The 255,917-nt window shown below is 38.1% G+C and overlaps 12 protein-coding genes across 23 annotated transcripts in view; 10 read left to right on the top strand and 2 right to left on the bottom strand.

Annotated features, from left to right (window-relative positions):
* Positions 1-5,605, top strand: part of adnpb (activity-dependent neuroprotector homeobox b) — a 13,478-nt gene extending 7,873 nt beyond the window's left edge. For both annotated transcript variants that reach the window (XM_017487101.3, XM_017487100.3), the window contains exons 3-4: positions 1,457-1,549; positions 1,666-5,605. In XM_017487101.3, coding sequence (XP_017342590.1) covers positions 1,457-1,549; positions 1,666-4,521 — 2,949 coding nt within the window. In that variant the 3' untranslated portion in view covers positions 4,522-5,605. The remainder of the gene's footprint in view (positions 1-1,456; positions 1,550-1,665) is intronic.
* Positions 5,606-22,527: 16,922 nt separating this feature from the next.
* On the top strand, positions 22,528-61,289 carry camkvl (CaM kinase-like vesicle-associated, like). The gene is made up of 11 exons (XM_017486379.3): positions 22,528-22,726; positions 50,565-50,671; positions 52,261-52,392; positions 52,810-52,884; positions 53,247-53,385; positions 54,158-54,278; positions 54,375-54,450; positions 54,644-54,780; positions 54,861-54,939; positions 55,042-55,129; positions 58,821-61,289. Exons 2-11 carry the CDS (start codon positions 50,577-50,579, stop codon positions 60,162-60,164), a joined length of 2,286 nt encoding a protein of 761 aa, XP_017341868.1. The 5' UTR covers positions 22,528-22,726; positions 50,565-50,576; the 3' UTR covers positions 60,165-61,289.
* Positions 61,290-64,456: 3,167 nt separating this feature from the next.
* On the top strand, positions 64,457-81,499 carry uba1 (ubiquitin-like modifier activating enzyme 1). 2 transcript variants are annotated; one of them, XM_017487310.3, is made up of 26 exons: positions 64,457-64,683; positions 70,446-70,562; positions 71,455-71,513; positions 71,655-71,823; positions 72,618-72,752; positions 74,000-74,106; positions 74,593-74,683; positions 74,945-75,077; positions 75,188-75,285; positions 75,387-75,533; positions 76,322-76,498; positions 76,694-76,801; positions 76,916-76,996; positions 77,176-77,328; positions 77,529-77,694; positions 77,869-78,065; positions 78,176-78,240; positions 78,389-78,584; positions 78,804-78,878; positions 79,001-79,190; positions 79,319-79,407; positions 79,506-79,598; positions 79,711-79,902; positions 80,030-80,131; positions 80,228-80,328; positions 80,436-81,499. In XM_017487310.3, the coding sequence occupies exons 2-26, from the start codon at positions 70,446-70,448 to the stop codon at positions 80,569-80,571; spliced, it is 3,177 nt and encodes a 1,058-aa protein (XP_017342799.1). In that variant the 5' UTR covers positions 64,457-64,683; the 3' UTR covers positions 80,572-81,499. The 2 variants fall into 2 exon arrangements, with proteins under 2 accessions (XP_017342799.1, XP_017342797.1); XM_017487308.3 differs by lacking the exon at positions 64,457-64,683 and adding an exon at positions 68,024-68,319.
* Positions 81,500-82,072: 573 nt separating this feature from the next.
* Positions 82,073-91,003, top strand: arhgef3l (Rho guanine nucleotide exchange factor (GEF) 3, like). Its single transcript, XM_017487311.3, has 13 exons — positions 82,073-82,298; positions 82,618-82,675; positions 82,783-82,845; positions 83,682-83,723; positions 83,838-83,945; positions 84,864-85,028; positions 86,330-86,392; positions 86,480-86,576; positions 87,625-87,701; positions 87,848-88,105; positions 88,998-89,168; positions 89,316-89,508; positions 90,192-91,003. The coding sequence occupies exons 1-13, from the start codon at positions 82,243-82,245 to the stop codon at positions 90,428-90,430; spliced, it is 1,590 nt and encodes a 529-aa protein (XP_017342800.2). The 5' UTR covers positions 82,073-82,242; the 3' UTR covers positions 90,431-91,003.
* Positions 91,004-91,293: 290 nt separating this feature from the next.
* On the top strand, positions 91,294-102,213 carry usp21 (ubiquitin specific peptidase 21). Its single transcript, XM_017487312.3, has 12 exons — positions 91,294-92,318; positions 94,231-94,284; positions 94,378-94,495; positions 95,854-95,968; positions 97,974-98,096; positions 98,184-98,248; positions 99,071-99,174; positions 99,260-99,346; positions 99,435-99,513; positions 99,620-99,727; positions 100,964-101,078; positions 101,844-102,213. Exons 1-12 carry the CDS (start codon positions 92,184-92,186, stop codon positions 101,932-101,934), a joined length of 1,194 nt encoding a protein of 397 aa, XP_017342801.1. The 5' UTR covers positions 91,294-92,183; the 3' UTR covers positions 101,935-102,213.
* Positions 102,214-104,736: 2,523 nt separating this feature from the next.
* Positions 104,737-124,513, top strand: ccdc30 (coiled-coil domain containing 30). Of its 4 annotated transcripts, none has more exons than XM_017487658.3 (28): positions 104,737-105,433; positions 106,401-106,583; positions 109,567-109,687; positions 110,602-110,792; positions 111,145-111,234; positions 111,377-111,460; positions 112,330-112,483; positions 112,617-112,688; positions 112,851-112,966; positions 113,091-113,165; positions 113,319-113,392; positions 113,963-114,155; positions 114,263-114,355; positions 114,787-114,912; positions 115,303-115,440; positions 115,584-115,762; positions 116,043-116,253; positions 116,512-116,634; positions 116,802-116,972; positions 117,590-117,799; positions 119,264-119,421; positions 119,580-119,745; positions 119,965-120,086; positions 120,398-120,539; positions 120,630-120,766; positions 120,851-120,968; positions 121,102-121,160; positions 121,485-121,566. In XM_017487658.3, the coding sequence occupies exons 1-28, from the start codon at positions 105,419-105,421 to the stop codon at positions 121,504-121,506; spliced, it is 3,543 nt and encodes a 1,180-aa protein (XP_017343147.2). In that variant the 5' UTR covers positions 104,737-105,418; the 3' UTR covers positions 121,507-121,566. The 4 variants fall into 4 exon arrangements, with proteins under 4 accessions (XP_017343147.2, XP_017343144.2, XP_017343146.2 ...); XM_017487655.3 differs by having other exon boundaries at positions 104,738-105,433; positions 121,520-124,513; XM_017487657.3 differs by lacking the exon at positions 106,401-106,583 and having other exon boundaries at positions 104,738-105,433; positions 121,520-124,513.
* Positions 124,514-125,763: 1,250 nt separating this feature from the next.
* znf362b (zinc finger protein 362b) lies at positions 125,764-144,744 on the bottom strand. 4 transcript variants are annotated; one of them, XM_017487651.3, is made up of 9 exons: positions 144,613-144,744; positions 142,825-142,889; positions 142,009-142,255; positions 141,707-141,850; positions 137,440-137,758; positions 136,882-137,106; positions 136,275-136,353; positions 135,452-135,610; positions 125,764-129,340 (listed from the first exon to the last, which is right to left on the bottom strand). In XM_017487651.3, the coding sequence occupies exons 2-9, from the start codon at positions 142,885-142,887 to the stop codon at positions 129,224-129,226; spliced, it is 1,353 nt and encodes a 450-aa protein (XP_017343140.1). In that variant the 5' UTR covers positions 142,888-142,889; positions 144,613-144,744; the 3' UTR covers positions 125,764-129,223. The 4 variants fall into 4 exon arrangements, with proteins under 4 accessions (XP_017343140.1, XP_017343141.1, XP_017343142.1 ...); XM_017487652.3 differs by having other exon boundaries at positions 141,707-141,811; XM_017487653.3 differs by having other exon boundaries at positions 142,009-142,159.
* A 4,505-nt stretch (positions 144,745-149,249) lies between these two features.
* Positions 149,250-159,453, top strand: si:ch211-112c15.8 (tumor necrosis factor receptor superfamily member 1A). The gene is made up of 10 exons (XM_017488195.3): positions 149,250-149,481; positions 150,529-150,634; positions 152,151-152,279; positions 154,044-154,166; positions 154,864-154,939; positions 155,493-155,536; positions 155,695-155,892; positions 156,054-156,091; positions 156,197-156,314; positions 158,196-159,453. The coding sequence occupies exons 1-10, from the start codon at positions 149,458-149,460 to the stop codon at positions 158,507-158,509; spliced, it is 1,170 nt and encodes a 389-aa protein (XP_017343684.1). The 5' UTR covers positions 149,250-149,457; the 3' UTR covers positions 158,510-159,453.
* A 1,166-nt stretch (positions 159,454-160,619) lies between these two features.
* ttc34 (tetratricopeptide repeat domain 34) lies at positions 160,620-172,475 on the top strand. Its single transcript, XM_017488194.3, has 8 exons — positions 160,620-160,853; positions 164,745-166,521; positions 167,142-167,364; positions 167,452-167,644; positions 168,029-168,195; positions 168,556-168,829; positions 168,954-169,168; positions 171,020-172,475. Exons 2-8 carry the CDS (start codon positions 164,792-164,794, stop codon positions 171,554-171,556), a joined length of 3,339 nt encoding a protein of 1,112 aa, XP_017343683.1. The 5' UTR covers positions 160,620-160,853; positions 164,745-164,791; the 3' UTR covers positions 171,557-172,475.
* Positions 172,476-203,986: 31,511 nt separating this feature from the next.
* Positions 203,987-236,186, top strand: megf6a (multiple EGF-like-domains 6a). 4 transcript variants are annotated; one of them, XM_053686352.1, is made up of 35 exons: positions 203,987-204,470; positions 211,470-211,592; positions 214,610-214,735; positions 217,007-217,129; positions 217,680-217,802; positions 217,893-218,030; positions 220,383-220,505; positions 220,645-220,767; positions 220,898-221,080; positions 221,430-221,561; positions 221,671-221,799; positions 222,021-222,149; positions 222,264-222,398; positions 222,499-222,633; positions 224,768-224,893; positions 225,720-225,851; positions 225,972-226,100; positions 226,210-226,341; positions 226,430-226,558; positions 226,665-226,793; positions 227,047-227,175; positions 228,318-228,446; positions 228,547-228,675; positions 228,778-228,906; positions 229,043-229,171; positions 230,176-230,307; positions 230,408-230,536; positions 233,083-233,211; positions 233,353-233,481; positions 234,016-234,267; positions 234,391-234,519; positions 234,619-234,747; positions 234,821-234,949; positions 235,235-235,363; positions 235,478-236,186. In XM_053686352.1, exons 1-35 carry the CDS (start codon positions 204,314-204,316, stop codon positions 235,552-235,554), a joined length of 4,665 nt encoding a protein of 1,554 aa, XP_053542327.1. In that variant the 5' UTR covers positions 203,987-204,313; the 3' UTR covers positions 235,555-236,186. The 4 variants fall into 4 exon arrangements, with proteins under 4 accessions (XP_053542327.1, XP_053542328.1, XP_053542329.1 ...); XM_053686353.1 differs by lacking the exon at positions 227,047-227,175; XM_017487536.3 differs by lacking the exon at positions 234,016-234,267 and having other exon boundaries at positions 203,989-204,470.
* Positions 236,187-249,220: 13,034 nt separating this feature from the next.
* ognb (osteoglycin, paralog b) lies at positions 249,221-253,387 on the top strand. The gene is made up of 6 exons (XM_017487532.3): positions 249,221-249,440; positions 249,906-249,987; positions 250,080-250,244; positions 250,571-250,773; positions 250,870-250,962; positions 253,154-253,387. The coding sequence occupies exons 1-6, from the start codon at positions 249,276-249,278 to the stop codon at positions 253,322-253,324; spliced, it is 879 nt and encodes a 292-aa protein (XP_017343021.1). The 5' UTR covers positions 249,221-249,275; the 3' UTR covers positions 253,325-253,387.
* LOC108276133 (small integral membrane protein 4) lies at positions 252,186-254,644 on the bottom strand. Its single transcript, XM_017487533.3, has 2 exons — positions 254,286-254,644; positions 252,186-254,032 (listed from the first exon to the last, which is right to left on the bottom strand). Exons 1-2 carry the CDS (start codon positions 254,437-254,439, stop codon positions 253,941-253,943), a joined length of 246 nt encoding a protein of 81 aa, XP_017343022.1. The 5' UTR covers positions 254,440-254,644; the 3' UTR covers positions 252,186-253,940.
* Positions 254,645-255,917: the final 1,273 nt, after the last annotated feature.

The raw sequence follows: 255,917 nt of genomic DNA, 5'->3' as shown, positions 1-255,917 counted from the left end.
GCAAATCCATGGGGGGATTTTGAAACGGGCAGTATGTGTAAGAAAACCCTCAAACATCCGACAACTGAAAAGATATTGCATGGAAGATTGGTCAAAAATTTCAGCAAGTCGATGTCAGAGACTGATGGACAATTATGCAAAACATATACAAGAAGTTATTTCTGCTAAAGGGGGCAATACTAGCTTCTGAGGACAAGGGTGTACTTAATTTTTCACAGAAGAATATCGCATCTATTGATCTTTCTGTTGAATAAATGATTGAAAAAGTAAATTTTCCTTGTGATTTTGTTCAAGTATGTCAGCTCCATTAATAGGCACTATTTCAAAGATGATCAAATGTTTGCTTGTCCAAATATGTCAAAATATCCAATAACTTCCATAGGGTGTACTTATTTTTTCACATGACTGTAGTCCCCCTTTACTGTTCTAATAGCCTCCAGTCTTCTGGAAAGGCTTTCCACTAGATTTTGGTGCATGGCTGTGGGAATTTGCCCTTTCATCCACAAGAGCATTAGTGAGGTCCGGCACTGATGTCAGGCGAGGAGGCTTGGGCCACAGTTGGCGTTCCAGTTTATCCCACAAGTGATGAGTGTGTTTGAGGTCAGGGCTCTGTGCAGGCCACTCCAGTTCTTCCACTCCATGTTATTATGGACTTTGCGTTGTGCATGGGGAATGTCATGCTGGCATCAGTTTGGGCGCCTTAGTTCCAGTGTAGGAATTGTAATATATGTAATATGTACAGCATACAAAGACATCGAATATAATTGTTTGCTTCCAGCTTTGTGGGAACGGTTTGAGGAAGACCCACAAATGGGTGTGATGGTCAGCTATCCACAAACCTTTGGCCATGTAGTGTAATTGTACTAGGGACATACACAGAGGAACCTTTCAAGTCAGTCATATTGATTTTGTTGCCTTATGGCGCCATTCCTGATTTGCATAAAATGGAGAATCTTGGGGCTCTTGCAAACTAGAACAGGTTTTCTTCTAGGATTGACCTGTATTCAGATTCATCCATCATACCCTTAACCCTGACCAGTTTCCCAGTGCCTGCTGAAGAAAAGCTTCAGTTGATGATACTTGGTATGGTAGGGATGGTATTCTCGGGGTGATGACAAGTGTTTGCATTTTGTCCAAGCCATAGTGCTTTGTGATAACACCAAAAGGTACAAGTTAACTGTGTCCCTGATGACAAAAGAACCCCTGGCCTGATGCACCCAATACTCTATAATGTATATATTTCTCATATTTGTCCAATAATGAGCAAGAAATTGCATAAATCAAATTGACTGCTCACTGGCCAGTTTCCATAAACTTTTAATTGTATGGAATGTATTTTGCTGAATGTATTTTGTTCATATGTTTGACGATAAGAGAGCCTTTCACTCTTAAATCTAAATAGAAAAGTATTTAGATTTTTATTCATGTTCCACATTTTTTCCATTTTCTACTGTAGGACTATAAAGACTTTGTCCCCAATGAGTTCTATGTCAAGAACACCACATGGGATGATGTGTGTATGTGGGATCCTTCTCTTACAAAAACACAAGTGAGTATAGCTACTTTGTGCTACAGACTGTAGAAGCAGCAGCAGCCAAATACTTACATTATGTAAGTTGGTATGTTTCTTTAATTAATAGTCTGTTTTCATTTTTCTGTTTTTAGGACTACCGGTCAAAGCCATTCTGTTGTTCAGACTGCCCATTTTCTTCTAAGTTCTTTTCTGCTTACAAGAGCCACTTTCGTAATGTCCACAGTGAGGATTTTGAGAATCGTATCCTTCTTAACTGCCCGTATTGCACTTACAATGGGAACAAGAAGACCTTGGAGATGCACATCAGACTCTTTCACATACCCAACAATGCGGTGCGCCAGAGGACTGGGGGCCTCCAAGGAGCAATAGCTGGCCTGAAGGATGGTAATCGCCTGGACAAGCCTCGAGACAGTATAGAGCAGGCAGTGTACTACTGTAAGAAATGCACTTATAGGGACCCACTATACAATGTGGTGCGCAAGCACATTTATCGGGAACACTTCCAACATGTTGCTGCTCCGTATTTGGCCAAACCTGGCGAGAAGACAATGACTCCTAATGGATCAACAGCTAGTCCTGACACAGGCAAAGGTAGCATTACAGATTCTAATAGCCCTGCCGGTGCTAGTAACAGTAACAGCTCAGCCATCCACTGTAAGCGGTGCCTTTTTGTACCCCGTACTTATGAGGCACTAGTGCAGCATGTCATTGAGGACCATGAACGCATTGGTTACCAAGTTACTGCCATGATTGGCCATACAAATGTTGTTGTACCTCGTGCCAAGCCTGTTATAATGGTGGCCCCTAAATCCCAAGTAGACAAAACTGTCCCTAGTGCTACAACAAAGGGCACTTTGGTGACCTCTGGGCTGCGGCCATTGTCTACACAGCAGTTGAGTCGTATTGTAATTCCTAAAGGGAGTTTGAACTCCACTCGGCTCTTATCAGGTGTTAATTTGAAGTCGGGTACATTTGGCTTGAAATCTGGCACGACTCAGGCAGTGTCCATTGGGGGACAGCAAGTGCGCATTGCTTTGCCAGGCAGTGCACAACTTTCAGTGACCCAGCAATCCCAAACATCCAGACCTCAACTTTCTTCTAATAGTCTACGCAGCCCAATTTCTGCATCAACATCTGCTTCTGTTCTGAAGATTCCTCCACTGACCTCACGAATCCAGGCAGCTGCTGCTAGTGTAACATCTGCTGCTCCCAGGAAAGGCATCTCTGTCCTGGGCACATCTTACACTCAGAAATGGAAGATCTGCACAATCTGCAATGAGCTGTTTCCGGAAAATGTGTATAGTTCTCATTTTGAGAAAGAACACAAAGCTGAAAAGGTGCCAGCAGTGGCCAATTACATCATGAAGATCCACAATTTCACCAGTAAATGCTTATATTGCAACCGCTACCTGCCTAGCGACACGCTACTCAACCATATGCTCATCCATGGTTTATCATGTCCCTACTGCAGGGCTACTTTCAATGATGTAGAGAAGTTGGTGGTACACATGCGAGGCTCACATCCCAATGAGTCTGTTGGGGTACGCACCGATTCCCCACTGACTTTTGATCTCACCCTTCAACAGGGAAACCCCAAGAATGTCCAGCTGATTGTCACCACTTACAATATGAGGGATGCTCCTGAAGAGTCTGTGGCATTCCATGCCCAAAACAAATCCTCACCCCCTACACAGGGAAACAAGCCTCCAAATCCACGCTTCCCAAAGATACCTACTGAGACCCCAGATGCAACAGTTGTTAAGAGTGGACCACAGACAGCTGTTCCCTATAAGAGAGATGTGGGCAAGACCCTTTGTCCACTCTGCTTCTCCATTCTGAAGGGTCCTATCTCTGATTCCCTTGCACACCACTTGAGGGAGAGACATCAGGTGATACAAACAGTGCATCCAGTGGAGAAAAAGCTAACCTATAAGTGCATACATTGCCTTGGTGTCTACACCAGTAACATGACGGCCTCTACTATCACATTGCATCTAGTGCACTGCCGGGGTGTGGGCAAAACTCAGAACGGCCAGGACAGCAGGTCTTCAACTTCTCGGTTTGTCAAGGCTCAGGGAGCTTCCTTAAAACGGGCCGGCTTTCAAAACGATGGCGAAACTGACCCAAAGAAACGCAAGCTGGGGCCAGAAGACTACACTCAGTCAGGTCCACATGCCTTAATTGAGCAAAAAGAGGAGCCTGTTGTATTGGCCTTAAACCCAAAGGGCCACGAGAATGAGTCCTATGAGGCTCGCAAGGCTTTTCTCACCCAGTATTTTAACAAGCAGCCCTACCCCTCTCGCCGAGAAGTGGACAAGCTAGCATCCAGTCTCTGGCTATGGAAATCAGATGTTTCAAGCCATTTTGCAAATCGACGAAGGAAATGTGTTCGTGACTGTGAAAAACAGAAAGTTAGTGTTTTGCTTGGATTCAAAATGCACCATGTTATGCAGTTACAGCACGTAATGGACTTTGACACTGAGTGTTACTTTGAATCCCATGAAAAGGAGCAAAAAAGTCGGACATCTAGGGAAATCATAGGCAGATCTGCCGGTGCGATTAGACTGCTTGAGCAACAAGCTATTACTAATGGTGATGTCCAGCAGCATGCGGTGGCGGCTAGATCTACTGCCAATGCCTCACCACACTCTAATGGTCAAAAGTTCACCAGAGGATACAGTTGCAATGAGTCGGTCAAGACACTTTTAAAACCTGGGGGACTTATAAATTCAGAGCCCATCTCTGTGGACTCAGACAGTGATGATGAGGGAGAGCTCAAGGAAGCACAACAAAATGACTCCAAGTTGAACGACCAGATAGCTAGTGTGGTAAAAAGTGAAGAGAGTACAAGTGACTCTTACCTAGAGGATTCTCTCAATGGTGAAAACGGTTATGGGTCATTAGACCAGCTGCAAAACAGAGAAAGGCCCAAAGAAGAGGGTCAGTCTGGACAATCAGGTACCTGCCTTGGCAAGCAACAGGTCTGATATTTGAATACTGTTATTAAAAATACAAATGCAAAGAGTTCACATGTCACGTTTCCCAAACATCAACAGTGCTGCCTCACTTGAACTTGTGGACCACGCTAACAGGCAGTGAGATGGGATACTTTCGTAAACTTTTTGAAGCCATTTTAAAGGCAAAATGTCAGACTTTTGATAATGTAGAGACGAGTGTTAAATTAGATTACTGAAACGGAGGCAAGAAGGAGCTTTTCCTCAGGCTAGGGAAAGATAACACTTAAAATGCCCCAATCAGTTGAATTTTTGCCTTTAGTTTGTTTCTTTGAAAGTTCCACAAAATACTTAATGTACGTCTAGCCACTGTTATGTGGCCGAATGAGTGTTTATTAGAATTACAGGTAATCCTGAATTTCATGTAATCATATAGCTAGTGTATATTTGTACAGTCTTTTAGTTATGTCTAAGATGATGTTGGTGTATGTGTGCTCAGATTTGCTAATCATTTTGTGCTCACTCTAGATGGTCATATGTTATTCATTGGTTCACTTAATGGATGTGGCTTTTGGTGGCTGTTCAACATGGTTATTTTTAAACAAACTATAGCAGTTTGCTAAGTAATATATCTATATATCAAAAGCAAATAAAATAACCTCTTGCTTTTTATCTTTTCTGTTTATAACTGAAGTATTCCTCTTTTTTTTTTTTTTTTTTCTTTTTTTTTTTTGGTGTTTGCCATGACATACCCCTTAGTCCACTGTAAGAGCAGTTTGCCCTTATACAATTGCTGTCCTGAGGTCAGAGCAAAGAGCAGTTTGAGTGACCTCCATTGCGTTGTACTTTGTGTTTTAATTGTGCCCAGTTTCAGCCTCTGCAGAACAGTGCTCATTTTCTCACATCACTTTAATTAAGTAGTTCAACTTTTTTTTGATTGCTTCCATGAATGGACTCTGGATTCTGCCTGTGGTGGCAAAGAGCCTTCACCATTAACCTGACTGTGTCTGTATGTTTTAGTTTGTGACCTGCAATTTATGTTTGTATGTTTTTGTTTTGGTTTGTTTATTTCACTTAAAGCATTTCTGAATAATAAAGTACTGTATTGTGCTTCTCATAGTGGCTCTAACCCTGCCCTCCTTCTGCAATTTAACATCATCTCAGGCCTTTCCAAAGCAAAAACTAATGACGTCCAGCAGCATGGGGTGTCGATTAGATCTACTTCCAACACTTCACCACACACTATTGGTCCACCCTAGGGTACAGTTGCAGTGAGTCAGTCAAAGCTGTTGTAAAACCTCTGGGACTCTGAGCCTGTCTCTGTGGACATTTTCCATCATGCTCTGCTTGCAAATATGGTGTTCGTCATCCTGTCTAGTTGATGCCTCTCAGTGGTTGTCAGTGGTAACCTGGACATTCATACTGAAACAGTTTAGTACCTTGATATTTGACAGCAGTTTTCCATGTAGTTTTTCACCTGGGCTTGGGAATGGCTATTGAGGCTGGATATGTACACCTTAACAAGGATTTGTTCCTCTCTTATGTAGGTACACTAGCATGAACTGTTGTACAGTGCATAGCACCCGGACTGAATGAGGGTTTGGGTATTTCATCAATGCATATACCAGGGAATGGTAGAAAGTAAAAATAAAAGGGCTAATGTCTAACCCGACCATGCATAGAAAAGACGTTGTGCCAAGTCATCAAACACCACTCAATCAACGGAAATGCACAGATTACTATTTGTTCGTTCATTCGGCTTAAGTAACCGCTTTTCTCTGGTAAGGCTAATGCTAGTTGAACTAGATGACTTCTCCAGAAACACTGGGTGTGAAGTGGGAATACACCCAGGGTATTTATGGGCTTTGTATCGTAGCCAATAGTACCTACTGCCATGTTTTGGGGAGGTGGGAGGAAACCCATGCAGACATGGGGAGGACATGTGAAACTCATAACCCAAGGTCAGGATTGATGCTGGAGCCACGGTGTTGTGAGGCTGCAGCGTTATCTGCTGTCCCACCAAGCCTCCTGAAATAAAACCTAGTTTTAAAATGATCTTCCTAATATTTGTAATTATTCTGTGCAAATCAACAATTTGTAGTGTGAACAAAATATTTCATGTTTTTTAATCATTACCCTTTTCTTTGGTGTGTATGTGGCCACTGTATTTCATGGATAGCTAGGACTGTGGACTCATGGCTTCTCTCATAGTGAGAAAGGCCTCAAAATGGAGGGAAAGTCTGAGAATGTATCCCCTCCCCCTCCCTGCTCAATGTAATCTGCTGTCGTAGTCTGAGAGAGAAAGGGAGTGTGTGCACGCGCATGTGTGCGCATGTGGAAGGGAAGGAGGCTCTGAGAGGCCCGGCTGGCTGATGGAGGCCCTTGCAGTCTTGTCTGCAGCGCAGCACTGACGTGGGGGAGGGGAAGCAGGAAGCAGGCGTCAGTGAATACTCTATACTGCCTCCTGTTGTTGAAAAGGAAAACTTCCTGCAGTGGTGGGTGAGGATACTGTGAGTACAATTTCTGTCAGTATCTCATAATCAGTTTGAGTTTTAACATGCACCCATTAGGTTCATGCAGCGCTCCTGAGTTAAGTTTATTCAGTGGTGCCTAATTAAGCTCCTATAAATGGTAGCATGAGCTATGGAAGAAAAAAAATTAAAAAGTAGTTAGTGCAGGATAAGTAAAACCAAAGCGAGTGTAAACCTTTCAAATTATTACCAAGCCTGTGGACAGGTAAAACCAGAAGAGGTCAGTCACTAACTAGAGTTAGCCAGTACATCAAGAAATAAAAGGTTTGAGTGAAAAACTTGAAAGGCAAACATGAAAGGTTTGTGTAGTGCTTACTTGAGTACTAGCACACCCTTTTGATATAATTAGTTCTGATTTAATTCACAGCCCCTGATTAATGAATGTGCCTCATACAGCATGGGCATCAGCTGGAGTGGGAACAGGCTGTGTGAAATGCAGAAGTGGCTAATTACAAAACACAAATGCTAATAAGCAGAAGAATTGGCCTGGGGGGGTTGAGAGAGTTAGATGTGTATGAGCTTCTAGGGCTAATAACTATTCTGAAAAAAGTTCAGAGGGTGCTTTGAGTCCCAGACCCATTTGCACACTACTGGTCACAAGGGAGTGAAAAATATCAACTGTCCTAAGTGTACATGCAGGTGTCTGGCTGTCTGCTATGCTGTCAAATTGCAGCAGTCTTTCTTGTGGGAATGTGTGAAATTGTGGGAATCCCAAGCACAGCATGTGGGGGGAATCTTGTTTGTGCCATGACCTTTCTGAAAGTCATTCTTCAGTATGTTTTGGGACTGAATTACATAACATTATGTAATTAATTATGTACAACCTTAAAAACCTGAGTTGGTGTTGTAATTATGAATTTGCTTTTAGACAGAAGAGTCTAATGAAGATATGTATTTTTTATTTTATTTTATTTGATGCTACAATACCCTATCATTTGGAAATAATTATTTTGAAGCAGTTGATTTCCAGATCTCAGTATTTACATTTTGACTTCATGTATCATTTTGACTTCATGATTTCAAATACATATGACTTCAAATACATTTTGACTTCATGTATCGTTACATATTTAGGCATGTTTGCTCTATTTGTGTTTGATGTCATGTGTTGAACATGATCAGGTTTCTATTAGCATCTGGCCTATTTCCAACCCTTGCTTTCTAGATGTGCTTAATCACTTAAAAATCTTAATTTTTTAAATGCCCTAACCCTTTAATCTTAATCTAATTTTATGAAAACTCACATGGAGTGAGTGTGTACTTATTAACAAATCAATTATGGCTAGTTACTGACCAAGTTGTTATGGTTAATTTATTACTGAGCATTCTTTATTAACTGGCATCATTGTGATTATCTCCATATACTTGTTCCTAAATTTTAAGTAATGAAATATTTGAGAAAAATCTTAATGGGATTTTCCAGCATTCTTAAGGAGCCAAGGAATGTCAGACCATAAAACAACATAAAAATGTAAAAATGTTGGCCAAAAGTTTACAGATTTTTTTTCTTCTTAGATTGTCTTCTTTATTAATTGGTATACCAGTGTTTTGATAATTTTTTGTAAAAACCAACATTTATTTTGCTCAGTGAAAAGTGGCTAAACCAAGGAAGGAGCATATTAGTCAAAAATCTGATTGAAGGATACAATAAATTAATAATTGGTCCATTCATTCATATTTAATAACAATTTTGTTCTGGTTAGGGTCATGGTGGATCCAAAGGTTATCCCAGGAACACAAAGCAGGAATACACCCTAGATGGCAAGGCACTGTGCGCACACACATTCACACCTAGGAGCAATTTAGAGTAGCTAGTACTTCTACTTCCATCGTTTGGACAACGGGAGTGAACTGCAGAATAAACCTACACCGGGAAAACATGCGAAAGTCCACACAGGATCAAACCATGGATCCTGGAGCTGTGTAGCAGCAACACTACACCATGTGCCACCCAGTTGTGGACACATGAAAATCACACTCATATGTGTGTTTTGAACATCCTATTACCCCCTTTGCTGTTACAATATCCACTTCTCTTCTAGGAAGGCTTTCCACTAGAGTGTGGCTGTGGGGATTTGCTCATTCAGCCACAAGAGCATTAGTGAGGTCAGGCACTGATGGTGAGGAGGCCTGGTGCACAGGTCTTCCAAAAGACATTCAGCAGGGCTGAGGCCAGGGTTCTGTGCAGACCACTCAATTCTTCCACTACAAAATTGGCAGACCATATTTCTTGCTTGGTGCACAGGAGCACTGTCAAGCAGGAACCGGTTTGGGCCTCTTATTTCCACTGAAGGGAACTTATAATGCTACAACATACAAAAACATTTGATACAATTGTTTGCTTGCAATTTGTGGCAACAGTGTGGGGGAAGAAGAGCATATGGGTGTGATGGGCAGATGTCCACATACTTTTGGCCATAAAGTGTAGTTATATTGTGAAGCATGTTGTCTTGTGTGTTTTTTTTTTTTGTACATTTTATTCACAGGTAATTTTCAAGTATAACAGAATCTACAAAACTGCCAGTTGGGCAATACTTATTACCATACACTGTCCAATGTTGTTGGACAGACAAGCTCATCTGTATTAATAATGGAAACATTAGAGTATGGTCTAATATGTAATATATTCTGAATGAAACTCTTTAAGAGATGTAAGCCTCTTATGCATGGCGGTATCTAACTCGAGCATAGAGCTAAGCAATTAAGAGTCCTTCATCAAGCACTCAGCAGTGACTCTCCATCAGTGTTGAAATTTGATCACTGTCACAGTGTCTTAACTACTGAGCTACAAATGTACCACTACACTCCAGCAAAAATACTGAAAGAACAAGACATAAACTATAAGGTCAAGATGCAGAATCGTTTACTCATTCATCTTCAGTAATTGCCTTTACGCCGATCAGGGTCGCAGTGGATATGGAGCCAATCCCAGGAACACTGGGCTCAAGGTTGAAATGCAGAATGCTATCTTTATTTTAGGGTATTTTTGGTAAACCACAGATATCAAAATGCTTAACCATTTGATTTCAGTGAGTAACGGAATAAGTAAGTACCGGAATAAATTAAATAAATAAATTATTTAAATAAATAAATGAAAATCATCTTAAATACAATTTGGTTGCAAATACTTTGCTATTGGCTGAAGATGTTGACCCATTGATATCCCTGGAGACTGGGTATTTGTCCGTGTGATGTTCCTTCAGCCCTGTACTTCAGACTGTCTCCATTTCTATTTGTTTTTTTTGTTTTGTTTTATGCCTTCAAAGTGTAGTCAGTGGGCGCTAACTGTTTTAAACCTCAGAATACAATTGAATACAGCAAGTAAACGCACCTTCTTGTGCTGATTGTGTGGATGTTGATGGTCCATATTTACAGTGTCTGGGTGTCATGGAAACCAGAGTTTTTCCATTGAAGAGGGTTTTTTTTTTTTTTTTTTGGACAGCTGCCTGAAGGTGAAGAAAAATATTACAAAAAACGACATAAAATAGCTGACTCCACCCTTCAGTCTGTAGCTAGTGGGGTTCAGGTGAAGGGATCGCTCAATCAACATTGCCCTGCAAAAGTCTATAGTGGTTTCAGAAGGTTTGATAGATGAAGTGGGATTCTTCATATTATAAGAAATCTTCGTCATACTGTATATGTCAAGAACCCTTACTGGCCACCGTAATAGAAACACCTGTACCCCTGCTCATTTCATACAAGTATCCAATTAGCCAATCATGTGGCAGCAGCATAGTGCATAGAGTAATGCGGATACAGGTTAAGAAGCTTCAATTAATGTTCACATCAAATATCAGAATAGGGGGGGGGAGATCTCAAAAAAGATTGACATTGACTGTGGCATGTTTGTCGGTGCTAGAGGCCAGAGAATGATGGCCAATCAGGATTGAGCTGAGAAGAAGACCATGGTAACTCTTAATAAGCACTCTTTACAACCTTGGTGAGCAGTAAATTATTTCAGAACATGCAACACATCAAACCTTGAGGCAGATGGGCTAAATCAGCAGACCTCATCGGGCTCCTCTGGTGACAGCCAAAAACAGGAATCTGAAGCTACATTGGGCAGGGGCTCACCGAAACTGGTGGGGGGAGAGGGAGAGGTATGCTTTTTCCAGTCTTCAACTACCAAGTTTATTTTTGTTTGTTTTTGAGCCATTTGTATGTGAAATTCCCAGGAGATCAGCAGTTTCTGAAATACTCAAACAAGCCCATCTGGTACCAACAACCACGTCAAGGTCAGTGTCACTGAAATCACATTTTTACCTCATGCTGATGTTTGATGCGAACATTAACTCAAGCTCTTGTCCTGTATCTGCATGATTTTATGCTTTGCACTGCTACCACATCATTGGCTAATTGGATAACTCCACAAATGAGCAGGGGTACAGGCTCCGTTTTAAGTGTCTGGTAAGCGTGCTTTTAGGGTTTCTATTTTTATTATTTTTTGAGATTTCTATAGTAATGTTTTAGAAATATTATCTATGTGGCTTGGTGTTTGCCTGGCGATCATCTGGAAAATGTACAGCATGCAATCAAAGCACACTTGTTTTTGCTGTCCTTAGTTTTCAGTGATGGGACTGTTTACTCCTTCCTAATCTTGCAAAACAGGTCATTTAACATATTATATTCTTATAATGCTGTCAGTTACGGACAATATAATGTGAACTGCACTGTGAGTTGGTTGATGACAGTTTTGAAAACAGATATGTGCAGTATCTGTGATGACCCAATATTTACAGGTGTTTCTGTCGACTATTTGTTGCACTATTCTGGTCACTTTTGGCAAAACGATCATTTCCTCAAAAATGTATCAGTGGGTTGCACAAAGCCTTTAAAATGGTCTGAAAGCCAAAAAAAAGATTTTGGAACAGGGATGTTGACCTGAATATATTGTTTTCTGATGCTATTAAATTATATCCTTCATCGTGTTGATGTGCGTCAAAGCAAAAACCTCCTCCCAGAAGACCTTTTCTTAATGTTTATTGTCCCATTCAAAGATAATAACCTATGCTCATAATGTGTATGAACACTAACATGTAGGACCAATGGTAATGTAATGGTTTTTATGAAGCAATCTGAAATCCACAAGGCTTTTTTCTGACCATTAGATGGCAATAGTATACCTTGAGAAAATTTTGTTTTCAGCTCAGTTTATGTTCAGCTTGTATCCGTGTGTGGGAGTAGGAGTGTGCTGTGATAGTCAGTTTAACAACATGAAAGGTCAGAGGGAAAGGAGTGTTGCATTCTGGTGCTCAGGTAACCTACGCAGTGGCAGCCTGGTTGACAGTGTACTTGTTTATTTTACTCTAAGTGGAGTTAAGCAAATATGTTACAGGTTACAAACCATTTATTACTGGACCAACATAAAAATAGGAGGATAAAAATTCCACAGACTTGTGCACATGGACATTTCAAGCTATTGGAGGTGAATGGAAAGATCCTTAACTTAACATTACATGAATATGTAGAGCTATTAGTGCTAAAAGTGCCATTTGGGAAGTTATAGAAGCATTTAGATTCAAAGATATCTTGTGAATAAAAACATATTATCATCGAACAGATCGTTTCTTTGTTTAGGCTTTTGTTCACATTTTTCTAGTCCAGAAATAGGCTCAGCCCCATCTGCAACAAAGCTCTGCCTGTTTTTTTCCTTAAAAGGCAAGAAATGCAGATGAATGACAAATGAAAGAGAAAACAGTGTGGCTCCTTCATGCTGTGGGGGAACTTCCTGGCATGGTTTGAGTCCAATTGCTCACTAAGTGGTGTGATGTAGATAATAATATTATTAATGATATGCTATGGCCGTTGCAGTTTACCAGATCTCAACCCAACTGAACACTTATGGGAGATTTTGGACCAACAATTTAATGATCTACTGCACTAGATCATTAAACCACTAACTGAGGAAATATCTTTAGGAGGACTCATGTTCATCCCTCCAGTACAGTTCCGAAGACTTGCAGATTTTACATAAAGATATATTGAGCTTTTCTGGAGGCTTGTAATGCAAAACGTTTCTAAGGCGCTGATATTTTAATTTAATTTGTCACTTGTTTGGAGGAGGACGGTTTGGCAATGTTTTCACTGTAATTGTGATTTGCCTTAGAGGCAGCAAAGGCCTCTAAAATTACAAAATGATTCTTTATTGTTTAATAAACTGTAGCTACCTGGAGTCACGTTAAAATGTTTTGATGCATTAGGGCTATTTTATTTATTTATTTGTAAAAAGGGTTTTCTGATTAATCTTCATGAAATTGTACTCTGTTGGTGCGTATGAACTCTTGCATAACAACGCAAGATATGCATAACAATGCTGCATTCAGCAAAGATGAAGAATGCTGTCATTTGAAGTTGCTATAAAGCTGAATTATATTATAGGTACACTTCTACAACACTAGACCTGCTTAAAATGGTGTGCTCCTCTGCTGTAATTGGCACAAAGCTTTAATGGCACTTGTGTCAGTTTGAATGTGCAATGGTGCCAGAGCTAGATATGCTCTGCATATGACAAGATACTATAGATTATGCAATGGGACGCAGTGGGGTACTCCACTGAACAGTTGGAACATTCTCCCCTCGCTTCCTGTTCTGGTCACTGGCCATAAGAACAATCTGTGCCCTTTTCTATCTCTTGGATCACCGTGTCCTCTGTCAATACACTGTTTATCATGGTTAGTTACTCAGTTCAATTTTAGTGAGTCTCGAAATGTCAGATGTTTACATACTAACCCAGTCAATATGAAGAAGTTTTATATATATATATATATATATATAATATATATATATATATAATTATTATATATATATATAATATATAAAATATATGAATGATACAATCATTATGAAATCAACAAATTGAATGAAGCTGGTCATCAGGTAAAGCTTCTTAAAAATATAGATTAGTTAATGTGTGAGCCGACTGAAAGCTTAAAATCAGACATTAATTTAATATTTTCCTCTCTATCTCTTTCTTCCTCTCTCACATTTTTTTCAATCCAAACACTCTCACTCAGACCCTCAACACGACTCCCAGCCGTGTTGACTCTTTATTCATCACATAATAAGAGCTCAAGGTTGGAGGACCGGATGGCATAAGCTGACACATGAAAGCATTTGAAGAAACTCATTTCTGCTTGTGTGTACTGTATGTGTTCTATGGATTTAAGGGATCCCACTGTTTTACGATGTTTACTCACTAATATACTTCACCCTCAATATTATAAACAAACATCTGATAAGCATCTATGATTCCTAAAAAATGTTTACTCATTTTATTTCTGGTATATGTATTTCTCATCATTATTTACTGTTCTCAGTTAAGAGGAAAATGCTATGATTCATGAATATATGAAATGTGTGTAAAATCTGAAACTCGTTCGTTATTAAATGTTGTGAAACATAAAAATAGCAGCATACCCTTTTCAGAAAAGCCTGCATAGAAGAAGGATGTCATCTCTGACCCAGTTTATTGTTCCCTTGCTTCTCATTTTATTAATAACCTCTAAAAATCTGGGGGAAAGATACAGAATATATAAGATACAGAAATATACAGTATGTATTGTATTTGCAGGGATGAAACTCACTTTTATATTTCTCCATACATGAAAGACGGAGTTCAATTTTGCAACAATAAACTGGTTGCCCGCTCACTTGATTTGCTCGAATACTGTAAGGGTTGAAGGTGATGGTGTGCCGCTTGACCCAAGATCCATCTGATATCATCGTAATCGTACAATAAAACCTGATGTTAATCTCCATATGTCTAGTTTATGTTAGTGTTTATTAAACCAAACTGTTCTCACTGCAGTGTAAGATCTAAGAGTTTTTAGGCTTATGGAATAAACAGTAAGCTAATGTGTTATCAAATACAATAGTGATGCCAGTATGTGTTCGTAACTCATATAACCATTCATTACATCCGTGGTGAGCAGGAGAGAGAGAGAGAGAAAAAATATATATATAATATATATTTTGGCTTTAACCATGTTGTTAGTTTTAGTTAATGGATATGGCTGCATAATGGATGTATTATAATGAATATATCTGTAATGAACTCTTTAAGCATCCATTACCTACATGTAAACGTACCACAAGATTAACGCAATATTATTTTTGCCCTACCAACTAAAATAAAGAACTGGGCTTTTGTGAATCCTTCCTTGGTTATTTTTGTCACAAAAGTGACAGCTTAGCGAGTTATGTGGTAGCCTTTGGACATAAATGTGAGCCTCTGTAGTTTTCTAAGAACCAGAAGACAAAAGAGCATGCTAATTGGAGACCTGTGTCTAAGGAGAACACAGCTGAACAAATAAGGGGTTGAAAATAGCATAAATATTCTGGAGAGTGATAAGAACGCCAATATTCAATTAATGCAGAGCGCTCTAAAAAAAACTTTTCCAAAATACCAGCCATCACGATGTCCTACTTTCTTACACCTTCCTCATGCTGGTGCCTGCTTGAGTAATGAATGTGTCCTCAGTGACTTTGTTCACTGTGAGCCACAACATTCACAATTCCTTGCCCAGACCACCCAATCCTGACATTTTAATTTCCATTTATTTATGTCAAGCAGAGTATTGACGAGGTATAATTGACATGCAAGTACCAGGTTATCAAAACAAGTATGTCTTTTACACTTTATCTCTAAAGTCTGTTACTGCTAAGATCAGTAATCCCTGCCCTACATCCCCATTCAAATATAGCTTTACAATTAAGGTCACACAGCTCACGTGGCCATTGTGGCATTAACCTGGGGAATGATTCATTTTAGACATACTGCACTTCCACAAAACATCTGCACAGCTAAGTACAGTAATGAAACACATTTTTGGTGACTTAAAAATTAAAAATTACACACACACACACACATTATATATATATATATATATATATATAATGTGTGTATATATATATATATATATATATATATATATATATATATATATATATATATATATATATATATATATACACATTATATATATATATAATGTATATATATATATATATACACATTATATATATATATATATATAATGTGTATATATATATAATGTATATATATATATATATATATATGTATATATATATATATATATATATATATATATATATATATATATATATATACACATTATATATATATACACATTATATATATATATATATAATGTATATGTATATATATATATATATATATATACATATACATTATATATATATATATATATAATGTGTATATATATATAATGTGTATATATATATATATATATATATATACATATACATTATATATATATATATATATATATATATATATATAATGTGTGTGTGTGTATATATATATATATATATACACACACATTATATATATATATATATATATACACATTATATATATATATATATATATATATATATATATATATATATATATATATATATATATATATATATATATATATATATATATATATATATATATATATATATAATGTATAATGTATAATGTATATATGTATGTATTACAGATTTAAAAAATTATGTTTTTAGATGGTGGAGCCTGACCTTTAAGTTTCTTTCCCCCCACCTTTTTAATTTGTTAGTGTTACAAAGGAAGGTAGAACTAAACCTGTGCTGAATCTCACTGTTGAGTTCATCTTTAAAATGTATGCTCTGGCCAGGCACGAACCTACAAATACACAGTTTCTGTAGCTCCTTTTAAAGGTCTTTTTCTCTCTTTTTTTATACACAGAGAAGAACATCTCACAAACTCAAGGCCATCGTATGAATGTGTGTGGGCTTGAATTGCAGACAGCTTTTGCACCACATTGCAATCTAAAAAACTGTAGCGCATGCATCGAGAGCTGGTGTGCATCAAACAGATCAGAAAACATTGTAATGATAGTAAACATCCTCTGAAAAGAAGTAGTCCTAAAGTCAAGTGTTCAATCAATTGCACTGTAGAAATGAGTTCTATTATTCTGAACATTAGTGTGCTTAAGACGCTTGTAATATGGATGATCATGTGTTGTAAAACTGAGGGTTAATCTCTCTGGGCTGCACTCATGTTCATCCAAAAAAAAAAAAAAAAAACCAACAACAATGTAGAAACTAAACAAAAGAAAAAAACCTATGCACGCTGAGCAGGGACGTGCAGAGTTCATCAGGGGCAGGGGCTCAAATTTAATTAAAAAAAAAAAAGGGCTATATCACCAAAGAGCTAATTTTACTACTTCAACTACTTTACTAACGTTAATTTAACTACATATTCTTATCACCCTGGTTGACATTGTAAACAGACTGTGTGTGGTCACACTAATGAATATGAGAATGACACTACTAATATAACCTAACGGCATTTTACTTTTACATTCATAGAAATAATTACAACAAAATGGCAACTTTTAGTGGAGAGATGAATTCCAGAGTCATTTACAGAAAATTTAAACTTTAAAAAATTTAAAAAAAAACTACAATATTACCATCTACAAATGTAGTGACACACCCACTGTATGTCACTTACTGTAAAAGTCAGTAAAACTATTCATTACTATTAACTTTGATTTGCATAAAGCTGCAGTACTGCTTGCTGAACTGGCTTTTTAGTCTCAAAGCTTGTAATTTTTGCCTTCTAAATTTCAATTGAATGATCTTATATCACAATTTTTTCATATCACTTAGGCTACAGGACTAAATTTGCCATATTAGTTAACCAGGGGCTAGTTACTATATGTATATAACATAGTATAACTATATCCACAATCTTGAAAAATGGGTTCATTATTATTTTGTGCTGCGTCTCTGTAGCTCATTTTGAATGGAGCAGACGTTTTCAGTTTATAGTGTCCGCTGAACGTCCTCCAAATGAACTAAATGGTTTTTATTATATAAAAACGCAAAACGACAGTGGAGACTGTGCCGAGGGGGGCAAGGGTAATCGGTGTATGGCCGAACAGGACACCATGTAACACCGACTATCACTATTCGTAAACACATGATGCCTTTTTTGCAACTATCTGTCTCATATTAGATTACCTTTTTCACGCATGTTGATAAGGAAGCTGTTCCTTTTGCTGCCTCCTTCAGTTTTTCTTTCATTTTCTGCCATCTCTGTCTGTTTAGCATCGTGCCTTTACTGACTATATAACATACATATAGGCCTGATATAACAACAAGGTTACTTGCATGTCTGGAAATGTAACGAACTTGAGTATCTAGTACTTACCAACACATTCCCTCTCAATCAATTTGAAAACTACCGGTGATAAGCATATAAAATGCCACTAATATTACAAAAAGGTTACCAGAAGAGCTAGTGGTTTCAGCATACCTGTCTGCCTGTTGAAGCAAGACTGATCGCGATAGCATGATGACAACGAGACTATCAGATGGCAGACTAGAGTCAGACAAATAAATGGGAAAATTCTCAGACTTTCTTGTGTTTAATTTGCTACCATTTTGTGCACGCTCTTCTGTTAATTTGAATTCAAATGCTTTTTACATAATAATAATATAATATGTGCATATACAAATATATGTTGAGTGGGGCACTTTTAAATAATTTAGAAAAAGGGCAGGGACTCGAGCCCCCAGAGCTCCCCCTTCTGCACATCCCTGACACTGAACATATTTACAGCCACATCAAAACAGTCATTGCAGTACAACAATATAATGTAAAATGTGAGAGTATGTGAGAATGGTGAATGGAGTGCATGTGGAACGATTATAGGTTGTCTCAGGGCTGTCTGTCCCCCCTCCAAAAAAATGGTTAAATAAACCACCACCCTGTCGCCCCACATCTGAATAATTACACAGAGGCATTTTGGGACTGCGGGTCAAAGACCAAATTTCTTCACTGAACAGTGTATGAACAGGAAATATATTTCCTACCAAAAGAGCTGTACTTGATTTTCTTTCTTTTACAAAATGCCATGTACTGACAGCCAAGTTTCTGTTCCTTCAATTTGCCAAGGTCAGCCACTAAATGTTAGGATTTCTATGGGTTCTAGTCTGAAGGCAAATTCTTGGATGATAGTTTGTAGCATGTCGGGTGTGTCAAGTCTGTGTATATGATATTGCCTATAAAAGTCTGCATTAATAATGACATCAGTTTGAATGTAATTTGAAATAAAAAAGGACACAAAGGAGTTCTTTGAATGTTTAAGGGTAATTACATTTCTAAAATATCACATCTGAGTTTGTTTGAGGAAACCTTTCTGATTGTAAAACACCTCGTTGTAGGGCGTGTAATGATCATTATTAAAAATAAATAAATGGAAAGTATCAAAACCACCTGACGTGACATGTGCTTAGAAATTTATTTCTATTAATGATAAGTTTGTATAATAAAGTTCTAATTTGTTTCTGAGAAAGAGTCCAAAAATCCATATCAAACATTCATTTCTATGTTCATCCTCAGTAACCACTTCATCCTGGTCAGGATTGTGGTTAATCTGGAGCCTATTTTGGGAACCCTGGAGGTGAGGTGGGAATACACCCTGGTTATGCCTACCATTGTAGGTCATCATGCACATTCATTCGCTCCTAGTGGAAATATAGCATAGCTAATCCACCTACTGTTTTTAGTAGGTGGGAGAAAACTGGAGAAGCCAGAGAAAACCCACATGGACACAGTGGCTATAATGTTACCAGCTGCACTACTGTGGCAACCCCATATCAAACAATCAGGCATATTTACTTCAGAAACAGCTCTATACAGACAAAATGAAGTAAGATTTACTACAGTCTTGCTTTCTTTCATCAGTCATGATCCAATAGTCCTTAGGAAAGATATACTCAATCAATTCAACTAAACAATAGATGTCAATAAAATCAAGATGACAAAAACCAAGTCAGCCTTATAACAAACTGTACTGCAATCTCTGCCTTAGAGGATTTAATAGCTGAAAACCTAGGAACTGAGTTTAAAAACACACTCACACAGGTTCATTTCTGCATAATAAAACAGCCATCTGTCTATAGCTCATTGGCATGGAGTAATGAAAAATCGCTCCCTTGCCACAGGGTAGTTCTGCTTAGACAATGTCTTACTACTCACTTTCCCAGAAAGACCGGTAGTCTTAACAGGAGAATGTCCTCATTATGGGTGACACTAATTCTGTGTAATGACTCTGAGAAATGGGATACATTCATGAGACACCCGTTAATGATATCAGCAAACAACTGCACTGTACAGGAGAACAGACTCTACCTCAGGTATCAAAAGTTTAAATGAGTATACTACTGTTAAAAACAGTTTCAGACTACTTAAGGGAAAATGCAAAATATGGTGGGAAAAACAGGCAATATGTCTGAAACTAGACGCTATACACTGTACAGGGCACTATTATGAGAAGCCACCATTCTGCAGTCACATCTGAAAGCGCACTGATGAATAATCCACTGATGACATCCCACAACACACTGCAATAGAGTCCAAATTAAGTTCTCTAGCTGGCACAAAATATCAGGGGCACGAATACAAATTTTGAGCCATTTGATGTGTTAGTGCACTGCCATTGAGAACCACAGTCGATAATGATTAGATTTGCCATTGGCAAAAAGAAGTTCATCTGTACCCTGCCAAACTTTTCCCACATCTGGTGCAGATGCCATTCTCCGGGGTGTATCTCATGCATCCTTGTGCAGTCCTGGCAAGTGAGTTGCTGTCAATGAAGCCGAAGATGGGTGGGCCCACCTGACCAGGTTTCGTCTCCCTGGTGATTGTCAGAGTGGACCAGTATGTGGTGCTGTCTCAGAACTGGTAAGAAGAATTTGAGTGCTTTCAGGCAGACCAGTTTTGTGAGGAAAAACCTTGTGACTCATTCAAGCTGGTGGAGGCTAATTCAGATTAATTTCCAGATGCATCTGAATCCAGAGTTGAACATCACAGTTCATTGTTGGACTCAGTTCATTGCTGAGACCATTCAACCAGAACTCCAGAACTTAGTTCCAAATGTAGCTCCAAAAAATATAAAATATACTCACTGCAGCCATTAAGAAATAAAAGGAGATGATAGGAGTCTATCGCCTGCTTTGGCGGACATGTTACCTGTAGCTCTGATAGTTGTCACAAGCTGTTACGCAGATAGCTCTAAGGTGCACTTCAGGGCTGACGTGTACAAGGCGAGAAGGCCGTACAACATCAGTATTTATATCACATACTTACAGTGTATACTTGCATACATTATATAGTCACGTTGCCCTCAACTAAATGTCATGAAGAGTGCTTGTTGGCAGAACTTTGAGAATCTGGGCAGCTTTTGCTTTGTGTTAGATAGCCAGGCCTCCCCACTAAAAACTATTCAGTAGGAGTTGTTGAATATTAAGGAGACAGGGAGGTGCTGGGTGAGAAAACTGAAAAAAAAAAGAGATAAGATGTCAGATGTTAACTAGGAAGAAGGTGGAGCTTCAGATGTGGTCTTGCGTCCGCATACATACGTGTGTGTATATGTATGTATGTGTGTGTGTGTGTGTATATATATATATATATATATATATATATATATATATATATATATATGTATATATGTATGTATGTATGTATGTATGTATGTATATATATATATGTGTGTGTATATATATATATATATGTGTGTGTATATATATATATATATATATATATATATATATATATATATATATATATATATATATATATATAATCCAACGCACCCATCCTGTCCACCCCCATCTGCCAGACCTGCTTGGAAGCTGGAGCAGTTTGCTCTTTCTTACTGTATGCTTAAGAACCATATATTTTTTCAGTTTCATGTCCAATGAAAATAAGAAGGCAACAATCCATAGAAATAGACTTTTCCCCCAGAGGAAAAACAATTACTTGAGGTCAATGTTTCTTGTAGTTTATTCCTGTTGTCAAAAATGCGACATTTATCCACCTGCAGTAAAAAGAGAACACACACACACACACACTGAAGACTTCTTTATCACTGGAGCTAAATAATCCTCTGCCTACACACCAACATTAACTCTAAGAGAAACCTTACACCAAAAAATTTATTCAGAAAAAGCACGATGCCTTATGGGGACCAGAATACCTCCATTGGGTCAATATTCCCATGTATTATCATTCTGGGGACATTTCGTCATCACAGAGTCGAGAACCTGTGCGTGCTGAAATACAGACACACAAGTTTGTCTTAACATGCTTGTGAGGACCTTTCACTGAAATTATTATTAATGCAACTAATTAACGCTATGCTACACCTAAATCTAACCCAAACCTTAACCTTGGTAACAAAAATGAAACATTTGGGCTCTTTTATTTATTTCGTTAGTTAAATAAAGGTTTATGTAAAACAAACAGACAAACAAAACTCATGGGGACCAGCCAAATGTCCCTACAATGCCAAAACTGTCCGATATTTCTATCCATGTAGGGACACGTGGGCATAATTCTAAATAACACACACACACACACACACATAGAGAGAGAGTGTGTGAGAGATAAAAGCAGAGATTATTTATTTCTCAGGGCGGGCGGGGTTCTCAGAGTCGTCGCGCGCTCATAGGCGTGTCAAATCGCGAGCATCTTCACGCATTAGCTTCAGCGTTTCACCTCTCGGTAGGCTGTAAAAACTACGGGGAAACAATAAGGGATTCTAGGACTGTCGTCAAAGTTTGCTTTGGCTCTTCAAACCCGTGAACGGACCTCTGTGTTCAGCCAGTGTCAGCGAGCGGAGCAGGTAAATCAAGTTTCCGGTATTGAGTGGAGCGCGTGCTGGAATCCGTCACCAGGTGATATTGTTTGTCCGTTATAACGGCGTTTGCCTGTAAACAGCGAGACTACAAGCAAACCAAAGCAAACAGTTCGTCCCTGAAAACACGCAGCTTTTCAATTAGGGAATTATGATGTTCAGGATGTTCATTATACTCGACTTAATCGCTGCTGTGACAGCACTTTCAAGTCAACCTTGTCCATCATCATCATCATCATCATTATTATTATTATTATTATTATTATTATTTAAAAACGAGCAGGCATTAAAAATCCACACACTTTTAAAAAGCCATAGTTTTCAATGCGTCCTCAGACTGTAGGAAATTAGTCATTAGCAGTACTGTATTTGTGTTGCTCACTTGTCCTCATGAATGATGATTTTGATGGATAGTTATTTGGTTATTTTGAGATTTTGCTCTGTACATGGAGGCAGGGTGGTACAGCGGATAATGTTGCTGGTTCGATCCTCTAGCTCGGGTGACTGTCTGCGCGGAGTTTCACATGGCCTCATCATGTGAGTTTTCTCTCCAGATTCTGAGTCCCACCTAAAAACATGCCTAGGTGTAAATGTGTGTGTGTGTGTGTGTGTGTGTGTGCGCGCGCTTGGTGTCCTGTGGTGTCCAGTGGTGTCCAATCCAGGATGCGTACTCCTGTCACTCCCTGTGTTCCCAGGGTTGGGCTCTGTATCCGCCGTGACCCTGACCTTGTAGAACATACACAAGAATGCTCTTTTTTTATTTATTATTTTTTCTTTTATCATGATTTATTTTTTCAACGAGCGCCACTCCTAATGCTGTACCATAATGCACCATCTGTGCCTAAACAGTTAGTGATGACATTACATTTCCAATTTTCCATGTTTACAACTTAAAGCATTACATTTGCATGTCCTTGTCAGTTTCTTTCCTTAAGCACGGATTTATGGGAGTATGTTTTTTTTAAATAAGAGTACTCACAATCCATCTATGTTGTACTTACAGTGCAATGCCACGCTCAATGCTACATTAACTGCATGTAAATACTTTGTCTAATGAGGAACATTGTGTTTGGTGTCATCCATATGATCTTAACAAACAAAATGACATAAATCTGGCATTAATTAATTGTCTGGATTAAACATTGCTTTAAATAGATGATCATGCATCTTTAAATGATCTGGAGACATAATAGGGGTCTACTATATATATATGTGTGTGTGTGTGTGTGTGTGTGTGTGTATATATATATATATATATATATATATATATATATATATATATATATATATATATATATATTAGCAAAAAACATATATATATCTTTATTAATATTATTGCTAACCTACACATTCCACACTGAACCACAGGGTTCTGCGGCTTTGCTGAGCCCAGAACAGCACACGAATCCCTAATCCAAAAACCGGAACTTGTGTTTCATAACCTGAAAATAATGCTTAGGGTTGCAATGATGCAATACAGGAGCAGCGATGTTACAACTTGCAGTCTTTTTTGATTAAACATGAACCTGCGACATTGTGTTTGGAAATAAACCAGTGACCTAGTAAAATAGCACAGTGTCTATGCTGAGAAGGTGTGATCGTTTTCGTAACCTTCTGCATTTATGGGAATCTTCTAGACGTGCTATCCACGGGGCATAGCTGCATAACACATGCTACCGAATGCGTCCATGCACCTTGATAAGAAAATACTGCTCTTCACACTCCTGACAGTTTGAGAAGTGTTTCTGAGAGTGCGAGATGCACCAACAGGTGAGCTGTGATCTCGACTCTCACGCTTCCCCTCAACACATCTAAGTATGATGCAGGATTTCCCAGCACTCTTTCATTTAGACGTGCCGCATCTACAAATCAAGATGCACTGTGAGAGGTTAACAGCTGTGATTGGTGTCGTTGCTGAAATGTGCCAAAGCCAGTACAGCATGTAAGGCACCACATGTGACGCAGCAGATTTGCAGAAATATAAAAACAAACAAATGAAAAGTGAGATGACGGGTTTGCACAGTCGCAACATTGCAACATTTCGATTTATTTGTCTATTTATCTGGCAGGCGCTTTTATCCAAAGTGAGGAGGAATATGTTCCAAGCTTCAGGCTGTTAAAGGAGATGATACAAAGTGCTGTAGAACTCCATTTCCAACTTTTTTTTTTTTCAGAAACATGTGCAAGATGTTTATAGAAGGAGAAAAGCGATATAAATAAGCACAAGGGTTGGCGTAAGAGCTGATACTGTACAAACACTCACACCGCAGTCAGACTACAAACAATACAGATCACATATCTCAAAACATAAAATAATAAACACCTACAGTAAATATACACTTATAGGAAAAAAAGCTGTAATTCTTTTTTTCCCCTTCGATTTAACTTGCTATGGAAGGCTGAAGCTGCTCCTATGTACTGTAGAACCCTACAGACTGGTTTCTTTTTTAGAAGAGCTTCCAAGTAGATCCTCTTTACAAAGCTACAAACAGTTGTTCTTAGTTCTGCTCTCAGTGCTTCTATGCCTGGTTCTAGATATCAGATAAACCAAGGGTTTATTCAGCTTATTCCTCTGGAGGAACACTTAAAGATTCAATATAGAACCCTATATCAGGAAGCAAAGAGGCCTTAACTATTCATGGAACCTTGTTTTCTAAGATATATAGTACAGTATATATCGAATAGTAGCTGTCTTATAAACAGCATTAAAAAAAACAAATTATTCTAGAACCAAGGGTTGCTTGACTTGTCTCCCTCAAGGATTCTACGTAGAACCCTACAGTAGAGTTTTTCTCCATCACAGGGTTCAAAGTATAACCCATATGAGAAGCTATATAGCCAAAGAACCCTTGCAGTATCCTTTTCAAAAGTGTGTATATACATGCACAGGCATCTTTGATTAACTTTGTAATATCGCATTTGCAATTGTGCGGTTATACTATCTCGCTCACTAGCTAGCTCACATTGATGTGTACGTTCCCGTTAAAAGTGCTTCTGGTAAAATTCTTCCTTTTCATCTTCGTCTGACGAGCTTTCACATTTTAATTCAAAAGTTATATTTCCAAAGAGTATCATTTGCCCTGCCTGCTGATGATGTCGCCAACACTACTGTAGTAACCGTTTTGAACTAGGAAGTGTAATTTTACATGGCGAACGCTGACAAGCGGAGTGATGTCCCAGTGCGGTTACAGGAAATATAGGCATTCTTGGAACGGCACTCGACCCATCAAATTAGTGGACTAGAACTAACTTGTATAAGTTACTTTGTTGCATCAATAAGGTCCTAAGTGCAACATTTTCCAAAGGGGTTCTATGTGTTATTCTATTATAGTATTCTAGAGAGGATTCTGCCTTGGTTCTGCCAGAGGCACAAACCAAAGAGTGCTAAATGTAAGCCTTTGTTTTTTTTTAACTTTAAAGAATTTAATTATCAGATTGAAATATGAGCGAATACATACAGTGAGGGAAAAAAGTATTTGATCCCCTGCTGATTTTGTACGTTTGCCCACTGACAAAGAAATGATCAGTCTATAATTTTAATGGTAGTTGTATTTGAACAGTGAGAGACAGAATAACAACAAAAAAATCCAGAAAAACGCATGTCAAAAATTTTATAAATTAATTTGCATTTTAATGAGGGAAAAAAGTATTTGACCCCCTCTCAATCAGAAAGATTTCTGGCTCCCAGGTGTCTTTTATACAGGTACGAGCTGAGATTAGGAGCACACTCTTAAAGGGAGTGCTCCTAATATCAGTTCGTTACCTGTATAAAAGACACCTGTCCACAGAAGCAATCAATCAATCAGATTCCAAACTCTCCACCATGGCCAAGACCAAAGAGCTCTCCAAGGATGTCAGGGACAAGATTGTAGACCTAACCAAGTCTGGAATGGGCTACAAGACCATTGCCTAGCAGCTTGGTGAGAAGGGGACAACAGTTGGTGCGATTATTCGCAAATGGAAGAAGCACAAAAGAACTGTCAGTCTCCCTCGGCCTGGGGCTCCATGCAAGATCTCACCTCGTGGAGTTGCATTGATCATGAGAACAGTGAGGAATCAGCCCAGAACTACACGGGAGGATCTTGTCAATGATCTCAAGGCAGCTGGGACCATAGTCACCAAGAAAACAATTGGTAACACACTACGCCGTGAAGGACTGAAATCCTGCAGCGTGCGCAAGGTCCGCTGCTCAAGAAAGCACATATACATGCCCGTCTGAAGTTTGCCAATGAACATCTGAATGATTCAGAGGACAACTGGGTGAAAGTGTTGCGGTCAGATGAGACCAAAATGGAGCTCTTTGGCATCAACTCAACTCGCCGTGTTTGGAGGAGGAGGAATGCTGCCTATGACCCCTGGAACACCATCCTCACCGTCAAACATGGAGGTGGAAACATTATGCTTTGGGGGTGTTTTTCTGCTAAGGGGACAGGACAACTTCACCGCATCAAAGGGACGATGGACGGGGCCATGTACCGTCAAATCTTGGGTGAAAACCTCCTTCCCTCAGCCAGGGCATTGAAAATGGGTCGTGGATGGGTATTCCAGCATGACAATAACCCAAAACACACGGCCAAGGCAACAAAGGAGTGGCTCAAGAAGAAGCACATTAAGGTCCTGGAGTGGCCTAGCCAGTCTCCAGACCTTAATCCCATAGAAAATCTGTGGAGGGAGCTGAAGGTTCAAGTTGCCAAACGTCAGCCTCGAAACCTTAATGACTTGGAGAAGATCTGCAAAGAGGAGTGGGACAAAATCCCTCCTGAGATGTGTGCAAACCTGGTGGCCAACTACAAGAAACGTCTGACCTCTGTGATTGCCAACAAGGGTTTTTAAACCAAGTACTAAGTCATGTTTTGCAGAGGGGGTCAAATACTTATTTCCCTCATTAAAATGCAAATCAATTTATAACATTTTTGACATGCGTTTTTCTGGATTTTTTTGTTGTTATTCTGTCTCTCACTGTTCAAATACAACTACCATTAAAATTATAGACTGATCATTTCTTTGTCAGTGGGCAAACGTACAAAATCAGCAGGGGATCAAATACTTTTTTCCCTCACTGTAGTTACCACAAAGGTGACTGCAAGGTTATAGAGAACACATTATGACTTATGCAGTCCTAAGCCTTGAGGTGTTTCCACATCAATTTTCGAGTGTGCTCTAAAGGGAGTCAGTGGGGTGAGATGAAGAAGGACATCATATGTGCGTTTTGGATGATTGAAGACCTGACATGTTGCCTAATGTGCCATCTTTGTTATTAGGGCAAGATAAATAGGTGAAGGAATTGCATGGGCTTAAATGTTGTCATTGGTGTTGTGTTGCTGGGAATATGAATGGTAGGAAAAAATGAAAAAGCAAAGTGAAAAGGAACTATGACTTCATCCTTCCTAGAGAAACCACTGTTTCAGTAAATACTGTGTTTGAATATATGGTCAAAAGTCAGATTTTTTTCAGTGATCCCAGTTTCTCCTGCTGCACTTAATGTAATTTTACAGTTTGCACATTCATTACATAAACAGACCTTACATGCCCCAGGCCAGCTCACACCCTACATGCTACTACTTCCATTTACTCCACTTAAGTCCTTTATAAATAAATGTTTATCCTTAATCTGAAGTCCATTTCAGGTCCATTTTTAGAGTATGGAAACATTTTATTTAGAGACAAAAAGGTAAGCAATAAGTTAAAGAAGTTAAAGAGTAACATTATTGGCTGTGTACATTGATGTACCGTTATTTAGAAATATGATGACACTCATTTGCAAGATAATGGTGAACATTGTTTTCACCTACTGGAGGATGGCAATTAAGACATCACATTCTGAAAAAAATCAGAGGTGTGACAGCTATCATACAACACCTACCAACTAGGGAGGGTGAAGGTTAACACGTGCTCATTCTGCATCACGTGGCAGTGTAACACGCTTGGAGGAAAGTGCTGTCTACCCTCTTCCGCATACATGAGTTCACGGATGCACATGGTTGGTTAGTGTTGCTGTGATTGACAAAGGAGGGATAGTACGCCTTCCCTTCCACCCAGTCAGCACAGACATTTGGACTCCTGGTTATGGTTCACTGTGGCATTACTGGGATTTGAATTGGGATTCAATCTCTGGATAGGGTGAATGCTTTATATGTGTTTTAGTAAGAAATAACACACAATAGACTGTGCTGTTACACGAATGTAATGTACTCTGTCGGGGTGTTTGGCGATTATGTGGCACAACTTCAAGTCCTTCTGACCAGAACAGATTCAAATAAACTGTCATATAAAAGGAAAATATTACCCCTAGCAAGTTCAAAACAAATAAAAATCACCAGCAAAATAAAAAAAAATAATCATAAATTTAGTGTGACATGTATAGTGTATATATAACTCAAATATAGAAAATTCATATTCAAATACTTGTCAGCATCCAAGCGCCATAGAAGCATAAATAACTACTAGGATTTATGTGTTCGGATCTATTTCTATAAAATGACAAAGTTGTCAACAAAATTGCATCGGCCACATTAATTTGTAACCTAGACATCACATTAATATGCTGCACAGTGTTTAGAGTGGGAAAAGGAGGTGTGGTGCAGACTCAAAATCCGCTACAAAAGAGAGCTACAAAATCTGGTCAAATATTTATCTCCCAACATCAGACGCACTGTTTAGAGCCAAGATCTAATGATGTTATTAATCATGAATCAGTCTGCTATGAAGAAACGCATCACTCTAAAACTTCTGTTTCCCTTCATTTTTTTCCCCTCTTATTGACAGTTGAACTGGGGATTATAAAAGCCTTTTCCATGTGTGGTAAACTTTATACCCAATGATTATTAACATAAAAACAGTTATACATTCTGCTTTTGTGTCCTGTAGAGATGTGTTAAGAGGGAAGCGAGTCCACTGGATTACTGTATACGCACAGTCACAGACGCACTCACACAAACAACACCTGGGTGCTAGACGTAAAACTGAGCTTTGGGCCACCTTTACTCTGCATGTGCGAGACTGAGAATGTGGCTGAGAGACAAGAACATCAGTCGCTGGATGAGACATGCTACATATTGTCTCAATTTCACTATAGATGATGATGATGTTAGTCCGAGGCTCTTGGGACTCTACTCTCTTTACAGTTTCCTCTGTATGTGCCAATTTAAAACATTTGTGCACTACAATATGGTGTAGTGCACCTTGACTGTGCACTACAATATGGTTTTATATTTTATATAATGTTAGGCATAATGTTTCCACCTCCATGTTTGACGGTGAGGATGGTGTTCCAGGGGTCATAGGCAGCATTCCTCCTCCTCCAAACACGGCGAGTTGAGTTGAGTTTTAAACAGTTTTATAACCTGTAACCAACATGGGTTAGATGCAGGGAGATGATATTGATAATGAGTCTTTATTGGTCACGTATACATTACAGCACAGTGAAAACATGCCAGGAACTTGGGGTCAGAGCACAGGGTCAGCCATACTCAAGCCGGGGCCTTGACCTTCCGATCAGTAACCCAGAGCAGTAACCCCAATCAGTAACCCAGAGCCTGGCAGTTCTGGGGCTTGAACCTTGACCTTCTGATCAGTAATCCAGAGCCTGGCAGTGCTGGGGCTTGAACCCCTGACCTTCTGATCTGTAACCCAGAGCCTGGCAGTGCTGGGACTTGAACCCCTAACCCCTAAGCCAACACTGCCACCAAAACTCATTACAAACAGTAACCTGAGCTTGGGATTGAACCAGGGCCCTGGAGCTAGGAAGAAGCAATGGTACCCACTGCACCATGGTGCTGCACCATGGTGCTGCCTGAAACTGAATTTTTTTGAAAAGAAAGAAAGAAAACCAGTATACCATTAGTTTATATTAAAATGTGTGTAACATTGTTGCTTGTCTCCTTCATAGGGCTTTTGTAGACACTATAAAAAGAAACCAATTGGGCCAATATTTTAAATTCTGCACATCACGACCGAAGACCAACGTTTACTAAAATATGTGCCCACTGTTCCAACACTCGTTTAAATGCCATCAAAAGGAGGATGGCATAGGCTTGCTCGAAACTCCTTGGACGGCATCAAATAAGGTGGTAACTCCTAAATGAAAAATGCTATTGGACAGTCAAAATATCCTTATTTCCTCAATCTCATTTTGAAAAATGTTTCCCCAGATTCATTTTTTATTGCATGTTGATTGATGATGCAAGCAGAACATAGCACTTTTTCATTTAATCATATCTTTAATCATTAGAGGATCTTCATTGTACAGTCTGATCTGGAGAACACATGCTATCTCACAGTCTGTTATAGAATTTGGCCAAGATTTGATCTTACACATACAGTGTAACAAGTAATAAACTTAAATGAATGCTGACATCTCAATGTGTACAAGAGGCTTAATTTAACAAACTTTAACACAATGTGAAAGCACCTGCACCTGCTGTTGCTGCATGGCCTATTGATTACAATCGAATATTGTGTCTGCTTACAAATGTTAGCAATATACAGTTTATCATATATGGATCAAAACTGATTTATTTAGTGTTACTAATTAAGTTTAAGTTTATCATGTACATCGATCCACATTGGAAGATGTACACTATGTGTGTACACCTATTAGCAAACTGTGTATAGCACTGTGAAAGCAGTTATATGCATGGCTGTAGGGTTAAGCTCAATCTTTTGAAAATTGAGTGACTGATTTGACCACTGCACTTGAATTCCTGATAACACTGATGTTTAATGCATTTACATTTGGCAGAAAACAGTTCAAGAACAGAGCTGGGCCCGAACACTGGGATTTGAACCTACAGCCATCCTCTCACTAGCTCACAGAATATTTTTTATAAGGGGCTGTGTTAAGATTGCCCACAACTAATCCAGCAACCAAGCAGCAATTACTGTGTAATTGTGAATACATAAATGGCCAAACTATGGTGTCTCAGGCTATCATTTGACACCCCCCCCCCCCCCCCCCCCCCCGCCTTATACACACACACACACACGCACACGCACACAATTGCTTTCCGCTATTGCTTTTATTAACGAGTCTCTTGAAATATCAAGTAATAGATCTAAAAGACCTGATCTTTGGATCATTATAGCAACTTAGATCCTTTTAACAGCATCATTCGATTCAATCATATGAGAAAACATCGATCAGTCTTCCTTTTTACAGAACAAACGAGAGAGAGAGAGAGAGAGAGAGAGAGAGAGAGAGAGAGAGAGAGAGAGAGCTGCAATTGTGATTTATGAGGGAGAGGTTCAGCCGAGGCTTTTCTACATCACAGTGAAAACTGGCACTCTTGCAATCTTTTGTGTGTTTTGTGATCGGTTGGAGCTCCCCATTGGGCACGAAGCGTAGTAAATACACGGACAAAAAAGAGGGCGCATGAATTAGTTATGAGGGCACTTCATCCCGCATCTTCCCTTCCTTTGATAGAGAGAGAGAGAGAGAGAGAGAGAGAGAGAGAGCGAGCATGACAGAGAGCCAGGTGACAAGATGAAGTCTTGATCTTGCTGTATAATTTACCCACATCGACCTTGAAACATTCTGCAACTCTCTCTCTCTATCTATCTATCTATCTATCTATCTATCTATCTATCTCTCATATTCTTTCTTTCTCATTCTGTTCTCCTCACTCTGTTCTTCTCAGTTCGTCTCCTCCCAAATTTACCCATGGAGAAAGAAATCGAGAGCAGCTGGATTTGTATCCGGAAATCTCCAGAACTCACTTTTGTAACAAATTACGTACACCTTCCCATCAGAAAGCAAGCAGGGCAACAGGGCATCATAATGATCCCTATGAATACATAAAATTTATTCCTTATGTAATCTCTTGAAGCTTATGGGCTGTACAGCAGTGAAAATCAATGTTCTGACTGGAGAGGGAAATGATTGATGATTTTAATATAACTGTCTGGTCAAACATGCATTTTATTGTAAGAAAGCTTTCTGTACCTGACACATGTTGTTGTTTCCTCTTACAACCCTTTCTTTCAACCCTTGTTCACCTCTATTCTATGGTGTTTCTTTCCCCAGTCAATATAATTTCCTATGAAGAGCAGCAGAGGTTTGTGTCAACTCTTGTGACAGGATGTTCTTGTTCACGCTGCCATGCATGCATATTAGGGATGTAACAGAATATGAATATCCGGGATGAACAGTATGTGTTCTAAACAGATATAAATACAGATATGAATAGGCAGTGCACTGTTCTCTTTTTTTTCAGTTTTTTTTGTTGGTTTTTTTTAACAAAGCTTGCCAGAAAAGGTCACAGAGCATCTGGTTGAGACTAGAAGTGTGCACATGAGATTCGGCAGGATGCAACAAATTTGTCATATAAGTGTAAAGTTTTTACTTTCAGGAGAGTGGTTGGTTATGAAGCTTGTGGGCAAAGAAAGACCATGTACATTAGCATGAAATGTATTTACAATCAGTCTGTACAGGAGTTGTTTTTTGTGATTGTTGCAGCTAAAATGCTTGATTATGCTGCAGATTTTTCAAAAATTTGCAATGCAGAGTTTTTTAGTGTTTTTTTTTGTGGAAAATAGTTTTGCACGGACTTTCGCAATAATTTTTGTTGGTAAACGGGACCTTTTAGCTGTACTCATGTTCGACACACTTGAATTGAAGAGGACTTTGGCTGAATGCGTGTTGTGATGACATCGTGTGATGCGTCTAGACCCAAATCTGTGGAAAATCTGTGGTAATTTTGAAAAATTGCAAGCTCCTCTGAATATTGCGAATTTTGCTTGATTTCTGCGATCCTGAAGGCACTGTACAATATTCATTCATTCATTCCACTACTAGTTGGTTTCTATTTTCTGAAATCCAACTAAATTTGTTAGAAAATATTACGAGTAGGTATAAACAAAAATAATAACTGAACCAGCAGGATTTTTAAAAAAAAACAGTCCCATGCGCATCTCTAGGTAAAACTAATTATGAACTAGACTGATGTAACTGAGGTTGAGGAACTGTCAGTGCTAGAATATACAGACCAAGCTGACATACCCATTGTGGTTTAGGCGACACCCACTTCGGGTTCAAATACAGAATATGAAAATATCTGGATACAGATATGGATATTTGGCGCACTAAACATTAACAGATCATGGAATTGTTTTCATCCTAATGCCTATCCTTATACTCTTGCAAGAACCACATGGCAATTCCTCTAAATGCTGTGCCTCTATGAGCTTAATTTTTTTTTATTTTTCCAAATAACCAGACATTTTAACCACACATTGTCTAAGCTGATGTTCCAGACTGCTGGATAGCTGAGACAATAGATTTGCAGCAGCATAAACAGGAGAGAAACTGCAGGGGTGTTATGTAACAAATTCAGTATCAAATAAATAGCGTGTGAGGAAACGAGCAGAATCTGTTGTGCCTTTTCCTGACCTGGTTTTAGTATGTATCCCACCTCCTTAAACCTCCAAAATGTCACCTCTGAGCCCTTCATTCATGTAAGCAGTGTGCCGCCATCTGTGAACGAGCTGGCAAGATCTGTTCTCGTTCCTCCGGGTATAGTGCTATAACGTGACAGAGTAAACTCCAGATCACATACAGTTTGCAGTGTGAGGATGTGACTGAAGCCCAGTTGGCAGCAGATCTGTATTTGGCTGCGCTGTGCACGATGCAAGATCCACGAAGATATGGTTTGTCAAGGTTAGTGTAGAAGAACTCGAGAGTCCTGCACAGAGCCCTGGACCACTGAAAACTTTCGGGGTGACTTGGAACCGACTGTGCCCTCCTTGCCCGACATTTTTATTTCTGATTCTTGAAATATAGTGGTGCTTGAAAGTTTTCTACATTTCTGCGTAAATATGACCTAAAACATAATAAGATTTTCACACAAAACCTAAAAGTAGATAAAGAGAATCCAATTAAACAAATGAGGCAAAAATATTATACTTGGTCATTTATTTATTGCAGAAAATGATCAAATATTATATATCTGTGTTTGGAAAAAGTATGTGAACCTTTGCTTTCAGTATCTGGTGTGATTATTTTCTCATTTCTAAGTCACTTTGGATAAAAGCGCCTGCTAAATGAATAAATGTAAATGTAAATGATCCCATTGTGCAGCATTGTGCAGCAATAACTGCACTAAATGTTTCCAGTTACTTTTGATTAGTCGAGCACTTCAGTCCGGATTTCACATACTTTTGGCACTCACAGATATGTAATATTGGATCATTTTCCTCAATAAATAAGTGACGAAGTATAATATTTTTGTCTCATTTGTTTAACTGGGTTCTCTTGGTCTACTTTTTTGATGAAAAAATCTGATGATGTTTTGGGTCATATTAATTGAGATATATAGAAAATTTTAAAGTTTTCACAAACTTTCAAGCACCACTATGTGATGGTTTTTATTTTAATTTTTTTATTTTACTGGAGACGAAGTCCACACATGATTTATGCCTTGTTTGTCAGATTTCTGTTTCTCAGGCATTTCCATGGACAAATCCATGTTTTAAACACCTTGCTAATCCATTTTCACCAAGATTGTTGCCAAGATAGCCGCTGAGTGGACGGGCTTTACAATAATAACTTTACTAACAGTGCAATCTTGGATCAGATTGAGCTGTAAAATCCCATTGTATGATCAGATATCAAATTTCACACCCCCTATTGTTTTGCTCCATCCACGTCAGTGAAGACGCACTCATTTCTGACCACAAAAATAGCAACACAGTGAAAAGCATTGGCTTATGTCCAACCAAATTAGTAATAGAGCAGTGTTATATTTACATTTTTACATTGACGGCATTTGGCAGACGCCCTCATTCAGATCGAATTCCGTTTATCACAAGTTTATTTATATCACTGAGTTACACTCATGTCTACACAAATAGAGGATTTTTAGGCAATGTTTACAAGAACATATTGGCATTTGCCAAAAGAACAAACAAACAGAAATGCTATTTTTTCAAGTGAACAGGAATTCTATAACCAGAAAACTCATGCTAATATGAAGAACACATTTCAGACCATGTTCGATTGACTTACGGGCTCTGGAGTGTCTGTTATCTTCTTTATATTTTCTGGCCTCAAGAGCCAGGATCTTGAAGGATGTGATCTGACTGGTTGTCCACCAATAAACACATTTCCCTGCACAGATTTCCATGAGGGAACCAAGTGGACTTTTTTGGAGCAAGAAACTATAACTAGATTCATGCCTTCTGCATTTAAAAGCTGTTCCAGAGTTTTGCCTGAACCAGATAGTGGTGAATAAGACATACCTGTGTATTTGCCATCATACTTTGTGGTGGAAAGCATCAGTGGTTGATTCTCGAGTTCACAATGTTGTAGGGATAATCCCCTTAGACCTTAGTCATCTTTATTGTTTATCAAACTCCTACGTTTCTTACTATTTCATTGCGCAACTTTCCATGTGCTATGACTGTGAGTGAGCTTCGTCCCAGATCACGCTCCGTCTAAACTTTCTTAAAGTGTATGATTTTATACGAAGACTATGTGGTGGTTAATGAACTTTTATCGGCCAAAAAGAGGAGAAAATGATATTCAGATTACTTGTGACTCAGCCATCATTATCCTCACATCAATGATTAGCTCTCTCTCCTCGTGGGAGAGGATTTCACCACTGTACGTTTTACAGTCTTTCTTTCATGTTCTTCTGCTTTTATTTTCTCCCTCTATCTCTTTCTCTTGTGGCTATCCTTCTCATGGTCCTTCTCCTTCTCTGTCTGAAGTCAATGCCCTTGCAGCACTTCTCCCACCATTTCTTCCCCCCCCTAGAGGGAGTCATCCATGTCTATGAAGCAGCTTAACTTTGGGACTAATGAAATTGCCTGTCTGTTTCTGTTAATGGTCCTCCTTAAAATGTGCCAGATAACAGACAGGATAGCAATAGTAGGAAAGGACTAAAAAAAGGGTATGCTTATTGATGTTGGGTTTAGAGGATGGTTTTTAGTTATCATGGTTTTAGTTTAGTTTAGTTGAGTTATCAGAGCAGCCCTGAGACAGTATGCGTCCTTCTCGTTGCCTTAGAGAATTTACTGTAATATGTGTGTGTTTAAGAGTTTTTTTTTTTTTTTTTACATGACTGCATGGCATAATTCCAGAAGGCCAACTAGATTCCGGTTTGAAGCCTGGTCCCATTGGAGGGCCCTAAATATTTCATCGTTCTATTCCAGCCACAGCTAATTACCCAGTACAGTGTCAGGCCCTACAGTACAGAGCAGTCAGGAGAGGAGAGGGAGAAATAAAAAAGTGTAGTTTGAGAATCGTACATGTGTGAACCTGAAGCATTATAATACTGAAAACGGTGCAATCTCTGTGTAATTCCAGCATTGTGATCTCAGGTACATCACCGTCTGTAAAAATGATGCAACATTGCCATTCTTTCAGCAATGTTGCATCATTTATGTTTGTGGTCATATCAGATCAGTTTAGACGTACATTATCATCAGTGCTATAGCCAGTAATCACAGTAATCGTGGGAATTGGGGCCAGAGGTCAGAACTAGCAGTTAAGATTCTCAAAGTGGGGTCCGATTTTCTTAACAATCCTAACGTAATTTTGTTACAGCGATGGAGATCTCATTCCACTAATAAAATCTAAGTTAAAATACCTATGAATAACATAAAATGGAATCTCATCATCGTTTTAATATAAATGGGATCATTTCAATAGAAATAGACAAAAAATTATTGTACATTTTGAAATAACATGCCTGCATTTTTTTTGTTTGTAAAATGAATAAATTATCATTATTATTTTTCAATAGTTAAAGCATTTCAGACTGTAAAAAGTTTGCAAACCCCCTGGCATAGACTATAGAGGCCTGTTCCAAGCGTGAGGTTACAGTCTCTCAGCTTTATTCTTATCAGGTTCTTTCCACCTCATTTTTTATCCTGTCCTTTCCTCTGTACTCATTTACTCTTCAACCCATTGTCATTTTCTGTTCTCTTTCTCTCTCTCTTTCCTTGTCTCTTGCTCTCTCAGGAGCTTGGGTGACCTAATTCTCATCAGAAGGCTTGCACATACTTGCAGAGTGCCACATGCTCACTGTACACTTCCCAAGCTTCACAGCATTGCCCTTCAACCACTTTGTTCACAAAGAATCTACTACTTTAATACTGTTTAATACTGATGCTGTTATCTCTTTGGAGAGCTTGGAGGTGATCCTTTTATGATTTGCGTTGTAATTTAGTACGTAGGCCCAAGGGAGTCGAATGAAGAACGGGGTTAAGACTTAATGAATTGTGTAGTGCGGTGGAGACCCTGTGCTGAAGTGGCAGTATATTTAATTGCACCTGAGGTTACAGGTACAGTTTAGCACCGCATGTACTTTGCCTCAACTGGACAACAACCCCACGATTCACCACACTGTGACAAAGGATTCTGCATGCTGGATAGTCTGTTTGACATCCAGGATATTCGTGATCATGTGAAACATGGTCCTGAATGAACTAGGATATTTTTGGTGAAGCCTATATTTTTCATAAAGCTGTTTCCTTTTATTTGCAATTAAAGCTTCAATGCCATGTCTTTGTTTATTGAGATTTGCATCTAAAAATAGAGGCCTTTGCTATTACGGTTTGATTGCTCAGGTTAATGTGTGATGCTTCACACGGATGGATTAGAAACAGGGAAAGCGCGTGTAACAAAAGAGTGCTGCAGAAATGAACAATGGTGGAAAAGATCAAAGCAGCCTTATGCAAAAGTGAAAATAAGCAAATTTCTGTTCTGTGTCAGTGATCAGTGATGCTTGATTTAAATATTAAACTAAAAGAATAAATTTAGAGTGAAAAGCAGCTCAATAAGGAATGAGGTTGTTTTTTTTTAAACAGAATTTTGAGTAGTCCTTGAGTTTGTATATACAGGATATACATATACCATATATATGGTGTGTGTGCGTGTGCGTGCTTGTGTTTGTGTGTGTTTGCATGTGTTGAAAGAAATGCCTCTTGTCTTGCCTTTTGCCTTGTGAGATCTGATGGGTATTCATGATTTAATGATCTTTGTTGACACACGTTTATGCCAAAAACGAAGAATCGCAGTCATCACTGCAGTCACCACATACCACATTGTGTGTGTGTGTGTGTGTGTGTGTATGTATTTATAGCTAAATTTGTGCCTGTTTCCTTTCAAATTTATGACCCTGAACCATTATATTTTGACGAATCTGTTTAATTATTCCCCATGACAAGTACGACATGCTTTTTCGCCCGTCTGTCACTCCTAATTTATCGACTGCCAAGCGGATTTTTCAACCTTCTTCTGATGTGACTGCAGGAGTGTAACATTACAAAGAGCTTCCCCAAAGGTGATATGCAAATGGCTAATCAGCGTCATAAACTATGTTACCACCATTATGAATATATTAATCAAAAATTAGAATGGCTGATGTGAAGATATCAAATCCAACACTGTATTTATCAGTCAAAGGAATTTTGAAATTAGATCATTTACATAATTTTTCTTCTTACCTCAAACATAATTGATTAATCAAGAACAAGAGTGTCAGTAGGGATTTTCCACAGTAGACAAGCTTACGCTGCTCTTCAAATGATCCCCACGTTCCCCTACTTTACGACACTGTTGGTCAAGACCAAAGTTTGCTTCTTTCTTTGCACACTGGAACTACAAGATGAAAGTAGCTAATGGAAGTCTAAACGATTTCATTTTTGGCCAAGCAATTTCTTTAAGGTCTTTTAATATTAATGATGAAGGATGTGGGTATGGGTTAATGAAGTAAAAGTCACCTAAGGATGAAGCATGACACCTACCTTTCTTCATTTAATCCAGACTATTAATCCACTTATCTGTACACAGATGATGTGTGGGAGCAGTTTTAATTTCAGCCCACACCCTCTAAATACTGACACGCAAAGCGCCAAACATTAGACTTTCATATCATCAGTTTCAGGGCAGGAAAATTGTCTTTATTGTTTAACCTTTTGATATTTTGTTCAAAACATTCACAAAACCCCTATGAGTTCAACCATGACTTCCTGGTTCACAGGGGTATGAATGTGAGGTAGCACATAGGCCTAATTCCCTTAGTCATTCATAACAATGGGTAAGACCAAGGAATACAGCTGCGATGTGCAGCAAAATGTTGTTGAGCTTCACACAATGTGAAGTGGCTATAAGAAAATAGCACAAGCATTGAAAATGCCCATTTCCACCATCAGGGCAATAATTAAGAAGTTCCAGTCAACTGGAAATGTTATGAATCAACATGGAGAGGATGCGTGTCTATATCGTCTCAACACACTGTGAAGAGGATGGTTCGAGTGGCCAAAATATCTCCAAGGATCACAGCTGGAGAATTGCAGAGGTCAGTTGTGTCTTGGGGTCAGAAAGTCTCCAAAACTACAATCCGAAGTCACCTACATCACCACAAGTTGTTTGGAAGGGTTTCAAAGCCTCTACTCTCATCCAGAAACAAACTCAAGCGGCTTCAGTGAAGGGCACTGTAAATGCCGCAACTGAAGGAAGATTGTAATTGATTATATATTAACAATATTTCAGTAATTATCTAAAAACGTTCGGTCACGATTTGCATTGTTAAAAAAAATCCTGTTACTCTTGATTGTGCACACTAAAACAGCCCATGTTGCCCAAACCTGTGGAGCTGCTGTGTTTCAACTGTTCATTCATCTACTTCTTATGCATCAGTGATGCTGTATCAGTCTGTCTGTCTATCTGTCTGTCTGTGCCAGATTCTCTCTCTCTCTCTCTCTCTCTCTCTCTCTCTCTCTCTCTCTCTCTCTCTCTCTCTCTCTCTCTCTCTCTCTCTCAACAAGAACCCTGCCATTAAACCCTGCCATTATGCCCCCAGAAACACTGCAAGAAAACCTAGAGGTGTAAATGGCAGCACTGCTGTCAGCTGTGGCTCTGACAGTTCCTCAATCTCAGCTACATTACTCCAGTTTATTAGTCAAAATGTGCAGAGGACACAGGTTTTTTTTTTCCTTTTCCCTCTCTCTCTCTCCAAAATCCTGCTCGCACAGTTTATATTATTGCATCTACTGTCAGCATTTTCTAGCAAATTTAGTTGGTTCTATTTCCCAAAATATAACCAATTTAGCAGGCTCACTGAAACCACAATGGCCATGCACTTACCAGTCCCTCCAGGATTTTGGGATTTTACGCTAGCAGAAATGGATACAAAGTCAAGGAAACTCTGCAATATTTGCAGGCGCTTTTCCGCAGATTTTCTGTAGATTTGGGCCAAGACATGTCATGCGACCTCATCACAACACGCATTCAGTCAAAGGCTTCTTCGATTCACGTGCGTCAAACATGAGTACAGCTAAAAGGTCTCATTTACCAACAAACATCACTGTTGAAAGACCATGCCAAATAATTTTGTGCAATCGCAGTTTCGACAATTCAAGTAGTTTTCTGCAAAAAAGCACAAAAATCTCTGCAAATTGCATCACAAGTTTTGAAAAAAGCCGCAGCAAAATCAAGCATTTTTCACCACAACAATCACACAAAAACTCAGCAAAATCCTATATGGACTGAGTTAAGGATGAATTAATTAATGAAAAGCTGCAAATACCTTACACAGTGACACAGAGTCCCGTGGGATCCAAGTCCAGATTCACACTTCTAGGTTCAAGCAGATGCGCTGAGCTTCTGGCAAGCTTTCTAAAAAAAATTTTTTAAAAAATAATGGTGTGCCTCCTATTTGTATTTGTTTAGAACACATTAACTGTTCATTCCAAATAAGATTTGTTTTTTAGGTACATCCCTAATCAGTGGCAATTGTACATCATATTCCTATAATAATCATATGATCATTCATAATTATTGGCACCATCATTATAAAGTACACATCAACTCATCATTGTGATTATTATATGCCATATCATGTTCACACCAATTCAGTTAAGGCGCATTAATCCCAAGAAAATTCAAACAACTGGTCTTGAGGGTGGTTTTGCCTTTAATGCTTGGCTCAAACGATGCTGTATTCACAGTCTCTTCAGGGGTTCTGAGCTTCCTAAAAGAATTCTCTCTGATGGAGAAATGCATTGTGGTAGGGTTGTAGATATAATCTTTAAGTGCTTTGTTTAGCAATGAGACAGAACCTATTTCATTCACGTGTAAACTCAAAGCATTATGTGTAAATCAGACAATCATGTGGCAGTATCACAATGTCTAAAATCATGAAGATACAGACTTTAGAGGCATTAGGCAAACATACAGGACAGAATCTCAGGGTGTGTTGATGCAACATATTTACAGCACCACCCTGGTTGCATAGTGTTTATGGACAGCTGTTGTCCCTCTCACTGTCGATTGATTTCTGCTCCCTGTTCTCCTCAGGTAGCAAACAGCTTTATCTCTAGTACTCACACACTAAAAGCTACATGTATAAACTCCTGTACCACACTGTCTCTCTGAGAGATGGAACTAAATCTCTTCCTGTCGAGAATGGAAAAAAGGTAATGATGTGGATTTCCTATATGGCTTCGGCAGCCATGAGACCCCGGAGACCTCATTTAGACCCAGAGATAAACGGCAGCCGGGACACTGGAGGTCGGGTGAAAAGCAGCAGGCCTGCTGTAGGATGGTTTCATAATAAGCTGCAGTGCTCCTCAGCTGCCATTTACAACTGTTATTAGGGACTAGAGACAGGTTCTGTCGTGCCAACATATCTCCTGAATAGGGGTAAAGGGAAAAGGCCTCATTAGAGCACACTGAACTGGGCAGTAGGGCACGGGATTTGTGTGACACTCGGCTCTAGCTGTAGGATGTATAATAAAGAGCTTCTTATTGCACTGATGGAGGTGTTATTCACAGCTCTTGTGCGCTATAAGAGCCAAGTACAAGTTCAGTGGTACTGTGATTCATCTGCGAGACTTCATTTGCACTTCCTTTTCTGCAGCATTTTAAAATATGCTCCTAATTTCTCAGCCATAACACTAGGGTGCTTGCCTTTCTGAATTTGCATCACTGGACTCAGCAACATTGGCTTATTAAAAAGGGATGTGTCTATTGTTTTCTGGTCTGAGAATAGCCTGCTGTCAGAGCGGTGATGAGAGATGCAGTGGTTAGAATCGGGTGAATCATTCATAAATGTGGTGAGAAGAAGAAAAGCAAAAAGGAAACGGAAGTGAAGTATTTAGAAATAACTTTTTTTTTTTTTTTTTTGTGTGTGTGTGTGTGTGTGTTCGCACTAGTGATTTATTTTTAGATAACACCAGGTTTGTTTTTTAACCACCTACATGCCTTTAGAGTTCCAAACTCTAAGGCCTAATCCAGTAATTACATAGACATCAATGCTATATGATTACACTAACATTACAGTATCTGATGAGTGAGGAGTGAACATGTGGTGCTATCCAAAGTTCCTTGTATTTTTAGAGGTAAAGCGAGTACACTCAGGGCATTAGACTGTACCATTCCTTGTATCTGGGCACACAATATTTATAACTTTTTAGTATATTCTTTTACCTAGAAAAGTGTATGTCGTGTACCTTTTTAAAAGCGTTACTGTAAAAGACAAATTGAGTCATTTATGTACCCATTTATCATTGAAATCATTTCCAAAGTTTACACTCTATCCATGTTTCCAGGTGAATGATACATAAAAGTACAGCAGATGTACCACCCCAGCAACAAGGAAAGCTACAGTTTAGTGCTATCTCACCTGGTCTTTTTCCAATCTTTCCAACTGCCTGGTTTCGTTGAGCCTGTGCTCACAGTAGCCTCAGATTCCTGTTGTTGGCTGACAGGAGTGGAACCTGATTTGGTTGTAGCCATCTACCTGAATGTTTGACATGTTGTACATTCTGAGATGCTTTTCTGCTCACCACACTTGTAAAGATATACAGTAGTCTTCCTTTAAGCTCAAACCAGTCTGGCTATTCTCCTCTGACCTCTCATCGTTTCCGCCCACAGAACTAATGCACCATTCTGTGTAAACTCTGGAGACTTTTGAGCCTGAAAATAACCAGAGTTCTGCCGTTTCTGAAATACTCAAACCACCTCATCTGGCACCAACAGCAATGCCATGGTCAAAGTCTCGGAGATCACATGTTTTCCACATTCTGATGTTTGACGTGAACATTAACCTTGACCTGTATCTGCATGATTTTGATGCATTGCTCTGCTGCCACATGATTGGCTAATTGGATATTTGCATGAATGACCAGGAGTATTAGTGCTCCTATTAAAGTGGTTGATCTATGCACTTTAAAGTATCTTGTCTGCATGGTTAGGTGATGTGTATCTTATTTTACACTGGAATTTTCAATATTTCTTATTCATCAGCCAGAAGTTGCTAAGATCAGCCCTAAAACTCATTCTGCTGTTGTCTTGCTCTTTTCCATCATTCCAGCCCATTCCGCCACTCAGCATGTGACATCATGCATAAAAGCTCACAATGACAACATGCCTTGAACATCATGTATGACCTTCATAAAAGGAGAAAAATACACATGCATGTCTTAGTCATCAGCTAGCAAAGCTCTATTGAGGGGGATGGGATTGATTTTACATTCACATTTACATTTATTCATTTAGCAGACGCTTTTACTCAAAGTGACTTACAAATGAGGAAATACAAGCAAAGTGATATATCAAGCGGAGAACAATACAAGTAGTGCTACCTTACGAGATTTATAATCGAGTTCTAGAGAGGCAGAGTGTGCAGAGTAGAGATGTAGGAGCCAGTGCAAGTGCAGAATGTTTTTTTTAAATAATTTTTATTTTTTAATATATATATATATATATATATATATATGTTTGGGGGGGGGGGGGGGGGGGGTGTCTTTCTGCGCAGCTAAAGGTTTGGAAGCCTGTGTGGCTTGATAAGCTAAGCAGATAATTAGGAGTTAGTCAAAATGTTGTAAAGATAACCTATCTGCTGTGCTCACTCTGGCATGAAGAGTAAGAGCATTCTCTTTTTATGGATCATTATCCTGTTGAAAGGTCCACTTTTGTTTCACCGTCAACTTTCAGACAGATGGCCTCACATTATCTTCAAGCACTCTTCATAGTTGAATCAATGAATGCAAACTGTCCAGTCTCTCAGGCAGTGAAGCAACCCCAAACTACGACATTTCCACCACTGTGCTTCATACTTTGTATGAGGTGCTTCTTCTGAAAAGCTGCCTTTGGTCTGCGCCAAACATGTCTGCTGTTACAGTAGCCAAAAAACCCTATCTTTGATTGGTCTGTCCAGAGCACATTATTCCAAAAGGCCTGGTCTTTTGCCTATATGCTTGTTGGCAAACTGTAGTCTTGCTCTAATGTTCTTTTAAGACAGCAAAGGCTTTTTCCTGGCACGCCTTCCATACAGGTCAAATTTGTGCAATCTCTTTCTGATTGTAGACGCATACACTTTCACACCAGTTGACAACAGTTACAAAACTTACTGATTACATTTTGGGATCCTTGGACACTTCTTTTTGCATCAGACAGTCTGCTCTTGGGCTGAATTGACGGCCAGTCCTGGACTAATTGGCAGTCATTTGAAATCTGCGCCACTTGTAGATGATTTTCCATGAATGGAATGATTTCCTTGACAGTGGAATGATGCATTTCAAATAATTTGGAGATCTTTTTATATCACTTGCCAGACTCCTAGGCATCCACAACCTTTTTTTCTGAAGGCCTTACAGAATTCTTTCGAGCTTGCATGATGCCACCATACACCTCAATAACAAAGGGAACACCAGACAGTAGATTTGAGAGTGGTATAAATAAGACAGGTTCCACTTGCCTTGCACAGCTTAAGCAAGTTATAATCACTGGCACCCAATCTTTAACATCTGATTCTAATTTTATGTATTTGAAGATGTGATAAATATAGGGGTGTACGTACTTTTGACATTTCACTCCTCTGTATTTTGTTCCTTTAAATTGTGAAAAATCACTGTTTTGCCATTTGATAGAGTGTAACAACTTTATTAATAGGCACTGTTTCAAAGAGGATCAAATGTTTGCTTGTCCAAATATGCCAAAAAAGCCAACAATTTCCATGGGGTGTACTTATTTTTTCACATGGCTGTAAGTGTTAAGCATGAATACAATCCGGAAGTACTACATCCGCCATGTTGGCATTGTCAACTTCAAAAGAACTGACGTGACATTTTTGATTCTGAAAGCTCTTCCGCGCCAGTCCTATTGCCTTATGGGGTAGCGCAGTATCCACAATGTCCAGTAGCTCCATACTGCAGCAGGAGGTCATCCGGGTATTTCTCGCCTGCTGTTTTATGAATACTGAGCATTCACACATACTACTCCTTTGGCGTACTGTTTTTCGCCTACTGTATAGTAGTGTAGAAGGGATAGTCGGACACAGCCAAAGTCTTCGGGAAGGCAGATCTCCAGGAACAGGGTTGGCGACCACTGGTTTAGAGTAACATGGTACCCTAAATCATTTTATACTAGATTGCTAAGTGGATGAGTTGCAGCAGCTACAAAATATATTTTATTCTTTGTGTGATAAAACTGCAATAAAATGAAATATATGAAATATTTTCCCCAACGTGTGCACCATGAATAGTAACTTTTTATGCATCCCATATTTAATGGTGTCTTTTACATTTACAAAAAATTTTTTTATTTTTTTTTAAATTGTGGTGTGGCAAATGATCCATGTTTAATAGTAGTTGGTGTGTTTGATAAGACCACAGATCAATTTTTCACATTTATGAACAATAAACTAGAAATTGAATAGGAAAAAAAAAGAAAGAAAAAGAACTGACTGCAAAAAAACTGGTCCTTAGTCTCAGGGAGATTATGTTAAATTACAGTGTATGTACCAAATCTCCCTGGCTTTTCTCAGGTCTTTTTTTAGTCCCTACCAAGGGGGGAAAAGAATCGGGATAAGTCTGTTTTCGTTTTTCATCAGTTTTCAGTGCATCTAGGCCAGGCAGCTGGCATATCTCTCTTCCAACTGTGCCTTAAACCTCCAAATGCACAAATGAGCTCAGCAGAGTAATGATTATTAGGATACATCACTCTGTGGGATGTTCTGTGGTAATTTAGCACCAGATTAAGTAGAGGAAAAAAGACAACAGGAGGAGGGACAGTACCATTACTCCACTTGTAACCTCTGTACTGTTGCATCCTTCCTCATGAATTCATTGTTTTCCCTCTTTGTGTGTGTGTGTGTGTGTGTGTGTGTGTGTGTGTGTGTGTGTGTGTGTGTGTGTTTGTGTCTAGCATGTGCTTTGGGTTCAAACAGCGTGGCTCCTTGAAACTGTCCTGTGGGATTCAGTGTGGTGTTTAATGTATGTGTCTCTGGAGACGAAGATTCATAGCTTTAATAAGAACAGCCTCTGAGAGGGAAGAGAAGCTAGAGCACTATGTGCCAGAGCTATGAAGGTTGGAAAAGGGAGAAGATTGTCTTTAATGATGGAAGGGGGCATAGTCCTTTCTTAGACCCTTTGTTCCAATCTCATCCTTGCCTCCATCTCCTTTTTTTTTTTTTTAAAGTGTGTCTCTGGTGGACATGCCATCTGTTGCTGCCACCATTACATGCTAATATTACTGTGATATATGAGTGCATGCACATTTCTGGTGTGTGTGTATGTGTACTGTAAAGAGAGAAATATGGTAGAGATGATGCATCATGTGAAAAGTAGAGCAGCCGCAATCAATGTGTGTGTGCCCAATCAAACTTAAATGCATTTATGATGGAACAGATTTAAGACATTGTGTGCATGTCATGTCCTGTGTCTCTGTGACCTATTAATGAGGGCTGTTTTTATTTTTTTATTTTTTTTTTTATACATGGTGGCATTCACATGGGCTTGGTTGGGTTCAACCAGCATATATAATGTAGTGTCACTACATGCATCTCTGACAACACTTAGCCGAGAGAAGAGTGATAAATGTCAGTGTGCAGAAGAACTGGGTCAAAGATTGGTGAAAGGTTTTCAAAACAGCAATATTCCTAAAATATGCCGCAGAGATGATTTTGATTGTTATTCAATTCTCATCAAACTTGTGATGTTAGAATTATAAAGTGGACTGTGATTGTTATTCTCTGGAGAACCTGGAGGAAACCAACATGGACACAGGGAGAACATGCACAGAAAGAACACACAGATACACTGCATTACGTGGACGTCTTAGCAAATTAAAAATACTTTGGAATATAGACAAATTCATCTAATATTCTCTTTATTAGATAGTTTTGAAACATATATAAGATTATGAAGTCTATTTCTAGATTTTTTTTACTCATTTCAAGCTTGAAATTATAAAAGAAATGAATAAATACAGTGCTGTGCAAACGTTTTAGGCACCCTATTGTTTTTAGTACAAACTTTGTTATGGAGTTTTTATTTTATGGCTTCTACATTATTGAGTCAATACAAAAACATTTTATATTCACAAACATTAGTATTCTAGCACAAAATTAAATGTTATAGAAAAATGTTTGTATGTCAGTAAAGAAAGCAGCATATTAACTGGTAAGAGACACTTTTCAGACAAAAAACACAATGAAGGCTACTGGATTTTGCTGCAAAAATAAGAAGCAAGTACAACAGTTAAAGTCTCCAAAAGAACCGTGTCTGGTTCAGCAACATGCTCAGTAAAATTTACAGCTCATTTCCTTGTAAAACTACACTAATTCTACCTGAGACTACTATTTTTCTTTCTTTCTTTCTTTCTTTCTTTTTTGTCACACCAAATATTGACTTTGTTTAATTTATTACTGTTTATTGCTCTTTACAGTATTGTTTTGTTGTTGTTGTTGTTGTTGTTGTTTTTATTTTTTTAAATTTAGAAACATTTAATTTCATTATTTTGAAGGCATCTTTGCTCTACAGCATTTTGCATGTGCCTAAAACTTTTGGACAGTACTGTATTTCTAGAAATAGGTTTACTGATCTTATATTGTAATTAATAATATTATATTATATTATATTATATTTTATATATATATATATATATATATATATATATATATATATATATATATTATAGATCATTATATTATAGATTATATAACATTATAATATTATAATATAATATTACATTATAGATTATATAATCATCCCAGAATGAGGAATATTAGTTAACCTTTCCTTCATTCAACATATTATTTTATGCAGTGTAATAAACTAGCTCAGGATCCTGGAGCTGTGAGTTGTACCCACTGTGTCAGCATAATTAATTACATTCAATTCATTATTATTATTAGTAGTACATACTGTATAATCTCTTCTGATATGTATTTTGTTTACCTTGTGAACACCTTTATGCAACAACTAATTAAAAAATAAACATGGAATAATATTGTTATTTTGCATATTAATAATTTTCTGTTAAATTAAGTGTTATATATATATATATATATATATATATATTTTCTTTTTAAAAGACACTTCTTGTGTTTGACCCACTGGTGCATAGGTTCTAAACTGGGGTGTACTTGTCACTAATGTAGCCCTCAAGGGTATGTCTTTTGAAACTTTGGTTAATGAAACAACATTAAAGAATTTAATTGTACATATGATTTTTGTTGTATCTTGAATGATTAATTTACATTTCTGTATCTACACGGTATGTTAGCATCATGAACCTATGTAGATAATTATTATACTACTACTACTTCATCATCAATCATCATCATCATCGATTACCCAATGCAAAAACAATAAAATGTTAATCACTGATAAACAGTCCTACCCTATTTAAAACACCAGAGGGAAGCTGTACATCCCGCTATCCATGAAGAGATGCTTCAGCTCCGATGTGCACATAATTTAGCTTGCTGATTTGGCAAAAGATATTTTTTGAACAGCTGAACTGTCCTAAAGACAAAATCTGCCAGTTTCTATCTTTAGGGCAGTTCAGCTGTTCAGGAAACATCTTTTGCCAAATCGGCAAGCTAGATCATGCAGGCATCGGGCTTTAAGGATCTCTCCGTAGACACACAGCTGGGTAAGTGTCCCTTTGAGTAAGATGTACTCCGTTACCATCAGACTGAAAATACACCGTTGATTACCATGTCTGCACCATAGAGCAGGGCAAACAGACTGTATTATACTCAGTGTCCATTTTGCCTGAACATTTTATTGGCTTTTGTCAGGTCACCATGCCCAAAGTCATAAAATATGATTATGTTATATGCAGTAATGCTGGTTCCATTCAGCCCTTGCCTATGTCAGATTGTTCCCATGTCTCCACTTACCCAAAATATGTGTGTGTGTGGGATTAAGGATTAGGGGCTAGAGCTGGATTACTAGAGTTCACAACTGTCCGCTCCTCTCAGAGGACGATGCAGATTTTATTAGTGGCCTTGCTCTTGGTCACATAATGGCATCCTCTGATTTTGCACGATTTGTGTGACTGAAGCATCTTCTTATTGATGTTGTAGTCATGTGATATATTGGGCAAATTCTGATACACCAAGTGGAGGTGATAATAAACATTAGGCAATGGTGAATCAAATTAGCTTCCCAACATCGTCAGGGATCAATATGCTATACAGTATACTGTATGGATGCGTTGAGATGTGGACTGTAGGTTGAATACAGTGCTGCCTGCTTGTGACTTTGGATGGGTGGGCTGCAATCTAATATACATCAACAGCTCCACAATGAAACTATTAGCGCTGAGCAATGCATTATACTGTATGTCTCACCAATGGCATGATAAGAATGATGTGGTGCTGTTGCACATGGTTTCACAAAAGTCCAAAATAATCCGCCTTAAGACCTTTTGTTACTAGCAAATCTGATGTGGAAACCTTATATTGATATAGATTTATCGTTGAAAGACATGGGGGATTAGCACTGCTAGCACACTTATAAGAACCTCCCCTGGTTGAAAATAAGATTTACTGAAATGACATATTTTGTTTCCTCTTTTTGCATGGCATAGGTAGATGCTGTCATGCCATTTGGGTGCCTTGCCCTACGAGATGGGAGGACGTACCACAGCCTTTCAGACATCACCGATAAATATGAGATTGGGCAGGTCCTAAAGGCGTGAGTGTCAAATCATCAATAACTATGAATGGCAACATCACCCTTACAGTCTAATGACCTCATTACAGTGAAGGATCTTCATTACTATGCCTTAATTGGCATTGCCACTTTCTCTGATAGATATGAATGATAAATTTAGATAAACTGATGCAACATAATGTACAGTGGATAGCAAATGAATACACCTCCTTTAACTATTTTCACATTTAGTTGATCTATAAGCTGGAATTAAAATATAATACATCTATTTTTTTCTTGCTAATCTACCCACAACACTTTTCACTTAATGCCAAAGTGAAAAGCTAACAAGAAAAAAAAATCTAACATTATTTAAAAATAAACAACTACAATATCATCGTTTGATAAGTATATACTCCCTTTACAATAACATCCCTTAAACAACCTCAAGAATAACCTGAATAATAAAAGGTCATGCCATCACTTAATTTTCCAACCCCTTTGTGGAATCACACCAATTAACTTTGTAGCTTGAATTAAACAGCTGTTTTAAGTCTGGATTTCTTTAAAGGGGGACATAGGATTCGGGGCTCAAGTCCCACCTCAGCCCTGTACGCTCAGAGTTTGCATGTTCTCCCCGTGCTCCGGGAAGTTCCTCCTGGTACTCCGGTTTCCTCCCCCAGTCCAAAGACTTGCGTTGTAGGTTGATTGACGTCTCTAAATTGCCAGTAGTGTGTGAATGTGTGTGCAGTTGTGCCCTGTGATGGGTTTTCACCCCGTCCAAGGTGTCTCTTGCCTTGTGCTGAGTTCCCTGGGATAGGCTCCAGGCTCCCCAACGACCCTGTGTACAAGAAGTGGTACAGAAAATGGATGGATGGATGGATTTCTTTAAAATTGTTTTGTGACAATGTCCATTGTTAAATGCGCTATCATAAATGCGCTATCAAGTCCAAAGATTACGTTTGGCGAAATCCAAACATGGCATCACCAAAACAACACCATCCCGACTTTGAAGCATTAGTTGGAAGCATAATATTGTAGGGGTTGGCAGAGACTGGGGAACTTGACAAAAACTGAAGGGAGGATGGATGGAGCCAAGTACAAGGAGATTCGAGGGAATAACCTGATAAAATCGGCAAAATGTCTGAAAATGGGTTGGAAATTTATATCCCAACAGAACAACAACCCCAAGCATATAGCCAAAGCTGGCTAGGAACAAGATGGATGTTTTAGAGTGGCCTAAATCCTAGGTTGCTGTCCATCAGTGAACACCAACTAACCTGTACCAGCTTGAATAGTTCTGCAAAGAGTAGGGGAAGATCTCCAAATCCAACTTTATGGTGAGCTGTATTTGCTGCTGAAGGTGCCTCCACCAAGTATTGACTTTGGTGGGGAAGAAATGAGAAAGAATTTCAGTTCTAACAATCATATGCTCGCTTCTTTTCAAATGAAAAGAAATTCACTGCATTCATGTGGTATGCAGTGGAAAGTTTACAGAGCCTAACACAAGAATGTAAACGTTCTGAAAGGTGGTGTATTCATTTTCTATCCACTGTATATCATGTATATGAGCACCTTGCAACAGATGGAATTTATAGCGACATAAACACATGCTACTATTTTGTTTGCAGGAAGGAGTTTTGCGAGCTGTGCCTGGTAAAGGAACGGCAGACAGACAAGGTCTATGTGTGCAAGAAATTCCTCAAGAAAGATGGCAAAAAAGTGCGGAAGGCTGCCAAGAATGAGATCATGATCCTGAAAATGTACGGGTTAATTCAAAATGTCAGCAGCAAGTTATGGGTCTGGGTCTGAGAGAAACAGGAAGAGACAGATAGGGAAAGAGACAGTAAAAGGGTGAGACATAGACTGACAGATGGAGGAAGAAAAACAAAGGAGCGGATTTCTAGAGAGTGAGACAGACAGAGATGGCGAGAAAAGAGAAAGATCGAGAATAGGAGATGTATGGAGAAATAGCTAAAAAAGAAATGGAGAGAATCAGCTCATCTAAACAATAAAAGGCAGCAGCGAGAAGGAGAAAGAAAGAAAGAAAGATGTGGGAATCGAGAGAAAGAAACAGGCCACTTCCTCCGTTCCAAGCCCAGCAGGTTGCTAAATTTAAAGCAACTCTTCTTACTAGTTGGAAAATAGAACAACTATTTACTGTGACCTTTTCTTCTCAGGGTCAACCACCCAAACATTCTGAAGCTGATAGATGCGTTTGAGACCAGAAAAGAGTTTTACATCATCCAAGAGCTGTGAGTCTGACATCTGTGTAGCAGTGATCACATATATCATGCACAACCTGAGATTAATTTCTCATTAGTTTAGTATTGAACAGACTTGTCTCCTGCTAGCATTTGCATAAGGATTACACTGTACACTTTAAACAACATATGTGTGCTAAGTCGAATGATCTCATCAATCAGATTCAAGCAACATATCTGTCTTATTGATGGATTAGTAACAGTTTCATTAGGTATAGTTAAAATATGACAGAGGGATGCAGATGGTCCTAATCTAATGCTATAAACATTAATCCCTGATAGAGTAAATATCTGTCCACTGACGAAATTAAGGTACAGTACATCATGTCTTACTAAGTGTGCGTATGTCTCAGGGCCACAGGTGGGGATGTGTTTGATTGGATCCTGGATCAAGGGAACTACACAGAGAGAGATGCTGCTAACGTAATCCGGCAGGTCCTAGAGGCAGTGGCTTACCTCCACTCCCTCAACATAGTTCACAGGAACTTAAAGGTGGGTTTGAGATACATTTGCATATCACCTTCTGTTCTTACTACCATTTACTACCAGTTTCACAATATTATATAATCTTGCACGGCTTTAATGAGCGCTCGATGACTTTATCATTAGTTTAAAATGATGCTGTCGTAAACCTGCAGCTATGGGAGGATGTGATTCATTAGTTTTGAAGAGGAGCTTTTGTGGGCTGTGCTTTGTGTGTATGTAAGGAGAGAGAGAGAGAGAGAGAGAGAGAGAGAGAGAGAGAGAGATTAACCCAATCACTGCAGGGTATCAGAAACAGTAATCAGAGATATTACCCAAGCTCGTAGCCCTGTTTGACTCATAAAACTGTACAGCCATGATATAACAGATGGCCCCTTATTGTTAATGTTAATGTGCAAAATGTAACTGACTGAAATAAATAGTATTATGGCCCATAATGACTCTCATTTATCCCTCAGTATTCAGTCACGTCTCCTCTCTGCTGAAGAGCTCAATATGTGTTTCTAGTGCCCTCTAGTGCACCAACACAGCTCCTGTAACATCTGCTTTTAATTTGCATACTTACTGAATGTCTATTTTTTTAAAAAATCCCTGATTGGAGTATGGTTTAGGAATTCTTTGTACTTTCAATCTAAGAGTTTATCAAGCAGAAGAAAAGAATTCACTGCTTGAGACTGGCTCCCAATACACACCTTCTGCAATTGTGGTAATGGATGTTATCATTTCTTTTATTAATCTTCAGCCATTTTCCTTGTGTCCTTATGTTTTATGTGTTTTTCAGCTGGAGAATTTGATGTACTACACAGAGAATAACCACAACAAAGTAGTCCTTCGTGATTTCTATCTCTCCCGGTTTGAGAATGGCTCCATCACCGAACCCTGTGGAACGCCAGAGTATCTGGGTACCTACATAAACCAGCAGATGTGCGCTGGATGATACTGGGTGCCTGAGTATGTTCTCTGTTTATCTTCATGGCTGTGTTTTTCTTTCCTTCCAGCCCCGGAGGTGGTGGCTCGACATCGGTATGGAAGGCCAGTGGATTGCTGGGCCATTGGGGTCATTATGTACATGTTGTAAGCTTGCATTATACACAGTAGACAGAATTTTATGTCATTATAAGCCTTGCTTTTTTATGAGTTGAATGCAGTCCCAAGTATTACAGAGTAATTGGCAAGTTATTTTTGATACATATTATTATATAGATTTGAATACACATTTATTATCCTTTATAATCGTAACACGATTATTCATCATCCTCATTTTCAGGCTGTCGGGAAATCCTCCCTTCTACGATGAGACAGAAGAGGAGAACACAGACATGCACAATCGTATTATCTTCTGCCGGATTGTTGCTGGAGACTATGAGTTTGACACTCCGTACTGGGATGACATATCACCTGCAGGTGCGCAATAAGAGACCTTTATGTTCACCTGCTCCAATATGAAAAAAATTGAGATAATTTCACTTTTCCTGCTTTTACAGCTAAAGAGTTGGTGTGTAGGCTGATGGAAGTTGACCAGATGCTACGAATTACAGCACAAGATGCCCTGTGGCACGAGTGGTAATCTGCATATAGAGTACTCATACTAACATATGGTTAATTTATTCGCATGTACTTTTACAGAACACTTTTTTGCATCACAATATTATGTGAAATTGACAGGATTGCTGGAAATGGAGCCTCAGAAAAAAACCTGAAAGATGGAGTGTGTGCACAGTTTGAGAAGAACTTTGCAAAAGCCAAGTGGAGGGTAAGATCATAATTCAGCCTCTGTTGCATTTAGTGAATTTGATGTTGTATACCAGGGGTGTCCAGTCTTATCCATAAAGGGCCGGTGTGGGTGCAGGTTTTCATTCCAACCAAACAGGAGCCACACCTGATTCCACCTGTTTAATTAATTGATCTTGGCTTTCAATAGACTAGGGTGTGGCTTCTGCTTGGTTGGAATGAAAACCTGCACCCACACCGGCCCTTTCCGAATAAGACTGAACACCCCTGTTGTGCACTGTCCTTGTGAATGAAGTGTAAAAAATATGTGTAGATGACAAAGGCAGTTTTGTTGAGGATGTGCATGACAGAATTACTGGTGATTCATATGAGACTAAGGGTTCTGATTACTCTGTTAATCATTTCCTTTCCCCTTGCATGGGATACCCAGGACCTGAAGGTACTGTTATTCTCTGTCAGGAAGGAGGCACTGACTCTTTTCTCTGCCATGACAATCAGACTTGAGCACTCATATCTCCTTTAGCAAAAACACATTATACAAAGAGAAATAACTGCAATTACAACCGCTTTCTGACACCTGTCATTGTGAGGAAATATGCAGTTCAAGTCTGATTGCTGAAAAGAGTCTTTATCTGTTCAAGCCTCCCTCTGTCTGGACACCAATAAATGGCAAGCCTGTCACTGCCCAGCTACTCCCATATGCCTCCAATCATATGCAGTCCAGCTCTATACCCACACCGAGTTTTCCTAAGCCCTCCACTGTCACAGACGAAACACCTAACTAAAGTTTCATTGAAGTGTCACGTGTATGTGTGAGGCGCTATCATATGTCTGTGTGTCTGTCCTATAAGAGAAACAGCAGCAGGTTGGACCGAGGAGTGAGGAGAGGGTCATTGTATCACAACATTATTAACTGTGTCCCTGATCCATTGGTCTATTCTAGTCCACCTTGTGCTACTACCAAACTTCAATATTTATTTTAATCAGATGAAACATTTTCTTGTGCTTTTCACAAAATAGCATCAACAATGAAAAGACTGTTAGAAGCCAAATTTGTACTTTACCTCATCGATGACTGTTAAAGTTGTTCAGCAATGAAGGGTGTTTTCGCACTTGAATACCAACGATACCAAGGATCCATTTAGTATGTTTTCACACAGTGTGATTCGTTTTGCCTTTAATGTATATTTATTTAGTGTTTCCTTATTGCCATGATTCTGATTTTGGTGAAGCCTTTTGGTATAATGTCCAAAACTACTTTATATTTGGGAGCTGTAGTCACTTGTCACGATTTCTTCATTCCAAATACCAAGAAGGCACTGTTTCCTCTGCAGACCACACAATGCCTTTCCTTGCTATTTTCAAATGGGAAATAACATAAGTTGACCCCCACTGGATAGCCTTCATATATGAATTCTATTTCATTTCTGTCTAGACAGCCAGGGTATTTCCTTACAAACTTGTAGAGCTTTTCCATTTGCACATTTGTTGGCCATGCAAAGTCATCGCCTGTTGCCTGTGACCTCACGTGTAGCCTATAAAAGGCCCTGACTAAATCACGCTACTGCTCTTTCCCACTCATATAAAGTAGGTTGATGCACAGGTGTATGGCAATAATTCTAATATTTGACTTATTATTGTTATTGTTATGATTGACTGTCACTGAACAAGACTTGTGCAGTTTTATTTGGAGTTATTTGTCCTACCATGCCCCAATTGAATTGAATTATGGACATGGTCAATTCCCCAACTGTTTGGGATCTGAACAGTTAGGACAGGTACTTACAGAGCCTTGGCCTAACTAAAGCATATTGCATTTAGCAATGCATGACAGAAACCTTGCAACTAAGGAAGTACCGCTGGTTATGTAACAACTTCCTCCAGACACAGATGCAGACACTGCAAGAGTGAAATGAGTAGTAGATATGGCAAGAGAGCCTGGATAAAAATGTAAGCTCCATGGCCATGTTGCAGCATCAGTAAGAGAAGACTACAGGAGCTGGTAGTCAGCATGGGTTTACATGACCTGGTAGTCAGTGTAACAGCGCACTGAAATGCAGAGCTCAGGGGAACTTAGTAGCCTACCGCCGCCTCACATACAGAGACACACTCTGAAGTGCTTTCAGTGGCTGCATCTCATTCTCCAAGCTTGAGTGCTGATAGCCTGCCCCAGGTCTGGCTTTTGATTAAAGTGGTATATAGAAGTTTGACTCCGAAACATGCATTGCAGGCTGATATTAAGGCTGCTTTTTGTGAAACTGAAGTTAGGTCCTCCACTCAAATCTGATTGAATGCTTAACATTCATAGTTATAGTTATTGCTCACAGTATACTTGCCCAACTAAAGACTGGACCATCCCAATATGTGTCAACTATGTTAAAGAGCCGCTTTGTGCACTCAAAACCACATTGAAATTGCAACCTGACAAAAGAAGTACTCATACTGGCTGCAGTGACGGATGCAGAAGCAATACGAAATTAACACCTCCATTATAGACCCACGTGGTACCCTTCTCTACCACCACCAAGAAGTTGAACTTCTTATGTCTGTTTTAACGAATTCAGTTGCATGGTCTGCCCAAATGTACAGCCTGCATCTGCAACACTACTATTGCATACATGCCGGAATGTTGGAAATATCCAGCTCAGACCAAATGGGACTCATTGAGCTTGGTGCATGGCAGAGGACAATACTGATTCTTTCAAAATTATTACATTTTAAAACATGCTAAAATGACATTTTCAAGTCGTTTGCAAACAGAGCAGATCTAGCCATCACACTTTTCACACAAAGAAACCACAACAGCATTAATAATAGCGTTAATATTAGCAATATGTATTAACAATACCGTTAATAAACCCAGAACAAAAAAAATTATTTGTGTCATATCAGAGTATGACAACACATCTGGGGCATGAGTCACTGAAAAGTGTTAACACATCAAGGCATCATATCTGAAGATACATAGTTGCTTAGCTGAAAATATCAACCACCACTACCACCACCACCACCACCACCAAACACTGCTGGTCATCATTACAGCGAGATGAGTTGCTAAATTAAATGAGCTATATTTGGTGACATGCTATGTCATACTGTGGCTGAATCCAGTGTATCAAAAAAAAAAAAAAAAAACCTATCTACTCTTGTAGATGAGAATGTGTCCAGGCCAGCCCTGTGTCCAATGAGGACTTTCAAGTGCCATCTGTAAGTGACTGACCAGCAGTTTGTAACGACAGGTTAGCCGATTGGGTAAAGGATGTGATTGTACCAGCAAACTTGAATGCAGGTCAACAGGTGCCTTCTTCCTTTAAATGCCATTTGACCTATGGCTAACTCATAGGAGGCAGTAATAGTAATAGTAATGTTACTTTTAGACAGTTCACCATCCACCTTCACCAGATTTTACATATTGAATTTTGCTTTGTCACAACCCGTGTGCTCTGCATTGAGTTTGAGTGATACTCACGACTAATAAAATACAATATGAAGGTTACGACATTAGTTAGCTATTAATTCTTGGCAAGGAAACAAGCAAACAGAAAAACTCCACTAGTTCTGAAGGAAACCACTCTGCTGGTCCTCCAACCAGTTGTAAATCCAGAGTTTGACTGAAAAAATCTCAAGTGTGAAAACACCCAGAATGTATTCCAGGTTGCCTTTTTTGTTGAATAAAAGCTGCCTATTCCTTATATTCTTACTCTGTTTTTCAGAAAGCGATAAGAGTCACTACATTCATGCAGCGTCTTCGGGCCTCAGAGATGGGCACTACAGAAGTGGCAACGGAGGGACAGAAGGGTGTCCAGGCTGATGGTGGGGGAAATGAAGGCGTCCCCACTGACTCGGGGGGAGGTTCATCAGTGAGCATGTCCAATGAGGTGATGGTGGAAAACACATCAGTTGATGATCAAGACAGAAAAGTGCAGGAGGAGAAAGAGATGGTAGTTACAAATTCACTCTCAGAAATGTCAAAGCCACTGGTACAAACAGACTCCTCAACTCAGACGCAAGGGGAGGAACAGGGCAAGGTGGTTGAGAAGAAAGCGACTGTGGATGTCTCTCAAAAAATGGCAGCTGTTTTGGGGCAAGACAAAACAGAGGCATGCCAGGAACCCACCCCCAGTTTATACACAAAATTCTCTGACTGCCAAAGAAACAAATTTACCACAGAGAAAGAAGCCACAGACAAGAAAGTAACACCCGATACCCCAAACCGCCGCAGAATGGCTGCCAACTTGTCTCTGGATCATGGGTTAGGGCATGGTCCCAAGACTAGTAGTCCAGCTGTTGAGAAGGAACAGGCAGTAGCAAGAGAGGAGAAGGCAGAGGCAGCAGGTAAGCAGGAAAAATCCCCTAGTAGTTGGTGTCAGACCCAGCTTCCAGAGACTGTAGCGGAGGGGCAGGTAGGTGTTGGGACGATAGGAGAGAGTAGTCCTCGAGGTAGAGAGAGTGAAGGAGGCAGAAGAGACAAGTCAGGAAGACATGCGCACAGTTTGTATGCTGGTATAGATTCTTCAAGTTTGGGCCGTAAGAAGACTGTGTATGTGCAAGAACAGAGAGATACAAGCCATGGTGCTGCGTGTAGGATTCCATATTGTTCTCCTTACTCTGTTAGCAGTGGGGCAGCATACGATGATCTACAAGGAGGAGATGTCAGTGCCGACTGGCAAATGGACAGTGTGATCGAACAGATAGAAAAGCAAATGGTGGCTGTACTTGAGAAGATTGAAGGCGATATGCCCTCCCTACTGGAGCAGATCAGGGACTGTCCTGAGAGTTTGCCGAGAGCAAAAAGCGCTCACTCTTCTCCTTCATTTCATCATCGCTCCTACCAAGATCATTCTACTCCACCACCCCTTCCTACCACCCCACGGCCACCCATGCCCTCTCTACCACACCTCACCATTCCCCCACCTTCCTACCCACCTCCAAACCCACCCACTCAAGCCCAAAGTCACAACCAAATGGTCAATGAGGAGGACGATGGAGATGGACAAAGGGGTACTGCGATACTGAACCTGTCACCAAGAGGAGGGGCGTCAGGCAAAGGCTTATGAAGCTTATGTAAGCAAAAGTAAATTGTAAGAGAAGCTAACAACATATCTTAGGATGAGTCATGGATGTCAAAGGAGCAGCTTTGAATCTGTACAAAGATTTTTAAAATCTAAATTATAGAGTAGCTCCTCTTTGCATTTAGTTAAGAAGAGTCATGACCAGCTGCATTTGTACTGAAGATGGTTTCTAGCAGAAAAGCACAATTACATGTTCGAGGCTCTGGGGACTGTTATGAACACAAAATTATAGAGTAACATCCCCGTATGTGCATTTTTCAGACATCACTTATATACACCACGTAACAGTGGAACGTGAGATGAGACTACTGCCTGAAATACTTGTAAATACATCTATTAGGCATTATAGAGAGCACTCATATTTTCCATGAGTAATTTCATAACATAATCCAGTAGTCTACATCTAATCAGTCAGAAGAAAGGGTTTTTAGCTTGTGCACATGACGCGCTTTAAGACATGTACCGTGTAGAATAAAGTTCAGCCTAAAAGAAAACCTGGGCGTATATTCTTCTTAGTGTTAATGGTCATTGTTTATGAGTTACTTCAGCTATCATTGTCGGGTTAGTGCACCATAACCATCAACTGTCATTCATGGCACACAGCATTCCCACTGAAATACAGCACACTGGGGGCAACAGCCTGGGAAGAATACTATTTTGGAGAACTAGTTTCAAGAATATATATTTGCAACATCAACTGAGAAAGTTACATTTATTTATTCTTATTCTGTACAGTTCATCCTGTACATATTGTTTCTGCATGTCTTTCTAATCTAATTTATGTTTGTCCTAATTGATCGTAATTTAGGAAGGCTAACCAGACATTTCCCTTCACCTCTGATTGGTTGTGATACTGCTTCATCCTACATGTTTGGATGACAATTTCTTTCTCTCTTTTGTTATTACACATATTACCAATTTTATCAAATGTATAGTTATTTAAAACTCTTTCCCAAAATGTACAAATTTTAACATTTCCAAATGTACCAGCCTTACTTCTTTGCTCTGGTTCCTCTTTTCAAATATTTTGTCATAGTGATGTGAATATTCTTCCAAAGTACTTTTGCACTCTCTCTGCAAAGATTTCAATAAAATCTAGATGGTATCACATTGTGAGTACTGTGTGTGTTTGTTCTGGCTTGATATTTTGCAGCTACAAAGTTGCTTTAAGTTCTTGCTTTAAGTATGCTTTAAGTTCACTTTTCAAAAACTATAGATTATTTGAATACTTAAGTGCTGTTTAGTGTAACACTTTTTTTTAGTATTATTAAAAGTAAAACACTTCTAAGAATCATTTTCCAACATGACATTGATTGTGATTGATTAAAATTCCTTAATAGACAGGAATATTATGCTTAAAAAACAGGTGTATATAGCAGAGCTTAGGTTCTGGTTATTTTGACCTGAAAGTGAGTCCCAGTGACATTTCCCTTATATCTGCATTGCATGCATACTTTACAGACATAGCTGTCAGGCTGCTAAAATTTGTGTGTGTGTGTATATATCCAGCTTTTCTTTTGCTCATAACTGAATTATGATGCAACATATTAGGGATTTCGTAAGGCATGGTGATGCAGTGTTCAGCAGTGCTGCCTCCGGATCCTGTGAGTGCTTCTCATTTCTTATTTGTGCACCCTTGTTTCCTTTCCTTGTTTCTTAGTTCCACCCCCTTAGGATGAGAGGGAAGGATGCATGGATGAGATGCGAGGAGAGAGGAATCGAAGCAAGTCGAATGGAATATCCTCGCTCTCTCATGCATCACTTCAAAGCGACGTCAATTAATGATGACTGTGCTCAGCTGGATTACCTCACTGTGCTTCAGGGATCTGCTGTTATGTTGTTGGAGTTTGGTTAATAACATTTTTAATAAAGCAAAATGCACAGATAGTATGTGAAATTCAACAATGAATTAATGAACAATACATGATTTATCGCAGCTTTTGTGCATCTTTGCATATCCAAACATGCAAGAATCAATTATTTACAATACTCATTGTAAGCATATTATAATTTAATTATATTTCACACAAAATTCCATCACATCATCAAAAGACTTTTTGTTCGAGATTGTGGCAGATGTAAAGGAGGAGGAGAATTTATTCATGGGTCAGGTTTTTTTTTTTTTTCAAGAAACACTTCCGCATAGGATACACACATGTATCCTCACTCCTAGCTCCCCTGGAAGCCTCCTCACTCACCCTTCCTCACCTCCTCTCAGTGCAATCAGAGAATTGATACGTCCTTCAAGATGGTTGACTTCGTTTGATTTCCGGGTCACGGGCTGGAGAACGGAGGAGCGTGGAAATGAAGCATCAATTTGACTATTGAGAAGAACCCAGGTCTTCGGTTTAATCTTGAGCTTGGGTTACTATCTGCATGGAGTTTTGCATGTTCTCCCTCTGTCTGTGTGGGTTTCCTCTTGGTTTTCCAGATCTCTAACCTTCCAAAAACTTGCCAGGAGGTGGACCTTCTATGCAAAATTTCCCTAGATGTGAGTATGTGAATGTGCCCTTTGATGGACTGGCGTCCCTTTCGGGTTGTGTCACTGCTTCATGCCCAACGCTACCGGGATAGACTCTGGATCTATTGTGACCCTCATGTTAGAGCCTAGCATGTTCGCCTCACGCCGCCAGGGTTGGGGGTTCGATTCCCGCCGCTGCCCTGTGTTTGTGTGTGGAGATTACATGTTCTCCCGGTGCTACAGGGGCTTCCGCCGGGTACTCCGGTTTTCTCCCCCAGTCCAAAGACGTGCATAGTAGGTTGATTATCATGTCCAAATTGTCCTTGGTGTGTGAATGTATAAGTGATTGCCATGGATTGGCACCCTGTCCAGGGTGTACCCCACCTTGTGCCCGATGCTCCCTGTGATAGTCTCCAGGTTCCCCACAACCCTGAAGGATAAGTGGTATAGAAGATGGATGGATGGAACATATAGTGAGGGTTAATTGTACAACATAATACCTTGCCTACAGTGCAACTGTTAACAATTACATAAAAATTAATTATCTTAATCTGTTCAATCAAAACATTTCAAGATTTTTACAAGAAGTTCTATTAACAGTCCCTCCACATGACTTTCCTCAGCGCATGCACAGCAGAGCACACCTCAGGCTGCGTGATTGTGCCGGCCCGGTTAAACTTGGTGAGTAAACATCATTTTTTTCTGTTGATCATCAGACATGGATTTTGTGGAGTGTCCCTTTGAGTGTCACACTGATATTTCATTAAAATAAAGTTATTTACATTTTTAGGCCAATTCTTCATTCAATTAAGAACCATATAGTAAGCTGAGCAAGGAAAACAGCATGTCCTGTATTGTTTATATAAAAAAAAATAATTAAAAAAGACCACCACACTGTACTTTTTATCTGTCCACAGTTGCATTTAATACAGTGGAACCTCAGTAAAAAGTTCGTTCCTGTTCCCACTTAAGTTAGAGCAGCTATAAACAGTCGTTCCTTCAACCAGCCTCTCTCTTTCTCTTAAAATTAAGACTTGCAAAGTACAAGTCCTCAGTCCTGAATACTATCCCAAGGTTGTAAAACTAAACTGATGGTTAAAACACCAAAACTAGAGACTCCTTTTAATTCATTTTATTATGAGACTTAATTTATGTGGCGTGTCACTATGCAAGCTCCTGCTATAAAGCTAAAAAAGTGGGAAAAGCATACTTCCTTAATTCAATGACATTGCTCTAAAACTAAACATACAATAATTACATAGCCTACGTATATAATAAAACCGGAAGTGGAACCGAGTGCAAAAGTACACCATATTTTATAGGTGGAGAAAAAAGAAAAAATACACTTTTACAATTTATCTCCAAACGTTATTATAAATATTACAGGAAACTTACCTTACACTGAATGTCATGTTAAAGTACACTTCGTTTTTTTCTTTTTCTTCATTTTGTTTTAAATCTACTCAAAATCATTTGACACTCCATTCGAAATAAAACACCTTAGAAGTGTTTGCGTAGTGCGGACTGCGTTTCCCGCCATGCACAGCGGATAAAAAACTATGGGCTAGTTCATTTTGAGATAGACGAGGGGTGATTACTAGGAATGCAGAATAATGCATAACGTTTTTAAGAGATTATAATACGAGTAACCAGTATATTTTGTAAATATTAAGGTGTTAATATTATTAATACATCAGTGTAAGCGATTTCGGCTTCTAGTGTCAAGGAAATATCAATTTATATTTCACACCTCCATCCCATACAGGAGCGGTGGACCGTTCTCGACTCAAACTCTGCACATGTTGCTGCTCGGCTTCTGAACAACTAGCGAACAGTGCTCGCGCTGAGAGAGGGAGGTGTAACGGTACAGTCTGTAGCCGGTCAGTTGTCGGTCCATCTTTTGCAAAGATTCAATATCAAGGAGCTCTTGCCACGTTGAGAAACAGTCATTTACACAAACAGTTTGATTAGTTGTTTTGTTTTCCCCCTGAGAAATATTCGCGTATTCAGTACCGTGGAAAGGCCTGGGTAATATCGGATGTGGTGAGTTCTGCATACTTATGTGCCTAGCTAATGCTAGCTACCTCGCTAGCTAACGCTTCTGTAAGAATAGATTGTTGCAGCTTGCTAGCTAGCCACACTCCGCCGCTTGAGCTTAAACGCACTGTGCTAACCAGCTAGGTGGCTCTTTTGAAAGCCAGCCGCCTGTTCTTGTGTGTGTGTGTGTGTGTGTGTGTGTGTGTGTGTGTGTGTCCTTAAACGAGCCCGAACTGAACGGGTGTATGTTCGTATTTCAGACCTGACATACACAGTAGCATATGGTTCAGTGATAATTTATTAGTAATAACCCATAAGTTGGAAAGGCATGTTAGCTAAGCGAGCTAACAAGCTTCTTTTTTCGGCTTTATGTGGAGCCAGTTATACCAAAGCGCAGCTCGTTAGCTGAGAAGCTAATGCATGCTTTTCTTTTCTTGTTCGGCGCATATCGTTTAGCTGGTTAGCTTTCTTGATTACTTAATCAAAAGAACAAATGACCTGATTAAGCGCCGTTTAATTTAAAATGACATAAACGTATATAGTAGTTGGAAACAACTCGAAGAGGAATATCACTGAAAGGAGAGAGGGGGAAAAACCCCGGAGAGAGTTTGAGTTTGTGTTAGTTTGAGTACTCGGATAAGCTGTGAACTGAGCTGCATGTGATGGCTGATGGTAGCACCAGTGCTTTAAATCGTGAGGATTGTAAGCTAACGGTCTCGCAGATGCTGGAAGCTAGCGGTCTAACATCATCTGACTGAGGTCGTGAGCTCAACCCTGAGCCTCATCGTGATTGAGGGAGCAGATCACATTGAGTATCAGATGCCAGTGGCGTGCAGGTGTGCGGGGGAAAAGCTGAGTAGAGCAGAGATGCTCACCTCTGTTTCCTCGGGAAAATAAAAACTAGCTTAGACAAACAAGACAAAACGGTCCACCTGGGCCTTTGTCAGAAAACATCGCCCCCTCCCCCAACCAGCATTATTTAACATTTTATTTAAAAAAAAAAAAAACCCAACTCACCCCGGATAGGGCCAGATCTTTCTCTGTTCTCTTATCTTGTCATTATTTCAGGCTTTATGTAACTCCTGATGCTGGTCAAATAGTTGCATGCAGGGAAAAGAAGTTCTCCCAGTATTAGATATTAGGGATGTCACGATACCAAACATCTAGTAGTCTGTACCGATATCACCAAAAGTACACGATACTCGATACCAAAGTCGATACCACGGTGTGGTATTAAAAAAAAAAAAATTAAATTAAAGAAACTGTCCTGGAGGACATCCTCCTCTGGCTGATACTGGCCAAAAGAGAGAGATTTTAGTTATCAAACACTGTCTGACTGTCCACTGTAGTGGAGGCTACAGTGGAGGTGCAGCACTCCTAAACGCACACGCACCCCTTATACTCTGAATGCAAGCGTTAGTTTAAATTCACTGATATGGTGGCAGGCCAAAAAGATTTATTAAAAGCATGAACATTTGAATAATTATTAGTGACATTAGGCTACATTTAGCTGACAGGACACTGGCTGAATGGCGATGCATGGCGGCCCATTAGGAGGTAGTTTATAACATCGCAATTTGTTAGCGTCGTTAACAGATAACTGGCTATCGCAAACATTACATGGAGCATAATGTTAGTTGGTTTCACGGCCACAATGCCAGCTGCCTCAAACAAACATAATATAGGACCGTCTTTCAGGTGCTTCGCCAAATTCCAGGTGTTTCCTTGCTTTGTTTGAAATGAACCATAGCATCGGTTGCACACTGGCTTCAGAGCATCAATTATGTTTGTTGTCATCCGCCTCGAATGCAAAGTATTTCCATATTCCATACCACATTTCCTCTCAACGAGTCGTGGCGGAGCTAAGCTTCTGTAGTTTTTCCCCTGTGTGCTTGTAGTTGTTGTTTTTCTTCTTCACCACTTGTGGACTGACTAAAACACTTGTACTTGTATTTGCTGCCCCCATCAGGTCCGGAAGAATTGCAACCTCGGTACCTCCATTAGAACCGGTTCCAACGATGCTTCAGAGAAACAAGTACCGTCACGTTTTAAGAATGTTGGTACCGACTTGGAACCAAAGTATCGGTTCTCGTGACATCCCTATTAGATATAGTTTAGTTGACAGTAATGCTCTGAACTAAAATCAGATATGAGGATATGCTCTTGGGAGTATTGTAGGCAGATTGCTCTTGGATTTCATTGTTCATTTCGTTCAGTGTTTTATTGATTTGGGGGTTTTTTTTCTCTTGTAAACCATTATCAGTATGAATTTAGGCATATAATAGGCATTGTCTCAGTGCTTTTGTGTTCTAGCATTCAATATGTTTATTTAAATTAACGAAGTAACAGTCCAGTTGTTGCATTTGTTCATTTATCTTCAGTAAGATCTTTATTCTGTCAGGGATCATTGGATGTGAGACAGGAACGCACCCTGGATTGGGAGGGTCCATTTTACGGGACTCTGTTCTAGTAAGAGGGTTCTCCAGTCCTGGGGTCTCACCGTCCTTGAAAATCTACTTTACTTGATGTGATTCTGCACATCTATCCCAGCCTAGAGCTTGATAAGCAGCCGATCACTCAGATCAGGAATATCAGAAGTGTATAAAAGCTTGATCCCTTTCTGGGTAGTAGCTCGACTTGTTCGACTGGAGTTGAGAACTGGTGATTTACAGCTAATCTGTGTTCAACAGTCAGTGATTACTCAAACGTATTAAGAATGAATACAACAAAAACTGTGACCAGACTGCCGGTCCCTCAGGACTTTGCTGGCAGGCTCGGATTTAAACCTTAACCATGCAAAGTGTTGGCGGCTCAGGTTTCGCATCGCATTTAATAAAATCGCACAGTTCAAAGAATTAAACAGGTTTTAGCTGAGTATAACCTGGTAAGTATAAAGATCAAAGCATTATTATAAAGCATAGTTAAGGGGTTGAGTCCTGCAGATCATTTTACTCTGTCAAAAGCAGGCCAGATGTAAAAGGCTGCAGTGTTTGGAGATCAGCGTATATGCTACTTTTCTAAAATGAAAATGTGACGTCTCTTCAGTAGTAACCTGGTTCCTGCACTTGACTGGTTTGTATGTTGCACTTTTTTGCGCATGCGCTACCTGTACTACATTATTGTACAGCGGTATGTTTATGTTGTCATTTGTCTGTGCACTTGAGTAATGAAATTGGTGTGAGTAAGTGTAGTTCTTTATATGTGGTGTATATTCGCGGTAGCACGCGCTGACAGTTATTTCCGCAAGTCGAAGCGCGACTGGCCAATCAGCGGTGTGCGTGTCGGGTCATCTTCCGGAGAGCCCGCCTCTTCCTGTTGAATATATAAGTAGCTCCGCCCCTGCGCTGTAGCTGCCATTTTGGTTTTGTTCCGTGTAGTGAAGTGAAAGCAGAAACGCGATTAGTTACACGGCGCAGGGAGAAACCAGCACAGTGACTCGGCAGGATAGCGACGGCGGGACTTTCTCGCACTCTCTCGGCGACTGAAACAAAAGGAAAAACGGTGACATTGTGGTATTGCTCTTAGCTGGGGGTTTTTTGCTTAAAAAAAACAACCACCACACACCAGCAGCTCGTATCGTCGACGTTTCACACGCGGATCGGTTTTGCCGACACTGAGAGTGGACCGAGAGAAGGGTTATTGGTAAGCCATTCAACACCGCAGCTTGGTGCTGTTCATTTCTCTCTCCCTCGCTGCTCCCTTTCCGTGCTGTCTGTGTTGAGAGGTGCACACTGCTCACCTACACACGGCTTTGCCTGGGCCACTCGGATCGACGCCTTTTCTTTTAAAAACCGGAAAGTTTGGTTGTCCGTTGCCGTGACTAGCAGTCAGTAGGTGGCTGGCCAACTTGACTACTGTAAGTGCGCTAGCTAGGCCTCAAACCTGAGTCAGAAAAACTGCCTCTGTCTCCAGTGGATGTAGCTAGCCTTTTAGCGGAACCGAATCGCTTGTCATTTAGCCAAATCAAAACAACTAACCCTGATTACTAACACCACAGCTAGCTAACATGGATTTATCATACTGGGTTTGTTATCGGATTCTGACTTGCTCGCGCATGTCCGATCATCTGTTATCGACAAGGAAGTACCAGGGAGAAACCGGGGAGGAAAGCTAGTTGGCAGAAACACGCACAGAGCAGGTGTGAGGTTGCTGCTAGTAAATTCCCCGCTGTTCGGCTCTGCATTGCCAGTTTTAATGTCGACAGCTCATTCAACTTCGCCATGTTTCTGATCCCGTGGAGAGAAATCAGCGTGTCTCTAAATGTCGACATTGATTTTGAGAGACAAGCCGCTCGCTCGTTTTGTCGCTGTTGCTGTACTGCGGTTTTTCCTCTGTAGTAACAGAGCAGTGGCACGCATTTCCCCGGCGGTGGCATTTTTTTTCCCTCTCCATATCCTGGTCCAGTTCCTTTCTGAGGCGAAAGCGGGTGTTTTTTCCTGAATCTGCTCGAAAAGAATCAGGTAACACACACAGAGGATCAGGTCAGGATTTATTAACCGGACACACCAGCGTAAACGTGTATCGATCTGAGCAGGTTATTAATTACATGCCATTTTGATGAATCAGAGTTTTTGTGCAGGCATTATGGGTGAGCCTTACTCCATAAACAAAAGCCTTTCTGTCCACAGGCTATTTATAGCAGGCTGGTTACCTACAGTCCGCGGCACAGTGCAGCCTCTGCCCTGGCCTCATCACTCAAGGACTTGGTGCTCACTGTGCTGTGCTTTTCAATGATGCAGAAGACCAGGAAGCACGCAAATCTTTAATTATTAAAGGACAGAAAATGCACTCAAGTTTGATTCACTTTTTTCTTGATTTACAAAAAACCCTCCTTTGTCTGGTTGTAAGATCCTGCGAGCCTGTGCTGTATGATTGGTGTGTGTTTGATTGAGACTAGCCCTACGGACCCACATTTTAACCAACCAGCATTGTAAATTGGACTTTTTCAGCCCCTGGTTTGTTGGCTATTTGTCACAGGAACTGTCCAGTGCTGAACCCAAACACCCCAGATCGTTCTGATTTATAAGATGACCACGGCTAACACCAGGTCGAAAGGCCACTGGTCTATTTGGAGAAGTGTGCAAACTGCTGACCCGTCGGTGAAATAAATTTCATACTTGATGGGAGAAGGGTGTAAGGATGATGTATGAATATAGTTAATTCCAATAGGCCCTCGCACAGACTGTCCAGAAAGGTAGAAATGTAGTTAGGTTGTGTATATGCTTTAATTTCCAGCACCATAGGAACAGAAAGTTAACCCTCTGACTTGTATTTACAACGGCAGAAGCTGAAAGTCCGACAGATGTGTGTGAATGACTGTTTCAGAGCCTGTCAGTTTGAATTGTGAATCATTAATGATATATATTTCAAGTCGTATCCAGAATTTTCTCATATTCAACTTTTTACACAGTAAATTTAAAAAAAGAAAAGAAAAAGGTGCTTGTGGTATGCGTCTCGAGTTAGTTACATTATGAAGCAGTCCAGAGTCACTATGATTAACTTGCCACGTTCCGGCACATGTACGTGTAGTAACTCAATAGTTTATTCCCTGCTGTACTTATTAGTTGGGGGTATTATCCAGTTTTTATTTTAACTTAGCTGTGTTTAGTCTTGTGCCTGTATTTTCTTCTAATGTTACGCAAAATTCCAGTATCCATGTGTTAACCAAAGTTATTTATTTAGTTTGGATGCACAAATTAAACTGTGGGTCAATATGTTTTGTATGTTTCCCTGCTCACTTGTTTTAAATTTGTGCGATTGATCTGTAGATGTCCAGCTCGCCGCTGTCCAAGAAGCGTCGCGTGTCAGGATCAGAGACGAAGACGGGATCCCATTGCTCCTCCTCAAACTCTGTCAGAACTGAACTATCCCACACACCAGCTAACGTAAGACTGCTTCTCTTCACTACCATGTAGTGCTGCACTGTTTTCTATGTTTTCCATAGATTTTAAATGGAGTATCTTTCAGGCTAAAATGGATATAAGTAGGAATGATCAAGATTAGACACAACACAGGTTATGTTATACACAGGCATATTATCTCATCACCTGAGTCAATTCAACTCTAATGGGGACTGGTCACCTCTGTCTACACAAATCTTTCTAATTCATCTGTCAGTTGGACTCTATTAAAATTCATACATGACTGATCCATAATACTTTAATCAAAGAGCTGTCTCAAATATGTTTCCAGTAAATTGCACAGTAATTTTGTGAGGTTGATTTGGCACATATGGGTGCAAACAGAACTTGTATGGGTCTTCTAGTAGTCATACAGTCTAGAAAATCTAAATATGCACCGACATACAATAAAAAGTCATTGTTCTCTTTTGCTCTCTGACCTGTGTTCGCATCACAGCCTAAGTGGAAATAGTGTCTTGTTTTGTCAATATAACTGGGTGTGGCACCATAGTATCACCTTTGTGTGGCTTTGAAGAAAGGGATTTAGAGATACTACTATCTAATAATACTGATAATTGATAATACTAAAATGTCACGTAGTATTACTATATAATATAACAGTAACATAATTGAAACATTAATCAAAAATGAATATTGCTAGCTCTTGAGCTTAAATAAGTTTACTTGCTTTACGTGATTGTATGTGTTTCTACAGGTGATAATTTAAATGTTGTACATGAATGTGATGTTCTGAATTAGAATTAGAATAAAGTAACAGAAACTAATTCTGTGAGGTGTAGCCCAGTATGGTGTCTTGTTCTACATCTATTCAGTGTATATGTTGTCAGTGGTGCACTAATGGTGTTGCATTCTCTAGGGCATGGCTAAGAATGGAAATGATGCTGAGATTGATGAAGGCCTGTACTCCAGACAGCTGTAAGTTCTGGCTTCATTTACATTTTGTACCCATATCACGTTCTCACTTCTTGGTGTACAGTTCTGTGTGAGAAATTATTTCTGTAGGGATATCTATAGTCTGTCAGTGATAGTGGCTGATTTTTAATTTTTTTTTCCCAGGTATGTGTTGGGTCATGATGCGATGAAACGCATGCAGAACTCCAACGTGCTGATCTCAGGGCTGCGTGGACTAGGTGTGGAGATTGCCAAGAATGTAATTCTGGGTGGAGTCAAGAGCGTCACTCTGCATGACGAGGGAGTGGCCGAGTGGCAAGACCTCTCCTCACAGGTTAGTGTTTTGTTTTTTTCCTAATAGTAACACATGCAGTTTTTCAATTTAATTTGTACTTTCATATAGTATGACAATGACCTAATTGGATTAGCTGATCGGGGATGTTAATGTTTTTGGTTAGATTTTTTATCATCGTTATTATTATTATTTATTTATTTTCTGCAACTGATGTGCTTGTCTGAGTTTCACTGCATTAAAGTGCACCTATTATGGTTTTTCAAATATTACCTTTCATTTAGTCTTGGAGCTGTTTGTGAATGTAAAATGTCTGCTGTTTAAAAAAATCAAAGCGTATGAGAAATGGAGTTATTGACCCAAAAGGAGGAACAGATTCTGAACAGTTAACGGGTCGTTAGTAATTCCAGACTTACTTCCTGTACTAAAGACTTGCATCTGGTCTTCATCGGCTGCTTGCTAACAGACTGAGCTGATACTCGTTATGGTAGTGGGCATTTCCTTTTCAACACACTGACTGCTGTAGACCAATCACAACAGACTGGGACGTCTGACCAATCAGAGCACAATGTGCTCTCTGAAAGGAGGACTTTAGAATGAATCCTTTAGAACGGATCATTTAACGAGTTGTTTATGACACTGGGTGAGGAAAAGGTAATTCTGCAGTTTTAAGTTATGGGTAGATGAAATTGTTGTTGACCTTGGATGCATGTAAATCTATTGTATGAAACCTTTAAAACAAAATTAGGCATGTTTCAAAACCTTAGTGGGTGCACTTTTAAGCTTAGATGTAAAGAGCATCGTGTGTTGCTTGAACCATGATTGTTGTGTTCTAGTTTTACCTGCGCGAGGAAGACCTGGGGAAGAACCGTGCTGAGGTCAGTCAGGCGAGGCTGGCAGAACTCAACAGCTACGTTCCTGTGACATCTTACACTAGAGCACTCACCAATGACTACCTGATACAGTTTCAGGTACAGCATACAGTTTTAAAGGGGATCATGTGTAACGATGTAGCGTGCTTCAGGCCAGGTCCTGTGCTGTGTACACTCCATAGGGATGCAGCCAATGATTACTGTGTTTTTTTGTTGTTTTTTTTAAATAAATTTAAAGTGCATGTATTTATTTTTAATGAACTAATGTAAAAAATTATTCAATTAAATTAAGTAACTTCAATCTAAAGGAATTCAACAAACACATAAACATTATTTGAAGATTTGCTTGGGTTTCTTTTAAATGATTCAAATCAATATTTCCCTACCATTAATCCTAACAAGTTAAAATCAGATTAAACCCTAATGGTTATTAAACTGTTAGTTAATAAGTAAGTAATTGTAAATAAGTCACTATTTTACATAGTTTATTTTACTAGTTTGAGCATACCATTTGAAAATATCAAATGGTGAAAGTCAACCGGTATAATCTATTTCACTTACTAAACAGGGGCTTTTTGTTTGCTACCTGTTAAATGGCCATGCGTTTGAAAAGCGTCTCCACTTTGTGGAGCATGTGCATTTTAATTAAAAATTTTTTTTATCACACTCCCACATCTTTAACATTTAATGCGTTGTCATCTGACTGCTCTCTCCTTACCATCTGTGCAATATGCTGTTTTTTTTGTATGGCACTACACGCATTCAGAAACGGAGATCTCGCAGGATTTATTTTATTTTATTTTTTTAGGGGACATAAATTCACTCATGAATTTCCCACGTTTGGTCTGATCTCCCCTAAAAAAATTTTTTGTGATCTAAGTGAACAACCTTTATGTTGAAAGTGTAATTAGCTGGTTTGTTTCTTCTGTTCTTTAACCAAAATTAAAATGTAAATGACTTTCTTCTTCTTTATGATAATTGGTCTAATTGAAAAGTGCCACAATACATGATGAAAAGCAGAAACTGTGCCACCACATTTACCAGAGGCTTCAGTAGCAGTATGAGGGTGTGGTGTTGTGGTGTTTTGTGTTTTTGTTGGTGTTTTTTTTTTTTTTTCTCCCCCCCAGCTTAAAAAAATCATTTAAGTAAGCAATGACTTGACAAAAAAAATTGTCACCTGAATACTTTGTTTTCTGTGCACACTTGCAGAGCTCATTCAAGAAAGTCACAAAATGTGTTTGTGCAGATGTCAAACAACCTTCTTTCCCCCTTTCTTCTCACCTTGTTCACATGTACTCTATATAGAGTTGTTTCCTTTAGATAGTCAAGCATGTCTTTTGATACAGGTGGTGGTGCTGACCAACTCTACTCTTGATGAACAAAAGCACATTGGTGACTTCTGCCACACCAAAGGCATTAAACTGATCATTGCTGACACACGTGGACTATTTGGGTAAGAAGATATTTTGGGGGGTGAAAACTATCAAAAGGTTGTCCGATACTGTGGGTAAAACTGATCTGCATTGGTGGAATTGTTATATTAACTCTTAATATTTGCAAAAAGAATTCTGGGAGAGAGTCCAGCTCTCCTAGACGACCACTTCACGGTGAACATGCATTGCTGAACTTTCACAAATGATCCCTAAAGTGATGAACTGTAGTAAAGAAATCTTCACTTTTTTTCACAATACACTTTGCACATCTTAATATCTTCCTAGTCTTTTTGTTGCCATTTGATCTTACTTAGTATTTTATATTATTTGTGAAACGAAGGATGGGTGTTTTTTCATTTTGTCACTGGTCAAAATAATCTATTTTATAATTATGTAATCTGTATTCCACAGGCATAGGCCAACCTCTATAAGACTGTCATTTGCAAGAATTTATAGTTCTTATCTGACACGATATCAAAGTTGATGTGATATTTGTTTATGGACAGGCAACTTTTCTGTGATTTTGGCGAGGAAATGACTGTATATGACACCACTGGAGAGCAGCCTCTAAGTGCCATGATCTCTATGATCACAAAGGTAAACACTGTGAGCCTATTTTGTCTACACTACTGCGTGAATACAAGCAATACAAAATAAGTTTTGCTGATACTTGATCAGCGGTAACAGTGACATTGTCGTCACTGTCCATTACGACTGTTTGTTCCCAGATATTATGTATTGTTGGTTTATTTTGTGTTGATGTATTTATTTTGGATGACCGCTATCTGCCTGCTAGTGTAGAACTTTAAAAAAAAAAAAAAAAAAAAAAAAAAAAAAAGGGTGTCTGTGTATTAACAGGACAGTGCTGGTGTAGTAACCTGTCTGGATGAAGTGAGACACGGTTTTGAGAGTGGCGATTACGTCACCTTCACAGAGGTGCAGGGTATGACCGAGCTTAACGGTTGCCAGCCAATTGAAATTAAAGCCCTCGGTGAGTATGTATTCACTGCAAGCAAGTCCAATTCTTAATAATTCTGCAGTTTCATTAATGTGATCTGAGTTGAATGCACGGTACTTAAAAATAGCGACTTCTCTTCGTAGGTCCCTACACTTTCAGTATTTGTGACACCACATCTTTCTCTGACTATGTGAGGGGTGGTATTGTGACACAGGTCAAGATGCCCAAGAAAGTGGCTTTTGTAAGTCTAACTCTATGATTTCAGCTAACTAAAGCACTAATGCTATAAACACTATAAAAGTATCCCGAGTCACATTTCTCATGTTACCTGTCTGACTGCAGAAAACATTTTCGTCATCGATATCGGAGCCGGAGTTTCTGCTGACTGACTTTGCCAAGTTTGATCGTCCTGGCCAGCTGCATGTAGGCTTCCAGGCTCTGCATGCCTTTGAGAAGAAACACAGTCGTTCTCCCAAACCCTGGAACCAGGTCTGTCTGCTGTCTGTCTTTCTTTCACCATTTTATTTTTCTGATGACATTATTTATATGCATGTTCAGGGAGGAACCATCCGATGTTTCTACCAGCTTAAGAACAAAGTAATTGCATAATTACATGGCAGGTTTATCATGCGTAGCATAAAAATAATACCTTTTGAAAGGTTTTACAAGAGTCTTTTGCGATCCAAAGTCAGATCCTTCATTTATGCACATAACAAACGTTCTTGGGCAGTAACAGTGTTTAATACATGTTTTATTTAGAAAAGTAGCTTCTTTCATTCGTAATCATTAAATTCCTTTTAATTGCTAGTAATATGGATGCATCCTTATCGGAACACCTGAGGTATGGCTGTGAAATTCCACCCCCACCCCCCACCAAATGAGTAGATAAATGAGCTATGTTCACTTTTTGTAAATAATGGTCTTTTGAACATGTTTTGCTTAATCTTTAATGGAAATTAAATATTAAATTCTACCTAAACCCTAATTTCTCTAGCTCCTTATTTTTACACCAGCAGAATTTTGGTGCTGGAGACAAACTGATTTGTATTGAGAACCTTGCACAACTGTTAGCACTAGTACTGTTTGGTCAGTCTGTGCCTGGTGGAATGGTGGAAATGTTTAATTGTTGTCTATTTTAAAAATTATTTGCCAATGAATTTTCTTACAACTTGCTTTGTTTGACCTAAACATCCTCTGTTCTAATGATCTCTGTATACCGGTATGATTCCTGTTTGAGGTACAGCTGACTCAGCAGACATATTTTCTGTCCTCTGCAGTCCGATGCAGATGAGCTGGTTGCGCTGGCTGGGGAGGTGAACGCTGCTCAGTCTGGCTCTGCCAAGCAGGAGGAGCTGGACCAGGCACTGCTGAAAAAACTCTCCTATGTTGCGGCTGGAGACCTGGCTCCAGTCAATGCTTTTATCGGTGGGCTTGCTGCCCAGGAGGTTATGAAGGTAATAAAGCTTCCTGTTATGCACTTCTGTGCCACTGCAGATCTGACAGTGCTGCCCAGAGTTTTCATTGTATTAACATTACATCAAAACATTACACTATGTATGACCTTGTAACTTTATGATCCTGAATTATGGTTTTGCACACGTGAGTTCTTTGGGGAAATTGTTGTGACAGCTTCAGTCTCTATACTTCAGGCATGCACGGGCAAGTTTATGCCCATCGTGCAGTGGCTGTATTTTGATGCACTGGAATGTTTAACTGAAGCTGAGGAGGTACTTCTCACAGAGGAGGAATGTGCACCTGTAAGTTTCAAGAATAACTTGTGTTCCCCTTGTGGTTTGTCATTCAGTTCATATAATATGTGTATAATGTGTGCGTGCGTGTGTTATAAACATTCTACCTGTCATTTTCCTCAGAGAGGCTGTCGATATGATGGACAGATTGCTGTTTTTGGGTCCAAGCTGCAAGAACTGTTAGGCAAACAACGCTACTTTTTGGTCAGTTCTATTTTATTTTAGCTCACTCTCAATCATTTATTTTCCTGTAGCCACTTAAAAAAAAAAAAAAAAAAAAAATCATTGTGCACAATTCATTGTGTCTGCTTGAAAATGTAATTAAAGCAGCCTGTTCTTCCTTCTGCTAGTAATAACATCTTTATTTTGCTGTTTTATTTCAGGTGGGTGCAGGAGCGATTGGCTGTGAACTACTAAAGAACTTTGCTATGATGGGTCTGGCCAGTGGGGAGGGTGAAGTCATTGTTACTGATATGGACACAATTGAGAAGTCAAACCTCAATCGTCAGTTCCTTTTCAGGCCATGGGATGTTACGGTGAGAGCTAACTTTACTCTGTTTAAAAATGATAATAATAAATGTTGTGGCCATGCAAAGTTCTCCTTTCTCAATTTATTGTAAAAGTACAGCTTATTGTAACAATATAAGTAATATTTGTTTCATTGGGTCATTATAAAAAGGGCACCTTTTGTGATTTGATAAATGTCTGTTTGTGTGGGGGTTTTTCGGACGAGCAGAAGATGAAGAGTGAGACTGCTGCTGCTGCCGTGAAGCAGATGAATCCATCTATCCGTATCACAGGCCATCAGAACCGTGTTGGGCCCGACACAGAAAAAGTCTATGATGATGACTTCTTTGAGAGCCTGAATGGAGTGACCAACGCCTTGGACAATGTGGATGCACGTGAGTATAAATCCTAAGGCATTTGTGATATAGAATAAATTAAACAAATCTTCATACTTCCAAGAAGATGGTATTGATTTTAAATGAGCTATTCAGACCTGAATGTATGAAGTAGGAGTCTAGCACTGCTCCCTGATTAGTTAGTGAGTGAATCTTTTTGTGCATCTTCTACAGGTATGTATATGGACCGCAGGTGTGTGTATTACCGTAAACCTTTGCTAGAGTCTGGTACTCTGGGAACCAAAGGGAATGTACAGGTAGTGATCCCCTTCCTCACAGAGTCTTACAGCTCTAGTCAGGATCCCCCAGAGAAGTCCATCCCCATCTGTACGCTGAAGAACTTCCCTAATGCTATTGAACACACACTCCAGGTGAGGCAGTTGTGCCAAATAGCTGCCTGTGTGTATTGGTGTTCAGTTTGTATGGTCACTCTGGTTGGTCATTCTGATGTAATGCGCTTCCCTCTGTCTTCCTTTCTCAGTGGGCTCGTGATGAGTTTGAGGGACTTTTCAAACAGCCTTCTGAGAACGCCATGCAGTATTTAACGTAAGTCATTAACGAATGTCTTTGGTAATATTTTAGCGTTGCTGTGCTTTCGGTTTGACCCCTGTGCTGAACTTTTTAGAATCAGTTCTCTTGAATATAAAAAAATGATGAGTTTTTGGTTTCATTTCATTTACTGACCCACCCACAGAGACCCGAAGTTTATGGAGCGCACATTGAAGCTGCCTGGTGCCCAGCCTGCGGAAGTCCTGGAGGCTGTGTATAAGAGTCTGGTGACGGATTGTCCCCGGAGCTGGGATGACTGTGTAGCTTGGGCACGCAACCACTGGCAGTGCCAATACAGTAACAACATCCGCCAGTTACTGCACAACTTCCCTCCTGACCAGGTTAGAAGTGTTCTCTCTTCTGATATCTAAAAGCAAGTATTATCAGGCATTCTCTGAATAATAAAACATTGCACTACTATTAAATCACCCCAATCAGCCATGTTGTGATTTTTGCACCACATTCATTTATGCACACTAAAAAAAAAAAAAAAAAAAAGAATATTAATGTCTTTTTTTTTTCCTTTTCTTCTTCTTTTTCCCTTCCCCCCCGTTTCTCAGCTCACAAGCTCTGGAGCACCTTTCTGGTCAGGACCGAAAAGATGTCCTCATCCTCTAGAATTTAGCACCAGCAATGTGAGTGTCTTCCCTGACAGACAACCTTATGAGAACCCAGTCAGTGTATATGTTGCTTGTTGTTTACATGCCACCATATGAACAAGCAAAGCTGAAGAATTTTTTTACCATATTTGTCTTAGGATCTGCACATGGACTATGTCATTGCTGCAGCCAACTTGTACGCCCAGACGTATGGCCTGCAAGGCTCCACTGATCGTGAAGCTGTGGCCAAGCTGTTGCAGAATGTCAAAGTACCAGTGTTTACACCTAAATCAGGAGTTAAAATCCATGTATCTGATCAGGAGCTGCAGAGCGCTAACTCCTCAGTTGGTAAGAACTTTGTAATGATTCACTCAAATAACTAGGAAAAGAGGGAACGTAACCTTTTCCTAAACCAAGATTCACTTAACAAAAGTCAATTGTGTGTCTCTTTGTAACTTAACCCTGTTCTTTTGTAGATGACTCGAGGCTTGAGGAGCTGAAAACCCTCCTGCCTTCTGCAGAGGCAGCATCCCAGTTCAAACTCTGTTCCATAGACTTTGAAAAGGTACACCAGTCAGTCCCTGTATACTGAAAAGATTTTGGGGGTACGAGCTTGACTTCTTAAAAAAAAAAAAAAAAAAATTTAATTTCTTTTAATTTCAGGATGATGATACAAACTTCCACATGGACTTCATAGTAGCAGCGTCCAATCTGAGAGCAGAGAATTATGACATTCCTCCTGCAGACAGACACAAGGTAGGTAGTACCTGCCCTTGCCTGTAAGCATAGATGGTGACTGTCATAGCAAATTTGTGTTTAAAAAAAAAAATAAAAAATTGTATAAACAAATCCACTTTCTCTCATACAGAGCAAGCTTATTGCTGGTAAGATCATCCCTGCCATCGCCACAACAACAGCTGCGGTTGTCGGCCTGGTTTGTCTGGAGCTGCTCAAGATTGTTCAGGGTCACAAGAAGCTTGAATCATACAAGAATGGCTTCATGAACCTTGCCCTGCCTTTCTTTGCCTTCTCCGAACCCATTGCTGCTCCCAAGCACAAGGTATGTTCCTGAAATTACCCTGAAGAGTGGATTAATGAGCTGGATGCTCATTCAAATGATCTTTGTTTAATGATGTCTCTTGTTTTTAAATTTTTTTTATATATATATAATTTTTTTTATTATACAGTACTATGAAATAGACTGGACGCTATGGGACCGCTTCGAAGTTAAAGGCATTCAGCCAAGCGGAGAGGAAATGACGCTCAAACAGTTCCTAGACTACTTCAAGGTATTAATGAATTCTTAACCTTTTGTTCTATTGGTAATTTCTCATAATTGTTGAATTCAGAATTTTATAAATTTTTTTCCCCTCTGCTATCCTCAGAATGAACACAAGCTGGAGATCACAATGCTCTCTCAGGGTGTGTCTATGCTCTACTCTTTTTTCATGCCTGCTGCCAAGCTCAAAGAAAGACTGGAGCTGCCGTGAGTATTTTCCATACTCGCACACATGATTCTTTTGAATTGAACGAGTCTGTGTAATTGTGGTGGTAAGAATTGTCATCTCACTTGTCCTTGTCTTCACTTTTTAGCATGACCGAGATCGTGACGAAGGTGTCGAAGAAGAAACTGGGGAAGCATGTTAAAGCATTAGTGTTTGAACTCTGCTGTAATGATGTGACTGATGAGGACGTGGAGGTGCCCTACGTCAGATACACTATTCGCTGAGAGGACGTCCAATGGGGAGGGGGGGAGGGTGATTAGTGGATTCGGGAAGTGGATTAAAAAAAAAAATCAGATGGTTCTTGAAACAGTGGGGGGCCGAAAGAGTCCAAATAAAACATGATCACAAAGAGTAGTTATTGGCTTCAGAATTCAGTATCTTTAAATCCAAGCTTGACCTCAGGGGTCATTCTCCTGCATTTTTAAATGTTTCCCAGGCCTGTTGGCATGGGTGAGTGGGATTTGGTGGAGATGTTAACGTGCACCATTGTGAACGAGCGCTTTTGTTATTTAACACTGGTTGTAACGCTTCAGCATACGAATAGATAAATACGCTCATCAGCACTCTCCCAGTGTAAAAAGGTTAGGTTTTAACAGGTGTTTGTTCTTTACCCCACTCTACTCTTTGCACCCTTTTTCTCTTTGATGGGCAATGCCTGGTTTTGTTTTTAAACACTTTCATGCATATGGAATACAATTGAATGATGCCAAAATAAAATGCAAACTGGAAGTGATGACATTTAAGTGCTTTAATCTTTTTCCTCACTTGCTGACATCATTTGATACACTTCATAGCCTTGATTTGGACTATATGTAATGGCACCTTAAACACGAGCTGACAAGGGAAAGTTAATGTCTCAAGGCATGTTGGTCCCCTCACTCTGACCCCCTTTCTCCTCCATGAGTCCAGTTGGTGCGTCTTATTTGCTTCTCTGATCTCTCTCTGGGTCAGGGATATAGAACCTGAACATAATTTGAGGATCTTTTTTTTTTTTGGCGGGGGGGGGGAGGTTGTCATGGCGCACACCTTGTAGGACAAACTCTATTCTTTCTACTTTGTTAACCTCCAGAAAGAATTACAGTACCATGTAATTTTATTCTGTAATGGGAGCACTTAGTCTGATTCTGATAGTGAATAAAGTTGTAAAAGATTTTCTCTGTCCTGGTCTCTTTTATTCTTGCAGTGTACTGGGTGGAAAAATGAAGGTCAAAGTGGGTGTATGACCTCTAACATACAAAATACTTTGCATGCAATTGTTTCTGTTTAGAAATGTCAAGGTCTGTGGGGTCAATATGCAACTGCATGTGAGAAAAGGGTTTGAAATGTATTTAAAGGCTGACTCGTGTGTGTAAATTCAACATGTAACAAATGAGCTACACCTCTTCCTGTTTTAGATTCTACTGCAACCCATTTAACCAGGAGGGGGGGGGGACCTTTTATCAGTGTACCATGAAAGCAGCACAATGCCACCAAAAAAAAAAGTAAATGTAAGACTCACTGATGTCTTCTCATGTAACATCATATACATAAAACTATACATAATAAATCAATGTTGGTAATTTTGTGACCTTGTTTCTACAGAATGAATCACTATATTTAACTTCCTCATATGTTTACTACACATCGTTTGTAAATGTGTTACAAAGGCAGTTATTTAGCCAAGTTCTAAATCTGCTGTGTGCTAACAGGAAGCAAGAACTTCTTTATATACAGGATGTGGGTTTCAGACATGTAAGAGGAAGAGAGGAGGTGTAGGGTTGGTAGCTCACAAAAATATATTGCTCTCTTACTTTCCCCGAAGAGGTGGGACAGGTGTGTCTGACCAACTCAGGACTGTAGAAATAGCATTTTGATCGTGATTGGATTTGTTGGGAGTGTTGATATCTAAAGATGTTATGAAAGAGACAAAGATGGAGCTCGAAGAGACGGAGACCAATTTGTCACCTTCCTGGTAATGCTTCGTTATTTTGAGGACTTTTTTGGGGGGGGGGTTTATATGGTACTTTAATTTTTTTTACTTAATATAAATTTGTTTAGTTTTTTAAATTGGCTCTATACTTCCATTTATTTAGATGATTAGTTTATAGCTTCTAAGTTTGTGTTTGTTTTCAGTGTAACTCCATGTACTGTAATATATGATAAGCTTTTTCTTTTTTGGGGGTCATTTTTACTGTCAGGTTTTATGTTAACATGATTTTGGAGGAGGATGAGGCCTAACTTGTTTAGTCGTGTTAATATCTAACTTGAACTCATTTTGGCAATATTTTAAGGTCTCCTGTATCAAGAGAGAGACTCCTGACATGTGCCAACCTTTCTGATTTTGCAGGGGTAAGTTGCTTTTCTGCTACACCAACCTTACCGCAAACTATGGAGGTTAGGCCTTTAGAACTATGCCTTTTGAGGCAAATCAATGTTTTCTGTTACTTTCTGAACAGAAAAAAAGGAAACAGGATCCAAGCAGTGATGCTGAGTTTTCAGCCCGAACCTCAGAAGATTATGTGAGTTTTTTTGTTGTTTTTTTTATAGCACAGAGTTTCAGTATATCTGCTGACATTAAGAGAATTGTTCAGCTTTATCTCCTAACGTGTGAAATACACTGCAAATGTATTGCAGCTTACATTTTTTCAAAATCTGCATTTTGAGTATATGGGTCTCAATTTCTGCCGTTTTGTCCTTTTTAGTCCGTTTAAATTTCAAATCCTATTTAGATTGACAAAATGGATGCTCTCGGTTTCTGTCGGTTACAAATGCTCTTCGTTTTTGTCTCTCGTTTTCTGCTTTGCAACGGAAGTTCGGGCCACAAACCTTGTTTCTGAGACCAGGTGACTGTGTGATTCTCAGCACAGTATTTTTATTTATTTACTTATTTTTTGCTCCTCCTAATATACTAATTACTCCAACATCAAATACACGTTCAAATACGAAATGTTTTTGACAGTAATAGCAGCAATGAATTAAGCTGCTGTCACTCATTTGTCGGTAATAGTGTCATTTTACAATTCAGCTTCCTGTGTCATACCGGAAAGAGGCCTCTCCATGTTCACAGCTCAGCACTCTGCTATGTTTTTATCTCTTGCAGCTTTACATGCTCTCACCAACTCTTCACCACATAAACACCATCACCCAACCTCATGTTTTCTTCTTTCTTTCCATAATTACCAGAACATCTGCACTGTTCACAGTAAGCAGTGGTGGGTGTTTATTTTAAGTAGATTCTATGTATCTAAAGAAGATTGTCATCTTTTGAGAAATTTCCATCCGATAACCCCTTGCGCACTCTCATCTTATGGCTTTGCACGTTTGGAACCACAGTTTGACTCTTTGATTCTTTCAGGATGAAGATGACTTTCCCGTTGATCCCCCACACGACTCTGAGGTACAGTTAGGCCATGTAGGGTCGATGATGATGTGTTAAACATATATAAAAGATTGAACAGAACCTAAACTATGGAGTACTTGTTTTGATCTTGTCTTGTTGCTTGAATGGTAGGGACCTTGTAACAAGAGGGTCAAACCAGTGGACAGGAGTAGTGGAGTTACAGGTATTATAACACCAGTGAAGACCCCTGCACTGAAACGGTTGGGACAGTCCATCCAGGTAAGAAACAAACGTAATTTATATATATATAAATTATATGTATGTGTACATTTTACTGGACTTAATTACAGTGCAAAAAAAGCAAACCAAAAATTCTAATTTGTATTCTACAGTAAATCATTATTGTTTTTTTTTTTTTTTTTAATTGCAATATGATGTGGGTATATCCTGCAACAATACAAAATCATCAGAAAAATAGTTTTAAAAGAAGTTTTGTCATGGTCTCTCCGTGGTCCAAAAGTTATTCAGAAGAAAGAAAAGGTTGGCGGTTTTAAATACAAATGGTGGGCATAAAAATTATATATTTTTATTATGCATGGGGGCATGGTGGCCTAATGGTTAGCATGTTTGTTTCACACCTCCAGGGTTGGGGGTTTGATTATCGCCTCTGCCCTGTGTGTGCGGAGCTTGCATTTTCTAAAAGTTCATCGGGGGTTTCCTTCAGTTCCTCCCCCAGTCCAAAGACATACATTGCAGGTTGAATGGCATCTCTAAATTGTCCGTAGTGTGTGAATGGGTGTGTGAGCATGTGTTTGGTTGTGCGCTGTGATGGGTTGGCACCCCGTCCAGGGTGTCCCCTGCCTTGTGCCCTGCGTCACCTTGGATAGACTCCAGGTTCACGACCCTGTGTAGGATAAGTGGATGGATTTATCCAGAAAATGGATGGATTTATGACACACTCAGAATTTTTGTCCCTCTCACTGCTAATATCTTTACGACATACTATTTCACCATTTTTATTTTGTCATGATGAACGAATGTGTGCGACACCTACCACACTGTGTCATTTTATTTAATTCAAAGGCTGTAAAAACGTTTAACTCAACCATATGTTCAGATGTTTCCTGTGTTTATTAGTCTCACCACAGTTCTTGCAGCAAACAGACTGAACTAATTCTTCCCGGTTTATCCCACCAGCGGTCTATCAGTTTCCGTACAGAAGCGCGGCCAATGCCACCGATGCCGATTCGGACTCGTCAGAAGGCTTCTTCTTTCCCACGGCGACGCAGCAGCCAGCTGTGGAGTGACACTGTGGACAGCCTGGGCCAGGAGCTTAGCGCCAAAGAGATTAAGAGACAGGAGGTAGGACAGGACAGCTGTCAGGGGATTAGAATGTTACCGGGGTCAATATCTGTACTCTGTTCACTGCTGCGCTAGTAATCAATGCTTCCTACTCGATAGTAGTATGCAAATACCACTAATTTACCACCAACTATTGATTTGCTTTAGAGGGAAAGAGCTAATAAATAAGAGGGGTTTGTTCCAGTTTGGAGGTCATATAAAGTTCCTTTTGCTTTCTGTAAACAACACCACCACTCAACACTAGTTTCTACAGATTGGCACATCTCTGATGGGTGCTGAACTGTTAGGGCTACATTAAAGCTGTGGCACTGAGGGATGTGTGTTATGAAACAGGAAGTAACTGAGCTGGCTCAGAGGCCATGTTCTCTTTTTTTTCACATTTTGTCAGACAGCAGCTCCACATCAGCGAACGTGGCACTTGTCAGTGGTTTGTGTGAACAGTCACACTTTTTAAATGGCCTTTAATGCTGCAGCCCAAAGCTGTATTATGCAATACTTATGCGCCTGATTGCTATAAAGAGTTAGGCAGCAGTATCACTGTATTATTGGTATTACAGTATGATTATATAACCGTTGTCTGGTTTAAAATCTATGGTAACAGGGTTTCTTTCTCGAACACACCTACCTGAACATTAAATCATGAGTTTCATTTGACGTCCCTGAAAACCGTCCAGCACTAAAACATCAGAATGAAGAAAGAGTGTGATCACTATGACTTTGATCGTGGCATGGTTGTTGGGCTGGTTTGAGTATTTCAGGAACTGCTGATCTCCTGGGACTTTCCCCCATAAAACAGTCTCTAGAGTTTCCACGGAATGGTGCGAAAAAACAAAAAACATTGAGTGAGCAACAGTTCTGTGGATGGAAACGGCTTGTTGAGAAGAGAGGGCAGAGGAAAATGGTCAGATTGGTTCAAGCGCCCAGGAATGATTTAGTAACTGAAATAATTACTCTATACAAGCATGGTGAGCAGAAAAGCATCTTGGCATGCACATAACATCGAACCTTGAGCAGAAAACCATGATGCATTGCACTACTGTCAGCCAAGAACAGGAATCCGAGGCTATCATGGGCATAGGCTCACCCAAACTGGACAGTTGAAGATTAGAAAGGGGGAAAAAAAATCAACTGATCTTTTTCCTGTCTTCAACTGTCCAGTTTTGGTTGGTCCATAATTGGGAATATTAAATGATGTAGCAACAGTGACTAAATCTGCTTATTGTACTCTATACACTAGCACTTTGGAACTTTGACTTGTCCCGTGGGATAGCTAATGACTTGTTTTATTTTGTGTCACACAGGTGATCTATGAAATGACACAAGGAGAGAAGCAGTTGATAGAAGACCTCAATTTGGTCAAAAAGGTTTGTTAAGCGCCATAACCATGTGTTGCAATTATTCTCCTGCTTGTGCTCTCTTGGTTAATGCTTTGTCCGTCTTTGCGGTTCCAGGTCTACTATGAGCCAATGCTGAAACTGGACATCATGACGGAAAGTGAACTGGGTCAGATATTTGGGACTCTCGATTCTCTGATACCTCTCCATGAAGGTGTGTTGGTACACAGGTGATGCCTGTGTAATCCCCATAGGCTTTGAATGGAAAAACGTGAAATGTACCTTTTTTGTTTTGCAAATTATTCTCAGCAAGCAAAATCAAGACAAGTTCTTGGTCTATAGGTTTGATTTGAAGGCAGTGTGTAATATCTGGAAGAGGTATACTAGCTATGTCAATGAAATGAGCAAAGTTTTATCAAGAAATCTGACAAAGTTATAACAGAGCGGTTGAGAGTCATATCCAGAGGGGTGGACATTATTCTTGACATACAGTGTGAGTGCTGTTTAGCGGATACAAAAGAGACTTGTGGCAAAAGGTTATAAAGGCAATGGATTGGCATAACAAGGCATTAGTTTTGTGCCACAATTTTGTGCATAATTTTATGCCACACATCTGTTGAAAGCTTAATTCTGATTGGTCAGAAGGTGTTGATGACTTTTTAATCATAGTGATGCGCTGGTTATATTAGTACCATCTTACACGTGGACTTGTATTGCAGATGGTCCACATAAAATCGATTAAAAAACATGTAGCTGTTCGTTCATATGGTGAAGTTTATCTCTGCGGTTCTTCCAGTGGACGTTATGGTTTGATGTGCATTTTTTTGTCTTATTGACTTGCTAGCTTTAAACAAATAAAAATTGTGATGTCTTTTTTTCGTTAAGAAAAAAATGCAGTTGTTGGCAAATTGATGTGGTAGAAGAGGAATAAAACATTACAAGGCATGCTGTTTTTGGAAAATAATTGGGGTGACATCATACCACACAGTTGCTAATGATTTTCTTATAACTGCACACCCCATCATGTTTTATTTCTTACACATCTCATTAATAAAGTGAAAAACGAATCTTTGATTTTATATAATGTACATTTTTTCCACTATTAATATTCGAACATTCACTGTTTGTTATTGATGGTAAAGGAATATCTGTGAAATTTAACGACCTATGACTTGTTATAAACTGTATTTCTTTTTCATTTTGTCCAGAGTGTATAAACCTTTGCACTTGACCATAGTTTATTGATGTTTTTGTGCATGCAGATTTTTTGGCTCGTCTGGAAGGGCTGCGAGGGTCGGAGAAGACGGTGGGGGAGGTTGGGCCGACCCTGCTGGACTGGGTAAGTGTTATCAAGGAAGCGGAAAGTCCTACTTTTATAAAGGAAAAGAATTTGCAAAAGAAGGTGATGGATGCATTTACAGATTGCTAGGACATGTTTGTGGATTTTTTCAGAAAGCTCTGACTACAGTATTCCTCCCTTTTTAGTTCCCTTGCCTGGATGCCTATATCACTTACTGCTGTAATCAAGTGGGTGCCAAAGCCTTGCTAGACCAGAAAAAGCAGGTACGGCGTGTTGAGGAGTTCCTCCGCTTGTGCCAAGAGTCATCCTTCAGCAGGAAACTGGACTTGTGGAACTTCCTGGATCTGCCACGCAGTCGTCTTGTGAAGTACCCACTACTTCTGAAGGAGATCCAGAAGAGTACGCCGCATGATCATCCTGATGAAGACACGCTGCCTCAGGCCGTGAGTTCCTCCCAAACCAAACCTACTGTGAATACTAGGGAATATGAATAAATGATTAGGAATGAATAGATAATTTGTTACAAAGAAATAAAGAGGAACAAATGCAGATACAAATAGGAGGTATGCACTACAGGATGCAACAAAATGGGTTTTGACTTTAGAGCTGTCAGACAGGATGCAATTCAGGAAGATGAGAAGATCGGAGGACTTAACTGCCTAGTCTGAGTTGTGTTGTTTCGAATTAGGCTGCTAGTTTGGTTATATTTTGGGAACCAGTTAAATTCATTCAAAAGTATCTTGAGCAGACACAAAACAAAAATAAATGGGCGTGATGGATAAAAAAAAAACAGTCCAGCACAGATCCCTTGTTGAAATACCTCTTTTCTAGGGCATAACGGTAGGGTTTGTCCATCCACCCTCCATTTTCCATACGACTTATCCTACACAGGGTTGGGGGGAACCTGGAGTCTTTCCCAGGGACATGGTGACCACCCATCGCAGGGCACAATCCTACACACAGTCACACACCTATTCACGCAACGGATAATTTAGAGATGCAAGTCAACATACAATACGTGACTTTGGCCTGGGGGGGGGATCAGAGTACCTGGAGCAAACCCCCAAAGCACGTGGAGAACATGCAAACTCCTCACACGCAGGGCGGAGATGGGAATCGAACTCCCCATCCCGGAGGTGTGAGGTAAATGTGCTAGCCACGAAGCCACTGTGCTTTAGGAGCTTTAGTGAGTTTACATACAGATGTGGATATTTGGAGCACTAAATTACTACAGATACTGACCGTGTATTACACCCCTTAATGATGTGTATTGCCCAGATTAGCTCCTTTTCTGCACACGCAAAATGAACATCCTCTTTTTACCTACGTGTATAGATGGAGTTAATCCAGAGCATCATTACCAAGGTGGACCTTAAGACCGGCGAGGCTGAGTGCCAATTTTACAAACGAGGTCTGTGCTACCCAGAGGAGGGTCAAAGAGTTCCAGAGATTTATGCCTCACGCTTTCTCTACTGCCATGGTGAACTCAAGAGCACCAAAGGGCAGGTGAATACAGTCTTCCTATGCTTTCTATTATCCACTACTTCAGTTCATTCAGTCATTATATCTTTTATCTTACAGTATTCCTGCTATGAATACTAATATTTCTTTTCTTTTTCTTTACCTTCTAACATCACCACCTGTCCTCTGAAGAAGCTGCATGTGTTCTTGTTTGAGCTGGTGCTGGTTTTGACTCGCCCAGTGGTGCAGGACAAGGAAGGGATGGTGCAGTTCCAGGTTTACCGTCAACCCTTACCTGCTGCCCAAATCCTGCTGGAGGACCTGCCCGATGGAGAGGGCAGCAGTTCTGGGTCCTTCCGCGGTGCCTTCACTGGCAATGACAAAGGTAAAACATATGTTTCTTCACATAATGCAAGAATATAACATTATCGTTCCATGGGACTTGGGTCTGGTGGTGCAGCACACAAACAGATTTAAAAAATGTGTGCCATTGTTTATATCGTGAAATTTTTTTGTGATGAGAAGTTTTACACATTTTACTGTGCCTTCACTAATGGGGGTTTGTGGTTTCTCAGTGTCACGACAAACTGCATTTTCTTATCATTAACTTCAAGAGGAAAAGAAAAAAGTGTGGGAATGACTCTTTAGAGCTGCTATGATTTACATGAAATTTACAGCATGAAATATGTCGATACAGGGCTAAAAAGTATGGTGGGTCATTTTAAAAAAATATTTTTAAAAAAAACCTGATAGTCTTTGCCAAATTGCTGTGCTGTATGAGGAATACACTATAATAAAATAAAACACTTTATCTCTTTATTGGAAAATAATCAACTTTGTTAAAGGGTAGTAATGGCATCATGTTGATTATTTTCCTATAACAGTATGCCCTGTTTTGTTTTATTCTTTACGTAGTATCCACTGTTATTGTGCCATTAAATGAACTGTGTGGCCAGTTTATAACCCGACACTATCTCTGTGGCTGATACTATATGTCATCAGTTTAATGGACTTGTTTAGCTGCTACACTTCATCACTAATATCTTTCTCTCTCACCGTCACCCTCAGTGAAGAACTGCTTCCGTGTGAGCAGCAGGGGGCGCACAAAGACTCAGTCGCACAGCCTGCAAGCCAACGACTTCTTCAACAAGCAGCAGTGGATTACCTGTCTGCGCCAAGCCATCGTTAAATCGCGAGATGGAGATGCCCAGGCCAGCCAATCCAAGACCCAGCTAAGTTTTGAGCCCCCGCTCGACCACATCGCTGAACTGAGCCTGAATTCCGATGTGGAGATGACAGACACATAGGTCAGAGGTGACATCACTTTACCAGGACAAAGCTAATGTTCCCGGTCCATACAGTCAGACACCTTACATGGAAGGAGCTGATGAAGTTTACAAACTTTCTTAGTATCAGAGTGAAAGGTATTTATATGAATGGTTTGCGATCTTCAAGGCACAAAGCTGTGTTTTATGGTTCCTCTGAAACTAACCCTTATAACCCTGTATATCAGACTGAAGAATGTGTAAAGTGGTTGTGCTGTCTGAGTAAGTGTCTATTAGGCAATGAGTCCAAGAGCTCATTCCTGTTTTCTATGTAGCTTGTAGACTTGTAATTAAGGCTCAGAAACAGTCATTTGTATAATCGTATACCATGATATACAGTGCATTATGCATTTAGTTACTGTTTGTGAACAATGAGAGAGCATCTGATGTTGAATGTGAATGCCATTGTAGAAATTAAGAAGAGACATTTTTGTTACAAACTTAATTCCTCTGTTAAACTGACAGTTTTCATGTGAAGTTGTGGCAGAGGTGGAACTATTCACTTATGGATTTTGGATTTTTGTGCCATGAATAAATGTTATTCTGTTGCCTATAGACATGTATTAGCTTGAAGTGCAATAACAAGCTCATACACCCTGATATATTTTGCATTTACTTTTTAATTTTTATTTTGTTTTTGAATTTTTTAAACTTCTTTGTTGATTGCAAATGTTATTGTAATTTACATTCAGTTCAAATTCTGCATGCTCTTAGGACTAAAGGAAGAAGACGAAGAAATGTAATTTATAGCAACAAAACATTTGGTGTGTTCGGTTCCAAAAATGTTCATTTATTACTGCAAATTACAAAAATGGTCAAATAGAGTATGTTAACATATTCTTCATTAATAATATTTTTGTTTCCGATGTGTATTTTCCAAACCATACCTTCATAACTGAGTGTTTATGCTTCTTTTTTTTTTTTTTTTTTTTTTTTTTTTTAATATTAGTATTCATTTTTGGATCCTCTGATTTATTTGATTGTTATTCTTCTTTGATTGTTCTGATTTAAATGTTCTACACTTCTTCACATCAGATTTGGAGATAACATGGTCATGGCAGAATTTTTCAGCCACAGTTTCTATTGGTAAATTGTAAAACCAGAAATTATGGGGGATGCAAATTTTGTACTTAGCTGTTAGCACAGACCTGTGTGTTTAAAGTGCCCCAGCTCCTAAAAGGAGATTGGCTAAATATACTGTAGACAAAGAGACATGGAAGATTAGCAGTGATTAAAGGTTCACTAGCCTGAATAGTGGTTGCAGCTGTAGTGAGAGAGGAGCATAGCCCGTACATTTAAAAACCCAGGTAAAGACAAGCACCATATAGTTGGAATACATTTACAAATTTTATTCTGTGTAGCATTGGAGAACATCTGTTAGTCTGTTAGAAGTATTATCTGTGTAAGTATATGTTCTGTTCCCTTAAAACAGTTGGCCAGTTAAAGTATTTTAGCACGTTTAACTCTAACAGAGTTCATGGAATTAAATTTTCCATAAACTAGAATGAACTAAGGAACTAAACAGTAGTGTAGCCTAATTGGTGTGTGATGTATAAAAAAAACAAAAAACTCACATGCAGCCTTTGATGTTGTAATGCAGTTTGTTCCTGTCAAATTACTTCATTTTATTTAACAGTGGGGATTTATGCAATACTTTTTAAAAAAAAAAAAATGAGACCGGCTATTCCTCCACTGCTGGTCACATTATTAAGAGTGTATAGAGTGTAATGGCTCAATGCTGAGAGCTCGGATGGACACCTCATGCCAGGACCTGTGTCGCTCACTCGCCAGCCAAAATGAAAACATAGACATCTCACAGTCGGTGCTCTACACCTCCCTCATGGGCTTGTTGCTGGTGGCTGACAAAGAGGTGAGATTTTTTTTTTTTGTGTTTTAAAGGTAATAGTCTGTTGGACTTGTGCATATTTTAGTGATTTCCTAAGGAAATGCCTGACTGTCACTGCTATAACATGCGTAAAGTGGGGTCCAAAGTCGGAGATCATTAGTGAAAATGCTTCTGGCATTCAGTTTCAATTTAACACACAGGTTTTCATCACAAATGATTTTATCAGCAGCAGCAACTTTAGTGAAACGTAGAACCTTAAAAATATTTACATGAAGTTCTTAGTATTTGGTATATCCTCCACGTTTTTTTTTTTTACCTTAATAACAGCATGTGTAAAACCTGATGATCCATGTTAGATCAAATCCATTGTGTGTTTCAGTGGAAGGGATAAGACTCAAAGAAAATCTGCCCTTTTGTATAAAGCAGTTAACATGGTTAATATCATTAACTTGCTTACATTTAAATAATGTAATAGAAGTTTTTGAATGTTGAAAATTTTAATTTTTTTCTGTTTATTTCCAGTAAAAAAACAAACAAACAAACAAAAAAAAAAAACAGATTTTTTATGTGGTCTCAGACATTTGGACCCCACTGTAAGTGATAACAGGAACTATACCATACTTCACAGACTACAGGGTGTCCCAAAAGTCTCCATACATAGGGGACTATGAGATGTGGATGTTCGTAGACGTCCACTTCTCGGTTGGTCCGCAACACTTCCAGTCTTTTTGAAAGTGTTAATAAGTTTGTCAGCAGTGTTGTGTGTGATGGGTTTGCCAGGCTTCCTGTTAAAGTCCATCGCAACCTTGCAACAGCTTTCAGATCCAGCCATGAGAATGATTTCAATATGTTCTTTTATCAAAGGCATTCTTAAAATCTGGGAAAAAATGTATATAGTATGAAAATATTTGGAAGACATTTTGCTAAAAAATGTTAATTTTCTCGATGCATGAAGACTTTTGAGACACTTTGTAGTAGGTGAAGTTTCATTGTGATAAATTCACTATGATAACCATAGACCCAAATTATTACGGCATTTCCAAAATAAAACCTTTAAAAAAATAATAAAAGGTCACACTGAGAAAGTATTAAATTGTCTGGCTTGTTAGGAAAATGACCAGTAGTCTTCAGTAAAAAGTTTTGCAGTATTTCAAGAGAAATGCTTCTGAAAATAAAGTTTTTTTTTTTTTGTTGTTGTTACATAATTACAGATGGAATACTATGTAGTAGTGTAAAGTTTTCTGAAATCCTACTGCATACGTAATTCAAGCATGCTGTGTCTGATATAACAGGAACTAACTTGTTTTGTGGTTGTTCCACAACATAACATGTAAAAGTATGATATCATTGATTAATAAATTAAACATTTTAATCTTTGGCAATTATTGGGGGATAAATTAAATTAAACATTTCAGGACATGCTGTCATTTATTGCCATTAATGCCTGGTCATTTATTCCTTACTTATTTAACTCTCGGGGTTATTTGGTGTGTTAAAATTTGCTGGACTCTCCAGGACCCGAGTGTCTCTCTGATCTATAGTGCAGATCTAATTGAAGTCTTTCAGTTTAAGATGCAAATGTCTCAGCTTCTCATCACTGCATATTCAGATTAAACTCATTATTATTGCGCTATGAGAAAAAGCCATGTGTATAGACACACAGAGACGCTGCATACTCCTAACTTCCTGAACTAGATAGATGCCTTTGTAGTTAACCTCTATAACCTCCATGAGCGTGTATTCCCGGTTCGTGATAATAAGATTAGAGATCTATAAATGGAAACAGTACACTCCCTGGAGAGGTTTAGCCTGGCAGGTTATTCTGAAAGGGTTTATAATGAGGTAGAATTCAATTACTTCACCATTTTGATTTGTTAGTCTGTAATTACACAAAAGATTACTTGAAATGTTTTAATTTACAATCTTCTTCCTACAGAGAGAGCTAACACTGGGCAGTGGACAAGTTGGACTGCATAATGCTGGGAACACAGTATGTCATAGTACACAAAATGTTTGTTAGTGCTCTCAAATTGCAGAATTTTTCCTTACTGAAGTTTGCAATCTTGCTCTCTTTCTCTTGCAGTGTTTTCTGAATGCCATTGTGCAGTGTCTCTCCCACACTCAGGGTCTTAGAGACTACTGTCTGACTAAAACCTATCTTCAGGACATGTGCTCCAGTCAAGAGCCAGAGCTGATGAATGGTGGGAGGATTGTTCCATGCTAAGTCATTGTGTATTTAATTCAATTCAATTAAATGTATTTATCAAGCACATTTAATTACACACGTTGTTCCAAAGTGCTGTACAGATTCAACATATACAACAAAAATTCCACCGAACAACAGTCAATGATAAAATTCAGGACCCTAGCCACTATTAAATGTTAAAAAAAAAAAAAAAGTGCATTTTTAGCGCTGATTTAAAACTAGACAAGTTCCTTGACTGTTCCACAGGTTAGGGGCCACAATTGCAAAAGTTCAATCTCCCTTAGATTTACATTTAGAGCAGGAAACAACCAACAGAAGAAAATGAGAAGATCTCAGCTTGTGAGATCTTGGTGGTGAGTAGGCAGACAAGAGGTCGCAGATATATTTGGGAGCAAGCCAAGACTTATAGACAAACAACAGAATCTTAAAATCTATACGAAACTTCACAGGCAGCCAGTGAAGAGAGGCAAGAACTGCCGTGAAGTGTTCTGTCTTTTTGGGCCTTGTAAGAAATCTGGCAACAACGATTTTCAGTGCTTCACAAACTACAGGGTGTCCCAGAAGTCTCCGTACATAGGAGATGTTGGTTGTGCCTTCATCAGTGGATGTTCGTGGTTGCCCTCCTCTCGGTTGGTCCACAACACTTCCAGTCTTTTAGAATTTGTTAATAAGTTTGTCAACAGTGTTGTGTGATGTGTTTGCCATGTTTCCTGTTCAAGTCCATTGCAACCTTCAAGTCCATTGCAAGCTTCCCGATCCAGCCATGAGAATGATTTCAGTATGTTCTTCTTTTGTTAAAGGCATTCTTTAATGGCTATCTGAAATAAAAAAATATATATATATTATATATAAACAAACTAAGTATGAAAAAATTCAGAAGACATTTTGCTAAAAAGTGTTAATTTCTCCTACAGTATGTATGGAGACTTTTGGGACACTCTGTAGTATGGGACGGTTTGAAAAATCTACTGTGCGATAACCATTTACCTGAAATATTACAGCTTTTCAACAAAAAAAGCTTTAAAAAAACATTTTATAACATTTGCAAAAAACACGGTAGACTGCGAAAGCAGTACAAGTGTTAAATTGTTTGGTTTGTTTAGGAAATTACCAGTAGTCTTCAGTGAAATGTTTTGTAATATTTCAAGAAAGAATATTTTTTGTTATATAATTAAAGGTAGAATGCTATGTAGTAGTGTGATGTTAATAGTTAAAGTATTTCAGATTTTTGAAATCCCGTTGCACAAGTAATTGAGATCAATGAAGCATGCTGTGTCTAATATAAAACTGCCTTATTTCTTCTTCATGTAACGGCCATTTCCATTATATCTCTATCCATCAATTCTTTTCTAGAATTCACCAAAGTTTTGGAAGGGCTGTGGTGCACAGATGAAGGGAAAAGGACAGTCAATCCTGAACGGTTCTATCGTGTCTTTAAAGAGGCTATGCCTTACTTCAGTGGATACAGGTTGGCAAAAAAACAGTAAAAACAGTAATTTATTGTAATACTTGTTTTCAAATGATTGCATTCACAGTGATGACTACGAATGTTGCAGTAGCGTTACTACAATATCTGGAATATGATTGTAAGTTAGGAATAAAGTGTAGCACTTTTTATGTACTTTTTATCCATTTATCGCAATGTTTGCTGATGTTGGTACGACCACAAAACAAGTTACTTCCTGTTAGCCCTTAGAAAAGTCATTCCTTTACCAACCTCTGTTTTTTCACTTTCTTGAAGTGACGGCTTGTTGTCACACCGAATAACCGCAAAACCCACCATCCTGAAGACTTTACCATGCCAGAAAACTTACAGATTTACTTCTGTCTGTTACAAAGCACTGACACTGGATAGTCATTCCAAAAACACTACATAAATACCACCAATACTACATAAATACCACAAAAAACTTCACCATATAAACGACAATGATTAAACCAATTCATGTGGAGCATGTGAACCAGTACAGCTGTTTCTGTAGAATTTCCCTTACATCTTCTTGGTAACATGCAACAGGAAAAGCCATGGGTCACAGGGCTTACAAAGCAGGTACTGGATCTCACTGTTGAAAAATATCAATCAGGAGAAGGTTACAAAAAATTTCCAAGGCTTTGGATATACCATGGAACTCTGTTAAGACAATAATAAACAAGTGGAGAAAATATTGCACAACAGTGACATTACTAAGAACAGGATGTCCCTCCAAAATTGGTGAGAAGACCAAGAGAAAACAGGTCAGGGGGGCTGCCAAGAGGCCTACAGCAACATTAACATACTGGCAGCAATTTCTGGCAAATACTGGCTGCTCCAATCTCTCAAATTCTTCATATCTCTGGGCTATGCTGGGGTGGCAAGATGGAAGACATTTTTAGCCTATTTTTTAACTAACAAAACCGTCCAAACCTGGCTAAAGTTTTGAATGGAAAACCCCATTAAATCTCCTAAAACCATATGGAATAATGTGTTATGGCTTGATGAGACCAAACTTTTTCACCATAATACCAAAAGTTATGTTTGGCACAAAAACCACAGCAAATTACCAAAAGAACGCCATCCCCATGGGAAAGCATGGAAGTGGTAGCATCATACTTTGGGACTGTTTTTCTTCAGCTGGAACTGGGACTTTAATCAGAGAATAATGAGAGGGAATAATAGCTCCAAATACCAGTCAATTTTGGCACAAAACCTTAAGCTTTCTGCTAAAACACTTAACATGAAGACGCATTTCACCTTTCAGCATGACAATGTCCCAAACCACACTTCCAAAACAACAAAGTAATGCCTTCACCAAACAAGATCAAGGTTTTGGAATGGACCAGTGAGAGACCAGATCTAAATCCCATCAAAAATCTGTGGGGTGACCTGAACAGCGCAAGGAAGAATGTCAAAATATTGTTAAGATGTACCAAACTGCTTGACTCTTACCCAAAAAGATTGAATGACTTGATAAAATTTAAAGGTGCTTCAACTAATTAGTGGTTTAGGGGTGTGCACACTTATACACACTTTGCTATTGTATATTTTTTTATTTTTCCTTTTTTTCCCTAAAATGATTTTTTTTTTTTTATTGTTTTCCACTTTAATTTACAGGTTGCAATTTCACAATAAAAGTAGAAAAGTTTCTGACATGATTTATTTTGGGGTTTTTTTGTGTGTTTTTTTTCTATCAAAAACACTTTTAATACACTTTTGTCATTTTAACAGGGGTGTGTAGACTTTTTATATCCTGTAGATGTGATAACCTATTAGAATGAGTGCAATAATAAAAACCCTGCAGCCAGGACTACTCTCCAAGCCATGCTGTTAAAGAAAATGAATCAGCACCTCACCTTTTGACCTTTTCATCAGAATTGAGTATCCTATAACACTGTGGTATAAAGTCAAATAATGCCAATGTATTTCACATAGTGCAGTTACAAATTTTGCAGGAGGCAGATAATGAAATTTCCCCCTCACACCCTCCCTCTGATAGTCAGCAGGATGCTCAGGAGTTCTTGCGATTCCTTTTGGACCGTTTACATACAGAAATCAACCGCCGACCCTCACATCACCCTGCCATCTTTACCACTCCTGAGCCCAGCTACACTCAATTCAGGTACACACAGAAAAGCTCTGATCTAAAACAAGCAGCAGCTATACAGCCTTATAATCATTCAAATCTGACACTAACTATTCCAACTAGGATTTCAGAAGAAGCAGCTGCTCTGTGGAAGAAACATGTGGACAAGGATGACAGTATAATTGTAGGTAAGCATGATTGGCAGGATAACACATTTTACTTAAAAAAATTTTTTATTTAAAAATATACAATTGCAATATGTGAAAGTGTTTCTAGACTTGTAATAATCATATAATCGTAATGATAAATTAGAAGAACTGTGATTGGGATTATTAGTCTTTAGTTTCTGACTTCCAGGCTTCTAATTACATGTTCCTAACCCTGAAATGAGTTCTGTCCCACAGAATATCAGTACATTCTGCTTGTTTAACAATGCATGTATTGCTATGACAGGAACTGAGTTATTCAGCTACCAGGTTTCAAATGAATGTTCATTCAATCTTATCACAAAAAAGCCTAGTATCAGCAGAATTAGACTTAAAACAATTTGCTACATTGAGGCAGTGCTTCAATTCTGCTGATAGGGACTTGGAACAATTCAAAGTATTTGACTGTGTTTTGAAGGACTTAACAAAAAGCTTTTGTATGAAGCACGTTGGTGTGAATTAAGATTTCTGAACATAATTAAAGATTTTTCTATGGAATACAGTAACATTAAATGAACAACTTGGAATTTTTAGATATCTCTGCTAAAGTATTAAAAAGGAGAAATATTGGGCTTTAAGGAAAGTGTATGAGGGCTATCCGAGCTGTAATTTCAGGGCTGGAAAAATGTGAACAGAAGCATAAAATGAGGAAAATAGCAAGATCAGTTGCATGGCAAGTCACATCTTTTTTTTTTTTTTACGGTATTTTTAAAAAATGATATGATTATTGTCAGTCTAGAAACACTTTTTAAAATGACAGATCATACTTGTACTGTTTCTTATCGGTTTTCTCACTTGTCACAGATTTGTTCTCAGGACAGCTGCGCAGCTCGCTGCACTGCTCAGTCTGCTCACACTACTCCAACACCTTTGATGTGTTCTGTGATCTGTCCTTGTCTATCCCAAAGGTAATTCACACTCCCTTGTTTAGGCCTTTCCTGGGGCATGTGTAGACCTGATTTTCACCTTTCTTTCCACCCCGTGCTGTTTTAGATGAGTGACTCCAGAGCAGGTGTAACCCTTCGGGAATGTCTGGATCTGTTCTCACACGAGGAAAAACTCAGCAAAGAAAATTCACCTGTAGGTAGAGAACACGAGCTTCAAATATGTCTGCATGGACAATGCTCCAAGCGTGCTTGCTTGATGTAATTTGTTTTGTGTGCTTTAGATGTGTGAGAAGTGTAATCGTCGCACAGAGACTACAAAAAGTCTAACCATCCAGAGATTCCCTAAAATCCTGGTGATACGTATCCTTTACAATTTATTTACTGGATATAATCATGGCAATAATGATATTGATGAATATGACAAGGCTAAAGGTCCTCCATAGAATCACTTAACTTCTTGTCTTAGACTTAAAGCGCTTTACAGCATCAAGGTATTCAATCCGGAAAAGCACAGTACCAGTGTCATTCCCGCTTACTGATCTTGACTTGGGACCTTTTGGACCGAGTGACTGCGGTGAGCATGCATGTAGAGGATCAACATTAAATCAGTTCATTCATTAAAGATGTTCAGAGGACACAAAACAGGTGTGAGGCAAATGGGCATAAGAGTTATTATAGAACGTTTATATCATATTAAGAATGGGAGTTGCAAATGTCTGCTAATATCTTAACATGCATGCACCATCTAACCAATTCTGTTACATTTGCTGTCTTGCTGCTATAAATTAAAGTAATCCCTAAGGCGATGCAAATTTTGCACTCGCACAGTTATTGGTCACTTTTTTCACCAAAATGTATGTATGTATTTATTTATTTATTTTTATATAAAAATAAACACACACTAGATATTTTGTGAATAGATTCCATAAGGTGAGATTCTGGATCTCAGCTAGATGTTCATGCTGCGAATCTACCACATCCCAAAAGTGCACTGTTGGATTCAGATCTGGTGACTGGGGACGCCACTAAAGTAGACTGAACTCATGATCATGTTCATGGAACCAGTTTGAGATGACGTGTGCGCTTTGTGACATGGTGCATTATCATGCTAGAAGGAGTCATTATAAGATGGGTAAATTGTGGCTATAAAGGAATGCACATGGTTCAAAAACAATATTCTGATAAGTTTTGGTATTCAAATGGTGCTTGATTTGTGTTAAGGGGCCCAATGTGTGCTAAGAAAATATTCCCCACACGATTACACCACCTCCACCAGCCTGAATTGTTGACACTAAATTCGGTCTCTACCATCTGCATGTTGCAGACCAGGTGACACTACCTGTGCCCTCAGATTCGTGTTCTTGGTTGTCTGGAGTGGAACCCAATCTGGTCTTCTGCTGTTGGACCCCATTTGCCTCACAGTTTGATATTGTGTGTGTTCTGAAATGCTTTTCTGCTCTCCATAGTTGTAAAATTGGTCCATAGTTGGTTATTTCAGTTACCAACAGCTACGCCATTGTCAAGGTCACTGAGATCACCTTTTCCCCCATTCTGATGCTTGAAGTGCACAGAGACTCCACAGAGACAGCAACCTGAGCTCAGGCCACCGTGCCTGATTTTTAACCAATAGACATTACAATATATAGTTTTTTACTGGCCAGATTTACTAAACTAAACATAACTTTGCATAACTAAAACCAAGTTGTCAGAGACCCACACAACACAACAGACTTTACTCAGCTAATTACCGTAATTACATTGATGTTTTGTCGAAAGGCAGTGAAACAGATTCATATTCATGTGTGTTCAGGCCCAGTGCTGTATGACCTATATGCTCTATGCAACCACACTGGCACTGTGAACATGGGTCATTACACAGCTGTCTGCAAAGAAGAGGAAGGCTGGTGCTGCTATAATGACTCGTGGTGAGTGGAACACTTTTTCCATAACGCCACAACACTCAGTCAGACTAACTCTCTCATGTTATTACACAAACTTCTTCACAGTGATCTTGCTCCTCACCTAGGAAATGTCTGATCAATAATGCTTGACATTTTGAATATATAAAAAGGTAACTAATTCATTGCACATCTAAAAATAGGCATATCTTTGTTTTATGATAGCACTAGTATTTTATGATCATTTTATAGACAAAAAGTAACAAAGCTAATATGTAAGGAATAATACACATTACAGGAAAATAATTAACAACGGCATGGTAGGATGTGGCCTGAAGATTATTTTCCTATAACAGCATGTCCCGAAATGTTTTATTCCTCTTCCACTACAGAGATTAGTCAAGACTTACGTTTTAAAAAAAAAAAATATTATTATTATTATTTAAAAAAAAATAATAATTAAGCTTAGTAAATTCACAGGGAACTGTATAGTGAAAGCTCCACAATAAACTAAGCTTAATTAAAAATAAAAAAAAACAAATGAAAAAGTGTTAACAGATCTAATCGTTGATATGATGAGGGTTTAGCATTTATGGAAGAGTCTTCAAGAAAGAGTACTATAGAAAAAATAACATATTAGAACAAACATATTAATATAAATATTTGCATTACAGCCAGCACTAAAGTCAGAGCTGCTGTTATAGAAAATTAATCAACCGATCAGATTTGAATGAATACAACAGCGCTTTGGGATAAGGCTTTTCAAACTAGTCTATGCTGTTTATTCTACAGTGTTACCCAAATATCTGAGGACCAGCTTCAGTCCAGCCAGGTGTATCTTCTCTTCTACAAACTTAAAAACAGTATGGCCTCCAGGAAATGAATCTCCTTTATTGGACTTTAGCAGGCAATTCCACTGCCAAGGGAAAGAAATTTATGTGGCAGTGTTCACAGACTATTCAGCAGAGACATGATAGAAGAAACATGGATTCAGTGAAGCTTGCTCATTGCTGTCTGATTGAACTGCCAGCAGAAATGTTTGTTATATTCAAACTGCTTGAATTATTTTTTTGGTGTTTTGGTGTAAACATTTTCTACTAGGCCACAGGCATTGTTTTGTTTGTTTGTTTGTTTGTTTGTTTGTTAAATAAAAAAAACATTTGCTGAATCACAGAAAATGTATACAGATGATGAATCCATTAAACTGTACATCTCTATTTTGTTAAAGTAAACCTGTGCATATGCACTATAGGAAAGTATGCAGCTGAACAATAATTTAAGAAAAGCACAGCCTATTCAGCAAGTTGGACTCATGTGTAAAGATTTCTCTATATTCATAGACAGGGTGGTTGTATGTGTTCTTACTTAACACCCAGAATTAGTTTGTTGTGTCTGAAATGCACCCCGAAAAATGAGACTATGTTAAAAAGAATTATTATTTAAATGCTATTAATGAAAGTCTAAGTCTGAACACTAAACTTGTGGTATTAAGACAGGTTGTGTATATATACAGTGCTGTGAAAAAAGTATTTGCCCCATCCTGATTTCTTTTGTTTTTGTGTATATCTCATATTAAATTGTTTCAGAAATTGAAACAAGGCAACCCGAGTAAACACAAAATACAGTTTTTAAATGACAATATTATTTATTGAAGCAAAAAAGTTATCCAATACCAACTTGGTCTGTATGAAAATGTATTTGCCCCCGTAGTTACTAATTCTCCAAATCTATGAAACTGCATTTATAATACTGATTACTACAAACCCTGTTCAATCAAATCAACACTTAAATAGAAGTTTTTCAACAGCATGAAGTTGGTTAAAAGGTCTTACCCAGTAACACACTATGCAAAAACTGAAAGAAATTCCAGAAATGATTAGGAAGGAGGTGGTTGAAATACATCAGTCTGGGAAGGGTTATAAAGGCTCTGGGACCCCAAAGAACCACAGTGAGAGAGAGCCATTATCTCCAAATGGAAAAACTCGGCACAGTGAACCTTCCCAAAAGTGGCCGACCTTCCAAAATTCCTCCAAGAGCACAGCAACGACTCATCCAAGAGGTCACAAAAGAGCCAAAGACAACATCAAAGGATCTACAGGCCTCTCTTACATCAATAAAGGTCACTGTTCATGACTCCACTATCAGAAAGATACTGGGTAAAAATGACATTCATGGAAGAGTGGCGAGGTGAAAACCACTGCTAACCCAGAAGAACATTAAGGCTCACCTGAATTTTGCCAAAACACACCTTGATCATCCTCAAACCTTTTGGAAGAATGTTCTGTGGATTGATGAGTCGAAAGTGGAACTGTTTGTAAGACAGGGCTCTCATTTACCATAAACCAAATTCCACAAAAAAGAACATCATACCTATGGTCAAGCATGGTGGTGGAAGTGTGATGGTGTGGGGATGCTTTGCTGCTTCAGGGTCTGGGCAACATGCGATAATTGAGGGAAACATGAATTCTGTTTACTATCAGAAAATCCTAGAGGAGAATGTCTGGTCTTCAGTCTGTAAGCTGAAACTCAGATTTTAAGTTTAAGGGAGCAATTAGTTTTTCACATGGGTGATAGGTGTTGGAAACTGTATTGTGTGTTTACTCAGGTTGTCTTTGTTTTATGTTTTCATTTGAAAATATAAAACTATTTTTTATGAGATATACACAAAAACAGAAGAAGCCTGTGGCGCTGCTGAGGTGTTTGTTATGGAAGCCCAGGCTGCTTTGACAGCGGCCTTCAGCTCGTCTGTATTGTTGGGTCTGGTGTGTCTCATAGATTCTCTATGGGGTTCAGGTCAGGTGAGTTGGCTGGCCAATCAAGCACAGTAATACCATGGTCAGCAAACCAGTTACTATTAGTTTTGGCACTGTGGGCAGGTGCCAAGTCCTGCTGGAAAAGGAAATCAGCATCTCCATAAAGCTTGTCAGCAGATGGAAGCATGAAGTGGTCTAAAATCTCCTGGTAGACGCTGCATTGACTCTCAACTTGAGAAAACACGTCACGACATGTCACCCCAAATCATTACTGACTGTGGAAATGTCACAATGGACTTCAAGCAACTTGGATTCTCTGCCTCTCCACTCTTCCTCCAGACTCTGGGACCTTGATTTCCAAAATAAATGCAAATTTACTTTCATCTTTCCCATGATTGTGGCTGTGTGTACTGAACCAGACTGAGAGATTACAGGCTCAGGAAACCTTTGCAGGTGTTTTGAGTTAATTCGTTGATTAGAGATCTTCTCAGGTCGACATTTCTGTATTATAAATTCTTTTATTCTAATATTTTGAGATACTGGATTTTTTTAATCATCAAGATTAAAACAAACAAAAAAAAAATCTTGAAATATTTCATGTTGTGTGTGAATATATGAAAGTTCCACTTTTTGAATTAAATTACGTGGGGAAAACGAACTTTTCCATGATATATATATATATATATATATATATATATATATATATATATATATATATATATATATATATATTTTTTTTTTTTTGAGATGCTCCTGTAGTGTAGGTGGCTGTAACGCTTCAACGCTTCAAGAACCTCCGTCTCGCCATCACTATGACAGTTCAGAGGATTGCAAAGTAATGGCTTTATCGCCATCTGCTGGACAGTAGCCTACTGTTTTGTTTTTGTTTTGAAAAGCAGTAGTACATCACTCCCTTCCCCTGTTCTAGCCGAGATTATGGTATGTTCCGTTACCAAGGTGCTTTGGCCCAAGCTCCTCACAAAGATATGTAGCAGGCCAGCACGAGCCTTCAATATTGACAGTCATAGCTAGCCAGATAACCGAATATTAATGTCTTTTTTTTAAGATGGAGGATTTTTTTTCTCCAGGATTTGACTATTACTGTTTGTATGCTAAATAGTTAAAAAATCCAAGAGTAACTTTTTTCCCCTAGCTAGCTAACGCGTTGCGCTCGGTTGTTAGAAGTGGTCAGCTGTAACAAGTTGGTTAGCTAGTTATTTAGCTAAATACTGCTAGCAGTGACCCATAAAAATGCCAAACAGAAGCGGTGGTTGCACACGAGTAGCGACGTGTGTGTGCTTTATACCTGAGTCTGTGGCTAACTAGGCGTTAAGCGTTAGTAACTTTCCGTTCTGTTAACGTCTACAAATCCTGTGAGTCCGATGAGCAACAGGTTTATCGTTGCACTAGTTAGTCGGTGTGCGGCGTGTGTGCAGGATTCGTAGCACTTTCCATAACGGAGTTTATGTGCCATATAGGGAAGGATGATTAGAAGAATATATGATCAGCTTGGCTTGGTTATTAAATACTGGAAACGACATGCTGGAGTGTACTTTCACTGCTGTGAGCTGATTTACAAGTGATGAGTGGACTGTTGTTGGACTTCAGCTGGCCATGGAGCAGAAACAGGTATAAAGTTTTATTTCTACACTTACAGCATAAGAAGTGTTTGAACAGCTTTGATTCTTTGTATGTAATGACCTTATAAGGAAACGACTTCCTCATGTGATCCTCAGATTGACATATTTATACACTTTTAGATGTGTTAAACAATATAATAATGGCACCTTTTGATTAAAATATGTAACTGACAGGTATTTCTTGTTGCACAAGTGTGTGCAGATTGATTGTTTAAACAATTAATAGCTCTGAATATGTCTAGTCTTGGTTTGAGTCCTGGGTTTCACCTGTGAAGACTGCATTTGTTGTTGAAAAGGATAAACCAACACGAAGACCAGAGAGCTGGCTATGGGTAAAAAGCAAACCATTTTGAAGCTGAGAAAAGAGGGAAAACTACTAAATGTGGAAGGTTTTAGACTGGCCAAGTCAATCACCAAACCTTAACCCAATTGAACTGAAGGGAGAAACCGCCTGAAACAAACAACTGAAAGAAGCTGCAGTGCAAGCTTAGAAAAGCATCACAAAAGAGGAATGCAACAGTTGATGTCAGTGGGTTGCCAGTTTGATGCAGTTATTGCAAGCAAGGGATACGCAACCAAATATTGTGTTATTTATTTTAAGGCTCTCTGCTCCTATACATTTGCTCACCTAAAAATTGGGTGGTCTGTCACCAGAGTTTTGTCCGGATTCAGTGTATATCATGTCATCGAATGCATGATATGTTGACTGACACATCGTGCTTAAAGCTTGTCTGCACCTGAAGTTTTGTATAACTTGACTCCAGAAGCTTGTGGAATGATTACCAAGAAGGTCTCAGCACTCTGAACTTATGGATCATGTATACTGGCCTAACAATATGTAGAATTTTTTTTTTGCACTTGGTGTTTTAAATAACCCAGGTCTCATGTACTCCTGCACTTCTTGTGAATAGTGGCTTGTAGGTGTGTGAACACACGTTTTTATATTTCTGATCAAGGATAAAACCGAGCTGAAGGAGCTCTTTATACGCTTGGAGAAGGATGGCATCCCACCTGAGGCCTCGGCAGACGAGCGTCAGTGCCACTTGTGGCGTCTGCTCCGGAACAACGAGGACAACCTAGCCTCAGCCACACAGGAGCTTCAGGCTCTCCGTGAACAGCAGGCCAGTGAGATGAAAGAGGTGTGTGTCCAGATGGCAGGCTCAGAAGCCAGTGTAAAGAATAGCTAATGATCAATTAATGATCCCTTCCTTCATCAACATTTTATCATGACTATATGGGCTTGGCTCTCAACAAAGTGAGTTGATCATGAGCTTTTGCTTTTACAGTCTTATGGTCTCACATGCTGTCAAGTGCCGCCACTGTCGGTTATTTTGGTTTTCTAATGTTCTGATGCATAACAGCCAAATATTCTGTAAGGATAATAAGGATAAGAAACGACTTTATTCATTCTTAAAGATTTAATAAAAATACCAGTAAAATACAAATTCTATTAAATGCTTTTATGTGGGACATCACAGCATTCCATTTACATAAAGCGCTTAAAACATTTACCCTACTTGGTCATCTTGTTCAAGCAAGTAACCTGTATAAGTAACTGAATGAAAAACAGAGCAAAATACTTACTTCAATTATAGGCGATCATCAAATTACATTCTAATGTCCAACTGAGTTTTTAATTCACGTTTTTTCGTTGCCTTATCAAAGAATATTTGGTACTTAAACTCTTATTAATGTTACTACTTTGCATTATATTGGCAGCTTTGGATGCATGATAAATGAATGACACAAAAAATGGAAATAAATGTTAAATGAGGCTCTCGTAAATTACTCTCCAGAGTAATAATTTTTCTGACTAGTGGGAATTCTGTGTCTTCTGTGGCTTTCTATTGTATTTGCTTTTTCTATTTTTCTATTTAAATGATTGTAAAATCAACAAAGCACTACAGATGCACAGTGCCACATTAACACTATTGTGTCTGCTGTGACTGTGCTTCATTATGAAGAGTGATTAACATTTAAGTGATTCCTTCCTTAATACACTTGACTATACATATAGTATATTTTCATCTGCTTGACCTTCTGTCATGCTGCTTCCTTCACACAACCGAGAGTCCTCACCATTCATGCCATTGAACAGCTCACATTTCGAAAAGAACAACAAGAGTAACAACATTGTCTACCACTTTTCAACGTTCACCTAAAAGCTGACCGAAAGATTAATTTGGGCTGTGGTGACTCAATGGTTAAGTCTCTGGGTTACTGACTAGAAGGTTGGAGTTTCAAGCACCAGCACCAGCAAACTGTCTCTGTGGAGCACTTGAGCATGCAACACATTCCAAAAAAGTTGGGACAGGGGCAATTTAGGACTAATAGCAATGTGACAAGTTGAAATAAGAAGGTGATGTGAAACAGGTGAGGCAATCGTCTGATCATAGTATATAAGGAGCCTCTTTAAAAAAAAAAAAAAAAAAAAGGCCTAGTCCTTCAAGAGCAACGATGGGTCGAGGCTCGCCAATCTGCCAACAGATGCGTCAGTGAATAATCCAACACTTTGAGAACAATATTCCCCAAAGACAAATCTGTATTTTTGGATTTTGAGCATTTCACCTTCTACACTGTATAATATAATAAAAAAAATTCAAGGAATCTAATCACATCTCTGTGCGTAAAGTGCAAGGCCGAAAACCACTTCTGAATGCGTGTGATTGCCGATCACTCAGACGTCACTGTCTTAAAAACCGTCATGAGTCTGTAATGGATATCCTGACGTGGACTCGGGAATACTTTGGTAAACCTTTTGTCAGTCAACACCATTTACCGCTGCATCCACAGATGCAAGTCAAGACTTTACTATGCAAAGCAGAAGCCACACATCAACACTGTCCAGAAGCGCCGCCGATTTCTCTGGGCTCGGTCTCATCTGAGATGGACAGCAGCACATTGAAATCGTGTTTTGTGGTCCGAGGAGTCAAGATTTCAAATAGTTTTTGTACAAAACAGCTGTCATGTTCTCCAAGACAAAGAGGAAAAGGACCATCCAAGCGACAAGTCTAGAAGCCTGTGTCTGTGATGGTATGGGGTGTGTCAGAGCCCATGGCATGGGTAACATGCACATCTGTGAGGTCACCATTAATGCAGAAATATTTGTACACATTTTAGGGCACGTAACTAACCCCTAAAACACCAACCCCACATAATCCTTTATAAAATAAACAATAATAAAAAAAAAACTTACTCTGGCTCTTGCATCTCTACTCTGCGCACTTTGTTTTTCTAGAACTCAATTTGAAAATCTTGTATAGTAGCGCTACGTGTATTGTTCTCTGCTTGATATATCGCTTTGCTTGTATTTCCTCATTTGTAAGTCGCTTTGGATAAATGCATTTGCTAAATGAATAAATGTAAATAAATGTAGGACAACATATGCTGCCATTCAGAGCAGGACAACGCCAAACCACATTCTGCCCAGATTACAAGCGCATGGTTGCGTAAGCAGAGAGTGTGAGTGCTAGCATGGCCTTCCTGCAGTCCTGACCCGCAACGAAGGCCCCGTACAGTTTGGTTCAGTTGCCAAATCTGGAAGAAGGAAACTACTACGGACAGTCAGGACTGCTGAGAAAATTATCGGTACCCCCCCCCCCTGCCCAACCTCCAAGAACTTTACACATCCAGAGTGAGAAAAAGGACCAAGAAAATCACTTATCCAGCCCACTTTCTCTTTGAACTATTGCCCTCTGGTCGGTGCTACAGTGCACTGAGCAGCAGAACACAAGAACAGCTTTTTCCCTCAGGCAATCTCCCACCTGCACAATTAAAACAGCCAACAGGGTCTGTTCATTGCCCATTTTAATGCAACAGTAATTTAATCCTTTAAAAATATTTATTATATTATATACCTCTGTACAGTCATTCCACTTTCATTGCACATAACTGTGCATCTGTAATAGCATATCTGAACATACATAATCCTGTCTATTTTTGCTATGTCTTTAGTATTGTATTTTATTGTTCATTTTTATATTATCTATTTTTTTCTACACTTGAAGCTTCTGTCACCATGACAGATTCTAATTCTGATTCTGATTCTAATCCTGTGTGCAGAGAATAAAGACACCACCAACATGGTTAAGAGACATTAACAGGGGTGTTTGTGTGATACAGGTAGAGAGTTATGTCGAGCATATTCGAAACATGCTTGAGGAGCGTGAGTGTCTGACAGCTGAATATGAACGGGACAATGAACAGCTCCGTGCTGAGCTTGAGCAAATAAAGCACCAGCAAGGTAAGGCTTCTTAAATGCTGTACATGAAGGTTTTCATTCATCCAAGTAATTATGAATGCCTGCTAGTATTATGTAAAGTTGTTTGGACTTGATTACATGATAAACTTGATTACATAATAATTCCCATAATGGAACCAACAAATTTGAGGTTTTAGTTCATTGTACACAGCTTGAGTGGTGAGCAGAACTGTCACGTGACTGCAATGAAAGCAACTGCATCCTCATTTTAGCGCACAGCGATGTCTCTTTGTCTGAGTGGATGTTTGGATAACTTATACCAACTCCATGAAATTACTGTCAAAAAGGCTGATGAAGAATTTCCTTTCATCGATGATGATATGATTTGAATCTTTTTTTTTTTTTTAAATAAAAAATATGATTTTAAGGATGTTCATCAATGCACTAAAGTGTCAGTATTATTTATATACATGTTGTTCTAAAGAACATTTTTGGGCTTACATGGTTTTGAAATATTATTAAAATTTATATTCAATCTAAGGGTCAGTGGAAAAAGCACATTTTATGGTGCTAACTCTTCCAGTACTTTGTGGACATTAATCAGGCCAAGTCTATAGACTTGTACCTGCTGTAATCAAAAAGACTGTTCACAATATGCTCATACTCACCATCCTTTCAAAACACTTACCACTGTTGTCTCTAGCTTGCTCTTCAGGGATCTAAATCATCATATTTCTGTAAAGCTGCTTTATCTCTCTCTCTCTTTCTCTCTATCTATCTATAATATGTACTTAAAAGCTCTATACAGATAAAATTGAATTCAGTTGAATAGTCTCCTAAGCTTCCAAGTTGTTCTCTCCTCATAAACATGGCATGGCTGTTTCAGTGTTTTTCATTAGATTACTCAAGCTTTCTGAAAAGAAATCCTTCTGGATGTTTTTTTTTTGTTTTTTAAGAGTGCCAATATAAAGAGGTGATGGAGATGCTGGAGCAGGAAGGCCTCGCTGAAATCAGTAACAGCAGTTCCAGTGAGCAGGTGGCTTACCTGCTAGTAGAACGAGTCACCTTGCTGGAGAGGCTGGAGGCCGCAGAGAGGAAGCTCGATACTCAGACACTCACAGGCAACCTTCGAGAGGTCCACCTACAGGTACCAGACCAGAACGAAACAGAGAGCGTCACACACTTTGACCTAAATTTTTATCGTAGATAGTGCCCATCAGTGGCGTCTTAGTAGTTAGCATGTTTGCCTCGCACCTCCAGGGTTGGGAATTCGATTCCTGCCTCCACCCTGTGTGCGTGGAGTTTGCATGTTTCAGGGATTTCCTCCAGGTACTCCGGTTTCCTCCAATAGTCCAAAGACTAGCATCTCTAAATTGTCTGTAGTGTGTAAATGGGTGTGTGAGTGTGGTTGGGATGGTCTCCAGGCTCCCCAGGTGTTTAAGTCAATCGTTAACTCTATTTGCTGAATTAAATTAACTGCTGTCTTGTATGGAAACTAGGAGGAACTGGACCACATCCGGCACACACTGGAGGAGGAGCTCAGGCAGCAAAAGGAAATGATGCGGCTCACTAAAGAGAGTATGAGCAAGGTGAGAACATATCTATGCATTTTCCATGCTTGGCTATTTTCTATTAAACTTTCAGTCATGAACAGAAATGTAACTCTTTTTGTCAGTAAATCTGAGAAATCTGGCAACTTCATGACTCTACATCCTTAATTTTATTCCCAAGGGAAAAGAATCTACAGATCAGAGCCCATGGAGGAAGCTTTTTGGTGTGCACAAGGCAACAAAAATGGCACAGAGCCTCCCTCTTGTATGTTCCCATGACTGCCGTATTTGCTCTCTCCTTGAGCTGTAATTATGAGCAGGAATGTGTATTCTTTCAGCTATGCATACCTTGCTCAGTTGACCCCCCTCCCCCTAAATTTACTGAATGTATGCAGCTTCTGGCATGTCTTCCTGTGTCTAACCACTGGGATGTGATGTTACAGAGGTTGTTGTCTCTTTAATGGTTTTCATTGGCTGTGTTTATATTTGCTAAGATCCTTTTGGCCCAGTTGCATATTTAGAATGTGCTTCCATGAACCTAAACTCATGCATGTCAGATACGGCATTAGCGTCAACATCACCATGTCAACTAAAAGCTTGTGAGTCCTGTAAGAATCTGTCAAATAGTTAATATTAGCTGGGCATGTTAAGCAAGTGTTCACTTGCCTTGCTCATGCTCACAAGACCGACACTCACAGCACCCACAATGTTGGTCAAACACGCAGACGATTCATATTGTAAAAGCTGTCAAAGATTACCGTGGTGATTATTCCTCTATTTAAGGGTTTATTGTATGGATTGTACTTGTTTTGTTGGATACTAATTTTAGTCAGCTTGGCATCATATGAGGCATATACATGATTGTTTTTGTTCCATTTGAGCAGTTGGGTAGATTATTAACATAAAATTAGGCTGCATGTAAACAGATATAGCTGGTGTATGGGCCAGCAGTGGCTGTTTTTGGCTCTGCTCACACTAAAGCATGTTCTCCATTCAGCTTCACTCAAGCTCCTCAGTGTGGCAGATGCATGGTGAGCACAAGCATGGATGCTGGCCTGACTCCTACCATCCACATCCTCAAGACTGAAAGAGCTTTACTCAGTGAGCTCTAAAAGTAATTTTGTTTTCTTTCAGGCCCAAAGTGTAGAACTGGAGCAGGAGCGCACAGAGAGGAAGAAGCTGGAGAGGGATCTCGAAGAGGCATCCTGCAGACTCACTATGGCTCATCAGGAGATACGCCACCTAACTGACGAGCTAGATCTGGCTCGGAAAGCCCAGAACGCTTGTGGTAAGTGCATCACAAAGAGGCACAAGTGATGGATGATCTAGTTTTACTTACCGGTGATTATTGTTAGTTCATACCGTTTATTAATATCTATTGTTATTGTAAATGTGTAAATGATTCAGTGCATTTATGATAGGCCCTGACCTGCAGACAACTGGAGTGGAAGTGGCACTGCTAAAACAGGAAGTAGAACAGTTAAAGCAGTGTGGTAAGAACTGTCTAAAAGTTCTGATAACTTTGATGCTCTAAACAAACATTGATGTATTATCTCCTTGTACAGTGACCTTGAGTTTAGGAAAGGCTCTTTTATAAAAATAAAACTTAATAATAATAATAATATTTGTTTCTAAAAAAAGTAAATCTTTGGCAGATATGGTGGAGCTGCAAAAGGCAAAGGAACACAATGAGAGACTTGACACAGAGATTCGGGCACTGAGGGATAGAGTACGCTCCTTGGATTCCGAGAGGAAGACTCTTTTGAAAATGGTGGGTTATATTACGTGAGAGCTACGTTTCAAAGGTTGCTTAGAAACCTTTCTTACCACAATAACCTCTTATTAAGAACAGAATAGACATTAGCATCACGCTAATGGGTTTTATTTCTCCACAGATTGAGAATTTTAAAATCTATCCCAATTCCGGAGGCAAATCTGCAACGGACCATGAATCTCCTCAATCTGTACAGGTGAATTACAATAAATTGGCTTTTTACTAACAGTAACAACAGATGCATTTTTAACCGTTACCTAATGCAATGCTTGACAATTATTTTATTTTTTTTATATTTGAAAAAGCTAGCCATATTGCTGTACTACTAAACATGTAATATGTGTGCTAGGTTGATGGAAATGCCAATCCTTCAGAACTGTCAGCTACACTATTAAATGATGAAAAGGATCAACTCCATAAAAGGTAATAATAATACTAATTTAATTTTATTTGATTTAATTGTTTAATTGATGGGCAGCTTGTAATTTTCTGAGCTGTTTACCTGTGTGGTGAATTACATTAAGTAGAAAACAGTAATAATCCCTTTGCTTCCTCCCAATTAATCCCAGCCTGTCTGTTGAAAGTATTTATAATTCATTACCTCTTAAGGAAAAGTGCAGAGCTCTGTTATGGCTATGAGCAGAGCTACTTTACACGCCTGAAAATGTAAGCAAAGAATACTAGGAAACTAGCAGGGTTCATTGCATGGCAGTAATGTGGGTCAATATTAATGCTGTTTATTATAGCTCTGGAAACACTCATTATAACACATTTATTATAGCTTTCATAAACGGAACCTTAAACATTTTCCACTAATTGATGGGACATCTGCTTAAGTCAAATTTACACACTCTGACCAGACATGAGTTTGACTGTACAGATAGGCCAAAGATAAATTTTATGAATTGTTTGTGGATTTGTGTACTACTTATTTTATGATCTTATTTGATTGTAAACAACTTTGATCATGTGTTTGTCTGTGTTTGTGAGCAGGTGTCAAAGAGAGTCTGAGGATAAGGACTGCCGTCTTCGGGAGCTCGAGAGGAGGCTGCAGAAGCAGCAGCAGGAGCACGAGGAGCTGGTGGAGAGGAACGAGGAACTAGAGGCACTGCTTGGAGAGGCACAGAACAAAGCCAAAGAGGAGCGAGAGTGCCATGAGTGTGAAATGGACAGCTTGCAAAGAAAGGTCAGAAATCACAGTGCTGAGAGAATGCCTTATTCCTTAACTAATTTAATCAAGTTTATTTTTAGTTTGATTTTCACAGAAAGTGAAAATGAAGATTGTCTTTGCAGATTAAAAATATAGAGGCAGAGTTAAATGCAAAGAGTGCCTATGAGAAGGGACCTGTGGAGAAGTGTGACCAGACTAAAGAGACTGCCTCAGAGGTAGCTGCACTCAGTTTGACTTCATGACCACATATTTGATTTATGATTGTACTATACATACTAATGCCAAAACTCGGTAGTGTCAGGAAGGCATGAATGGCTATCACATGATAATCACATGACTTTGCACCTTGATGTTGTTTGGCCCAAAGCAAGAAAGAAGAGAATAAAGAAATATATAAATATAAAACCTTTTTTTGGACTTTCACACTAAACTTTTACACTCTTTCCATAGGTAAGTCTCCCTTAACAGCCCCCCCCCCCCTTTTTTTTGTTGTTGTTGTTGTATCCACAACAGTTGCATTCGCATATCTGGTATCCATAGTCTTTCTTAGTGACAGGACAATCGAGGATTAAAATGTTTAGTGTGCACATGGCATTAGTTAAGACGCTGTGTTTATTTTAATTATGTAATATCTTTGATTCCAAAGCTACAAGGTGCTATTCAAGAGAGGCTGACATTTCTTGAGGGTCGGCTTGCCGAGGAGAAGGACTGGAGGAAACAGTTAGAAGTGGACTTGGTAGTGGCCCAGACTTCTCTGAAAAAAGAGAAACAGGTAATGCACTCAAAATAAGCCTTCATTAGAAGCAAAAAAAACCGAACATTTATATTGTATTGGTATTGTTTAAGTACCTCCAACATTGTTATAGAGTGCCTATACAGTATATAAGTAAAATAATACTCCATAATTTTTTTATGCACATGTTTTGCATAAATGTTTAATGACTAACCCAATATTGTCCTTCAGCTTACATTATAAGAAAGTTTTTAATAAACGGTGAACTTCTGTCATTATTTTTTTTTTAAATGGAGCATGTTGAAATTGTCTGAGAGACTCTCGCATACATTAAAGTTACAGTAGAAATTAGGGAAAAAATGCTGGAGTATTATATTACTTTAAAGAGGACACTGATTTCTATTTAGAATATGGACTGCTTGTCCTCAGGCATTGCAGAGAGAGCATGAGGAGCTGAAGAAATTGCGCATAGAGGTGCAGAGCTTACAGGCTGAGTGTCAGCAAGGGAAATCCCTCAACATGAGCCTCACACAGATAAAGGGAGAAAAGGGAATTTTGGAAGAAAAGGTGATTTCAGTATGTTGACTAATAACTGATTTATCAATTAAATATCAGCCTGTTTACAGAAAACCATATACAGATAATCTGGAATGTCCTAAATGATTCAATTGTACCTGACATGTGGCTTTTAATTGCATGTCATGTTTTAGATCGCCCAGTTGGAGCGTGCTCAGTCACGGCTGCAGGACGACCTGGCACAGCACACAGAGGGCAGCAGAGTGCAGGAGGACCTGAGAGAGAGCAGGGAGCAGGTGACACAGCTTAATGCTCTAGTTGAACATCTCCGATCAGAGCTATGTAAACTGGAGAGAGAACACAGCACACTGAGGTAAGGAGCATTATAAGATATAAACTGTTAACTTAAAAGGATCTAAAAGTACACAATATACACCAGTTTACAGTGAAGGAGTTAAATGTGCATTTGGCACTTGATTTATAACCATTTTGTCTAGTGTGTGGAATAAATTATAATTATGTAGCTAAACTTGGTGTCTAAGTCACAGCTCACTTTGATTGATGCAAGCATGTATAAAATGAGAGATGTATATTTTTACTTAAATCTATACAATAAAAGAGAGTACTACAGAGGTGGATGTGTTGTGTGTTAGGAATGAGCTGGTGGAGAAGCGAAGGCAGGTGATGGAGCTGCAGGCTGAGCTGAGTATCAGAGCCCAGGAGAGGCTGCAAGCCGAGGGTCAGGCGGAGCGGCTTGGTCTGGAACTGCAGCTCAAGAAAGAACAGCTCCATGCTGTCAGGCAGGAGAGCACACGTGACCCTAATCCCAAATCTTCTATGGGAAAGGATGACGAGCTCAGCCAGGCAAGACTCTTAATTCACTGACTGAGCTGAGGATGCCACATTGCCTTGCTAGCGTGGAGTTATTTGAACACAGTATGACCATTATAGCAGGCATTATTGGTAGATTTATTACATTTACATTTTTCAGCAATGGTTGTCTTAATTTGTGGAAGGACCTCTGGGATTTGGTGGTTCATTTGAGAAGCTTGCATAGAAGGGATGACCTTTGGTCAGTTACTGTGTTAGCCTTATGCTAATGTTTATGTTTTACTTTGCCAGGTGGCATGTGTGAAATCAGTGACGAGTACGATGCACACCACCGTGGAGCAGGAGAGACTTTTTGCTAGTCAGTATCAGATGGCCCTGCAGGCTCAGATCAGTGAAGCCCAGGCCCGGGTCAAGGTCAGCACACATACACAGTCACATTGCATAGGCACTAGTAACACCTTACTGTGTTGTGGATAGATCTGCTCTAAACTGTCTTGGAGTGCTACTTTAGAGCAATACTAGTGCAGTATTGTACTTGTATTTTAATCCTGTTTTGATTTCAGTTCTGTATCTGTTCCCAGGCTCAGGACTCTGTCCTGCAGCAGAAGGGTGAGGAAAACAAGCAGCTGAAGCAGGACCTGCAGAGGACCCAGCACCTCTTTACGTCAGCTGAACGAGAGCTACGTTACGAGAGGGAGAAAAATCTCGACCTTAAGAGACATAATGCACTCTTGGACCAAGAGAAGATCAAGGTAGTTTGAAAAGGAATTGATTGTGTATATACAGTATGATTGCTTATATAATAATATGTTTGTGAAATATTTACTTACAGACAGGACAGTGTTGTCAGTATGTCTCAGTGTTTTCTAATTTTGGACAGTAATATTCACAGTTTTATGGAAATGTAATATAAAATGACGTGGGAGGAACTGTGAAGAATGTAGTTTTACAAACATAAATCAGATGTTTTTTTAATGTAAACACTATGAAACAAACAAAAGAACAAATCCACAAAAATCCATTTATACTAACAACTAAGAAGTGCAAAATAGCTGTGTTAAAAACTAACATTTATTAGACAGCTTTCCATCTGCTTTGTTTCTCACACAGATTAGAACAAGCTAATATGTGGTTTTACTGTGTAGTACTTGAAAATGATGATTGATCCATATTGGTTCAAGGGATGTGTGGTTATTGTGGCTAATTGTGGGTGTGCGTCTGTATGCTCATATATTTTCTTTGACCTAATTTTGAAGGCAAAATACAATATAAAAAAATCCATTTTGCACCTGAAACCTATATCTGCATTTCTGCTTTTGGTGGTGTGCTGAGCTGAAATGTGCTAAGGTAACAGTTCTGTGGTGTTTAGCTCTGTGCAGAGCTGAAGCAGGCTCAGGCCAAACTGGCACAGCTGGAGACCAGTGCAGCAGCACAGGCAGCAGAGCTGGAGCAGTTGCAGCAGAGAACCAGGGAGCTGCACCTGGAACTGGCCAGGAACAGCCAGAACAGACAGAGCAGCAGTAGCCTCCGGGAGGAGCTCAGTGCTGAGAGAGCACGGGTTATTGCTGCTGACAAGAAGGTTAGTGCTGAGGGATAATAATTATAGGGGTACAGACAAATGGTCTTCACTTATATAGTGCTTTTTTAACCTTTAGCGGTTCTATGAAGTTCTTTGCACTGTCATTCACCCATTATCACACACACACACACACACACAAATGCACCATTGGTAGCAGAGATGCAATGCAAGGCTTTCGATCGTGAGCAACTTGGGGTTCAGTGTTCAGCCGCCCCCACAAAGCCAGTAAGCACAAATCAGCATTAAATGTGAAGGGAGTTTGCTGCAAACATCTCTAATCAAAGGTCATGTTCCAACATCTCGTTTGATGGCAGATTTCCACTGTAGTTGGCTACAATTACAGCTTTGGGCTTGCTAAGACCAATCAATCATCTCTTGAATGTGACAGCCTATTTGAGTATTGTTGCTGACCATGTGCATCCTTCATGGCCACAATTTAGGCATCTTCTAATGGCTACTTCCAGCATGATAATACACCATGTCACAAAGCAAAAGTCGTTTCTATCTGGCTTCATAAACATGACAACGAGTTCAATGTTCTTCACTGTCCTTCCCAGTCACCGGACCTGAATTTTATAGAACACGTTTGGGATGTGGTAGAACGGGAGATTTAAAGCATGAAAGTGCACCTGAAAAATCTTCAGGAATTGCGTAATGCATTCACGTCAACATGGACCAGAATCTCAAAGGATTGTTTCCAACATCTTCTGGAATCCATGCCATGAATTATTCACTCTGTTTTGAGAGAAAAGGAAGGCCTTATTCAGTATTAGTATAGTTTTCCTAATGTGCTCAATGATTGTATGCTGGCTTGCCTTCTTTATTTTTGTTCATATTTAGTATTTTATTTAGTTAATGCTATTAATATGAAACAACTAGGTTTCACAGAATTTGTGTGTTTAACGAAAATACACAAACTATTTAAACTTGGCAGTGTAATCCTTATTTAAAACTGTATAGATCTCATCGTGATTTGTCATTTGAAACCAGTCAGTTGAGGCTTACATTAGTTAGCTTACTTATGCATAAATTTACACACATTCAGGAGCACGTTAAGGCAAACTAATGTTTTTTTTTCTGACATTACAGGATTTTCATGAATATTAAATTTCTTGAGAAAATCCCCATACGAATGATTTTTAAATAAATCTGTTCATATCCAGCTCAATAATTAAGCCCCAATGATCGCAAAAGTTTTAGTTACCTCAACAGCTGAAACACTTTATTCAGCATTCAATTTGTATATGTGGAGTATTTGTCATAAACAGATACTGTCATCATTTGTATTCTGATTTAAATATAATTGTAACTGAGCCACAGGTCTACCAGAATTTAGGTCTTACTTTAAAAAGGGGTCTTGTAGTGGTGATATACTGTAGATTTACATTTGGTAAAATGTTGTTATCTGAAACAAATTTTTGTAGCCTTGCATAAATATGTACTATATGCTATGCTTGTTTAAAGGTGTTGGAGCTCCAGCAGCAATTGAAAAATGCTCTGCATCAGTTGCGTCTGGAGGAGGCCAGAGCTGGAGAGACCAGCAAGTTGGAGAGAGACACCAGAGACATGTCTGATAACTTGTCTGCCCTCCGAACTAAACTGCAGGAAGAAAAGCTCCAGAGGTGAGCTCACTAGCTGACACAACATAACACCTTCATGTTCATAAAGGGCTTGAGTGTAAATACCTAATCACAATTGGATACGTCAGTAAGTGTTAAGACACTGGAGTCTGTGTGCTTCACAACATGCTTATAAGTTATCCCTGTTGTTTTGTTGATAGGAAGTTAGTGGAGCAGAGGACAGAAGAGCTGCAACAGCAGGTGCGCTCTCTGCGTACAAAAGAGGCCACCCTCAGTCGCGCTAACTCCGAGCTCTCCCACCGCTTCCAGCAGATGGAGACACAGCTGGAGGTGCTGCAGAGCGAGCTGAGCTCTGCCAATGAGCAGGTATGGTTATTATTTTTTTAGAAGCTTGATTGTTATTTTAGGCTTTTTGAGGCACAGGGCCATCACTATGGTGTTGCAGAGAAGAGAGACGTAATGAGGCAGACCTAACAGGCTGACAGCTTGGTGAAGCTGGCTGCTGTAAATCCCTGCATGGTGTGATCTGTAAATCAAGTTATTTTAGTCACAGTAGTTCATGCTGTTGTTTGGTATATCCTACAGCTGATCCTCAGTCAGAAGAGTTGCCATAAACTGGAGGAGCAGCTCATTTCCTCACAGCAGGAGTCAGAAAGACTGCAGGAGGAGTTACAGAATATTCTTCAGCAGCTTGATACCAACATTAGGTAGGGAATTCATAAACAAGCATCATGTATGTTTATACACTGTATGCCCAAAGGTTTGTGGACACATGACCTTCACATCTATATCTGCTTTTTGAATAGTCCATTCCAGATTTAGTCCCCTTTTGCAGTTATAATAAGCTCCACTCTTCTAGGAAGGCCATTCCACTAGATTTTGGAGCATGGCTGTGGGGATTTGCTCATTCAGCCACAAGAGCATTAGTGTTCCAGTTCATCCCAAAGGTGTTCACTGGGGTTGAGGTCAGGTCTCTGTGCAGAAAGTAAACTGTTTTGAATTGTTTGCTCTTTTGTAGGCGATACAATGAAAAACATTTTGAACATAAAACCAAGCTACGCAGAGCAAAGCAGTTGTTCATGAAGGCAACCACCCAGCGAGATATGAAGATCCAGAAGCTAGAGAATGATTTAGCACTTGCAGCGAGTCTGTCTGAAAAAGTGAGACATATTTTTATTCTCATATTCTGAAATCTAAATATTCAAAATATAAGCACAGAAATCTGACAACTTTTATAACATTTTGGAAAGGAAAAGGACTGGATTAAGACTGTGACTGAGGAGAATGAGCAGCTCCTGCTGGAGCGGCGAGAGCTGCTGAGGAGGATGACCGAGGCTGAGGAGATGGGCACCAACGGAATACGAACAGCTACGGACACGCAGCAGAGGTTTGAATGGATCTTTTATGCCGCACAGTACTCTAATATAAACTTCTAAAGATCCATGGTAAAGATCTCATCTCTCTTTCTCAGGGTGAAGTTCTTGGAGTTGGAGAATAAGCAGCTTCAGGACAAAACCCTGAAGCTGGCTAACCAAATCGGAGTTTTAGAACGTGCCCTGAGAAATCTTCAATCAGTGTGTAATGCTGAGGTAAAGATAAATGAATAGTGGTGTTTTATAAATGTCAATGTCCAACATAAAATGGTTGGAATGCATTGGGCAAGTTAAATTAGCCTATGTAAGCATGTATAAAAATGTATTCATATTTATATTTCTATAACAGGAGGTAAAGAAGTTCTTTCCCTCTGCTACTCTTCCTGATGGCCTCTTGCAGACATCAAGGTATGTTTTTATTAAAAAAAAAAAAAACATATAGGAAAATGGTAGATGCCACATTAGCTGCTGTTTCTAAATACTGTGAAATCAATGTGTACGCTACATTTCAAGGGCCGAAATTTCATTGCAAGGCATTTAAAATCTTTGCTGGGATTTTTTGTGGTGTTTTTACACTTTACATCGAAATGTTGTACAGTACACCACCATTTTGGAAGAAAATGTTGGTCTACACCTAAATAAGTTAACTTAACTTGGAAAGTGCACCCAATGAGGCATCTACCTTTTCATATTTAAGTAGAAACCACCTTCAATCGGAATCTTTATCATTAGAAATTGTGCCATCTTGTGTTGATATTTTTATGAAGTCCAAAGCTGGGGCTCCATGACTCGTGGGGACTATTGGATGCCATCTGCAGGGTTAAAGTGAGTGAGCACTTCAAAAGCCTAGAGTCGTCTCTCTCTTTGCCTACCTCTCAACCATCGGAGATTGGCTACCTGAATGTGAGCTCCTCCATGGCTCCCAATGTCACCCAGCATGAGGAGGAGAACCACAGCATCTCCAGTGAAGATGCCTGAGGAAATCGCACCTTATCATCAAGATTGCCAACTATCTCCAGATTTATAGCCAGTCTGTAGTAATTGTAACTGGGTCAGAAGTTGCCTGATCAGAGATTAAAAAGACATTTTTACTCGAGGCAAGTAACAAGAAATTGCTCCTTACCAATCAGTTCAGTGTTGGCTGCCTTGCTCTGATACTGTTCTGTTTTGTTAAAAATGCGGTAAGATTTCACTGTGGCATCGAAGAGAGTGAATCTGAGGGCGAGTACAGGATGACTAAGACCTGCCTTTTCGCATCAGTTTTGTAGATGATTCACTTTTTCTTCAGAAATGCTTCCTTACACCCCAATACGTGGGTTGATACTGTACAGTGCTTTTAGACGAAATCATACCTAATTGGTAGCCAGATTATAGTAAACAATGTCACTGTGACTGAAGCAATCATTATCATTTTTTGTTTTTGTTTTTGTAATATAGAACATTCACTCTTAATTTTACTCAGGGTCATTACCACTCAGCTGAGTTTATTGCCTTTGCCACTCGTATTATGTAGAGGTCCCCAATCCAGTTCTTGAGGACTCCAGATATTCCAGATAGCCATGAAGCTGAGCCATGTGGTCAAAATTAAACAGCCACTCACCTGACATTCCTGTGTTCAGTGATGGGAAATGTCAAAGAAAACAGATTGTAATTCTCCACGTAACTGCTTATTGACTACACAGGTGGAGGACATGGCAAACTGGATCAACAAATAATGCATTATAAAATGTTCGGTGTTTTGAAACATTCAAAAGCAATATACTTCATTTGATATCAAGGCCAAAGCACAAATGACAGCCTTATATATGCTTGGAGAAAAGGTAAGAAACAATTTTTGTGGTGCAGCTGTTACATGCCATGTGTTTTATATGTTTTTACATTGGTAGTCCACAAAGGAGACATGATATTTCACATGAGATTTAAAACAAGAGGGATTCGCTGAAGCACTTTTAATGTCAAACGGTACATTGTGAATGTTTACAATTGAAAAAACCCTATTGTATGTTTGGGATCCAGGTGAAATCTGGTACAAAACACTCAACATTTTAGGAACAAGGGGTAACTGGGATCTACAGTGCCCTCCACTAATATTGGCACCCTTGGTAAATATGGGCAAAGAAGGCTGTGAAAAATGGTCTATTGTTGAACCTTTTGATCTTTTGTTAAAAAAAATTCACAAAAATACTCTGCTGTCATGGATATCAAAGAATTGCAAACAAAACACAGGTTTATAAAAAAAACAAAAAACAACAATCTTTAAGTATAGGTGTGCACCAATTATTGGCAACCTTTTAGTCAATATTCTGTGCTACCTCCCTTTGCCAAGATAACAGCTCTGAGTCTTCTCCTATAATGCCTGATGGCACGGGATCTGAGACCATTCCTCCATACAGAATCTCTCCAGATTCTTCAAATTTCGAGGTCCATGCTGGTGTTCTCTCCTCTTCGGTTCACCCCACAGGTTATCTATGTCAGGAGACTGGGATGGCATTGACAGGACCTTGATTTTGTGTGCAGTAAACCATTTCTGTGTTGATTGTGATGTACGTTTTGGATCGTTGACCTGCTGGAAGATCCAACCATTGCCCATTTTAAGCTTTCTGGCAGAGGCAGTCAGGTTTTCATTTACTATCTGTTGATATTTGATAGTCCATGATGTCATGCATCCTAACAAAATGTCCAGGTCTTCTGGCAGAAAAACAGCGCAAAACATTAAACAGCCACTACCATATTTGACTGTGGGCATGAGGTACTTTTCCATATGGCTACCTTTCTGTGTGCACCAAAACCACATCTGGTGTTTATTGCCAAAAATTTCTATTTTGGTTTCATCTGACCAGAGAACCCGATCCCATTTGAAGTTCCAGTAGTGTCTGCAAACTGAAGACGCTTGAGTTTGTTTTTGGATGAGAGTAGACGCTTTTTTCTTGAAACCCTTCCAAACAACTTGTGGTGTTGTAGGTGACTCCGGATTGTAGTTTTGGAGACTTTCTGACCCCAAGTTGTGTTATGTTGCAATTGTTTAATATCCATGAGTATTTTTGTGAATGTTTTGAACAAAAGGTTAAACAATAAAGGCAATTTTTCACAGCCTTCTTTGCTCAAATTTACCAAGAGTGCCAATATATTAGTGGAAGGCAGTGTGTGTGATTTCCTTTCATATTCTCATATTCTTCATTAACCTGCCATCTATTCATGGTTGATGTTAAGTTGATGGTCTTGTACTTAACCTGCTCTCTTAGACCAAAAATGGTGCACATGTATGTGAGCTCCCTGGCCTTTGCCATGGTTCATGACACTGACTATGACACATGGAATTTCATGCCGCAGATTTTATCTTATTTAAAGTCAGACCTTGTTTTTATTTAATACACGTTAGAACTGAGGGTACTGAAAGTGAAACTGAGTAGTGTATTCTTCAACACAATAGTATGTTAATAATTACTTCAAAGCCTTGTGCTGGTGGCTGATGTATTGCACTAAAATGATGTTGCTTATTGTACATCATCGTCTCCAGTCTTATATTAAGAGCCTTACAGTGTTGTTTGGTATATACGAAATGAGGTACATGGATATTGATCTTTTTTTTTTTTTTTTTTTAAGTTGTGATGTATTATTTCCTTCATTATAATCACCTGAGGAACAAAAATCAATATCCTGCATGTTTTGAAAATATTGAATGCTCATGGCATTTATTATACTCCTCTGTTGAACAACTGAGCACACGTGTATTTTCTTATTAAACAGTGATTATATTTTCATTGTTGTACAGTTCTTTGGTTTTTCAGAGGATAGAACAGCATATTCAGTTCAAATACATAAACTATAAACAAACTATAAACCAGCAATTCACACAACGTAGATGTTAAGACCATAAACAAGTACCAAAAATTACCTTTAAAAAAAAAAAAAAAAAATTTTGCTCCAACCAAAGTGTGCATCTATTGAGTGTGCATCTGTTGAGCACAAGCACAAATGTCACATTTATTTGACTGTCAGTACAAAGAACATGCATGTAGATACTTATGCATCACATGCAAGTATTCCCCAACTCGCTCTTTATCATGCACCACTTGATCGATTGTAGAGTGCAAAAACAGTTATTGTTTTAGCATTTTGATCAAGCACCATCCATTTCCTTATCCCTTTGCTAGAAGTGCTGTTTCTTAAGAATTATGCTTGAAATTTGAAGCTGTAATCTGTTGAAAGTAATGGATGTGATATTAAACTGATAGTAAAACAATGTTACTGTAGCTGCTGTCTTCCCTAGTCCAAAATATGAAAAAGCAAAATCTGGGTAATCATAACTTTGAATACTATTATTTGATAATTTACAAAAATCATTATTTTATGATTTTTTTTTTTTGTAATACTTTGTTAAGGATCACTGAACTTGCATTGTACACTGCATTAGTTAACATTAACGAAGCACAACTTTAATCATAATTAATTAAAGCAAGTGATAAAGATAACGCACCTACAGTGATGATTGTTTATTCAATTCATGATCAAAAATAAGTCCACATGAATTGGCAAACATTTTATCACAGCATGTTCTGAAAACGTTCATAATTTATTGAACTCTGTGTTCAGGTGTAAATATTGGAACTTGCATTTCAGCTTCAGTTTTGAACTTTGCCAGTTTATTAAGGGTTTGGTTTACATTTCCCACTGTGGCCTTAATTTTACTCACTGATGAGCTAAAAAATGGTTTATGCAGGTTCTGAATATTTAACACATTTCATTTATTTTTAAGCAGTTAAAATGGTCATTACTTTATATTGCTTATAGTTTATTAATGCTGAAGTACATGGGTTGTTCATGTAATCCAGTTCATTAAATAATGTCAGTTAAGTGAATGTTAAGTATTACCATTATTTCTTTTGTACTTTTAAAAACAAAAACAGTGAACTTAATTTTCTTCCGTAATGCTTTAAAGATGACCTTTCTTGCTACCTGAATGACCAGTCTAATTAAACAAAAGTTTTAAGAAGTTATGTGAACACATATATAACAGTCTGAGTTTATTAAACAAGATAGATACAAAGTGTTCTTGACATTGATATTTTCTAAATTAAATCTCGCTGTATTGTCTGTGCATACTGAATTAAATCTTGGAGACCACAATGCAAGACAAATGAAATGTAATAACTTCCAGACATATATAACAATGTCATATATTTGTTAACAGTTAATAACAATTACTGTCAGAGAAGTCCATGCGGAAACATAAAAAAGGCTTAACACTGAATACTGAAAACGTCAACATGGGGGGTGCGGGGAAGAAATACAACCATCAAGGTGAATATTCAAGGTACAAATAAATGATAAAAAGAATGGATATTAAAAAACAATCAGTACTTACAGAGATAATCATCAATAACTGGAAATACAGATGAAAAAACAAAAAGTACACTAGCTAAAGCTTGTAATTTGCACTATTAATGATGAATACATGGTATACTTTATAATAAATGTACACATCTCATTCATATAAAGAGATTTCGGCAAATGGACAACTGGCTAAAATAATCTGGAGTCTGTTAAAGCCCCGGTTAGGATGTATGGATTCAGAGCTAAATAAAACCGGACTAATGTGCAAAAAAAACAAACAAACAAAAAAAAATCATCATCACAATCAGTGTCTGCCAGTCTGCTATGAGAAATGTGAAAACCAAAAAAGCCAGAACATACTGACTGGGGCTTTGATATGTAAACATGCTTGAGTTCCATTGTACAGCTTTCTATTGAGGTTTTACACACAATGAGAACATTCTTTTAGGCCACAGACACGGAATCAAACCAACACATGAGCCTCTTCGTGATTAGGAATAGTTATATACTGTTTGCTCTCTTTATTAGAATGACAGAGATCATGTCACTGTAACAGACAAGTCACAGTCAAAAACATTACTCCTCTGCTGAGTTTTTAAACCTCAAAGAAATTAGAAAGCAACTTTGGGCTACTTAAGTTTTTTTTGTTTTTTTTAATTGACAATCTGTTGAATCAGTAAACTGAACAAATCCTTATTAAGACCACTGTAATTTTGGCCTATTGGAACATTGGAAGCAACAACTAATGAAACCTATACACATATGAAATAATAAAGAACTTAAGGAGAACATTACACATTAATTACACTGATAAAAACTTTCTGGCAGTTACTTATGTTCTCAAATTAAACAGTATGAGCTTAACAAATGACTGGTATGGTATGACTGATGATTAAAAAAAAAAGCCTGTAAGTGAAGTTGCTGCAGTGTTTGACAACGCAAATCACTTTGAGAAGACTATGAAACGTCAGGATTCTACAACTGCTTTACTGAACCGACAGTGTGACACTAAAAATGTTTTGGTCATTTTATTTTATGAATCGACTTCTATAAATTCATGTACTTCACAATTATTATTATTATTATTATTATTATTTAAAATCACCTTCATTTGCAAACAATCTCTATGGGTCCATGTTCAGGGGAATTTCTTGGAAAAATTAATACTGAATACTAAACATTTGCACTTTACACTAATCAGACATTATTTATACTTGATTAAAGCCAGGATGAGCTTTAACATACCTTTCCCCTATAAAGCTAGCTGTAAAGCAAATGTCTATTTCATTTATTTAATATTCAGGGAAACTGTGCTAATATTCATCAGAAAATTTGCGAAATACACTGGTCATACTAGGATTGTGGTTAATATGTTGTATGTAAATCTCTGTTGCAGCAAATTTAAATTGTAATCATACACATGTAATAGTCTATATTGTAGGCAGTAACGTTTGCCCAGAGATTTTACTAGCACGCTGGGCAGCTGGTACAGGGCAAATATACGCTCTTACATATCTCAACCGAAACAATCTAACTGAATGCCAAATATCGCAACGACTTTTTAAATTTACAATTACATTCTTATGCGTACTTCATATTGTTTGAGCGACTCCCTTTTAATACTGTAGCTGCTTTTTAAAGAAGCATTTTTTGTACTCGTTCTGATTCAAAGTACATTGACAGCTAAATTACTGAATATATTTTTGAGCACATTACAATACACCTTCACTATGAGCCACAATAGCTGATCTTTTGAAACTAGACAAAACTTATAAAGCTTTTACAGGTGGATTTTTGCATCACTGGCATTTTCTATAAAGTTTAGGGATCAGTACTACAAAGTCCAGCGCAGGGCTGCTGCTTTTTTGTCCTCAAATCCCCAATAATGACAATCATTTAAAAGACCCATGACTAGTTGCAGCTTCTCACTCATTTGTCAAGGTGCTTCTACATTACTTGTTTTTACAGGGATGAAGAAGAGTTCATGAGTATACACCCCTGACTTTTAACCACACCGTGTCAATACATCAGCCCATTTAATGGACAGTGTAATGTCATATGATGAAGTGCTAAAAATGATAGCTTTTCCTCACAACATTAGGATTGGCCTAAAGGACAGATCAGGAAATCAAACCAATTTCCATGACATTGCACACAAAAAAAAAAGTATACATGGTACATCTGTGATGTATTTCATATAAGAGATTATTTTAGAGAGCATCTGGTCATACTGATGCTCTTTGTACATTTTCTATAGAACCTCCATAGAAAAATGCCTTTAAGAGATAGTATAAAAATAAAAGGAACTCTTACCACATAACCTTGGTGTACACCTACTACAATTTAGTTTATGAAAAGTGGGTAAAATGGTTACGTAAGGTTTGTACGTAATAAAGAAAGCTAAAAACTGATCACCAAGTGTATCGCTGGTGTTCTCTGAACACACTGACATTGTTCCCACACATGAATCCCATTTCTAGGTCAAATCATCCCTTGCCAAGTTCACACACACCACAACATTTTATCGAGAAAAAAAATGATTAATATGTTACTTGTCATTTTTATCCCAATATCTGATATCTGTCTATCGATGGTTAAAAGAAACATAAAGTGGAGGCACTGTCATATCCACACTAACACTAAACACATAACCCTGTAAAACCTGATGGTGCCATACTGTATGTAAAAAGAGACAGAAACTGACCAACACTAAAAGACTGTCAGCCCCAAAACAAGGCCTTACGTTCTGTCTGAAAATTCAAACATTTAAGCTGAACCCCAAAGACTGGAAAGTGCTTAAAGCTTATCTTTGGATGCCTCCTAATACACCCTCAGTAACATAATATGAGAACAAACTAATGGAAAACGCTCTGTCGATCTGTTTCTGGAATGCATGTCAGTTAGACTAGTGTCCGAGGCGAATCAGCAGCAGACACCTGGTGTTGAGATGGCAGCCAGTCGAGCCGCTACACTAATTTTCACTAAACTGCTAAATAAAGCAAAGAGTATGGCAGACACAAGTGTCCTTTTCAGGACCGCAGTACTGTCTATTCCTTTGTCTTCTTTTTTTTCTAAACAGAAGAGCAGTCTGGCACACACAATAAGATGAGGAGGTAAAGGGAAGAGCAAAGCAAAGCTCAGATGAGAGAGACACGTATGGGGATACTGGGAGATTCTGTTCTCTGTGGAGAGTGGTGGCTAACCAGATGCTCCACCACTGTGTGTTTGGACATGTGCTTCATAAGGTAGGTCTCCTAAAAAAAAAAAAAAAAAAAAAAAAAGAGAGAGAGAGGAAATGTAAGTTGTCTGTTTAGATCAAAACATGCTACAATTGCTGAAAGAGCTTTACAGCGTAAGTGAATAGTGATGCATTGCATTTCTGAAACAAGCACATAATTTTTTTTATTAACCTTGAATACTGTTTACCTGCTTCTGAGAGCAGGGTTTGTTCAATCTATATAATTCTACAGTCATGTGAAAAAAAAGTACACCCCATGGAAATTATTGGCCTTTTTGACATATTTGGACAGGCAAACATTTGATCATCTTTGATACAGTGCCTATTAATATAGGTGACATACTTGAACAAAATCATAAGGAAAATTTGCTTTTTCAATCATTTATTCAACAAAAATATCAATAGATATGATATTCATCTGTGAAAAAAGTAAGTACACCCTTGGCCTCAGAAGCTAGTATTCCCCCCTTTAACAGAAATAACTTCTTGTAGGCGTTTTGCATAATTGTCCACCAGTCTCTAACATCGGCTTGCTTGAATATTTGGCCACTCTTCCATGCAATATTCTTTCAGTTGCAAGATGTTTGAGGTTATTATTGCATGTACTGCCTGTTTCGAACCCCCCCCAACATTTCAGTGCATTCAAATCTGGTCTTTGACTAGGCCATTCCATAACCCTCCATTTCTTCTTTCTGATCCATTCCTTGGTGGATTTGCAAGTGTGCTTAATATCATTATCCTGTTGAAAGGTCCACTTTTGGTCCAACTTTCAGACAGATGGTCTCACATTATCTTCAAGCACACTTTGATATGATGCAGAATTCATAGTTGTATCAATAAATGCAGGCTGTCCAGTCACTGAAGCAGTGAAGCAACCCCAAACATAACATTTTCACCACCCTGCTTCACAGTTGGTATGAGGTGCTTCTCCTGAAAAGCTGTCTTTGGTCTGTGCCAAACATGTCTGCTGTTACTGTGGCCAAACAACTCGATCTTTGATTGGTCTGTCCAGAGCACATTATTCCAAAAGGCCTGTTCTTTGCCTATATGCTCATTGGCAAACTGTAGTCTTGCAAAGGCTTTTTCCTGGCACGCCTCCCATGCAGGTCAAATTTGTGTAATCTCTTTCTGATTGTACAAGCATGCACTTCGACACCAACAGTTGCAAGACTTACTAGCAGATCCTGTGACTGAAATTTTGTGGTTCTTGGAGATTTCATTTTGCATCGGTCTGCAACGGTCTGCTCTTGGGTTGAATTTGCTGGCACGGCCAGTCCTGGTCATTTGAAATCTGCACCATTTGTAGACGATTTTCCTTACAGTGGAATGATGAATTTCTACTTGCCAGACTAGGCATAGGCATCCACAACCTTTTTTCTGAAGGCCATACAGGACTCTTTAGATCTTGCCATGATGCCACCACAGTCCTCTATAGCAAAGGGAACACCAGACACTAGATGTGAGAGGGGTATAAATGAGACAGGTTCCACTCGCACAACTTAAGCAGGTTCTAAATGTCAATTTTATGTGTCGTTTGATACAGTGCATCAACTTTATTAATAGGCACTGTTTCAAAGAGGATCAAATGTTTGCTTTACCAAATATGTAAAAAAAAAAAAAAAAAAATCCAACAATTTCCATGGGGTGTACTTATTATTTCAAATGACTGTATATAAACACTTGACATTTTCTGAGGTTCACAAAGTTCTGAGACAGTAGCAATGTTTCCATCGAGTTTGTGTGGTAAAATTAAAATGCATTAAAAACCTTTCTGCTGGTGGCTCGCTTCCATTCAATAACTGCTTTTTAATTAAAAAAAAAAAGTTTATGTAAAGACGTCATTTCCTGCAGCAGCCTGCTGTTACATAAGTTCTACTTTGTCAGTAAAAGAGTCTCCATGCTCTGTTAAGAACCTTTCTAATAGTATTTCACAACATTTCTTGGTTTACCTCCCAGAACTATGGAAGTGCACAGCACCCGGCTATTCTTTCAATATTGCATCTCTACGGCAGGCCTACTGAACACATGCGCTCTCATGAACTGCCTCATGAGACCACTTTGTCACTTAATTGGTGAGTAACTGGCATTTCGCTGAGCTGGGGTGAGTTACTGTACATGTTGCAGACATGAGCAACTCTTGAAGCAATGGGCAGATTTATTGAACATTTGGTTGGAGCAAGTAAAATCAATCTACTCCAATCTGGACAGTGGATAGCTGACCCCTAGGTTATGGAGTTTCTATTCCAAAAAACTTCAGATAGGATCAAATCATTCAGACACTCTGTGTTCATCATCACTGGGGACAGACTGTGTGCCCACAATGTACCATCCATAAACTGGCAGTGGTGCCACCAAATTCCCTCTACACTTTCCTTCGGATTTTGCTATTAACATGCTGCCAGAGGCCTTTAGGAAGGGATTCATTTGGACTTCAGTGTTGGCCAGCTTCTTTTTCATTGAGAAAAAGGATGGGGGACTCCAGCTGTGCATTGATTACAGAGTAGAGCTCGACTGACCGATTGGTTTTGCTGATTAATCAACACAATAACCGATTGCTCGTACTATCGGTTAACTGCAAAAATGTGTTGCAGAAGCAGCTGAGAAGAGTCCGCTGACATTATACAGTATGAGAAAGGTGAAATAAAAACTATCACTGCCAAATGTTGGTGTGTTAATTGAAGTGTTTTTAAAATTCATTTTGGAAGTCTTTTATTTGGAGTTTTACTAGTTGTTCAGTTTGGATGTATCTTTTATTTACTTTAATATGTATTTCATAAAAAAAGTACAGTACATTTTCATAGTACAGTCAGTACTGTTTATTTTGTAATAAAGTTCAGAAATATTTGAGTATATGAGTGTTATGTTTTCGTTCAGTATCAATTTCGAAAACGATTGTTTGATTAATCGGTTATCGGCAGGAATTGCCCAACTTAGTTGTTAGTCCACTATTCTTCGACCTCTACTACAAAGTACTGAACCAGGTCACCAAAAGGTTCATTATCCCTTGCCTATTTTGACAGCAGCACTGGAACAGTTTCCTGGTGCCAGAGGTTTCAAAATACCTGTGGAAGTCTACCTTCTCCACAGCCATGGAGCACTATGAATACCTTGTGATGCCTCTTGGCTTGACCAAAATTACAGCTGTTTTCAACTTATTTGTCAAGCAAGTGTTCTGCTTTGTACAGAATACAGCACCAAACACAGGTTGAGGCAGTCAGCTCTGAAACCATTTTGAGAAACAGATGCAGATCCACCCACTTTTTTGTAGTGGTTTACATCTATGACACCATTCTTACGACCTGGAGTAGTACTTAGGTCATGAAAAGCTCACACTGACACACAGGCTGTGCATCAACCTTTGAGGAGACCTTTGTGCAGGCAGTGCTGAGCACTGTGGCCTCAGCTCTCTGATCATAGCAGTATTGTACAGTCATACATGTTGTTTCTTATTGACTTACTAAATATGTTACTTCTGAGGAAAAGGTTCCCAATGGTTTTGTCTTTCCACTACCATTCTGGTTTTACATTGTTCAAATAAAACTCTTTATAGCTAATTAAACTGTAAACCTCATTACAAAAATTCTCTCAAGTACTGTCAAGTTAGCTCACATTATCTAGATGACTTAGTAGGGAAGATTATGAAGACTTGATTATTATAACCTAAAAGTCTTTCAGACACCAGGCCACGTTAGCTTATGTAAGCTAGCTGGCTATCATAAAGGATGATTATGAAAGATTTACGGATATGCTCATATAGGGCTGCACAATTAATCGAATATCGATCGCAATTACGATTTTGACTGCCCACGATTAAATTAACATAATCGAGTGCGATATTAACGTTTAAAGTTCGTCCTCTGCTAAAACTCTTCTGCAGATCAAATCAAGCGCTTCCTATACTTACAGCCTATGACTATAGAGCGGCGCAGGGATGACGTCATTTTGTAGTGTCAAAACACCGAAATGGCGTTTTTAGCGCTGGAGCTGCCAGCCTCGCTTCAAGCTCCAGCGCTTTGCGCAAGGAGAAATCATGACATTAACATGATGCTAAATGGCACTACAGAGTTTGTCAGGGACATTAAACGTCATCACGCTGAACGGGAAAAAACTTTGCAGATACAGGGCTCTACCGTGCGACCATTTCACTCGCATTTGTGACTGAAAAGTATTTTGTGCGACTGTGAATAAATATTTATTCGCACCGGTGCGAGTGACCTGTTCGGAGTTGTATACTACAATCGGAATAAAAACTACAGGAAGTCCAAAATACATCTACACCAAGCAACAGTTACTTTCACACTGCTTTTCATCTCCTCAGTCAACCGAACAAGTGTGTAAATACTGCAGAGAAGCCATTATGATGACGAGCAAGTCTGTACATCATCTGCTTCAACTTCCTGATCTCAGAAACTGCCATCTTTTATTGATCCCGCAAAATGACCTGAACTTGCACCTGCTCGTGTAGACACAGCGGCTTCGGGCGGAGTAAATTAATAATAATGCTAATGCTACAAGGTGGGTTTAATTCAAACTTCTTTTTAAAAAAATTCCTCACCAATCATAATCAAGACTAAGACCTCTTCAGTCTGTAAACCTACAGTACACTTCAGCTCTCCATTCACTAACTCTAATTCACTTCATTTAAACTCACGGTTCCCAGATATCACTAGAAAACTCAATTCCAGTTTCCATGTTTTGATTTAATACCCCCCAAAATATTATCAGCAGACATGGACACTGTACTGGGGGAACCCATCTAAAACTGATAAACAAACAAAAATAAAACTACTAAAATGTAAAGACAGAAAATGTGCTTAGTTATAAATAAATCATTTAATATAAAAAATGTATATAATAACAACTCCATTAAATATAAATAAAATGAGAAATGAAATAATATTTAATTACTATGGGTTGCATTTAATATCAATATGACCTTAAGCTTAGTTCGCTATTTCCTTAGAAAGCTAATAGCCTTTTTCCTAATATGGATCATTTTTGTGTTAGTCTACTTTTAATTAGGACTCTCTATTGTTTTTAAGATATTTAAAAATAAATATATTATGCTTGTTTACTTATCAATTAACCAGCAGTATCTCATTGCTATTATTTTAACTCAATTAACAGTGACCACGAGCAGAGAGCTTACATTTAACTGTTTATGATAGACCTCCTGATTATAGTTTAAACAAAAAAAGATTGGTATCTGGATCGTTATCGGTCGTAAAAATCCTGATCGGAGAATCAGTAATGAACACCATTAAACTAAAGCGCTTTGCATTTGATGGATAAATGAACTCACCCAATCACATCCTATATGAGATTATTCAGATATATACACAATATACACAGAGTGGTTCGAGAACTGGCTCCAGCCCAGAACCATGACAGTGGAAAATGTCTAATAGTGTAGCTTTATTATATTTTGATATATAATATTTTCCTTAAAATATTTAAGAGGAGCAGACTTCAAACAATGAACATTGATGTTTATTGTATGTATTTACAAGGTGGAACAGGTTAACGGTTGTTTTTTTGCATACAGTCTGTAAAATTAACTGAAAATATTCAATTTAGTTTACCAGAAGGTAAATTAATTTGTCATGGCTCAAACTATGTTCCTAAATTCTGTCATAATTGACTAGCTCAAGTTTTCTCATGCCTACTTAATAAATGTGAACGTGCAATAAAAATATGTTATTAAAATCAATTAATAATTATGATAAATAATCGAGATTATCATTTTGTCCATAATCGTGCAGCCCTATGCTCATATGCAAATCCTCTCAGACACCAGGTCAAATTAGCAGTAAAGATTAGGTACATTTATGAATATGTTGAAAACGTCCACTCAGAATTAGCTTAAATCAGCTACCTGGATAACAAAACCTATGAGATAAAAAACATGCCTTCTGTGGTCTGAAATCTGCAGAGAGACCTTAGCCTTCTAGGCTGCTTTGAGCTACTCCAATCAGACAATTATTTTGCTGTGGAGTGTAGTATAGTGCATATTACACTGCACTGTACAGTAACACTGCTTAGGACATTCTAATTCTTTGACACTTCATGCAAGGTTTTTTTTTTATCCCATATCCCTGCTTGCAGAGGTATGTAGATGGTTACTCACTGATGTGTATGCGCGGCCACACATACTGCAGCAGTAGGCTTTAGCGTTTTTCACGGCATGGGCTGACAGGTGGATCTGTAGGGAGGCCGAGTCTGTGTAGGCACGGTAGCAGTTCGGGCACTTGTACGGCTTGTCTTTGTTATGTTGCCTCTGATGGGACTAAGCAATAAGAGGAACACATGTCTGGCATTTAAAAGAAAACGGATAATAGCAAAGCAAGCATTCATGCTAGCACATTCTTTGTCTCTATAGTGTTGGGCATATTAGGGAAACACTGTTCGGTAATTAATCTCTTTAATTAAGTACCTTTTCAATGATGGGTGTGATAAATGTTGGCTGACAAACAATGTATACCCAAATATGGGTGACAGCCAGTAGTTATAGCTGATAAAGTAGGAACGAGATAGGTGTACACCATAAAAGATTATACATATATACATATACATAAAAAAAGATTATACATACACACATTATATATATATATATATATATATATATATAAATAAATAATGTGTGTGAATAACATACATACACACACACACACACAATATATATATATATATATATATATATATATATATATATATATATATATATATATATATATACACACACACACACACACACACACACACACACTCATTGGACCTTTCTATTTCCATTAGGCCTATCAAAACTTCTATATCTATCAAAAAGACAATTTTTCATATTCCATTCCCATTCTTACTATTCCAAGTCTAAATTAGTCTACAGTCAGTCCCTCTTTCTTCCTAATTTTCAACTAATTGAGTCACACTCAGATTTTTTTTCCTGTTATACTCACCTGTAAATTCGACAGCTGTGTGAATGCTTTTTCACATCCGGGATGGCCACACTTATAAGGTCTGTCCCCAGTATGAATCCTATATAATGTAATAACCAAAAATAAATTAGTCATCTTGATACCAAACGAATTGGGAAATAAATGCACAGCAACTCTAGATTTGTTTAAGAACAGATGTAGTTTAATGTGTGCACAAGAAAGCAGATTTTTATGAAGTATAAACAAATGATCTCAAGACACTAGTGGAATCCTTACCTGGCAGAGTTGGTGCTGTTATTAAGCAGAGGAGAGGCACAACCAAGTATAAGGGAAGAAATGCGACTTTTGTTTGTCCAGGGAGCTTATTATGCCCTTAGTGATCCATTTGAGAAGGCATATAGCAGCTTCATCACCAGGTTAATTAGTATTAAAATGTTTTTAAAGTGGTTTGGTACCTTGGTACTATTTCACTAAAGTACTTTTGTGTAACCCCAAAAGAAAAAGAAAAACTTTCCTTTGAATTCTGAACTTGATGTTGTGACAGGCTATAAACACTAAGGATGCAGTACCCTTATGTACTGCTCATCATTTGGGGTTCAGTGGAGGGGGTTTTATCAAGATTACTGACCTGGTATGCTGTTGCAGGTGAGAGAGCTGGCGGAAAGAGTTCTCACAGTAGGAACAGTGGTAAGGTTTGATTCCTAAGTGAATCCGCAGGTGTTGAGCTAGATATGAAGCATTGGCAAAAGACTTGGAACAGTGAGGACACTTATGCGGTTTGGCCTCCGTGTGGGACTTCGAATGGATCTGCATCTCTGACTTGTTGAAGAAGGTGAGTGGACATACTTTACACCTACACAGAATAGACACAGACAAAAGTCAAGCAAGTGCTACATTTACAGGGAAACACAGTAATTATAGTGATACATTACGTGTGACACAGTAGTCAGAAACAAACTACACTGTCATTTTTATAATGAGAAAACAACCACTGTATTTGCATAAAAATTATAATATCTATTGACTAAAAATAAATAAATGTCATATTGGAAATCAGAGTTGTCAGTAAAGCATGTCATCTAAAATATCTATGAGTACTAGACATTCTGTTAATCAGCAAGTTGGTAAAATATTACTAAATGTACAGATGCCCAGTAGAGACCATACACCCCATTAATGTTCAGACCTGTAAGTTTTCCCCTCTTTTGCGATGGTGACTGACTGGTCGGGGCCAGATGCCAGAATTGGGTAGGGCACTACCAGCAGGGGGCCTGTGGTATTCTCTGCTTTGATCTTCTTGCGTCCACGTAAGGGTTTGGGCTGAGGCCCCAGCATACCTGCCAAGCCTGCGTTCTTCACCTGATCTATGCCAGGGGCACTGGCCAGGCCTGAGATGACATTCAGAGAGGATGCTGCTCCTAGTCGGCTCTGACTGCTGGATGTGGTGGTGGATGTCATGGCCTGTGATGTGCTGTGACTGTCTGCACGAGAAGTAGGTACTAGACCTGTATTTGAACAAGTGGAATATATTTAGGGATTTGCTATTTAAACATGGCTGTCTGCTGTTAGCTATTAATAGAAGTAATAGCTAACAGTATCAGAAATACTTCCTTGCTCAGAATCACAATTTGTATATGGTTCTTAACTTAGATAAGTTTTCCAGAAGACATCAGCTATTTCCATAAAGCTGGTATAGCCACTCACCTATTTTTTTTTTTTTAATTACCCATCTATCTACAGTCCCCTCTGAAACCATTGGAATGGCAAGGCCAATTCATTTGTTTGTGCAGTACACCAAAAGACATTTGGGTTTGAGATAAAAAAAAAAAAAATGGATATGAGATAAGAGATTAGGATTTCAGCTTTTATTTCCTGTTATTTACATCCAGAAATGTTAAACAACATAAAACATAGAATCTTTTGTATCAGACCACCCAATTTTTAGGTGAGAAAAGTATAAGAACGGGTAAGTATTTAAGTAAATTAAAGTAAATAACACTTAATATTTGGTTGCATATACCTTGCTTGCAATAACTGCATCAAGCCTGCGACTCACTGACATCACTAAATTGGGTTCTTCTTTTGTAATGCTTTTCCAGGCTTTTACCCCAGCCTCTTTCACTTGTTGTTTGTTTCAGGTGTTCCTCTTTTCAATCTACTATTCAGGAGGTGAAATGCATGCTCAGTTGAGTTAAGGTCTGGTGATTGACTTGGCCAACCTAAATCCTTCCACTTTTCCCCTTTATAAAGTCCTTTGTTGTGTTGGCAGTGTGTTTTGGATCATTGTCTTGCTGCATGATGAAGTTCCTCCCAATTAATTTGGATGCATATCTCTTTAAATTGGCACACAAAATGTTTCTGTATACTTCTAAATTCATTCTGCTGTTACCATCATGAGTTACATCATCAATAAAGACTAGTGAGCCCATTCCAGAAGCTGCCACGCAAGCCCAGGCCATGACACTACCTCCACCATGTTTAACAGATGAGATTGTTTTGTTCATGTTTTGGATAATGAGCAGAACCTTTTTTTCTCCACACTTTGGCCTTTCCATCACTATGGTAGAAGTTAATCTTGGTTAGAGAACTTTTGTGGCTCATCTCCGTATTTCTTTGCGAATTTCAATCAGGCTCTCAGGGTGTTTGTCTTCAGTGGTTGTTGTTTTCCTTGGACGACCCAAAAGTCTGTTGCTCAGTACACCAGCGGTTTCTTTCTCAGGACACTCCAAAATGTTGTATTAGCTATGTCCAATGTTTCTGCAATGCCGCTGATTGATTTTCCCTCTTTTCTCAGCTTCAAAATGGCTTGCTTTTCCCCCCATAGACAGCTCTCTGATCTTCATGTAGGCTTATCCTTTTTAACAACAAATGCAGTCTTCACAGATGAAACTGAAGGCTAAAACCAAGAGTAGAGGTTCAGAGCTATTTCTTGTTTAAACAATCAATGTAACAGCACACATCTGGATAACAAGAAACACCTACCCTTCACATGTTCCAATATTTTTGCTTGCTTAAAAATTGGGTGGTCTGATACAAAATGTGCAATTTTCTATGTCGTTTACCACATCTACATATAAAAACCAGGAAATAAAATCTGAAATTCTAAACTATTCTCATATTCATCTTTTGATCTCAAACTCAAATGTCTTCAGTAAAAACAAACAAATTAGCCTTGTTGTTCCAATAGTTCCAGAGGGGACCGTGTGCATATATTTAACTATTGCAAAACATGTCACTGTAAGAAGGTTTGTAAATACAAACTTTGAAGTATGTAGGGTTGAGGGGTTTCATGTTCATATTTACAGATTGTGGATTCCTTGCCTTTTTGTTGTCTGATTTTTTGGGGGAACCAATAAGTAAAGCAGTTTATTATTGAAGTAATTTTAAACAGAAGATCAAGACTAGTAATATAACATTATGTGGAGGTGAAAGGATTAAGATGGAGTATTGCCTCTTTCTCAGAGAAAAGTAGTCTTAAACATCAATTTTAGATGGAAAAAAGTATGGTCAACTGTGTATAGCCCAGTAACATCACACCCAATTCACTATGAACCAAAAGTAGGTCAGGAGTTGACGTGTAATGGCCTTCCAAAACTTTCAGACCCCATTTATACCTGGTCATTTCATTCATCTTAGGTCTCAGGATTATAGCTGAATTACATCATGTTAAGGGAGAATAAGTACAAGGGGATGAAATGAAAGCATGTGCATATCACTGATGCATTTGGCTAAGGCCAGTGTCATGAGCAGGGCTACCCCATAAGACAAATGTCTTTTAAATCAATAAATGCCTTAAATCAATATTCTCTATGCCCTCAAATGTCTGCTTGAATAATGCTTCCAGCACCAAGGACAGGTCACAAATAAGCTGCCTAGGGACTGGCAAAGAATGGTCGACTCCTTCTAAATATCTGTAGATGAGGGGATGCTAACGCATGGCAGCATTATTGAACTGGCATGCAGAAATGGGTGACATATAGACCTTAATGGTAGACAAGGATGTACTATTGTCCATAAGATCGTGTAGAAAAGATACTGTCAGACTGAGCACTGATAAGACACAAGCAGGCAAGTCTTATCTGGTGAGACACTATTTCTAAAACACCTGCCACTTCCAGCCTTATAGTGGATGAGGCCCTTGCATTATCATGGGGGAACCCAAATGCCTGACCTGTCCAGATTCCATCGAAATAGGAAGATTTCATAGTAAACTAAATTTTGCAGCCTCTGGTTATTGTTCTGACCACCCATTTGGGAAATCACATAGCTTGTTGACTAAAAGTTTTCCAGCCAGAGCTGGAGGCTGGTGGGAGTGATCTATGCAGGCAAAGTGGTCATAGAAATAGACAACAATCTATTCATCATGTTGACACACTGAGCTGCTGATTTGCCTGCAGGAGATGATTTATTACACTGAAAACCTTTAGGCCATAGCCTAAATCAAGGTGTAATGTTGTACCAATAAGTGTGCAAACACTGCTTGTGTACATCTCATCAAGTCTCACTTTCGCATGAGAGTACTCAGCACCTGGAAACAGACAGCATGGGCTGATACACATTACCACTCTTGTGCTGTAACCCCAGTGAACAAATGATGGGTGTCCATAGGTGGGGAGGGCCTCTCCCCACAGATTGAGGCGTTCCTCTTTTTTTTGTAGACCAGAAGGAAAAAAAAAAACCTTATACACATGGGGAGTCCACATAAACAATAGGCAGGCCTTTTTCTCTTTGGGTAAGAGGGGTGGATTTTGGGGTTTTATTTGCAATGGCAAATGACATCTTACCCCAACTCCCCAGGAGTTTGCCCTGAAACCAATGGTTTCCAGTTGGGTAGCTTCCTCAGCATGTTTTAGCTCCATACAAGAAAAGCAAAAATGACATGAATCCCTCTCTGTGATAAGGGCACTGCATTAAGCTGAATTGCCTCACTAGGTCTCAAAGACCTTAAACAGTGCCATGCTATAGTGGAAGCCTGCTAGCTGTGACAGACAAGCAGGTACCAGTGTCAGTGTGGAAACAATGTGGCAAAGCTAGGCAGGTAGCCTGTAATTACTAGTTCAGTCAACAAGTGGCTAGCAGGCTAAGCAAATCTGCTAGAATTTCTCATTTCAATGATGATCACACGTAGTGGAGGCTGGTGTGGCCTCTTATGGACACTCTGAAAGCCATGGAGGAAATGTGGTACAACAAGAGAGTAATATTGAGGTTGTGAGAAACAAATGTTTACTGAGAGAAGTGGGCATGGTCAGGTTTTATATGCCTGCAGTCAGGACAGGCCCTTCCTCAGCTTTGGATACACGCTCCTGTCAGGCAAGCCAGATTCGGTGCTATTGGAAGCTTCTATAGAGATCAGGTACAGATGTCCCTCCCATAGGTGGATCTTAAAGAGAAGATGATGGAAGAGAACTGAAGTAAACAAATCTGGTTGTATAATTTAAAAGGATGGTCTATACCTGAACGATGGTTTGCTCTAACAGCCTGATCCACAGCTTGGCGCATGTGCCAGTCTTCCCATAATCCTTTAGCCTTCACAGCTGACTTGTCGTCCATGGTCACCTCTTGATCACCAGAAAGAAAATCACCACCCATTATCACTGCTGGTAACATATCCACATTTAAATACATGAAAAATATAACATGCAGCATCCAATGGTTCTGTGTTATATAGCACCTACACACCACAAATTCTGTGTCCTAAATCCACAAACCCACTGTACACTAAGGATGTCAAAGTGCCAAACGTCATGTTCAGTACCTGGAACACTACTGGAGGCTGGGCGGGCATGCAGGGCGACATCGGGTTGGGTTGAGTTGTGGGCTTGCAGGCTCGGAACTTGCTGCAGTTTGGGGATTGGCATCATGTGCTGCGCAGCGTCGGAGGGTTGTGAGGCCACCAGCAGCGTCTGCTGAGAGGGAACAGTGGTGGGTGGCAAATGCGCAGGTCTGATCTTTTCTGCCATCAGCTGCTCTTTGATCTTGTCGATTAGTACCAGGTTATCCAGCTGTAAGAATCATTGGTTATGCTCAAACTGGGGACATTATTTGAAGGGGAAGAAAAAAAAAAAGAAAAAAAAAAAAACCACTACTGAGATCTAGGGTCATATAATAGAAGGTCTTTAGTAACACTGCATATGTATGCAAGTTATAATGGAACTGGCATGTGTTTTGCAATATCCATTATGGTTTACTGTAGGACGATCCAAAATAGTAGCAGCTGATAAGAAAGCAGATGGCAGAATATAACATAAAAGTCTCAAGTAAACAGAACATAATATACCCATCAGGTGTTTATTTGTTGTACTATAGAAATTCTTCTTATAGTAACTTTTACTAATGAGATTAATTCATATATAATAGGTAGTGTATTAGTCGCACAAAGGTGAGTTCATGGGATTATAACTGACTAAATATGTAATACATAGTTGAATTATCATCATATGAAATTGGATTATTAAATCTCTATTAACATTTTTTTTGACCTTTGAAGAACAGACCAACGACAAAAACGATAGGTGAAAATTTGACTTGCAAGTGCAAGCTGAAATTATAGATTCCAAAGGTAATGTCTCACCTGAGCAGGCATGGATGGAGGTGGTGGCCAGAAATACGGATTATTGAATCGAGGCTCAGCCATGCCTTTAAAGGAAGCAAAGTACAACATTTTAAAACAAGCTAAATTTCATAGTGCACAATGAGGACAAAAGAAAGCTAATTCATGAAGACAAATTGGCATTAATCCATATTGTTTATATGTCCTAACTAGGATTTTACCCTGCAAAAATGAATAAATAATTTTTTTTTTCACACCAACAAAAACTAATCTTTAACATCTAAGTTTCTCTATGAATCATGTAACAGCAAAGTTTAGATTTTGTTTAAAAGTAATCCGGGTTGCATTCAAGCCATCATTTAATCCTGGTTTGAGTTGATCAGTAAACCCAGATTAACGTTATTTCTTTTTCTCAATAACTTCAGGTTTATATACTAGTTAGAAATTCATTTTAATCTTGCATCACATTCCAAAACAGCAGTGATGAATGATGAATTTCTGGAAAATGACTTCTTACATATTTTGTATTTTAGTTAGTTTTTTTTAATTATAAGATAGGAAAAAGGATTGGTAATGATCCATCTCAAGTGTGACACTGAAATTAAATCCCAGATTAAGCTTTTAATCAAAAAGTCAAAGTTCTCATCAGGAATTAAGGTTTTAATCAGAAGTTCAGGTTTTAAATAGCAGTTTACTAGGCCTGGTTGTGTAACTGGTGCATAAAAATAATGATAATGATAAAAAGATGAATATCAGCAAATTGTTTGTTTAATTTAATTCCTCACGGTGCAACTGGTCCAAACTAGTACTGCACAATACGGACAAAATCCCTAATATCACAACCGTGATATTGCTTGTAACACAACAGTCAGCATTTGATGTGAGATGAATAAAGAGTTTCCTGTGTTATTTGACCAGCAAAAATAAATGCAATAGACCCCATAAAAACATTCAACTGAAATATAATCACCATTATATTTAACTGTCGTGCAAAACTTCAAATGCCAAAACCTGAGTAAATGACTTACAAATGACATCTGACAAATGACACTGTGCAGTATTGACTGTTCATGAGGGGGGGAAAATCTACAATTTCCAAGAATTCTGACCAACAGATGCTCACTCATAGAGCAGACTAACAATAAAACTTAAACCGTGTACATTTTGACGTGGATGCCGTATAAAAGTTACAGAACTTTCTTCAGTAGTGTTTGGGAATACTCATTAATGACCAGGTCAGCGGTGATGGGTTAAAAACTGATGCGGGCCTCCTCGATGCCTCCTCACACTTTTACCAAAAAAAATCAGACAAAAGAAAAAAAAATGGCAGCCCGTCTTATTTTCATATGGAACGGCGCCATATTTCACACACCCTTCACATTTTACACTGGATCTGTGTTTAACAAGGACAACATACAAAGTGCTAATGTGTGTATTTGTTTACACAGATTTGCACCTTTGAATTGCCCGGCCCCTTTGAAAAAAAAAAAAAAAAAAAAAAAAAAAAAATGACACTTCCTACAACAATCATGCCGTGCAGAAAATGGCTTACAAACGCTGCGCCGTGCTCACAGCTGGAATTTGACACCATCCTCGCTAACGACTGCTTTATAACGCTGCATAGTGAAATGTGCACAGAAATATTTTACAGCTGCAGACCGAGCGCGTTCGCATAATGACATTTGGGGGCATATTTAGCATGCCTATGCCCAGATAAAAGACAAGCCATCTTCGCCGGGGAGGCTTTCGTGACAATGAAACTGTCCATCGGGGATAGGGAAAGGAGGAGTAAAAACGTTGCACACAAACCTTGTGTTCGGACTGCAGTTTCCCTCGCAGGAGAAGCTTAATAAAACCTAAAAGACCTCGGTGTTCTTTCTGTGTGCCTCCACGCTGCAGCGCTTCCGGGTCGCCCAGTGTTCACTTCTGGTGCTTCCCACAGAGCCGCTAACACTCCCAGAGTGTAGAACATACAGCGTGTGTGCTAACGAAGAGCAGAGCCATTCCTGAAATTCACACTAATGCTCCAGATCCAGTGCCACAAGCCTTCTGTAATGATTAAACAAAAAAGGATTAAACTAAACACATCAATAAGGCATGGAGAAGCTAAAAGTGTTCAGATAAACGAGTTAATTTGTTTAAGTAATGTAGTTTAAGAAATCTAAAATATTAAATTGTGAAGCATGTGAGGGCTTTTGTAATAATCTATTACAAATGGGGAACAGTATTACAAAAGGTGCAAACATTCACCGATGCTCAAGAAGGCAACATTAAGAGACGGGTGTGTAAACTTTTCAACAGGATGATCGGTGTAAATTATTATTTTGTTTAAAGGTATTATATTTTACATTTAGTACTGTCCTTCAGAAGCTACAAAAGATATGTATATTTTTCCAAGAAGGCAAAATAATAACAAATTACACCGATTATCCTGTTCAGAAGTTTACACCCCCTGGCTCTTAATTTTTCGTGTTGCCTTCTTGAGCATCAGTTAGCGTTTGCACCTGTTGTAATAGTTTAATAGTGTACGAGTTCCTCAGTTGTGCTCAGTGTGAAAAGTTGGAGCTCAATATGATATAGTCACTGTTGGAAAGGGGAATATGCAGAAAAGCAAGCAAAGTGCAGGACCTGGAGGATTTTTTTGAAGAACCGTGGGCAGTTTAACTGCTGAGGACAAACAAGGGACTCATGATCAACTATCACAAAACATAAAACAAAACAAACAAAAAAAGTCCTATTTTTTAAGATTAACATTTTTTATTAACATTTTGCAGATTCTGCAAGGCATATGCAAACTAATACACAAATGACTAACTAAAATCTGTGACTTTAAGGTGTTAAGGGAAACATATAAATTAATTCTTTATTTGGTCAGGAATACTGCTGAAATGTTTATTTATTTTTTACTAACTTGTTTAGAACTTAATTCTCTTAGCTTGCATCAGTTTCAAAAGGATCCAAATGTCTTGTAGCATATTTGAAGAGGGTACCACCTGAAAACCGTATGTGTGTGTGTGTGTGTGTGTGTGTGTGTGTGTGTGTGTGTGTGTGTGTGTGTGTGTGTGTGTGTGTGTGTCATATAATTAGGATATCACCACATACGTCACTGGCATAAAGTTGGCTTGACGTTGTACGGTCGATATTCGCAGATATGCGGAAATTAAGGGAATTAGAACACCATCTCTAAAGTTACATACGACATTGTTAAACACGTTTCTAACTCCACTAGCATTTGCAGGGAATGACTAACCAACTGTAAAGTGTTTAACTAGGGGTCAGCTATAATGCAAAACTCTTAGATTTTTGATATGTAACAAAATAATCATATACAAAAATTGCCATGCATTTTATTACTGCATGGGCTCATATCCAAAATATACCATAATTTAAAGCTCAATAGCATTTGAAGGGAATAACTTACAGTCACACAACCAACTGTACAGTGTTCATCTAAATGGCAGGTATGACGAACACCTTTTAGATTTTTGATATTTAATCAAATAAACTATTAAATCATATGTACATTTTATATGTATTTCACTACAGAATGGGCCATACACAAAATATACCATTATTTAAAGCTCAATAGCATTTGAAGGGAATGATGTACAGTCACACAACCAACTGTAAAGTGTTCATCTAGGTGTCAGGTATAACACACACCTTTTAGATTTGTGATATTTGTTAAAATAAACTATTAAATCATATGTAAATATTGCCATGTATTTCACTACAGAATGGGCCCATACACAAAACATACCATAATTTAAAGCTCAATAGCATTTGAAGGGAATGACTTACAGTCACACAACCAACTGTAAAGTGTTCGACTAGGTGTCAAGTATGACGCACACCTTTTAGATTTTTGATATTTAACTCTACAAAGCAGGAACCAAAAAAGTGCATAAAGGGGGTCAAAATGACCCCTATTGGATTGAATGGTTTTCGTCAAAAAAAAAAAAAAAGATGTCCTATTAATGAAATAATTAAAAGAACTGATGATCCATGAATGTTTTTATATTTCAAACATTTTTATTTGTTTTCTTTTAATTTTTTTTATGTACATATTTAGATTGTGGATGGGATTTATTATAAGATAAACTCTTTGTTTTTCTTTATGTTGTACATTTTAATGAGGAAATCCAACCTGCATGACAAACACGCCACAGCTGTACCAGTCTTGTTGTGTGGAATGGTTAATTTGTCCTCCATTCCATTTTATATCCACCCAGTCACATTTACTGAGACAGTTTCTTCTCATATTGTAGTACTCTCTAGGCAGTGTAAATAAAGAAAATCATGAACATTCTTCATGTAAATAACCTATTTATTTGTTAATTCTTTGTTGAGTCTAAATGTAGAGAAAGGTGACAAATCAATTGCTTCTCTCCTACAATGAAGGGTTTGTTTCCCAGCTCATAGGGTATTTTCCCGATCACACCCCCACTCTTCTATCCTATATTGCCTTGTCAATTTTCTACTATCCCTAACCAAATAAAGCAAAAAAGCCCCCAAAACCAATAAAAACACATTCTTGTGATATAAACTACTTTGAGGTTCATCTTTTTAACCATATGTTTACCAAATGTTAGTACAAAATCCAAACAATAAATGTTGTGAATCTTTTTTATTTAAGAGACCCACTTTGTTAGTCAATTTAAATGAATGTTCTGCATTGTGCTCTCCGTTCTCTTTACAAGCCATATAAATATAATTATATTATTAGAAAAGCATTATCCATTTTGCTTTAGTGCATAAAACACAAAATGTCTGGAAACAAGTGTGTTAAGCGAGTCAAAAAAAATTTAGCAGTTAAGGCTCTGGGTTACTGATTGGAAGGTTGGGGATTCAAGCCCCAGCACTGCCAAGCTGCCACTGTTGGGCCCTTGAGCAAGGCACTTAACCCTCTCTGCTCCAGGGGCACTGTGTCATGGCTGACCCTGCGCTCTGACCCCAACTTCCTAACTTGCTGGGGTATGCGAGGAAAAGAATTTCACTGTGCTGTAATGTATATGTGACCAATAAAGGCTCATTATTATTACTATTATTACAAATCAAAATGATTTACAGGATAACATTAAGCATTAAAACATTATTGCCTACTAATTTCCTATATATGTAGTATATGGTAATTATTATCTTTACATATATCACTCACTTTACACTTAATAATTATTGTGAAATGCTTGCTACTTATAGTAAAAGTTAATAAGTACAATTATTGTAAGGATTTGACAGCATTAAAAAAAAAACTCATGAGAAGACTAGTATACTTACACAGTGTAAAAGACTCAAAGCCTTTCATTTTATTCTTATGAAAATAATGGTTAAGGAACCAGAGATCTGCAAGATATATGCCAAGTCTCTGGAACACCAACAGGAGGGATAGAACATAATCTTTTCAAAATATATTTCTAAATTTTTACATTTTCAAGATGATACTGGAGAGCTTTGGTCCAAAATAATTTTTTTTGTTTAATTTATTAAAGATCCTGTGATAGAAAAGGACACAGCATGTCATTCACCATTCAATACCCTGTGACAAGAAAACACGTCAAAAAGAAGTGGACCTCTTTACACTAGGGGCTAAGCAGTCATGCTTTTTTTTTTCTTTCTTTTTTTTTCTTTTTTTTTTCTAATTTGTAATATATAATATAAAAGGATACCAGACACCATACCAGACACCTAGATGAACACTTTACAGTTGGTTGTGTGACTGTAAGTCATTCCCTTTAAATGCTATTGCGCTTTAAATTGTGATATATTTTGTGTATGGGCCCATTCTGTAGTGAAATACATCGCAATTTTATATATGATTTAATAGTTTATTTTGTTAAATATCAAAAATCTAAAAGGTGTGTGTGTGTGTTATAGCTGATTCTCAGATGAACCTTTTACAGTTAGCTATGTGACTATAAGTCGTTCCCTTCAAATGTTATTGAAGTTACAAACTTGTAAGTTGTCGTATGTAACTTTATGTAACTTTAGAGATGGTCTTCTAACTTTAGAGACTTAATTTTTGCATATCTGCGAATATCGAAAGTCCAAAGTCAAACCAACTTTATGCCAGTACATACGTCATGGCAGTATATCATTACTTATTATTTTATAAAGAGCCTAAAACCTCTTTTGGTCACCATGAGCCTTTTAGTCTCCACCAGGTGTCATTATTAGTCCTGTTACACAAAAGCACCTATAAAACAACCTGCATATATGAAGCGCCATAAGTTTGACTGATTACTGATTTAGCTAAAGCAGAGTGACCTAAAGATCACAAAGAAGAGAATGTTCCTCTGTGACAAAATTTTACCATCCCAGCCTACTACCATGTACTAGGACACCTGTTAAGAACTCTGGAGGGGTTGGTTTGACGTATTTTCCTGTGTCACATTTCTGAGAATTTTTTTTTCACTTCACCACCACATAAAGTTTCAGGTCCTCAATACTAAACATCCTGTTAGTAGTAGTCTTTTTGTGGAAGAGCAGTTTAGTGAAATCGGCAGTAGCTGTGAACGTCTGAGGCTACTATGTAGCAAAATTCAATTATTTGCCTACCTTTTGGTTATTTTATTTATTTCTGTACATTTTATTTGGTCAAATGTGCATTCTGAAGTTCAAGTTTCTGTTCATGGATATTTTAAAACTCATTTGCCCATGACCATGTCAGCAGCGTTTATGGTGAGTAACCACATACTTATGAATGTGAATTTATTAGTTACTTACAGTTACCTACTGCCTGCATATTAAATGATAAATACTCTTAAAACACATAAAGAATATTAAATACTAGTAAAAATGTACTTGTATTTTAATTAGTTTTGTATCGTAATTGCATGTTCGTATGTAATTGCAAGCTGATAGTTATTGCATTAGTTTATTACATACTTAATTCCACAGTTACCATAGGTCTGTTACTCTTTAGTTACAAAAGCTCATTATAACATAGCTAACCCACAGGCCAACATTTGTTTTAACTGGAGTGTCTCTTCTCTGAAATTCATTGAAGAACACTGGTTTATGAAAAGCTAAAGAGCTTGTCTAATACTTAAGGCAGGGACACCTTGTCTAATTCTTAAGGCAGGGACACCCAACCCCATTCCAGTTGTATCATCACTCTGAGTTTAGTCTAGTTCCAGATCAGTGCTAGAATGATCATTTCTAAGGCTTTACAGCTTCAGAAATGGGGTACAGACATCAGTAGAAACTTTACATGATATCTATCCAGCTAGTATGGTCATGTAAATGTGCTCAGAAGCTGAGATAAACTAAACACACTGCCAGTTATCCAGTGATGCATCTTAATTAAGTATTAAAAACCCCACATAATATAACCGTTCTAGATGGTTTGTTTACAATTGCGTTTGTCTACAAGTTGAATAAGTGTGATATTGGGAGACTATTTGGAAATTACAATTAATTTTATTCAAGTAAAAATGGTTCTACAAATCTGTGATTTTGTAATTAAGTATGATTACAGTTCTAGAGAAAATTCTACAGTTTACAGTTCTACAGAATATATTCTATTTTCATGCTGTTGCGATTTGCTCATCTGTTTCTGACTTCCTTTAATTGAGAAAGCATGATACAGATTAAAGATATCCAAAATTGTGCAGATCATTAATTTTGTACTGTAACAAATGGTAAAACTGTAAAGAAGTAAATATTGGTCAAGGTAATCAGCCTTAAGTGGATCATTGTTCTATGTGATATTTGTTTGTACTCCAGGTACTTGCTCTGATCGCAGCCTCTCTGTGCCACAGTGGAGACTGTTCAGATTGTTTGAAACCCTTGCTTGATAATCAGATGTTTAGCACAACTAAATGTTTGGCAGGTAAACAAAGTTTCTCCTTTTGAAATGGAAAGATTATTAAAAATTGTGTTGTTTTCAGCATTTTATTTTGGCTTCCTTCAAACTAAGTTGTGCACTTTTGTGCCAAATGTTTTAAATTGGGTCAGTGTCATTAATTTCAATCTTGTAATGCTAATGATGATTCAGTTGGAACCCTGGAAGTGGAGGCCTTTACCAAAGTGTCTGCTTGCTGCATGTTGCTTTGCTGAGTCAATTTCTTCATGATTAGCAATTGTACTGTGTGTATTCATACACTACATGGCCAAAAGTTGGAGACATTTGACTATCACACCCATACGTGGGTCTTCCCCAAATGATTGCCACAAAGTTGGAAGCACAGAGTGTATAGGGTGTCTTTATATGCTGTAGCATTACAATTTCCCTTCACTGGAACTAAGTTGAATGGCCTGGACAGACCCCTGACCGCAACACCATTGAACACCTTTGTAATACTGAATGCACCCCAGACCTTCTTACCTGACATCAGTGCACAACCTCACTAATGCTCTTGTGGCTAAATAGAGAAATCCCCACAGCCACACTCCAAAATCTAGTGGAAAGCCTTTCCAGAAGAGTGGAGGTTATTATAACAGCAACAAGGAATACATCTGGAATGGGATGTTCAGAAATCATCTATGGGTGTGATGTTCATGTATCCACAAACTTTGGCCATATCATGTAAGCAGTAATTTTAAAGTTTATCATTAAAGCATTAAGATGAAGCATAAGTAATGAATAAAACACAATAGGGCATTATGTTATAGGAAAATAATGAACGATGTAGTGGTGTGATGTGACCCAGGTTACTGTTCCCACCCCAAAACTGATCAGTTTCCATTTACAGCATATTCTGAAGTGTTTTATTCCACAACAATTGGAAAATGATAAAAAATGTTGACAAATATGATTGAATTAATTATGAATTATGAATGAATGAAATGTTCTACTTTTAATGTTGTGGAACATCCAAGTTAATAAGACAAAAAATGCTGCTTTTTATGTTACCAAGAAACCAGAGAATGCAAGTTCTCTATCGGGAAAATGGATGATTACAATGCGCTGACACTTTCTAATGTGCTGAGATTCCTCCCATCAATGTTAATTAAACATCTCCTTACAGAAAGCTTTACCATATAACCAATTATACACTTTTGTCTGTAAAATAACAGCACATTTGTAAAGGTCTGTTTATTATTATGCTTAGATGAACATCTGCCATATAAGTCCCTGTAAATGTTGTTACTATAAAAGTTAGTATACTAGAATGATCAAATTAATATAAACCTGTGACTTGAATAACAGCCAGCTCTAATGTCAAGCTGTGCTAAATTAACCAACACCTTCTGTCCAATAGGCATTGAGAATTCAACAGTTCTGTTTTATATGTAAGATGAATGCACTTCAAACCACTTGAAGTTTGTACTACTATTGTAATGCCTTGTAGAGTACATATAAATGTGTTGCTCTTGCGGAACCTGATGCAATTCTGACTTTTCAGGTTATTTCAGAAAAGGAATATGCAAAACAAATTCAAGTCAGTTACTCTGTGAGAAATGCGGAAAGGGCAAATACGTAGATGGTGATAATATAATGAATGACTGCTTACCTTGCAGTGTTTGCAGATTTGGTGAGTAAAATTAATCATCATTTTAAAATTCAGTCTTAAATTAGATTTATTATGCAGTGCCCCCCACTAATATTGGAACCCTGGTATTGATAAATATGAGCAAATAAGGCTGTGAAAATTTGTCTTTATTGTTTAACCTTTTGATCTTTTATTATAATAATTCGCGAAAAATACTCTGTGCTCATGGATATCAAACAATTGCAAACACAACACAGGTTTATAGAAAAAAAAATCTTTGTTAAATATAGGTGTGCAACAATTATTGGCACCCTTTTAGTCAATACATTGTGCTACCTCCCTTTACCAAGATAACAGCTCTGAGTCTTCTCCTATAATGTCTGATAAGTTTGAAGAATACATGGCAAGGGATCTGAGACCATTCCTCCATACGGAATCTCTCCAGATCCTTCACATTTTGATGTCCTTGCTGGTGGACTCTCCTCTTCAGTTCACCCCACAGGTTTTCTATGGGTTTCAAGTCAGGGGACTGGGATGGCAATGGCAGGACCTTGATTTTTTGGTCAGTAAACCATTTTTGTCTTGATTTTGATGTATGTTTTGGATCATTGTCCTGCTGGAAGATCCAAACATGGCCCATTTTAAGCTTTCTGGCAGAGGTAGCAGGTTTTCATTTACTATCTGTTGAGTCCATGATGCCATGTATCGTAACAAACTGTCCAGGTCCTCTGGCAGAAAAATAGCCCCAAATTATTAAAAACCCACCACCATATTTAACCCTGGGCATGAGGTACTTGGGCATGTGAACCAAGGGCATGAGACAAATGGATACCTCTCTGTGTGCGCCAAAACCACCTCTGGTGTTTAGTGCCAAAAAGCTATATTTTGGTTTCATCGGACCATAAAGCCTGATCCTATTTGAAGTTCCAGTAGTGTCTGGCAAACTGAAGATGTTTGAGTTTGTTTTTGGATGAGAGTAGAGGCTTTTTTCTTAAAACCCTTTTCTTAAAACAACTTGAGGTGATGTACGTGACTTCTGATTGTAGTTTTGGAGACTTTATGACCCCAAGACGCAAGTAACTTCTACAATTCTCCAGCTGTGATCCTTGGAGATATTTTGGTCACTTGAATCATCCTCTTCACAGTGTGTTGAGACAAAATAGACACACATCCTCTTTCACATTGATTCATAACATTTCCAGTTGACTGAGACTTCTTAATTATTGCCCTAATGGTGGAAATGGGCGTTTTTAATGCTTTTTATATTTTCTTATAGCCACACCTGTTGTGTGAAGCTCAACAACCTTTTGTTGCACATCACAGCTATATTCCTTGGTGTTACCCATTGTTATGAATGACTAAGGGAATTTGGCCTATGTGTTACCTCATATTCATAACCCCGTGAAACAGGAAATCATGGTTGAACAATTTTCTGTTCCTAGTCACCCAAGTGGACTAAAAAATTTAAAATATCAATGGGAATATACTTCAAATATATTTTTCTTATATGAATTCATAGGGGTGCCGATAATTGTTGCACACCTATATTTAACAATGATCTTTTTAAATAAACCTGTGTTGTGTTTGCAATTATTTGATATCCATTAGAGCAGAGTATTTTTGTGATTTTTTTGAACAAACAATCAAAAGCTTAAATAATAATGACAATTTTTCACAGCCTTCTTTGCTCATAATTACCAAGGGTGCCAATAGTAGTGGAGGGCACTGTATATATTATAGAATTAAATATATTTAAATTATATCTTTGTGTAATGTAAAGTTTGAAAAAGATCTCTTGATTTACAGATGAGATTGCTAAGAGTGAATGTACAAATCTAAAGGACCGGGAATGCGTCTGCAAAGATGGGCTTTACCGTTCATCTGACAATTGGTGTATAAACTGTACGAAATGCACAAACCGTAGCGTGTGTAAGTAAAATCTAGTATCAAATCAACCATGTGCCATTGTATGTACCTTTATTTTTTTTTTATATCAATATAAAATAATAAAAAAAAATGCTGATTTTAAGCACAACGGACTGTTTGCAAGCTGTAAATGTCTGGAATCCAATGTATACCCTATACTGCTAATCAAATCAAATGTTTTTCAACACTAGGAAGTTATGTTTTATTACAGTTTAATCACTATCATTGCTACAGAAAAAGCATAATGATACAGAACAGCAATTAAATGAGGAAACCTAAATCTTTGTGGAACTTTGTGGTTGCTCTCAGATCCAAATGAGTCGATATATTTACTAAAGGATTTATCAAATGCAGGGGCACTTGAAAAACACTAGTAAACAGTGCTATTATTAACTGTAATACATATATGTGTGGTGTGCCTAAAATGCTTAATTACAGTGATAAGATTTTGGTCATTTCCAGTTAGATTAGCTCAAGAATGTTTCAATAGAATAACGACATTTCTCAATTTACTAAAGATTTATTTAAAGAAAAAATAATATAAAACATATACCTGCTCATTGGTTAAAATTGCAACACATTTAAACACAAATGCTTCAAAAACCAGTAGCTGCCAATGAAATTATAATTATAATGATATGTTGTCTTAAAATATTATGAGAATGCATTTTTAAACTGTTCATGTCTCACTGTACTTCAGGCCCTGAATGTAAAAAATTGACTTGTGTGCATGGCCGATTCTTGGATCAAAAGGGGAAATGCCAATTATGTGCTGAGTAAGAGATGCTATTTTCCTGTAGAATGGCTTTTTTGCTTCTTGTTTTAAGATTTTTAGGAACCGTGGTGACTATTGTCTAAGCATTTGATGATTAATTGTGAGTTTTAGAATTCAGCCAATGTTTATTTAGGCCTGATAACCAACAACCACAATAAGAAAAAAAAAACTCAAGAAACTTAGTGAAAATAGTTTCATATTCTGTTTGATTCTTCAAAGTGAAATGTGGTAGAATTTAGGTTAGTGGGTTGTTGGTTTCCTGTATACAGGAGTGAACATCTTTGTCAGAATTTCCTGCCATTTTACAGAGATCTGCTAATCAGCTCTCCTGAAGAAATGTCAGAAACATAATATGTCTGAAATACACTCAGTGGCCACGTCATTACACCTACTCTGCAGATGTACTTAAAAGAGAGCAAGAACTGTTTACAGTTAACTGTAATTCACATTTTTTGGTGCTACTATTGAAGCCAGGTGACTGGCTTTCTGTCTCTTTATACTTATGTATAAAGTTGTTTGTTCATGTTGATTTCTTTCTCTTATTGTTATCACAGTCACAGTTGCTTGGATAAATCCTGTGAATCCTTTTGTAAATCAGGTAATTAAAAATAACACACATGTACACTGTCTGACAAACACTTTTCACCAATTCCTCATATATTCATGTGCTCTTTAGACTACAGTATTCTGACTGTATACAATGTATTCGCAGACATCAAGGTATTATGTTATAGTTGAAGTTTTGTCTTGTTTTAGTGCCAGTTCCTACCACAACATGGATTTTGGTACTTGTGATCACCCTGCCTATTGTGGTCCTGCTCGGACTTTTTGCTCTTTTTCGCTTCGATTTTGAAGCCTGTATGAGGAGACCATTTTGCTGCTGGGTTCATATAAAGAATGTGAATAAAAGACCTGGTCATAATGGAGTTCCACCAAACACGCCAACTTTACCTGGTAAATGACCTGTTTCTTGTCTGATGGTTTGGATATTTTGCAATGGGAATACATCATCACATGCATATTGTATGTGTTTGCCAAGTGTCTTGTACATGTTGTTATAATTTATAGACATAGTCGGTAAAAAGTGTTCATGTTTCCATTTTTTTTTTCAACAGAACAGCCTGGGGACCAGCTGAATGTTAATTTGCCATTGGTTTGTATTACCTTCCATGAATGATGTACAAATGACTGTTTTAGTGTGTTTGAAATTAATCTAAGCAAACAAACAAACAAAAAATTATTTCTCTGCTTTTTAAAGAGCATTGTCCTTGGAAGCACAGTGAAAGATCCAGGGACCAGAGACAAACAAAGACATCTGGACTTGGACTGGACCGGACAAAGCACAACTCCCCTTATTATAAATGGGGATATAAAAGGCATAGTAACTATATTTTATAATTAAGTACTATGAAATTATTTTTTCCTCAACAGGACTTGTCGAGGAGTGGCTTTTCATTTATTGTTGATGCAAAAGGTCAATTTCTATACAATTATTTAGAAAACCTTACTTAACCTTTACCTATTGAGAAAATGAACAAGCAAACATAATTATTGCTATCAACTGTGAGGTTATTCAATCTGACCCACACTATATGTCACGTATCTTTAAATAATATCAATGAATAGTATATTTATTTACTAATTTAGTAGAGGACAGTGAATTTACTTATTTATATTGATTATATTTATGCCCGTAAAAAAGAGCATTTTGGATTTTTTCCTTTTGCAAAAAGGAAGTTACTAAATAAGCTTACTTTCTGTACTGCGAGTTATAAACCACCTTTTAAGATGAAGACATTACATAAGATGTGTGGCATAACAAGAAGTCTGCACAACAACTGGGGCTAATTTTCAAAGAGTTTTTAAACAACCCTCCAGCTTGTTTTTTTTTTTTTGTATTTTAATTATATATATATATATATATATATATATATATATATATATATATATATATATATATATATATATATATATATATGTATACATGGAAGTGTACCTAAGTGAACTACTGCAGATTTAACGGCAAATGTCAACCCAAATATCGAATTGATTTCGTTTTTACTGTCTTTCTTTATAGTAAATTTTCTTCATATTATTCATTATTTTTGGAAGCATTTGAGAGCTTTACAGAAATTTGCTAGACGTTTGTTAGTACAAGATGTTTGCACATCGCTGTATATATAATTAGCATTCTCTAGGTGTTGTATGTTCCCCTAATATACCATGCATTTTCTATAACAGATATCTTGTTCTTAGGATAAGAATGATGGGTTGGCTAATTTAGGTGCTTTATGGTACCGCACTAGGTCAGTTTTGGTATATTGAATTAAAAGCATCTTTATTTAGACTTGACCAATACTTGACCAATTTGCTTTATAGTGAACAGAAATAATGTTTACTCTCAATCTCAAAACTGATGATTCTGAAAGCTCTTTAAAAAAAAATAATGTCAAACTGAGAGAGTGTATGAGAAACCCAGCCTTTCCTAACACCTCTGAGCCTTATCCTTTTGCCAATCAGGTGGGTGTTTGTGACCATGTCAGCTATGCTGAAGGCTCAGTGATGAAAGTGAGTGATATGAGGACTATGCTGAAGTTGCTCAATCAGATAGAAGAGTGCAGCATAAGTGTATGCTTTATGTCTCAAACACTTCCTGTGGACTCCCTTCACTGGCAAATTATCAGCTCTAAATTAAATTTCTGTAGAAACTCATGAAGTCTTTTCTCATACACAGATAAAGACTGCCAGAAAATTAGTAGTATTACTGCATGTTGTTATGAGTTGCATTCTGACATGTCATCTTGGTTAAAAAGGCTTGATGATAGTTGCATTCTTCTAGACACTGTATTGGGATACTAAAATGCAAAGTCAGTTGCCAACTAGTTTGGCTAGGAGAAGTATCTGAATGACACAATCAGGGTTTGTTGAATTTTTGGCTGAAATGTAGCTGTACCTGCATTTACTTTGTTATTCATTTTTCCAACATAAATCCTACATTTCAATTTTGAGACGGTTTAAAGGTATATAATCAACATTCTTTTAAATTCTATTGCTCCTCTGAGGTAATAAAAATTAAATATATTCATCTTACTGCAGTAAATATGGCTTTTTTTTTTTTTTTTTTTTTTTGCTGTAATGGATTAGAGCTAACAGATTGCATCTTGACAAATGATCATTATAGGTATTTCTCAGCTGTCATGAGCACAAGCATTCCATACATCACTATACTTCAACAACTGTTCATGTTTTTTCACCAGGGCTGACCAGGCATGAGCCGGAGAAGGAGATGTGGCCAGCCCCAGTGCTCTACACCATCATCAAACAGGTTCCTGTGCGGCGCTGGAAGGAGTTTTTACGGTTGCTTTCTTTATCAGACGATCAAATGGAGAGAGTGGAGCTGGAGGCAAGAGGCTCCTATCTAGAACTGCAGTATCAGATGCTGCGTCTCTGGAGCCAGATGAATGGCGCTTGCCTGGAGAACATCTACTCTACACTACATTCTATGGACCTGTCAGGGTGTGCAGAGGATCTGCAGGAGAAGCTGCAGCTCTTGCAGGAGACCTTAGTCTAAATGAGTCTGGGAATACTTTGAATACCTCTCAGCAGGCCCTATGCTTTAGTGGTCTCAAGTACTCCGAATCTGAATGTCTGAGACAGTTGGAACAGTTTATTTGTGTAAACTGCACTTGTACAACCTACAAGAACCATTGATCAAACACAGGTTTCACAGTGTATTATAGGAATGAAATGAATAAGAAGCTGCATTGTGCTGCTTATACTTTTGAAATAATGTATTCTTGATTTGTTTTATCTGAAATGTATTATAAAGTGCACATAAAGTATATAAAGAGACAATTATACTTAACTATACATTATACTTTCCACAAGTATTGGGGCAGCACTCCATGGGGACAAATTGAAGCTAGTCTGTGTGACGGCATAAAGGTTCATCTAAGTACAGGAGTTAAAATGCCAGTGGTTTAAGATATATAATGTTATTGTTTGCCATATACCAAGGGGTTCTTTTGGGTACTCTGTGGTGTGTGTGTGTGGGTATTGTGCGTATATGTGTGTGTGTGTGTGTATGTGTGTATGTATATATATATATATATATATATATATATATATATATATATATATATATATATATATATATATATATATATATATATGTATGTACGCACACATACATATATATAAAACCACTTCAGTCTGAACTGTAGGTTTTAAAAACCATTCCGTGTTTTACATCCGCTGCCACAAATGGTGGGTTGAGGGTGAAGTACAGTATTATGTGACATTTATGAAAGTCACGCTGGCACTTTACGTGCATTTCTTATGATATTCATTTGCGGTCATGTTACCTTTGGTATTTTTGTGTCTAACCTTCTACTTGCAAGTGTTCTTTAATTTGTGTACAATAAATGTCATGTAGCTTATATGTATGTGTGTGTGTGTGTGTGTGTGTGTGTGTGTGTGTGTGTGTGTGTGTGTGTGTGTGTGTGTATGTGTATTTAATGGTAACAAAAACAGGAAAGATTTCAGGAAATATGACCATTAACACCTGTTCTCATGAAAAAGGGTAATTCAGATTTGTTTAGAGAAATTAAAGCTATTGGATATGATACATCATTAATCTAACAGGTGTTCCACAGTTATTACCAGCAAAATTACTTTTTTGGCTATGTTATGTTAAATGTCTCCTGTCTGAATGTTTTAATCAGTTATGACTTTGTGTGATGTCACTGAGTAGAACTCCCCAGCAGCAAAAGTCCAGTCACAAAGGACTAAATGGATACTGGGCAATGTGGTTACTCACAGCATGAAAGGAATTCCCCTACATTTTTCTGAAGATTGCTATCATGTACAATAACATGTACTTTGTATGCATCTTCCATTCACAGCCTACATTTCTCATTAGCGCCGCTAAAGCGCATGCGCGAAGCGGAACACTTTTCCATTCGCCTTTTGATGTGACGTCCGTCCAGGAGTCACGCTGTCGGTCTCAGTGACGCATTTCAGTACAGCATTTCCACTCTCATTGTCTTTTTTCTATGTTCACTGCGACCAGTTTTTCACCAGATATTTAAACGAATTCCACCTATTAGAAATGTAACGTCTTATTGAGAATTTCCCCTGGTTTGTTTTGAATATAGCCTATTAAAAAAAACTCGTGAACTGTAGCAGACTAACTCCCACAAAAAGAAAAACCCCAGAATAACATCCAGTGAATATGTAATTCACTCAATGAAAGCAGAAGGCAGCTGTTCACTATTTAGGGTTGCCAGGTTCGCGTGAATCGCCGTCTCTTTAAATATTAGTATTAGATATTTACGAAGCAACAGAAAGACAGAGAAGTATTACCAACCCAGCTTCTAAAAATAAATTAAAACCATTTCACCATGTGTCCTGTTCTATGGTGGAATAAAGTAGGCTATATTTACATACAATGACTTTAATACAAAGAGAATGAGTAGACCAGATCACTGACACAAATCACAAAGGTATTAAGATTAAACAACATTATTCAATAGGTTATTATAATGACTCGATCTAGAATGAATCTAGATTGGAATAGACTGAGAAGTTATATGACCTTTTCGCCTAAATGAGGAGGAAAATAAACGTCCCTGGCAACACTACATTCAGGTCGCTTGTCTTTTCCATAGCAACTAGAAGACGCACGAGCGTGTGGATATTTGTAAGTAGCTGAATTAAGAGCAAAAGTCACTAGATGTAAAATACAAAAACGTGCAGTTTTGTAAGCGTAACCACAAACCTGCATTTAAATATACTACGTGGCTTGCAGCCATCTTAAGAACGTGTGATACTTGTTATAGTCACCACCTTAGGACAGACTTTGGGCAGCTGACTAAAGTCAGCCTTTCTAACTGAATGGAAGATCCTATGGACAGGTGAGCATCAGACTAGCAATAAATTCGGCCAACCTAACACATTTTATCTCTGTTGCATTTGCGGTGGCCAACAAAGTTTTAACCTGGTTTTGGATCGTTATCAGGTTTCAGCCATGGGAACCTCATATTGTGTTTCAGAGTATGTTAAAGAGGGATTTTTTTTTTTTAATTATTATTATTATTATTATTATTTTTTTTAAACAGCCCGACTGATAAACACAGTGCTTTTCTTTCTTCTATATTAATGCCTGAATCTCAAATTGCCCTGTGTCCACGACAACAAGCTTGATACAATGACTTATACACTCTGTGTAACTAATGCACTACATGTATAATAGCAAATAGCAATTTGGTAATTCCAGTTATTTCCAGGTATTTCTCTGTGACTAACACTATTATAAAACAAAGAAAAGTACACCTTCAATCATTTTAAATTAAATTAAAATGCGTTTTGTATAACCATTTTAACAAGAGACATTTTCACAAAGCAGCCTTACAGGTGTTGGAGCCCTAATGTGCAAGCCAGAAGTGACAGTGGCAAAGAAAAACTAACTGAGATGACAGATGATGAGGTAGAAGCTGTAATGTCACTCTATGTTATAATCACTCTCACATGCATGCTTGTAGAGCCATCTGTAAAGATGCCAGCAGACGTGGATACAAGTGCATTTTTAATTTTATTTTTATGCTGCTTCGTCTGTAGTCGCACACTAGTATCTCGCACACATGCTGTGTTGGTGGGGAGTCACCTTGTTGTGTCACAGAATGAAGGAAATGCTTATACAATACAGAAACCTTTAAAGGTATAGAGTGAAGCTTTGGAAGTTTGAGGCTGTAGTCAAGCCCAATGCTGCCAAGTCCAAGACCAGTTCAAGCCTAGTTTGAGTCAAGTTGTAAAGGGGTCAAGACCAAGTCAATATCAAGTCCAAATAAAAGTGAGAACGAGTCAAGAGAGAATCAGAAAGCTGAGTTTACTTCTACTCAGTGGCTTCATTTGTGCATTGCACCAGTGGTTAGGCTATTTCCTAGAAGAAAGAATTACTACCTGTCAAACTTTGCGCATCTGCTTGAGACATTTCCAAGTACTGATGCCAATAATTCTTAAACAAGTCCAAGTCAATACAGAAAACATCTTAAGACCCAATTCTAAGACTACTTCACTCAACTTCCTTTAGCCCTATTGAGAGGCTCAGAAGGGAACCCATCCTCTTGTGTGTAACATCGGCTAGTAGGATTATAATATACATTATTAATTCAATTCAATTCAATTTTATTTGTATAGCGCTTTTTACAATAGACATTGTCTCAAAGCAGCTTTACAGAAATATCAACATGGTATACAGATATTAAAGGTGCGAATTTATCCCAACTGAGCAAGCCACTGAGTGGCGACGGTGGCAAGGAAAAACTCCCTAAGATGTTTTAAGAGGAAGAAACCTTGAGAGGAACCCGACTCAGAAGGGAACCCATCCTCATCTGGGTAACAACAGATATTGTGAAAAAGTTCATTATGGATTTATATGAAGTCTGTATGGCGTTAAGAGCAGCCGTAGTCCCAGCAGTCTGGAATTAAAGAAGATTTGAGCTCCATCCAGAGGCAGAAAGGATCTGGATCTCTAGTATCTCCATAAATTCGTGTGGGGCTCGGCGAAAGGAGAGAGGGAGAAAAAAGATAATTATGACTGCGAAGTAGTAGAACAGAATCTAGTCAGGGTAGGCTTGAGTAAACAAATACGTTTTAAGCCTAGACTTAAACACTGAGACTGTGTCTGAGTCCCGAACACTAATAGGAAGACTGTTCCATAACTGTGGGGCTCTATAAGAGAAAGCTCTTCCCCCTGCTGTAGCCTTCACTATTCGAGGTACCGTCAGATAGCCTGCATCTTTTGATCTAAGTAGGCGTGGCGGCTCATATAAAACCAAAAGGTCGCTTAGATATTGTGGCGCGAGACCATTTAGTGCTTTATAGGCTAATAAAAGTATTTTATAATTAATGCGAGATTTTACTGGGAGCCAATGCAGTATTGATAATATTATTAGTCTTCTACAACTGTATACTATGTATTCAAACAATACTAAGTGCGTAGATAGATGTCTACTGACTCATTCTTTATGATTACTTATGATTACAGCAGCAGTACACGTCTAGAGTATGATACATCCATCTCCTATACCGCTTATCCTTCCTTCAGGGTCACGTTGAAACCTGGAGCCTATCCCAGGGAGCATCGCACACAAGGCGGTCACAGTCCATCGCAGGGCACACTCACGCAAGCATTCACATGCCCATTCATATATTATGGACGCTTTGGACATGCCAATCAATCAGCCTACCATGCATGTCTTTGCGTAGGAAACCGGAGTACCTGGAGGAACATGCAAACTCCGCACACACAGTGTGCAAATCGCAGTTTGCCACAGAGGGAATCGAACCCCCGACCCTGGAGGTGTGAGGCGAACGTTTAATAATAATAATAATTCCTTAGATTTATATAGTGCTTTTCTACACACTCAAAGGACTTTTCATTCTATGAGGGCGAAATATCCTCAACCACCACCAGTGTGTATTCGACCTGGATAATGCGACAGCAGCCATAGTGCGCCAGAACGCCCACCACACACCAGCTACTGGTGGACAGGAGAGGAGAGTGATCTAACCAGTTCATGGATGGATAAGGTTAGATAAGGTCCAATGGGAGAATTTAGGGGTTATACCCCTTCTCTTTATGAGAAGTGTCCTGGGATTTTTAATGACCACAGAGAGTCAGGAACTCGGTTTAATGTCTCATCCAAAAGATGAGACTGTTTTTACACTATAGTGTCCCCGTCACTATACTGGGGCATTAGGACCCACATAGACCACATGGTGAGTACCCCCTGCTGGCCTCCCTAATACCACTTCCAGCATAGCTCTGGCATATCAATATCCAGATGAAAAAGATGATTTGGGCATAAACAGATTTGGAGAAGTGCAGTCTTTAGGGTATGCATGTGGGTGAACCAAAGCAGAAACATGAGTCAGTGCAGAAACTCCAAGAGGAAGAGGTATCAGGTTTTAGCTTTTACATTCACTGGCTATGTTATCACATACACTTACCATATAGATGAACTTTTGTCCTCTGTAATTACTGACTATACCCAGTCAATTTCTTTGCACAATCAAGCCCCCTCTACCCCTTGTGATGGACTGGTGTACCATCCAGGGCTTAGTCCTGCCTCACTGCCAGTGTTCCTGGGGTAGGCCCTGGAACCACTGTGACCCTGAACAGGATAAAGCAGGTACCTAAGATGAATCAGTGATCCTCAAGGTCTTTATCAGTGCCCACTGTCTGATCACAGCATTATGGCACTGTTGTTGGCTTGATATTCTTAGTGGGCAGACTGTTCTAAACCCAGCTGTGACTGAGGAGTGAAAATTCAAGCAACATGCTGCCACCCGATAAACTCATACCAGCACAAAACCTAAATCCATTACCATTATAGCAACATTTATACGTTAGAACTACATTCCATTACCATATTAGTGTCAAATAGGCTACATGGGCTAAATGGTAGGTGTACCCATAAAGTGGCCACTGAGTGTATGTGTGATGTCACTAATTAAAAGGGAGGAGTACATTCTTTTGCTTTAAAAACAGCTTTAATGACAGTTAATGCATTTGTTTAAGAATAATGTTATTTAAATAAAACAATACAGAGTTCTTAGAAACAAAAAGGATTCTTCATCATTAAAGGTTCATTGGACAAGTAAGTGTTCCAAAAAGGTTTCTGCTTGGAGCCCTTCTTGATAGGTCCTCCAATGGGATAATCCTTAAGGGTTCCACATTTTCTGAGTGTAAGTGCCCACAAATAAAGTAAACATGAATAATTTAAGTTTTGTTTTTTTGACAGAGGAAATATCATGTGAATATTAGAACAGAGGGCATTGCAGAAGAAAGATGGATGCCCCCCATCTGGGTTTGGGAGCAGTGGAGCTGTGCAGAAAGGCAGATAAAATATACATAGCTGGAGATGTTAAGAGAGCTGCAGCTCTGTATACACATGCATTTGGGTGTAATGCAGGATCCACTATGGCCCATATGCGCAGCTTGAACAGGGCCCGTATAGAACACATTATTTCAAGTTTGGAAGCTTGGCTTAATGGACAAGAAGTGACACAGAAGCCCATGGAGGGCATTAGCAAAGGACTGGGTGCAGTATTCCTGTCGACCTTGTGTCCCAATAATGTTTCTGCCTCAGTTTTTAAAATGGAGTCAGTTCTCCTAGGGGCTACCCATGGCTCTGATGAGATCTTCACCCGATGTTCATCTCTTCTGGAGGAAAAAAGAACACCTTGTCCAGAGGGTCCTACACGGGTAATTGTGGAATTAACTAGAGCTCTTGCCTGCTTGATTTCAGATCCCCATAACCCCAAAGGCCCTCTGCTGTATCTGCAGGCTTTTCTTGCAAATAGATCAGAGACAGTGAGACTGGTCAAAGGTCGGCATGCAGAGCATTTGCCTCGAATAGTCAAAGCTTTCTTTGAGCAAATGTCCCCAAAATTCCCGATTCTCAATGCTGAGTGCAAATTGGATGACACTCACAATTATGAAAAAAAGACTGAGGATTTCCCCCCCTCTGAGTCAGTTGACTTTTTAGTTGCTATTTCACCTGAGAGCACACTAGTGAGAGAGCTTCAGGGAGCTGTGTTGTTTTCCTTGGGCATATTCGATGAAAGTGCTGAGGCTTTATCCCTGGCTCTGCAACTGGCCGAAGTCCAGACAGATAAAAAAACACACCTGGAACTGGCTGTAATGGGAGCAACACCAGAGAGGAGAAGTAGTTTACTTGTGGCCAGAGCAGCTGCCTGTTTTTCAGCAAGTGGACGAGCGAGTGAAGCTTGCCGAGACCTCGCTGAAGGTTTCACTGTCCATCCTGCGACGGCCAGACATCAGTTCCAGAGGATATTCTCTGCAAATGGCATTGCAGCAGTGGTCCATTTTGAATTGCGGCATCAGGCTGAGAGAGGCCTGTCTAGCTTTAGAGAGATGGTTCTACAGAGATCTGACCTGCGTTCCTGCACAGGTGTGGAGCTGCTAGACCCTGTCATTGCCCAGCTTCGAGCTCTGTGCCATCTGGAACCTGATGGCGGCGCACGGGAGCTGCGGGTCCGACTGGCAGACTGTCTGCTCCTGCATGGAGAGTTCAAAGAAGCATTGTCCATCAGCAGCCAGCTTGCTGCAGCCGCCCCTGTGAACTACCAGAACACAGTACAGGTACTGCGTGGCTTTTCGCGTTTCCTGTCTGAGGACCACCAAGGAGCCCTGGAGGATTTCCAGGCTGTGATTGAACATAGTGCTCCTCACCCTCAGAGTTGTGTGCGTGCTCTATGCGGGAGGGGACTGCTGCGCATGATAGCTGGCTCACATTACCTCACTGCTCTGGACTACATTACGGCGAGTCGACTCCAGCATCAGGACACGGCACTGACCATCAGATGCCTGGTGCCATGGAACTACCGTGGCCTGCTGTGCACTGTGTTGCTTGAACAAGGGAGGGCCATGCTGGAAGAGTTTGCAGGGCAGAGAAATATTTCAGGTGCTAATACAATCCAGGAGCATCCTATCAACAACCAGCTGCCAGCTGCCAAACAGACGAAAGACCATCAGTCCATGATGACATTAGAGAGGTACACTATCAACAAAGAAGGGTACAATATTACTGCACAGTTACATAACAAACTACAGTATTCATAATATATGTACATGCATAGTATATACAGTATAAATCTTAATAAAGTCAAATCAGCATCATTAACCAACATGATAGTTCTCATTGAGTTGTTTTTTAACAGACACACGGGTAAGATAGATAGGGTAAACAAAATATTTGCTTATTTAAAATGTTTAGTTGTATACATAGAGTTATGGCATGATTGTGTAAAGTTGTAGTGACAGAGTCCTTATTCCTAATTGCTTATCTTGTGTGTGTTAAAACAATAGTGAATATGCTACAACTATTAATTAAATAGAAAATTATGAAATACAAGAACAAATTGTTAAATGCAAGAAAACTGTGGTATATTTTACAATTTTATTGGCCTCCATGACAGCTTTCAGTCTTAGTAAACATAATGACATATATGTGCTGTCATATATTACAAAATATACACAATTTAAATAAATAAATAAATAAATAAACGCATACATAGACATAACTTGTATTTACCATTTACAATTATAGTCTTGTATAGTATTGCATTTACTTTTGACTGGAATTTTATCGGTATATTTATATTATTGCATTCAGAATGGCGGTAGGCGTACATGCACTCGCCCTTCTCTTGATGGAGTTGCAGCAGGATGCAGACTTGCCCCAGATCCTTGTGGCAGATGCCCTGTACCAACTGGACCGTGTTGAGGAGGCATATCGTATTCTCCTCTGCATGGAGCACACATCTCCTCGCTCACCTGTCCTTGCCCGACTCGCTCTGCTCCAGCTGCACCGGGGCTTCCTGTATGATGCCAACCAGGTGCCTCTTTGATCCTTCATGACAGGTTTGATTGCCTTTAAAAATTGCCTTGAAAATGATGTGATGATTGTCTCTGTGGACTTACAGTTACTGAAGAAGCTTATCCATTGTGGGGACACTAGCTGCTTAAACTCTCTGCTCTCTGTGGCAGCTCTAAAGGACAGGGCACTGCTAGAGAAACACTGTCACAGTGCATCAAAACGCATTTTGCAAAGCCAACAAGAGGAAAGTGCCATCAGGGAGGCTGTGGCCTATCTTTCTATTGCCATTATGGCTTCCGGTAAGTATGAAATTAGTGTACAATAATCAAGTTCAAAATAAGTGTCTAGCAGCAGTGCAGCAGTTAGCATGTACAGTACTTGTCTGTTTTTTCACATTTGACCATGTCAGTGGAAGAAATTATTTACTTGTCTGACTGTGAAATACTGCTCTGTGGTATATAGAGGAAGTGACTCTACTGATAGAAAATCTGTCTGACGTAAAGCAGTTCCTATAATATTGTTTCTGTAGAAAGAACCCCTTCTAAAATGAAACCCAAGCAACTGAATCTGCTTTAGTTCATGAATTTTCCATTGTAAACATGTCAGTTCTTTTAGCACACTTAAACCACAGCTAAAACCCCAAGCTAGTTTCATGGTGATTTCAGATTGCTCTGATCTTTTAGGTGGCTTGGCAACAGACTCCTTATTGGAGAGAGCTAGATGTTACATTTTACTGGGCCAAAGGAAGACTGCCATTTTTGACTTCACTGCTATCCTTAAGGATCACCGAAATCACGTGCAAGCTCTGTGTGGAAGAGGGTTTACTTATCTAATGTTAAACCAGCAGAAGGTGTGTTGTTAATACTGAGCCCTGTGGGCCTTGATTTATGTATTTTGCTTTATGATTGTGTCTCTTATCATGAATAGTTACATTACGGCGTTATCAGAAAACGTAATTAGTTTACAGTAACATGTTACTTTGTATCGCATTGAACCCAACTCTGATCATGAAGAAAAAAAACTTGCCGCAGGATTATTTGCCATTGGTAATGCTGCCCCCTGTACTTGTCTGTGAGAATTGCTTTAACATGCTTTCATGTTTAATTCTACATATACTGGTAGATCATGATTCTTTTTGTATGGTCTAACACTAATAAAAGATTGAGTTGTAACGAATTGAAATTGCCACTCTCTTTTGAATTTTTCCAAGGAAGCCACACAAGATATATTGGCAGCTCTTCAGGTTGATGCAGAAGAGGTAACTCGGAGTATTCTGTCCTTAAAAGACAAGGCACGGAAGCTAATCTGTGAATGGCTACAACAGCACTGTCGTGCCAGTCTTTCCACCATTCTGTCTACCAACCCAATACCCTGCCAGCATGATTGCCTTAAAGAAGCCTTTCAGATTAGTGGAGTGCTGATGAAAACTGACTACAGGGATCCAAGGTGGCACCTCCTACACATAGATAGCCTGCTTGCCCGAGGTGAAGTTTGCAGTATCTTTACTTATAACAACTTTTCCATAAAATTTCAAGTTCAGACAAACAAGCGTCATCAGTTTTGTTGATGGCTCAAAGCTTTTGTTTGTGTATTTGTTAATGTCTTTAGGGGACTTGAAGGCAGCTGGTACACACCTCCTTCAGGTCTTTGGTCAGGAGCCTCGTGACGCAGCAGCCCAGGCCAGATGGGGAGTGGTGGAGAGCTGGAAAAAGAACTACAGATCAGCAGTGAAGTGCTTGAGTGTGGTGTCTGAGAAAGATCCCTCATTGCTAGACTTCCTCCTGACTCTCATTCAGCCTCAGCATAAGACACGCCTGGCACAGGTAACATAATAATATAAACTAAAGTGTTATTATTATTATTATTATTATTATTATTATTATTATTATTATTTTGTTTATATAGAAGCAAATAAAAAATAAGAATTATACAATATCTTTCCTTATATGAGGCATGCAGCCTATACCTATATCAGAAAGCTTTAATGTATTCTCTGTCTGAAGCCTTTACATCAGTGGTCACCTGCAGGTTTTATCTCCAAGAAAAATCAAACACACCTGTTTTAGTTGATCAAGAACTTCTTAAGGCAATGATTAGATGGTCAGGTGGGCACGATTATGGTTGGAGCTAAAGTCTTCAGGAAGGTAGATCTCATGAAGAGAGTTGGTGACGACTGCTTTACAGTATATCCTATTTCAAGGGTGCTCAACTAAGTCCAGTAAAGACAGGTTTTTCCCATTCAAATACATTTATTAAACTGTATAATTAACTCTTGTGTATAATCACTTATATTTGGGCAGGGAAACATCAAATTGTGCTGGACTCCAGCATTCCCTGTGTTAGGCACCCTTGTTTTATTTCAATTAAATTCACCCATTTTAATTTTTTGTAGAGATGACACAACCCAAAAAATGAGTTTTCCAACATGTATCCGTATGTGCTCAATTTCCCTTATTTATATTAAAATGCTTATTTTCAGGCTCTCTGCTGCCTACAGGCCAAATTGCATTAAAACATTAACAAGCCCCCCAAACTGACCCCTATGCTGAAACTAATTATGCCTTGTAGAAAAGGGATGGAAATGGGAAGCTTTCAGGCTAGAAGCAAAGCTAATAATTTTCAGGGTGGAGAAATTCTTAAATTAAGAATTTAGGGAGATCCTCTGCATGGCAGTATTGTTGCTCATGGTTTTTCTAAAGTAAATGATAGAAACATGGGTGGCTGTGGTTTAGGTGGTAGAGCGGGTTGTCCTCTAATAGTGGGGTTGGTGGTTTGATTCCCGGCTCACATGACTCCACATGCCAAAGTGTCCTTGGGCAACACACTGAACCCCAAGTTGCTTCTGATGGCAAGTTAGCACCTGGCATGGCAGCTCTGCTACCATTGGTGTGTGTGTGGGTGAATGAGACACAGTGTAAAGTGCTTTGGAACCTAAGGTTAAATAAGTGCAGACCAACACTTTTAAATATTATACACTGCACCTCTAAAATAAGGATAAGGATAAAATAAGGATATTTGCAAATGCTGTCACATCCTGTCACGTTTCTTGCAACTTGCACTCGCACGTGAAGTTTTGGGCCATTACCACTCTGAAGATAATTTTCCTAGCATGTGACATTTATTGCTGTGGAATGTATGTAAGACAAGTTAGTTCCTGTTAACACTATTACATTATAACTATACATTATGACTATAAGCAGTCATTCCCTCAAAAGCCTCTCTTTATTCTCGCTCTTGAAGTTAATAAGGGAGAAAAATGCAGCTTGTCATGAGACATCAATGACAAATCACAAATTCTTCAGCCCACAGCACAGAGGACCTTGTTGTTTGTTAAAAGAAAACAGCATGAATGAATATATTATTTATTAGCCTTGGATTATTGTAAAGCATCTGCCATACAATTTCCTGAAATAGTTATTACTATAGAAGCAATAACATATTAGAAGGTGCATTAATATAAACCTATGATTTGAATTACTATCTGAGCAATGCTGTTAAACAAAATGAATCAACACCTTTTGACTAATCAGATTCAAGAATTCAGCAGCGCAGTGGTTTAACATAAACATCATGACTGTTTGGCTATAACATTAAAAGGTCACATCTATTCCATGAACAGGGCATTTTATCATGATGTTCAAGTTACGCATACGCCTATGTTTCCCTTTGCCCAGGCAGCATCGCAGGAGGCGAGCAGAGTCTCAGAGAGTGGCCAGTGGGAGTGTGCGGTGGCTCTGCTGACTGTGGCTGTGCAAGCGCTAGATGGTACAAAGCTCCAGCACTTGCGTCAGCGGGCAGCATGCCTGGCACAGCTGGGTCTCAACAAGCAGGCAGTGTCAGATCTGGATAGGGTCATTCTTTCCCACAGCCAGGATAGCAGTGAGGAGGCCAAGGTTAAGGCGGAGGATCTGTGCAGACGGGGCCAGAATCTGCTGACATTCTCTTGGGACGAGGTGGCTCTAAATGACTTCTCTCAGGCTTTGGAGCTACATGCAGAGCAGACACTGCTGTGTGTGGAGGCTGGACCAGGAAGGCATCGCATGGCTGAACTCTTTCTACGCTTTGCCCTGCAGAATTATGGAGAGCAGCAGCTGGACAAAGCCTGGCGCCTTACAGAGAGTGGTCTGAGGGTAGACAGCAACCATGCTGAGCTGCGCCGTCTCAAAGCCAGAATTAAACGAGAAGTCTCTGGAACATGTATCGTACACTAAAAAGATCGAAATACATTGGGTTTATGATTAGGTAATAGAAATGTTCAGGTACAAGTTATATGGGTTTCTAAGTTATGAACATGTTTCTATACTTTTTCTCTATTGATCACTTGTTTTTATGCTGTTACGTGTGAATAAATGGCTAATGAATGCTAGCAGATAATAACAGCTCTAATCTGTCATGTGCTCATTCATGTTTACATGAAAAAGTTATTTCAACATAATGTGTAATTGTAGTTTTCTATTCAGAAATATGGTGAAACAAAATCAGTTAATATAGTTATAAAAAGTCATCCTTTAGTTTCAGTTGGAAAGGTTAAATGATTTGACGTGAAAACTATTTGTGGGATTTTAAAAATTGGAAACAGAAATTTTCATGGAACACCTGAACAATGGACACAAATTGAATGGAATGAAAATAAAAATGGCTTCTGGAAATATGATGGAGTTGGTTTCCAGTGGAGTACAAAGCTCAATTAATTATTTAGCAATTATTGTTTAGGTATGTATTTGACTGTTTAATGCTCATTCTCTTTATGTGTGCTCTTGCAAATATTATTCAGGGCTCACATAGTTCATGCATTTTTTTCACTTGCAAAAAAATTGCAAGGAGCCTTTTTAATCTAGATCAACAGGATTGATGCAGTTTATACTGTGACAGTAGATAGAAATCTTGTACATTACACATCCTGTTCTGCAGCATGCTAGCTTGAAACCTCTAGCATGACTTGACTGAACCGGTTATCCCTCAAGGTACATGGAAGACATGCATCAAAAGTCACCCAGGTTGTGGAATGAACTTCCTCTCTCTGTCTGAACAGATGAGTCACTGGCTGAGTCAGAAAGACTGAAGACCTACAGCCTCTTCACCAAGCCGTCAAATGAGCTCTAATGCCATTTAAAAAATCCCTTGACTGTGTTTTCTTTTCTTGCTGTACTTACTTCCCCCCTAGCAGGGTTTTGGCTTGATAGTATTTATAAACCCTAACCTATTAAACTAGCATGTGGGTGTGTTTTTTTTATAGAGACCACAAAGCATGGTTATCTACAAAATGCTGTTAAGGCAAATAATAGTAATGAATAATAGTAATGTTCAGGTTTTATATGACCCTGTAGATACAGCCTCATTATTAACATTATTCTGTTTCTTAAAAGGTCAAATAAGTAGTGAAAGAAGAGCAAAGAGCCTACAAAGAGCCTAAGGAGTTCTGTCCAAATGGCCTTGGCTATCTGCCATTCAGCCTATGGAAAATATAACAGCTTACTGTAATTTCAATGCGAGCTACACTACCTCATTAACATAAAGTAGGTGGTTTCTATCAGTCTGTATTATAGGCTTCGAATATATTTTCTCAGCAGTGTTGTGGCCAACAGCAGTGTTTACACAGCATAACACACCACTTGACACACCATTTCACACACTTACACAAGGACAATAATTTCATGCTTTCATTATTCTATATGGGCACAATAGTACAGACTGTCTTCAACTTTAAATGCAGAATATTGTAACTCATTGTTAATGTTTTTACTCCATCTCCCAGAATCAAGTTGACTAATTCATACACACAGAAAAAAACAGCATTCAAAAATACCCAGGTACATCTTATAAAGACCAAAAGTCCCTTCTTCTGCTCACATAATATCAGAGATACAGAAATGTGTGTACCCTGTCTGGCAGCTGGTGAGTGTGTGGCCATTTGATGATTCACTGTAAACAACACGCAGATTCTAATCTCAGAGTGAGAGTGAAGACCGATACATAGTGAGACTGAATTGAGAAGAATTTTATTCATAGGAATACGAATGTATCCCTGTGTTTAGCAAATGTGTTCACACTATGGAATATATTGATGTATGGTTATCCATTTTGCTTTTAGCTACTTGACGTCTTCAAAACATGGACTGGAGTGTGGAACTGTGTGAGTACTTTTACCTGTATGCTGGTATACCTGTATAAAAATATTTTATTTGATTATACATGCACCAATATTGATCATATACATTTTATATTAATAGGAGTGGTGTGGTCTAAAAACTTAAATTATAAGTTGGCTATGTTTAACTCCCACTTCCACTAGAGGGTGCTGCTGGACCTATGTGTGTAGACAGATGAGCTGGATTTGAGCCAAAACATCCTCTACATGTATTCCACAAAATCTCAAACCCCTCATGATCAAACTTCTTGTTCATCCTTTCCGGAAAAAAGGTGTGTGCATTTGTCATTTGTAATATGAGGGTGAAATGAAAATCAAATAAAATTGAATATAATTTGTTTCCCCCAAGAGGGATCTGGACACTCGTTAAGCACAGGGACGTTAAACAAAATGGAGATTATCTAGAAAAAGATTGACACTTTCATGATATATATTTGCAATAAACAATGCAAAAGAAAGTTCTCTTATGACTCAGCCTCATAGAGCAAACTATGTCATATGGTTTCAGAAACTTCACAAGCAAGTCAATTTTGTTGTTACTAAAAAGCTGTGCGATTTAGAGACACGTTTCAACACATTCAGTTTCCACAATAGCACACGTGTCTGGAGAAGCTTCCATTGTCGACTGAATTATGTCATTGTTGACTTTTATGTACTAAATTATAGCCTACAAGGATGCCTCAAACCAACCATGACTTGGAGGCTGGCTTCATTTGGTAAATTAGTTTTTTTTTTGATGCACCATCACTGTTAGTGAAGTGGAATAGCAGGGGAAGGGTGACAGAGGAAAGAATGTTGCTCAGATCCACTTTATGAATATTATCTACTGTATGTGCTGCTTAAGGAGGCGTAACACTACAGTGGCTAATCCAACATGATGTCACTGAGATCACTGAGAGAGAGAGAGAGAGAGAGAGAGAGAGAGAGAGAGAGAGAGAGAGAGAGAGAGAGAGAGAGAGAGAGAGAGAGACAGACAAAGCTGAGCATCTAAGCAGACTCTTTATCTGAGTAATCTTACATCATGGCATCATAAAATGTTCTACACTTAGGGAAAGTGGCTCCCAGATTTCAGGGTCCTACAAACCGATCCGTACCTACAGTCTTTCCAAGATTCTTTCCTATGGCTGGGAAGTAAAATTAAACAAACTTGTCTTTCAAGACACTATTGCCATGGTTGCTTGCATTAAAGAATTGGTCTTTAAATGTAGAGCAAACAAAGAATCCATTCAAATGGACAATGTTCTGAAACAAAATGATTGTAGCTCACATCCAGGAAGTTCAGGTGCAGCTGCACAATGGAGGAATGTTTCAACTAGCTTAACTCATTAAAGACCGATATTTTCTATACATTTTATATCCTTCCCATTGAATAAGAAGTGATTTTACAGCAGTGAGCTGTATCATGAGCTTTTTCCCCACCTCAAACAAAGAGGTCCTGTGTTCAGTGGCAAACAGAGTCTGAACACTGGAGAGTAAAGGGATTAAATAATAATTATTGTTTTAATAGAAATGAATAGAAACTATGATGGTGTTTCAATGATTAATAAAAAAGCAATAGTCTTCAACAGATTCATGTAAATCATGAAATAAACCCAGAGTATTTCATATGCTATATTTACATATACGTATATATTTATTATTTCTTTAGGATTATGATACAACTTCAAGATGCCTAACATGCCTACATGCCTAACTTTACCATTCATTTGTTTCAGACTCACTGACTTACTGCTTGATAATCTAGAGGTGGGTCTGCATAAAATATAATCATAATGACATTTAAAAAAAAATACTATTTATAATAATACACTACTATATTATGCATCATGCCTTGGTATCAGATTCAACCTACCCTTTGACAATCATTTATAATAATATTGTATTGTCATGTGCCATGTTTAAAGCCAGACCAATAATTCTTATAATGAATGATGCTGTGATTCCCAAGAATATGTCTCAGAATTAAAATCCCATTTGATAAATTTAAATCAGCCCTCATGAGTAGTTTTAATCGTTATGTTTAGAGGGTCAGAATGGGGTGGGTTTTTGTTGTTGTTGTTGTTGCTGTTGGAATTAGGAAAATAATTTCACATAATTTGGTGACAGATTTAATAGACCATTTGATAATGAGCATATAATTGTAGTTTAAATATGCCCAACATTCAAAAGAATGCAAAGGCTCTACTAATGGTTTGCTTTTAGCTTGTACAGGGAAATTACTGGCACCTAGTGAAACCTTTTCACATTTTGTTGCATTACAGTTTAGAATTGAAATGGACTTACTTAGAATTTTTCATGTCTGATATTTGAAGGTACAGAATATTTTCTTACTGTTTCACAAATAATAATAATAATAATAATAATAATAATAATAAAAATTAATAATAATAATAACCCAGACATATATTAGTTGTATAAGTATTCAGTCCCCTGTATCAATATTTCTTACACCTTTGGATGCAATGTCTTTTGGGACATGTCTCTATCAGCTTTGCACATCTAGACTGATATTCTGACTATTTTTAAAGTTTGGCAAAACTGCTCAAGCTCAGTCCCTGGAATTTAATTGTGCTCTACAGGATGTTCAAAGTTTGGGATTTTTTATTCTCACAGCAAAGCTCTGATTTTACTTTTGTCCCGGACTTGTTTTGATAGAGCTTTGGTCTTTATGATGCTATTTGTTTAGATATGTTCTCTAACAAACTCTGGGGCCTTCCAGGAATGTGTGTATTTATATTGCAATCATGTGAGACTTTAATTGCATGCAGGTGAACTCCATTCAGCAAATTATGTGACTTCTGATGGTTGCACCAGAATTAATTTAGGGGTTTCACAGCAACAGGTTGAATACTTATGCTATCAAGCCTCAGAAACCCGGACATGGACAGATGGAGAACATGCGAAACTCCAAACAGACAGTAACCTGAGCTCTGGGGATGCTGAAGCTGTGAGGGGGCAATGCTACCCACAACTCCACCTGTACATAATGTATGTAACCTGTACACATATATTAATTCCCCCCTACTTCAATGTGAAGGGTTATTTTGTAGTTCATGACATATATGATTCCAATTAAATCCATTCCAGTTCCAGGTTGTCACACGACAAAATGCAGATTAAGGGGGCAATTGCTAAAGGCAAAGCACTGTCCTTGCATTGAATGAAGTACTATAATTGACAACTAGACAAAATCTCAAAATTACCAACTCATATGTACAGTGCCCTCCATTAATATTAGCACCCTTGGTAAATATGAGAAAGAAGGTTGTGAAAAGCTTTTGATCTTTTGTTAAAACAATTCACAATAATTGTTGCACACACATATTTAACAAAGATTTTTTTTTCTATAAACCTGTGTTGTGTTTGCAATTGTTTCATATCCATGAGAGCAGAGGGTTTTTGTGAATTTTCTGAACAAAAGTTCAAAAGATTAAACAATAAAAACAATTTTTCACAGCCTTCTTTGCTCATATTTACCAAGGGTGCCAATATTAGTAGAGGGCACTGGATTTAGCATTCAGTTTCTTTAGTATTTAAAACAAATAAAATAGATAATATGAAGAACAAACCCAGATTTAGATATTGGAGCCATTGTCAAATCAGCCATAAGAATGCACTGAACTGAGAGGTGTTAATTAAGGTTGATATAACACATACTATTTGTTGCATTATATGCATAGTGATGATGTATTGTAATGGTGGTTTGTGTAGAGGGCGTTCTGTCAGTCTTTCCTGGAGCCAGTTTTCAGGACACAGAAACTCATCCAGTATTTTCTGTAAGGTGTGCACTTTCACCTTGTGTGCTGAATTGTAGTTTACTGTTTGCGCTCATCACCATAGTGACAGGTCTCTGTGAAGAAACTCAGGCTTATTTTTCTGAGCTCTGCTATTGCTCAAAGAGGTGAGCTTTTGTAAGCAAATCTATTTCGTTCTTGTGTAAGACATATGATAGTAGGTCCCTGGTGAGTTTTGCAAAAGTAAAACTATGCATTGTAAAATAGGTTTTGAGAGAATACTTTTTTAATGCTAACACTGAAAAGGGGAAATATGCTTTTGGGAAATGCTCCTATGTAACTCATGAAGATTGTTAATGAGAGGGACTAATGGAATCTTAGATAGTTAATGGCAAGCCCTAAAGAAAACAATTTGATGAAGAGACTAAATTAAGTGTGAAGTTAGAATTTTAAAGAGGAGAATTGTGTCTTCAAATTTAGGGTTGTCAGAAAGGGCAAAGTATTCAAAAATCTGTTTATTTGGTTCATGGGTGATGGTTAGGTGGATGGTTAAAATGACATTTCCTGCATCAGACTTCAGGATATACTGTATGTGACTGAATAAGCTGTGCTAAATGTACAGTTCACTATTCTTTCTCTTCTTCTTCTTTCTTCTGCACTTATATAGCACTTTTTTAATGTTAGTAGTTCCAAAGCGCTTTACACTGTGTCTCATTCACATACACACTCACACACCAATGGTAGCAGAGTTGCCATGCAAGGTGCTAACTTGCCATCGGGAGCAACTTGGGGTTAAGTGTCTTGCCCAAGGACACTTCGGCATGTGGAGTCATGTGGGGTGGGCCAGGAATCTAACCGCCAACCCTACGATTAGTGGACAACCCGCTCTACCACCTGAGCCCCGGCCACCCAGGAGTCCAGGAGTTCCATATCTAAACAACAGCTAAACCATATCTAACAATTTAGCATAGTTTGGTTCTTTCCTTGCACCCATAAACCTAGCAAACCTGTCAATTAACTGGTGCAAATTGTGCCAGAATCCAGCCTTCCAATACTCTTGATCAAATACATCAGATATTTTGATTGCTTCTTTATTAGCAGTTTTGTTTTGCTCCCATGTCACTTATCTCGTGAAACTGTACTCTTCAAATGCTTCAGACTAGAATATGAACTGATAGCTTAAATTGTAAACACATGAGATTTTATTAAATGTTTTAAAATCTTAAATCCTTCTAATACAGCAATCAAGCATGAATGGAACAAAATGGTACCAAGAAATAAGTCACTAATTTTTAAAGCAATTTTCTCTTTTCCAGATTGCCTTGTTATTAAAATTTGGACATAGCTATATACCATATTAAGGATACATTAAAAGAACAAGAATTTGTCTGAGATAATGGAACAGATTGCTTAGCTTGTGACATTTACAGATGGTTTCCATCCCATTATTAGCATTGATTTTAGGAATTCTCCAGTGCACTTATTACAGTGTTTCTGTCTCCACTATCCAAACACTAGGTTATGATTGTTGTTAGTCAAATAATTCATATGTGCCAGTTTGTGCTGAATGCTCTTTTAGTGAATTAATAGAATCTAATAGTAACAGTGTTGAGAAGTCTTTGACGTGCATACATGTGCTTAACTCTTTCTTTTGGTCTCTTTGCAGGGAAATAAGAAATGGCAGACAAGAAATGAGCTTCGAGGTTGATGTAAGTCCTGGACACTTATGGCTGCAGAATATTCACAAAATACAGAATTGTATTATATAGCACTATTTGCCTCCATTTGTGAAACCTTAAAATTAATGGTTAAAGTTTGCCTCCAAATGTTCTAATGGAAAAAAAACAAACCTTTAAGGCCCTTTTCCTTAAAACTGGCAGTTAACAAATAAATGAGCATGACTTGTCTAATACTTCTTAGCAGAATTGCCACCTGACAGCTCAAGAGTCCCTGAACCTGAGCTCCAGCTACTGGTTTTGTAGAGTTTCACATGTCCTCCTTGTGTTCACATGGGTTTCCTCTGGGTTCTCCTGTTTCCTCACAGTGTCCAAAAATGTGCTGGCATGATGACTGGCCATTCTAAATTGCCCTGTGAATCAGTAAGTGAATGCATGTGTATGGTGGTTTGCAATAGACTGGCATTCCATTCAGGGTATATTACTGCCTCACGCCCAGTTTCCCGAACAACTGCACTAACCAGGATAAAAGGATACTGAAGATGAACGAATCACCATAATGCTGACACGGCACTCTTTACAGCAACATTCACCATCCACTTTAATAGGAACACCTGTACACCTATTCGTACATGCAGTTATCCAACAGTACAATGCATAAACTCATGCAGATACAGGTCAAGAGCTTCAATTAATGTTCACATCAAACATCAAACAGTGACTTTGACATTGGTATGGTTGCTGGTGCCAGAGTGGCTGGTTTCAGCATTTCTGAAACCTCTAAGCCGAACACACCAAACCTTGAGGTCGGACGCACTACATCAGCAGAAAACCATACTGGGTTCCACTCTTCTCAGCCAATAACAGGAACCAAACTGGACAGTTTCGGTTGTAAAAACACCATCCGATGGTTCTGGTCAAAATGTGGTTTTGGTCAAAGTGATGCAAATGATGGTGCAGGTCACTGTTGATTTCTCAGTTTGATCAAATTCTTAGGAGCATGCATCCTTGCTTATGAGCTTCCTTAATGAGTCCATGAGCAGAATCATCTGTGACTGATCCTTTCTGATCATTGGGCAGAAAGAAGCATTGTGTGAGTGTGGGAGTGGACTGTTAGGACAGCGCCATTATGCTTAATGATACTGTTCTGATCTCAGATCTCGGAAGGTTTGTCAGGACTTTCTGGACAGCTATATGGTCTCAAAAACACTGATTTTGAAGCTGGTCTGGTAAAAATGTGTTATTGCTCTGAGGTGAAATGTGTGTCTTTATTCTATTTAGATAGCTGGTTTGGGATTTCATTTAAGTGCTTTGTCTCTTGGCCTTTTTATAGTGTACATTTGCCGAAATAATACTACTGGCATTTAGATGAATGTGTGTTTATACTGGCTATATCTGGTTATATTAGCAGAGAGACCAATGATAGCATTGATATGTATAACTGCAATTAACCATTGAATGAATCTCTTATAAGACAATTTATTACATGGTTATTATATATATTATATCATAATGTATATAATGTATTATAATTATATTATATTATATGGGATTTTCAGTTCAACAGTACTGTATGTGTTGAAATTTAATTACCTGTCAAGGTGGAAAAATATGATAGTGAATTTAGGTTTTTATGTTAAACTTTTATATTATAAACATATCATTTAAACTTATCATGAATAGAAATTTCAGTAGGAGCTCAATGTCATTATCAAAGGTCGATGTGATAAACTTTGGAAACAGTAGAAACAGATCCACTGTAATATGTACTGTAAGCAATTTCAACATCACAATACATTGAAAGACAATTTGAAACCTGTCCCAATTTGAAAGCCTGGTGTGCATTGTTTAGCCCAGTGAGTACTGTCATCTTCTCATTCTTGTTTTTAACAACACTGCAGAAGAGAATTTATCTAATATTTCTTATTATGATATGTTAAAAATATTATTAAGTCTATTTCTAGACATTTTACTTGTTGCAGGCTTGAAACGATTTTGTTCTATCTCCATGTAACAAAAAATAAGGGACAGAACACTCCTTGGATATGTATCATTAGCCAATATGGAGTTTAATTTGTAGCCAAATATTTTCTCTGTTTTATTTAATCCTTGCACACACAATATTATCAGCCACCTAGACAACAGTGAGTTCAGACTGGACAACAATAAAGGTCTGTGTTAGAGCGTTGGCAGAACAGACAGGCCTCAGAGCCAAATATCTGCAGTCACATCCTGCCACAACTGTTATGAAAGTATGACAAATTAAGGAAATTCTGCAAAGACTGAAAGTGTGCAACTGAAAATACAGCCAGTAGAACATAATTATGAGCAAAACATAATCAACATTTTAGCAGTTGAGTTGTTAGTTTAGTTTGGCATGTATGGCTGCAGATGTTGTTTGTTATCCTGTATTATAAGCATTTGTAGTCTCTCAGACATTGCTGTTGTGTCTCTGGTTCTATTCAGCTGTCTGATTTTGTCTCATGAGTATAATTAGAGTACATTCTAGGATGAATCACTGTACAAAGTTCATTCTTCTTTTTGCCAATGCTTATTAAAATGTATTTGCGTGTGAAGTAGCTAGTAGTAGTAGTAGTAGGAGGAGAGATAATACTCAATAAAGTTTTATCCATGGCAAAGTTTGCTGAAACAGAGTGAATTTAATATTTGTTTTTCACCACTAACATATTTTCAGAATCTTATATGTGCCATATGTGCTTATATGTGCTATATATACACACCACAGTATATTGCTGCAAACATTGTGCTGTACAATAGACAGTGTCACTGCCAAGATACTGCATTGTTTTACATGGCAAATAAAAAATATATATAGTTTGTCACTTCTGAAACCTGTGCAGAATTCTGAGTGAATGCTTATGATGGCAATACACTGGGCTCTATGACAGGATCTGACTTTATCAGATTGATGGGCAGAGGCTGTGTGATGGAGCTGATGTGTCATATACAATTCTGAGACACAGGAAGCATGGTGAGGACAAGCCTTTTGTGCTGACAGTCACAAATAAGGCTGTGCATGCATGCTATCTCAGGAAGGGGAGTGACTGTTATAACACAAGCGTGTGACTGATCTGTTTCCTTGCACCACTGACAGATAAGAATTCATTTTTGGCATCCACATTAGATCATTTGCGTGGACCAGTATGAAGAAATGATGCTGGGGCTGAATTAATTGTAGCCCAGACAGAAAGTCATGTCACAGATGCATTAGAGTGAAAGACCCCCTAGATTTGATTTCCATTTATACTGATACAACCTTCAGCCATCATCATCAGTGATTATGTTAAATACTGGCATAATGTGTAGCAAACACAACAAAGGTAGATATCCTTTCCCCCAAAATGAATTTGGAGGAGAAACTGAAATTAGACTTGTCCAATGAAAGTACAAATAGTACAAAAAGATGACAGATCCATAAGTTTAGTGTTTTAGGGGTATGAATGAATGGTTTACAGCTTTTATGTTTAACTAGGGCAGTTTCTTGGTAATTTCATGTTATAAGTGGTAGAAACAGTCACTGAGGGCCCTAGACCACCAGGGTGAGTTTTACATAAATATAGATAAAAGTCCTTTTTATTATTATTATTTTATTTTATTTATTTATTTATTTTTTTAACTATCCCTGTGTCCCAACTGGCATACTTACACTATGTACTAAAAGTAGATACTCTTTTTGTGAAGAAGTGTGTAGTAAAAGAGTATGCAATTACTGGGACATACTAACACGTTGTGTAACGGAAGAGAACGTTGTTGCCCAGAAGAGAGCACTGTCACTGTAAACAAACTTCTCATTGCATTTCAACTTTTATTCATTTATTATTCCTTATATAATGTGTAATTTATACTATATAACTTAATTTATCATTCCCTTGATTTATTTTTCCACATTTCATTTGAACCTCTCTAAAATGCATCCTGAAATTCAGCAAACAGTTACAAAGCTCCTCCTCCCTCATGCAAGGAGATGTGGACAATATTAGCTGAAAAAGTGTCCATGGATCCACAATTTGAAAATCTACCAGAAATTGTAAACCATCCGGGTATCTTTGGGATACTCATTTCAACATTCTATGATTTGGGACATACTAATTTTAATCTCGGGTACTATTTAGTACAGAGTAGCCAAATTGGACCTCATGGTATCATTTGGCTAAAAGGTTATGTATCAGGCAGTCACAGGTGCCCTCTTGTGGTGTGAAGAATAGAAACTGAAGTTTATGTTACTAAAATAGGTAACTATTATTGTGGACTTCAAAATAGTCAAGGGAGCAGAAAATTAAAGAGCATTGTAGTTTATTTGATTTGGTTTCATTATAGTATTTATTTTATATAATTTTATTTATTATTTATATGTATTAAGTTAATTAACTTTAGTTGATCTGAAATAGCTATTTAGTTATTTGTAATAGCTATTTTTCTTTAGTTGTAAGTTAGTAAGTAGTTGTTTAGGCCGTCTGTGTTGATCATGTTTGATATTCAGAAGAAACAGGGAATGAATCTAGTAGGACATCATGGAAAACTTGAAACGCTTAAAAAAAATCAGAATGCAACTCCCTATCAACCTTGAAGTCTGTGTGTAATTATGCCATTGATGAGACCATGCGATATAATGCACTCCTCAAACCTAATCATTTTGTTGTTAAGCTATAATAATTAATACATTTTAATGCTCCTATCTAATATCTGCACCAGCCATCACTGGATAAAAGTACAGTAGGACTGAGACCACACTGAAAATCTGTGATGTTATTTTATTTTTTTCCATTTAAAATGGCAAATAAACAGAAGGTTTTAAAAATGTGAAATATTTAAAACAGCGAAAGTAAATGTTTAATATCTTGAATATTTAATATTCAAGATTCTGCACTATTTCTAGGTTCCTATATAAATGTAAGAAGATTAGTGATATTGACCATATAAACAGCTTTGAACAAAAGGTCAGATTTTCCTCACGCCCAATCTCTTCTGTTGAAGTATGTGTTCAGATGACACTTTGATGGATTTGTTCTAAAATGGATCATACGATTTTGCACAAACTTGAGGAGTCCATGCCAGCTTGAGTGCATACCGTCATTAAAGCAAAAAGTGGACATACCAAATACTTAGAAACTGAAATTTCTGTAAGTATTTCAAAGATTCTGCTTTTCACTCAAGTTGTTGTCAATAAAATAATTTGTAATTAAAAGTGTTATATTAAATTAGAAAATAAAGCAAAATAGAAGCATTTTCACTAGTGCTCTCAGACTTTTGGACCACACTCTCTATATAAAAATTGTTTTTATTTTTGTTTTTATGATTTGAAAGAGATTGTTTATTAATAATCTCCCCCCATGACAGGCTTGTTCTGAAGGTATTGCATTTTTTCATGTTTACTGAAAATATGAGCTAAAGTCTCAAGTGTTACAGGTCACTGTGTGGAGTATATTGAGATTGTCAGGGTGAACAGTAGGTGAATGAACTGGAAGATTTGACATGTAGTCAGTGACCCTGCTCAGTTACCCGTGGCATGCGGAATATGATTTATGGGCCTGTACACAGACAAAATGTTCCACTTTGTTTCCTTAATCTCCTGACCCTTATCTAATCCCTACAAACATGTGTGTGTGTGTGTGTGTGTGTGTGTGTGTGTGTGTGTGTGTGTGTGTGTGTGTGTGTGTTTTATGACACAAGAAAACATCAAGATTTTTCTCAGATTAGGTATGCTTATGTTTTATGGTTGATTTCTTTAGGAAATAGCTGATTTTTTTTTAGCTGATTTCTTTATCGTTATTTTCTCTAAGCTTAATATTTCTTGTATGAATTACACTAAATTACACTTATTAAGTGCACTAAAACAAAGCCTAACCATGCTTACAGACACAACAGCTGCAGCAGTTGTTCAGCCACAGGGATTTTGGCTTCTCAAATGCAGGCAGTGTGTAATAAATGAGCAACAGAGGACAAATTTTGTTTCTCATGTCAGTTTTAAGATTAATATTTATTTTTAATAGCTTTGTATCTACTTTTATGCACTAATTATTTACACAAGTTTTACTTGCACTCAATCTGCCAGAAATAAACTATTTTTGGATATGTTTTCTTTCAGAATTGATACTTTTTAACACCTTCTCTTCTGCTGTAACATACTTGAATAAGAGCCTCTAAAGTTAAACTTAAATGCATATAATTGCTAAAGCGTTTAGAAATTGTAGGGTAATCATTTCCCAATATATTTGACCCTTTACTCTTCCCAAAAGACCAAAAACTGTCATTTTCTCTGGAAATTCTTTAAAGTTATTTTCACTTTAGGCTTGTTAACTTTAGGTCACATAGGCTATTAATATCATAAAATGTATAGGATTTTCTACATCCATATAGAAAATCCACACTTAATTATCATCCAACTCAGAGAAGAAGCACAATAAGCCCTTCTACTATTCTCATTCTCATTTAAATCATTTTTAAATTTTTTTTTTTTACATTTTTGCCCACCCACCTCCATTATAGCTGCCAAAAACCCCCCACCTCCTCTATATGTATATATGTATCTATATAATGATAATGAGTCTTTATTTGTCACATATAGATACAGCACAGTGAAATTCTTTTCTTTGCATACCCCAGCATGTCAGGTAGCTGGGGTCAGAGCACAGGATCAGCCATGATACAGTGCCCCTGGAGCAGAGAGGGTTAAGGGCTTTGCTCAAGGGCCCAACAGCCTCAAGGCCTCAAGGCCAGCGCTTGGGTTGAACCCCTGACCTTCCGATCAGTAACCCAGAGCCTTAACCTCCAAGCCACCACTGCCTCCCCGCCAAGCCACCACTGCCTCTCTATATATATAGTACTGTGCAAAAGTTTTAGGCACATACAAAGAAATGCTGTAGGGCAAAGATGCTTTCAAAAATAATTAAATAAAATGTTTCTATATTTCAAAAAAATTCTATAAAGAGCAATAAACAGTAATAAATGAAACAAAGTCAGCATTTGGAATGATGACCCTTTGCTTAAAAAAAATAATAGTCTCAGGTACTACTAATTTGTGTAGTTTTATAAGGAAATGAGCTATAAATTTTACCGAGCATCTTGCAGAACCAGCCACGGTTCTTCTGGAGACTTTGACTGTCGTACTTGTTTCTTATTTTTGCAGCAAAATCCAGCAGCCTTTATTGTGTTTTTTTTTTTTGTCTGAAAAGTGTCTCTTATGTAATATGCTACTTTCTTTAATGTCATACAAGCATTTTTCTGTAACATTTAATTTTCTGCTGGAAAACTAGTGTTAGGAAATATAAAATGTTGTATTGACTCAATAATCTAGAAGTCATAAAATAAAAAACTATTACATAGTTAAACAAAATCAGGTGCCTAAGACTTTTGCACACTACTGTATATATATGTGTGTTTATTTAGGTTTTCATTGCATTTAAAATATATATTTAAGATCCCGCATTTTATTTTTAATCGCTTATGTAAGTCTTCCTAAAAAAAGTTCAGTTAAGCACTATTTAAATACATGCACAATATTTATAGCAAACAAACGAACAGTCATTATTTCCGAAACTGCTTAATGATAGACCATCAACTCCATGACTTTGAACTAGTTTGATGTTCCTTCACCATGTAAACACAACGAAAGACAAATAACTGTTTTTGATGAGCATGAGTGGAAAAAATGCATAGCAGTAGTTTGTAAATTCCTTTCCTTTTGCCTCTTGGTCTGTAGAGACAAGCGCAGAGGTCTGATACAGACAAAACATGCACTTCTTCATAAAGAGTTTAATTTCATGAGTATTATTTATTATACTAGTAACAAACATCCATAATGAGGTCTGGGCTGTGTGCGCTTCACTGTAGTCCAGTGATATACTGTATGTAGCAGCTTGTAAGGTTCATGTTGTTAGCAAATTTACAATAGTAACAGTAATTTATATACTGGCTATCATTGTTGAGAGACAATGATTGAGATCAAATGTTATTCTGAGCCATATGTATGCTTTGATGTATAACTTATAAAGATTATTTTAATGTTTAGTGCCATTTAGAATGATGTGTTGGTTTATGTGCATTCCTGATTCTCACATTCCTTAAGAGGTTTATTTTGTGGGTTGAGAATATTGTATTCCCCCCAGGCTGTTTCATAAACTGCTCTGCAGTTGAATAGTGAGGAGCAGCAGATCATCCATTTAATTAGCAGTGTTTACTCTTCAAAGATGGCACATCTGTAAGTGATTTCAGTCCTCTTGGAGTGGTGAGAGCGCTCAAAGGCAGTAAGAAAGCCAGAAGGCAAGTCACTCAGTACATATATGAAAATTATATCAGCTATTGCGTCATTGAGTGCATATATATATATATATATATATATATATATATATATATATATATATATATATATATATATATATATATATATATATATATATATATATATACACTAATCAGCCATAACATTAGTGTATTTTTATGGTTGGTTCATACTGTCATGATTGGTGTACAATTTATATATTCATACTATGACAAATATAATACAGGTATAGTACAGTGGTGCTCTCACAGCTGACTAGCATTACACAAGAGAAAATTATAACATTTATGAACATGACCTAAAATTGTTTGAGTGTCATCTGGGACCAACAACAATGCCATTGTTAAAGTCACAGATAAAGTCACAGAGATTTTTCCCCTTGCTGATGTTTGATGTGAACATTAACTGAAGCACTCGACTTCTTTCTGCATTGTTTTATGCATTGTCCTGTTACCACATGTCTGCCTGATTGGATAACTGTATAAATGTGTTAGTGTACAGGTGTTCCTATTAACGTGGATGGTGAGTGTATATACATCTGGTTAGACGGTTAAGATAAGACTTTGGCAAACTTAGTGGAGAAGATTGCATGGTTGAAACTGAAACCTTGAAAAAAAAATGAATAGGGTAATCCAAAAACAGAAAATTCAACTGATGGTCAAAGATGTTGACAGACTATGATGATTTTGTACAGAACTAAATGAGGAACCCAGACAGATTAGGCAAGAGAGCTTGAACAGGGTGACTGGATAAAACTGTCTGTGGCTATGGGATGAAGATTCTGGCAGTTGCAAGATGGGGTAGTTGTGATTGCTCCGTTCATAGGATATTTTAGAAAAACTTGAGTGCAATCTTAAAATTTTTGAAGCCATATATTGATAAAAGTAACACTCAAAAACACACCCACCACCCTGTGGTCGGCAAACAGATGTTAACCTAATAATAAGTAAGCCTTGAATTGTAACCTCTCAAATGCTTTGCCGTTTGTTTTTATTCATCTTCTAGCATATTATTAAGTAGCTACAGTAAAACTAATTGGAAAGGGATTAAATTCCCGGAGGTCTATAATTCTGGGTCTGCCAATGGGAGTGTAACACTTTAAACAGTTTAAATGGATTCGTGTTGTATAGCTCTGAAAGCATGTGTTGTATTAATATTGATTGTGATGTCAGGAACAAGGCTAACACTGCTTTACGCCTGAACATGATGACCAAGCTTCCTGAACAACTTTCATCTGACCCATGTCTCTCTCTCAACAGCTCCCATCAAAGATTTAGATCACTAAAGAGCAGGATGAGGTGCTGACAGAGGGGTAATAAGAGGAAAAATGATGATATAACTATATATAGTGACATGCTTATTAGGATAGGGCCAAGCAAGGAAAGGTTTGAAGTTGTGAATGCTAACTTTGTCTTCTTCCATTCCTTCAAACTTACAGCCATTAGATAAAAGGATGACACTGTACATGTGTGACAGGTTTAGTGATTTGTGAAACTGTTTCAGTCTCAGCCATGTATTAAGTCAGTTAGTGGAAACAGGCAGCAAGGCCTTGTCAAAAAGAATGGGTTGGTGTTTACTTAAAAAAACGTGGAAATGGGAGCATGATGAGAATTCAAGGCTGCTGGGTTTAAAGTTTGTGCTGCATGACAGAAGCTCTCATATCATCTTCAAGGCAGGATTCCAGTGATAGGTCTAACCAGGACATCTGTAGTATATTATCAATATGTAGTGATATGCTTCAGAGAGTTAGCATAATAGTTGTATTGGTCATTTATTGAATACAATATGATCTTTCTTATTGAACAGAGAGCTTTCTTTCTTTCTTTTTTTTCAAAAGATGATTCCTTCTTTATTGTCTCAAAAATGTTCATGCCAATTCAAAGGTCTGAATGTTACTCTTTGATCAGATATATTCCCAGTTAAGGCCAAGTCAGCAGCCGGATTAAAAACAGCATGATGTGGTTTGCTCTTGAGGTATTAGCTGTTTCTAAGCTCTCTTCCTGTCTACAGGCTTCTTGAGAAGTAAGTGAGAAAGTGAGGAAGACAATTTAGGAAATAATTAAGCAGTTTGCCATATCTCTAATTTCAATGGGATGTGTTGGTGAATCCCTGCTTTGGTCACCTGTTTATATATACACCTATTAATTTAACATGATTCATCTTCTTATATGGCACAAACAACTACAGTGCATATACAGTATATGATCAATTAAACTGACTGATTAGATCTATAATCAATATTACTCAATGATATGGTATAAATAAATACATAAAAACATCCTTTGGTGAAAGCCACTTCACTAAAGGTAACTATGTGCTTACTTTTCAAGTGTTCACTCCTTTGTAATATCATAGGGAGAAACATATGCCAGGAAAGTAAGGGATACTTGTTAAAAATGGAATTCAAGTTGCATTTCCACATTACGTTTATTATTATTATTATTATTATTATTATTATTATTATTATGCATTAAGTGAGAATTATGTTATGGCAATGTTCTGTATGTTGAATATCTTTATGTATGTTGGTTGTATATTAGATGTACTCCTTTCTAGTGGCTTGTGGAGAAACATATGCAAAGAAATCAATAGATACTCATTAAAAACAATGTTAGTATTTACATATGCCTTTTTATCGAGCTGGAATATGTCATGTCACATGCAATGATGTAATTAATTTTCTATTTTGCAGTTAGGTTGAAATTTGGGATTTTATATATAATTAGAAATGTTTAGCTGTGATTTCATTATGCATCTTGACATATTTTCTTCTGAAACAGGAAGTCAGACTGACATCATAATGAACTGCTTGACTGAGTTACAAACCGTGAAATTGAAGTGAATACTGTGCTGGAAGATGCACAGCCAAAAACATACCAACAAGGCAAGTTTGCTGCCAATCTAACTGTAGGAGATTAAAGGAGAGTGAAAAAAACAAATCAATAAAGAAAATATTTTTAATAATAAAATAAAAATAGCATGCGAGGATTAGTATCCAAGACTGATAACAACTGTGAAACTAAAAAAAGGAGTGGTCATTGATGTTTCATAGAGTGCAACTGATGTCATAGAATGTAATCACTAGCATAATTTCACTTGAGGTCATGAAGAGGTTGTAGTTTCTGCATGTACTGAAAAAAATGCATGTCTTTGTCTTCAAATTTCATGTTATGTGTTCCTTGTTAATTTAAGTATTGTTATAATCAATTATATGAAGTAATTCATGAATTCTTGGTGTACCACCCTAACTGGGAATGGCATCTTGATGTGTTTGCATAAAACTTGTGGGGAAGATTGAGCAGAGACATAGAGGGAGCATAGGGCATATGGGTATATTAAGGGTATATTAAGCTTTAATAAAGCATCCGCCAAGTGAGAGACATAGTCAAATGCATCCGCCAAGACAGATTCTCTGCAACTTTTCAAACTGTTGCTCATGCTGCGTCACAGGGCGGCTTAATACAAGCGCTAGCTGTTGTGCATACATGAGCTTACTGATGCTGCAATTGCTTAATGTAGCTCTATTGACAGAGGAGAGGCAGTAACACGGCTCTCTTGACTAATGGCCCCAGATGGCTGTGGCATTGTTGGGATTCAAACTCATGATCTTGCAATGATAGGGCAAACACTTTTCTGTAGCACCACTAGAGTCCCTACTTGTTTACACACAATTAGGTATCCAGATTATCTTCACTACTCCTAATGGTTAGCTGGGGAGAATAAGGAATGATGCTTTTTGCTACTACAATTGTTTAAAAGTCCCATCAACAATATGTTGTACATATACCTCTCCTTCTCTTTCAGCTTTTTTTACTTGCTCCTCAAGTTGTGTCACACAGTGTTGTAGACCAATGCAGTTTGCACATTGTTTAACTGAATTCCCAAATGCCAGTATCTTATATTTTAAAATATCTAATATAGTTAGAAACCCAGGTCTGTGCTTGAGGTACATGAAAACACAGAGGGAGAGACGATCCAGTAGGCAGCCAGGGAGGGAAAAGCTCAGAACATATAGATGCAAGAGTGCTCCAAGTGCTTTACATAATGAAAGCAATTATACAGAGCTGTGGATAATAGTACAAGTATATAACAAGTATAATTACTGGTACAACGAGGGATTAGAGGGATTGGTTAACTTCCCATGTGTTATTTTGTGCAGAACACTGGGTCTTATAAAGTATGTGATGTCCTTTAAACAATGTAATTGTTTGCCTCAGCCATGTAACTTACAGTGTCCTCCCAATGTCCTGATTAGCTCTGCTTCTCTGTGGCAGTTTTGGTGACCAGTAGAAATTCAAAATCCACATACAGCACAGGGTTGAATTTTCTGAAAACAAAAATGAAACCTTGCTTGATTTTTTTACTTGTTCTGCCCATTAACCTTTGCTTACTTATTTAAGAAACAACACAAAATCAGCTTTAAAAAAACAACAACCAAAAACCCATATCCATAATGCAAGTATGCTAATTGGTCATGGAAATGAACTACATGTATTTTTGAAAGGGAAGTGATACAAAGTGAATTAATGAATGAATTATGAATTATAATAATTCATTCATTGAAATTACTTTATTTTTATTACTTTATTTAACTTTATTTTTCTTAAACGCAAAAAAAAAGGATGCAGGATTGATGTAAGTAAGTCCCAGAATTTGTTGGCAAATGTGACACATTCTGTTCTAATACCCGCTGAGATGATGTGTGAATCCTTTACTTCGGCTGTATCTCATTTAGTGCTCACTGTGTTCCAGTTTATAGAAGAGACCTAAGAGCACTATTGTATAGAGTTACTCTGAGGTCCTAGGAGTATTGTCCATACATTTTAGTGCACTTTGGTCAATCAACAAAAGAGAGTGAAGTAAAATGTTGTTTTCCAGCCTGTGGCAACATGGCCAAGTACAACAACAAGTTGCTTGCGTGTGTCATCGTCCACGTGTGTGCTTGCTGTGTTTACAGCGTGTGAGAGGCCTAACAGAACCCCAGAGTATAAATATCTTAGTGAGAAACGGGAAGCACATGTAACGAAACTAACCATGTGTGTCTTCTGAGACATCACAACTGTTTTTTTACTCAAGTTTTTTGTTATCAATTCTGAGGATAGATGTTTTTTATGTACATAACTGCACCAAGTGGGTTGGAGTGTGATGCAAAAGAAATATGTTGCATTCAACATTTCATCTGTGAAAACATTTACTATATCCTGTGTTGCTTAGCTTCTTTAAGAGTTAGGACTTTGGGGTATTTAGTACTATAACTAGGGATGCACCAATCCCATATTTTGACATGATGAGAGCTCTGATTATTGGCCAATGCCCAAATATAATTTCTTGCTGATTTCATGGAAAGGCCACCTGTAAATCAACCTCAGTATGTGGGAGAAACTATTATCATTGGTTTTGACAGACCAATCCATAGTAAGTTTCCTAATCAGTCACTGGGGGAACTAGTCTAATCTAATGTCCTGCATAGTGAATCTAGTCAAACTGTAGATGCTTTTTTTTCAGCATAAGAGCCACTGTTTAAGGTAAATAGCTAGCTAATGTTACTTAATATAGCTAGCTAACATTGTGTAGCAAAGCCACTATAACACTAATGTGCTCTCCATTTGACTCTGCAAGCAGATAACACTGATGTGCTCTCCATTTGACTCTGCAAGCATTCTGCAGCACTAAAGCTAGCTAAATGTAGTGGCCAAAGCAATCTGATTCAGAAGTATGAAATAAAACCAGCAATGATATAAACCAGCCAATAATAAATACATACTCTCTTAACAAAAGTGTAATGATTTAGTAACAAGTCATTATTAAATAGTTAATTAGTAATTAAATATTAGTTACTAAAATCATTTCACTTTAGTCAACATAGTAGTTTATTATTGTGGTTATTGAAGAACTACTGTGGTGACCCTTGCTTATTTACTGCTAAGTTAGTAAGTCCTTAATTAATTATTAATTAAGGGACAGCATTGTAACGTGGTTGTGCTGATCATTTTTAGTAGATTCAGCACAAATCGAACAGATAAACAACATCTTGAAGTCTTTGCCATTGGACTTAATTCAACTTTCCATTTTGCATTCTTTTACAGAAGTTACAGATTTTCCAGACATGGCTCATGAACATGTTCAAGATATACTTGGACTCTCTCTCTTTGTCTGTCTCTCTTTCTCTCAGCCACTCAATTCTGTTCAGTTGAGTGTGAGACAGTGGCTGTGCAAGGCAGCAACACTACTGGCAGCTTCATCTGCAATTTCCATAGTAAGCTCTGCCAAGGTAGGACACAACATTGCCATATAAAATATCCTTTATCTAACCTTTACTTTGGAAACATGCAATACTGTAATTGGTTACAACAAGTGTGTGCTGTTTTTGAAAAGTGTGTGAAAAATACAGCACAGGCAGGTGTCTCTTATATTTGCCCCCTCATCTCTAATGACCACTTTATCTTCCCTGCCCCATTATACCTGCTCTGAGTGTCCTCTCATCTCTGATGACTATGTTGAACTTTAGAGAGATCTTCCCTGCCCCATAAGACCTGCTCTGAGTGCTTGGGTGTGGTTAGTTGTCTGACTAATGTCATGAATCTGATATGGACCTGTGCTCTCTCATTAGATGGGAGTTTTTCTTACTGATGCTCCCGGAACATAATGGACATCAAAGGTTCACTGACCTTAAGGTCTGTTTAGATTTACATGGTCAAAGTGGACATCCTCTGAAAGGGCTAGGTTGGGGAGACACTCAGGTCTTCATACACCTCTGTAAATTGAAACTGATCTCATGGAAGATGAAGGAAGTGAAACACTAGCTTTGCACTTGGTTCAGCCCCACTTTGCTAAAACGTGCAAAAACTTATCAGGTTGTATAACTGCTACATTAATTCAAGCCACAGGCTAATGCTTCAAAAAAGCATATTACACAGTATTGAATACATTCTTATGCATCTGCTTATGGGTGTGTTTGATCTGATTTGTTGCAGTACAGGACATGTTCAAGCATATCTGCATTGGACAGATTAACAACAAATCTGTCAATAATCACAGCTGATAATAATACAGACATTTTTAATACAGACATTCCATTAAATCCAATATTTAGAAGCCTTACATAAACTCATAGGTTTAAAAAGCTGTATTAGACCTTATAAAGTACATTATAATACATTGTACATTATAATAATATAAATTATAGTGTAAATAATGCTCCTGCTGGCATCTACATGTTAGCAATGTTTCTTTTCCTTCATTGATATGGAAGCACAAAGGAGCACAACAGCATGCATTTTTGTGTCTCTTTCAACATGGCTCCACTGTTTGGAGATGAATAAACTCTGCAAAACATGCCTTCCCATTTCTGATCCAAAAATACCCTTGATGACATCTACAACATCAACTCTTCCTCTAAATGATTACATTTGAAGCACTTATTCCCCTGATAACCAAAGAATATGTTTTGGAAGCACTTCATAAATGCAGATCATAAAGAAGATCCCAAAACCCTTCTGCCAGAAATGGATTTTATTGTATTTGTGAGGATAGTCTTCTTTAGCTGGCTGGAGAATGGACTAATAAATGTGAGGAACATTTCTTCCTCTGTGGTCACCCTGAGGGTTACACATCCATGGAAAAGACAGATAGGATCATGGGCTTCTTCCAGCTCAAAAACCCTGTGAGGTCTGCAGGTTTAAATCTGGATATAACCTGATCACTGGCTAAAGCTTCTCAAAGCATGTGAATGGAGAATCCTGGAGAAAGATATCCAGATACACACACACACACACACACACACACACACACACACACACACACACATATATATATATATATATATATATATATATATATATATATATATATATATATATATATATATATATATATATATATAATAAAATAAAATAAGAGAGCACTAACCAACTGAGGCAAAATGTGCTGCAAAAAGCACCATTCACAGTGAACCTCCACATTACTATGGCAGGACACTTGGCAGGGCACTTTAAGTATGCATGTTGGTGGCAATGTTTTTTTCCACTAAGCTAAAATTCATAAAATTACATGGGATTTTTGTAAGACAGTGAGTATGTGTTTCGAGTAAAGGCTGAAAAGTTCTCATTGTTTTTCAGATGAGAAGGAGAAATCTGTTTCATTGGGATTCTGCCTCATTTTAGATGAAAGAAGTCAATTTACTATAATAAAATATATCAGCATCAAAATATATAACTTGGAGGCAATATATGTGTTAAGAACACCCTGTCAATGCATAATTTCTTAGCTTATGAAACATTTGAATATCATACAACACTTTAAAATGATATATATTTGTGCCAATAACTATGGCTACTTGTACATACATGGCATGCTGCAGTGTAGCTTTTGGGTAGCCAGGTGTAATTACACTGTTACTGTAATAAAGAAGTCTTATTTAATTTACTGGCTGTCTAATTCGTGTGTATTACACTTAAGTGACCTGACACACCACTAAGGAAAAATTTTACTAGGTTAAACATTTAACTAATTCCACTGTAGTGCTTCACATGCTAATCACTAATGACTTATAAATCTTACAAGTCAAACTTAAATGTGATTCAAAGCTTGTCCAATATAAAGTCTTGTGATTGGAATTTGAATGTTTAATAGTATACCAGTTCTTTTTTTTATATAATCTTATTTAATTATATCTTTTCTTATTGTCACGTTGCAAAGATGGTTTGGAAACAATCGTAGATTTTCAAACAGTTTATTAAACAAACAAAAAAAAGACAAAGACACAAAGACAACTGGGCATAATACTGTGGCAAAAACTGAACATAAACTAACAAGATCAAAACACGTTAACATGGAACACGGTGGTCTAAGACAAACGTAAGACAGAGAAGCAGTGCAAACAATGGCTATATATAAGTGCGCTCGGTAACAGAAACGACAGGTGCAGGTGGTCATGTGACATGTTGTAGTACAGTGCAGTGGCTCATGGGAACTGAAGTCCAGCGTTACCTCCTTGATATATGACACTTAGTCTTAGTTGACATGTACTGTATTCCATCCATCCATCCATCTTCTACCGCTTACTCCTTCTTCAGGGTCACAGGGGAACCTGGAGCCTATCCCAGGAAGCATCGGGCACAATGCGGGGTACACCCTGGACAGGATGATAGTCCATCACAGACATGTAATGTATTCTCTATGGTAATTCAGCCAGTATTTAGCCAACACCTGTATTTGTCAGCCATTAGACTTAAACAGTATGAAGCACATTCAAGAAGAAAAAGCCATCAATTCCATCTTTCTGAATGAGCTTTAATGATGCATTCTCCTGTATAATTTTCTGCTATATTAATACTTTTTACTGATTCTTGATCACATCTTGTGATTTTATAGGCCCTTTGGAACCCAATAAACCATAACAGCAGCTAGATGTAAAAGTAAAATCAATCAGTAGAGTACTGTGCAATTTTTTTTAGATTTTTAAAAAAGATTTTTTGTATATATTTTTTATATTACTGTGTCAAAACAAAAAATCTCATTTTTGTTTACAAATATTATTTTAAAAAAATAATAAAAGGAACTGATGTTGTTTATTGCTCTTAATGGTCAGTTCTTTATATGTAGACATTTTAGTTTATTATTGTTAATAGATCTTTGCTTTATAGAATTTCATTTCCACAATACTCATAATCATAAGAACATCTATGAAAAATCATAAAAATAACCCACAGAATTCTGGATATCCAATTTAAAAACCCAGTTTTTATGGGTTCGGAGGAAGACTCAGAAGGCAGGTGGAATTTCAGCAGACCTCTGGGCTCAATTCAAATTTTTCCACAGTGCTTTTCTGTGGAATATCTGATAATAAGGTTACAGCTTAGGCGCTTTATACTTTGATTGACATAAATTACATTAATTAAGCAGGGTTAAAAAAAATCTTAGTGTAATCTACTGAGGCCAGGTCAAGTAATCTAGCCTTCACATGAGTTATTTTCTTAAAGAAGGGGCCAGAGTCAAGGTCTTGGTGTCAGCTCACGGACCACTTCTTAAAAAAAAAAAAGATTTCTGCAATGATATTGTTCCTGTGTTGGACAGAGCTGCAATCTGAAATAAATAGAATAATTTAATAAAATAATCAATTGTTATATTCTTTTAATGACAATAAAGTCCATTTCCAAAAGCCAAGACCGTTCCACACATTTGATTTTATGGCAGAACAGAGATAAACAAAGATCAGTATGAATATATACTGCCAATCAAAAGTTTTTTGAACACCCAGAGTTTCTTGTTTTATTACAAGAAAATGTAGGTGCATTCACTAAAACACTGACATAAACAGTTTCTCATATTACTTCATTCCATTTGTTTGGCATCGTGGAAAGAGTTTCTCACAAATTACTTGCTCAATAACTAATGCGGTTTATGAATGCTGTATTGCGTGCATCTCTGAATAGCATTGTCTGATGTGATAAACTCTAAGAGAATGAGAACTGACAACTTTCTACTGAGTGAGATAGTGCAGAACCTCTATTATGTCATATCACAGTGCTTATAATGGTTTGGGATTTAGAGGTGACTCACACCTCATTTTGTTTGCAGCTGGACTCCAGTAATTGCAATGCACCTGCACAAAGAATATAAGTCATACTAATTCTCTCTTCATCCATAGTCACATGAATAGACACACTTTGCCGAGCCTCGAGTTGCACCAATTACCACCGCCTTTCCAATTCTTTTGCCATGCCAGCACAGTGTGAGATTTATGAGGGAAACGCTTGGAAAAAAACAGAGGTAGAAATTCCAGCACTGTCAGCATGATCTAATTTTGTTGGTTCTATTTCCAAAAATATAAACAAACTAGTAGCCTAATTATAAGCAAGGCACATACACACAAAATCAGTGCACCTATTCATATCTAAATGGTAAATGGCACACTTATATAGAGCTTTGCTTTTATCCAAAGCGCTTTACACTGTGTCTCATTCACCCATTCACACACACACCAATGGTGGCAGAGCTGTCATGCAAGGCACTTACTTGCCATCAGGAGCAACTTGGGGTTCAGTGTCTTTCCCAAGGACACTTCGGCATGTTGGCCGGGAATCGAACCGCCAACCTTACAATTAGTGGACAACCCGCTCTAGCACCTGAGCCATAGCCGCCCCTGTAGTTCTATTGATTTAGGTTATGTATTAACGTTGCTAATCTGTGCTGGAAGACTTCCATATTATCCAAAATCCTGTAATATAATTTTATTTCAGTTATCTAACAGTATAAACATTACACCTTTTTTATGCCAACTATGCCCGCTTTGAGGAATTCAGACAGTAATCCACCGTGCACAATATTTTCGCACATTTTCCAAACACTGCAGACTTGTTATATCCCCCTTCTCAGAAGTGATAAATCACATGCATTTTCTTATGGTCCACCAGGCCAACAAACTGTCACAGTTCCTGTTATTTCTGGCTCATTTGAATTTCAACTAAACTTTTCACAGTGCTTTAACAAAAAGCTAAAATGATATAAAAAGTTATTAATAACAGGGAAGTCATTGTACATCAGCCATTTGAAGAAATGTCCTCAAAACATGTACACTTTTTATTATACATGTATACATGAATGTTTAACGGTTTTGACTGTTGATATACAGTGTACTGGTGTGTAAATCAATGACCAAAGCAAGGTGTTAAATATGTGAAAGTTTCTTCCATTTCAACCAGCCACTTTATTAGGAACATTCATTCAAATATCCAGTCTACCAATCAGGAGGCAGCAGTACATGGCAGAAACCCCTTGTTGTTAAGAGAAGTCAGAGTAAAATAGCCAGACTGGTTTGAGCTGAGCGGAAATACATCAGTTACATGTGATTAAATTGAGTAACATTTACACTATTTGTTTTCATATAGCCAGCATAATTTGATCATGTATTTTCAAAGCTGAGATTAAAACTGAACACTGACCTCACGCTTGAGCTGAGAATAAAACCACATTACTGCATCACTGTTCTACCGCACACATTTTAATTGCCTTAATTTAATACAATAGTTATAATTCCCATCAATTCCGACATCCTTGTGAGATTTCATAATGTAATTGGTTTACATTAATACTATGTGAATTGATCACACTCATGGTACACAGTTCAATCTAGTAATTAGAAACTTGTTTAAATTATGTTTAGTATAAGGAATGAAATCATGTTTAGATTACAAACTCAACATTTTTATGTGAATTAAATGTAATATATACAGTGCCACTGGCACCCTGTCCAGGGTGTACCCCGCCTTGCGCCCGATGCTCCCTGGGATAGGCTCCAGGCTCCCCCACGACCCTGAAAAGGAGTAAGCGGTTGAAGATGGATGGATGGATGGATGGATATACAGTGCCCTCCACTAATATTGGCACCCTTGGTAAATATGAGCAAAGAAGGCTGTGAAAATAAGTCTTTATTGTTTAAAATTTTGATCTTTTATTTTAAAAAAATTCACAAAAATACTCTGCTCTCATATATATCAAACAATTGCAAACAAACCACAGGTTTATAAAAAAAATATCTTTGTTAAATATAGGTGTGCGACAATTTCTGGCACCCTTTTAGTTAATACTTTGTGCTACCTTCCTTTGCCAAGATAACAGCTCTTAGTCTCCTATAATGCCTGATGAGGTTGGAGAATACATGGCAATGGATCTGAGACCATTCCTCCATACAGAATCTCTCCAGATCATTCAAATTTCGAGGTCCACGCTGGTGTTCTCTCCTTTTCAGTTTACCCCACAGGTTTTCTATGGGTTTCAAGTCAGGGGACTGGGATGGCCATGGAAGGAGCTTGATTTTGTGGTCAGTAAACCATTTTTGTGTTGAATGTGATGTATGTTTTGGATCATTGTCCTGCTGGAAGATCCAACCATGGCCCTTTTTAAGCTTTCTGGCAGAGGCAGTCAGGTTTTTATTTAATATCTGCTTAATATATGATGTCATGTATAATAACAAAATGTCCAGGTCCTTTGGCAGAAAAACAGCCCCAAAAGAGCCAGAACCATATTTGACTGTGGGCATGAGGTACTTTTCCATATGGCTACCTCTCTGTGTGTGCCAAAACCACCTCTGGTGTTTATTGCCAAAAAGCTCTATTTTGGTTTCATCTGACCAGAGAACCTGATCCCATTTGAAGTTCCAGTAGTGTCTGGCACACTGAAGACGCTTGAGTTTGTTTTTGGATGAGAGTAGACGCTTTTTTCTTGAAACCCTTCTAAAGAATTTGTGGTGATGTACGTGATTTTGGCTTGTAGTTTTGGAGATTTTCTGACCCCAAGGCGCGACTAACCTCTGCAATTCTCCAGCTGTGATCCTTGGAGATTTTTTGGCCACTCGAACCATCCTCTTCACAGTGTGCTGAGACAAAATAGACACATGTGCTCTTCCAGGTTGATTAATAACATTTCCAGTTGACTGGAACTACTTAATTATTGCCCTGATGGTGGAAATGGGTATTTTCAATGCTTTTGCAATATTCGTATAGCCACTTCCCATTTTGTGAAGCTCAACAACCTTTTGCTGCACATCGCAGCTGTATTGCTTTGTCTTACCCATTATTATGAATGACTAAGGGAATTTGGCCTGTGTGTTACCACATATTTATATACCTGTGAAACAGGAAGTCATAGTTGAACAATTTTCTGTTCCTAGTCACCCAGGTGTTATTATTATTATTTATTATAAAAATGTAAAATATCAGTGGGAATATACTTCAATCATATCTTTCTCATATGAATTCATAGGTGTGCCAATAATTGTTGCACACCTATATTTAACAAATATTTTTTTTGATAAACATTTTGTGTTTGACATCCATAAAAGCAGAATGTTTTTGTGAATTTTTTGAACAAAAGATCAAGAGGTTAAACGATAAAGACAATTTTTCACAGCCTTCTTTGCTCATATTTACCAAGGGTGCCAATATTAGTGGAGGGTGCTGTGTGTATATACATATACATACATACATACATACATACATATATATATATATATATATATATATATATATATATATATATATATATATATATATATATATATATATATATATATCAATCTGACCCCATATTACATTTTTCTCAGTGTACAGTAAATCAAATAATCATTCTTTACAACTGTGGTGAGCAGAAAAACATTTGAGAAAGAATAACATATTGCTCCTTGAGGCAGATGGGCTACAACAGCAGAAGACCATGTTGGGTTTCACACCTGTCAGCCAAAAACAAGAATTCAAGGCTAAAGTGGACACAGGTTCTGTTAAAGGTTGTTTTTTGGGGGGGCTTTTTTTTTTTTTTTTTTTTTCAAATAAAACAATAATTACAAAATCTGCATTTCCATTTCTGAGGGTGATATGTATAAGGCTATCTAAAACCAATTTGAAACTCACCATTCTACAGTGAGAAAGATTGTGTACAAATAGGAAACCCTGAATGCAGTTGCCACTCTTCACAGGACTGGGCATCCCAGCAAATTCAGTCCAAGGTCAGACCATTTATGGCTCAAAGATATAAAGAAAGACCCAAGCGCTGCATCATATGACCTACAGGCCCCTGTAAGCACATTAAATGTTAATATTCATGAGAGCACAATCAGAAAAAGACTGAAAAAGTACAGACTTCATGGAAGGGCGTCTAGAAAAAAAAAAGATTCTCGCCAAAAACAGTATGGAGCATGACTTAGGTTTGCAAAATTTCATCTGAACAAACCACAAAAATTCTGGAACATTATCCTTTGGACTGATGAGACCAAGGTGGAGATGTTTAGTCATCATGCACAGCACCATGTTTGGCAAAAAACAAACACGGCATGTCCCCACAAACATATCATACCAACTGTGAAACTTGGTGGTGGAGGGGTAATGATTTGTGCTTGTTTTGCAGCCACACCTAGGAAACTTGCATTCATTTAGACAGCAATGAACTCCACTTTATTCCTGAATATTCTTGAGACACATGTGAGGCCATCTGTCCAGCAGCTTAAACTGGGCCAAAATTGGGTCATGCAACAGGACAATGATTCCAAGCACACGAGCAAATCAACATCTGAATGGCTAAAAATCAAGGTGTTGGAGGGGCCAAGTCAAAGTCCAGACCTCAACCGCAGGATCTTAAGAGAGCTGTGCTTGAAAGAATGACCTCAAATTTCAATGAACTAAAGCAATTGTAAAGAAGAGTTGGCCGAAATTTCTCTAAAATGATGTGAGAGACTGATTTACATTTACACATTTACTTCAGATTATTGTTGCTAAAGGGGGTTCTACATGTTACTGAATTATATGGTGTACTTAATTTTCCCCATCTGGAATGGAAAAACTTGGCACAGTAATGAACCTTCCCAGAAGTGGCCGACCTTTCAAAATTCCTACAAGAGCACAGCAACGACTCATCCAGGAAGTCACAAAAGAGCCAAGGACAACATCGAACGACCTACAGGCCTCTCTTGCATCAATAAAAGTCATTGTTCATGACACCACTATCAGAAAGACACTGGGCAAAAATGCCATCCATGGATGAGTGGAGAGGCGAAAACCACTGCAAATCCAGAAGAACATTAAGGCTCATCTGAATTTTATGTAAACACACCTTGATGATCCTCAATCCCTTTTGGGAGAATGTTCTGTGGAATGATGAGTCAAAAGTGGAACTGTTTAGAAGACAGGAGTCCCTTTACACTGGCATAAAAACACAGAATTCCACAAAAAGAACATCATACCTACGGTAAAGCATGGTGGTGGAAGTGTGATGGTGTGGGGATGCTTTGCTGCTTCAGGGCCAGGGCAACTTGCAATAATTGAGGGAAACATGAATTCTGCTCTCCACCAGAAAATCAAAAATAAAATAAAAATAAAAAAAGGCATAATAGTAAATCCTAGTCCTAGAAGTCCGTGAAAGACTGATCTCCAATTATCGGAACCATTTGGTTGCAGTTATTACTGCTAAAGGTCGCACAACCAGATTTTAAGTTTAAGGCGGCAATTAGTTTTTCACATTGGTGATAGGGGTTGGATAAATTTTTCTGTGTGCGTGTGTGTGTGTGTGTGTGTGTGTGTGTGCACACATGTGTGAGTGTGATAGATAGTCTCTAATAACATGTATGCCCATAGTTGTCTTTTTAACTGCCTTCGTGTCTACCCATTCTTGCTGACATGTTCTATTTTTGACCAATCTTTTTTTTTTCTTCAATTTGTCTTACCATGTTTGTCTGCCAGAAGTCATACACTGCCTTCTTCAAATGAGGTCTGGATCTCAATAGGGTCAGGACAAAACTTTCTATTTTTTTAACTTTCAAAATTTTCTTTTTTTTCTTTTCCACCTATTTTTGCTTCCTTGTTTAACTTCTGGTTGAATTGTTGTCTTGTTTTAGGATTCATTAATTAATTTTTTAAAATCCTGGAAGTTTATGTTGTTCAATAATTGTGCATTTCCCCCCAGAAATTGTGCATTACCCAGAAACCATGGGGGATGCAAAAGTTTGCACTCAACTATAGCTAAAGAATGATCTCGTTGTTGATTTACAAAGTATTCTTCTCATTTCTCTTGTGACCATTGTGTTTTGTTCAAATGATCCTGTCGTCTCCCACCCAGAAGATCTTAATCAATTTAAGACTGGACAAAAGCAATGTAGGAATGTAGATCTCTGAGAAAAGGGCGTGTGATAACTGTTGTAAGTGAATTCAGCAAACTGGAGGTTTGTTGATTTGAGGAATTCAGTAATTCCTGATGGGGAGATGAGGCTGAACAGAAGTGATATAGACGTAGCAGTGGAGGAGGAGCCACAGGGTCACAACAATCCAGGCATGCATATCTCTCAGAGCTTAGAGAGAAGAACCAGAAAGAGTCAGAGAGTATGAGAAGACTTTGGCAGTGGCAGAGGAGACCAGCAGACAGAGCGAGAGGCAGAGAGACACAGCGTTTAAGATCGGAGAAAAGTGTTACATGATACTCAGTACAACACAGACGGTGTTCAGCTTGCACAGCAGCAGTTGTGTTGTCTTCATCTATTGCATAATGCTCTCTCTGTCTGTGCTCAGGGTTTCTTTTACTAGTCTGCCTGCATTTGTTTGTGTCTGAGTTCAGTGTCAGTGGTGCAGTCCATGCTCATCATTATGTCACCTTGGTTTTACTTACTTTTTGTGACTCTTTGGGGTCGGGTAGCTCTCAATTTGGGTGCTGGGAATACACATTATCGCTACTTTCATAGGAACTGCTACACCTGCTTCAATGGATACCACACAGGCTATGTGGGGACAGGTGAGTGTTATCTATAGCATTACATATGAATAAGTGTATCATAATAATCTTTTTTTTTTGTTAATTGTTGCCTTGTTGGGTGAATAATAATACATGAAATTGCCAAACTGCCTGTATGATTTGGTAATGTCTTGGCTGTGGTACTGAAAACATCTGTCACTTATCACTTAATTATCCATGGAGGGCGAGAAAAGTCTTGTTTGAGAACAGATGAGAGATGTTTTAGGAATACTAAACAAAATACTATTCAGGTATACTGTTTAGTTATAACTGACCAAAATTGTAACAAAATGTAATTCAGACTCCATATACTTACTGTAGACCTTTGGCAGTATCTGCCCCATTGCATGCTGTACACAAATTTTGTATTTAAACTTAAAGTCTAACTATGGTTACTTAATGTAACTTCATTTACTTAAAGTATACTTTTATAAGTAAGAAATAATAGCATTGGAATCACTAGGTTGTTGTGTATAAGGATAAATTAGTTTGAGATAAATTAAATCATTTTGCACAATTTCTAGTCTTAATATTGTGGACATTTAGGAAGTAATTTATGAAGCTATATATATCCAATAGCTAATTTGTTCCTGGTCATACCCATTATACAGTAGCTATGAAAGTTACATTACCAAGGGAAATTTTATGGATTTAGAGTGTAGCACCAACTTTATTTTTGTTTATTTCATGGCATTCCAAAACCTATACAATTACAAAAAGACCTAGATCAATAATAGGATGTTACATTTTGTCATTAGATAATAAGTGCTAGAAAGATGATGAAGTAAACAAAGTACACTTACAAAGAAGTATTATTTATTAAGTAAGTAGGGTTCTAAAAATACCCAGGATCCTAAAATACCCAGGATGGGAGTCCACTTTTGAGTAAAAAAAAGTTTCCCTGGACCACATTGCAAAAATGCATAAATTATGCTAAACAATTCTCTGATCTGTGACAGTAACAAAAGAAGGCACTAAACCAATTAGATAATATGCTTTTAATTACGTAGCCTTGTATAACATCAAAGAATCATGAAGAATGTGACAGATGTGATTAGCATTTCTAATCATGCCTATGGGTTTAAAAGTAATGTTGGAATAATGGATGAACCCTGAGATATGGAGAAAGACATGGCATGGTTTGCCTGAGTGCTTAAATGTCCTAAGCCAACTCTCAGATGCTCTGATTCAAAGCCAGTTAAACAAGCATATGCCTGCACTGCAAACTGATTCTGTGAGCCAAGTATTCAATTAGATTTCTCGATGAAAAAGAAATTAACTTATTTAATAGAATTATTTTTAATCCTTAGTTTTGGGATGTTTCTGGGTTGTAGATTGCACTGTAAGCCAGAATTTTAGCTGTGAGAACGGGCATCTCTATTGGTGTAACATCAGGTGCTGAATTACCACAAATCCCTCAGATTACCACTGATTACTTTAGATAAGTGTCAATTTAACACAGGGGATTTCGCAGTGTAGGTATTTGGCCTTAAGGGATAAATGTCTCAGAGATATAAACTGAAGAAAATGTGTATTTGATTAAAAGAAGACTGCCTGGCATGAACAGTTTGCAGCAGTTGCAGTTTCCTTTCATCTGTCAGCAGTTGAACTGCATCCTCAGTATTTGATTTGTTATGTGCCCTTATTTTTTACTCCACAAATGTGCTAGACAGACTATGATTTTGGCAGTCTGTAATATCACATTTTTCTAATCCTTATTTCTCTACAGAACCTTTTTTGATAACACCTGCCTCTTTCAGAATGGACCATGAAATAAATGAAATCCACTTAAACTTTGAACAAAAAATATAATCACAAAACAAATTATAGGCATATGAGTCTAGTTACTGATCCCTAACAAGCAAACCATGAGTAAAAGTGGCAAAGACAACTCCCTTCGATCCATGGGGAAGAAACACTGAGAGGAACCAGAATCAAAAGAAAATCCAGCCTCTTTCCAACTGCGCATACTTCCAGGACAAATAAGCAGGACAAACAGAAGCCATTACAGAAATATTAGATTTGATTGGGGCGCTTTCATAGTTTTTGGCTTGATATGCACACGCTTATTTGCTGTTTATCAAACTTTGTATACATATGGGTAATTCAAGCGTAGTTTTGGGTTAAATAATCATGGAAAGTGCAATGTGTTGCAATATTGGGTGGATGTATCTGTAGTATCAGTGCAGGTGTATTGTACAAATATCGTATTTGTCAGATTTGGCACACTGTAATGTTTCAGTCTACCACTTACTGACTGTCAGTGTCATAACCTACCAGGATACCGAAGTGCTCCCATACACCAGACCTTAGAGACTTGGTGCTGACTGTAGCCACTGATGTTTTTTCTGAGCCAGAATGGTAGTATGCTATAATATTAGCTTGTGAAAAACAGTGTACTTTTGAGAAGAGTGAGTTTTAAACCTCCAGAGCCTCTCCTGATTCCAGATAAAGATGAAACATTTTATTAGATGGAGGGGTGTGGGCTTGATTAAGTTAAATATTTATTACACCTCACCTAATATAAGTATTATTTTATGATGAATAGCCTCCTCTATTATGCAACCTGTTGAATGTGGTCATGGGAGGCAACAACAAAACATCAATAATGCTTTACCCTTTCTCTGAGAAATGACACTTTAACCACAGTTAATTCCCCATCCATGGACATGTTCCTACTTAGTGTCATATGAGTTGCAAATCAAGTATACAGGAGTAAACACTTGCAGTCCACATATAGTCTCTAACCTATTTCTCACAGCCACTTCATTCATTTCAAGTCTCAGGAGAAACACCGGCATTTGTTTACTTCTTCCTGGGTTGTGAATGGACTGGGGTCTTTCCTCTCGGCATGCACTACACTGCTGCTGTGGACTTTTTCAGCCTCATGTCGACTTCTGGCTTTAAGCCACTGTAATTAAGATTCCTCTTGGATCTCCTGGACAGGTGGTCTCCATTACTCTTTAGCAATTATAGTCTTCTCAGGGCTTGTGTGAATCACATTGTGCTGTGGAGACTCCAGATCCTTTAACTCATACAAAGCTCATTGCAAATATCAGTCTGTTAGAATACATTTTAAATCTTTCATTTACTATTGTGAGCTGTACTTTACAGTGGCACAACGGATGTTTAACAATTTTCCTGAAATGGTACAATAATATATGCTTGATTTTCTATTCTCATAACAAAAACAATACATTATTAATTTGTATATGTGATTTATCTGGAAGACTTTGCTATTTGTCATTTTTAACAGAATGGCTTTGTTTTCTGGCTCTGTTGGCATGAATAAGTAAATCTTGGCTGCATGAAAAGAAATGTTGTATAAAGTTTAAAGTTATTCTACAGTGTAATACCTTGTATAATTAATCATCTGAGGCAGTCTTTGGGATATGTGCTCCAATTTGCCTCAATTTGGCTAAACATTTCTTAATTAAAATGAATAATGACATCACAATGTAATAAACAGGGCAGCATGATGCGTTACCACCTCACAGCTCTTCAGCTTGATCCTGAGCTCTGGTTACTGTGTGTGTGGAGATTCACATTTTCTACCCATGTATGTCTGGGTTTTCTCTGGGTTCCCCGGTTTCTTCCCACCTCCGAAAAACATGCTGGTAGGGGGATTGGCTACTTTACGTTTCACCTAAGTGTGAATATGTGTGCAAATGCATGTGTGTATGATGCCTTGTGTCTCATCCAGGGTGTATTAATTCCTCATGCTGGTTGTTCTTGGGATAGGCTCTAGACTCACTGTAAGTTTGACTAAGAAAAAGTCATTGGTGAAGATGAATAACTACATATATTAAACTTGATCAAAGATGTATGCCAGATATTTAAATGTGACCGAGGACAACTAGATTGGTTAATTATTTTAATGTTATTTTCTACCTGATGTCTTCTTATTGGCCTAGCATGCAATGGAATGGCACAGCACATTAGTGATCCTGCTTAAACACTACTGTAATCTCTTTTTATTAAATGATCTATTAATAGGACATTAAAAGCTTTTTAATTTACTCTGAATGCCAGCAGGCTGTCTAATGAAAGCTTAGTAATTTGCCTAGTGAGTGCATCTCTTTAAAGTGACAGTTTAAAATCAGGAGACCCATCGATGTCTAGTGAACAATTGCTTGACCATTTTGTTTGGTTCATCTTGTTGAGATCCTCCCTCTAAAACAGATGTATGTTAGAAGGGAGGCCTGGAACATGAATAGGAAACCAGATATTGAACATGGTAGATGATCTGATAGACACATTTTATCTCATTGTGGTGAACAAAATTCTTAGACTTCCTGTAACTGTCCTGCAATTGTGTCTACATATTAGTCTCCCACAGGATATAATGCATATCATTTCTTATTCCATTGGAAAAAACAGAACAGGTCTAAATGGTGTACTGTAATAAATAATTTGATGTCAGTTTAATGTGATAATGATTGCCAGTACACATTTTTTTAATTATCCTTCCTTCCATCACACCATTTAACCTCTAATTGACACATATTTGTAAGCTGTGCTGCAATGTTCAGTCCAGACCTCCACTAGGAGGAAAATGCAAAATAGATGCCAAGCACGGACACTTATAATGATCAAAAACTGTTCCCTGAAAAACTTTCATGGGAGCCTTCCAAGGATTACTCTGGAGTTAATTAACAGAGAGTACTGTATGTATTACAAATGTATTACAAGTCACTTTTTGGTGGTTGCAGTCTCAGAACAGCATCATTCAAAATATAAACTATGGCTTTATACATTAACTATAATAAACTGCATCTTCCTTACATGGGAGAGCAAATACAGAAGATTTTACCAAGTTTAATATTTTATTTATTGTGTACTAGTTATTACAATTAAGATCTCATTAAATTGTCTAAGTTGTGCAATTATGTTAAATATTTACATATACATTATAAGTAAACCTTTATAAAAACCTCTTACACTCTTTTCCAATTTTCAAAAATGTTCCCTCAAGAGTTCTTTCTCGTTATAGGATGGGATCTTATCTTCCTGAAGGGAAACACACTGTTGTATGGTTCTACATATTACTTTTACATTTCTTTGTTTCCCCCTAGAGGGACAAATCAAAGAAATCTTCATGATTTAATGAATGTTATGTATCTTTTTTCAGTAGATATGTTAGCTTTGGTAATGTGCACAAAACTCTCAGTCGGACAAAGTTAGCTCCAAGGACTAATTCTGACGGTTATCCAGCTGTATTTTTTTTCTATGAGTGTGCTTCATTGCTGCTTCTTTTTGAGTTGAGCTCACCAGGCCTCTTTGAGCAACATCCAGAACCTAGAGCACGCACACACACAAACTACAGCAGTAGCTTCAGAGGGAATATGATGTGTTTATAACAGCTACCCAAGCATTACTTTAAGTCATTCTCTTCTGTGGTTTTTGTACTACTGGCCTAGAAGCAGCTCAAGGTAATCCAAGTTTTTTTCTCTCCATCAGACAGAGGTGTAAGTTATATGCAGGGGAAAAAAAACATTTTGATCATTGTTGTATGTTGTAATGGTGATGTTGTGGTGAAAACACTGATCTTAAATAACAACAGTCTGATGGTGTTTTAGATTTGGTGGTAAACTGGAACGGCCAGGATAGACTGTAGTGTTGGCATTATATAGGGAACTATTGAGGAGAAATAGAATTACAGTATGAGCTAATTATAGATTTTGCTTTAGTGATGCTCTAACCAGGCAAATATGGCCTTAGGGCTCAATCACTTGTTTTTAGTGTTTTCCAATGGTGCATTAAGGAATCTACTAACATGTTTGCTTACAGTTTAGTATTTCAGCAGGGGCTTAGAGCAGTGTTAGTTTTGGAGCCTGTTAGAGACTGCAGCTATTTAGCTGTGAATGGTTATGCATGTGTTTCAGCCCTGGAACTTATTAATTTGAGCCATACAAATTGTCTGTCAGAATTCTGAAAGATTTATTATTTTGTTTTTGTAGCATTTGAAATAAAAAATAACAACATTTATTCAGATAACATGGTTTGAGCTCATCAAAACATATTTAGAGACATGATTTACTCTGCAAAAAAGGACTTTCAAGTAAGTAAAAAAAAAAAAGCCTTGTTTCTGGGAAATTAGTTTTATTTTTTTGTCAAGCATGTTTTGCATTGGAGAAGTAATCTCATTTTTGAAAATATATATAACTTTGTCTTAATAAGATATTCCAGCTAATATTAAGCAAGAGTTAACCAGTAACAAGCTACAACAATGGTTTGCATAATATACCAGCAGAGGAACAAGATTATTTTCCTTATTTTAAGAGTAAGACCACTTGCACACTTAAATATTTCAATGAAGCAGCTATGTGTCATGATTATGCTGAAAGCCACATTGAACTACATTACCCATCAACCCCAGCACATCACATGACCATGTCACATGTCCCACTGATCATTCACACCTGTTTGATGTTACCCCTTAAGCAGAAAGTATGCTTCACTTTTGCGTAGAGTATGCATGACGCAAATTTCGTCATCAGCAGAGTACGCACGTACTGTACCCCTACAGAAATTCTATTTTATCAGCACCTAACTGTCAAAATTTTGTTGTGCTCATGTGTTATCATGTGTCCTAAAGCTGCTAAAAATAACAATGCTTCTGGAGCCTTAATTTAAGACAAAGTCACTTATTTTTATTATGCTGTTTGAAGAAATTGTTTTTTTTTTTCTTTTCTTTTTGCTAATTATTAATTATTAAGGGTTAAATTCTTAAAGTCAGTAATTGCTTGCAATAAGCACAACATGCTTACATTAAGGCATTTTTGCTTTAAGATCCAATAGCATTTTTAGTGACTACATATTTACTGCATGCTATTTTCAAGAATTCTTACCAAGTCAGTTTTGCCTACCCCATTGGCAGATTTTTTTTTTGCTTGATTTTAGTACACTTTAGCTAGATTTAAGTTTGTATTGCTTGTTTCAAGAAAGGCATTTTTTGCAGTGTAGTCTTTGATTGCTTTCCTAATTGTTTATCTACAGATGTCAATGAGTGCCAGGTTCATAATGGAGGTTGCCAGCACAGATGTGTGAACACCAGAGGTTCCTACTATTGTCAGTGCAACCCAGGCTTCCGTCTACACATCGATGGCCGAACTTGTATTGGTGAGTGAGGCATAGGTTTCACAAGAGGCCAGTATCACAGTTCACAGACTGGCGACTGGCCTTGGCTTGAACTTCTGGATACTGTCACCACTATCCACCACTATCCACAATCCTAAGGCTGATTACTTTCAAAGCCACTATAGGACTCCACTTTCAGCTATGTGTATGAGAAGAAATGAAAGCACTATTTGTTTTCATACCAGGTGAATGTTTCCTACTGTTCTGTACTGTACAGCCCTCGTTATAGTCTGTTTGAGGCAGTGAGCATTGAGGTTGAGCAGTGTTTAATTTCATATATCTTATTTATTTCTCAGCCAACTACTGCTCTGCCTTTGATAAAGAAGGTGTCAGATTAACACCTCATTCTGATTTAACATATTGACCAAAACTTATTAATCTTCCTTCTCTTTAGATTTAGACAGCCACCATTTTGGCCAGATTTAGCCACACAGGGAATTATGACTCCACTTTAGATGTTCCTCAACGTGGTTTAAAGGCCATTCTTCGGAACCCAAGAGGATTTCTTATCCATGTGTTTTTAATAACACAATAAAAACTCTCTCCTTCTTTGACATATTAACTTATGGAGGATTTTTATGACTTTCTGATGTCATCCTTAAAATGAGGATGTGGTTCATAGGTTTAATTCTCTCAAGACCCACCAAGTTGTTTGCTATTACTGTAAAGCAGCTGTCATTTGTTTAAGTGAAATAAGAGGGCATTCAGAAGAGTTGAGAGGTGGCCTTCATATATCCAGTTCCACTAGTTTCCATTTGCCATTCATGAATTTTGTGTCCTGGAAACAAGCCTTTGTGTTTAAGCACTTTAAAATAATAGCAATTCATCCATCTGCTGCTCTGCTGTGGGTTTGAAGCAGTAGCTGCACTGAACGTATCCACTGTAGATGCTCCAGACTCCTCCGCTGGGATGAGGTCCTAAGCTATTTCAGTAAATGTGAGGAGTCCAGGGCTGCAAGCCCAGAATCATTCCATAAGTCAATGGTGCTGAGTGAGTGAGGGAACCAGCTGGGTTCAGTTAAACCACATAAGGATATGCTAATTAATCACAGACATTTGGATCATTTGATGTGCCTAATGTTCCCTCAGAAAGCTGGCAATCAGCCTGATGTCTTGTATCAGATATCCGTAAAGCTTTAAAAACCAACAGGTAGGTGCATAATAACTCTGCTACAAGCCAAATATTTTCTTCTGCAGAATGGGGTACCACTTTTTACCTTTGGAAGCATTTTCTTATCCAGGCTTCTGTTTCTAATTTAGAATACCACAAGGTATATCTCCATCCAGCTTCAAAACACTGTCATTATTTTCTCTTTCTCATTTGGATAAAATTTGGATGCATGATGACAGATACAAAGCTCACACATACCTTGTGCGCACAACAAATGTGAACAGTCTGTTGTATTGCTTTTAACGTCACACTTTCTGCATTTTCAGCACTTTCCATTGCTTTCAAATATGTGCTTAACGTCTTGTCTGTTTACCAACCTTTAAGCTGTAACCCTTCTTTGGCCCTGTGTAATGGCTTCTGGTCAAGTGATTCTAGAAAATCTTTTTCCTGATTTCTGACTCAAGAAGACTAACAGGATACCACAATTAAAATAAGCCCCAAAGGAATAAGCTCCAACTGAAGAGCATCATTGACAAAACGCTAATGACAGTGTGTAAAAACCTTGCAATCACACTATTTGAGCATCAAACTATCGTGATTACAGGGGTGGGTGACACGTGGGTGGACAAAGAGGCAAGCTAGTAATGTTCACACTCTGTATAAACACAGTGCTCTTTACTCACATTGACTTAACCCTGTTCAGCTTCTGTTTAATGGGTTTTAATGGTGCAGTGCAGGACAATTTACTGCATTGCTTTACCCTATTATTATACGTTTCAGTTCAGTCTCAGGCAAAACATACTAAAGTGTACCATTGTTTGTCACTGCACTGTCAAGCAAAAAAGGTACTAAACTTGACCTATCTTTGGTGCTGTAGATGTACCTTTATCTTTTGTACCTTTATTATGTTTCTTTCACCTATAAATAATGTACCTTTAAAAAGATGTAAGGTACATATTTGGACCATAATTACCTTCTAGAGTAAGGCTTTAAAGGTACTGTGTATATATATATATATATATATATATATATATATATATATATATATATATATATATAATTATATAATTATATATATATATATATATATATATATATATATATATATATATATATATATATATATATATATACACACTATATGCAGCTTTCTACATTAAAGATAAGTACTAAAGGTACAAAAGGTGCATGTTTGAGGGTACCATCCCAGCAACAAGGAAAGATATAGTTTAGTACCGGTTTTTGTCTGGGAATGTGGGTTGGGAACGTCAAGGACACAACTCTTCTACCTTATGTATTTATCTTTTACCTACAGTAGGAAAGTTAATGGATTTCAAGCTTATATTAGAGTGTCCCACCCCAGTGGTAATGTTGACAAACTTTTTTGAGAGTACTGAATAGCTGGGTCATTAGATATCCCATTTAGTGCTGAGTGGAGATGAGAAACATGTTGAATTTGTTCACCATGACACCATTATTAGTATTTTACTAAGGAAACAATAACCCAGTCAATTTGTTTTTACTAGGCTTTAAAGAAGTGAACAGAATGGCATTTGTATAGTCCCACAGAAATCCAGTAACAGTTGTAGCTGTCCAAACAATGATCTGAATAATAGATTTACATCTGAAATAGTTTATATGCAAGGTCTTTTTAGCAGCTTCTACAGTACATATTTCATAGCCTTACTATTGTCCAATTGGGGTGAAGATAAAATGCCAAATACAACCTTTTATTATTAACATCAAGATTTGTAGGACACATACTGTATTAGTACAGTCCTGTCAGTGTCTATTTTACATCATTCTTATGCAAACAGTTTTGCATTGGTAGATAATCTCTCACTCTGTGGTTCCTATGTGTAACTCTCACAACTCTCTGTGCTTCTCAGCTGTGCTCTCCTGTGCTATTAGTAATGGAGGCTGTGAACAGGAGTGTGTACAGCTCTCTCCTGCCCACTTCCAGTGTCGCTGCAGACATAACTACCAGCTTACTGCTGACGGCAAACACTGTAAATGTAAGTGACCTTTGTTTGTTTTTTTCCCCATACAGCTAATTTTTGGGAACTGCCTACTGCATACATGGAAAGGTCATTCTCAGCTGTGCAATACACAGGCTACAAACAAGACAATGACAGATTTTTAATGTAGAATAAAATATCAAATAAAAATCATGTCACTGTGTGGAGGGCTGTGTGTGCCAATGTGGCGTGTGCAAAGTGCTTGGCATGAGATAAATAAATAGTAAAATGAATCATTAAATATAAAAATAATTACATACATGTTAAAATTTACAAATTAAATATCATTTACTCATTCACTTTTAGTAACCACTTTATTCTGGTCAGTGTCAAGTCTATTCAGGGAACACTGGGCATGAGGCAGGAATACACCCGGAATGGGACACCAGTCAATCACAGGGCACCATGAGCACACACACCACAAATTCCCGTACTCATGCAATACCTAGGGGCAATTGATCTTAGCCAGTTCACCCACTGTCATGTTTTTGGAAGCTTGGAGGAAACTGGAGAATCTATGGACTAGGATTCCTGCATCCCATGATAATTGAACCACATAGTCTTTGATAGATTTTTAAAAATTCCTGCCAGCACAAGGTGCACACCTTTTAGTTACTGTGTGGAAAACCAGAGAAAGAAAAGGATTAGAAAAGCTTAAATATATCCAGACTAATAAAGCAGTGAATATGGCCTCTTTCTATTTAGTTGTATGGATAGATGAAAGGCTTTCTGACTTTGAGAACGACAGCTAAAATATCTGCTGAAGCACTCAGATGTGGAGTCTCTGAGCTTCTCGCTAGGCCAAAGGCTTAATATCTTGAAGCCCATTTGGATGTCTGCCTATAGGCTCTTACCACATGACTTGATATTGCTGTATTGTCTTTAATTGATTCATACTAGCTGTTTGGATCAAAGTTACTGATGACAATGACACAGCAATAACAAATAACAAAGCTAAGACTCCAGCTGAAGTAATTTATTGGGATGGAAAACAGAGCTTAGCATGTGCATGAAGTGCATAAATATTAAATGTGTTAAATTGCTGTGTGATTTGGCATGCTTTGAAATTGTTGCAATTTCCTCCAGGAATCACTCACATTACTCAGCTTTATCTTCTTGGCAAACAAAGGGTCTGCATCTATGTGGCTGCCAAATTGTACTTCCACTTTAGATTCCTTTGTTCCCCAGTACACACTACTGTTTTGAAACAGTTGGAGACACACAGTTGATAATGATTGATCTCCAGAGGGACAAACGATCTATAAATGATCTAGAAGATAAATGATAGATTGCTGCAGAAATGAAATGGATTGCACCCTGATAGATATTGCACACATACAGCAGGATAGAAATAAATATTATGGTACTGTTGATTTGGTATTTGATGGGTAATGGAAATTTAAATAGCTGGGATCTCTAAAGTGTAAAATCTTCATTGCGGATGTACTTGTAATGTCTTTATTAAGCAGAAACATTGTGTTTGTTAATATTCAAATCTTAAAGGTATACAGAAAATGCAGTGCATGTTGTAACTACAAAGTGTGTATTATTTTTTAACAGTCCAGTTCAGTATGCTCTCATTAGATTACAAGCATTCATACTATATGACCTGATTTAATCATTTAAAAATATTATACAATTCATACAATCATAAGAATACATGTGAAGTTGCGCATAGAAAAAGCATAAATGCTAACCCTATCTCTAACCTTAAACTTTAAAACTTTTTATAGTAGTTGAGTTGTGACTCAACACAATATAACTCAATCAATAGTTCTCAGTGACATTCTTTATATATAATATACTGTGTTTATTATTCAGATATTTTTCTCAGAAACTACAGTATGTACTGTGGTTACATGGGTCCTGTGAGTTAAAATAGTGAGATTCACTGTATCAAGAACTTTTACGATGTCTCTGTGTGTACCCTGTCTTTAATCATAAACACCAGCTTCTTCCTTTAGTAACTTCTTTTTACTTCCAGATATTAGTCATGTAAAATTCCTTAAGAGGATGAAAGGCAGCCGGCACACAGTGCAGAACTGTTAGTAATTATCCTATTTATGCCATAAGAATTGCAACTGCTATCTAATTTAGCCATGAATTATTACTGTATCCAATTAACCAGTTGTTTGGAATGGAGTATGGATATCTTCAAAAAGGTCAAAAAGGTTTACAGTGTAAATATGCTAAGATCACAGTATTAGTGTATTTCCATGTCTTATAAGTTACAGTATGTGCTCTAATTGTGGCCTGCTTCTCTTATAGTGAGAAACCCTTGCGCTGAGAGGAATGGTGGCTGTATGCACACATGTCATAATGTAGGCCTTCGTGTCCAGTGTGCCTGCCACACAGGCTACAGCCTGGCTCGGGATCACAAGAGCTGTAAAGGTAAATGGCACTGGCATGAAAGCTGAAAACTTTTTCCGCCCTGTAGCTCACTTCATTTACTCTGCTGTGGAAAGCTCTTTAATAAGGAACATCCTCCCCTTAATGGATCCTTTTGGGAAAATGTAATTCCAGTGGTTTTGGAACATTTGGAAAGCTGGAATAGTGTTTTAAAGCGTTTTATTTGGGAAAGGAAAACAAGATTGAATGAATGTGAGATGGGTTCATCTTCTCACCAGGGATTAACAAAACCAGCTAGAGGTTTAAATTCTGCGTCAGAATTACTTTTGGCCTAAAGGTATGTTGAACCCTCCAGTCAGGTGTTAAAAGGCCATACTCAGAGATCTGACCCTGGACCCTATTTATACAGTAAAACATTGGAGAAGATATTGCTGTTTAAAGTGGGGGTGATTCATAGGGTATTAAGAAACCACACTTGAAATAGATTTGAAATAATTCTATGCAGGATTTCAAATCTTCTCTATTCTACACCATTCCCTCAATTCTTATAATTTGAAAAAAGTTCAGATTAGTTGTATGTTATGTGTTTCAGACATTGATGAATGTGAAACTGGACAGGCTGCATGTGCTCATGATTGCAGAAACAATCCAGGTTCCTTCTCCTGCATATGTAACCCTGGATATGAACTAGGCTCTGATGGCAGGAAATGCTATCGTAAGTAACCTAGAATATTTGAAGATCAGGTATGGTGATTTGAGCTATCTGCTCTCACATTCTTTTTGGTTCTTGTATACTGTCTGACAGGCATTGAAATGGAGATAGTGAACAGTTGTGAGTCTGGGAATGGAGGCTGCTCTCATCACTGTCAGCACGGAACATTAGGACCTGTATGTAGCTGTAACCCTGGTTACAAACTTGATGAGGACCTCAGGACTTGTTCAGGTGAATAGATGTTTTAAATACAGATATGTTTTGCCTATATTAATGTATAATGCCATAGTGAGACCAGGTTTACTATAACAGTCGGGGCCAACAAGGTACAGTGTCCTCCACTAATATTGGCACCCTTGGTAAATATGATCAAAGAAGGCTATGAAAAATTGTCTTTATTGTTTAACCTTTTGATCTTTTGTTTAAAAAAATGACAAAAATGCTCTGCTCTCATGGATATCAAACAATTGCAAACTCAACACTCTTTGTTTAATATAGGTGTGCGACAATTTCTGGCACCCTTTTAGTTAATACGTTGCGCTACCTCCCTTTGCCAAGATAACAGCTCTGAGTCTTCTCCTATAATACCTGATGATGTTGGAGAATACATGGCAAGGGATCTGAGACCATTCCTCCATATAGATCTTTCAAATTTCCTCTTCAGTTCACCATTTCTGTGTTGATTTTGATGTATGTTTTGGATCATTGTCTTGCTGGAAGATTCAACCATGGCCCATTTTAAGTTTTCTGGCAGAGGCAGTCAGGTTTTCATTTAATATCTGTCCATGATGTCATGCATCCTAACAAAATGTCCAGGTCCTCTGGCAGAAAAACATTAAAGAGCCACCACCATATTTAACTGTGGGCATGAAGTACTTTTCCATATGGCTACCTCTCTGTGTGTACCAAAACCACCTCTGGTGTTTATTGCCAAAAAGTGTTTCTTTTGGTTTCATCTGACCATAGAACCCGATCCCATTTGACGTTCCAGTAGTGTCTGGCAAACTGAAGATGCTTGAATTTGTTTTTGGATGAGAGTAGACGCTTTTTTCTTGAAACCCTTCCAAACAACTTGTGGTGATGTACGTGACTTCGTATTATAGTTTTGGAGACTTTCTGACTCCAAGACACAAGTAACGTCTGCAATTCTCCAGCTGTGATCCTTGGAGATTTTTTGGCCACTCGAACCATCCTCTTCACAGTGTGTTGAGACAATATAGACACATGTCTAATTCCAGGTTGATTCATGGTAATTCCGGTTGACTGGAAATACTTAATTATTGCCCCAATGGTGGAAATGGGCATTTTCAATGTTTGTGCTATTTTCTTATAATTTGGTTCCATTCCAATAAGAACTCCAATTAAATACCCATGAGAAATCGTCATGGGAATTCTGTGTGAATTTCCTGTAAGGTCATAAACCTGAGTGTAAAGTTTAAATTTAAGTGAAATTTTCATGTTTGAAAACACAGTCACAAGGACAACTTAGCAGACATTGTAGCAGAAATATACTGATATATTTGCTTGTATTTGATCCCAGGCAATTGCTTTAAGACTACATGGGAAGCCCAGCGTCCACTAAACTTAATGTGGCAATGAAATCTTTTTATATTAAATGTAGAAATGTGTCTATCTTAGTCATCACTGTTGGTGAAATTCAATATTTTAGCACATCAGATGATAAAATGTCCCCCTACAGTACCGCATTGTTTGTTCTTTTAACACAAACTGTTTTCAGTGGACATCACAGCCTACATGAAAAACTCCTTTGAAGCTCCTGACACAGTGCTGATAGAGACCTGGCATCTATGGGCTTTTTGGGTCCCGTCCAGACTCTGTGCATCTCTTGGGGTGAATGGGAGTGAGGGTTTTATATAGAAACCCCCAAAATTATGCTTGTCCAGCCTGGAAGCACAGCTTCTCCATGTGATGATTGGGAGATCTCTCAAAGGGGTGGAACATCGAAACCAACTGCCAGTCACTGAAATGTTAATGAACATGATTGACATCTCAAAACAAAACATACTGGCACTAGTCAGACTGAGGGCTCAGAGCTGCAATAGTGGTTAGTAGGCTTACCAAATAACAGTTTTACTCAAGTTGTATAGCTCACTATAGGCACATGGTGGCTTAGTGGTTAGCACATTTGCCTCATACCTCCATGGTCAGGGGTTTGATTCCCACCATGGCCCTATGTGTGTGGAGTTTGCATATTCGCCCTGTGCTGTGGGGGCTCCCTCTGGGTACTCCAGTTTCCTCCCCCATGCCAATGACATGCATGGTAGGTTGATTGGCATGTCCAAAGAGTGTGTCCCCGTGACCTCAGCTCACCATAGTCCAGCCAGCTGGACTTTGGTTGTCTATATTCCACAGTCTAATATGATTTTTTTCGATTGGTAGTTTCTCTGTGAGTGTTGTGTAGGATTTTCTCTCCAGTCAGAAAGAAAAGCTGCTCTTTTCTCTGACTGGAAATATGCTTTAGTAAAATTTCCTACCCTGAAGGGTAAACCTGCAGTAGTGATACATAGTATTGCTTCATGTGGTGTGTCGAGCAGATTCACCAGGGCTCTTTGTGTTTTCCAGACTTGGATGAATGTCTAGAGGAGAGCTCATGCTGTGAACAGGACTGCACCAACTATCCTGGTGGCTATGAATGCTACTGCAGGGCAGGATACAGACTCAACTCAGATGGATGTGGATGTGATGGTACACAACTGCTTTGTTCTTTGCTAAACCTCAGACATTTCTATACAAAATACATGAATCCTCATGCCTTGTTTTGTGTTGAGTTGAACAGATGAATGTTTTTGTGTGTATGTATGTATGTTTTAATACATTTTGACAGATGTAGATGAGTGTGTGTCTGATAATGGAGGCTGTGAGCATACCTGTCAGAACACAGCCGGGTCTTATCAGTGTTTCTGTCATCTGGGACACCATCTGGCTGACGACACGCACTCCTGTATCCGTAGGTTAATGGTCCAAAATGCATCTGAGAAAGCTCTATTACGATATACTACTATATACAATATATATTTAAAGCATCACATATGACACATATAACATGCCTCTGTCTCTTCCTTTCCATGTTTGTCCAGCTATAAAGAAGGAACTAGAAGCACTGTCTATTGAAGCACTGTCTCGTCGTATAGTTGTGGAGAACCCATTTTCAGAGTTTACTCTGCTGCAGGACTACCCTCAGCCTCTAGAGCGTTATGCCGATTACGAAGAGTACACCTTTGGAGAACTGCGGGCGGAGAGCACCATCATTGAGAAATTTGGTCAGTCGCTGAAGGTTTCAAAGAGGCCTCTTGTCTTTTTGCCTATGTTCCTTTTCATGGTAATATATTTAACAGCCCTATTCATCTTAAATCATATTCAGTAGTCTGGGTAACCATGGGTTATTCAGGAACTCTAATGAAACAAAAAAAAAAAAAAGAAAAGGAAAATGTATGTAATTAGGAAAGTTAGGAGTATAAGTCAATCTGTTCTGAGAATTTATGCCATTAAGCACGCTCAATGGGACATTTACCAAACACATACCATTGTGATTCTATGAATGTTGGTTTACTGATTCTTAACCCAGTGTTGTTGTTTTTAAATTACTTTTCATATTCTAAAATTACACAGTGTGTCTGAACAACACATTTGGCCATGACTGCAGTCTGACATGTGACGACTGTTCTAATGGTGGTGTGTGTAATGTTGAGAGCAATGGCTGTATCTGCCCTGATGGCTGGGCCGGCATTATCTGCAACCAGAGTGAGTCTATAGTGAAAAAAATCCTTGTTTTATAAGCACAAACTGTCAATGAAGCACTGTCTAAGGCCTCTTTGAAACCTATGACCTGTCTCATGTTTTTGGCCACCAGCCTGTCCTGAGGGCACTTTTGGGAGAAACTGCTCCTTTATATGCAAATGCAGGAACGGAGCCACATGTGATCCTGTGAAGGGATTTTGCCATTGCCCCCCAGGGGTCAGTGGAGACATGTGTCAAAATGGTGAGTGTCGTATCATATAGCATTCCGTATGTTTGATGCATCTCTGTTTCATGGAAAATAGAATATTTGTTAATTTTTCTCTGGACCTTTTCTAAGTTAATGCCTTTATTTGTATCATTCACAGTAATTCTTACTTTTCTGTCAACCCCATGGCTTAGCAGTAGCTATGGATATTAGAATAAGCAAAGTCTGATTATAACTCTGTGGTCTGTGTCTTTCAGGATGTCCTAAAGGTTTTTATGGCAAGTACTGCAATAAAAAGTGCAACTGTGCAAATAATGGACGATGCCATCAAACCTATGGTGCCTGTCTGTGTGAACCAGGCCTGTATGGGAGGTTCTGCCATCTCAGTATGTCACAACAGTTTGAACTCTGAATGTCCCTAAATAACTTTGCAAAGTTTGCTTAAGTGTCCTTTTGCAAGATTAATGCTTCTTGTATTTATCATATTATTTCATGTTTAGGATGTCCTAGATGGTCATATGGACCTGGCTGTTCAGCTGAGTGTCAGTGTGTTCAACAAACCACTCTCGAATGCCACAGACGCCATGGAACCTGTGCATGTAAACCTGGATACCAGGGCAAGACATGCAGTGACGGTTAGCTGATTTGTTGCTGCTGGCAGCATAAAATCCAAACGCAAATCCAAAATATAAAGGTGAAAAGATTGTTTTTTGTTTTCTCATCTTTGGTTCTCAGAGTGCGATGGTGGGTACTATGGCTCAGGATGCAAGACAAAATGCGGGTGTCCACCAGGAGCTAACTGCCATCATATAACTGGAGAGTGTCAGCAACAGTGTCTAGCTGGGTGGCATGGAAAGAACTGTGACCAAGGTGTGAACGTTTATACTTAGGTCTTATACTACTGACACTATATATCACATGCCTAAACACAGCAGTGAAATAATGTATTTTGACAGAGTGTGAGTTAATTATATATCTCATACTGCTTCCTTGTGTCAGAGTTAAAGAACCTGTCACAGAAGAGAACATACACTCTTTTCAGCCATATTACAACTGACAGTGAAGAAAAAAAAATCCTACTTCTTCTCTCCATTTTCTATCCCCATTTTGGGGTTTGGGGGGTGGGGGATAAAAACAAGAGTGTCTGTTTAAAGGTGGTGGCCTATATGCTACAAAAAACCTTGTCTCAGACATTTCTACTCAAGGAAATTCTGCCAATCTTGTGCATAACTCATCTCTGAATATGCATAACTTTCCCCACATAAACACTGTATTGATGTAACCTTTGGACTTAAGACATCAATTGTGAATACGGCCTTATGTTTTGATTGTTGCTCAGCTCAAATGTATCACTGTTCATCCTCTCACATGCTCTCACATGAACTATAAAACTCCAAAATACCACAACTGCAAAATAACAGCTGCCAAAGCAGAGACCAAAGCAGCTGGATATGGCAATATGCGTAGAGGCTATTTTTCTTCATTGTAGAAGTTGTCTGTAAAAGTGGAAAATGCGAACTTCTAATGCTGTGGGCTTCAGTCTATCAAGAAAATCTCCAAACTACAACAGTTTCAGCTCTACGATCTGCCAAGGTAGTCACGGAAATATCCTTGATCTGGAAGTTGTTAAACAATCAGTGTTGCATCTGCTATTAATTAGGAACAACAGGCGGTAAGAGGAGGCACTCCAGGCTGCCTTCCCAGTTCACCCACACCCCCCAGAAAGACAGCATATGGAGTATTAGCTCTTCTCACTATTTCTTATTCTAATATGTTATTTGGCTTCTGATACTTTCTCTGGCTTCTAAGATTTGTTAGGTTGCTTTAGATACCATGTGGTCTGCTTACTGCCAAAAGAAGGACAGGGGCATGGAAGTCTGACTCAAACCACTGGCTCGTTGATTAATCTGTGTTATCTCCACTTAGTGTTCCTTTCCTTACTGACTACTGTTTTAAAAGCCTGGATATAAGATTGCCTACTGTACTGCAAATCACCCAGACCCTCTGTCCTAGTGAAGTTAATGTGAGGCTAATTCTACTTTCTTTAACACAGAGCCTCAGTCCTACTGAAGGGAACCCAAAGTGCTGCAGTTAATCTATATTTACAGTTTCCCATGCTTTGCGCTTGCCAATCCTTGCCTAGAGTCATACTCCTTAACTTATTTAGACAGGTCCACATTTCAACGGCAATTTACCTAGACAGTTAGTCCTACCAAGTGGCATGTTGATGCAGTGGATAGCATGGCTGCCTCACAGCTCCAGGATCCCTGGTTTGATCCCGAGCTCGAGTTACTGTCTGTGTACAGTTTTGCATGTTCTTCCTATGTTAGTATGGGTTTCCTCCTAGTTCTCTGGTTTCCTCATACTGTCCAAAAACATGGGTAGGCAGCTTAGCTGCACTAAATTGCCTATTCAGTAGCTGTGAGTGGGTGTTTGAATGTGTGTATGTGTCCTGGGCGAATTCTCCTAACTTTGCACGCCTGATCCGTAGCCTCAGTCCCACTTCTGTCAACAAAGAACATCAGTCCTACAAGGGTTAACCTGGATCCTCTACTGAATGGACTGAAACCATAACCATGCAGCTCTTAACTAAAAATTAGCACAAAGACTCAATCAAATGTTATCCTTCACCATCACTTCTGGCCCTGACTCTTTATGGCTGCCCTGATATATGGTCCTGAAGTTGTAACCTCACTATTAATAATTGTACCTGAGGTCTGCAGCACCTCAACACACCTGTGTTTGTAACTGCTGCATTATTATAAATGATGCCCTATTTCAAGGATTGCATTTATTTAAACTATGATGGTGACAGTAGCAAGAAAGCATAGTTCCTGTTTAAAATTAGCCACAAGCATAACAACCGAGACTACAGGAAAGAAGAAAGACCACATCAAAGTGTATTAGCACTTCTTTTCAGTTTACTCAGAATTAAGTCTGCACTTGTGTTTTTAGTCAAAAGACACTGTATCAAATACAATGTGTTTTTATGTCTCTTCACCAGAATGTCCAGAAGGATGGTTTGGTGCTGGCTGCTCTGAGCACTGTGACTGTAATGGAGCAGTGTGTGATTCTGTTACGGGACGCTGCCACTGTCCAGCTGGCATGATGGGAAAACACTGTGGTGAAGGTAAGCAGCAATGGGGTACACTGGATGAACATGTGCAGACCCTAGTGTTCTCTCTGGATAACCAGTTAAGATGTGTTTAGCAGATCAGTCATATTGAATCTTTATAGCTTGATAAATTGAATTTCACATTTCCAGAAACAACCACTTATAATAATCCCATTTCACACTTTGACCTGTTTGTTGTCTAAGCTCTAGACACATTTGAGAAAAAGTATAAAAGACATAAGCAGAGAGAGAGAGAATATGTTTGGGCCTACATGTCTGTTTTCAGCTATTAAACTCTGGCCAACGATCATAAACGTATGTCTTCCCAAAGGCCTCTTTACTTTCTGAGGTCTTTGTCAAATGCCAGGCAAACACACAGCTCATCATTCTTAATGAGACAGTTTAAATATGTGTTTCTGAGTTGTAGCTCCCCACTGAAATGTAGCAGCAACACTACAGTATGTGTAGGATCAGACATTAAGACAATCAGGACTCTTTGTGGAGAGTAGTAAATGTGGGAGTGCGGTGTGATGTAGTTTGAGAGAATAATGGTGTTTTAGAAATGCCAGGTTTAAACTGCAGGAGCTGTTTAGCTTGGCTCAGATGTCTGGAAGTCTCACAGACCTTTGCTTATATAGTAGCATACAGCATTAAGACTTGCTCTGCGATCAGTTAATAAAGATTTAACAAAAACACAAAGCAATGGAAAGCAGTTTGTCAGCCATGAAAAATGTACTTTAACAGAATTCCTCCTTCAATATGGTATTCTCACTAGGTTAAATGGAGAATTAGTTTCAGGTCATGAACTACCTTGTTGTATGTCAAATGTGTTGTATTCCAGAGTGTGAGAAGGGCCACTGGGGCCTGGCTTGTGCTGAATCATGTCCCAACTGTGAGAATGGAGGGGTGTGTGACAAGCAGAATGGAACCTGTGTGTGTCCACCAGGCTACGCTGGAAACCTCTGTCAGGCTGGTAGGGCACAGCTGTAGTTTATCTGACCCTGCTGGTCACCTTTTTATGACACATCAACAGCTGTATATTTGCACATCAGTGATTAATTTTTATGACAGTTTTTCTCTTCATCCCATGCAGTCTGTCCAAATGGCTGGTTTGGTCTTGGCTGCCAGTTTCAGTGCCCCTGTGAGAACAGCAACCACTGTGATCCCATCTCAGGCGTCTGTGTATGTAATGACGGCTGGACTGGAGCCAACTGTGAAAAGGGTAAAGACCCTTTGCTGCTGCCTTTAGATGTTCCTTCAGACATCAATTCCAAGCAGAGTGGAGGAGATGTGGTTAGGATAGGGAATAACTGGCTAATATTTTGTGGCAGTGTGTGAGCCTGGACACTGGGGAGCCAACTGTCTGAATGTGTGTAACTGTACGAGCAGTTCAGTGAACTGTGACCCAGCGACGGGGCAGTGCCACTGTGAGGCAGGTTACACCGGAACCCACTGTGAGCAAAGTATGTAGCTTATTTTAGTACCATATAATATAATGTACCATATAATAACATGTGTGTGTCACACAGACTGTGTTTTCTTTTTTTGAAGAGTGTCCCACAGGTTATTTTGGGCCAGGCTGTCGCCACCAATGCCAGTGTGAGAATGGCGCAGAGTGTGAGAATGTGGGTGGAGCCTGCACCTGCCTGCCAGGCTGGGTTGGAACATATTGTGAAAAATGTAAGAGAGGATAGACTTGTGGAAGTATGAGGAAAATATATCATTAATGTCACAGCTCTGTAATGAACAGAACCAAACAGATGCAAGTGTGGGTGTGTCTCTGCAGCCTGTCCTCAGGGATTCCATGGTCTGGAGTGTCAACAGAAGTGTGAATGCCTGAATGGTGGTCAGTGTCACCATGTGACAGGAGTGTGTTTGTGTCCAGCTGGTTGGCTTGGCCCCCGCTGCACCTCCAGTGAGTCTAATACACAAGATGCATATACAAAATATTTCTCTTAGCAATCTGTTCTCTGTAGTAAAGTGGTAATCCAGCTGTTCAGTGTTTGTGTGGGAACCAGTGGTCTATGTTCAGGACATTCATTATTTGAACATGTTAAGTAAGTCATGCCATATGGCTTCACTCCAACTATGCTGTGATGTGGAAAGTTGGTTGTCGTGTACAAGGACTTTTTGTAGCACTTTGTTGATTACTGTTTGCTATGTTACAGAATGCCAGGGTGGCACCTTTGGCCCTGGCTGTAATCTGAGCTGTAACTGCTACAATAATGCCAGCTGTGATCATGTTAATGGGCAATGCCATTGCGAACCGGGCTGGGCTGGGCCAACCTGTGAAGAAGGTAGAGCATTCTCCAATGGAGAAATTGAAATGTACCTTTCATTTAACTAAAATAACTGAGTCAAAGATACTAGTCTTCTAATAATTAGATTTTCTCTGAAAAACATTACAAAAGTATTGATATGACATATATTACAATGAGAAAAAATGGAGCTTTTAACACAAAACCTAGAGATGGTTATTGACCTGCACAACTCAGTCAATAGATGAAAAAGCACATAAGTATGGGAAAACAATATTAAAATTCTATACTTTAAAATGTTTCAACACGCTTGTATTAGTGTTTGCTATATGAGCATTTGGGCTGATTTTGGAGCTAATGGTTCAGGGGATAATGGTGTCACATATTCTGATATTCAAATATATGGATATTTTACCTCTGCCAGGAGATTAAGACTCAGCTGCAGATGTTTTGATAATGACCCCAAAGATAATGACTCCAAACATATGTGAAAACCACCACAGAAATGATTGTAAGACAAAAAAAAAAAAAAATGTTTTGCAACAAACATCTGTTTCCATATCTGAACCTGCAGTCTGACAGTCCACTTAAGTAAGACTATGAATGTAACATAATTTGAAAGCTGTATTTGCACTATAAAAATATCTTTGCAAACACTCATTCATTCATTCTCAGTAACAGCTTTATCCTGGTCAGGGTCTGCAACTGAAGATTATCCTGGGAAAACTGGGCACAAGATGAGAATACACTTTTGATTGGCCTGCATGTGAAATTCATTTAAATTTAATGAATGGTGGCAATATGTGTAGTGATAATAGTGTATGTATGGTGGTATGCACACACTGAAAACATAGTATAACTATGAATAACAATCCCAGGCCACTTTAGAACTGGCTGAATATGACAATTTTGCACTAAATATATTGTATGAGCTTTGTTTTAGTCATGTGGCAGAAATTAAGCACAGTGTAATAATTCTTACACCTGTGCATGTGCTCATGTATGCAAACAAGTGATATAAAGACTGTTTTGCAATTTCCAGAGAACATATATTCACATCACAAAGTTCTATTCTCTGTTAATGAACATGCTGACCTGGTGAAAGAGACGGTTCTTGCTGACATTATAAATCATGGAACCATTGTGGTTTAGAGTTTAATGGATGTTTGATTTTTTCCCAGAATGCATGGCTGGCTTTTATGGAGTGGACTGTCGCCAGGTATGCCTTTGCCAGAATGGTGGGTCATGTGACAAGGCCAGTGGGCACTGCTTGTGTGCTAGTGGATGGACAGGGATAGAGTGTGAACTAGGTAAGAAGATCTGTTATAGTACTTACCAATTTATTTTATGTGCTATTAACATTATTATGATCAAGTACCTCTTCCTTTTTTCTTTTTGCTTCATTAACAGAATGTGCTCCAGGTTTCTTTGGTGCTGACTGCCAGCATACATGTGAATGTGAGAATGATGGTGTGTGTGACCGCCAAGATGGAAAGTGCACATGTCCATCAGGCTGGGTGGGCCAGAAGTGTGAGGCGGGTAAGAAATGGCCAAAGAGATCATCTTAATGACTGCATGAAAGAAAAGTCAATGGAAAACCAATGTTGTGCTTTATGCTGTTCATCTTGACCGTGTGTGTAGCTTGTGAAGCAGGGCATTTTGGTCCTGGCTGTCAGAAACTGTGCCGATGTGAACATGGAGCCCCATGTGAGCACATAACCGGGGTCTGTCTGTGCCCACCAGGCTGGAGAGGGCTCCACTGTGAGAAAAGTCAGTTCACTTATCCTTCACCGCTCTCTGTAACATGATCCATGGTGACACCTATTTCCTTAGAATTTATGTTGCACTTTGTTGAATTTATTGTTGCGCTCTCTTGGCCTCCACTGGTAGCATTTTGTTTTCACAGCATGCTTACCTGGCTTTTATGGGCAAAGATGTTCTCAACGATGTCTCTGTGCCCATGGAACATCTTGTAATCATGTGACAGGGGAGTGTAGCTGCCCTCCTGGTTTCACTGGAATGAGCTGTGAGCAAAGTAAGAACATACAACTTGCTAATTGGTCAAATAAGCATTACAGAAACACCTGAGCTGCCTAAGTTAGTGTGAATTTGGATATACTAGAACATAAGGATACTTAGGACAGTTTACCTTAACAGCGTTTATTTTTTGGCCTATAAGGAAAGTCAAAGCATGTTACTCAGCGCTTTCAATCAAACTGCTTGATATAAGTAACATGGCTTAATTCATGCAAGATCAAATAAAGGCATGGGGTCAGCATCAAAAAGGAAGTTGACTGCAAAAAAGTTTGAGGTAGGAAAAATGCTCTAGAATGTTATAAGGCTTTTCCCCCAATAAGGTTATAAAATTGTCATGACTAATATTACAAATATGATGCAGATATATATGGTACAGTATATATATATATATATATATATATATATATATATATATATATATATATATATATATACATATGATGTGTTACTGTAAAAAAGAAACATCTGTGATCGTTACAACTTAATCATTTTCAAGATGGTTCAGCATGGTTCTGGGACAGAGAGTGGCAGAGTGAGTTCGCAGGACTGGTGGCCACTAATCTCAGGACTGGTGGTTCCTGGCCCACATGCCTCCACATGCTGAAGTGTCATTGGGCAAGACACTGAACCCCATGGCATGCTCTGCTTCCATTTGTGTGTGGGTGAACGAGAAACAGTGTACAGCGCTTTGTAGAACCCCTAAAGTTTAAAAAATAAAATGCTATATAAGTGCAGACCATTTACAGTAAGTTGAGTGAAGATATAATGGGTGCATGAAAAACTCACAACTATGGTTAAATTAATGTATCTGCATTAAAAGGTGTTAAAATATCAGTAAAATGGTGTTCAGTTTTGAGAAAAGGATGAGCTGTGCTTCTTGTTATGTAAGTTTTTCCTTTACATGTAAATAGTCAACACAAGAAAGCTTATACAATGTGGAAATTAAAAAAATTCACCCTACTTTTTAAAAAAAAATCATATTTTTATTTTTTATTTTGGCAGAATGTCAGCCTGGTACATACGGACTAAACTGCAAGCATATGTGCCAGTGTTCTGAGGCTAATCACCTGTGTCATCCTGTCACTGGAGTCTGTTACTGTGCACCGGGCTATCATGGTGACAAGTGTAATATAGGCAAGATTCTGTTATTCTTTACATTTTCTTCTAGAAAATCAGAAATATGTAGTACAATATGTAAGTTTTGCAAGTGTCTGTGATTGGCTATTTGTCACAGAATGTGACGATGGTCATTATGGTCCAAATTGTGAGCGTGAATGCCAGTGTCTGAATGACGGCGTGTGCCAACCTACCACGGGCACTTGTGACTGCCCTCCAGGATACATCGGAGCTAACTGCAATATCAGTGAGTGACAAAGAGACAGAGACAAAGTTATCTTTTTATTTATTTATTTTTTTACATAAAAACACAACTCCTCTAACACACCTGTTTCAGTGACTTTAATATATATCAAGGATCTGATTAGCTGAAGGTAGCTCCATCACACCTGTTTCTAATATTCAAATGCTACTGAAGATATTGATTAACATGACTCATGTATTAGATTACAGATGAGCATTTTCAGTCTTACTCCCTATTCCACACCTGAATGAGTGAGATTCCAGTAGCTTCTTTTCTTATGAACCTGGATATTCATTTCATACAGTATATAGTAATAGTTCACATTTTTTTCTTAGAACACAAAAAGTACAGGTGACTCAGTATTGTGGTTATATAACAAAGCTTTATATCACTGTAGCTGTTTTTGTAATCGACAGCCCAGTCAGTTTGCAGCATTGCACTCTTTATTTTGCTGATAAGGTTAATGGTCCATTTGCAGGAGGTGTCTATTTACAAAATTCAGGCAGACAACACAAACACAGTATGACAATATAACCGACTGTAAAGGTGATCCAAAGGGAAATGTCCATGTAAATGGCAGTCAGAATACAAGGCTAAGAACTCATACAAACACAGGGAATGGCAAAACTTTGCATTGTTCCATATTATGTGCTGGGGTAATGTAATGCTAAAATCAGGGAAATGACAGGAAATGTACAGTGCTGTGAAAAATTATTTGCCTATATATCCTGATTTCTTCTCTTTTTGTGTATATCTCACACTAAATAGTTTTAGATCTTCAAATGAAATACAACATAAAACTAAGGCAACCTGAGTAAACACACAATACAGTTTTAATTTTTTTTTTTTTTTATTGAAGCAAAAAAAGTTATCCAATGTGTTATCCATCTTATTTTCACCAATGTAAAAAAAACTAATTGCCCCCTTAAACTTAAAATCTGGTTGTGCCACCTTTAGCGCAATAACTGCAACCATATGTTTCCAATAACTGGAGATCAGTCTTTCACTTACTTCTAGGACTAGGATTTATTCTTTTACTTTGGATCATTGTCTTGCTACATAATCCAGTTGTGCTTTAGTTTCAATTTACGGACTGAAGACCTGAAATTCTCCTATAGGATTTTCTGGTACACAGCAGAATTCAGGTTTTCCTCAAGTATTGCAAGTTGCCCAGGCCCTGAAGCAGAAAAGCATCCCCACACCATCACACTTCCACCACCATGCTCGACCGTAGGTATGATGATCCTTTTGTAGAATTCTGTGTTTGGTTTATGCCAGATGTAAAGGGATCCCTGTCTTCCAAACAATTCCACTTTTGACTTATCAATCCACAGAACATTCTCCTAACAGGTTTGAGGATCATCAATGTGTGTTTTGGCCAAATTCAGATGAGCCTTAATGTTCTTCTGGGTTAGCAGTAGTTTTTGCCTTGCCACTCTTCCATGGATAACATTTTTGACCACTGTCTTTCTGATAGTGGAGTCATGCACAGTGCCCTTTATTTATGAGTAGCTGCTGTGCTCTTGGAGAAATTTTGGAAGGTCAGACACTTCTGGGAAGTTTCACTGCTATGCTGAGTTTTTCCATTTGGAGATAATGGCTATTACTATGGTCCTTTGGCATTCCAGAACTTTGTAACCCTCCCCAGACTGATGTATTTAAATCACCTTCTTAATCATTTATGGAATTTCTTTCAACTTTGGCATAGTGTGTTACAGGGTAAGACATTATAACCAACTTCATACTGTTTGAAAAATTATATTTAAGTGTTGATTTGATTGAACAGGGTTTGCAGTAATAAGGCCTGGTTGTGTCTAGTCCATCTGAACCTCATTATGAATGCAGTTTCATAGATTTGGGGAATTAGTAACTACGGGGGAAAATACATTTTCACATAGGCCCAGTATTGGATAACGTTTTTGCTTCAATAAATAACATTATCATTTAAAAACTATTTTTTTGTTTACTCAAGTTGCCCTTGGTTTATCTGAGATTTATTTTTAATTTCTGAAACAATTTGGCAGGAGATATACACAGAAACAGAAGAAATCAGGATGGGGTAATTACTTTTTCACAGCACTGTAGAACTATTGGTATGGCAGTATTCTGGTGATCACCAGCTCTGCTGTATGTCCACAAAATAGTCCAACCCATAGCAAGTACATTATTAGAAACTTTTCTCAAGCATCTATCTTTTTTGTGATTGACAGAGTTACTTTTCCCTACTCTGTGAGTAAAAACCACTAAATGAAGTATTATCTAACGCAGGAGGTGATGTGTGCCTGCAGAATAAAATAAGCAGACCAAGAACAAGTTTCTCGGTAACAGTAGTTTATCTGGGCTATACATTTTCTTATGGAAGATGAGAGAAAAAAAATATTGCCATTATGGATGGAAAAAAATCAGTCTGGAGCGCAAGTAAACTATGGAAATACCAGCCCCTCATGTATAATTAATCCTATCCAAAAAGGGTTCTAGTGAAAAATATATTTGATGTTAAATTATAGGGGGTAGAATATTGATTAATATTTTTATTTCCTTCTCATCAGCATGTCCAGCTGGCTGGTATGGACAAGATTGTGAGCAGGTAGCTCTGTGTGGGAAAGGAGCCATTAGTGATTCTGTCACAGGCCGGTGTGTGTGCAAGATCAGCCATCAAGGAGAAGACTGTGGACAAGGTCTGAGCTATTACAACAGTGTGTTCTTAATGATAATAATAATAATAAGAGTTTGTGGTGCAACTATCACGTCTATCTATTTAAAGGTTTATTTAAAGAATTTATTGATTTTTTGTGTGTGTATGTGTGTGTGTGTTTCAGGTTGTGCACAGGGCTGGTTTGGAGAAGATTGCACTCAGCGCTGTAACTGCAGTAATGGTGCACTGTGTGATCCTGTAACAGGAAACTGCACCTGCGGCCTAGGCTGGACTGGGGATAACTGTGATGCAGGTAAATTACACAAAAGAGGTTATAAATAGTTGCTGAGAGTGTATAGTGTCTGCTGTTTACAAGGTCGTTTAAAAGTATTAATTGCTTAAGTTTATTTAGTTTCATGTAATTCATTTTATTTAATTGTATTTTTTTATTATCTGCAAACTAAACAAAATTCAGTATAAACTAAATTTTAAAAAATCACCATCTTTGTGTGTGACATCTAGTGTTTAGACTACGTATTAAGTACTAAGCAAAACTTCCATGTGGCTACTGCCTTTTCCCCTTTTAAAACAAAATGAACCAAAATTATAACAGAATAAAAGAATTATGTAATTAACGGTCATTCAAGTGAATCCCAGTTTAATTGTGCATTCTCCTGATCAAAAACTCATTAAATCCTCTTCACAGCTCTGCCAACCATGGTCATGATTTACTGAGATCCCAAATAATGAGGACGAATAGCAGATAAATTGTGCATGCAGCTAGTGACTGTATTGCAGGTCTGTCCAGAGATCCATTTTCTATACCGCTTATCCTACTGGGTCGCAGGGAACCTGGAGCCTATCCCAGGGAGCATGGGGCACAAGGCGGGTGGACAGGGTGTCAATCCATTGCAGGACACAATCACACACATTCACACAATCCGGACACTTTGGACATGCCAATCAGCCTACCATGCATGTCTTTGGACTGGCGGAGGACCGGAGTACCCGGAGGATTCCCCCACAACACGGAGAGAACATGTAAACTCCGCACACACAGATCCACGGCAGGAGTCGAACTCCCGTTTGAACCCTGAAGGTGTCAGGCGAATGTGCAAACCACTACTCCACTGTGCACCCATATTGCAGGATAAAAAGTGAAAATGTCTGCAGTTTAAATGAATACCTCCCTCATTTATGCTGCTGTGTATGTGTCTCTTAGAGTGTCCAAGAGGCAGGTATGGTGCTAACTGCCACCAGCGTTGTGATTGTAGGAACAATGCCACTTGTAACCAAGTGACAGGAGAGTGCCAGTGTGGTCCAGGATTCTATGGCCATCTCTGCCAACATGGTGAGGGTTAAAAAGTACAGAATGGTTGTGTATTTTCAAACCAATATAATCTTTTCCCAGGATGTCTTTCATGACTCCAATTTTTTTTTAAATCTGAAGTTTGTCCTCCTGGATTCCATGGCTACCGCTGCAAGCTTGCTTGCAACTGCCATGGCAAGGCCGAGTGTGATGCCAGGACGGGCCAGTGTCTCTGTCCTCCAGGTTATTATGGGGAGCACTGTGAGAAAGGTGAGGAACAGTTTACAGGTTGAATCTCTGTAGAAGTCATGATCCCTCGTTTTTCATACTGTTCTTCTTTCAGAGTGTGAACAAGGCAGTTTTGGGCCTGACTGTGCCGATGTATGTGACTGTGATGGAGACACACCATGTGACCCTGTGGCTGGCAAGTGCCTGTGTGGACCAGGAAAGATGGGGAGCCGCTGTGATACAAGTAGGCCTAAGATTTTGTCAATCAGTAGTTAAATATCAAATTAGTAAATCACTGAAATTAACATTCCTGGCCAAAATACACCAGGCCAAGAATAAAAAACAAAAAAAAATTGTGATCTGAAATTGCATTGTACATTTCTGGTAGACATGTATTTGAAAAATTGTTTCTATTAGCTGCGTAACAAGGCTATTTTGCTATTTTTGGCTGAAAGGTTTTGATGTCTTTTGTTTCATTTTTTGTAAGACATTGTTATGGTATTAAAGGTGTTTTCTTTCTTATGCTAAGCCTGTACACTGAATCACTATGGACCAAAATGTTCAGAAAGCTGCAAGTGTGGAAATGGAGCGCAGTGCAATCCACGGAATGGACAATGCACTTGTCTGAATGGCTGGATAGGACCAAACTGCTTAGAAAGTACATTTCTCATTACTTCATTTGCTATCATTCATCGATTTGCTATCACATGCTATCATTCATCATTCCTAAAAATTCACTACAGGTAATGTTCTGTTTGTTCCATCTCCACAGGCAGCTTACTTACATCCAGTCATCAGCACTACAGAGGGAAGAGGAAGAATGAGCCACAACGCAGTGCTCCAGTATGACAACTGCAAAACATGTCCTGTATCTTAATGTTAATTTAGGCTTATAAAAAGCCTAACTGTGCACTATGAATCTGTCTCCAGAACAGAAATTGGAACTTTTTTTGCATACCTGAGCAAACTTGATATTAAGAATGGGAATTTATATATATATATATATATATATATATATATATATATATATATATATATATATATATATATTTGCATAGATGAAAGATGCACATAGACATGAAACTTTGCTAATGACCCACTGCGAAGGAGAAACCAATGATGATGGAGAAAAAGTGGCTAATGAACTTCATTCAACTTCAAACATTTCAAAGTTGTATAAAATATGTATGGATATGTTTATATACAGTATTTGTATAATTATGCAAATGTTTTGTAATGTCATTTGTATCATTTGTATTTACATTGACATTGCCAGCAAAAAATTTCTGAAGATTTTAGAGATTGTTTTCCCTTTAATAACTGTTTCCTCATTTACACAGTACTGTGCAATGTAAAGAAATATAGGGTAGTGAAATGCAATTATGCTGTTATGCAATTTTCATATTAAAACAAAAGTAAACAGTTCTTTTATATAAATATATAATATGTACATAAACATTAAAAATGTATATTGCACAATAGTGAAATACAGATGTGGCCTTTAAGAATGCACGTTTTTTCACGCGGTATCACGCGATTCGTCACTTGTGATCACGCAGTATACTGTAGGCACGGTTCTAAGAATGTAAATTTATTTGTTGTGCTTCACACAATAACCAGTACAAAAAAATGGAATGTGTGGTTGAATGGTTCACATAAAAATGTTTCTCATCAAAACTTATGATAAACCTAATTTAAACAAGTTTATAATTACAAGATAATGTAAAATATAATGTGTATAATGTGAGTGTGAGCGAGTCTCGTAGTACAGGTACTATAGTATTTAAATTAAAGAGGTTTTGTATGTGTGCTAGTATAGTGCAGTGGTAACATGCAGGTTTACTATGTGGTATTTATTTTGCAAACATATTTTTAAGTATGTATATTTAATTTTTGGCATGCATACTTAAAATTCTAGTATGCATACTTATATTTCAAGTATGCATATAAACTTTGTGTCCATACTTATTTTGTGTACAACTTTTTAAAAAACATACATATCTTGCATACTTATTGTTCAGTATTTGTACATATTTTTTACTGATTTGTACTTTCATATTTCTTTGCTTAAAGAATTCTATGTATTAGCAAATTAGGTAAACGTTGCTTATTTAATTAATCCATAGGATAAGCTTGTTAAACTTTAGCTGGCTCCTGCAAGTCTAACCAGGATGAATACATTGGGTGAATTAAGCATTTCAGCATGATTTAGATGCTCAAACTGCTATATAAGGAATAGTAAACACCTAAGGCTTGATGAATGACTGCAGTGGTGAGTTGGCTTAATGGTTAGTGTTAATACTTCATGTTCCAAGGGTTGTAGGTTCAGTGCTGAACTGTGATCCCTTCTGTAGTGTTTCACAGTTCCTTCTGGGCTTGTGTGGATTCCTACAGGTTCTCCTACCAAACATCCATCCATCCATCCATCTTCTACCGCTTACTCCTTTTCAGGGTCACGGGGAACCTGGAGCCTATCCCAGGGAGCATCGGGCACAAGGCTGGGTACACCCTGGACAGGGTACCAGTACTTAGCAGGGCACAATCACATACACATTCACACACCCATTCATACACTACGGACACTTTAGACACGCCAATCAGCCTAGCATGCATGTCTTTGGACTGGGGGAGGAAACCGGAGTACCCGGAGGAAACCCCCGCAGCACGGGGCGAACATGCAAACTCCGCACACACATGGCCCTGGCGGGACTTGAACCACGGACCCTGGAGGTGTGAGGCAAATGTGCTCATGCTGTGTTTCATGCTGAAACACTTAATTCATCCAATTTATTCATCCTGGTTAGAGTTACAGGAGCCAGCTAAAGTTTAACTAGCTTACCCTAAGGATTAATTTACTAAGCAAAGTAATATGAAAGTACAAATTGGTAAAAATATACACAAATACTAAAAAATAAGTATGCAAAACATGTAAAATAAGTTTGGACACAAAGTTTATATGCATACTTGAAAAATAAGTATGCATACTGGAATTTTAAGTTTCCATACTTAAAAAATAAGTATGCATGCTATAATTGCATGCCAAAATGTAAATATACATACTTAAAAAAATTTTTGCAAAATAAATATACTTTATTTGTATACTTATTTCGAAACATTTGACCTACGTCTGTAAGTCTCAGGGTGTTATGTTCTCCAGTGTATTTCTGTTTGCGCCATATGCCGTTCATGTGTCTATGTCGGTGGTGGGATGGGTGTCTTTTGTCTCCTCCCCTTCTTTAAGGTTACATGCATACTTAAAAAAATAAGTATGCATACTAGAATTTTAAGTATGCATGCCAACACTTAATATACATACTTAAAAATCTGTTTGCAAAATAAATACTGTAGGTTGGTCTACACCAGTAAGCTATGACCAACAGATGGACCCAAAGCACACATTTTCAAATTTGTAGCAATTTTTTAAATTGTCCTCAACATTCAACTCATGCTACAAATGTAGCTCACAATGCTACCACGAAATGCCTGAATTTGCATCTGTTTTTTTATCCACAGAAAACTCAACAACCTGAAAAGTGAAACATTTCATGAATATGCCATTTTAATCCACAGGCAAATAAATTACTTTAATCCTAAATGATGAGTTTCTAAAGGTTAGAGGTTAAACAGGGAATAGAGGCCCTATGATTTATGTGTATGTGTGTGTGTGTGTGTGTGTGTGTGTGTGTGTGTGTTGGCATATATGTGTGTTTACAGGCAGTATTCTCTTGGACAGTCTGACTGTCCTTTACGGTAATCAAGTTGATATTCCCTATAGGCATCCTATCGACTTCTCTAGCATATAGATTAGGACTTATTTACACCTTGATAATGTTTTATTATGCAGTACTTTGCAGGGGAAATGATGGTAAAATATAATGGTTTGTGTGCGTGGCTAGATTCTATGTTTATAAGTGCCTTGTAATCTAACACTGAAACATTTAATTAATCGTGGTTTGTACCTGCTTTTATTTTTTTTTATTCCACTAAAAAACATTTCTACGGGTAAGGGTTAAGTCAGTCTGTGTACTAAATTTTGGGCTGCACGATTATGGCCAAAATGATAATCCAGATTGTTTTGAGCAATATTGAGATCCCGATTATTAATCACGATTATTCATTGATTTTAGGGACAACATATTTTTATTGCACTTTCACATTTAAATAAACAGACCGCTGCTTTCACCTCCATGTTTTGCTACATTCCTGCTAATGTACAAATCTTTGCATCAAATTAGACTGATCCTTAAAGTGCATCATCTAGTAGAAGCAAATTATAAATAAAATAGTACCCAAATTATAGGATAAGTAAAAATAAAAATGCCATCAACCAAATGAAAATATGCATCAAATATAATAGTATGCAACCAAATGAAAACAATGCAGGCCTATGCAGAAAAGGCAATAACAATGTTTACAGGAGGAGAGACCCAACCAAATAACTCAGTAGAGTGGTGCAGGAATGATGTCATTTTGTACCGAAATCCGGAAGTTCCCTCGACAAAAACCCAACAGGATTTTCACATAGACTTTTGAATTATTTCAAAAAGGGCATGAGAAAACTTGAGCTGGTCAATTATGACATAATTTAGGAAGATAGTGTGAGTCATGAGACATTAGTTTAAGCTTCTGATAAACTAAATGTAATATTTTCAGTTCATTTTACAGGCTGCATGCAAAAACAACCGTTAACCTGTTCCACCTTGTAAACAAATATAATAAACCTCAGTGTTCAGTCTTTGAAGTCTGCTCCTCTTAAATATATTTAAAGCTACACTATTATTTCCACTGTCATGGTTCTGGGCTGGAGCCAATTCTCAAACCGCTCTGCGTATATTGTGTATATATCTGAATAATCTCACATAAGATGTGATTGGGTGAGCGCAAAGCGCTTTTGGGGGATTAAATACAAACATGGAAACTGGAGTTGACATTTATAGTGATATCTGGCAACCGTGAGTTTAAATGAAGTAAATGCGCTGTGAGTTGGTGTAGAAGGAGAGCCGCGGTGTACTGTATGTTTACAGACCGAACAGGTCTTACTCTTGTTTATGATTGGTGGGGAATTTTTTAATAAAGAAGTTTGAATTAAACTCACCTTGTAGCATTAGCATAATTATTAATTTACTCCGCGCGAAGCCGCTGTGTTTACACGAGCAGGTGCAAGTTCAGGTCATTTTGCGGGATAAATAAAAGATGGCGGTTGTGAGATTGGGAAGTTGAGAGAAGCAGATGATGTACAGAGTTACTTGTCATCATAATGGCTTCTCTGCAGTATTTACACACTTGTTTGGTTGACTGAGGAGATGAAAAGCAGTGTGGAAGTAACTGGTGCGCGGTGTAGATGCATTTTGGAGTTGTAGTTTTTATGCCGATTGTATTATACAACTCCGAACAGGTCGCTCGCACTGGTGCGAATAAATATTTATTCACAGTCGCACAAAATACTTTTCAGTCACAAATGTGAGTGAAATGGTCGCACAGTAGAGCCCTGAGTTTTTCTGCAAAGTGTTTTCCCGTTCGGCGTGATGACGTTTAATGTCCCTGACAACCTCTGTAGTGCCATTTAGCATCATGTTAATGTCATGATTTCCCCTTGCACAAAGCGCTGGAGCTCGAAGCGAAGCTGGCAGCTCGAGGGCTAAAATGCTAACACTGTTTCAGGGTTTTAGCACTACAAAATGACGTCATCCCTGCGCCGCTCTATGGTGATTGGCTGTAAGTCTAGGAAGGGCTTGATTTGATCTGCAGCGGAGATTTCTATGAGCGTAGGACGAACTTTAAATATCAATATATCAATATCAATGCGTCAATATCGCAGTCGATCATGTTCATGTAATCGTGGGCAGTCAAAATCATAATCGCGATTGATATTCCATTAATTGTGCAGCCCTACCTAATTGTGCCAAATAAAATATGTTTAAAGCAATTTTTCCTGATAGCAATGGTTTATTTCCTGTAAATCATACCTTAAACCTTTTCTTTTGCCTTTTTAGGTATTTATGTGGTCATCCTAAGAGTGTACAACTGAAATAGCATGATACTAAAGTCTTAGAAGCTTTGTAATGGGAAACACAGCTTTCTCCATCCAACCCAGATTTAGTTATGTTCAAGTCAGGGGCCTGAGGTGGTCAAGTTCATACTGTAAAGATCCCATTGGACTTCCATTATGTATTTAGTAGATGTTAATTTACAGAATGCTTGTTTGTATTTAGGTCAAAGCACCTTTGAGCTGGTGTTTAGCTTAATAAACTCTCTTTTGCAATTTTTTTTTTCTTCAATGAATAACAATCCTTTTTACAATGAATAACATTTCAGCTGCAACACGTCATACAAGGACATTTCTTATAAGACTGAGTTCATTGCCAGATGCTGAGCAACATTTCCCTGGATTCATTCTCATAAGGAAATGTATCTTAAAGAAATCACCTTCAAGATGCAGGCAGTTTTTTGGGGCTTCCGATGCATTTTTCAGTCTGGTTCCTTAAAATGTATTTTTGACAGTGTGAACATTACATTTTTAAAAGGTTTGGTTGATTAGTTTAAGCATTTTAAAACTTTTTTAATACATAGAATACTCAGGGTGCAGCAAACACATTTGAAAAATTGTGTCCTTGCAGCCATCTCATAAAATAACAATATTTTAATGCACTTTTAATGCAGTTTTATAGTGTTCATTCATTGTATTATCATGTGTGTGTCAGAGAGCACATTTTTAGCACAAGATTTTTATTTTATGACGTCTACATTATCGAGTCAGTACAAAAAAAAATTTAGATTTCCAAATATTAGTTTTCCAGTACAAAATTAAATGTTGCAGAAATATTTTTGTATGTCAGTAAAGAAAGCAGCATATTACATACAACACCGCATTTCAGACAGAAAACATAAGGATAGGCTGCTGGGTTTTTGCTGCAAAACTAAGAACCAAGTGCAACAGTCTCCAGTAAAACTGCGGCTGGTTTTGCAGGATGCTCAGAAAACAAACAAAAAACAAAGTTTACAAATTGTACCTCAGACTATTAATTTTTATAATAATTTATTTTTATGCAAAGGGTCATCACAGCAAATATGGACTTTGTTTCATTACTGCTGTTTACTGCTCTTTGTAGTTTTTTAAATGTAGAAACATTTAATTTCATTATGTTTGAAGGCATCTTTGTGCTACAGCATTTCTTTGCATACAGTACTGTATATATAAAATGGTAAGCAATAGATGCAATAAGACCTTTGTGTGATTTATGAAGAAGAACAATAAGCATGGGGGAAAAACAGTAAAACCAGTAAAAAGAAATCTGTAAAAAAAAAAAAAAAAAAAAAAAAAAATGTATTTCTAAAATGGAAGTTTAATATTGACCTGGAGTACTGTAAGATGTTTCACTGAAAATAGGATTAATGTACTGTACATTTTCCCATCATTGTTGTTTGCCACCAAATAATTAACAATAAACACTGAATGGTCATTTGATTGAAACAAAAGTCTGGTGTCAATCTTTTGCACAGTGCTGTACATGCGTAAAACATTCACAGGGCAGCACAAATGCAGTCTTCTGGGATTCTACGAATCACAGAGAAGAGGATGGAAGGACAGCTTCTCAAACACCAGTGAACTGTAGTTCATGTTGGAAACCTTACACAAGGCCACATTAGGGTACAACGTTACGTTACTTGCATTACAGTGCACAGACATGGCATGGGGATCACCCACAATCACCCACTACACAAACTAATCATGAGATTGCTTGTTGTTAAACGATAAGTTTATTATCATACTGCTAGGCTTAAGCACTATAGGTCTATGCTTTTCTTACTTTCCAGACTTACAGGGGTGAAAGTGTTGGAAAATTATATTAGATTAAAATAGAAAATATAGAAATTAAAAAGAAAAATCCTCCTTTACAATAGATGGAAAAAACTTAGTGTCGAAAGGACCCGAGCGAAGTGAGCCTGCAGGTATAGATAAAAAAAAGTCAGTGCGTATGTAAATTAGACACGCCCACACATACTCACATGCACACAGAAAAAGAGTTTTGAAAACTTCATGTAGTTTAATAAAAACACATAAAAGAATAACTACATGTAAAATCCTAAAAATAATTTACATATAAACATATGTACCTGATTTGAAGTAAAAGCAAAGCTCATTTTTATATGCATCATAAATATGTGGAATATATTGGTCATGGGAATTTTCAAACATTAAAATAGCTGAAGCATTTGTCATTTTTCTGAACTGTCCCAATTTACCTGAATTCACAATTTCGACATTTCTTTTCCAAACTGGGACAGTGTTAAGTGAAAATAATTTGCAATTAAGTAGATTTCAAGGTTTTGTTGATATTTAATATAATACTATGTTGTTTCCTCTAGTTAAAAAGTGGTCCCTTTATAGTTTCCACACTAAAATGATAAGAGAAGTGAAACTGTAAGCTGCTACTTTAAAAAAAAAAAAAAAAAGGATTTGAAAGCAAAATCACAGCATGCGCAGTCTCATGAACACTTTTGATGGAAAAGTGAATAAAGAACAATAATACAAGATTATAACTGATATACAACCAGCAAGTGTACTTCATTATTTAAGTTTTTTTTTTTTTTTTTAGATTTATTAATAAAATAATAAGGTCAACTGTACAGAATACTGAAGTGTATGGTGTATACTGCACTCTTGTAATAGACCTCTGTAACTTTGATGTTAATAAGCTGTAATTCACTTTGTTCCCTCAGCTGAGCACGCTTTAGAGCTGCTCAATTTTTACATCATTTTGGGTCAGCCCATGCGCATCATGTGGTCCCAGAGGGACTCAGCCCTCAGACACAGCAACGAAGGACATATCTTCATCAAGGGCCTGGAGAAGTCCATCGACAGCATGGCCCTTTATGACACCTTCTCCACCTTTGGCAACATCCTCTCCTGCAAGGTTTAAGCTCTGTGCTACATGGCTCTGAATAACTTCCTAAAACTAAAGTCTTCAATTAGGTCTCTTTGACATAAGTTCTGTGTTCTCCTGAAGGTGGTGTGTAATGAAAATGGCTCCAGGAGACATGGATATGTGCACATTGAGAGTGCACATGCTGCCGAGGCTGCCATCAAGAGGCTGAATGGCATGCCGTTTAATAACTGCAAAGTGTAAGTCATGTGGAAATCACTAAAATGAACACACCTAATTACATTTCTTTTGAATTAGTTTTTGACATATGTTTAACTAAACATATTTAATGGTTGTTGAAATCCTTATATGGTTGATGCAGAGGTTTGGTTTGGTTATTTGAGGGTATTTCTGTTAACATGAGGTTATAATTTGCTCATACATCACACATCTTAATACAGGAAAATTCTTAAATGTGCCAAATGTACATTAAAGCCAACAATTTTAACTCTCATTAAAATGTTAATAATAATAATAATAATAATAATAATAATAATAATAATATAGTGCTGTTTTAAAAAGAGACAGTGTGATGTAGTGTGATTCAGCACTTCTACACGTCCTTAATTGGGACTGACAGGCTCAAAGGTAACTAAATTAGGCATAAAGTCTCTAAAATTCGTGTTCTGATAAAGGCTCTAACAGCAGTGTCTCGATTGTGTTATAGGTTTATCACACACTTCAAGTCCCGCCAGGCGCGCGAGGCTGAAAACAAGAAAACTGCAAAGGAGATCAACAGCAAGCAGGGGCATGAGCGCCAAGAGCAGGTACACACATGCACGCATGCACACACACACACATGCACGTACACACGCACACACACATACACATACACATACACACAGACATAGAGTAGATGTTCTGGATGTCTCTGTGGATGTCAAGTGTCTGCATAAATCGCTCTTACCTTTTGAAACCATCATCAACGCAAAAGTCACTGACAGTTAAATAATCCCTAAAATTATTTAATTTCCTAATAACCTGTGTCCACAGATTTTCCTCATGATTAGCCACATTAGCAGTTTATCCTAATGAGTCTCCCCACTGTCTTCTACAGGTGATGAGGGTCAATGGCTGCTCTAGAGAGGCTTCCCTCTCCAGTCAGGAGACATAGACTGCCCAAAAGATTGTGCTGATCCATCACCAACCTGCACCACCTTCTGGCAAAGTCATGGATGCTATTCATCAGGTACAAACTAAAATTATTATAAAGCCTTTAGTTTCAGTATCATCAGCTTCTAACCACAGACCCATTATTCTTCTCTTAAGCTACTCCAGCTAGCTAAAGGTACCACAAAAGATTCTTGCTAGCTCAATAGTGTAGTTACTCTCACTCTCTGTCTCTGTCTGTCTCTCTGTAGATGAGCACGTTACCACTGGTGGAGGAAATGCACACGACATGAGCTAAGGACATCACCTGTATGATAATGCAAGGCAAGAACAACTATGACCTGCTAAATATGATAGGACTCTGAGCTTCTGCACGGCCAGGTCCACACACACATACACACACACACACACACACACACACACACAGATGTTTGCATTAATATATATCACTTGCTTATTCAATAATCATATGCATATCACATAAATGAAACACACTAGTTTACCATCTTATACATACTGTAAATGTTTGTTTAGGTGGAGCAGATTGTTGCTTTGCTTCAGGCAAGGGAAGCTGGTCAGCACTTGGTGAGTACATGATATAGCATAATACTTACACAGGTGTTACACAGATATAGTCTGCACTGATTATAAACACTTTTCAATTAATTTTTTAACAAATTTATTTGGTTCTATTTTTTAAAAATGTAAACAAATGAGTAGCAGAATTTTATCCAAGGATGAATGAATGAATACAGTAGATGCATTCTGTAGCGCTGCACGTTATATTAATGTCTTGGTTTCCTGTTAACTTTATATCTAACCGCTCTCTCGCTATTGCATGAAAGTAAAAACCTTCAACTCACGAGACTTTCTGTTGCATCCTGAGCCATCTAAGTCCTGATGCATACCTCTAGTCTCCACTCAGAATAGTTCACGTCCTATTCTTATCTCTATTCGTATCTGTTTAGAAGACGTTATCTGGCCATTCTGAATATTACACAGTCTGTCAGATGGTGTTAGGTTACACTCCATCACATGTGTCCAGAATTAAGAACTTATGAGGTCTTCCTGTGGGACAGAACGTGTCTTGCTGCTCAATAGAACACATGAGGAATGACGATATTTTTTTAATGTCATAATAATTATTTTGACTAGTGCAATAAAATAGTACAATATTGTAATAATACCATAAGCTGTGATAAAAAATGTTGGCAATTATCGTGATATATATCAATATACTAATCAGTGAATGCCTACTTTTCCTCTTCCAGTGTTTGCCACCCAAGAACAAGAATAAGAAGGGGAGAAAGAAGAAGCACGTCTGATTTTTAATTTGAACTTAAATGGAAATATAATAAATGTATTAATTGTCAACACTACTAAAATCTCTTTGACTTGATTGAGGATAATAATAACTGTGTTTATTTAATAAAAATAATAATTACTGCACATAAGACTAAGCAAAGCTTAGGCAATGCATCTGTGGGGGGCACTGCCTACAATGGGCACGTGAGCATCAGAACTGGACCATGGAGCAACATAAGAAGGTGGTCTGGTCTAATGAATCACATTTTATTTTACATCATGTGGATGATGTGTGCTTTGCTTATACGAGGAAGAGATGGTACCAGGATACCCTATGGTAAGAAGCCAAGCTGGCAGAGGCAGTGTGATGCTCTGGGCAATGTTCTGCTGGGAAACCTTGGGTCCTGATCTTCAAGTGGGTGTTACCACCTACCTAAACATTGCTGCAGACCAAGTACACCCCTTCATGGCAATGGCATTGCCCAGTGGCAGTGGCCTCTTTCAGCAGGATAATATGCCCTGCCAAACTGCAAAAATTGTTCAGGAATGGTTTGAGGAACATGACAAAGAGTTCAAGGTGTTGAATCGGCCCCTAAATTCCCCATATGTCAATCTAATCAAGCATCTGTGGGATGGCCGCACCCCACTAGCATATACTTGTCCAAATGAGTTGTAGCAAAACTTTAAACGAGCTTAGACATGCCTTTTCTTTAGTAATGGAGTCTTGCTGGGTGAGTGTGAGCAGTGGAGTGCAGTGCCTATTGTTTTCTCTGTGACGATGGTACTTGTTGCCTCCAAGTGTTTTTGGAGCTCTTTCCGAGTGGTCATTGGCTCTTGGGCTACTATTCTGACTATTCTTCTGACTCCCTGGTGAGAAATCTCGCGAGGAGCTCCTGTGCGTGACCGGTTGATGACGGAGTGATGATGCTTCCACTTGTGGATAATGGCACCAATGGTGCTTAATGGGGGATTCAGAAGTTTTGTATCCAATTCCATCAATAGGTTTCACAGCAATAAGGTTCCAAAGGTCTTGCTTTTACCCATCATAAGATGTTTTTTGTGTGACCCCTTAGTAACAAAAAGCTTTTTTATAGACCATCAATTTACTAACCCAGCTGATATTAATTTGCACAGATAAGAGGTATAATTACTTATGGATTTCAGCTGGTGCCTTACCTTGCCTTGGAGAACTGCTTTTTCTTAGTGTGTTCAATACTTTTTTCCTGTGTCATTCCACTTTATTACACATAACTTTATTTATGGACTTTAATGTTGTGAATTCTTTATATTTCCAGATTTCTTGAGTTAATACTGGTGTGTGGTGAAAATTTCATGCAAATAACCTCACTGGAAATATATTTACAGAAAAAAAATGTTGACGTGTTCAATACTTATTTCCCCCACTGTATCTACAATGTGTATGGACTACTTTTGTCAAAATCTGTGCCAAAAACTGACTCAAAATGTCATTAAATTAATGTAAATAAAACAGCAGAATGAGTTTAGTATGTGATTAAATCAAACGATTCAAAGTTCAAATTTCCTGCCACTGACATTTTCTGCACATATGTGAGTGTATTTGAGATTACTCAACGCTGCATAGTGTGAGGAAAATGTGTGATCATATTGGCAGAGTGGGCAATGGTTTAAGATTAACTGCACAAAGAAAAAATACAAAACAAATCATCTGCTTTTTATTATTTTGATTTTTAAGTACCTAGCCACTTAACCTACAATGATGTGTTGATTGATAGGTGCAATATGATGCAGGCTGAGTCAGCCAGGCTTTCCTTTATAACTTTCACATCTGTTCATGATTTCACAGTTCCCATGATGCAGGTAGTGCAAGGGAAAAAATATCTGGACCAAAAGTTTTGTTATTCCTTTGCAGTTTTCTGGGTCCGGCACAGCTTGTATCATTCATTCTCTCTCTCTCTCTCTCTCTCTCTCTCTCTCTCTCTCTCTCTGTCTCTCTCTCTCTCTCTGTCTCTCTGTCTCTCTCTCTCTCTCTCTCTCTCTCTCTCTCCCACTCTCTCTAAGAGATTTCTTGGATCCTCCCATGTAGTTATGTAAAAGGACCCAGGGGCAGAAAAGGAAGAGCCATTTCAAAGCCTATTTGACTAGATGTTGTCCTTGAATTTATTTTTCTCTTACCAAGTAATCTTTCATAACTAAATAGATTTTTAGCAAAAGGACTGCTTGATCTGCTAAATCTATCAGATCCTTGGATTCTGCAACCTTGGCAGACTAGCATTGGAGGGAAAGGGAATGTGTCTCAGAAAAATAATTTTCTGAGTGTAGACTTTCTCCATCAGCATTGTGTTTTGAGAAATTTTGTGGCTTATTAACTGTTTATAGGGATATTAGGTCTTAGATATTATTGATACAATAGGATATTGTATCAGGTTTTCTTTTCTTCCTTAAGCACAAACCATTACTTTTTTCTTACTCTATTCAGTGACATTTACTAAACAAATTAAGCACTATTGGGTAATGGAACCAGGTGTTTTTAGTCACATACTGTACAGCCATTAGTTTATTATTGCCACTGCACAAAATCTAGAGAGTCACTATTTTCAAGTGCAATGATTTCTGGGCTTCAACATCCACTGCATTTAAATGAGCCCAGGCCAAGATTCCTGATTTAAAAGTAATTTCCTGATGGACTCAAGGTCTTTTATTTCCACTGCCTTTTCTGTTTTTTCTGCTTTCTTCTTTCTTTTCAACAAATCTCATCCCTTTACAAAACAAACAAACAAAAAGCCTGATTTATTTACTGTGAAAATATTTATCTGCTGTCTATGAAATTTTTTCCCTTTTCCTCACATTTCCCTCTCATAATGGCATAAACAATGGGCTTTCATCTCAGTTGCATCGCTGGATAATCTGTGGCTAAATCCTGAGCACATTCACAAATAAATCAGTCTATTGTAATTTCCTGAGAGGATCTGGCATTTGCATCATTCATACCAAGACATAATAATACATTTTAAAACTAGCATATTCTTCTGTAACAATGCAACTAATCACATTAAACAGTAATACAGGGGTGAAAGAAGGACATGTTTGGGGAGGCTTCTACCTGACATGTTATACAGCAGCACACATTGAGTTAAGGTCTGTCTCAGAAGCTCAAAGGCAGGGCCTCCACACAATGACTTTAAAGGCTCTCATTTCAGACAGAGCTGCACATTCATGGTCTCTCTCAGTACCACTTCTGAACTGTAGAAAATGGACCTGAGGATGTTGTTTTTCTCCTTTCTGCTTGTTCCATGGATGTTATATGCAACAGCACAAAATGATCAATTGGAACTTCAAAACGGTGGGTTTCTGAGAGTGGATTTGGATGAATGGCAGTCAGATGATAGCTTTTTTATGGAGGTGAAGAAGAAAAAGGTAAGGAAAAATCTTTAAAAAAAAAAAAAAAAAAAAGTCTAACTGAATTTTGGAGAGGTTTTTTTTTTTTTTTTTTTAATTGGTGCATTTGACTATGTGGTGGTATGTTCAGGAAAAATTACTTGCAGATTGTACCTTAACAAGAAACCATTCTTTGTAGCAATATTTTATATCATTAAAAATTTTCTCAATGATTCCTACACTAGAAAAAAAAATACTCTGCTTCAGAAAAAAGTGCATCATGCCAGAGATCATAAATCTGCATCTAAGCAATGGTACTGTATGCAGTAGACAGTAGTGTAACCTACATCCATGTTGGAACAAACATTCTGTTGTACAAGCAATTCAACATGCTGGAACTCAGCAAATAGCTAATTAAATGGTTGAATTTAGATGCCTAATAAAGGATATATACCAAAATTTCTCTTTATTCTCTTCTTACTTCTTGGTTGGACCTCATCCAAGGAAAAGGTCATTCCAGCCCCAGACTATGAAAGTGTTGATAATGCAAATGACGAAGGTTCAGCAGTAGAGAAAAAAGAAGCAGGTGGTTTAATTTATATATAAATACATACATATAAACACGTTAATATTTGAGTTAGAAAAGTATTTAAGATTAAGTCAATGATTTCCCCCTAGATCTTCCCACTTGCTTGCTGTGTGTATGTTTGTCTGGATCTGTGTATTGTGAAGAGGTCAGCCCAGAGATGACAACAGTACCGCCTTTCCCAAAGGAAACCACATATCTTTATGCCCGCTTCAACAAAATCACCAGAATCACCAACAAGGACTTTGCTGATGTTGGTAAGAATTATTGAGAGTGGCTGAAGTAAATGCAATGTATAATATCTGGCCCTGAATCAGTGTAGTCAGAATAATAAATTACATTTTTCCAAAATGTGATATTTCAAGTCAGCACACAGCTCTTGATAGGGAGTTTGTAGAGCTATGAAAGCTTACAGCCTAAAGTGTGCAGTCTTTAGCCAGATGTCTAATTCACTCCTTATGTGCTGCAATAAGTCACTACACCATTCTGACAGAACCTTAGAAAGCTAAGCATATTTTTAGAATTACATTTTACAATCTATAGCTTTCTAAAACTATCACGTTTATATATGCATTTATTGTAGGTACACTGAAAAGGATCGATCTGACTGGCAATCTAATTTCGGAAATTGAGGATGGAGCCTTCTCCAAACTGGACCAACTAGAAGAACTAACACTGGCTGAGAATAAACTAATCAAACTACCAATGCTGCCCCCAAAGCTTATCTTACTCAATGCCAATCACAATCAACTCAGAACAAAAGGCATCAGATCAACTGTTTTAAAGGTAATACATGTCTGATGTGTGCCAGTATTCTACAAGAAAAGATCATCTATATGATATATTTTACAAATAATCTAATGTATGCATTTGCAATTACAGAAACTCAGAAAACTGGCATACCTCTACCTTGGTGACAATGAATTGGAGGCCATTCCACCCCTTCCTGAGAGTCTGCATGTTGTGCATCTGCATGTCTGTTCATTATTCATCACATAAACATACATAAATATGCATAATCTGTATTCAGCAGTAATGTTCTTTTGAAATACTTGACATACAGTGTATTGCACAAGTATGCACCCCCTTGAACGTTTCCATATTTTGTAAAGCCACAACTCAGAACTGATATGGTCTTAATTGGGATTATATGCCATGAATCAACACACTATATACAATAACACAAAAATCAACATACTTTGCAAAATTAAAAACAATAATAATAATTCCCATTGCTGTGAAACACAATGGTTGGTTGCTATGCAACCAATTTTCAATTAAGTTCAATTAATTCCTGTGTGGAATAAAACTTATCAGATCTCAATATAAATATACCTCTTAAGGACGGCATTAGTCAGAGAACCAATAGGCCAAGTGCAACAATGAAGAATCTGGAGAGAATCTTCAATACAAGTTGACACAAGTTACAGTAGATAGAATTGTAACCTGGACACTCCACACAAATGGGCTTTATGAAAGAATGGCAAACCATTTGGAGTTTGCCAAAAGGCATGCTGAAGACTCAGCAAACATGTGGGAAAAGGTTCTTTATCATTTTGAGTCCAAGATTTTGAGTCCAAAGCTGATATTTTTGGCCTTGGCACAAAGTACTACATTTGGCAGAAACCCTGTAGCAACACTGTTTATCACCATCCCCTCAGTGAAATATGGTGGTGGTAGTATCATGTGGTGGGAATGTTTTTTATCTGCAGGGACTATGAAATTGGTCTGGCTTGAGAGCAAAGTGGATGGAGTCAAATAATGGGCAATCCTAAAAGAAAACAGTCTACAATTCTACAAGAAACTGCAGGACTGGGGCAGAAGTTCACCATCCAACAGGACAACAACTCTAAGTATACCACATAGCTACACTGTATCTACACTGTGTTGGAATGGTCCAGTCAAAGCTCAGACCCCTCACTCCCAGTGAGAATCTGTGGCAAGATTCGAAAATTGTTGTTGACAATAGTCTCCATCCAACCCAATAAAGGTTGAGCAATTTTGCCAAGACAAACTGGCAAAAATATCAGGGTCCAGATGTGCCAAGATGAGAGACATATCCCTGAGGACTTGCAGCTGCATCCGAAGCTGGTTTCTACCAGTACTGACCCAACTGACAAATTTGTTTTTTTTTAATCGACCTTTGTAAGACAACAAAATTCTAAACATTGTCTAAATCAAAAAAAAAAAAAAAAACATCCAAATTAACTCCATTTTAATTCCAGATTGTAACACTACAAATGTAGAAAAGTTCAAGGGGGTGAATACTTATACAAACACTGTAAATGATAACTGAATCTCTGGCATGCACTAGAACAGGAGTGTTTAATCTTATCCAGAAAGGGCTAGTGTGGGAGTGAGTTTTCATTCCAACAAAGCAGAAGCCACACCCGAGTCTATTGATAGCCAAGATCAACTGATTAAACAGGTGGTATTGGGTGTAGCTCCTGTGTGATTAGGATGAAAACCTCTACCCACACAGGCTCTTTGTAGATAAGATTGGACATCCCTGCAATACAATTATAAAAGTAGGCCCAAAGATTATGGCATGCAGTAGTGAGTGGGATAACATCAACAGCATTTCTGTGAGATCCTATAATTTACTTTTTCACAAACACACACCGGCTAGTTATCGGTCAAGCGGAATAAAAACCAGCAACAATCCATCCCTTTGGTCCTGAGATTTTCCCATCTTCTAGCCTTGTCATTAAGACATTAAGAGACAAATAGCCCTAGATGGAGGACATTTTCTATATTCAACAGTGCTGTCTCTTTACTATGAAAGTTTCGTATACTATGCAGGAAAGTATTCATATGCAAATTTATACTGTGCAAGTTAAAACTTGGGGAAAAAAAAGTAAGGACTTTACTGGTGCTGTGCTGTGAAAAGCATTTGCTACTCCATTAAAGATGGAACATACCATAACAAACCTGCTGATGAAAGTAGAATAAATTGAACTCAAATTAGATTACACTTTGGATACAAAGAATTTGTTATTAAGTAATCAGTGAAACACAAATAGTTACAGAAACTCAGAAAAAAACATGCCTTTATGGTTAAACATTAAATTGTATTTTGCTATCATTATGTCAATGGGTAGGAAAAATATACAGCATCAGACAACCAAGTCTTTGGTAAAGAATGGTATTTTGTTTCTCCATGCAGAACAACAACATAACTACCTTGACGGATGAAACGTTCTGCAAGGGGAACGACACATACTACATCAGGTACAACATGCAGGAGGTGCGACTGGATGGGAATCCGCTGATGCTTGCCCAGCATCCAAACAGCTTCATCTGTCTGAGAGCTCTTCCAATCGGGCTCTACAAGTAAGCTGAAGATCAAGTGGAGGGACTGTAGAGAGAGAACACACTCCCTCTGCAGTTGTCTAACTGGCACCTGGGGCTAATATGACCACATTCGGTTATTATTCCAAGCACCCTTAGTATCTGCAAAAAGCTTTCAAAGCTTGGCCTAGTCCAGACTTTGCTTTGCGTTTAGACATTGGCAATGTCCGAAACCTTGAACAACTGCACTAAGTCATATGTCAAAATAGATACCATATGTATCAGATAATATTTTAAAAGCATGTGGTGCATGGAAAAATAAACTGTAAGAATTGCACAGGTAAAAAAAAAATAGTGCAAGGCAAAATGTTCATTTCATGAATTTGGTGAAATATTAATCACAAAGATGGCAAAATGTTAAAAATGATTATGACAAGTGATGTGTTCTAATAATCAGATTTTGTAATTAATAAATACACATTGAAAAAAAACCCTTTACATTCCCTTGGCCTTTCTTGAACTGTTACCCTCATTTGGGAAAACGTACACTTCAGTTTAAATATAAAGTCACTTTTAAAACTCTTAAATCCACTTGGCAAAGGTCTTATCACATCTCATATCACATCCCCACCGGTATCACTCAGTTAGAAAGAAAAAAAAGTTTATTTTGATTCTGATTCAGGAAGTACAATTATTCCATCCTCGATTTTCTGTTGGTACTCCCTCTCAGAGCGTTTTCTCCTATAGACATCATCTGAAGAGAAGAAAGAAACATCTCATCAATCCTGGTTACCAATGCTGGGTTACACTAACGTGACTTTAAGAGCACAGTTGCAGCAAATGGGCATGAATCTTAACTATACAGAGCTTTTTAAACATTTAATACGTGTGTTCCACCCCAAAACCCAGCTCTTTTGAATGCTATGGAGCTGCTGAGGTTAAAATGTTAAGTGCGCAAAAGTAGCGCACACTGGCGTGCACAAACACACAGTTACACAATCACTTACAGAATGTCTCTCGTCCTATTCGCACGTTTATCATGACCCACTCCATAACACCGCCGATGCAGAAGAAAATGGGCAAAAACCGATAAATGCCGAAGCGTCGTTTCCCTGGTACAAGACTTAGGATATACTTAATGTTTTTGTTCTTTCTAAACATGTCGCCCCCCTTCGCAAATTCTGTGCACTTCAACCTCTACTGTGAGTGTCGGCGAAGACAAACTGAAAACTCATGTGTGTCAAAAACCTAGCGCGGTTATTCAGTTACGCTGTGACATTTTCTCGTCCTTCCAGTCAGTCTTTCCAATCATGCGTGTCACTGGAGGCTGACATGACAGGGCAACATGGCGGCGTTGACGTCATTGCGCATGCTCATACAGTAGAGCATTAAGAGGGATTGTACCAAGTGGAACTTTTAGAGAGGGGAGAATCACACGTTTCGTCCGCATACAGCTCGTATATACAGTCAAACCAAATTAATATTGGTTCCGCGGAAAACCCCAGACGAGCTGTTGTATGTACACCAAGTGGTCACATCTTTAGGTACACCTGCCTTGTACCTACACTGCTTAGGCTTTTTATCAGGTACACCCACTAATTATATATTTCTCATTTGTAAGTCGCTTTGGATAAAAGCGTCTGCTAAGTGAATAAATGTAATGTAAATGTGTGTGTGTGTGCTTTGTATTTATATAGTGTTTAACTGTAGCCCATCTCTTGCTTTGCCCAATTTGTCTTGACTCCCTTTACCTGGTCCAAAAATGAAAAGTACATTTAGATAACGATCTTTTTGTCATTAATACATCTTCAGTAACAGCTTTATTCTGTTCAGGGTTGCGTTGTGGATCCGGATCCTATGCCAGGAACACTGGAAGCAAGGCAGGAACACACTTCTGATAGGACGCCAATCCATCACAGGACCACACACACATATATACACACATATACTTCTTCCTACTTCAGGCAATTTATCATAGCCAATCCACTTATTGTCGTGTTTTTGGGAGGAAATTGGAGTACCCAGAGGAAACATACATGCATCCAAAGAGAACATGTTCTCCTGCTGTTCCATCATGCCACTGATAATTTTTTCCACAGGCAATTTTTGTCCACTGTTCTTTAATCATTTATGAGTTACTTTCTGACCACATCACAGCTGTTGGCTGGAAATTTTTGCAGTGTTAATCAGGCGTTTAAAAATCCCAGCAACACTGCATCACCAGGACCACACACACACACACAGGCCACTGTCACTGCTGTAGTGAGAATGATTCACCACCCAAATAATTACTGCTAAAAAACAACAAAAACCTAAACAAACAAACAAAAAAACACTGGTGCGCAGGGTAGAGGGGACAATAGCCGATAGGCTACAGTCAGTAATTGTACACTAACAAAATGTGCCTACAGTCGGGTCTGTAAGTATTTGGACAGCGACAATTTTCATAATTTTGCCTCTGTACATGAAATGAAGCAATCAAGATGTGATTGAAGTGTAGACTTTCATATTTAATTCAAGGAGTTTAACAAAAATAATGCATTAACCATTTAGGAATTACACCCATTTTTTATTTTTATTTTTTAAACAGAGTCCCTCCATTTTCCCAGGCTCAAAAGTAATTGGACAAACAAAGAATT

The sequence above is a fragment of the Ictalurus punctatus genome, chromosome 15 (genome assembly GCF_001660625.3).
Source record: "Ictalurus punctatus breed USDA103 chromosome 15, Coco_2.0, whole genome shotgun sequence".
Taxonomy (NCBI): Eukaryota; Metazoa; Chordata; class Actinopteri; order Siluriformes; family Ictaluridae; genus Ictalurus; species Ictalurus punctatus.
Note: the sequence above shows the minus strand (reverse complement) of the source record. Positions and strands in the feature narration are given on the sequence as shown.

What these genes read in the sequence shown, in the direction of transcription:
- camkvl (XM_017486379.3), top strand. Translation starts at nt 50,577, where the DNA reads ATGCCATTTGGGTGCCTTGCCCTACGAGATGGGAGGACGTACCACAGC. An exon ending in ATTGGGCAGGTCCTAAAGGC is followed by an intron (nt 50,672 to 52,260) that starts GTGAGTGTCAAA and finishes TTTTGTTTGCAG; the next exon opens with GAAGGAGTTTTGCGAGCTGT. An exon ending in TTTTACATCATCCAAGAGCT is followed by an intron (nt 52,885 to 53,246) that starts GTGAGTCTGACA and finishes CGTATGTCTCAG; the next exon opens with GGCCACAGGTGGGGATGTGT.
- uba1 (XM_017487310.3), top strand. Translation starts at nt 70,446, where the DNA reads ATGTCCAGCTCGCCGCTGTCCAAGAAGCGTCGCGTGTCAGGATCAGAG. An exon ending in CTGCCCAGGAGGTTATGAAG is followed by an intron (nt 76,499 to 76,693) that starts GTAATAAAGCTT and finishes TCTATACTTCAG; the next exon opens with GCATGCACGGGCAAGTTTAT. An exon ending in TAGAATTTAGCACCAGCAAT is followed by an intron (nt 78,879 to 79,000) that starts GTGAGTGTCTTC and finishes TATTTGTCTTAG; the next exon opens with GATCTGCACATGGACTATGT.
- arhgef3l (XM_017487311.3), top strand. Translation starts at nt 82,243, where the DNA reads ATGAAAGAGACAAAGATGGAGCTCGAAGAGACGGAGACCAATTTGTCA. An exon ending in ACCTTTCTGATTTTGCAGGG is followed by an intron (nt 82,676 to 82,782) that starts GTAAGTTGCTTT and finishes CTTTCTGAACAG; the next exon opens with AAAAAAAGGAAACAGGATCC. An exon ending in CTTCACTGGCAATGACAAAG is followed by an intron (nt 89,509 to 90,191) that starts GTAAAACATATG and finishes CGTCACCCTCAG; the next exon opens with TGAAGAACTGCTTCCGTGTG.
- usp21 (XM_017487312.3), top strand. Translation starts at nt 92,184, where the DNA reads ATGCTGAGAGCTCGGATGGACACCTCATGCCAGGACCTGTGTCGCTCA. An exon ending in CCCTAAAATCCTGGTGATAC is followed by an intron (nt 99,514 to 99,619) that starts GTATCCTTTACA and finishes TTCTTGTCTTAG; the next exon opens with ACTTAAAGCGCTTTACAGCA. An exon ending in TGCTGCTATAATGACTCGTG is followed by an intron (nt 101,079 to 101,843) that starts GTGAGTGGAACA and finishes TTTATTCTACAG; the next exon opens with TGTTACCCAAATATCTGAGG.
- ccdc30 (XM_017487655.3), top strand. An exon ending in TGGCACAGAGCCTCCCTCTT is followed by an intron (nt 111,461 to 112,329) that starts GTATGTTCCCAT and finishes GTTTTCTTTCAG; the next exon opens with GCCCAAAGTGTAGAACTGGA. An exon ending in CAGCGAGTCTGTCTGAAAAA is followed by an intron (nt 120,540 to 120,629) that starts GTGAGACATATT and finishes CATTTTGGAAAG; the next exon opens with GAAAAGGACTGGATTAAGAC.
- znf362b (XM_017487651.3), bottom strand. Translation starts at nt 142,887, where the DNA reads ATGGCTGAGCCTCGATTCAATAATCCGTATTTCTGGCCACCACCTCCA. An exon ending in TAGAGCAAACCATCGTTCAG is followed by an intron (nt 137,759 to 141,706) that starts GTATAGACCATC and finishes GTTCAAATACAG; the next exon opens with GTCTAGTACCTACTTCTCGT. An exon ending in CACAGCTGTCGAATTTACAG is followed by an intron (nt 135,611 to 136,274) that starts GTGAGTATAACA and finishes CTTATTGCTTAG; the next exon opens with TCCCATCAGAGGCAACATAA.
- si:ch211-112c15.8 (XM_017488195.3), top strand. Translation starts at nt 149,458, where the DNA reads ATGACCATGTCAGCAGCGTTTATG. An exon ending in AAATGCCAATTATGTGCTGA is followed by an intron (nt 154,940 to 155,492) that starts GTAAGAGATGCT and finishes TTGTTATCACAG; the next exon opens with TCACAGTTGCTTGGATAAAT. An exon ending in AAACACGCCAACTTTACCTG is followed by an intron (nt 155,893 to 156,053) that starts GTAAATGACCTG and finishes TTTTTTCAACAG; the next exon opens with AACAGCCTGGGGACCAGCTG.
- ttc34 (XM_017488194.3), top strand. Translation starts at nt 164,792, where the DNA reads ATGGATGCCCCCCATCTGGGTTTGGGAGCAGTGGAGCTGTGCAGAAAG. An exon ending in AGATAGCCTGCTTGCCCGAG is followed by an intron (nt 168,830 to 168,953) that starts GTGAAGTTTGCA and finishes TAATGTCTTTAG; the next exon opens with GGGACTTGAAGGCAGCTGGT. An exon ending in ATAAGACACGCCTGGCACAG is followed by an intron (nt 169,169 to 171,019) that starts GTAACATAATAA and finishes CCCTTTGCCCAG; the next exon opens with GCAGCATCGCAGGAGGCGAG.
- megf6a (XM_053686352.1), top strand. Translation starts at nt 204,314, where the DNA reads ATGCTCATCATTATGTCACCTTGGTTTTACTTACTTTTTGTGACTCTT. An exon ending in CGGAACCCACTGTGAGCAAA is followed by an intron (nt 226,342 to 226,429) that starts GTATGTAGCTTA and finishes CTTTTTTTGAAG; the next exon opens with AGTGTCCCACAGGTTATTTT. An exon ending in TGGGGAGCACTGTGAGAAAG is followed by an intron (nt 234,748 to 234,820) that starts GTGAGGAACAGT and finishes TTCTTCTTTCAG; the next exon opens with AGTGTGAACAAGGCAGTTTT.
- ognb (XM_017487532.3), top strand. Translation starts at nt 249,276, where the DNA reads ATGGACCTGAGGATGTTGTTTTTCTCCTTTCTGCTTGTTCCATGGATG. An exon ending in TGGAGGTGAAGAAGAAAAAG is followed by an intron (nt 249,441 to 249,905) that starts GTAAGGAAAAAT and finishes ACCTCATCCAAG; the next exon opens with GAAAAGGTCATTCCAGCCCC. An exon ending in TCAGATCAACTGTTTTAAAG is followed by an intron (nt 250,774 to 250,869) that starts GTAATACATGTC and finishes TTGCAATTACAG; the next exon opens with AAACTCAGAAAACTGGCATA.
- LOC108276133 (XM_017487533.3), bottom strand. Translation starts at nt 254,439, where the DNA reads ATGTTTAGAAAGAACAAAAACATTAAGTATATCCTAAGTCTTGTACCA. An exon ending in AATAGGACGAGAGACATTCT is followed by an intron (nt 254,033 to 254,285) that starts GTAAGTGATTGT and finishes TCTTCTCTTCAG; the next exon opens with ATGATGTCTATAGGAGAAAA.